Here is a 268,929-nt window from a genome sequence, read left to right as displayed (position 1 = left end):
TGGGAGTGGAACCCAGGGGCTTTTGTACCTCCGGGCTATACTCCCAGACCTACTTTATACTTTATTTGGAAACAGGGTCTCACCAAGTTGCTGAGAGCCTCACTCAGTAGCTGAGGCTGGCTTTGAACCTGTGCGATCCTCCTGTCTCAGCCTCCCAAGCACTGGGATTACAAGCGTGCACCACACCGCCTGGCTCTGACTTAGTTTATAAAACTAGTTCTTCCTTTTGAAAACATGAACCCTGCTCATTCGTATTTTCCTAATATCTTTTATCTTTCTTCAAGATTTTTTTCTTTTTACAGTGCTAGGGATGGAAGCCAGGGGCACTCTACCACTGAGCTACATTCCCAGCCCTTTCTTTTTTATTTTTAAAAAGAATCTCACTAAATTGCCTAGGCTACTCTTGAACTTGCAATCCTTTTGCCTCAGCCTCTGGAGAAGCTAAGATTACAGGAATGCACCGCCACACCCAGCTTCTGTCTTTAAGATTTTACAAAGATTCTTACTGTCTTAAGAACCCAGAGCAGAAGTGTTCTGAGGATCTGGGCGTGGCATGCTTGTAATCCCAGCATTCAAGAGGCTGAGACGGAGGATCGTGGTTCATTGACAGCCTCAGCTACTTAGTGAGGCCCTCTTCAACTCAGTGAGACCCTGTTTCAAAATAAAGAATAAAAAATAGGACTGGGAGTGTAGCTCAGAGGTAGAATGCCCCTGGGTCTCATCTCCAGTACTGAAAAAAAAAAAGGGGGGTTCTGGGTTAAAACATTTAAAACTTTATCAAAAAAAATATGGGGCTCATCCGACTATTGTGCCTCCTCTGACTTTGATTACCTTTTTTTTTTTTTTTTTGCGGGTCTGGAGATGGAACCCAGGGGCATTCGACCTTCGAGCTACACCCCCTGCCCTATTTTTTATTCTTTATTTTGAAACCGGGTCTCACTGAGTTGCAGAGGCCTCACTAAGTAGCTGAGGCTGCCCGCGAACCGCGATCCTCCGGTCTCAGCCCCGAATGCTGGGCTGACGCGTGCGCCACCACGCCCTGCGACTTTGATTGCCTTTTATCAACATCCAGCCAACTCATTTCTAAGAACAATTTTCTGGAAGAAGAGACCAGAGGACAATAGTTGCAGAGCCTTTCTGTTTTCTCATATCCATCAACACTGGGTGCTGGGGGTTGAACCTGGGCATTCTACCTCTGCTACACCCCTAGCCCTATTTTATTTTTATTTCGAAGCAGGGTCTCTCTAGGTTGATGAGTGTCCCTACTTGCTGAGGCTGTACTCGAACCTGCAATCCTCCTGTCTTAGCCTCCCAAGGACTAGGACCAAAGGCGTGTGTTCCACCGTGCGTCGCTTTCTCTGACACAATTTAAATATTCCACTTTTGGTGCTGAGGCCCTCTTTTCATCTTTTGTTTATTTTTCTCATCTGAGAGCTTCTTGTGCAAACTATACGAGTTTATTTATTTATTTATTTATTTATTTATTTATTTATTTTTGGTGGTGTACTGGGGGTGAAACCCAGGGGCTTTCTACCTCCGGGCTATACTCCCAGACCTATTTTATATTTTCTTTGGAAACAGGGCCTCACTAAGTTGCCGAGAGCCTCACCAAGTAGCTGAGGCTGGCTTCGAACCTGCGCGATCCTCCTGTCTCGGCCTCCCAAGCGCGGGGAATACAAGCGTGCGCCACTATGCCCGGCTATACCAGTTTTTAAATTACCTTCCCCACCCTGGATTTTTTTCACAGCTCATTTTTGAAGCTGCTCAGTTAGAACTACATTTCAGAGCTTCTCTCCTTCTTGAACTATTTTCGTCTTTCAGGGTCTCAAGCCGTGGAGGTAACACCTTTTCCTCTCTGTACATTTCAGCGTTTGCTTGTTCTCACTGTCTAGAGCGTGTATCTGTCTGTGCCCCGAGCTCCTGTCCCTGGCTGTCACTTATCTCTGTCACTGCTCGTCCTTGTCTCTCCAGAGACCCATCACTTCTTCCTGCCAACCAATTTTTTTTGAGATCACGGGTTTGTCCAGAGTAGCAATTCATGGGGTCAGAACCTCCAGCTCCTGGACCTTCACACACACTCTGTTTGGGGGTAGTTGGAACTTATAACAAGTGTCAGAAGTTGAAGGTCCCCATCAGCCTGGGCACTGGCCAGTCGGGATGATCGCCAGCTAAAAATGTGTGTGTTCCTCCAGATAATGTTGGGGTCCCCGTGCAGTTCTCTCCTTTTGGCTTTCCTGGGTAATTGCCTTGGCTACAAGCCCTGGCATGCTTGGAACCATTTGACCCCAGGTCTGAAAATCGCTTTTAGACAACCCTTTCTTGTGTGCATATGTGTATGTGTGTAGGGGGGGTGGTACTGGGGATTGAACCTAGGGCGTTCTACCTCTGAGCTATACCCTAGCCCTTTTTGATTTTTAAAACTTATTTTATTATTTATTTATTTATTTATTTATTTTTGCAGTACTGGGGATCGGAACCCAGGGGCATTCTGCCTCCAAGCTACACCTCCAGCCCTATATTTCTATTCTTTATTTTGAAACAGGGTCTCACTGGGTTGCAAAGGGCTTCATCACTAAGTAGCTGAGGCTGTCCTCCAACTGCAAGCCTCCTGTCTCAGCCTCCCAAATGCTGGGATTACATGTGTGCACCACCACATCTGGCTTTTATTTTTTATTTTAAAACAGGAGCTTGCTAAATTGCTGAAGCTGTCCTCTAACCTGTGATCCTCCTGTCTCAACCTCCCAAGTCCTGGGATCTTGGCATGCTCCACCATGCCCGGCTTAGACGACTCCTCTCAATACATCCCTCCAGTCTAAGGCAGCTCTGCGTTCTTGGACACATGAACAAAATGCCAAATGATACCGTCTAGACATAGACCCAAGAGCATCCTAACTATTAGAGGAAAACAGCTTTTCCTGCTCTTCAGTTTCAGTGGCAAAAGTATGTTCTGTCTTCCATACTAAAGGCTATAACTCCTTCTCTAGACTATTACTTGGAGGTATTTTTAAGTCACAGGTGTTGAAGAAGGTTAGTGAGAGTTTGGCATTTTATTTAGTAGACAGTAATTACAGCACTGTTCTACCTACTTCTGTTCTCTCCCCCAATCCAGTCTTAGATTCATCTCTTTACTCCTAAGGCTTTCCAACACACTTCTAGATCTTTCCTCCACCCCCACCCGCCCCCGCCCGCGGATGGAATCCATTCTAGGCAAGCGCTCCATCATGCAGTTGCACCCGCCCTAGCTAACATTCCTAAAAGACTACTTTTGCTGGGCGTAGTGGTACATGCCTGCAATCCCAGTATTTTGGAGGATGAGATAGGATTGTAGGTTCGAGGCCAGCCTCAGCTACTTACTGAGGCCCTCCACAACTTAGTGAATCACTACTTCAAAATAAAGAACAAAAATAGTAGGGCTGGGGGTGTAGCTCTGAGGTAAAATGCTCCTGGGTTAATTCCCCAGTACCACACACACACACACACACACACACACACACACACACTCCTCAACAGCTTAGTGAGACCCTTTTTAAAAATTAAAAAAAAAAGAGGCTGGGGTATAGCTCAGATGTAGAATGCCCATGAGTTCAATGCCCAGTGACCCCCACACATACATACTTTTTAAAAAAAAATTTTAGAGTCAGGTGTGGTGGCGCACGCTTGTAATCCCAGCATTTGGGAGGCTGGGACCAGAGGATCGCGGTTTGCAGAGAGCCTCAGCTACTTAGTGAGACCCTGCTTCAAAATAAAGAATAAAAAAATAGGGCAGGGGATGTAGCTTGAAGGTCAAATGCCCCTGGGTTCCATCCCCAGACCCGCAAAAAAATAAAATAAAATTATTGGTGCAGTGTAGTAATACATCTTAGTGAAGTACAAGATGGTGGAGGCATACACGCACACATCACCCAGTTAGCCCTTAGCAATTCCCACCCCATTTCCTCCCCCTCCCTCCTTCTCATGTTTGGCTTAGTGATTGACTTTGATATGTTTGCTAATGTACATCACATACATACATCCTTACGCGCGCGCGCGCACACACACACACACACACACACACACACACACACACAGGCTTTCTCATGCCATCCTATCTAAAATCTACCAAAGGATTCTATGGTTTGTAGAATAAAATCCTTAGTCTAACATTCAAATAGAAATGAACCAAAGAAAGAGGATTTGCTCAGGCTCCGGCAGTGGGCACTGTCATCCACATTAGCTCTCTCCACTCTCATACAGTCACCTGACACAAGAACGATCAGCTCCGTTTATAGGGGGAGGGAGCTCACACCCACCAAAGCCCAGCTGGTTGAGCAGGGGACCTGCCACCAGTGAGTCGCAACGCCAGCCACCGCCAGCGGCGTCCAGCTGCCACGCTGCTCCTCCCAGCTGAGCTCAGGTCTGCTGCGCCCCTCACCAGTTCCTCCATGTGTTTTCATGCCTGCTGACTCCACCTAAACAGACTTTGCTTCTATTTTAACTGTTCAGATCTTCCTACTATTTAAAACTTAGCTCAATTTCCACCTTCTACAGGATGTTGTCTTGAACCATGTAAGCCATGGAGTTCCCATTGTCTTTATTTATTTACTCATTTATTTATTTATTTTTGCAGTACTGGGGATGGAACCCAGGGGCATTCTACCAGGTTTCACTGAGTTGCAAAGGGCCTCACTAAGTAGCTGAGGCTGGCCTCGAACCGCAATCTTTCTGTCTCGGCCTTCCGAATGCTGGGATTACAAGCGTGCGCCACCACGCCCATCTTTCCCATTGTCTTTTTTTTTTTTTTTTTTGGTGGTACTGGGGGTGGAACCCAGAGACTTTCTACCTCCAGGCTATACTCCCAGACCTTTTTTATATTTTATTTGGAAACAGGGTCTCACTAATTTGCTGAGAGCCTCACTAAGCAGCTGAGGCTGGCTTCAAACCCGTGCGATCCTCCTGTCTCAGCCTCCCAAGCGCGGGGATTACAAGCGTGTGCCACCACGCCCAGCATTCCCATTGTCTGTAAAGTCTGGAACCGCAAAGCCTACAGCTGAACTGTGGACTTGGACTAACTCTACAGAGTTGGAGCCCCAAAGTCAAATGGCTTCTGTGTCTTTTGTGGCACGTAGCACGGAGATAGCTGCAGGCGAATTTGGATCTTAAGCCTAGTTGAATTGCACTGGAGGGAATGAATGTGAACTGCGTAATGTGAAGAAATAGCCATCGAAGAGAGGATTGAGGGGCTGGATTTCAGAACCCCAGACTTTCACTTGTTAAATCCCCCAAATATATCAAAAGGCCGAGTATCACAGCAATGGGTGGAGTGGTTCACAAATTACCTTATCTATATTGCCTCGCTGAATATATTTTTGAATTATTTGTGCCCCTCACAGCCCAAGACCGGTGTGACTTCTATGGCTGTGAACAGAGCGATCAGGACGACTGCAGCAACGGTTTGGGGTGCACGTGCAAGGCTGGGATGCAGAGGCCTAACCCGCTGTCCCCGTGCGTTGGTAAGTGTCCCACCGGCTTCTCCGTGTTCTTCACAGCTCTCGTTTTCTCGCCTTTGTCGCTTGCAAAATACAAACACCGGCGCTTGAGCTTCCATGTGCGTCTCAGCGATGGGGTGATGTCAGTTGGCGGGGATGGGGACCTGGGCCCGGAGCAGGTGAGGCGACCCAGGGGCAGCTTCACGGGGGGGGCTTGTTACGCGCAGAGCCAACGGGCGTCTCATTTTACCCTGAAAAGCGTTGTGAAGTAGTTGTGTCCTGTCACATGTCCATTTGGGGTCGAAGAGATTGTTTCTGAAAATAACCCAGAAATGACTCCATCTTAAAACTCTAGGGTGCTCTGAAAAGTGTGATGCAGAAGTCAACAAGCAGTGCTTGCAGAACGAGGAGAGCGGGCAATTAGAGTGTGTGTGCCTGCCTGGCTACCAGAGAGATGGTAACAATAACTGTAACAAGTAAGTCGTCTTTATCTCTACACCAGGAACTGTACCAGGTCATCCCTCATGCAACGCCGTCAGAAACTCATTACTTACCCATTTGCAGGAGAGGAAACATATTGTAAAAAACCTGCCCTTGCTCCCAGGGCAGCAAACAAGTGGCACAGGCGTTCCCCCCTTGCCAGGGTCCCTGCATCTGCCACGCCTCGCAGGTTCAGCTTCACTAGAACTGCGAATTCGTCCTGCAGTGTGGAAGATGGAGGGTGTGGTTGGCAGCAAATAAGACCACATAGGCCTGCATCCTCCCTCGGCCTTTCAGAGCCTCGTGGAAGGTGCTCTCCTGGAAGAGTGGGAGTGTAAGAAAGACCAGAGGAAGCCGGGCATAGTGGTGCAAGCTTGTAATCCCAGCATCTGGGAGGCTGAGACAAGAGGATCACGGTTTGTGGCCAGCCTCAGCTACTTAGGCCCTTTGCAACTCAGTGAGACCGTTTCAAAATAAAGATTAAAAATGGGGATAGGAGTATAGCTCAGAGGTAGAATGTCCCTGGGTTCCATCCTCAGTACCGGAAAGAAGGAGGGAAGGAAGGAAGGAAGGAAGGAAGGAAGGAAGGAAGGAAGGAAGGAGAAAGAGATCAGAGGACGAGAAGGAGGGAGGGAGGAAAGAATAAAGGGGGAGTGTGGGTGGGAACCCCAACCGTGCTGCGGGCTGTATAACATGGGTTCCATTGCTCTCTTGCAGGTGTCCATTTGGCTATAGCGGGGTAAACTGCACAGACCGTAAGTACAGACGATTTGCTATTACAAATAAGTTATTAAGTTTCTGAGAAATAAACACTGACCACCTTCAAAATCCTGACCAGGGAAGGAGGGAGGGAATGAGGTGGGAATTGGGGAAGGAATAAATAAGTGATGTGTGCATGGGTGCCTCTACCATCTTGTACACCATTAAGATGGTGGCACACGCTATAATCTCAGCATTTGGGAGGCTGAGACAGGAGGATCGCGGTTTGAGGACTGCCTCAGCTACTACTTAGTGAGGCCCTTTGCAACTCAGTGAGACCCTGTTTCAAAATAAAGAATAAAAAGTAGGGCTGGGGGTGTGTAGCCTGAAGGTTGAATGCCCCTGGGTTCCATCCCCAGTACCACAAATAAAAAAAGATGTATGACTACAATGCACCGATTAAAAAAAAATCCTGACCAGTCCACCAAAGCCTCTGTTTCCTTCATCTCTATGAAGAAAGAAAATCTGCTTGCAGTCTGTCTTCCAGGCTGCACATTCCAGAGCACAGACAGCAGTTGCTGTTAGAAGCAAAAGAACTCAGCCGGGCCCTGGTGCACGCCTGTAATTCCAATACTTGAGAAGCTGAGATAGGAGGATCTCAGGTTCAAGACCAGCCCGTGGTAGCTTAGTGAGACCGTGTTTCAAAATAAAAAATAAAAAGGGCTGGGAGTGTAGCTCAGTGGCAGAATGCCCCTGGCTTCACTCCCAATTTCCACATAATAGAAAAATTAAAAAGGAGAAGAAAGAAAAAAAAAGAACTCGGATCAAGGGGTGGGCCTCTGGACTCAATCCAGACAAGAGAAGGACATCCTAAATCATTATACTGATGCCCGACATTAGCTAGAATATGAATGGCTCACGACGTGACACCAGATATTTAAATGCTCAGATCTTTTTGTCTCAGAGTTATTTCCCGGTCTGGGACGTGCTGTGACAAATTCACTTGATTTATTTCCTCTCATGCCTCATCCCCAGCAGAGTGGGACAATACTAGGGTTATATTTTAAAACATACACAACGAACTCAAACCCAATGATCAAAAATGTAGGAAATAAGTATGACCTCAGCTCTCAACAGCCATGATGATAGTGCTGAGAGATACCCTCTATTCCCACTAGACATGGTTACAGGGATGCATTGCTAAGCCATTTCTTCCTCTGGGCTTTCAGCCTCTCTATCTCTAAGAGGAGAGTTGGCCCAGAGGACTTTTCAAGCCCTTCCCGAACTTCACAGCCTCTGGCCCCGTGAACCTGGGTTGGAGGTGGCATCTGAGGCAGGAAGAGATAGACGTTTAGAGCAGCCACGCCCAAGAGAAATATAATGGGAGCCACCGATTTCATCACACATTTTTAAAGTTTCAAGCAAAATTTGAAAAGTAAAAACAAATAGGTAAACTTGATTTTACTAACTTATTCTATTTAACCCAATATATCCAAAATATCATTTCAGCATGTAATCAATATAAGAATATTAACGAGTTACGTCACATGTTCTCCCAAAACCCTGTACTTGGAATCCAGTGTGTATGCTCTGCTCACAGGCCATCCCACAGCCGCATTCCAGGTGTTAGGAGGAGTGGAATGGCGTCGATGAACCCACTGAGTGGTGGGCAACTCTTCCTTCGCTCATGCTAATGAGCTTTTTTTTTTTTTTTTTTGGTACTGGGGATTAAACCTGGGAGTATTCTACCTCTGAGCTAAACCCCTAGCCTCACCTTATTTTTATTTATTTTTTATTTGAAGCAGGGTCTCACTAAGTTGCTGAGGCTGGCTGTGAACCTGCCATCCCTGTCTCAGCCCCCCAAGTATTGAGATTACAAGTGTGTGCCACCACTCCTGGTTAAGGCCCATCTATTTGTAACAATTTAACTGCAACCTGGTCCCCTAGCTTCTCAGTGGGGAGGGCAGGCGAAGGCCACAGGGGAAAGGACAGGGTTACAGACAATGAACTCCCACTTCCCACCGGGCCTCAGCTTTTTGTCTTGTATCTGGCAGTCTGCCTCCTCCGACTGGGCTCTGAAGACCTGCATAGAGGGTGGGGAAGGGCTGCTAAAGGGATGAGCCACCTCCCCAACCTGGCTCTGGAGGGGTGAGAGGCCAGGAGCCCCCACCGCACCACCAGGAGTCGCTGGGACGCGCGGGCCTGTGCAGCGGGCAGGCAGGAGGTGGTTTTTATTCCTTTCTCTTCCCTTTCAGAATTCGAGCTGATCCTCACTATCGTGGGCAGCGTTGCTGGCATCCTCCTTCTCGCCTTGGTGATTGTATTGATCGTCTTAGCCAGGTATGGGGTGGCAGTGCCCCTTCCCTGATGGGCACTCTGCTTCCCAAATGTGCCTCCAGCCTCTCTCTGCCTGGCAGGACAGAGGAAAGAAAAGGAGGTTCTCTAATATCTCTCTCTCTCTCTCTCTCTCTCTCTCTCTCTCTCTCTCTCTCTCTCTCTCTCCCTCCCTCCCTCCCTCTCTCTCCTTACCTTAATTTTCTTCTGCTTGTGTAATATGCATGATCATAGAAGAAAATCTGGAAAATAAGAAAATCACCCACAAAAACCCACCACCCTAAGGCTACTAACGCTTTGATAGCTATCCTTACAGACTTTTTCTTTCCTTTTTTTTTTATGGTGCTGGGGGTGGAACCCAGGGGCATTGTGCCTCTGAGCTGCACCACTCAGCCCTATTTTTTAGTCTTTTTATTTTTGAAACAGGGTCTCACTGAATTGCAAAGTGCCTCTTTAAGTAGCTGAGGCTGTCGGTAAACCACGATCCTCTGGTCTCAGCCTCCTGAATGCTGGGATTATAAGTGTGTGCCACCATGCCCAGCTTTTTTATTTAAAAAAAAAAAAAAATATATATATATATATATATATATATATATATATATATATATTTGTAACTTGTATAAATTTGAAATCATTTTAAAATTTAAGCCAGGTGTGGTAATGTACACCTAAAATTCCGGTACCTGAGAGGCTGAGACAGGAGGATCACAGGCTTGAGGACAGCCTCAACAAGTTGTGAAACTCTCATCAATCTAGTGAAATCCTGTTTCAGAAATAAAAATAAAAGCTGGGCGTGGTGGCGCACACTTGTAATCCCAGCATTCGGGAGGCTGAGACAAGAGGATCGCAGTTCACGGACAGCCTCGGCTACTTAGTGAGGCCCTTTGCAACTCAGTGAGACCCTGTTTCAAAATAAAGAATAAAAAAGATGGCTGGGCCTTCAGCTACTTAGGCTCGCAGCAACTTAGTGAGTCCCTGTTCCAAATAAAATATAAAATAGGTCTGGGAGTATAGCCTGGAGGTAGAAAGCCTCTGGATTTCTCCCTCAGTACCACCAAAAAAAAAAAAAAAAAAAAAAAAAAAAAAGGCTGGGGGTGTAGCTTGGAGGTAGAATGACCCTGGGTTCCATCCCTAGTACCAAAAATAAATAAATAAATAAATAAATAAATAAATAAATAAATAAATAAATGCCAGGTGTAGTGGCACATGCTTGTAATTCCAGCATTCAGGAGGCTGAGATAGGAGGATCACAGCTCACAGACAGCCTCAGCTACTTAACGAGGCCCTCCACAACTCAGTGAGACCCTGTTTCAAAATAATGAATAAAAAAATAGGGCTGGAGGTATAGCTCAGAAGTAGAATGCCCTGGGTTCCATCCCCAGTACCAATAAATAAATAAATGCATGAATGAATAAATAAATAAATAAATAAAGTAGGGCTGGGATGTAGCTCAGAGGTAGAATGTCCTCGTGTTCAACCCCAGTACCAATTTTTTTTTTTATTTCTAAAGAGAACATTAGCATTCACTTCAAGGAACTCTCTGTCTTTGTCAGATTCTAATTTCTGTTACTGATTGCAGTTCAAAGAACAAGAAGAAAGATACTGAAGAACAGCACTTGATTGACAGTGATTTCCACAATCTACGACTGCAGCAGACAGGGTTCAGCAACTTCGGAGCCGACGGGAGCATCTTCCCCAAGGTCAAGACAGTGGCCTCCAAAGACCTCAGAGCGCAAAACCCCTACGAGCCCCACAGGAGCATGCCCCGCCCCGACTACTAGGTGAGTGGGAATGAACCTCCCTGGGCTGCCAGGGGGCTCTGTTCCTGTGCCCTCCTCACCACGGCTGCCCCAGGGCCTTTTGTTTTGTCTTATTTTGTTTAAATCAAAAGGGAGAGACAGAGAAGAAGCTCCTTGCTGTGATAGTCACCACCTAGTCCCCCTCCACACATCTTCAAATATCTCGCTTTATTCCTTGGGTCTTCTCTTCCCTCACCTATAAAACAGAGCAGCTTAATTCAAATGCCCTTAAGGCCCCTTTACATTATCAACTTCTGTGACAGTCCCAGGCTCTAGGACCAGGTCCTAGGACAGGACTGCGCCAGCCTCCCCCAGCCTCAAGGCAACTCAGTCGGTTCCTAATGTTAGGCTGATAAGATTTTATTTCCTTGGGAGTGCTGGGGTGAGTCCTCAGCTCAGGAACTCGGGGTCTGCAGGGTCCTTGGCTAACGTGACGGAAAAGAATTTCAGCAGGCGCCAGTTAGAGACATGGACAGAGGTTTACTGGGGAAAAGGGGAGGAAATACACTCAAGAGAGAATGCGGGCCCTCAAGATGAGGAAGGCATTTTTGGGGAGTTCAGGGTTCTCTTCTTATAGGGGATTTTCATGACGGGCGGGCTAAGGACAGTATGCAAGGTAGTCCCAAGGCGGTTTATGGTGGGCAGGTGGTCTGGTCGGCCTTAGGGTGGATGATCTTGGGTTGATTGGGGTCCTCATTAGTTGATTGACGGATAAGCTGGGAGATCCTAAATTATAGGTTTTCTCGGAAATATCGTTAACTCTAGGATCTACAGGGTTCCTAAGAATTTATGGCAGAGTCAGGCCTGGGAAAGAGAACTGGTTTGTGGACTAGAGGCAGAAGCACTTCAGCTCCAGGTTCTTATATCAAAGTTATATTTTTACTTTTCCTTCCTGTCTGTCTCCTTTCTACCTACTTATTTCTTCTATCCTATATCTGGAGGATGTTTGAGGAAAATGGCCGTGTTCATTAGACTTGCACTGGATAATCAAGAGTCATTGCTTAGTGAGGTTTGGATGACAGGAGGGAGCCTGTGAAAGGTGACTCTGGGAGAGGAGTGGCCCCACACAGACGTGCAAAGAAGGAGGATAGTGAAGGAAGAGGAAGGGCAGGAGCAGAGGCAGGGAATGGAAGGGGGATGGTTTTAAAAACAATGACAAAAGCTGGTAGTGTTATGCTTTAGATGGTGCTGCGGGCTCTTTTTCTTATTCAGCTAAAGTTTGTTGAAGAGAAAAATTAAAACTCATAGGCAGTTCGGTGCAGCTTTAACAAATATTTATTATAAAATCAGTAGAAAATTCAAAGAGAAGGGAAAAGCAGCGTGCTGGCACACACTCTGGAGAGCCCGAAAATGGAACTCTGACCCCTTTTCAGGACCCCAGCCTTTAAATGGATTTTGGATTGGTATCTTCTTATCAGTGTTACGAAGGCAGCGGGCTAGTAACCTCTTCCTTAGGCAGGTGGTGCGTCTTTGCCTCTGACAGTGCACTTACTAAGTGTGGGGTCAATAATCTACCTGGCCTCTGCCTCTATTGCACTGGGCATGTTGGTTGCTCATCAACTATTGGTGCTTTGAAGCAGCACACGAAGTTTACCTTCCCTACACCCAGGCCAGGTCACAGAGGAGAGGAGGGAGACAGGCGCTGATGGCCTCTGTATAGTTTTAGGGCTAAAGGCTTCAATTGACTCTGAGACTTTTACTGTAGATTAATCATTAGAATGAAGGGCAAAGAGAGGGGAACTCTGCATTGCAACAGCTATTGCTCCCCCCTGCCTGAGTGCCTGCGCAGCACCCAAGCCCTGACTTTATTTTACATTTTGTAAATTAATACCAAAGCAATGTTCTAATACAAATTACAGACGCAGGTAGGAGTCACATGCCTGAAATCCCAGGATTTAGGAGGCTGAGAAGGAGAACTGGAGCAACTTAAAAGAAAAAGAAATATTTGAAAACAGTGATAACAAAAGACAAAATAAGCCACGTGTTGTGGTGCACACCTGTAATCACAGTACTCTGGAGGCTGAGGCAAGAGGATCCCAGGTTTGAGGCTAGACTCAGCAACTTAGCACGACCCTCAGCAACTTAGTGAGACCCTGTTTCAAAAATGAAAAATAGAAAGCCGGGTGTGGTGGCACACGATTGTAATCCCTGCGCTAGGAAGGCTGAGACAGGAGGATCGCACAGGTTAGAAGCCAGCCTTAGCTACTTAGGCTCTCAGCAACTTAGTGAGACCCTGTTTCCAAATAAAACATAAAATAGAACTGGAAGTGTAGCCTGAAGGTAGTAGGGCCCTGAGTTCCACCCCCAGTACCACACAGACACACACACACACACAAAAAAAAAAAAAAGACAAAAAATGTTTGATATGTGAATAATTTATAAATCTAAGATTTCCTCTTATGTCTTATTGTTTGTTTGTTTGTTTGGGTGGGTGGGTGGTACTGGGGATGGAACCCAGGGGCTTTCTACCTCCAGGCTACACTCCCAGACCTATTTTATACTTTATTTGGAAACAGGGTCTCACTAAGTTGCTGAGAGCCTCACTAAGTAGCTGAGGCTGGCTTCGAACCTGTGCGATCCTCCTGTCTCAGCCTCCCAAGCGCGGGGATTACAAGCGTGCGCGACCACGCCCGGCTCCTCGTATGTTTTCGTTGGAGTGTTTCTTTTCTGAGTTTTGTCTCTTTCTCTCTCTCTAGAATGATAAACATTTAGAGCTGCCCACGGCCCAAGCACAATGTCCAAGCTGTCATTCCAAGTGTTTAGGAAGGCGTGGACGAGTGAGACCGCCACCGTGGGAGGTCTGGCCTGCAGCGTTCCCTCCCGCCCGCACCTGCCAACTTCTGGGGTCGCTGTGAATGTCTGCAAGAAATGCAGCTTGCTAAGGAGTGTCTGTGACATCACATGGCTGCTGTTAGCACTTGTAAGATAGATGATTTCCTCCAATCAGTACAAAGTACTAAGACAATGGCTAGGTGTTTTTGTTTTTTGTGTTTTGTTTTCCTAGTAGGGCAACAGTAACCATCTTTAATCTAGTGAGAAGCTCCCAGCAGCTGCTCATTCCCGGGAGAATGTTGCTCTGAGTCAACAGCCTGCAGACTGTGAGACCTAATCCTCCTGGAAGACCTCAGCCCATGCTGCCCTTCAAGGCTCAACAGGTCTGAACAGGGACATTCTGTCCTTCCTGGGGAGAGGTTTTACCTGGCACTGCCAGAAGCCTGTGGCCTGCTCTCACCCAACAAGACAGGAAAGAGACCTGCCTGACAGCTTTTCAAGAGGATTCTTTGGGAATACAGGACCTTTCTGATGTTAGCTTGAAAGTTTGGACTAGAAATGTCCACCCTGGGGTGCACTATAGAGTTTTTGCAGTGCTGTTTGGTAGGAGAGGTGGGGAGAAAAAGCATGGCCGGGGCAGAAGGGAAGAGGCCGAGGAGGCTGGGCTGGGAAGATGAGTAGAGGAGGAGGTCCTGCCCCCACCCTCTCCCTGGGTCCCTTCCTCTGCTGCTTTTGGAGTGCTAGCTCTCCCAGGGGCGGGGCAGAGGCAGCTGAGGGGGAGCAGGAGCTTGCGCCCAGGAGTCCAGATGGCCAGCCTTGTGAAGCAGGTCCCACAGGCACTTCACAGGGGTCCCAGCCTGGCCGGGCGATGGGGGCTGAGCTGGGCACATGCCCAGGAACAGGGGCAAGCACATCCAGCAGGCTTTTTAAATATTGGTAATTCCCTTGTGTATGTCTGACATCCCGTCCCCCTTGCAAGGTGCTTTTATGTTACTATTTGTTCTTGACTGTTAATTGTGAAAGGTAACACAATAAAGTGTCTTTGGTACATGGCGTCCTTTCCTGTGTCTGGGGCTTTGGGTGATGCACAAAGCAGCCAGTCTATACTGGAGTGACTGGCAGCTGTGGTCCTCCTTAGGGGCTGGTGGACTACCAGAGGTGATGTTTTAATGAGCTGCCAACCCCATCCTTACCCGACTCTTCACTTTGGGGATTGATGCTACTGCACTGGGCAGGGGTCTGCCTGGTTAATCCTTGTTCCTTGTTCCTCCTTGTCTCTGGGATTGACTTGAGTGAGCCCACGGTATATAATTAGCACAAGGCCTACAAGTGCGAGAGGAGGTTTGGAGAAAGAGAAACTCTGTGTGTGTGTGTGTGTGTGTGTGTGTGTGTGTGTGTGTGTGTGTGTGTGTGTTACTGGGGACTGAACCCAGAGGTGCTCTACCTCCAGGCTACACCCCCAGGTCTTTTTATGTTTTATTTTGAAGCAGGATCTAAGTGTCTGAGGTTGGCTGCAAACCTATGATCTTTCTGTTTTAGCCTCTCAAGTACAAGAATTACAAATGTGTTCCTCAAAGCCTGACAGAGAAACTCTTTTTACAAATATTTTTAATCAGGCATAGTGGCACATGCCTCTAATCCCAGCACATGGGAGGCTGAGATAGGAGGATTTTAGGTTCAAGGACAGCCTCAGCAATGTAGCAAGACTCTCAGCCTATGATGACCCTCTTTTGAAACAACAACAAAAAAAATAGTTGAAGGTGTAGCTCAGAAATAGAATGCCCCTAGCCGGGCGTGGTGGCGCACGCTTGTAATCCCCGCGCTTGGGAGGCAGAGACAGGAGGATCGCGCGGGTTCGAAGTCAGCCGCGCGCGCTGGCTTAGGAGACCCTGTTTCCAAATTTTAAAAAAATGTAAAAATAGGTCTGGGAGTGTAGCCCGGAGGTAGAAGGGCTTCCAGGAACCCCAGTACCATAAAAAAAAAGAAAAAAAAAAAAAGAAATAGAATGCCCCTAGGTTCAATCCCATGTACCACAAAAATAAATAAGTAAATAAATAAATGATTATATTTTTAGCCAGGTGTGATTGCACAGGCCTGTATTCCCAGTTTGTGGGAGGCTGAGACAGGAAGATCACAGCCTCAGCAATGCAGTATGACTCCCGGCAGCCTAGGGAGATCCTTTTTCCAAACAAAAAATTAAAAAGGACTGAGGGTATAGCTCAGAGGTAGAATGGCCCTGGGCTCAATCCTCAGTGCACATACTTATGTCTATATTTTTATTAGTGCATTAGACTTATACATAACAGCGGGTCTCAGTGATATATTAGAACCTGCCTGTCACGTAATTTAGTCATTTCATTCCCCAAAGCCCCCTCTCCCCCTGCCCTTCTCCTGGCCTCTGAGCCCATTCCTCCTGACTGGTCTCCCTTCTATGTTCCTTTCTTTTTTTCTTTTTTTTTTTTTTTGTGGGTCTGGGGATGGAACCCAGGGTCATTCAACCTCTGAGTTACACCCCCAGCCCTGTTTTTTATTCTTTATTTTGAAACCGGGTCTCACTGAGTTGCAGAGGCCTCACTAAGTAGCTGAGGCTGTCCATGAACCGTGATCCTCCAGTCTCAGCCTCCCAATGCTGGGATCACAAGCATGCGCCACCATGCCCGGCTTTATTCTTTATTTTGAAACAGGGTCTCACTGAGTTGCAAAGGGCCTAGCTAAGTAGCTGAGGCTGTCCACAAACCAGGAGGCTCCAGTCTCCACCTCCCAAATTCTGGGATTGCAAGCATACACCACCACGCCCAGCTTTATTCCTTATTTTTGAAACAGGATCTCACTAAGCTGCGGAGGGCCTCACTAAGTAGCTGATGCTGAACTCAAACCTGTGATCCTCCTGTCTCACTCACCTTCCCACGTACTGGGATCACAAGCGTGCGCCCCCATGTTCGGCAATTTTATTCTTATTGACTGAGTAAAACTCCATTGTATCCAAGCATGGTGGTGCATGTCTGTAATCTCAGTACTTGGGAGGCTGAGACAGGAGGAGGACAGATTTGAGGCCAGCGTCAGCAATTTAGTGAGACCCTCAGCAACTTGGTAAGATCTTGTTTCAAAATGCAAAATAAAATATGGCTGGGTAGTAGCGAGGAGGTAGAATGCTCCAGGGTTCAATCCTAGTGCTAAAATTAAAAAGCTAAAAAAAGGCTGTTTCTTCTCCAATACATGTCTTTGGCTCCTTTGTCAAACAGTTAAGGATTAGATGATGGTATCTGTGTGGGTTTTTCTTTGTGTCTTCTGTACCATTCCATTAGTCTACGTGTTTGTTTTATGCCAGCACCACGCTGTTTTTCTGAGTATAGTACTGTAGTATAATTTAAAATCAGTAATGTGAATCTTCCAATATTGCTGGTTTTGCTCAGAAGTGCTTCGGCTATTCTGGGCCTTTTATTCTTTTTTTTTTTTTCTTAACTTGTTTTTTTTTTTTTGTCCTGGAAATTGAGCCAGGGGCATTCTACCTCGGAACTATATCCACAGGCCTTGTCATTTTTCATTTTTGAAACAAGGTCTTGTTAAATTGCTGAGGCTGGTCTTGAACCTGTGATCTTCCTATCTCAGCCTCCCAAGTACTGGAATTACAGGTGTGAGCCACCACAACAGGCCTCACAGCCCTTTTTATTTATTTGTTTATTCTTATTTTTATTTTTTTGTGGTACTGAGGATGGAACCCAGAGGCATTCTACCTCTACCTCTAAGCTACACCCCCAGCCTTATTTATTTATTTATTTATTTATTTATTTATTTATTTATTTTGCAGTACTGGGGATGGAACCCAGGGGCATTATTCTTTATTTTGAAACAGAGTCTCACTGGGTTGGAAAGGGCCTAAGTAGCTGAGGCTGTCCGTGAGGCACAAATTGTGATCCTCCTATCTCAGCCTCCCAAATGCTGGGATTACAAGCGTGCACCACTATGCCCGGCCAAGCCCTATTTTTTATTTTGAAACAGGGTCTCACTGAGTTGCAAAGGACCTCACTAAGTAGCTGAGGCTGTCTGCAAACCGTGATCTTCTTGTCTCAGCCTCCCAAATGCTGGGATTACAAGCGTGCACCATGATGCCTGGCTTGTTTATTTGTATTTTTGAAACAAGGTCTCACTAAGCTGCTGAAGGCCTCATTAAATTGCTGAGACTGGTCTTGAACCTTCCTATCTCAGCCTCCTCGGTACTGGAATTGCAGGTGTGTGACATTGCACCCCACCTAGGCCTCCTTTATAAGGTCATGAATCCCATTTGTGTGAGCTCTGCCTTCATGACCTCCCCAAGACCCGACTTCTTCATTCCACTGAATTGGGCATCAGGGCTTGGTACCTGAATGGGGCACTGTGGATTAGGCCCAAAGCCCATGGATTCAGACGCCAGCCTGTAGTGCTATTGGGAGTTGGTCAGACCTTTAAGAGGTGGGGCCTAATGAGAGAAAGTTAGGTCTTTGGGGGTGTGTCCTTTGAGGGGCTGTCTGGCCTCTGGCCCTCCTTTCTCTACTTTTGCTTCCTGACTTTGATGAGGTGAGCTGTCTCCTTTTCCTCATGCTCCCACCATAATGTTCTGGGCTGCTGCGGGCCTGCAGCAACAGGGAGAAGCGACCACAGACTGAAATCTCTGAAACTGTGAGCAAATCAGCCCTTCGTGTGTGTGTGTGTGTGTGTGTACTGTACTACTGGGGATTGAGCCAGAGGCATTCTACCTCTGAGCTACAGCCCCACCCAGCCCTATTTTTATTTTTTAGTTTAAAACAGGGAACTGCTAAGTTTCTGAGGCTGGCCTTGAACCTGCAGTCCTCCTTCTCAGCCTCTCTAGTACTGGGATTACAGGCATGCTTGGCCCTTTCATCCTGTTAATTTATATTAGTTAATCAGAGTCAACAACTAAGCCAAGCATGAGAGGGAAGGATCGGGAGGGAGTGGAGTGGGGACTGGGTGGGGGCTGGCTGGGTGATGTGTGCATTTATTTTTATTTTTTTTATTTTTATTTTTTGGTGGTCCCGGGGTTCCTGAAAGCCCTTCTACCTCCGGGCTACACTCCCAGACCTATTTTTACATTTTTATTTGGAAACAGGGTCTCTTAAGCCATCGCGGCTGGCTTCCAACCTGCGTGATCCTCATGTCTCTGCCTCCCAAGTGCGGGGTTTACAAGCGTGCGCCACCACACCCAGCCTCATGTGTGCATTTATGTCTACACAAGTTATGGGGTGTTTTTTTTTTTTTGCTTCATTATGATGTATAAATACAGTGCACCAATAAAATTTTTTTTAATTTATATTAGTTATTTGGTACAGTGATGAAAAGCTGACTGATATAGGTAGAGGTGTGTGTGTGTGTGTGTGTGTGTGTGTGTGTGTGTGTGTAGGGGGACCCATTAGAGCACAGTACCTAATAAATACTTCTACCTGACCGTGTCAGCTAAATCACCCTGTCCTCTGGCCGGCATTCTCAGCACTGTCAAGTAGAGGTGCCACCTCCCTTGGTCCCCAGTGGGTGCTGGAGTCAAGTCCCCGGGGAGAGGTCATACAAGGTGAGTGTCTCCCACTCACCCGGCACGGTGTCCAGCAGTGAACAAGTGTTAACTGTGAAGCAGGACTCTTTCAGATCAGTCTTTAAAAATGTGTTCACTCCTTCAGTTGTGGTGAGGGTTTCACGAGTATGTCAGTTTTACCATGATAAAGAAGTTTGGGGGCTTCTCCAACCTCAGGAGGCAGCCTGTTGTCACGGCCCTAAGACAGGTACACCTGCATGGCATCCCGGCGGAGCTTTGCTCAGGCTGAAGGTTTTCTGACGTCAGCTGGGGTGAAACCCGCTGCAATGCCCCCTACCCCAACAGGAGCTGGTCTTGGCAGAACCTTGGAATCACCTGGGAAGCCATAGCCATTGCTAATGCCGGGCGTGGCACAGGTGCTTCGTGGGGCTCGGGCAGGCCTGCACACGGGCTTGCCGAAGCTCCCAGGTGATTCCTAAACCTGCTCTAGGTCAGGTTTAGCTCCTCAGAGTCAAGCCCGAAGCCACATTATTTCCCATGGCCTCCCCTGAGCATCTAGAAGTCAAGTTCATTATGCCAAGAAGCTCAGCGGCTCCACCCTTCTATGGAGAATTTGATCAGACATCCAGTTGTCCAGTTGGCATCACCATCAAAACCACTGGAGACTTAAATCTGTGCAGCTTTGTTTCTGACCACTGCCCTGTCGCCTCTGGCTAGCTGCTGGTCAGATTCTATGCCAGTAGGTGGCACTGTCTCCTATGGTTTGCAGAAAAATCAACTTACTATGGGGTCTTTTTTATTTATCTCTTTATTAATTGTGGTACTGGGTATTGAACCCAGGGGAATTCTACCTCCAATCTATACCACATGCCTTTTTTTTTTTTTTTTTTTTTTTTTTTTTTGCGGGTCTGGGGGTGGAACCCAGGGGCATTTGACCTCTTAGCTACACCCCCCCCCCCCGGCCTATTTTTTTATTCTTTATTTTGAAACCGGGTCTCACTGAGTTGCAGAGGGCCTCACTAAGTAGCTGAAGCTGTCCCCCGAACTGTGATCCTCCAGGTCTCAGCCTCCCGAACGCTGGGATTACAAGCGTGCGCCACCACACCCGGCTCACCCCATGCCTTTTTTAAAAATTTTTTGCAGTACTAGAGATTGAACCCAGGGAATGCTACCTCTGAGTTATATCTCCAGTCCTATTTCTTATTATTTATTTTGAAACAGGGTCTCACTAAGTTGCAGAGGGCCTCATTAAGTAGCTGGGGCTGGTGGTGAACGAGCGATCCTCCAGTCTCAGCTTCCCAAGTACTGGGATTACAAGTGTGAGACACAACACCCGGCTTGAAATGTTGGTGATTTTTTTTTTTTTCTTGCGGTACTGGAGATGGAACCCAGGGGCATTGTACCTCTGAGCTACACCCTCAGCCCTATTTTTGAGTCTTTTTATTTCTGAAACAGGGTCTCACTGAGTTGTAAAGGGCCTCACTAAGTAATTGAGGCTGTCCACGAACTGCAATCCTCCAGTCTTCGCCTCCCAAATGCTGGGATTACAAGCATGCGCCACCATGCCTGGCTTGGCAATTTTTTTTTTTAATGAGCATTAAAGAAAAGTAAAAAGAAGTCAGGCATGGTGGCACACACTTGTAATCCCAACATTTGGGAGGCTAAGACAGAAGGATCACGGTTTGCGGACAGCCTTAACTGCTTAGTGCCTCTGCAACTTAGTGAGACCCTGTTTCAAAATAGAGAATAAAAATAGGGCTAGGGGAATAGCTCAGAGGTAGAATGTCCCTGGGTTCCATCCCCAGTACTACAAAAATAAAATTAAATTAATAATAATAATAAATTATTTTAATTAATTTAATTAATTTAATCAATTAAATTATTTTAATAAATTAAAAATAAACAATAGATGCAAATACAGCAGCAGATGAAATGTGGAGTTCATCTTCCCAAAGCTTTCAGGTTAATGGGCTTTAGTATCAAAAGCAAAAATGTTCTTTCTTTTTTTTTTTTTTTTTTTTTGGTGGTACTGGGGTTCTTAGAAGCCCTTCTACCTCCGGGCTACATTCCCAGACCTATTTTTACATTTTTATTGGAAACAGGGTCTCCTAAGCCAGCGCACGCGGCTGGCTTCGAACCTGCGCGATCCTCTTGTCTCTGCCTCCCAAGCGCGGGGATTACAAGTGTGCGCCACGACGCCCGGCAAAAATGTTCTTTCTTACACTGTCCAAATTTCACAAAGCATTAGCTCCATTAGTCATATGAAGTCGCCTGCAACATGCCTGATGTGTGTTACCTACCGCCTCAGCGTGGCTTCCTTCTCTACTTGGGAGACCTGGACACTCTCTCCAGCTCTCCCCTCCCTGATCAGCTGTGGTGTCTTGCCTTTGTGTGGCGATGGGAGGAGTCTTTGAAACGTCTTCTTTCCTTTGGGTGGAAATAATAGCTTCTGCTTGGGGTCCAAGCCAAAACTGCCTTCCCCATTGGAAAAGGGAGAGTTTGGACAGACGCGGAATTAGGGGAGTTTGAACTGCCTTGAACGCCCTGCCCATCCTGGGTACTGCCTTTGTCAGACAGCCACTTCGCTGTCCTGAGGGTTCTCAAGGACCACCCTCTGCTCATTTCTCTGCTACATAGCAAGTCCTTAACAATACTATTGAATGTAAGGATGAAAGCCCTGTTTCAGTGAAGTGACATCCTACAGCAGAGAATGTCCTAGAATACAGCAGTGAATCTATAGGATCCTGGCTAGGAGGAAGCATCTCTTAGCAGCCCAAAGTAAGGGTTTTTACTCATTTTCTTACTGAAGACGATTAATATAGTCCCTGCTAAATCATGTGTAACTCTTATTCCATAAGGCAGCATTTGTTGTTTTCTAAGGATATTTTAAATTTTCTGTTATTATCCTAAGTTTAAGAAAAATCCCGGAAGCCGGGCGTGGTGGCGCACGCTTGTAATCCCAGCATTCGGGAGGCTGAGACCTGAGGATCGCAGTTCGCGGACAGCCTCGGCTAGTTAGCGAGGCCCTCTGCAATTCAGTGAGAACTGGTTTCAAAATAAAAAGAATAAAAAAAAAAATAGGGCAGGGGGTGTAGCTCGGAGGTCAAACGCCCCTGGGTTCCATCCCCAGACCCGCAAAAAAAAAAAAAAAAAAAAAAAAAAAAAAATCCCGGAGGTGTGAACACAAATAGACATTTAGACAAGGGATAGCACTGGCATATAATCAGGTGGTATCTGTTTTCACTCTTGTATTCTTTTCTTTTTTCTTTTCTTTTTTTTTTTTTTTTTTGTGGTACTGGGGTTCCTGGAAGCCCTTCTACTTCTGGGCTGCACTCCCAGACCTATTTTATACTTTTTATTTGGAAACAGGGTCTCGGAACCTGCGCGATCCTCCTGTCTCCGCCTCCCAAGCGCGGGGATTACAAGCGTGCGCCACCACGCCGGCTCACTCCTGTATTCTTAATGATTCCCCCGCACCCCAAGGGATGGTTCAGGCTCCTTCCCATCCTGTCCTCCAGCTATGCATCAATCTAGGAGCGCATTTGGGCCACGAGCCTTTCCCCTCCAATCCCCTCTCCCTTCCCTTAAACTTTTTTGTTGTAGTTGTTGTTTGTTTTGTACTTGAAACTGAGCCCAGAATTCTTCTACCTCTGAACTATACTCCTGGCCATTTTTACTTTCTTATTTCAAAACAGAGTCTAAGTTGCTAAGGTCCTCACTAAGTTGCTGAGACTGGCCTCAAACCTGTAAGCCTCCTGACTCAGACTCCCAAGCACTGGGATTACAGGTGTGTACCACCATGCCCTACCTCCTTCCCAAACTACTCAGCAACGCACCAGGGAAACTGAAAGCCTTGTGGAGATTGGAGGGAGGCTTTTGTGGATCTGGTCTGCTATTAATGTATTTCATTCATTCCCATATCACCCTGGCTTAGGACTCAGTCACAGAACCAGGACCCAGCACATCAAGACAGATAGAGAAATACCACAGGGTGCCAGGTCCAGGAAGAGGAGGCCATCTAGCCTCTGTTACTTTTCCTCCCTTCATAAAGCTTCCTCACCCTTCCAGCCTCAGTACACATATCACTGTTCTGCCTGCACCCGGGAACAGTGTTCTGAATATGTACTTGAGCCTAAGCTGAACCTCTGTGGGCACTGCCGGCATCATGTTTACTTAATGGTCTCTGAATTGTTGGTGGAGACAGTGATCAGCTCTCCCCTGAAGCTAGAAGAGAAACTCACCAAAGGGCTGGATGTAGTAGTGTGTACTGTAATCCCAGTACATGGGAGGCTGAGACAGTAGGATTGCAGGTTCAAGGACAGGCTCAGTAATATAGTGAGACTCTCAGTAACTAGCAAGATCCTGTTTCAAAAACAAAAACTAAGTGGGGCGTGGTGGCACACACTTGTAATCCCAGTGCTTGGGAGGCTGAGACAGGAGGATGGCACATTTGAAGCCAGCCTCAGCAGCTTAATGAGGCTCTTAGCAACTAAGTAAGATCCTGTTTTCAAATAAAATATAAAATAGGTCTGGGGAAGGATATAGCCCAGAGGTAGAAGGCCCCTGGATTCAATCCTCAGTACCACAAAAACAAGACAAAACAAAAACTAAAGCTGGGTATAGCAAAAACACAAGCTTGTAATCCCAGTATTTGAGACACTGAGACAGGAGGATCACAGATTCAAGGCCAGCCTCGGCAATTTAGCAAGGCCTTCCACAACTTAGACTCTGTTTCAAAATAAAAAAATAGAATAGGGCCGAGGGTACAGCTTGGAGTAGAATGTTCCCGAGTCCAATTTCTGGTACTCCCTCCCCCACACCATCAAAAGATCTTGGGTCCCAGGGACTGAAGAATTTGCTGTGACTGATGATTAAACAGTTGGGATGGATTAGCGAGGGAAGCCCTCAGGACATCCTTTAAGGAGGAGACGATCATTTCCACGAGACAGCCTTCCCGCATAGAGAGCATGTTCAAACAGGCCTTACATTTTCTGTTGAAGGCAATGGTTTTTTGAAGAATAATTTTTAGTTGGCAGATCAGGTCATGTACACCAGAGCAGCTGCCAAGTGCTGAACACACCTGACTTCACAGAGGTATCACAGAGCCGGCTCTGGTGGGGCCGGCCCTCTGGCTTGCCAGAGGAGCGTCCGAGGCCCCTCAGAGAGCAGTGGGCGCTGGCTGATCGCTCGGCCCCCTGACGGCCTCGGGGACCGGACCTCCAGTCTCTGATTCTGGGTGTAGGTTTCAAATTTTCCTGCCCTTACTAGCAACTGAACATGAGGGTACACTTTCTTTCTACAGAAGCAGGATCAGCCAAACAGGCCAAAAGTTGGATCTTGGGCTGGTGGCCGACCCGTGGCTTTCTGCAGACCTGGTTCTCCAGCGTTGCTCAGCCTCTATCCTTCTCCCCCAAGCGTGCTCCCCAAGAAGGGTAGGGTCAGAAGCTTGTCCTGCCTTCTAAGAGGCTGCTGAGTGGTTAGCTAAGCACTGTGTGGAGGGCACTGGCATCCCCAGGACAAGGTCAGCAGGGAGGTAAGAAGGGAGGGACCAGGACGGAGGATAAAAAGAGAGTGGGCCTCAGGTGCTGCGGAAAAGAGAAGCAAACTGTGATCGCTTTCCTGGGGCAAGAGAGGGGCCTTTAGAGAAAGACAAGCAGATACTGCCGCTGGGTCCTGTAAGCCTGATTGACAATTTTTTAAAAAGTGTTCTCTAAAAAAGCAAGCCACAGAAATATCCCAAACCTTACTGTAACTTTATCAATAGATTTTTTTTTCATGTGTGTGTGTGTGGGGGAGGGTACTAGGGATTGAACCAAGGAGTGCTCTACCTTTGAGCTATGCACCTATTTATTTATTTATTTATTTATTTATTTATTTATTTTGCAGTACTGGGGATGGAACTCGGAGGCATTCATTCTACCTCCAAGCTATACCTTCAGTCCTATTTTCTCTTCTTTATTTTGGGACAGGGTCTCACTGAATTGCAAAGGGCCTCACTAAGTAGTTGAAGCTGTCCTCGAGTCCTGATCCTCCTGTCTCAGCCTCCCAAATGCAGGGATTGCAAGCATGCACAACCACAGCTGGTTAAATTTATTTATTTACTTATCTATTTTTGTAGTGCAGGGGACTGAACCTAGGGAGTTTCTACCTTCAACCTATATACCTAGCCTTATTTTATTTTGAAACAAGGTCTCACTAAGTTGTGGAGGTTCTCAAGCCAGGCGTGGTGGCTCACTCTTATAATCCCCACGCTTGGGAGGCTGAGACAGGAGGATCGCACGGGTTCGAAGCCAGCCTCAGTTACTTAGTGAGGCTCTCAGCAACTTAGTGAGACCGTTTCCAAATAAATTATAAAATAGGCTGGGGGTATAGCCCAGAGGTAGAAAAGCCCCTGGATTCCATACCCCAGTACCACACACACACACACACACACACACACACACACACACACACACCACAAAAATACATAATATAAAAAATATTGTCAAAATTAGTCTTTGAAGCCAAGTGCGGTGGCACACACTTGTAATCCTAGTACTTGGGAGGCTGAGACAGGAGGATCCAGGTTAGTGGCCAGCCTCAGCTGCTTAGTGAGGTAATCTGCAACTTAGTGAGACCCTGTGTCAAAATAAAGAATAAAAAATAGGGCTGGGGCTGTAGCTCAGAGGTAGAATGTCCCCGGGCTCAATACCCAGTACCACACACACAAAAAGATATAAGTAATGAGTATTTTCAGGGTAGATAATTATATGAACGGAGAGGTTAAAAACATCTAAGTTGCTGAGCACAGTGGCACATGCCTGTAATCCCAGCACCTGGAAGGTTGGCAGAGGAGAACCACAGATTTGAGGCCAGCCTCAGAAACTTAGCAAGACCCTCTTTCAAAATAAAAGTAAAAAGAGCAGTGGTAGCCGGGCGTGGTGGCACACGCTTGTAATCCCAGCATTCGGGAGGCTGAGACCTGAGGATTGCAGTTCATGGACAGCCTCAGCTACTTAGTGAGGCCCTCCATAACTTAGTGAGACTCTGTTTCAAAATAAAGAATAAAAAATAGGGCAGGGGGTGTAGCTCGGGGGTCAAATGTCCCTGGTTCCATCCCCAGACCCGCAAAAATAAATAAATAAATAAATAAATAAATAAATAAATAAATATAAAAAGGGCAGTGGTGTAGCTCAGAAGTAGAATGTCCCTGGACTTAATCTCTACCAAAACAAAAGAAAGAAAAAAAAAAAAGCAGGAGAAAAAGAAATATGACTTATTTACCAATGGTTGCTAGCTATACCATAAATAAGTTTAAAATATGTGTGCAGTTGGGCATGGTGGTGTATGCCTGTAATACCTGTACTTGGAAAGCTAAGAGGATCATAGGTTTGAGGCCAGCCTCAACAACTTAGGTAGGTCCTCTGCAACGTAGTGAGATCCTGCTTTATAATAAAAAATAAAATAGGGCTGAGATGTAGCTCAGAGGTAGAATAACCCTGGGTTATATTCCCAGTATAAATAAATAAATAAAATGCTGTGTGTGTGTGTGTGTGTGTGTGTGTGTGTGTGTGTGTGTATTTTTTTTTTTTTTTTTGAGCCAGGCATGGTGAAGCCCTCTGTAACTTAGTGAGACCCTGTTTCAAAATAAAGAATAAAAAGTAGGGCTAGGGTGTGGTTCAGAGGTAGAATGCTCCTGGGTTCCATCCCTGGTACCGCAAAAACAAAAACAAAACAAAAACACACTTAGGAAGTGGGGTGTGGTGGTGCACACTTGTAATCCCAGCATTCAGGAAGCTGAGACAGGAGGATCGCAGTTTGCCAACAGCCTCAGGTACTTAGTGAGGCCCTCCACAACTTAGTGAGACTCTGCTTCAAAATAAAGAATAAAAGTAGTGTATGGGGTGTAGCTCGGAGGTCAAATGTCCCTGCGTTCCATCCCCAGACTTGCAAAAATAAATAAATAAATAAATTGAATTGCTCAGTATGAGAACTCACTGTGGCACTAAGTTAGCCTGAAAATCCAAATTATAAAACAGGAAAGTTTCAACTAGTCTGATTTTTTAAAAAGTCTTTTCTTTTTTTTGTTTTTGTGGTGCTGGGGATTGAACCTAGGGCTTTGAGTATACCCATCAAGTGTTCTACAATGGAGCTACATGCCTAGCCCTAAGTGGTTGGTTTGTTTTTTTTTTATTGGTGGTCCTGGGGATTGAAACCAGGGGCATTCAACCTGAGCTACACCCCCAGCTCTGTTTTTGAAACATTGTCTCACTAAGTTGCTCACTATGTAGCAGGAGCTGGTCTCCAACCCCAGTCCTCCTCAGTCTCCCAAGTATTAGGATTACAAGAGCGCACCACTGCAATATTAGGATTACAAAAGTGCGCCACCACCACCGCACCTGGCTGCCAGGCCATTTTTTATTCTTTATTTTGAAACAGGCTCTCGCTAAGTTGCAGGGAGCCTCACTAAGTAGCTGAGGCTGGCTGGGAACATGTGATTCTCTTGTCTCAGCCTCCCAAGTACTGGGATTATAAGAGTGTGCCACCACGCCTTGTTACGGATTGAGAGAATGTGGTTTGGGGAAACTGTTCCCTGGAAACCTCTGCGAGGGTCCCGGACACACTTTTCCCTAACCCATAACAAAACCCAAAACGACCAAAAACAGAAAAACCACGGGTTCTTGTCCTAAGCTAAGAATAAATATGCATAGCTTGGACAGTTGTTGAAGATTTAAAGAAGTTTATTAAAAAGATAGAAATACAGAAAATAGAAATACAGAAAATAGTTACAGCCCCATGTCAAAATGGCATGGGGGGAGGGTGGCCCGGGCCAACTCACCACTCCCCAGATACAGCACGTGGACCGGACTTTTTATACCCATGACCTCCATCTTGTTTATGTAATTTTGACTTGGTGAATGTCCCTGTAAGGTACCTCCCCTTATCCTGTAAGGTACCTCCCCCAACAAGGTGTGGCAAGGTATCTCCTTTCATGAAGGTCGACCCCTTCCTACCATCTTAGCTGGCTTATCATGTAGATCTGTCTTTAGATAGATAAAGCCTAGTTCTCCTCTCCTAAGATCTGTCTTTAGATAGAGAAAAGCCTAGTTCTCCTCTCCTATTGACTGGTTAATTACTTCTGCCTATTTTATGCAGAAATCAAGTCCTTTATTTATCCATGTCTGCCGCCATTTTGACACAACTATTTTGAAATATATCATTTATTTTCTTTTGAAATATATTAGTAATCAGAGCTTTCCCAAATCTTCCTAGGCCATTCCAATACTGGTACATTTTTTATTTTGAAACAGGGTGTCACTAAGTTGTGGAGGGTCTCACTAAGTAGCTGAGGCTGGCCAAGAACCCCGATTCTCCTGTCTCAGCCTCCCAAGTACTGGGATTACAAGTGTGTGCCACCACGCCCTGCTTCCTGTTTTTTTTTTTGGGGGGGGGTTGGTGGTACTGGGGTTCCTGGAAGCCCTTCTACCTCCGGGCTACACTCCCAGACCTATTTTATACTTTTTTTTAATTTTTGGAAACAGGGTCTCTTAGCCAACGCAGCTGACTTCGAACCTGCGCGATCCTCCTGTCTCAGCCTCCCAAGCGCGGGGATTACAAGCGTGCGCCACCACGCCCAGCTTTTTGGGTTTTTTTTTTTTTTTTTTTTGCCTGTGTGTGGTACCTGATAAGTTGGGTCCTGCACTCATGTGACTTTGTGTCACATGACCTCTGCAGGGCAAGGGAGGGGCTGAAACCCCCGCGAGAATTGGGCGTTCCCGCGAGTAAACCCTCATCTCGCGAGATGCATACCTTGAAAAGGAGAGCCCGTGTCCTCAAGCTTCGGACAGGCGCGCGGGCCCCACGGTGCCTCGCCCTGATCCCCGGGAGAGCCGTGCCATTAAAACTTTACATGCCACGTGTACCGGACCTCTCTCGTGTTTTTCACACTCCACCGTACTCACTTATTTTTATTTTACTCGCATTTAATTTTTTATTTTACTTATCATTTGGTGCCGAACCGGGAGAACTCTTGGGTCCCTCCCCATTTTTTTCCTTTTTTTTTTTTTCTGTTTTCTCTTTTTATTTTTACTCTCTTTTTGAGCCCCGGACTCTCTGACCTGCCAGCAGCTCGACTGTGAGGTCCCACACCAGCGCTCTGCTTGCAGGCGTTGCTCCTGCCACTGCCGCCGCTGCCGCCCTGTGCCTGCCCGGACCGTAAGCCTTCTTCCCCAGCCCCGTGCTCTCCGGGAGAGCCGGCGGCCTTCTTCCTGCCCCAGGCTCTGCTGAGAGTCCGCGGCCATCTTTCCAGCTCCGAGCTCTGCTGAGAGCTCGCGGCCATCTTTTCGGCCCCACGCTCTGCTGAGAGCCGGTGGCCATCTTTCTGATCCCGCACTCTGCTGAGAGTCTGCGGCCATCATTCCAGCCCTGCGCTCTGCTGAGAGCCAGTGGCCATCTTTTCCCGCCCACGTGCTCTCTTCTGGAGCGCCGATGGCAATCTTCCACTGCCACTGCGGCCACAGCCACCACTGCCGGGGCGTGCAGGCTCCGCCGGCCGCCAGGCTGCCAGTTCCACCCGCCCGGAGCCAGGCTCCTTGGGTGATGCTGGCACCTGCTCTGCTCCTGCCTGCCGCTTGGACCTCCTAAAACCGCCGTTCCCGCCTGCCCACGCTGCCCGCTCCTGGAATGGGACCACGTCGCCCGCGGACTGCGCCACACCGCGCGCCTATGTCTTCTCCGCGCCTGGCGTTGCTTAGACCCGCCTGCCGGGGCCGCCTGCCTCCTCCATCTAGGTGGCCGCCACTCTGCTAAACAGCCCCCAGCCCGCCAAGTCCAGCCCGCGCTCCAGCTGGTTCCTCCACTTGGACTTGCGCCCTGGCGCCCTTCACCCTGTGCCTGCCCACCCCTGCTGCCTGGGCCTGGCATTCCGGTAAGCAGCCACATGGAATTACTGGGGGGGGGTCGCCAGCTTTGGCCCGCCATCTTGGACACGTAGAATCACTGGGGGGCCGCCATCTTGGCCCCACCATCTTTAACCCCTCCCACCTCATGGCCTCACTGGAGGCCTCGCCATCCTTAACCCCTCCCACCTCATGGCCTCACTGGAGGCCTCGCCATCCTTAACCCCTCCCACCTCATGGCCTCACTGGAGGCCTCGTCATCCTTAACCCCTCCCACCTCATGGCCTCACTGGAGGCCTCGCCATCCTTAACCCCTCCCACCTCATGGCCTCACTGGAGGCCTCGCCATCCTTAACCCCTCCCACCTCATGGCCTCACTGGAGGCCTCGCCATCCTTAACCCCTCCCACCTCATGGCCTCACTGGAGGCCTCGCCATCTTTAACCCCTCCCACCTCATGGCCTCACTGGAGGCCTCACAATCTTTAATCCCTCCCACTTTCCACCCTAACCAATCCTAGGAGTCGGCGGCCATCTTTCCAGCCCGAGCCAGGCAGCTTGGCACTTGCTCTGCCTGCCAACCGTCTGCGCGGGCCAGGACCTCTGCCTGCCGCTTGGACCTCCTAAAGCACCGTTCCAGCTTGGTTCTCCGGTCACCGCCGGGACCTCTGGCCGGTTTGCCCCACCCGCCCCGAGCCAGGCTCACTGGCGGTGCTCCTCGGGGCCCAGCCTCAGCGTCTGGCGCGTGCCTGGAAGCCATTTTGTCTCCACGCCGCGGGCCCGGCAAGCCACGCCGCCTGCGCGCCCCCACTGATCCCACCAGCCGCCAGTGCTGTCCACACCAGCCACCGGCATCCGCGCGCCCTGGCTCCACCGCGCCCCCAGCAGCTTCTCAGCACTTCTGTCACAGCCAGCGCTGGCCGACAACACTATACTCCGGTAAACTGCCTCCTTCCCTTGGTTAGCGGGTTCCGGACTTGGGTCTTCCGGTCCACTGGGACCCCAAAATCCAAGCGCTTGGTGACCCATTGTCCCATGGTCCACTGGGACCACGCTGCGGATGACCAGGTCATCCTCCGGTTTTGAGAAGGAATGAAGACGTTCTTCCCTATCTCTTAACCTCCGTTTCCGAACGATTGAGCAGGGAAATCGGGGATGCCCATTTCCTGTTCTTCGTTTCCACCCGCGAACCAATTATGGGAAGTTGAACCTTTATACTAGCAGATGCCCTGAGAGCCTGTCTGCCTTGATACGAGTTGGGAAATGGGTTGTGGTGGCCCAGGAATAGTTAGGAACTTTTTTATAAGCGGTCTGGTATCCCTCCAAATGCTCTCCCCCATCAGCTTCCATTTATTTTCCCGCCAGCTGCCATTTTGTGATGGCGCGTAGTCGCTGCCTGGTGATGTCACAGTCGCCATCTTGGCCCGCGTCAGACTGCAATTTTGCTGGGCGGCCCGCTCGGGCGTGCCCTAGGTGCTGCGGGAAACGCCAGGCCGGGGCTGGGGCGACACCCTCTGCCCATGGGGAGTCTGCGTTGCCATTCTTGCCGGACACCAGCCCCGGGACGCGCTCTTTGTGAGTATAGGTCCGTCGCAGCTGACAGAACCTTAACATGGCATCTAAGTTTTAATTCCAGAGAGAAACAGGCGGAAATGGAGCGTACACTCTGACTTTGCCAAAAAGCAGATCCCTGGTAGCTGCCCTTCAGCTGGCGGTGGCGGCTCAGCCCTCTGGAGCGCCACCTAGGTGTGGAGGACTGCAACGACGACTACCTCCAGGAGCCTGCCTGAAGTGGGGTAAAGCTACGCCTACCAATCAGACTGCTCGGCGTGTGGCCAGAAGGGCCACTGGAACAGTGCCCTTGGAAAAGGCCCTTGCCTGTTCAAGCCTCCTCAAGCGCACATCACTAAGCTGTCCAGGGTAACCTCCAATTCGCACTGCAGCTATGCACCCACCTGCACCCCCTTCTGGGGGACTGGACTCCTGACTCCTCCCGGCCTGGGGCCCCTGACGACGCCCCTTGACAGCAGGAAGAAGCTAGAGGGTCCAATCGTCATCCTTTATCCCTACCATCAAAAGGCCGGGATGATAAGTTGGGTCCTGCACTCATGTGACTTTGTGTCACATGACCTCTGCAGGGCAAGGGAGGGGCTGAAACCCCTGCGAGAATTGGGCGTTCCCGCGAGTAAACCCTCCTCTCGCGAGATGCATACCTTGAAAAGGAGAGCCCGTGTCCTCAAGCTTCGGACAGGCGCGCGGGCCCCACGGTGCCTCACCCTGATCCCTGGGAGAGCCGTGCCATTAAAACTTTACATGCCACGTGTACCGGACCTCTCTCGTGTTTTTCACACTCCGCCGTACTCACTTATTTTTATTTTACTCGCATTTAATTTTTTATTTTACTTATCAGCACCCAGGGCCATTCTACCCCTGAACCATACCCCTAGCCCTACTTTTATCCTTTATTTTGAAACAAGGTCTCACTGAGTTGCAAAGGGCATCACTAAGTAGCTGAGGCTGTCCCTGAACCTGTGATCCTCCTGTCTTAGCTTTTCAAATGCTGGGATTACAAGTGTAAGTGCTATGCCAGGCTCCTAAGTATTTTTTTTTTTTTTTTTTTTTTTTTTAGTGGTACTGGGGTTCCTGGAAGCCCTTCTATCTCCGGGCTACACTCCCAGACCTATTTTTACATTTTTTTTTTCCTTTGGAAACAGGGTCTCCTAAGCCAGTATGCGCGGCTGGCTTTGAACCTGCACGATCCTCCTGTCTCTGCCTCCCAAGCGCGGGGATTACAAGCCTGCACCACCACGCCCGGCCTAAGTATTTTTTTAATGGTAAAAAAAATATAAGCTGGGTCGTGCTGGTTCGGAGCCAGCCTCTCTGGCTTAAGAGACCCTGTTTCCAAATAAAAAATATAAAATAGGTCTGGGAGTGTAGCCCGGAGATAGAAGGGCTTCCAGGAACCCCAGTACCACACACACAAAAAAAGTACACAAAGCTTTAAGGCCGGGCGTGGTGGCGCACGCTTGTAATCCCCGTGTTTGGGAGGCAGAGACAGGAGAATCGCGCAGGTTCGAAGCCAGCCGCGTGCGCTGGCTTAGGAGACCCTGTTTCCAAATAAAAATGTAAAAAATAGGTCTGGGAGTGTAGCCCGGAGGTAGAAGGGCTTCCAGGAACCCCAGTACCACCAAAAAAAAAAAAATGTATATATATATATATTTATATCTGGGTGTGGTGGCATATACCTGTAATCCCAGTACTTTGGAGGCTGAGATAAGATAGGAGAATTTCAGGTTCAAGGAAAACCTCAGTAACATAGCAAGACTCAGCAACCTAGTGAGATCTTGTTTCTTTTTTTTTTTTTTTTTTTTTTCGGGTCTGGGGATGGAAACCAGGGGCATTCGACCTCCAAGCTATATCCCCTGCCCAATTTTTTATTCTTTATTTTGAGACAGGGTCTCACTACGTTGCGGAGGGCCCACTAAGTAGCTGAGGCTGTCCGTGATCCTCCAGTCTCAGCCTCAGGATTGCTGGGATGACAAGCCTGTGCCACCATGCCCAGCATGAGATCTTGTTTCAAAACAGAAAATAAACCAGGTGTGGTGGTGAGGAGGGAGAAAGGAAATAGGCAGATAGGGAAAAGGCCTTGGTAGAAAAATGTTAATTTCCTGAGTTTCCTGAGGGGCGACAAATGCCTGAAACTCCAAAGGCTCAGAGATAAGAAGGCCAGAGCTTCACAAAGCCATCTGTTTACTAATCAACAAACCCAGGAGCCAGCACAGAGCAAGTCGGACACTCCTACTGAATGAAAGGAGACCCTTCAAAGGACTTGCAAATGCTCTATGCAAATTCTCCTTGGAATCCCAAAAGTCACCCTAACCAAAAACGGACTTGCAAGCGGTCAGGCATTGGCCAGTTGGATGGTAAAAGGGGGACTTTCCCGCTCGGGACCCCCTCCCCTTGTGGGGAGCTGTTCTCTCTCTCTCTTGCAGGTCATGTTGGCCCTGAGAGAAGGCAGAGTGCATCTGAGGGCACGTGGCTCTGGTGACTCTTGAGTAGTGACCTGAAGGCCTCTGCTGGACATCATGGCTGGCCAGGCCCCTAGGGGTGACTTGTACCTCTTTTCTGGCAGATCACGTGGACACCCTGAAGGCAGCTACTGGACCCCAGAGTTCCGAGTTCCGACCGCCCCTGTGGGGTGTTCGGCCACTTGCAGATCGCGTGGACGGTAGACAAGAACTCACCGAGTTTTCTCTCAAGAAACCCCGTTTCAGTGGCACATGCTTGTAATCCCAACATTTGGGAAGCTGAAACAGGAGGATTGCAGTTTAAAACAGCCACAGCTACTTAGTGAGGCCCTTTGCAACTCAGCGAGACCACGCGCATTTCAAACTGAAGAATAAAAAATAGGACTGGGGGTATTGCTGGGGGTAGAATGCCCCTGGTTTTTACCCCCAGTAATGAAAAAAAAAGAAAAGCAGAAAATAAAAGGACTGGGGAGTTAAGTAAGAGGTAGAATGCCCCTGGGTTCAATACCCAGCAACACACGCTCCCGCTCGCTCTCTCTCTCTCTCTCTCTCTCTCTCTCTCCCTACATATATATATATACTATATATATATATATATATACTATATATATATATATATATATATATATATATAGTATATATATGGTATCATTATATATAATGCATCATGTCCTAAGTGTACATTTGGTGTCACTAAATACATTTGCCAAAAGCCAGTGTAGTGATACACGCTTGTAATCCCAGCATTCGGGAGGCTGAAACAGGAGGATCTTGGTTCGCGGACAGCCTCAGCTACTTAGTGAGGCCCCTTGCAACTCAATGAGACCCTGTTTAAAAAAAAAAAAAAAAAAAGCTGATCGCATCCAAAGCAAATGACCACCAAGGATTTTATCTTCTAAACAGTATAATAGAGCACATGCCTCCTGAGTCAGTCCACCAGAACAGGAAGCAAATTTTCATCCTGCTATTCCAAAGACTTCAGAATTCCAAAACGACAAAGTTTATCAAGAGTTTCCTAGTCTTTATTAATTTGTATTGCATAAAGTATGGAGCGCTAGCCTTACAAGAAATATTTGATGGTGTACAACCAAAAATGTTTGGGATGGTTTTGGAAAAAATCATTATTCCTGAAATTCAGGAAGTATCCGGAAATGTAGAGAAAAAGATCTGTGCTGTTGGCATAATCAAATTACTAACAGAATGTCCCCCAATGATGGACACGGAATATACCAAGCTGTGGACTCCGTTGTTACAGTCTCTCATTGGCCTTTTTGAGTTGCCTGAGGACAACACCATTCCAGACAAAGAGCATTTCATCGACACAGAAGATGCCCCGGGGTACCAGACTGCCTTCTCACAGCTAGCGCTTGCTGGCAAAAAAGAGCACAACCCCGTGGGTCAGATGGTGAACAACCCCAAGATCCACCCGGCCCAGTCGCTGCACAAGTTGTGCACCGCCTGTCCCGGAAGGGTCCCGTCAATGGTGAGCAGCAGCCTCAACGCAAAAGCACTCCAGTATCTCCAGGGCTACCTGCAGGCGGCCAGCGTGATGTTGCTCTGAGCTCCCCACCTGGAAGCCATGAAGACTTCTGAGCATAGCTGCGTTTACACAGCAGAGTTGCCTTTTGAATATCTCACAGATTCCATCTTGTAAGGATATTAAATTTTGCTTTAAGTTGAACTTGGAAAAAAAAAAAAGCAGCTGCCGGGTCCCGCGGTCTCCTCTTGGCAGCCGTTTCACTTTGTCCCTTCGTGGGTCAGTCCCTCGGGCACACGGGTTCCAGCAGAGCCGCAGCCGCCCTTCAGGCCATCCCGGTCTACTTCCTCCTGCCCAGTGCAGCCTGTGAAAATGGTGGACCATGAGCAACTGGTGCAGACATCCGGGCTGGCCGAGCAGGTGGAGCACTCAAATAAATGGCCACGGCCATGGAGAACGTGACAGAGTTGAGCGACCGCTGTCCAATGAAGAAGAAACCTCTGTGGCGCGCGGCTCCTCCTGGAGGGTCAGCAGCAGCACTGAGCAGAAGTGCTGATGGCAATGAGAAGACAGAGGTAGCTCGTGCTTACCGTGAAAAAATCGAGAAGGAGCTGCAGGCGGTGTGTCAGGATGTGCTGAGCTGCTGGATTACCACCTGATCGAGAACCGCAGTGAGACCCAGTAGAGAGCAAGTGTTTTACCTGAAGATGAAAGGGTCAATTACCGCTACCTGGCTGAAGTAGCCACTGGAGAGACGAGGGCAACCATGGTGGAGTCCTCTGAGAAGGCCTAGCAAGGAGCACACGCAGCCTACTCACCCCATCCGATTGGGCCTGGCGCTTTACTACTTACTAGGTTTTCTACTACGAGATCCCAAACGCCCAGGAGCAAGCATGCCACTTGGCCAAGACCAAGGCTTTCCATAACGCCATTGCTGAGCTCCACGCTCTAAACCAGAACTCCTGCAAGGACCCACTCTCATCATGCAGCTCCTGCGACAACCTGACGCTCTGGACCAGCGATCAGCAAGATGACGAGGGCGGAGAAGGCAACAATCTAGGCCCCAGGTGGACTGGCAGCGCTCGCTGATGCTACTACTGCAATCTATGTTTTTTTCCCATGAGTTGGGGGTTGGGTGGGGGAGGGAAAGGGAAGGCTGACCTTCCTAGGGAGAAACCCACGACCTGTCCTGTCTTTGATCACCTCTTTGACATCTTTGCCAAAATACCACTAGTGGAAAGTCAGCTAGCTGTGCTGGTATTGGAGTAGCAGCCTCGCACGGGCAAATGGACTGTTCTGTAGGTTCATGCAAGTGGAGCTGTCTGTCTTTATTTTATTTTATTTTATTTTTTTGCGGGTCTGGGGATGGGAACCAGGGGCATTCGACCTCTGAGCTACACCCCCTGCCCTATTTTTAATTTATTTTAAAACAGGGTTTCACTAATTTACGGAGGGCTTCACTAAGTAGCTGAGGCTGTCCTCAAACCACAATCCTCTGGTCTCAAGCCTCCCAAATGCTGGGATTACAAGCGTGCGCCACCACGCCTGACTTTCTTTTCTTTATTTTTAAAGAAATGCACTTGCCTATCATACTGTTTCTCCAGTGAAATGATTACTCCTCCATTACTCACAATATTATGCATACTAGTATGTATTTCTAAACAGTAGCTTGAAATTTATTAACTTCTACTGTAGGTGTTATATATTCCTATGACAAAAAATAAGTCTTCAAATTTAAAAAAAATTTTAATTTAATTTTTCCTTTTGGGGGTAAATTTTGCTCTACCAAATAGTGATCGAAAGCCGGGCGTGGTGGTGCACGCTTGTAATCCCCGCACTTGGGAGGCAGAGACAGGAGGATCGCGCAGGTTAGAAGCCAGCTGCACGCTGGCTTAGGAGACCCTGTTTTCAAATAAAAAAGTGTAAAAATAGGTCTGGGAGTGTAGCCCGGAGGCAGAAGGGCTTCCAGGAACCCCAGTACCACCACCAAAAAAAAAGTTTCCTTAAAAAAAAAAATAGTGATTGTAACAAATTGATCTGTTCGGATGTTGTTATAGTGACATGCAGTTATGTATTTTGGATTTTTTTTTTGGGGGGGGCAAAAGAAACACCACTGTCAGCTTAATCTTAATGTCTGGTGTTTGTCATGGTGGAGTTGTAACTCTTACAGTGTAGGAGAACATTGACTTCTGTTCGCTGAATGGGCCTTTGTGCTTTTCGTCTTGTTATACAGTGAACTATTTTTAAGGTCTAATCAGTGATTATTTTTCCAGAGCTGTGTTTCTCTAAGGAATTATTTCACGCACAAATTATTCTTAGCAGTTTTCCTCAGCGATGGAATATCATAAATGTGAGTCAGTATGTAGCTGTCATACATTGAGCAAATAAACTTACAGATCCGACGTAAAAAAAAAAAAAAGAAAAAGAAAAAAAATAGGGCTGGGGGTGCCACTAGGAGGTAGAATGCCTCTGGGTTTCATCCCCAGTACCCCAAACAAACAAACAAACAAAAACATTTGCCACATTGTACAACCATTGCCACCACCTATTTCCAGATCTCATCCTTGACCCCAAACTGAAACTCTGTACCCACTAGTTAATAACTCCCCATGCTTTCCTCTTCTGTACTTTATCAACTTGCCCATCCTAGATACTGTATAAAGTAGGCTCCTGTAATATCTGTCCCTTTAGGTTGAGTTGATTTTGTTTAGCATGTTTTCTTTTTTCTCTTCTTTTCTTTTCTTTCTTTTTTCTTTCTTTCTTTGTGTGTGTGTGTGTGTGTGTGTGTGTGTGTGTGTGTGTGTGTGATACTGGGGATAGAACCCAGGGACCTTTTACCTCTATGCTACACCTCCAGACCTTTTTTTTTCGTGGGTCTGTGGATGGAACCCAGGGGTATTGGACCTCGGGGCTACACTCCCTCCCCTATTTTTTATTCTTTATTTTGAAACAGGGTCTCACTGAGTTGCATAGGGCCTCACTAAGTAGCTGAGGCTGTCCACGAACCGCGATCCTCCAGGTCTCAGCCTCCTGAATGCTGGGATTACAGCGTGCACCACCATGTTCGGCTCAGACCTATTTTATATTTTATTTGGAAAGAGGGTCTCACTAAGTTGCTGAGAGCCTCACTAAGCTGCTGAGGCTGGCTTCGAACCTGCGATCCTCCTATCTCAGCCTCCCAAGTACTGGGATTACAAACCCAGCCTGCTTAGTATGTTTTCAAGGTTCATCCATGTTATATGTGTCTGAACTGATTTCCTTTTTAAGGCTGAATATATTCAATTATATGTATATATGACATTTTGCTTACCCACTCATCTGTTGATGGACACTTGCCTTGTCTGCCCTGACTACTGGAACTTGTGCTATGTGAATATAAATGTACAAGTATCCAAGTATCTTTCTGAATTCCTGCTTGCCTGCCTGCCTGCCTGCCGTCTGTCCGTCCTTCTTTCCTTCCTTTCTTTGTTTTTCTTTTCTTTCTTTCTTTTTCTTTCTTTCTGGTACTGGAGACTGAATCCAGGGGCCTTCTACTTCTGAGCTCCACCTTCTCACCTTATTTTACATTTTACACACACACACACACACACACACACACACACACACACACACACATTTTTGCAGTATTGGGAATGGAACCCAGGGGCATTCTACCTCTGAGTGACATTCCCAGTCCTAATTTTTATTCTTTATTTTGAAACAGGGTCTCACTGAGTTGCAAAGGGCCTCATTTTAAGTAGCGGAGGCTGTCCGTGAACTGCGATCCTCCTGTTTCAGCCTCCCGAATGCCGGGATTACAAGCGTGCGCCACCATACCCGGTTTACTTTTATATTTTGAAACAGGGTCTAAGTTCTTGGGGCTGACTGTCCTGCTTTCAACTTTTTGGTACTCAGAACTGGAGAAGTAGATCATATACTAATTCTATACTTAATTATTGGGAAACTAATTCCGTGTGTGTGTGTGTGTGTGTGTGTGTGTGTGTGTGTGTGTTGAACTAGGGATTGAACCCAGGGACATTTTGTTTTTGAGCTATACCCCAGTCCTTTTTATTATTTTATTATTTATTTATTTATTTATTTATTTTACTTTTTTGCAGGTCTGGGGATGGAACCCAGGGTCATTTGACCTCCGAGCTACACCTCCCCCCCTATTTTTTAATCTTTATTTTGAAACCGGGTCTCACTGAGTTACAGAGGGCCTCACTAAGTAGCTGAGGCTGTCTGCGAACTGTGATCCTCCGGTTTCAACCTTCCAAATGCTGGGATTACAAGTATGTACCACCACTCCCAGCTTATTAGTTTTTTTGAAACAGAATCTTTCTTTTTTTTTTTTTTTTTTTTTTGCGGGTCTGGGGATGGAACTCAGGGGGGGCATTCGACCTCCGAGCTATACCCCCTGCCCTAGTGTTTATTCTTTATTTTGAAACTGGGTCTCACTGAGTTGCAGAGGGCCTCACTGAGTAGCTGAGGCTGTCCGCGAACCGCGATTCTCCAGGTTTCAGCCTCCCGAATGCTGGGATTACAAGCGTGCGCCACCACGCCCAGCGAAACAGAATCTTTCTAGGTTGCAGAGTCTCACTATGTGGCTGAGGTAATCCTTTAATCTGTTATCCTCTTGTCTCAGCCTCCTAAGTACTGAAATTCTAGTCTTGAGCCACTATGCCCAGTTCTAGACATTTTAATCAATCAATTAATTAATTTTGTGGTACTGGGGATTGAACCCTTTGGCATTTTATCTCTGAGCTATGCCCCAGCCCTATTTTATTTTTTATTTTGAAAAAGGGTCTCATTAAGTTGTGGAGGGCCTTCTAACTTCCTGAGGCTGGACTGGAACCTGTGATCCTCCTGTCTCAGCCTCCCAAGTACTGGGATTACAAGTATGCACCACCCACTCTAATTACATTTAAAACTAACAATATGAAGCATACATTCCTTCTGGGTTGTGGGTGCTCAAACCCTGAGAATCAAGCTGATCCAACCAGCAGCTTCCCTGGAGGCCAGAGGCCCACCGTGGCCAGCGTGAAATGTGCCCAAAGAGCCATGAAGTAAACTGTTGCAAAGGCTATGCAAAGTATTTCCTCGTCCCCGGCCTGAGCAAAGCTATTGGTCACGTTCAATTCAGAGCAGGAGGAAGGCGCAGAGCATTGACGGGCACCTCCATTCTTTGGTTTAATAAGAGGAATGAAGCGTTCTTAGGGAAAGGGGCTTAGAAAGCAAAGGCTGAGCCTCAGAGAAGGCACCTCCAAAGCAGTTTTCAATAATGGAGCGGGCTCCCCCAGGATCCAGCAGCTTACGCAGGTCTGGGCAGGTTGGGAGCACCAGGAGCCACTAGGTGGGGACCGGAGGGCTGGCGAGAGAGCCAGGCAGGCAGGTTGGATCACAGTGCCTTCCAGGTGAATTCTTGTAAGCGGTGGTCTGCGATGGGTGTGGGGCAAAGAGGGATGTTTCAAGTTACGAAGCACCCAATTTGGGGTAGAGCAGTGCCAGAGATCCTAAACATAAAGAATGCCTGGCATATGCAAGTTATTCTTGTACTTATTAAAGCAATGTCTGCCCAGTTCCCAGGACCCGGCTCTTCTTCCGCTCACCCATGTTATACATTCTTGCCAGAGAGAGCTTTTAAAATCACCACTTGGCCAGGCATGGTGGCACACGCTTGTTATGCTTGTAATCCCAGCATTCTGGAGGCTGAGACTGGAAGATCTTGGTTTGTGGACAGCCTCAGCTACTAAGTGAGGCCCTCCGCAACTTAGTGAGACCTGGTTTCAAAATAAGGAATAAAAAATAGGGCAGGGAGTGTAGCTCGGAGGTCGAATGCCCCTGGGTTCCATCCACAGTACTGAAAAAAAAAAAAAAATCACCACTTGGCTCATGATCTCACTGTTCAAACTCTTTTATTAGTTTCCCATTATTTATAATCACTGCTTCTCAAACAGGGATATGAGTAGCCCCAAGGTGACTGCTCTGAGGAGCAAGTAATCCCCTGATAAACCTGGGGATGGAACCTAGGGGATGCTCTACCACTGAGCTGCACCCCCGAATCACTCTCTCTTTTTCTTTTTCTCAACTGGGTATTGAGCCCCTGAGCTACACCTGCGGCTCTTTATTTTTATTTTGAAACTGGGTCTAAGTTGTAAAGCTGGCCTTGATCTTGCAATCCTCCTGCCTCGGCATCCTGCGTAGTTGGAATTACTGGTATGGCCATCTCTCTGGGTCAAACACTACTTTCAAAGCCGGGTATGGTGGAGCACACTTGTAATCCCAGTACTTGGGAGGCTGAGACAGGAGGATCACAGGTTCCGGGCCAGCTTCAGTTCTTTAGTGAGGCCCTCCACAACTCAGTGAGACCCTGTTTCAAAATAAGAGAGTAAGACTGGGCTGGGGATGTAGCTCAGAGCTAGAATGTCCCTGAGTTCAATCCCCAGTACCACAAAAAAAAAAAAAAAAAAAAAAAGAAAAAAGAAAAGAAAAGAAAGAATGAAAGAAAGGAAAAAAAAAGGAAAAAAGGAAAGAAAATCATGACTTTCACATCAAAACAACATGAGAATGTTCTAGAAGACAATGTAGGCAGTTTAAGGGTGCCATGCTGGCCTTTTGTGGAATTTGGAGTGTGCCTGGATTGCTTCATGTTTGCCCACAGGCACACTGTACTTCAAGAGTAAGTTTATAGGTAAACATGGTGGCACATGGTTATAATCCCAATACTTGGGAGGCTGAGACAGGAGGATTGCAGGTTCACAGCCTGTTTCAGCTACTTAGGCCCTCCACGATTTAGTGAGACCCTGTTTCAAAATAAAGAATAAAAACTAGGGCTGGGGATGTGGCTCAGAGGTAGAATCCTCCGGGGTTCAATCCCAGGTTCTGAGTGTATGTGTGTGGGGAGGGGAGGGGGAGAGTAAATTTTCTTTCTCCAGAGGTGGAGTGACACCTTGGTAGAGTCTGGTAAGTGGTGGTTGTGGGGAAGGCACAAATAAAGATGAATCAAACTCCTTGAGCTGTGAGGTCAGGATGCTTTCCTGGCTCTTCTCCCAGCTGGGTTCTTTTTTTTGGGGGGGGGGTAATACTGGGTGTGGAACCCAGGGGCTTTTCTACCTCCAGGCTACACTCCCAGACTTATTTTATACTTTATTTGGAAACAGGGTCTCACTAAGTAGCTGAGACTGGCTTTGAACCTGTGCGATCCTCCTGTCTCAGCCTCCCAGGCGCTGGGATTACAAACCTGCGCCACCACGCCCGGCCTCCAGCTGGGTTCTGACCTGCGAAGGTGAGACGCCCGCTCTTCTCCTTACTGCCTGTCTTTAGAACAGCCATTCGGAACTTTTGGACGCAGCATTTCAGTTACCACTTCCTCCCGCAAGTTAACCCCTCCGTGCCTCAGTTTCCTCGTCTGGATAACAAGAGGATGGTCGAGGGGGTGTCAGGATTAGCAGGAGCACAGCATTCCGCTAAATGCCTGGGAGGCAGCCCTTTGTGTCCGAGGTAAGGCATCCTATTACGACTTCCTGCTGCACGTGCAGGTCTCCGGGTTATAAATCACCCGGGTCTGGACCGATTCCTGCGGTCCTGCTAAGCCCACCGGCCCTTCTGCGGGCACTTTCTGAGGAGCCCCCCGCCCCGCCTCTCACTGGCGACGTCAGATCCAGCACAGATGCAAACGCAAGGCATCTGCTTTTGAGTCTTTTTCCCATCCGTTTAGCCACTAAAGCTGCCAGTGTATCGTCAGGAAAACCAGACTAGGGCACGCCCGCCAAACTCCAGTCCTCCAAGAGGCAAAAAGTTACTAAGTGACCGCGGCCTTCCGGTGCCCCTCGCCGCGGCGCCTCCTCCCTGCAAAGCCGAGCCTCGGGGGGCGGGGGGCGGACCCGGGCCGGCCGGGGCGCCCCACCTGGCCCCGCCGCACGCGGGGCGGAGCTGGCCGGGCCCCGCCTCGCCCGAGCCGCCGGCCCCGTCGGAGCCGGGCCGTCCCGAGCGGCCACTCGGCGGCCGGCCTGCCAGCGCACGGCGGCCCGGAGCGGGCGCGAGCCGAGGGCATGGCGGCGGCCGGGCTCCGGCGCTGAGCGAGCTGCGCGCGGGGCATGCGGCTGCGGCCCCCGGGCCCCGGCCCCGCGCTCCGGCCCCCGCCGCCCGCCGCCCGCCATGGCGCGGGCCGCGGCGCCCCTGTACGCCTGCCTGCTGGGGCTCTGCGCGCTGGCGCCGCCGCTCGCAGGTAAGACCCCCGCCCGGACGGCCGGCCCGGCGCGGACCGCCCCGCCCCGAGCCGCGCAGCCCGGGCGCCGGGCGGGGTCTCCCCGGAGCCCCCCACCCCGAGCCGCCCCAGAGCGAATCCCAAAGCTTCACGGCGCCCGGTCGGCCCGCCGTCCATCAGAGCGCCCCCCGCCGTCGGGAGCCGGGGTGAGGGCGTCGGGAGCCGGGGTGGGGGGGCGTCGGGAGCCGGGGTGGGGGGCGTCGGGAGCCGGGGTGGGGGCGTCGGGAGCCGGGGTGGGGGGCGTCGAGCTCCCGGCCGCCCGCCCCTGCCCGGGCGAGCCCCGCTCTCTGGCGGGGACCCTGGAGCCGAGGGCGGGGCCGCCCAGCCAGGACCCTTGGAGTCACTTTCTTTACGTTTTCGGGGGGCGTTTAGGATGCTCTGCCGCGGACGCCCAGGTAGAGGAGCCGACCCGCCGCCGCCGGACCGCCGGCCAGAGCCGGAAGCGCCGGACGGTCTCCCCGGGCTCAGGACCCGGCGGGCGGGGGCGCCGTCCAGCGCGGGACCCCGGCCGGCCACTGCGAGCGAGTGTGGCCGGGCTGCCCGAGGGGAGAGCCGTCCCCCAGGGCGTCTCCTTTACGTGAAGGCCCCGGTGGTTTGGGAGAGCGGAGGAGGGGTCTGAGCAAACAAAAACTTCGTTCAAGCCCTAATTCAGACTTAATACTGTTGCAAGGGTTCTTTTATGGGGAAATAATCACTCCAGAGCTTGGGGCAGGTCGGTGGAGTCCAGACTTGCCTCGGGGAGCCAGCAGCGCAGAACTGGTGTTCTCCCGGGTCCCCAGGGAAAGGCAGAGGGGGTGCAGCCTCCGCCGCACGCAGGGGTGGGTCTTTGTCCACAGACGCTTACTTCACAAGGACTTGCCTTTACTTTGGAATTGGGCTCTTTATTTTTTAGCGGAAGTTTTTTTTTTCTTTTAGTGTGTGTGTGTGTGTGTGTGTGTGTGTGTGTGTGTGTGTGTGTGTGTGGTGTGCTGGGGTAGGACCCGGGGGCATTCTTCCTCTGAGTTACACCCCCAGCTCTATTTATTCTTTTATTTTGAAATAGGTCTCACTAAGTTGTGGAAGGCTTCACTAAGTTGCTGGGGCTGGCGATCTTCTTGTCTTAGCCTCTAAAGTACTAGGATTACAGGCTTGTGCCACTACGCCTGCCTGTCTCTTTTAATACTTTTTAGTGATGGTAGTAATTATTTTTTGGCAGGAAAAAAAAATCCAACAATTCTTATATTAATTTCCCCATCTCTTTTTTTTTCAGCATTTTTGGTACTGGGGTTTGAACTCTGGGGGCACTCTACCTCTATTTTTTATTTTGAAAAAGTCTCCCACGTCGGGCGTGGTGGTACATGCTTGTAATCCCTGGCTTGGGAGGCAGAGACAGGAGGATCGCACGGGTTCGAAGCCAGCCTCAGCTACTTAGTGAGGCTCTTCAGCAACTTAGTGAGACCCTGTTTCCAAATAAAATATAGAAAAGGTCTGGGAGTATAGCGCGGAGGTTGAAAGCCTCTGGATTCCACTCCCAGTACCACCCCACCCCACCCCAGAAAAAAAAAACTAAATTGTGAAGACTGGTCTCGAACCTGTGAATCTGCTCTCATCCTTCCAAGTACTGGGATTACAGGCATGTACCACCATGCCGGGCTTTGTTTTGTTTTCATTTATTTTTAATTATGAAAGCACACACTATACATATAGTGTGTGCGTATGTGTATCTATGTTTTACTGGTGATTGAACCTGGGGGTGATCTACTTCTGAGCTACACCTACAGCCATTTTTATTTTTTATTTTATTTTTTATTTACTTTTTTGTGTGTCTGGGGATGGAGTCCAGGGGCATTCGACCTCCGAGCTACACCCCCTGCCGTATTTTTTAGTCTTTATTTTGAAACAGGGCCTCACTAAGTAGCTGAGGCTGTCCAAGAACCGCGATCCTCCTGTTTCAGTCTCCTGAATCCTGGGATTACAAGCGTGTACCACCATGCCTGGCTATTTTTTATTTTGAATCAGGGTCTCACTAAGTTCCTGAGAGTCTTACTAAATCACCGAGGCTGGCCTGGAACTTGAAATCCTGTCTCAGTCTCCCAAGTACTGGGATTATAGACACGTATCATTGCACGTGGTTTGTTTTGTTTTTAAATCTTAGTGTTCTGTAAAACTCAAAAGTTTGGAAACTGCTTAAGTAGATCTAAGTTTCCTTCCAGTTGGACATTCTTTGATTCTATTAAAAACTCAGCTCTTTCCACTTGCGAAGGATTTTTAAAAGGCATTACTTTCCGTTTGCATTGTGATTTTCCCTTTTCAAAATTCTTTGCAAGGATTTTCATTTTGCAGATGGGCCATAGATGACAAAGTACTTGCCCCTTGCCCCTCTTTTGGGTGGGAAATGGTGGGCCAGGGACGGTTCTTTTTAGTGCCCTTTACCCTGCATGACTCAACGTAGATAGGGGGAAAGTATTGAGCTAGTGGTTTACATCCGGTGCCTCCAGGGTTCCTTTTTTCCATTCATTACCCATCCAGTGACCGCAGGCTGCTATTTCCTACCCCCAGGGATCTGTGGAACTGTGGCCTAGCAAGCTGGTCATTGGCCTCCTCCCTCTTAGTGCCCGGGGGCCTCACAAGGGTAGTTGGGGCTATCTTACCTGTGTGTTTTCTTCCAGTTTCCCAGTGTTGCTGAGCCAACTTTAAATGTTCTGTTTTTCCCTCCTCCTCTGCCTCCTCCTCCTCCTCACTTTTTTTTTTTTTTTAGCCCATGAAGCACTGCAGTTACTTTATTTTATTTTATTTTTTTTGGTGGTACTGAGGGTAGAACCCAGAGGCTTTTTACCTCCAGGCTATACTCCCAGACCTATTTTTTATATTTTATTTGGAAACAGGGTCTCACTAAGTTGCTGAGAGGCTCACTAAGTAGCTGAGTCTGGCTTCGAACTTGTGCGATCCTCCTGTCTCAGCCTCCCAAGCGCGGGGATTACAAGCGTGCGCCACCACGCCCGACACTGCAGGTACTTTCTACAGAGCTTGTTTTTGTCTTGCTACCATGAACATGATTTGAACTTAAAACCTTAGTTACCCTGAGAAAGAAAGAGGTGATCTGCAGGGCTGCTCTTGTCTGGACATCCCTAGACAAGCTGGTGAATCCAGCAGGAAACTGAACTTAAATTTAAGGGGCTTTTTTTTTTTTTTTTTGGTGGTACTGAGGGTGGAACCCAGGGGCTTTTCTACCTCCGGGCTATACTTCCAGACCTATTTTATATTTTATTTGGAAACAGGGTCTCACTAAGTTGCTGAGAGCCTTACTAAGTAGCTGAGGCTGGCTTCGAGCCTGTGTGATCCTCCTGTCTCAGCCTCCCAAGTGCGGGGATTGCAAGCGTGCGCCACCACTCTCGGCTGGGACTTTTTTTTAAATAAGACCCTGCCAGGCAAATAACCCCACCCCCACCCCAGGGATATCTTTTGCTATTTTTTTTTTTTTTTTTTTGAAGGGGATGTTCTGGGTATTGGACCCAAGGGTATTCTACCTCCAAGCCACAACACCCGCTCCTTTTTTACTTTTTTATTTTGAAACAGGGTGTCTCTAGGTTGCTGGGAGTCTCTCTAAGTTGCTGAGTCTGGTTTTGAATCTTTGAACCTCCTGACTCAGCCTCCCAAGTACCAGGATTACAGGTGGGCACTACAATGCCTGGCTTTTGCTATTCACTGTGTGTGTGTGTGTGTGTGTGTGTGTGTGTGTGTGTGTGTGTTACTGGGAGTTGAACCCAGGGGCATTCTACCTCCCAGGTATACCCCCAGCCTTTTTTTTTTTCTTTGAAACAGTCTCCCTAGACTAAAAGTTGCTAAAAGTCTCAGTAAGTTGCTGAGGCTGTCCTTGAACCTGCAATCCTCCTGTCTCAGCCTTCCAAGCAATGGGATTATGGATGTATACCTCCACACCCAGTTTATTGCCTGTTGTTCTTAATACCCCATAGCCAGAGCCTCCAGTCGGGGTCCCAGGGCGGTCTTCCCACAAAACCAGGGAAGAGGCTCAGTGGTCTAGGCCTTTCTGTGCCACCCTGGCTAAGACAGTGGTCTTGAGCCTACTGCATGCCTGCCCTGTTTGCTATCATAGTTTAGTTTTAAAGCAATCAAACGTTCTTTCATTGAATGCCTACAAATTAGAATGCTCTGAATACTAAGAGAGCCCTGTATTTTATTTAGTGGACTCATGTTGGCAGTACCCTTCCCCTCACCCGCCCCTCCACTCCCATCCATCCCAGGAGTGAGAGGTGGTCAGTGATGGCTGTTGGAATCAGGCTGGGTTTGCAGCCGGCTTCAGGTGACCAGGCCCTGGCTTAGCACTGACCACACAAGGATATGCAAAGAGCGGGCTTGGTGTGTGGATGCTCTTTACCCTATGCCTTTACATTTTAACTCCATCATCCTTGAGTCAGGGGGCTTTTTATAAAGGGGATTGAGGCAGAAGAGGGCAGGGCCTAATTAGCTCTAATTAGTATTCCTCTTCTGCTTGTTTCCCATGCTAATTTAGCTACTGAGGCAACAGGGAATTAAAATATCTAAGTAGTTTGGCCAAAAGCCCTTTGTGCCTGCCTGCCCTGGTAACAACTTTTCCTTCTTCAGCCTGGTTGTGGAAATATTCTGAGCAGTTTTAATGATATCAGTAATGTGGAAGAATTTCACGGTGCTTACATAATTGGGTGCCTGCAGCCTGGCTGTGTACAGCTGGGTTAACGGGATGGCTATTCTCAGTGTGGGGCTGGGGGCTTTGGAAAGCCCATAGCCATAGCCACTGTTTACTTCTTCCCAGCTGGGATGGGGCTCGAGGACTTTCTAAATCACTGCGTATTTACAGGTGTTCATTTGTTGGGGAGGTTCCTCCCCTGAAATAATGCAGGGTTACACTCAGAGCCAGGGCATGAAGGTCAGCTCATCCCCTGTGGCTTTGGGGGCCCTGTAGCCTGTGCCCTCTCCTGGCTGGTCCCTCCCCCACCCCTGCCAGGGGCCAGGCGTGGTCCCTTGTCTCTCATAGAGCTGGGACCCACGTCTGCAGTGGACCCTTTAGTTATTCTTAGCTCTTCTCGGCTCTCACTCAAAGTGACCCTGTTAAAACTCTGGGCAGATCATGTTGCTCTGTGGCTTCCTGGAGTCCTGGCAGAGGCTTTGAGCCTCTCTACCTTGACCCTCCCTGCACTTCCTTCTAGCACACCCTCTTGCTCCCACCTGGAATAGTCTCCAAGGCCTCACGTTCCCTGCTCAGGGAAGTGTTCCCTGGCCACTCCCACCCAGAGCGGCCACTTCTTGCCCCAGCCACACTCCTCCGCCTCCTTTTCTTCTTTTGACCTTTTTCCTTGTATGTGTATCTCATCTAATGTGCCTAATGTTCATGGTCTGGCTCCCCAACCAGGATGGGAGGGAGCAGCAAGAGCGCAGGATTATTCCTCGCTGTATCCTCCGTGCCTATGGCAGCGCCGGACACTTTTGTTTTGTTTTGGTTTTGGTACTGGGGATTGAACCCAGGGGCATTCTACCTCCAAGCTACACCCCTTCTTGTCCCTTTATTGTTATTACTGTTGTTTTTTATTTTGAAACAGGATCTCTGAGTTGCTGAGGTTTTGGCTAAGTTGCTGAGGCTGGGCTGCAACCTGTGATCCTCCTGTCAGCCTCCCAGGTGCTGGGATTACAGGGAAGGACCCCCAGGCCTGGCCTCACCTAACTTTTTAAAGTATAACTGGAATACAGAGAGAAGTCTTTCTTCCTTTCTTGTTGTCTGTTAGCCAAGAACATCCCCTTTTCCGGCAAGGATAATCTTGTTGTCTGTTAGCCAAGAACATCCCCTTTTCCAGCAAGGATAATCCCTGTTAGGTTCCTTATGTGTCAGTGTTTTTGTGCATATGTTATAAATATTCCTTCCCAATGTGAGAGCCGGGCGTGGTATGTGCTTGTAATCCCAGCATTTGGAGGCTGAGACAGGAGGATCACTGTTCGAGGACAGCCCCAGCTACTTAGTGAGGCCCTTTACAACTCGGTGAGATCCTGTTTCAAAATAAAGAATAAAAAATAGGGCTGGAGGTATAGCTTGGAGGTAGAATGCCCCTGGGTTCCATCCCTAGTACTAGAAAAAAAAAAAAAAAAAGGCAATGAGAGGTACTAGCATCTTGATAATAATTAATAATTAATTTTGTGGTACTGAGATCAAACCCAGGGACATTCTACCTCTGAGCTATATACTCTTAACCCTTTTTATTTATTTATTTTTAAAATTTGAAACAGGATCTTACTAGGTTGCTGGGAGTCTTGTTACATTGATGAGGTTGGCCTTGAACCTGCAATCCTTCTGTCTTTGCCTCCCAAGTCCTGAGATTACAGCCATGTACCACCATGCCTGGCTTGCTTTTTTTTTTAACATGGCAATATATTGAGTTAAGCTTGTTCTTTTTTTTTTTTTTTTTTTTTTTTTGTGGTCCTGGGGATTGAACTCAGGGCATTCTACCTCTGAGCTACACCTTCAGCTTATTTTTTTTTATTCTTTATTTTGAAACAGGGTCTCACTAGCTGAGGCTGGCCATAAACCTGCGATCCTCCTGTCTCAGCCCCCCAAGGACTGGGATTACAAGTGTGCGCCACCACACCCAGTTTGCTCATTCTTTTTGTAGCTGAATAGTTTTCTATTATGTGATTTGCTGTTAAAATAGAAGTCAAGCTGGGCATGATGGCGCACACTTGTAATCCTAGTATTTGGGAGGCTGAGATAGGAGGACCGCACAGGTTCAAAGCCAGCCTCAGCTACTTAGTGAGGCTCTCAGCAACTTAGTGAGACCCTGTTTCCAAATAAAGTATAAAATAGGTCTGGGAGTTTAGCCCAGAGGTAGAAAAGCCCCTGGGTTCCACCCCCAGTACCACCAAAAAAAAAAAAAAAAAGAATAAAAATAGGTCTGGGGGTATAATTCGAAGGTAGAATGCCCCCTGGATTCCATCCCTAGTACTGCAATAAATAAATAAATAAATAAATAAATAAATAAATAAGGGAGTGTTGGGTATTTGGCAGGTGTCTGATATTCAGAAAGGTAGTTTAAGATGAAAACTTACTGAGGAGGAAACTTTCTAGGGCATATTTTCATTTCATGGTATTCCTTTTCTTTTTTTCTTCATCTAGTATTCTTTAATTTTTATTGGTGCATCATAATTACATATAACAGTAGGATTTTTTTTTTTTTTTATGTGTGTGGTACTGGGGATGGAATCCAGGAGCATTCTACCTCCCAGCTACACCTCCAGTCCTAATTTTTATTCTTTATTTTGAAACAAGTTCTCATTGAGTTGCAAAGGACCTCACTAAATAGCTGAGGCTGTCCTCCAACCGTGATCCTTTCGTCTCAGCCTCCCAAATGCTGGGGTTATAAGCATGCGCAACCACGCCCAGCTCAATAGTAGGATTTGTTATTGCCTATTTGTTCATGCACAGAACATAACTTGCTCAATTTTATTTAGTTATTAGAGTCTGTTACTAAATCTTTTGTCTACTATGTGACGTGTGGGGCAGCTAGGTGTGGTGGTGCCTACTGTAATACCTGTAGTCCTCGGGAGGCTAAGGCAAGGCCAGCCTCAGCCATGCACTGAGACTCATCAACCTAGCAAGACCCTGTTTCAGAACAAAATTTTAAAAAGTGGCGGTGACCCAGGCGTGGTGGCGCACGCTTGTAATCCCAGCACTTGGGAAACTGAGACAGGAGGATCACACAGGTTCGAAGCCAGCCTCAGCTATTTAGTGAGGCTCTCAGCAACTTAGTGAGACCCTGTTTCCAAATAAAGCATAAAATAGGTCTGAGAGAATAGCCCGGAAGTAGAAAAGCCCCTGGGTTCCACCCTCAATACCACAGGGGGGAAAACAAAAAAGGTGGCAGTGGGGAAGGCATTGTCGCTGAGTGTTAGAATGTCCCTGGGCTCAACCCCCAGGAGCACACATAGGCCCTCGCAGGTGCACATGGGTGGGGTCTAGTTTGCGTATGGGGAGAAGCTCTCCACTGCCCTTGCCATCCTCAGCCAGAAGGGTCAGTCTAGCTTGGTACCCAGTTCTGTACTTGATTTTATCCCACTGAATGTTTTGGATCTGTAAGTTTTAGCTACTGAACGTGTTTCAGTAGTAGTTGTCTGGGTAGAAGTGGGAGAGGCTGAAAGGAGGGAGGCCAGCCAGGTGGCCCCTGTAGGAAGTGAGATGGGAGGGGGCTGGCTGGGGCTGGTGGTGCTGGAGGGGGCCAGGCAGGAAGGGTTGGATTAGGAGAATCGTTTTGTACATCGTGGAGGAATGGTCGGTTGGACCACGCGGCTGCCTGGATGTGATTGGTGAAGGAGAGAGGTGGGTCAATGAGTTTCGGAAGCAGCATATTTTTAGATTATAGTTTGCAGTACACCCCGGACCTGAACCACGAAGCTAGAGGCCTGCAGGGAACTGAAGTTGAGCTGGGAAAATAGTCACTATGCAAACAGCACCAAGACATCTGTGGCCGCCATGGTCCGGTCCGGGCTACTCGGCCTGTCTTCATGACCTGGATGCGACACTCTGACCTGTGAACTCCAGCTGTTAGCTCTTTATTCATTGCTTCCTTCCTTTGCAAAATGCGCACTGGGGCTGAGTGACTCATCTTGCCAAACTCTCTGAAATATTAATAGGTGGAGAGAGGAGAGATGCCAAAGCCCGGAACTCTGGCCCTGGGACACGCATCAGTACACCACCTGTGGTGTCGATCCTGCAGGTCCTGTCTACTCCCTGGTACCTGGCCTGCTGAGCCCCGGGGAGCAGCCCCTGTGCATTCATCCATGATCTCCAGCCGCCCCTAGTCCAGTGATCAGTGTTTGGGATGTTGAATACAGGGTACCTCCAGTTTGGATTGGTCCCAGCAGCAACCTGATTTTTTTAGGACAATCATTTTGAGTGCCATAAAATGACTTTACAATTGCATGTGAATATGGAATAATTATAGAAATAATGAGTAATGCTGTACCACTTAAATTTTTTTAACACATGTTCATTATGTTTTATTCCATATACATCAAGCCCTCTCAGTATTGTGTTCCAGGTCTTTGAGGTTGGTAGACCAGAAGACCAGAGACAGTGTGTGGTCTGGGTCAGAACTCAGGAGTTCTTACCAACTTGAGCTCTGGTCTGTCCCCAGCCCACGTTTCCAGAGCTCAGTGATGAGGTTCTGATAATTAGGAAATGTTGCTTGCGGGTTTATGTGGCTTTGTACAGAGTCCTAAATGGAGCCTCTGACCTCAGATTCCTTCTGACCAAGGGGCTGTTTGTTAGAAATCTCCTCCAGGACCCCTGGAGTGCGGTGGGTCACGGCAGCCCTGTGTCTGGGATGGAGCGGGGACCACCAAGCAGCATTGTGAGTGGGCATCGCCAACTAGGACCCGTAGACAGGCTCCTTGTTTCAAGTCACTTAGCTTTTTTCACATTTTTATCTGTAAACCGAGACAAGCTCATCTTAAAAAGCTTCCATCTGCAAGGCTCTGCTGTTCCATTCTTTTATGGCAATGATTTCACACATATGAAGACATGAAAAAAATATATATATATAGATGCCACATATGCTGCAGGGGCCAGAGTTTACATTTAGTAAGGTTAAGCACAAGAGGAGGAAAGTAACTTTCTATTTTATTTATTTATTTATTTATTTATTTTTTATTTATTTTCTTGCGGTACCTGGGATGGAACCCAGGGGCAGTCTACCTCTGAGCTACACCCACAGCCTTATTATTATTATTATTAATTATTATTATTATTATTATTATTATTGTTAACTTTTTTTTGCGGGTCTGAGAATGGAACCCAGGGGCTATCAACCTCCGAGCTACACCCCCTGCCCTATTTTTTATTCTTTATTTTGAAACAGGGTCTCATTAAGTTGCAGAGGGCCTCACTAAGTAGCTGCAAACTGCAAACTCCAGTCTCAGTCTCCTAAATGCTGGGAAACAAGCGTGTGCCACCACACTGGCTTCCCAGCCCTATTTTTTATTCTTTGAAATAGGGTCTCACTGAGTTGCAGAGGGCCTCACTAAGTAGCTGAGGCTGTCCATGAACTGCGATCCTTCTGTCTCAGCCTCCCAAATGCTGGGGTTACAAGCATGTGCCACCATGCCCGACTCCAAAGTAATTTTCTAGATTTGATATTTTTCTAGATTTGATTTTTTTCTCCTCCCTCAATAGTTTCTGACAGGTAGTATATATTTACAGCGTGATAGTAGTTTCTGACGGGTATATATATTTACAGCATGCAGTATGATTTTGTATGTGTGTGTGTGTGTGTGTGTGTGTGTGTGTGTGTGGTATTGGGGTGGAACCCAGGACCATTCTACTTCTAAGCGACACTCCCAGCCCTATTTTTTATTCTTTATTTTGAAATAGGGTCTCATTAAGTTGCAAAGGGCATAAGTAGCTGAGGCTGTCCACAAACCGTGACTCTTAGCCTCCCAAATGCTGGGATTACAAGCGTGTGCCACCACGCCGGGCTCCAGTATGATGTTTTGATGTGTGTACATTTTGTAAAAGAAGTGCTGTAGACAAGTTAATGAGCACATCTGCCACCTCCCATAGCTGTTTTTTTGTGTGTGGGGTGGGTGAGAGCATTTAAGATCTACTCTTTTTAAGAATTTTCAAAGTATAGCATAGACTTTTGTTACCTATAAACCCATGTATGACAGAACTCCAGAACTCACCCTTTGTGCCCTTTGACCAACATCTCCTTCCCAACCTCTGGCAGTGCCATTCTTATCTCTTCTGTGAGTTAGACTTTCTTAGACTCCACATATAAGTGAGGTCATATTGTGTTTGTTTTTCTGTGCCTGGTGTTTTTTTTTTTTTTTGCGGTACTGGGGATGGAACCCAGGGGCATTCTACCTCCGAGCGACATGCCCAACCCTATTTTATATTCTTTATTTTGAAACAGGGTCTCACTGAGTTGCAAAGGGCCTCACTAAGTAGCTGAGTTTGTCCATGAACTACGATCTTCCTGTCTCAGCCTCTCAAATGCTGGGATTACAAGCGTGCGCCACCATGCCTCTTATTTTTTATTTTTATTTTTTTGTGGTACTGGGGATGGAACCCCGGGGCTTTCTACCTCTGGCATACAGTCCCAGACCTATTTTATATATTATTAGGAAACAGAGTCTCACTAAGTCGCTGAGAGCCTCACTGAGTAGCTGTGGCTGGCTTTGAACACGCAGAATCCTCTTGTCTCAGCCTCCCAAGCACTGGGATTACAGACTTGTGCCACCATGCCCCATCTCTGTGTCTGGTTTATTTCACTTAGCATAATTTCCTCCATGTCACCAATGATAGAATTTTCTTCATTAAATTAATTTTTTCAGCAGGGCGTGGTGGTGCACACTAGTAATCCCAGCGCTTGGGAGACTAAGGCAGGAGGATCGCACAGGTTCAAAGCCAGCCTCATCTACTTAGTGAGGCTTTTAACAACTTAGTGAAACCCTGTTTCCAAATAAAGTATAAAATAGGTCTGGGAGTATAGCCTGAAGGTAGAAAAGCCCCTGGGTTCTATTCCCAGTACCACCAAAAAAAAAGAAAAAGAAACAACTAGTTTTTACCCCTGTGGTACTTAGACGCAAACCAAGGGGTATTCTACTTTTGAGCTATCCCACCTGCCCAATATTATTATTTATTTATTTATTTATTTATTTATTTATTTATTTATGAAGTACAGGAGATTGAACCCAGGGGCTTTCTACCTCCGAGCTACACCCCAGCCCTATTTTTTATTCTTTATTTTGAAACAGGGTCTCACTAAGTCATGGAAGGCTTCACAAGTAGCTGAGGCTGGCCACAAATCTTTACTCTTCCTGACTCAGCCTCCCAAGGACTGGGATTACAAATCTATACTACTGTGTGTGTGGTATAGATTTTATTTATTTATTTATTTATTTATTTATTTATTTATTTATTTTGTGGGTCTGGGGATGGAACCCAGGGGCATTCGACCTCCGAGCTACAACCCCTGCCCTGTTTTTTATTCTTTATTTGAAACCGGGTCTCACTGAGTTGTAAAGGGCCTCACTAAGTAGCTGAGGCGAACCGCGTACCACGATCCTCCTGTCTCAGCCTCCCAAATGCTGGGTTTACAAGCTGCGCCACCACGCCCGGCTTGGATTTTCTTAATTTTTAAAAGCTTAATAATATTCCACATATGCCATGTGTTCTTCCTTCATCCATCTTTGGACACTTGGGTTGTTTTGTATCTTGACTATTGTGAATAGTGCCACAGTGAATATTGGAATACAGATATACCTTTCTTTGAAATACTGATTTTAGGCTGGGCGTGGTGGCGCATGCTTGGAATCCCTGCGCTTGGGAGGTGGAGACAAGAGGATCAAGCAGGTTCGAAGCCAGCCGCGCTGGCGTAAGAGACCCTGTTTCAAAAATATAAAATAGGTCTGGGAGTGTAGCCCAGAGGTAGAAGGGCTTCCAGGAACCCCCGTACCACCAAAAAAAAAAAAAAAAGAAATACTGATCTTACTTTCTTTGGATGTATACCCAGGATGGTGTTACTGGTGCTTCTTTTTTAACTTTGTACTCTTTTCCAGAGTGGCTATAATAATTTAGATTCTCGCCAACACTGCCCAGAGCTCTTTCTGCACATCCTCAGTAACACTTGTCATCGTTGGTCTTTTTGGTAGCAGTCATTCTAACAGCTATGACGTGGTCATTTGTCGTGGTTATAATTTGCATTTCTCTGATGATTAATTATGTGGAACATTTTTTCCATATACCTTTTAGCCATTTCTATGTCTTCTTTTGAGAAATTCTGCGATCCTTTGCCATTTTGTGTATGTGTGTGTGTGTATGTGTGTGCGTGCATGTGTATGGTAACTGAAGATTGGCCCTAGGGGCATTCTACTTCTGAGCTACATCCCAACTCTATTCTTATTTTTATTTTGAAACAGGGTCTCACTAAGTTGCAGAAAGTCTCAATAAGTGTTTGAGGCTGGCCTCAAACCTGCGGTCCTTCCTCAGCCACCCAGGGACTGGGGTTGCAAGTGTGCACCACCATGCTGGTCTTGTCTTTCAGCTGAGTCAGTTGTTTTACTATAAGTTGTTTGAGTTCCTTGTGTATTTTGGATATTAGACCACTAGCAGATGTATAGCTTGTAAATATTTTCTCCCATAGTGTTGGCAGTCTTTTCACTCTGGGATATTTTCTTTGCTGAGCAGGAGCTTTTTGGTTTGATACAACCTCTATTTTTGTCTATTTTTGTTTTTGTTGCCTGTGCTTTTCCAAGAAATCACTGCTCAGACTTATGTCATAAAGCTTTCCCTCATGTTTACATCTGGCAGATTTACAGTTCAGTTCTTTTTTTTTTTTAAGTTTTTAATCCATTTTGAGTTGATTTTTGCATATGGGGTGAGATAGGATCCAATTTCATTTTATACATGTGGATGTCCAGTTATCCCACAACTGTTTATCGAAGACTAGCTTTTCCTCATTGTGTGTTCTTCTATGAGGAGGGGGGGTCTACTGAGGATTGAACCTAGGGACACTCAACTCTATCCCTATTTTATTTTGAAACTGGATTTCACTCAGTCGCTAGGGGCCTCACTAAGGGGCTAAGATGCTGAGGCTGGCTTTGAACCTGCAATCCTTTGTCTCAGCTGCCCTAAAATTGGGCTTATAGGAATGAACCACCTCACCTAGCTTTTTTGTTTAATTTTCTTACTGCTTTCTTTCCCCTTAAGATCTGAGCCCCTTTCCTAGAGCTACTGGTCCTAGCCAGTGTTTATCTCTCCTGTTCTCTTTACAAAGAGAATGACCAGAAGATACTAAATAGTGATGAGAATTGCAAGTAGAGTTATTCTCATCCAGAAAAAATGAATGACCAGCAAGCTCTGCTCTTGGACCAACATAATGTGCCCTGGATGTTTCAGAGGGAAGAAAAGAGGGATGGGGAATTTCACCCAGGATACCTGTGCTGTTAGTGGTGGGCAAGTAGGGAGGAGTAGGGCAAGGCTCTGGTGGGGGAGGAGGGGGAAGGGATATCACCTTCACAGCTGAGCCTGCCTCCAGACCCCCCAGCAGATTAGTAGGGCGGGAAGAGGAGGGCTGGCCTGGGTTTGAGATAACCTTTACAATGATAAAACAATTTCCTTCTAATCTCAATTTTCAATATTTTTTTCTGGTACTGGGGATGGAACCCAGGGGCATTCTACCCCCAGCCCTATTTTTTAACTCTTATTTTTTGTTTGTTTGTTTGTTTGTTTTTTGCAGGTCTGGGGATGGAACCCAGAGGCATTTGACCTCTGAGCTACACCCCCTGCCCTGGTTTTTTTTTTTTTTAATTCTTTATTTGAAACAGGGTCTCACTAAGTTGCAGAGAGCCTCACTAAGTAGCTGAGGCTGTCTGCGAACCGTGGTCCTCCAGTCTCAGCCTCCTGAAAACTGGGATTATAAGCGTGTGCCACCACGCCCGGCTTTTTTAACTCTTACTTTGAAAGAAGGTCTCACTGAGTTGCAAAGGGCCTCACTAAGTAGCTGAGGCTGACCACAAACCGAACCGCAATCCTCCGGTCTAAGCCTCTGAAATGGTGAGATTACAAGCGTGCACCCCAGGCCTGGCTTCAGTTTTCAATTTTTAAAAATTATAATCAGGAGCTGGGTGTGGTGGCGCACGCTTGTAATACCCGCATTTGGGAGGCTGAGACAGAATCGCATGGGTTCAAAGCCAGCCTCAGCTACTTAGTGAGGCTTTCAGCAACTTAGTGAGACCCTATTTCCAAATAAAATATAAAAAAAGATCTGGGAGTATAGCCCAGAGGTAGAAAGCCTCTGGTTCCACCCCCAATAACACACACACACACACACACACACACACACACACACACACACACACAAATTATAATCCGGGCTGGGTTTTGGATTTTCTCAAACTGTCTTTTTATTACCTACCAGGCAATGATATGGTTTTTCTTGTTTGACCTTTTAATAGATGTGCTGAGTCAGTTAATTTCCTCTATCTTAACCTAACTTTGTATTTCTTATTTAAGGGGTATATTGGCTTCTTTCAGGACACTGTAGATTTCCAGGAGATAGTATCTGATTTAGAACTTTCTTTTTTAATGCCTGAATAAAACCGTTCTGTTCTTTTTATTTTTCTTTTGTATTTTATTTTTTTGGAGGTTATTATTGGGTGGAGTAAGTGTAAAGGGCCTTCTTCCTCAGTGAAGATTTGCTGAGTCCTGGGGGAAGAGGTGAAATCCCAGAGAGCCTCGTAGAGGAAATGGTGGTGGTGGTGGTGGTGGGGGCACATGCTTGACGGCTGCTTCAAAAACTCAGTGTTTGGCCGGGCGTGGTGGCGCACGCTTGTAATCCCCGCGCTTGGGAGGCGGAGACAGGAGGATCGCACAGGTTCGAAGCCAGCCGTGTGCGCTGGCTTAGGAGACCCTGTTTCCAAAAATGAAAATGTAAAAATAGGTATGGGAGTGTAGCCCGGAGGTAGAAGGGCTTCCAGGAACCCCAGTACCACCAAAAAAAAAAAAAACAAAAAACAAAAAACAAAACCTCAGTGTTTGGCTTTAGCCAATGAGCTTAACTAGCAGTTAGCAGTGGGGTGCCTTCAGCATCATCCCGCCCTGGAGGGCCTATCAGCAAGGTTTATAGCCAGGAACCAACACCACTAACCCCTGCATCTCTCTCTTGCTTTGAAGGGCTCAACATATGCACTAGTGGAAGTGCCGCCTCCTGTGAAGAATGTCTGCTGATCCACCCAAAATGTGCCTGGTGTGCCAAAGAGGTACGTGGGAGGGGAGGGGCGGGGCGGGGATGCACCGAGGCACACGGGCCCTGCTGCGCGCAAGGTGTGTGCTGCGTGCAAGATTCTGCCAGTGCCTCTCCCACTTCCCCCCAGGTGATGACAGACCAAGGTTTATGAAAGGAGAAGTTAAATTGGGCCTCCTGATGGTGTTGAATGTTAATCCTGTTTGGGGTAAACAGGAGAACCAGTTAGGACCCTCCAGTTAGGACCCTCCATAGTTTCTGATCTTTGGATAAGAACTTCCAGACAGCTGGGCGTGGTGGTAATCCCAGTATTTTGGAGGCTGAGACAGGAGGATTGCGGTTTGTGGACAGCCTCAGCTACTTAGTGAGGCTCTCTGCAGCACAGTGAGACACTGTTTCAATATAAAGAATAAAAAATAGGGTAGGGGGTGTAGCTCAAAGATTGAATGCCCCTGGGTTCCATCCCCAGATCTGAAAAAAAAACAAAAAAAACCAAAAAAACCTCATAAACATAGAGCTTGTGAAGTGAGTGTTTGTTGGTAATAATTCTAAGCATGCTCTGAGCGGGTGGCATGTTGGTGGATGCCGGTTACCCTAGTGCTGCTTATTTGATGGGTACTAAGACCTGGCGTTTATGAAATAATTTTATTTAAAAACAATGGCCTCATTTCTTTAAACACTTTAGGAAGGGATAAGTTTGGGGCGATGTTAGGCATGTTGCTATCACAGAGCAATGCAAATATCAGGGCTTGTGAGGCTCACTGGGAAATGATCAGTTTCTAAGTTTCCTGTTTGTTTGTTTGTTTATTTATTTATTTATTTATTTATTTATTTATTTACTGTGGTATTGAACCCAGGGGCATTCTACCTCCAAGCTACATCTACATCCCCAACACTATTTCTTTTTCTTTTCTTTCTTTTTCTTTTTTTTTTTTTTTGGTACTGGGGGTGGAACCCAGAGGCTTTCTACCTCTGGGCTACACTCCCAGACCTATTTTATATTTTATTTGGAAACAGGGTCTCACTAAGTTGCTGAGAGCCTCACTAAGTAGCTGAGGCTGGCTTCGAACCTGTGCGATCCTCCCATTTCAGCCCCCCAAGTGCTGGGATTACAAGTGTGCGCCACCACGCCCAGCTCCCAGTCCTCTTTCTTATTCTTTAATTTGAAACAGGGTCTCATTAAGTTGCAGAGGGCCTCAGTAAATGGCTGAGGGCAGCTGCAAACCTGCAATCCTCCTGTCTCAGCTTCCTAAACAAGTGTGCACCACCACGCCTGTACCTTTTTTTTTTTTTTTTTTTGCAGTACTGGGGATGGAGCCCAGGGGCATTCTACCTCCAAGCTACACCCGCCCAGCCCTGTTTTTTATTCTTTATTTTGAAACAGGGTCTCACTGAATTGCAAAGGGCATCACTAAGTAGTAGCTGAGGCTGTCCTTGAACTGAGATCCTCCCATCTCAGCCTCACAAATGCTGGGATTGCAAGCGTGTGCCACCATGCCTGGCTTCTATTTGTTTTTTTTTTTAATTTTGTTTTTATTTTTTTTATTGTGGTACTGTTGGATTCAACCCAGGGGCATTCCACCTAAGAGCTACACCCCCAGCTCTATTTTATTTTTTATTTTGAAACTGTGTCTCACTAAGTTGCTGAGGCTGGCCTTGAACCTGCAATCCTCCTGTCTTGGTCTCTCAAGTACTGGGATTACAGTTATACACCACTCTGGCAAGCTTTCAGGCTTAAAGGACATTTCTGGGTCATTCTTCTAAACTGTTGTTAGGACATGGAGCACAAACTCTCTTTCATGAATGCATCGTGAAGGTTGTTTATAAAAGAACCCAGAACCTGCTGTTGGACTCCACCTCTGCATCCTAGTGCGTGGTCTCCATCAGAAGGATCCAGAGGTGGCTCCCAAGGGGCATGGATTACTTTAATTTAAAATGGCTAAAAATGATTGTGTGGGGGTCCCTGTAAAATACCACACATTAGCTGGGTGTGGTGGTGCACACCTGTAATCCCAGTTCTTGGGAGGTTGAGATAGGAAGATTACAGGTTCAAGGCCAGCCTCAGCAATTTCACAAGACTTTTTTTTTTTTTTTTAATGGTACTGGAGGTTGAACTCAGGGTGTATCTTCAAGATACACTCCCAGTCCTATTTTTTTTTTTTTTTTTAATACTGGGGATGGAACCCAGGGGCATTCTACTTCCGAGCTAAACCCCCAGCCTTATTTTTTATTCTTTATTTTGAAACAGGGTCTCACTGAGTTGTAAAGGGCCTCACTAAGTAGCTGAGGTTGTCCGCGAACCGCGATCCTCCTGTCTTAGCCTCCCAACTGCTGAGATTACAAGTGTGTACCACCATGGTCAGCTATTTTTTTTTTTAATTTCAAAACAGGGTCTTGCTAGTTTGATGAGAGTCTCATTACTTGATGAGGGTCCTCGAATCTGCAATCCTCCTGTCGCTGCCTCCCAAGTACTGGATTACAAGAATGTGCCACCACACCCAGCAGCAAGACTCTTTCAAAATAAAAAACAAAAAAGGTCTGGGGGTGTAGCTTGGAGAAAGAGTGCCCCTGGGTTCAATCCCCGGTACAAAATATAAAAGTATGTACCTATTGTGTACATACTGTCTCTAATTCCTAAGAGCCCTGGTAAGTGGGTGCTACTATGCCCTGACTTGTCCAGGGCCACACAAGTGTCAAAGCTGGGGTTTGGAGCTGTCTGCGTGGGCTTTGAGTCTCAGCTCTTTCCTCTGGACTTCACTGCCTCTCCATGTATAGCTCAGTGGGCTCCCTGCCTGCTTCCCCGGAGCCTTTCTCCTAGCTGAAGGCCTGCCTGTGTCTCTGCACTGGACTGCAGCTTCCCATCGTGGCTGGGTGAACCTTCTCCAGGGCATGCTTGTTTCAGGGAGCTGGGTCTGGAGTGTTTGGGAATGGTTTCCATACACCCTGCTCCTTAGCAAGGCGGAATGAGTTTGGCTAGTGCCTTAACCACATCCTGGATGCTGGCAGAGGAGTAAGGCCTCTTCTCTGAGTATGTGACACGGGAGGCTGTTGAGGGCGGTGCAGAGTGGACAGCCAGGGAGGACCAGGTTCCTAGCTACCTAGCGATGCCACCGCCTGTCTCTCTGTTAATCCCAGAGCACATTCCGTGGGGGTTCTTCTGCCCAAGATCCCAATGGAGACCTCCTTGTTTCACTTGAGTTGGGCACAGGGGATTCCTCCTGTCTGCACTTAACACCCCGTAGCCTGATTCTGCCTCTCCAGCACTGCCTTCCCCTGCAGGCACTGTGTTGGAAGAGCCAGTATCCATGCTCACCGCCTCCTGCACAGAGCCCTTCTCTGTGTCTAGTTCCGCGCAGCCTGTCCACCCTGGCCCCCTCGCCTTTGCTTCCTAACTGTGGTCTTCTGGGGGCTTTATACTAACCCTCTGCCAGGTGGCAGTGATCTCCTGGCTCTTCCCTGCTTGCGGATGAGGTAAATAGGCTGCTTCCTGTTCTCATCTGTCTACACTGTCCCCACCCGCTTGTCCTCATAGCATACTCCTCAGCCTTGTTCTCTGGCTCACCTTGGCCCTGTGCTTTCTGGCTGTTTTGGTACAGTTTGCCCTGCACAGACCAGGACACACAACTGTCCCCCAGTAGTTGATTATTTTACCCATCCTCCCCCCTCCTTGTGGTGCTGGGGATGGAACCCAGGGGTATTCTACTTCTGAGATATATCCCCAGCCTGATTTTGTATTCTTGATTTTGAAACAGGGTCTCACTAAGTTGTGGAGGGCCTCACTAAGTATCTGAGGCTGGCCATGAACCGAGATCCTCCTATTTTCAGCCTCCCAAGTACTGGGACTACAAGTGTGCACCACCATGCCTGGCCCCAGCTCTATTTTGTATTCTTTATTTTGAAACAGCATCTCACTACGTTGCAGAGTGCCTCACTAAGTAGCTGAGGCTGCCCACACACCTACAATCCTTCTCAGCCTCCCAAGTACTGGGGTTACAGGCATGCACCCTACGCCTGGCTGCCCATCACTTTTTTTTTTTTTAATGACTTTTTTTTTTATGGGAATGTTGCTTCTTTCCTAAGGTGGTCAGTTTCACAACTCAGCCGGCTGTACCAAGGAGAGTGCTTGGAAGAGAGCATGCAGAGGTGCTCACAGCAGGCCGAGGGCCAGACCGTGTTTTCTGTGCTCACAGGTCACTGTCTGAAACCCCGTTACATCGCCACACCCAAGCGCAGCGAGGACAGGGAGACTCGCTGTAACTGTGTGCCAGGCATAGAAGGAGAAGGGGTTCAGGAGACCAGCCGTCCAGGCCACAGGCAGGCCGAGGGGCCAGCGCACCAGTGAGCACAGTCAGGTGGGGGAGTGAGGCAGGCGAAGCTGGCCCCAGGGCTGGGGGACGTGGGAAGGTGGTTAGGACATGAAGTGGGATTCCCAGAGGTAATGTGGCTGTGTGGAATCTGGAAGAAGGACCAGGTTAGGCAGGGCCGCCACAGGAAGCTGAAGTGCTGCGGGAGAATAGCGAGGCCTCTGGAGTTCTAGTGGGTGGAAGCAGGTTGGGGACGGAAGGAGCCTGGGCCGGGGGCAGGGGTGCTTGCCCTTGGGGGTGGGAGTGGAGAAGAGAGAATAAAAGTCTCTGTTGGACTGGAGGTGACAGTGTAGAGGGAGACAGAAGAGAGACTGGGAAGCAAGACAGGCCTTCTGGGGGAAGTAAGGGTGCAGGGAAAGTGGAGAAGATACTGTGTGTGTATCTTTGAGCCAGAGAAGAAATGGAAAAAAAAAAATCAGTGTTCAGTCCAGCTCACAGTAAAATATAGATTCTCTATGAGAATGTCTGTGTGTTCAGACTAAATGAATGTGCTCATCTTGGCCCATTGTAGGCCAAGTGAGTTAAATGAGCGGACTGAGAGCTGGCAGAGGACTTCCTGCCCCGGTGGGGAGCACGCGTGGCGGTGTGTTGCTGGCGCACAGCACACATTTCGGTTTGTCATCGGTTACCTTCCCTTCAAATCTGAGAGGGCTCTGCCAAGCCTGGCCGCAGCCTTGGCTGGTCAGAGGGCCGGTCCTCCGGATCCCACAAGGAGAGCGCCCCATGCCTGCTCCTTTGCCCGGCTCCTGCCTGGCTCCCAGTTTGTTTCTTCCCTCTCCATCCCAAGGACTGGGCCTGGCGGCCTCCTTTCCTCCCTGGCTTCCTCTTCTTCCAGGATCTGCAGGTTTTCACCCTTTTTTGGGGTCACACAAATTCCTTCTTCCCCCACAGCCATCTACTCACATCTTGCTTGTTCTAAGTTTCAGCCACAGTGGGCAGGGTGGTATTCAAGCAGTGAAATCACAGGCATGACCCGGACAGGAGGACATGAACGTGGCCCCGAGCACTAGCCTTGACTTCAGGGAAGGAGATCTTGCTTAACGAAATGTACAGGGAGTTGGGGTTACCATGTCACAGCAGATAGCAACAGCACTGTGCCCTCCACATGCCAGGTGTTCCAGCGAGCAGAGCCCACAACAGTGACAATGAACAAGGCCACACAATGTGTTGAGAAAACTAAAACCTATCCAAACTGGAAACACTTTCCTTTCCTTTCCTTTCCTTTCCTTTCCTTTCCTTTCCTTTCCTTTCCTTTCCTTTCCTTTCCATTACCCAGGGTAGTGTCTTAAATCCACCAAGGTGCTTCAAGGTGCTGTTTCTGTTCTCTTGCTGTTCTTGGCCACTTGCCTGTAATTAGGCCCTTCATGAGTCCTGCAGCGTTTGATGATGGTGGTCCTGGAGAATGTGGGTAGGGGCTCATTTATGTACTGAGACTTTTCTGCCCGGGGTACCATGTTGCGGTCCCTTAGAAACCCCCCTGGTGCTAGCTTTTACTTTTCTATATTGGCATGAAGTTTCCCCTGTCCCTTCCTACCTGTTTCTCAGTATCAAGAGGATATTTCTGCCAGGTGTGGTCCTGAATACCTGTATTCCCAGTTCTTGGGAGGCTGAGACATGAGGATCACAAGTTCGTGGCTGGCCTCAGCAATTTAGTGAGACCCTGTTGCAAAATAAAAAACAAAATGGGATGTGGCTTAGAGAGAGAACATCCTGGACTTGATCTCCAGTACCCACCTCCTCCTCACCATTGCACACAAGAGGATATTCATCGCTCAAGTTTGATAGGTGGCAGGATGATCTCTGCTTTTGGGACAGCAAAGAAATACTACATTGAACCAGGCATGGTAGCACATACTTAGTAGGCTTAGTAGGCAGGAGGATTGCAGGTTCATGGCTTGTCTCAGCAACTTAGATTCTCAGCAATCTAGTGAGACTCTGTTTCCAAATTAAAAAAAAAAAATAGGGCTGGGAGTGTAACTCAGAGGTAGAATGCCCCTGGGTTCAATCCCCAGCATGACCCACACATACATGTGTGCATGCACACACTCATGCATGCACATACATACACACATACACATAGCCTGGTCATTTTCCTCCGGTAGAGTCCAGTAGTGGTCTTGCTGAGATGAAGGCAGAGGCCACAGAGCATCACACTTGAGCCCCGGAAACCAGAGCCAAACTCGCACTCCTTGGATGGACTCAGGCATGTGGACCTGGTGGAAGATTTTTTTTTGTTTTGTTTTTGGTGATACTGGGGGTGGAACCCAGGGGCTTTTCTACCTCCAGGCTATACTCCCAGACCTATTTTATATTTTATTTGGAAACAGGGTCTCACTAAGTTGCTGAGAGTCTCACTAAGTAGGTGAGGCTGGCTTCGAACCTGGGTGATCCTCCTGTCTAAGCCTCCCAAGCGCTGGGATTATAAGCGTGCGCCACCACACCCAGATGGGAGGATTGTTTTTAATTACAAGTACTTTAATCAAGGGTTTAGAATTTTAAGGCATTTATTTGCATTTGTTGAAGTGGAGCTTAGAAATAGGAATACTGTGACAACCCCCCCCCATCCCCGCGCACCATAGTACAGGGGATTGATCTGAGGGGTGCCCTACCACTGAGCTGTATCCCCAGCCCAGCCCTCTTGTTGTTTTTTTGAGACAGGGCTTCACTAGTTGCCCTGGCTGGCCTTGAGCTTAGGATCCTCTTGCCTCAGCCTCTGAAATAGCTGAGATTGCAGTTGTGTGCCACTGCCCCTGGCTTGAAGCATTTTCTTGATTTATGTTGTTTTCATGCCTTCTGTCAAAAGATATGCCCTTGGTCTCTGTGGTTTGGGATTCCTCTCTTTAAATACGCCCGTCCTTGTTCAGAGTTAGAATCCCTAGAAAGGAGCTCAGGGGAGAGGAGAAATTCTTGGGTGTGGGGCTCTCGCTCCCTGCTGGGCTCTGTGGTGCTCTCCATCCTGTTCTTGGGCAACAAGAACCTCTGGCTAAAGATTAGTTATGGCTCTTTTCAGACCATGCTAGAGAGATTCTCCACTCTTAGGGGAATCCTACTGTTGGGGTAGCTGCCTTTTCCCAAATGCCCTTTAGACTTGGCATGGCCACTAGTGCTTCAGCCGGTTGCTCTGAGGTTAGTGCTCTGGGACAGTGACAAGATGTGAGATAAAAGTGACGCTGTCGTAAAGGCCACTGGGCACATTAGGAAACCCCTGAGCTCTCCCGAGCAGCAAGCTGCTGGACTTTGTGAAAGGGGAGAAGGTTGGCACTGGCGACAAAGGTGCCGGCACTGAGGAGCACGCACACTTCGATTTGAGCAGCATTGTGGAGTGTCCCTTGCTATCTGTAGCACAGGGGCTGCTGAGAAGGGGGCGCCCCTGTACTGTCACTTCCGAAGTCACCCTGCAAGTTGTAGCTTTCTGTGACCGACGGTGGTTCTCATGCTGACAACTGGTAACAGTACAGAAGTCCACAGTCCTCACCCTTGGTGCGGGGAACAGGGATACCCGGTGCACTGGAGCTGGCGAGGGCTCTGCAGCCAACACCCTAGGGAATAAAGAAGCCCTACCAATGTCGTCACTGGCACAGACCTGGCTGCCGCAGAGTCCTTCAGTCTGGAAAGTATGTTCTGGTCTTGAGTCTCCTGCTGGTCTCAATGGTGGTCCTTTCAAACCCTTCATCACAGACTGGCTGGGTCTGGGAAGCTCAGATGAAGTCTGCCACTCATGTAGGTCCCAGGCAGTCGGGATGGTCCAGATGAGCAACCCAAGTGAATCACTGGACCGTCAACTGCCTCTGTTAGAGTGAAGCAGATGGGCTCCATGACCTCGTCTCTTCCAGAGTGTAAGCTGGTCCAGACCAATGACAGCGGCCAGGGTTCCCATCACTCTGGGGAGACGGAAGATGCCTTGGTGGCCAAGTTGCTCATGGGGCTCTACGCTGGATGGACCAAGACAGGTGCACCTTGGCAATCGAATGGGGCAAGCACTGCCAGCTTTTTAGAGCAGGAGGAGCTAAGCAGCAAGGCCCAGTTTGCCAGGAGGAGTTGAGAAATTCTCTAGCTGAGTAAGCTCCATGCAGGCGAGCCCTGAGCCCTTCGAGCTCTGGGCAGCTAGTTAGACTTCTGCTTCAGCTCAGGACAGCAGACCAATACTCGTGGGCCTGGGGGGAGTTAACCCTCCTTTCTTGCTTCATTAGAACTGTTCATTAGATTCAAGCTTTACTTTCTGCAACCCAGTCTGGAAGCCTTTGGTTTGAAATCTAGCTCCAGAATAACAATTTTCTCACTTTGTTCTATAATTAGTGTTTATGAAGCTACTTAACACTGGAGTCCCTGAGCTTGTCTCGGCTGGCCTTCCTTCCTTGGAATTTAATCCTGGGGCGTTCTACTACAGAGCTACACCCTCAGCCCTTTTTATTTATTTTATTTTGAGTGTACTGGCCTTGAATATTTCTTTCTTTTTTTTTTTTTTTTTTTGCGGGTCTGGGGATGGAACCCAGGGGCATTCAACATCTGAGCTACACCTTCTGCCCTATTTTTTTTATTCTTTATTTTGAAACCGGATCTCACTGAGTTGCAGAGGGCCTCACTAAGTAGCTGAGGCTGTTTGCGAACTGCGATCCTCGAGTCTCAGCCTCCTGAGTGCTGGGATTACAAGCGTGCACCACCATGCCCAGCTGGCCTTGAATATTTCAATCCTTTTGCTGCAGCCTCCTGAGTTGCTGGGATTATAAAAATACACAACGCTATGGGCATGCACCACCATGCCCTGCCTGAGATTGTTAACAGGCAAGATTTCCAAGGGGTCAATGAGTAAATTAAAAAAAAAATTCAACTATTTTAAATGCCCTTAAAGAAACAACTATCACGTAGGCCCAGGACAGTACATCTGGTTTTACTTACTTAAAAATAGTACAAAATCTTCTTGCCTTTTCGGTCTTGAATTTGCAGGGATTCTAACAGGCATTGCCTCGTCCTGGGGAGCCAAGACCTTGATGTAAGGCGAGTCTCTCTGAGTTTTGCGCTTCTGCCAGTAGTTTAGCTTCTCACTTGGGGGTCTAGGGACACTGGCTCATCTAAGACTTTCTGGCAGTGTTCCAGAGGGGAGAGGAAGAGATCATCGAATTAAGCTCTTCCAGCCAGTGAGAGGATCTGCGGCACATGGGAGGGGCTTGTTTTCATGTCACGCCATCAGTGACAGGGTTCAGAGCGGAGCCTGGGCTGCTTTGGCACCGGAATCCCTTTCCCTGAAAACGACCCACAGTGATGGGCACCACATGTTTTAAACAAAGTATATTATTTTATTAATGCCTCATTCGCCTGTTATCCCAAATTAGGTTGGGATATTCTGATGTACAGCTTTCTCCCAGATCCAATTGAAGAACATAAAGACTTTTCTTATCAATATGTCTTTTTTTTATTAATTTTTTTACTTTTTGCGGGTCTGGGGCTGGAACCCAGGGGCATTCGACCTCCGAGCTACACCCCCTGCCCTATTTTTTTATTCTTTATTTTGAAACCGGGTCTCACTAAGTTGTGGAGGGCCTCACTAAGTAGCTGAGGCTGGCCGCAAACTGCAATCCTCTGGTCTCAGCCTCCCCTCCCGAATGCTGGGATTACAAGCGTGCGCTACCACGCCCGGCTTTCAATATGTCTTTATCAATCAAACAATAGTAAAGATGAAAAAAATATTGGTTTCTGTGCTGTAATATCTCATTTTATTTTACTTTATTTTATTTTTGGTGGTACTGAGGTTCCTGGAAGCCCTTCTACCTTCGGGCTACATACACTCCCAGACCTATTTTTTTATATTTTTATTTGGAAACAGGGTCTCTTAAACCAGCGCGGCTGGCTTCGAACCTGCGTGATCCTCCTGTCTCCGCCTCCCAAGCATGGGGATTACAAGTGTGTGCCACCACGCCCGGCCTAACATCTCATTTTAAATTTCTCCTTCAAGACCCATGGTGGCACATGCCTGTAATCCCAGTACTTGAGAGGCTGAAGTTCAAGGCCAGCCTCAGCAATTTAGCAAGACTGTTTAAAAATATAAATAAGTAAATAAATAAATGGCTGTGGGGTGTAGCTAGGTGGTAGAATGCCCCTGGGTTCAACCCTCAATATATATAAAAAAAAAAAGCTGGGTGTGGTGGCACACGCTTGTAATCCCAGCATTCTGGAGGCTGAGACCAGAGGATCCTGGTTCACAGCCAGCCTCAGCTACTTAGTGAGGGCCTCCGTAACTTAGTGAGATCCTGTTTCAAAATAAAGAATAAAAAATAGGGCAGGAGGTGTAGCTTGAAGGTCGAATGCCCCTGGGTTCCACCTCTAGACCCACACACACAAAATTCTTCCAACAGTAATACAACTTCAGTTCTATTTCCTGTCCCCACTCCTTTTTAACTATGAATGTTCTGAAAGCTCTGTTTAGTCTTCATATTGTCAGGACTGTATCTCTTGAAGTGATATGTCATATTTGTCTGATGGCTTAGGGATTTCGCTTCCAAGTTTATAAGATTATGATACTGCACTCTGTCTTCTTATGGGCTTTCCTCTTTCTTCCTATTACTTTCTTGTGATGAGCCTCTAGGAATAGACCAGTAGGTCATTGGGTACCATGTGTACTGCCATGTTGTTCTAGAGAATGGCTGTGCGGTCTCCAATGTCTTCAAAAGCCAATGTGTGAGCTGGGCGTGGTGGCGCACGCTTATAATCCCCGCGCTTGGAAGGCTGAGACAGGAGGATCGCACAGGTTCAAAGCCAGCCTCGGCTACTTAGGCTCTCAGCAACTTAGTGAGACCCTGTTTCCAAATAAAGTATAAAATAGGTCTGGGAGTATACTTCGAAGGTAGACAAGCCTCTGGGTTCCACCCCTAGTACCACAAAACAAAAACAAAAACAAAAACCAATGTGTGAATGGCTCAAAAATTCACATTTTTAGGCGTGGTGATGGTGGTATTAGGATTGAACCAGTGCCTCATGCATGGTAGGCAAGTATTCTACCACTGGCTACCTCTCCAGATTTCTTAGAAGTTTTACTTTGAGATAGGATCTCACTAAGCTGCCTTGAAGTTGCGAGCCCCCTGCTTCACTGAGCATCCTGAGTTGCTGGGATTACAGACACGCACCACCACGCCTGGCAAAAGTTCACTCTTGAATGCCTCGTTGCATGCTTACAGTTTACAAAATGCTTTAATATCCAGCATCACAGCTGAACTGTATGCTCTTAATACTTGGCGAGGCACTTGGGATTATCATTGTCTCCATTTCAAACAATGGAAGTGGGGTGCCAAGAGGTTCAGCCCGATGGGCCTAAGAGGTTCTGAGGAGACGCCCTGACCACCGCCTGCACTTGTGTCTATTTCCCTACCTAGGACTTTGGCAGCCCACGCTCGGTCACCTCCCGGTGTGACTTGAGGGCAAACCTTGTCCGAAACGGCTGTGGAGGTGAGATAGAGAGCCCGGGCAGCAGCGCTCACGTCCTGCGGAGCCTGCCTCTCAGCAGCGAGGGCTCCAGCGCCGCGGGCTCCGACGTCATACAGATGGCTCCGCAGGAGATCGCTCTGAACCTCCGGCCTGGTGAGTCTCCCAGAACTCAGGAAAGCCCACGGGGAAGGTGGGACGCGCCAGCCAGGCTGAGGTCACAGCCAGGAGATGGGAATGGGGAGGCAGGGCCCAGACCCCAAGAAGCAGAGTGCAAGGCCCCTGTGGGTAGAATATATATAGAAATATGTAACCTCAAGTTTACCATCTTAACCATTCTTTAAGTGTGCACTTCAGTTCACCATGTTATGTCCTATCAGCCCTGTTTCTAGAACTTTTTATTGATCCATACAAAAACCCTGTACCCACTAGAAATCCTCATTCCCTAGGGATAACCCATATTCTACTTTCTGTCTCTGAATATATTAGCCTAGGTTCTTCCTATATGTAGAATCACATAGTATTTTGTCTTTTGCTCTTAGCATAACATTTTCAAGGTTCATCCATCCTGTAACACACGGCAGAGTTTTCTTCCTTTTGACAGCTGAATGATATTCCATTGCGTGGATATACCACATTTGTTCATCCATTCAATTGTTGATGGGCACTTGGGTTGTTTCTGCCTTTTGGCTATTGTGAACTCTGCTCTTTTTCTGGGAGAATGCTGGTAGATTTACTCCCTGGTTCATGCAAGTTGTTCAGGGAAGGTGTTACTCCTAGGGAAAAAAAATTGTTTTGTCAGCAAATTCCATATGAGTCATGAGCATTCTGAAGGGACAGACTTTTAGAGATTATTTTGTTCTGTGACCCTTGAACCCTGCAGGCCCTAGAGTTGATAGTAATATAAGGAAATGAGCAGTTTTTACATACTTATTCTATGCTAAATTTTTTATCTACCCTTAGCAGGTTATTATACACATAAGGAAACACTGTGTTGTATAGGAATGGCGATCAACTAATGTAAATGCCATGAATTCCTTTTTACCAAAACGACAATATATCAGTAATTTAAAAGAAATTCTAGAAGAATCATCCACTTAAATACATTATTGTTTTATTTTTACTCTGTTCTCAGTCTGTATTTCCATTTATATATATATAATTTTTTTTGGGGGGGGGCGGGTCTGGGGATGGAACCCAGGGGCATTCAACCTCCAAGCTGCGCCCCCTGCCCTATTTTTTATTCTTTATTTTGAAACCAGGTCTCACTAAGTAGCTGAGGCTGTCCGCGAACCAGGATCCTCCAGGTCTCAGCCTCCCGAATGCTGGGATTACAAGCGTGCGCCACCACGCCTGGCTCCATGTATTTATATTCTTCACATACCTCGCATCATAATATGTATAATTGTGTGTGGCTTTCACTTGGTAATCTGAAAATAATAAAATTTCTTATCTCCGAAAGGATTTGTAGTTCCGGAGTCAACACAGGGGAAGTTTCTAACTAGTGTTTTTGGAGTTCCACGTCTAGAGTACCTCTCAGAGACCGTGGGGTTGGTACTCTCGAAGAAACACCCTCCATGGCAGCAAATCCTCATCCTGAAAAGTGTAGCTTTGAGCAGAGAGACTGTGATTTGACCTATCAACTAGCTTCTTTTCGGGGGGTGGGTACTAGGGGTGGAGTCCAGGGGCTTTTCTACCTTTGGGCTATAATCCCAGACCTATTTTCTATTTTATTTGAAAACAGGGTCTCACTAAGTAGCTGAGGCTGGCTTTGAACCTGTGCAATCCTCCTGTCTCAGCCTCCCAAGCGCAGGGATTATAAGCATGTGCCACCATACCCGGCTCATTTTTTTTTTTTTTATTTTGGTGGCACTAGGGGTGGAACCCAGGGGCTTTCTACCTCTGGGCTATATTCCCAGACCTATTTTTTATATTTTATTTGGAAACAGGGTCTCACTAAGTTGCTGAGAGCCTCACTAAGCAGCTGAGGCTGGCTTCGAACCTATGCAATCCTCCTGTCTCAGCCTCCCAAGTGCTGGAATTACAAGCGTGTGCCACCACGCCCGGCTCTACTAGCTTTTAAAATAGACCCAAGCCCAGCGGTGCACATTTGTAATCCTAGTACTTCGGAGGCTGAGACAGGAGGATTGCAAGTTCATGGCCAGCCTCAGCTACTTAGTGAGGCCCTTGGCAACTTAATGAGACCTTGTTTCAAAATAAAGACTAAAAACTAGAGGGGGGGGGGGTGTGTGGCTCAGAGGTAGAATGCTCCTGGGTTCAGTTCCCAGTACTTCAACAAACAAACAAACAGACAGACAGACAGACAATTAAATAGCTTCACAGAGGAGTTAAAGTAGTGGTTTGAGCAATGCAGCCTCATGCACAGGACCCAATGCTTGCTCAATCAAAGAAAAAACAAATGAGTCTTGTTTGGTATAGTTACATCTCCTGATCAGCATTATGAGACTGTTTCCAGTACTGGAAATATAAAATGGAAAACCTTTTCCCATGTCTATACAAGTTCTGTGTGCCAAGCTTGTGGAAGTCTTGTGGAAGCCCCGGGCTGGAAGTTCAGGTGACAGAGGGTTTGGCTCCCGTGAAGATATGCCCAAACCCCAGGGCATGGTTGTCTGTAGAGATGAAGATCAGGAGGTGATCCAATGAAAACATGAATTCCTTAAGTTTTAGAAGCATTGTGAATATGTTTCTATTTGACACCAGTAAGGTCTTTTAAAACTTTGAAAATATGCTGAGCGTGGTGGCGCACACTTGTAATCCCAGCATTCGGGCGGCCGAGACTGGAGGATCGCGGTTCGAGGACAGCCTCAGCTACTTAGTGAGGCCCTTTGCAACTCAGTGAGACCCGGTTTCAAAATAAAGAATAAAAAGTAGGGCAGAGGTTGTAGCTTAGAGGTCAAATGCCTGTGGGTTCCATCCCAGACCCGCCAAAAAACAACAAAAAAAAAGACCTTTGAAAATATAATTCGAATCGTTATAAGAGGAATAGGATAAAGAGACCCCTTTGTCTGGGGAGAGGGTGTGTGGAATGGTGTGTTGCAGTTAGCAAGGATTTCAGGTTACCTAGTATATACTTAGCTTGGGAAAATCCCCGCTGATTCTGAGGGTGGCTTTCAGGTATGTAGGGACTGGTTTTTCATTCTGTACTTTGGGAAATGCTTTCATCCCACCCAGCCTGCCCTCCCGCTGTGCCCTGGTGCCTCAGGGTAGGTATTTGTTGAGTGAAATGTAACACTTTCCCAGCAATGTACAAGGCTAATCAGGGACGGGCCTCAGCATGGCGGAGCCCCTTCATGAAGGCCAAGGGATTGTTTCAGGATGCATGTGAAAGGCCAACAAGAAGAAAGAACATTCAAAAACAGTAACATGAGCCAGGTGTGGTGGCGCACGCTTGTGGAGGCAGAGACAGGAGGATCCCGCACATCCCGCACAGGTTCGAAGCCAGCCGCTCTGGCTTAGGAGACCCTGTTTCCAAATTTAAAAAAATGTAAAAATAGGTCTGGGAGTGTAGCCCGGAGGTAGAAGGGCTTCCAGGAACCCCAGTACCACAAAAAAAAAAAAAAAAAAAGGAAAGAAAAGAAAGAAAGAAAACTTTCTTCCTTCTTTAAGCAGGATTTTTTTTCCCCTTGAGATAGATATAATTCACCTATTATAAAATTTAAGATTTTATTTTTTCAGATTGATCCCGGGGACATTCTACATCCAAGTACCCTAGTCCTATTTTATTCTTTATTTTGAAACAGGGTCTCACTAAGGTGTAAAGGGCCTCCCTAAGTAACTGAGGTTGGCCACAAAACTGCGATCCCCCTATCTGAGCCTCCCAAGTCCTGGGATTGCAAGCCTGTGCCAGCATGCCCAACCAGAACTCATGATTTTAAAATGTTCAAGTCAGCCGGGCGTGGTGGCGCACACTTGTCATCCCAGCATTTGGGAGGCTGAGACAGGAGGATTGCATTTTGCAGCCAGCCTCAGCTACTTAGTGAGGCCCTCTGCAACTTAGTGAGACCCTGTTTCAAAATAAGTAATAAAAAATAGGGCCGGGGATATCACTTGGAGTTAGAATGCCCCTGGGTTCCATCCCCAGTACCAAAAAAAAAAGTTCAATTGCGTGGTTCTTCATATATTTGCAAGGCTGCCTATCACCACTATGCAATTCCAGAACATTCTCATTACTCCAGGGAAAAAAACTCAGTACCATTAACAGTCACTCCTTATCCTACTCTCTTCCCTCCCATTCAGCCCTGACAACCACAGTCTGCTTTCCAGCTCTATGACTCTGCGTAGGCTGGGTATTTCTTACAAGTTATATATCATGTGGCCATTTATTCATCCACGTTGGAGAATGTACTTCTTCCCTTTTTATGCCCAAATAATATTCTTTTGTGTCTGTGTAGTTATGCCACATTTTAGCTGATGGGAATTTGAGGCTGTTTCTACTTATGGGCAATTATAAACATTCAGGCACAAGTTTTTATGGGGACATATGTTTTCAATAATTTTGGGTATATAGCTTGAAGTGGGTTTGCTAGATCATATGGTAATTCCATGTTTAACTTTTTGAAGAACTGGCAGGCTTTAAGCAAGATTTTGTATAAACACAGGATCATGTTTTCCATTTTATTTCAATACTGGAAACTATATGTCAGAATAAGAACTGAAAAAAATATCCTTAACAAAGGACATAAATTTCATAAGAGGACATAAACTTTAAATCTTCTTGAGATAGTCAAAAGCTAGACAGAGGTGGTCTTGAAGCCCTGCTCAGTTAGAAAGGGTTTCTTAAAGTTAATGTTTGCACCAATCTCTGTTTCTTTAAAAAAAAGTCTTTTGATTGTTAGCTTTTTTATTTTCATTTCAAACATTTTATTTTGAAATCGTTTTGTGGGCACTGGGAATTGAACCCAGGAGCATTCTACCTCTGAGCTACATTCCCAGCTTGCTTGCTTGCTTGCTTGCTTTCTTTCTTTCTTTCTTTCTTTCTTTCTTTCTTTCTTTCTTTCATGGTACTGGGAATGGAACGCAGGGGCATTGTACCTTTGAGCTACACCCCCAGCCCCCCCCCTTTTTTTTGGTAGTGCTGGGGGTGGAGCCCAGAGGCTTTTTTTTTTTTAACCTCCGGGCTATACTCCCAGACCTATTTTATACTTTATTCGGAAACAGGGTCTCACTAAGTTGCTGAGAGCCTCACTAAGTAGCTGAGGCTGGCTTCGAACCTGGGCAATCCTCCTGTCTTAGTCCCAAGCTCTGGGATCACAAGTGTGCGCCACCATGCCCAGCTGACCAGCCCTATTTTTGAGTCCTTTTTTTTTTTTTCTTTCGGTGGTACTGGGGATGGAACCCAGAGGCTTTCTGCCTCCAGGCTATACTCCCAGACCCATTTTACATTTTATTTGGAAACAGGGTCTCACTAAGTTGCTGAGAGCCTCACTAAGTAGCTGAGGCTGGCTTCGAACCTGCGCGATCCTCCTGTCTCAGCCTCCCAAGCGCGGGGACCACAAGCGTGCGCCACCACGCCTGGCTTTTTTTAATTTTTGAAACAGGGTCTCACTGAGTTGTGAAGGGCCTCGCTAAGTAGCTGAGGCTGTCTGCGAACTGTGATCCTCTGGTCTCTGCCTCCCAAATACTGGGATTACAAGCATACGCCACCATACCCAGCTTATTTTGAAATAATTTAGACTTGCAAAAAGTTGCTAAAACATTACACAGATTTCTCTTGTATCCTTCTCAGCTGTCCCCAGTGATAACATCTGATGTAACTAGAGTACATTATCAAAACCAGGAAATTGACCTTGATACAGCAGTAGTAACTAACCTATAGGTGATTGGTGGCTGTGTGTGTGTGTGTGTGTGTGTGTGTGTGTTACTAGGGATTGAACCCAGGGGCATCCTACCTCCAAGCTATACACCTAGCACTTAAAAATTTTTTGTTGTTGTTTTGAAACTGAGTCTTACTAAGTAGCTGAGGCTGTCCTCAAAGCTGCAATCTGCCTGCCTCAGCCTCCCAAGTACTGGGGTTACGGATGTGAGCCACCATGCCTAGTTATAAGGGGTTGTTTTAAAGGAAAATGGAGATGTAGGGCTCAATGACTGGAGCAGACACAGTGGAGACCACCACGTTTTCAGATCCCTTGCCTGGTGATTCCACCTGTTTGGTGAGAATTCAAGGTAACGAGTCGGACGCAGTGCAGCCCAGCAGCCTTGTTCTAAACCAGAAAGGCGATTCTTTGGTTTCTTTGGTTCTAAAGGTTTTGTTTTTTTTTTTTTTTTTTTTTTTTTTTTGTCTTTTTGGAACCGGGAATCAAACCCAGAGCGCCACATCTGCAAAGCAGGCATTTTGCCACTGAACTACATCCCGGCCCCAATTCTTTGGTTCTATATCTGGGTGTTTTTCCAGGATACAAATTACCTTCTGCTGTAATAGAATAGTTGTAGGTTTGTCTTATAAGGCGTGATCTAGTACTCTAATTTCCTGCACAGTTGTAGTCCTGTTAAAACAGATGATTTTTATGTTTCCCTTCTTTGTTTTCATTTCTAGCACAGAAAGGGTAATTCTAGGGAACCAAAAACCACTCACGTTTGTTTGAGGACGGCAGGAGGCTTTTTCTGCTGAGATACCACACCGTCTTAACGTGAGCAAAAATCGATCCTAAGAGTCCTGCGGAATTCTCTCCTCACTCTAGACGAATTTATCATTTGGTTCATATCCCTAAGGAAAACGCTAACCTTTACCTTTTAATTAAAGGGAGGGCAGAGAGAAGAAAGTGTTAAAAAGCACATCTCAGGTGGGTAGCTAGTTGATACTGATACCAGCGGGAGAACCGGTGTTGGCAGCTGAGCAGGGGCAGGAGTTCCGTGTGGAACCAGAAGGCCGTGAGAGGCTGCATGCGGGAGAACCTGCATCCTTACAGGTGCCAGTCTACGGCTTCTCTTTAGAGTTTGCTTATCCTGTTTCTCTGATCTCACCTGGGTCCTGAGGCGGGGATTATGTGGAACAGCCCTGGAGAGAGGGGGAGCAGGGGGTGGTGTCACCAGAGACATCCTGCAGAGCTGGGAGGGGGGAGCACCAGGATTATAAAATCTCAGCAGGTGCAGGAGAGCAGCTTGGCAGGGAGAGAGGCAGAGGGCAGAGCCATGGCAGGGGTGGGAACCGTCTCCCCCACCTTCTCCCAGAAGAGATGGTGCTGGGCTGGGTGAGCCTGAGGGGTTCGCCCTCAGTCGCTAACACCAGGGGCTTGCCCTGGTGGGCAGTTGGTTCGCTGGAAGCTGAACATCCACAGAGTCCTAGCAGTGATGCCCGTCCTTCCGAGACCTGCCGCAGAGCGCGCTGTTGTTCCCAATGCCCATTCAGGAGTTTGTGGCATTGAAAGTCAAGCAAAGCAAACGGTGCGGTGGAGCACAATTGTAACTCCTAGTACTTGGGAGGCTGAGACAGGAGGATCACAAGTTCGAGGATAACCTCAGTAACTGCGTGAGACCCTCAGCAGCCTAGTGAGACCCTGTTTCAAAACAGAAGGGGAGGGGGAAAGTGGAGCTCAGAGGTAGAATGCCCCTGGGTTCAATCCCCAGTATAAAAAATAAATAAGTAAATGAATAATAAAATCTAGCCTATCAGATGTGGTAGTAAAACTTTGTTCTAAACATGAATAATATTACCCTCTTTCTTACATTCCTCCCTTTCTTGGAAATGGGGATAAACATTCTTTTTTTTTTTTGTTTTTGGTGGTACTGGGGCTCCTGGAAGCCCTTCTACCTCCGGGCTACACTCCCAGACCTATTTTTGCATTTTTATTTGAAAACAGGGTCTCCTAAGCCAGCGCGCGGCTGGCTTCGAACCTGCGGGATCCTCCTGTCTCTGCCTCCCAAGCGCGGGGATTACAAGCGTGCGCCACCACGCCCGGCCTAAACATTCTTTTTTAACATTTGGAACCTCCCTGTGGTGGGAAGGAGTGTAGATGTGTGCATGTTTGTGCGCACGCGTGTGTGTGTGTGTGTGTGTGTGTGTGTGTGTTAGGATCAATTTCTCTTAGAATTTAATGCCAAGAAACTTCTCATTTCCTAATAGATAACCTTAGCAGAGTCCAGGACCTATATGTATTACATTTTATTTCTCTCTTTGCCTTCATGTCTGGGAAGTTAAGAGTTAAATCTATATGCCCAGGATTCTAACCATTCAAACTCAAGTTTCCCATAGAAACTTTTTATCTTTTTCACTTTTTATTTATGAAATTGCTTTAATGATTGGCTGAGGTCAAGGCTTTCCTTGTGTAGGAGCACTTGGGTGGTATTTATACACCATCTCTCTTCACCCCCACGATGAATATCTTCTCTACTACACAGGAACTGAGTTTAAAGGAGCCTGCGGTCTCCTCCTCATCACCGCCCTATCCCCCATAAGGTGACGTCTCAGGGCCTCGGAGGTCCCTCCACAGGCTCCTGTGGGAGCCAGAGACATATACTGCAGCAGTCTGGAACTCATTCTGGGGGAAATCTCAAGCATTCTTCCGTTTGAGTCACACTCTGATGGTTTTTAAAAATAGGCTCATACCAATGGGAAACAAACGACATCAGTCTTGAGATAGTTAGAACAGAACACGCCAAAACAAGTCGGGGAAGCAGGCTCGGAGCTGCCGCTCTAGCCACAAATAGCGATTATAATCATTGTGCTTCCTTTGTGCAGGATGGTACCGCCATAAAACGTTTCTCTCCCACCCAGCGCATCGCAGCCCCAGCCAGTGCTGCGAGCAGAGTTGTTACTATTTTCATTTCATGTTTAAGGAGATTGATGCTCGAGTGGTCCCTCCTGTCAGGGGCAGAGCTGGAACTTGAACTGAAATCTCTTGGTCCTGGGATTCTTCCTGGTCTAGTTGATGAACTGCCTCGTGTGCAGTGGGCGGAGGAGAACGCTCTGAGGATTGAGTTCTCTGCCCTGCAGATGCAAGGAGGCTTTTCCTGCTGGCCATCAGCTAGAGATGAGAGATTAACTTCTCAAGATGTGACTGTGGCAAGTCAGGTGGAGGATCCTTGGGCAACAGCAAGGTTGCCTTGGCTGTCAAACTTCTAAACATGCAAAGACATTACCCAAATTTTAAACGTGCATGGACAGTTTTGCCTCCGGGATGTCTTGGCACTCCTGAAAGGCTAAGTCCAAAGCAGAGCCAGTTACCAGATAGGAGTTGAACCTTGAAGTTGGTTTTAAGTGATCTGTTTTTAGAAATGACGAATGATTTGGGAATCCTTCCGCTGGCATGGGCCCTAGGTGCCTGCCCTGTCTTGGGCCTCTCTGAACCCTGGAGGCAGGAAAGGCCACCCTGCACACTGGCTCTTCTTCTTTCAATTAATTCCTCTTTACTGTCTGTTGGATGTCTCAAGTAGAACCCAAAATCATTTTCTTAGCTGTGCGTGGTTGTGTGTGCTTGTTATCCCAGTACTTGGGAGGCGGAGACAGGAGAATCACAGATTTAAAGCCACTCTTAGCAACTTAGTGAGACCCTGTTACCAAAGAAGAAATGAAATCAGGCTGGGAATACAACTTGGACATTGAATGCCTCTGGGTTCAATCCCAGTACAAAAATATATATATATATATATATTTTTTTTTTTTTCTCTTTCTGTTCTTTGTTGTTCTTTTCTTTCTTTTTTTTTTCCTAAATGAAGCTGAAATCTGGAATCCATTTTCCTATATTTATACATGTAATTTCTAATGATCATTATCCCCAAATGTCAAATATGCCCAAGAACTAAATGCTGTGGTCTGGTAAACAGCTGGGGAAATAAAGGCTGATGACCTGGCACTGGCTGAAGTACTTTTGCCCTCTGGGTGTGCTAAGTACTACTGTTGTTACCTCGCCTCCATTGACTATCTCTGTCTTCTTCACCTAGTTCTTACTCATGTCCGTACCCTCTTGTCAATTCCTTCCTAATTTCTGTTTCACACACGTTCTCATCTGGGCAGGGTCTTTCTGTAGAGTGGGAATGTGGTTGGTGGGCTGTTCTTCCTTAGACCTACTTTGTGTCTAAGGAGTTGTCTGGCTCACTGTTCACCTAACGGTCTTTTGCTGATAAAATAAACTCTAAGTAAGAGGAGGAGCAGCTTTGAGGGCAAAATACATCCCTTCAGCCCCCCGCAAGTTGCACGCCTCTAACGCGTGTGACCTCCCTGTCGGCACAGGTGACCCGACTACCTTCCGGCTGCAGGTGCGCCAGGTGGAGGACTACCCCGTGGACTTGTACTACCTGATGGACCTCTCCCTGTCCATGAAGGATGACCTGGACAACATCCGGAGCCTGGGCACCAAGCTCGCCGAGGAGATGAGGAAGCTCACCAGTAACTTCCGCCTGGGCTTTGGGTCTTTTGTCGACAAGGACATCTCTCCTTTCTCCTACACGGCGCCGAGATACCAGACCAATCCATGCATAGGGTAAGTGGCCAGCTCTCCTTCTGTTGGGTACTGAAGGTGGGGGAATAGAGTCGTGGGAAAGCTTCACCCAAAGAAAGGTTAGAAGGGGTGACCAGACTCAGGTACCAACTTTGATTAACAAAGACCAAGTTCTGTCCTTGCCCCACATGTGAAGAAGTGACCTGTCCCAAGGCTGTTTAAAGGCGTCATGGGCATAGCCCACTTGTTTTCTTGCCTGCCCCACAAAGCACTGTTTTCTCACATCAGTAGAACAAAGAGAATGTCCTCAGGAGTCATGGCCCCAGCTGGTTCTGGAAGTGACCAGGCAGGATTACTTAAACTTTTCCCTTGCTCGGCGTATCTGAGATGCTTAGAGATAAATGAATTCAAATCTGTCCCTTTTGTTTATATAAACACCTATTTTTTATCTCAATAAAACTAAGATGAACACTTTCTGTTTTAATGGTCTGAGCTGTTTTTCAACTTAAGTTAAATGCCTGAATTAGAAAGTATTTGACAAGCCAGGCATGGTGGCACATGCCTGTAACCTCAGTATTGAGGAGGCTGAGACAGGAGGGTCACAGGTTCAAGGCCAGCCTCAGCAATTTAGCAAAGCCCTGAAAATAAAATAAGGCTGGGAGTGGAGCTCAGAGGTAGAATGCCTCTCGGTTTGATCCCCAGTAGAAAAAAAAGTTTTGAACAAATTATTAGAGGACAGGAGTTTCTCACTGTTGCAGTAAAACAAACCCAAAGTTGTATAATAGCTGAAGCTTCGTAGAAGTTCATTTCCTGTTTTCCTAAGTCCAGTGGGATTTTCTGAGCAGCAGACATCTTTGCTCCACACAGTGACTCACCGTCCACACCTGGCTTCAGGTCACCTTGCCTGGAGGGCTGCACACAGCAGGTTGAGATGGGCCTGATCGCAAGTGGCCACTTCTGTTCTCACGTCTGTTAGGCAGAGCTGCATTCTAGAGGGGAGCTGGGCACTTGTGCAGCTGCATATAAGAGTAAAAGGAACCAGGCCTAGAGAACAGGTCTCTGCAGTGTGTGTGTGTGTGTGTGTGTGTGTGTGTGTGTGTGTGTGTGTGTGTTGGAAGTCACTTTTTTTGTGGCACTTGGGATTGAAGCAAGGGACATTCTACCTCTGAACACTCCCAGCCCTACGTTATTTTTTATTTTGAAATAGGCTCCCACTAGGTTGCAGGGGGCCTCACTAAGTTGCTGAGGCTGGCCTTGAACCTGTGATGCTCCTATTTCATCCTCCCAAGTACTGGGATTACAAGTGTGTGCCACCACGCCTGGTGGTTTCCTTCTTTTCAGTTCTTTCAAGTGTTCCTTTAAATGGCAGGATGACAAAATGTGTCTTTATAGAACAAGTGATAATGTTCACTTTTTTCTTGCCTCATCTCCAAGTTCAATTTCAGTGAAGTTTTGGGATAGAAGGCCCCAAGGCAGTCACTAGACAAGGGGCACCTTAGACGTAAGTTCTTGCTGTCAGGCACCATACTAAACATTTGTTGTGAATTACCTCATTGAACTGTCTCAACAGCCTCTGAGGTCACTCAGATAGCATAAATCAGATTTTATTTTATTTTTTTTGTATCAGAGATTGGAGATTGAACCCAGGGGTGTTCTAGCTCTGAACCACACCCCTAGCTCTTTTTATTTTTTACTTTGAAGCAGGGTTTCACTAGGTTGCTAAGAGTCTCACTACATTGCTGAGGCTACCCTCTGAACCTACAGTGTCTCCTGAGTACTGGGATTACAGGCGTGCACCACCCTGCTTGACAAATAAGCCAGTTTGTTTGTTTGTTTTGTGGTACTAGGGATTAAACTCAGGGGCATTCTACCTCTAAGCTACACCCCCGGCCCTATTTTTTTATTCTTTATTTTGAAACAGGGTCTCATTGAATTGCGAAGGGCCTCACTAAGTAGCTGAGGCTGTCCGTGAACTATGATCCTCCTGTCTCAGCCTCCCAAATGCTGGGATTACAAGCGTGCCACCACACCTGCCGTATTTATTTTTTTTGTGGTGCTGGGGGTAGAACCTGGGGGCATTCTACCTCTGAGCTACACCCCCAGCCCTATTTTTTAGTATTTATTTATTTTGCGGGTCTGGGGATGGAACCCAGGGGCATTGGACTTCTGAGCTACACCCCCTGCCCTATTTTTTACTCTTTATTTTGAAACAGGGCCTCACTAAGTTGCGGAGGGCCTCACTGAGTAGCTGGGACTGGCCACGAGTCTGTGATCCTCCTGTGTCAGCCTCCTCAAGTACTGGGATTGCAGGTATGCATCACCTCACCCAGCTACTTTTTATTTTGAAATAGGGTCTCGCCAAATTGCCGAGGGTCTTGCCGGACTATTGAGGCCGGCTTCAAACCTGCATGCTCCCGTCTCAGTTTCCTAAGTTCTGGGATTATAGGCGTGCGCCACCATGTCTGGTTTTGCCTTTATTTTTTTTAGTAGCACTGTGTATGAATTTAAATGTTGGGGTTACCAATATTTAAAGAACAAGATTTAACTAAGAATAACCAGAATGTCTAATTTTCTTAAAAAAAAAAACAACCAGGAGATCTGGGAAGGCTGGGCCGTTGCCACGATCCCCACCAAGCCCTCTTGTCTTACTGCTGGTCTGTTTCTCTCGTTTGCCTTCTGTGCTGGGCTCGGGACCTTTTTGATATCCTTGCCTGGTTTTGGTTTCCTCTAATGTGGAGAGAAAAAACAGAGCTCGTCCCACCTGCAGTAAGGTCTTTCTCTCCTGCAGTGGTGGGAGCAACGGTGGTAGCCCCAAGGCAGTTTGGGGGACTGGGAATGTCAGGCAGTGTGGCTTAACACCTGTGCAGGACACCTCAGGGAAGGACAGCCGGTGTGCTTGCGGCTCTCCTGGGGCTCCTCCCCCTGTCCTCTCCTCTAGGCATTTCTGTTATAAGATCTAGATCTTGGACTCATCCCTTCTCATTATAAAATGTACCAGAAATGCCAAATCGGAAGCGGTACCAGGGCTGCCATGGGGTAAAAAAAAGGCGCAGAGTTAACTTCAGTATCCGATTAAAGAAGTGCTCAGCTGTTATTCTGGGTAACAGGGATCGCTTCACTGGGAAGAGTGCCCACATAGGATTGGGTATCTCCAATTCTGAGCACTTTTTTTTTTTGTTAGCGGCTTTGAGCTGATGTTGAAATACATATGTAAAAGCACTTGGGCGTGAGCTAATGTATTTCATCTCTCGTGATTTATATTTTTCCTACTCTTAGCCGGGTGTGTATTTATCCCGGGAAGTCACAGTATTCCTTGGTACGGGGAAGGCGTTAATCTACCGTCTCCGGGCCTCTTGTGGTCGATGTGACGTCTGATGTTTTTCTACTTACTGTGCTTCTCTCTAGTGGCTCTTAATATATTCAGTATTGTCGAGCCCTCCGTGTGTCCAGGTTGGATGGGCTTTTAGTGTCGCCTGCAGCTTGGTCTGCTTGTCCCACCCGGGAGAGCATCCCTCCCCTCGACCGTGCTGGCCCCACCTCCGACTGCGTCCTCTCTCCCTTCTCTCCATTTTCATCCAGACACTACCAGGTGTCAGTTGGAGTTTCAAAGAGATTTCACGTTTCTTAATTTCTTCCACAATTTTTACCTCTTTCTGTCTCTTTCCTAGCTATATAATAGGAAATTTCTTCCAGTTTGCCATTGTATTGTTAAGTCTCAGTTTAATCCATGTGCTGAAAATGTATTTACTTATTTGGTACTGAACCCAAGGGCATTGAACCCAAGGGCATTCTGCCTCTGAGCTACACTCCCAGCCCTTTCAGCTATTTTTTTTTTTTTTTTTTGAAACAGGGTCTCACTAAGTAGCTGAGGGTCTTGCTAAGTTGCTGAGGCGGGCCTCAAACCTGCAATCCTCCTTTCGTAGCCTCCCAACTACTGAAATTACAGATGTGTGCCACCACGCCTGGCTTGAAATTACGGTTTTAAACATCAGTGACTATATTTTTTGTGGCCATAATTTTTATTTAGTTCTTTTTCGGTCCTTTCTGTTTTTCATGCCTTTTTTTTTTTTTTTTAACTTTCTGGTGTTTTGGTTTTGTTTTTCTAATATCCTGTCTGGCCTTTACTCCTTCCTCTTTTTCAATGTTTTCAATATCCTTAAGGGATTTCAGGGCATTTTGTTCCAGTTCTTGGGCTGTGACTCCTTTGATTTGCACTTGCTGACACTCCCTCGTGGTGGTGAGCGTCTCTGGGTTTATAGCTTCCCATCAGCTCATCTTCACTGGCTGTTTTCTGTGGAGGACCGTCTGCGTGTGTGCCGGCTTCCTGCAGTGCCGGATAAGTTTACTGCTGTTGGGAACCTCTAGCATTTACTGTGGAACTAGTTTTCCTGTTAATTTCTCCGTTGGGGTTCTTTTATTACAATAAAAGTCATAAATTCTGATTGTTCTGGCCTGTAGTGACAGTTATTTTTATTTTATTTTATTTTTGTGGTACTGGAGGTGGAATCCAGGGGTTTTCTACCTCCGAGCTACACTCCCAGCCCTATTTTTTATTCTTTTTTTTTGAAACAGTGTCTCACTAAGTTGTAGAGAGCTTCACTAAGTAGCTGAGGCTGGCCACGAACCTGGATCCTCCTGTCTGGGCCTCCTAAGTACTAGGATTACAAGCGTGGCCACCACGCCCGGCTTGTAGTGACAGTTTTTATGAGTGGCTCTTCTTGCTCGTTGCCTGGAGTAGGTAGTAAGCTCCCGGCCTCTTTCGCAGAGTAGCCGAGGTGTTCTGTTTCAGGTCTAGCGTGTGGCAGCGCTCTGTAACACTTGGCTCCATGCAGAGTGCCCTGTTTCAGGACTCAGCCTCCTACAGGCCGGAGGCTGGTCACCTGCTCCTGGTAAAGTCCTGCTCAAGCCTTTAAGGCCTTTGTCTGGCTCCGGCCCGAAGGCTTGGGGTGCACTCCCTCCCGCACACCTCCCAGCCATGCTCCCCAGCCCTGGTACCTGTCAGGTGCTTTCATCTTCCTTTCTGGCTCACCTGGGATTTCCCTTCTAAGCTTCACTCTTGGCTCTCTATCTAATTTTTTTTTTTTTTTTTTTTTTTTTTTTTAGGTATTTGGGATTGAACCCAAAGGCACTGGCATTCTACCTCTTCGCTACACCCCCAGCACAATTTTATTTTTATTTGGAAATAGGGTCTTGCTAAGTTGCTGAGGGCCTCACTAAATTGCAGAGGCTGGTCTCAAACATGTGATTCCCCTGTCTCAGCCTCCCGAGTACCGGGATAATAGGCATGTGTCATTTGAAACAGGGTCTCACTAAGTGGCGGAGGGCCTCATTAAGTAATAGCTGAGGCTTCTCGCGAACCGCGATCCTCCGGTCTCAGCCTCCCAAATGCTGGCTCTAAAAGATTTAAAATTATATTTTGTCCAGAAGTTCTGTATGTCTAGAATAAGAGAGCCTTTTCACATCAGTTCAATCCATAATCTTGTTCCAAACATTGTATTGTTAACTGGATTTGTCTAGATCTAATGTCTTCAAAATGAATTCACCATATATATGCATATATATACACATATACATATATATGAAGAAGAGAGACATTCCCATAGCTCCTTAACTATATGTGTGTGTGTGTGTGTGTGTGTGTGTGTGTGTGTGTGTGTGTGTGTGATTTTTCATATTCCTGGTTAATCTTCAACTTAGTAACTCCCTGAATAACCCTAAACTGGGTCCTGTAGCAGACACAGTAGGAGTGGGCTAGTCTCCTAGCAGGAGACTCCCAAGCAGCCAGGTGTCCAGGCCTCAGCCAGCACTCCCAGGGATTAACTGAGCCGACTAGCCACAGGCAACATGCTGTCCCGGTGCCAGTGCAGACATTCCCAAGTCTGTGCAGCAGAGCTGTTTTGCTCTTGGGAAGAAGTGTCTCTGATTTGTTATGGTAAATTCTTTGCGATTCAGGCTTCTCTCTGGCAGACGCATTTTCTAGTTCCTCATTATGAAGCAATTGTTCTCCACAGCCAGATGTGTCTGCTCATTGCTGTTTGCAGGAGCGAAAGGGAAGCTGTAAAACCTGCCGTAGCTACGCTTTTCCTTCGTAGGTCGTCTTGTTTGACTGCAGCTATGCGGCCCCTCCCTTTCCATAACACAGCTGGCCAGCTGTGGCAATGAACACACGCCTGAATTCCTAAATCGTGGACCAGAGCAGCACAGAGGGAGCAGGAGAGACTGGTGGATGTGTTTGCCCCCCTCTGCGATGTCCATTCGTCCAGTGGGACCGCAGTCCTTTCTCCCAGTGGGATTGTGATTTCCATGACTATTCTCTTTATGACAGAATGAACTAATGGCCCGAGGCACGGGTTCAAAAGGAGCCTGACCCGTCCAAGCACAAGTTGTAGGTGAAGATTTGGGGAAGGAGAAGGGAGAAAGTAGAGGGAAAGCAGTAGGGAAGGTCTTGCTGCTGCCACCTGCCCCAGAGGGAGAGCTCAGGTCTGAGCAGGCTGCTGGAAGCTCTGCTCCCTGCTATTGTGATTGTGGCGGCTGGAGCCAGAGCCTGGCCCTGAGCGGGAGTGAGTGGCGCCTTAGAGAGCCGAAGGTCTCCTCCGCAGAGAGGAGCCCGCCTGGACCTGCCTGCTTCCCGGCCGCGGGGAAGGCAGGGTCCTCCTGGAAGTTGCTCAGCTTGTTTTCCAGCCATGAGCTCAGATTAAATTGGAATCTAAAGCCTTTCCCAGGCTTCAGTGCTTGTTCAGAGAGAGGGGGAGAGAGGGAGAGGGAGAGAGAGAGAGGGAGACTGATTGACTTCCTTTACATGCTCCGCTCCCTCCACCAGCCCCGCCAGCCTGTCCTCATTCCTCACTCTCCACTGGCCCTTCCTGCCACAGGACTCTTGCGCGTATTCTGCTCTCTGGCTGCCAGTCTCTTCCTTCTCTTCACTTAGCTCGTGAACCCATTTTTAAAATAAGTCCCCTCTTCCCACTTTGTTAGCTATATATAAAGCCCACGCTCCCAGAACTATTAGTGGGAGCTAACTTTTTCCAGAAACAGGGCCCCTTGCCATCTCCACAGGAGACCCAAGAGGAGATTGCCCAACATCTCAAGAAAAAGGCCAGAAATTAGCCTACAGTTGGCATGCGGCACTTCCTTCTTTCCAAGTTTCCAGATACGGTTTCCTCAACATCTGTGCATTGAGAAGAGCAGATAGTTTATCAGTGGACTATTTATAAATGAATGAGAGAGCAGAAAGAACCTTCTGGTTCCTGTTCCAGTTAGCATCTCTTTAGTGCCAGCACATCCGGTGGTCACCGAGTGGGTTGTCGGAGGTGAGGAACCCTTTGTCACGGGGCCGCAGCACTGCAGGCGTGAGAACCGGCTTCCTAGAGGCCCATTGCTTCCATTCCCCTCGCTGGACATTGTCCACCTTGTGCATACTGCTGGGCCCACTTGGCTTTCAAGGCCCATGTCAAGACTTCCTCCAACCATGGCAGCCTCTCTCTCCCTCTCTCTCTGGTTCTTTCTTTTTAAATACACCTTTATTGGTGTATTGTAGTCTCCCAGAATAATGAAGTTGAGAGTGAGAGTGATAGAGACGTTTGTACACAGTACTCGGTGAGCTTCCGTGCTCCCTCCTCACTCCCCCTTCCCTGTACTTACATGATATTGAGATTGGCATTGATAATTTCATATGGAAGTGTTTCCTTCATTCTCTCCACCACCCTCCCCCTAGACCCCCTCTCCCCTCCACTGGGATTTCTCCTCCTCTATCTAAGTCCCTCTTGTATCCCGATTACTCTCTAGCTTCTGATAGGAGTGAAAACATATGTCCCTTCCCTTTCTGTGACTGGCTATCTCATGGAACAGGATGTTCTCCAGGCCCTTCCATTTTCACCGGCGCCTCTTCCAGTCTCCACTCCCTATGAGCCATTCACCATCCCATCCACTCGCTGGGTATATGCTGTCTTGCCTGCAGTTAGGGCCGGGCTGTGCAGAGAGGGGGGCTGTTATTTATCATTGTTCTTCCCCCCATGACACCCTATGTCCCATGCCTGCTCGGCTTCATACAGGCCCGAGGCTGGTCACCTGTTCCTGGTAGAGTGCTGCTCAAGCCAGTAGGGCCTCTGTCCGGTCGTGACATTTGAGACCTGACATGAGCTCCGTGGCGTGAGCGCCTCCCCGCACACCTCCCACCCGGGTGTGTGTTAGGTGCTGAGCAAATATTGATTGGTGCTTCCCAAGGCACTCAGCGGATGCCCAGGGTACTTGGGTAAGACTCAGACAAGACTGTGGGAAAGTGACTCCTCTCTTCCTTTCTCTCTAGTTACAAGTTATTTCCAAACTGCGTCCCCTCCTTTGGGTTCCGCCATCTGCTGCCTCTCACGGACAGAGTCGACAGCTTCAATGAGGAAGTTCGAAAGCAGAGAGTGTCCCGGAACCGTGATGCCCCCGAGGGGGGCTTTGACGCCGTACTCCAGGCGGCTGTCTGCAAGGTAACGCTTCTGTCTGGTCCCATGCCCGCACGGGGAGGTCAAGGTAGAGAGCGTCAGGGTCGGCACCTCCCGCAGGAGGTGGCAGATTTTGAGCCGCGCCAGCATGTGGCTCCTGTCCACCCTTATGTCAGAGAGTGAGGTCAGTGGCACCTCGGGGACTGCAGCAGATGTGTCAGCTGAAGTGTGGGGATGGAAAGGCTGGTGTGCGTCTCTGTGTAGGGTGTGGCTGTGTGCAGTGGGCTCCTGGCTTGCCAGAAGACAGCTGTTCTGTGTTTGTATTTTTGGCTTTTCACTACTTATTGGGAGGAAAAAAAAAACCCAGTAAAAGTCAACTCATATGCATTGAAGCTCATAGAGCATTCTGACCCAATTTTGGTATACCTTAAAGATTGCCCTATTGAGAAAGCTAGCCAAAAAGGAAGTTCTATCTATTTTCTTTTTTCCTTCTCTGTGAGATACGGATCCAGAGGGAGGACATAGACTTTGGTCAGAAATGAACTCATACTTTGAGCAGTTCCAATCTCAGAGAAATATATAGCTGGAATAGTGCCAATAATATAATCTTTAAATATTTTTCTACTGTCAACCACAATACCAATAGCAAGAGATAAAAATAAAAAATCACTCTTGCGCTTGCTACTTTGACACTTTCTGCAGACACTGAGTGTTTTTCTGTAGTGATCATTTTAGAGTGTATAAGCAGTAATGCTTCCTGGGAAGCCCGGTGAGGTCATCTGCAGGGTGTGCTGGGGGACTCTCCTGTGGGGAGGACTGGGTCGAGCTTAAAGCCCATTTCAGGGAGGCCACCCACAGAGCGCTGTCACCTGCTCAGCGGTCAGCACCGACTTGTCCACTTCTGTGGCTCAGAGAGCGTGTGTTCAGTATGTTGCTCATTTCCTTTTTCTGTCCCCTCAGTCCTTGACAAGGACAGGAAGAGAGCCGCAGTCTTCCTTTATGAAATAAGAAACCACAAATGGTAGACAGAGGGACATGGGGAAGAAAAAAGGTAAAGGAAGTAGCATATCCCTTTTTGGGGTCCCAGCGTGGCATTTTGGCCTCCGAGTCCTGGGCTCCACCTGGAGCAGAAGGTCACAGTGGCTTCCCGGCCAGGATGGCTGCTGGCCAGAAACATGTGGTTTAACTCAGAGGTCCTCAGTGTTTTTTTAGCAGTCTGAAAGCAGCCAGATGGCACACAGCTAGGGTGGGTGCAGCTTGGATCTTTCAAATGTGTTACAAAATAGTTTATGAATTCAGTTACTCAATTCAGAAACTTTTTTTGACTAGCATTCAGATATTAATTGTAGGAGGCCTTGTCTTCACAGACATTCAACGGGGACAGAGAGTGCAGAGAAAACACAAGATTCCTCCCCCCCCCCTGAGATTTTTGTGGCTTTTCTTTTTTCAGGGTGGGGAATGTTAGGCAGTTAGATAGGAAAGATAAAATAAGGCTGGGCAAAAATCAAAAGGACAGGAAAGCCTTCCTGAAAGGAAAGACAGATCCCGTCCAGCTGTGACAGACTACCAGCCCACCAGACATTGTAGTTTACGTTTCTCACATGAGACAATCTTGCGCAGCCGCACTGAGCTGCAGCATGAAACCCAAAATGAATATACATAAAAAGGGGTGGATTTCCTGGAGGTTTTAAAAGGCCCACCCTGTTGAAGGGGCGCTTGCTCTGGGTCTCTCTTGCGCTTACTCTCTTCCCTTGGGACTGCCCCGACTCTCCTGTGGGATTTACCCAGTAAAGTTTCTCATGACGACCCAGTGGCGTCTATCCAGATGAAATCTTTTCTTCGGTGGATAAGAATTGAGGTTTTTAGCCGGGCGTGGTGGCACACGCTTGTAATCCCAGCATTCGGGAGGCTGAGGACAAAGGATCGCGGTTCGCGGACAGCCTCAGCTACTTAGGCCCTCTGCAACTCAGTGAGACCCGGTTTCAAATAAAAAATAGGGCAGGGGGTGTAGCTCCGAGGTGGAATGCTCCTGGGTTCCATCCCCAGACCCACACACACACACACACACAAAAAAAAAAAAAAAAAAAAAAGAATTGAGGTTTTACAGCCCTATAACAAGTTCATCTGTCTGTCTATACCCACGCATTTTATTGGTGCATTATAACTATGCACCATAGAGTGATGATTCAGAGTGATACCTTCATACATTGCTTGGTGCGTGTCCCTCCACATTCCACCCTACTCCGTTCTCGTCTCTTACTGTATATATTAGTGAGTTTGGAAGTAATACCTTCATAAATGAATGTAATATTTTTTTGAACTGCTCCCTTACACAAGCCTCATTTTTTCCCTTCCCTGCCTTTCTCTTCCAATCCTCTCTGCTATTCTCCTAGTTTCTCTCCACATATAACGGAAGTCCCTTTTATTTTCTATTTTCTCTCTAGCTTCCACATATGAGAGAAAACAGACCACCCTTGGCTTTTAGGCTGGGTGTGGTGGTGTGCGCCTGTGATCCCAGGACTTGGGAGGCTGAGACAGGACTGTGGGCTCCAGATTAGCCTCAGCAACTTAGTGAAGCCCGCAGCAATTTAGTGAGACCCTGTTTCAAAATAAAGAATAAAATAGAGTTCGGGATGTAGCTTGGAGGTAGAATGCTCCCAGGTTCCATCCCCAGTACCGCAAAAAAAAAAAAAAAAAAAAAAAAAAAATTTGCACAGTGCAGTAGCTGCCAGCTTCTCTCTTCACATCTTCTTTTTCTTTGTGCCATCAGTTTATTTAGGCATGTATTAAGCCATTTCTCACTCACTTGAAACCACCTATTTATAATAAATGTTATTTTTTCTGGTTTACCATAGCCTTGCTTATTATAGCAAAAATCAGAAATAGATCACGGACTTCCTTTTGATGAAAGGCTATGCAACACTCATACCATTAAAAATATTTAATGACTTGCTGGGTGTGGCGGCCCATGCCTGTAAACCCAGTACTTGGGAGGCTGAGACAGGAGGATCACAGGCACAGCAACTTGGTAAGACAGTGTTTCAAAATAAAAAATAATGAAAAGGACTGGGAGTATAACTTGATGGTAGAATGCTCCTGGGTTGGATCCCCAGTACCAAAAGAGAGAGTGTGTGTGTGTGTGTGTGTGTGTGTGTGTGTGTGTGTGTGTGTGCGCGCGCATGTGTGTGTGTAATGACGTGAATATTACCTAAGACAAATTGAGAGGGGAGTAGAAAGCAGGTTATGAAACAATATGAAGAGGTTGCTCCTGTTTGGCAAATAAAAGAAAAAAAAAGAATACTGGAAGTAGACCAAAATGACAGAGGTAGTTGTCTCAGGTAATAGGATCCTGTGTGATTTTATTTTATACTTACCTAAATTTCCACAGTGAATATGCATGATTTTATTATGCAACATTTCTGACATATAAGAGTGGGAAGAATAGTGAAATCACTATTGTCTCCATTGTTAATTCTCAGCAGTTGCATTTGTGTTCACAATCACTCTGTTTTCGATAATTTGAAGCAAATTCCAGACATCAGTTTGAAGCCCTAAGCATTCCTTGCTTTGTTTACTGAGTTTCCCACCTCCTCCTGTTCACCCGGATTCAAAGCCCTTCTACTTAATCCTGCAAATGAAGCGTACCAGAGGGAGAAGGCTGGAATCTCGTGCCCTTGGCTGGGTGCCTCCTAAGGGCTGGAGTTGCTGGACAATCCCCGAAGCAGTTTGCGCTCTGCTTCCTCCGACCCTGTGCCCTTGGAGATGGAGCTGATAACCAGCAGGCCTGTCCCCAGGGAGCGGTTTAACTCTGGTTTCGTTCTCAGTCTGGCTTCCCTGGGACAGACTGTGAGCAATCAATCTGTGGGATGCAATGTTACGGAACATTCACATGACCGACTTTAAATCCCACCTCTGTGGCCTGTTCTGTATTTCCTGAAAAGCTGTTCTTTGCAAAAAAGAAGGATGCTACTTGTTTCTATTAGGATCCTAAGGACTGTTTCTACGAGTGGTAGTCTGGAGCTGTCTTCTGCGATTGCATTGCTGGGAGAGGCAGCTCAACCCATCTGTGGCTGCAGAATGCCTCTCATCCCCACGGGCATTTTTCCAGATGCACCGTTCCTGCTGGAGCAGTGGGATTGGAGAATGCCACTACCTTCGTTTTTTATCTTTACCCAGAAGTGTATGATGGAACCTGCTTATAGTGCTCTCCTGGGGCTTTCTACAGGTTGACTCTAAGTAGTTTATTTTGAAATTGTACGGGTAGAAGTGTGACAAGTGGTTCAGACTGGAACGAGGGCTGTTTTCCTATCCTCCCTAAACATGGAATGGCCTTGGCCTCGGGAGGACAGAGTGGGAGCAGTTGCCAAGGAGCTCTGAGTTCCAAGTTGCCAGTCACCCTGGGCTGTTCTCAGGGCCTTTAGGTTGAAGAAGTTGCTTACACATTCGAGCTTGGCTGGGGACATCCTGCTGCACAGGATTCAATAGGCCACTCTCTCCCGTCAGCCAGAAAATGAGATCTGTGTAACCCAGCACATTTCTCTTTTGGCCTCAGCTTCCAGTGGCCCAGCATTTAGCCTCCACATCCTTTAGTCAGATTGTTTTAATCCTGATTTTCTAATTTTACACTGAGTGTAAAATATTTAAAGCATTTCTGTCCTCTCAGAAATAGGTGCATGAGTAAGTCTTAAAGTAAATACAGTTGGTTTGTTTAAATATAATTTCTTTTGTTATGAATTTAGTCCTTCATTTCTTTGCTGGTAAAACCTCTCTAATCTAAAATGAAGATGGCAGCCCCAGAGGGCTGACTCCAGGCAGAGCATCGTGGTGGGAGGGCGTGGTAGAGAAAAGCCGCTCAGCTCAGGGCACCTGGGAAGCAGACAAAGGAGAGAAGGGAAGGGCACATCTCCAGGACCTACTTCCCTCAGCTAGGTCCCTCCTTCCAGTGGTCCATTTAGCCACTAAGTGGATCGGTCCACTGATGAGGTCAGGCCCTCAGGATCCAGTCATTGCCTCGAAGCCCCACTTCTGAACCTTGCTGCTTTAGGGACTCTGCTTCCAACAAATGAGCTCTGGGGCCACTCTAGATCCTGACCATGGCAATCTTGATGCCGTGTGTGTGTGTGTGTGTGTGTGTGTGTGTGTGTGTGTGTGTTGCTGAGGACTGAACCCAGGGCTTCATGCATGATAAGCAAGCACTCTACCACTGAGCAATACCTTGAGCCGCTTACCTTAATTCTTGTAAGAATCCTCCAGTGAACTGGCGGTGGTTAAGAAACAGTATCACAAGAATCCGTTACACTTAGCGAGGAGCAGGACCGGGGTTGGGATCAGGGCTGGTTGATTCTAAAGCCTGTGCCTGTCTGTCGCCCAGTCACTGTCTGGGAAGCAGCGAGGTGCAGAGTACAGTTGCGTCATCCTGCCTGGGCTCTGCCTCTTCTGCTTCTGGCTGGCTCCGTGGAGGCCCCTGGGGCTCTCTGGGGCTGTGTGTACTCATCTGGAAACGTAGGGGGCTGGCAGGGAAGCCTCTGGAGCTACCATTCACAAAGGACATGCTCACAGCCTTGCACCCCTTTACTCAGAGCTCTCGATTTGGCTTTCTTGCTTCCTGGTCCCGTTTCGAGCCTCAGACCCCACAGGGGCTGCTGCAGGTTGGAGACCCCCCAGTCCCACAGTCAGGCACAGCTGTGAGGGCTTCCCTCTCTGCACCCGCCCCTCTCGCACTTCCCACACGTTGGCTTGGACTCTTGACTTGTTGCCTGATTTCTTTTGACCTTGGACTTGTGTCATTTTTCCAAGCAGCACTTGAGAAGTGTAGGGAATGGCCTGCCCCTCCTGTAGAAGGCAGCCCCCCATGTCGTCCGAGGCACCTCCGCCTGCTCTGTTATCTGTCTCCACACATGGGGGATGCCGGGTCGGGGCTCCCCACAGCACCAGTGTGCTCGCTCTTCCACTGCCGCAGTGCCTTCAGGAGAAGCCTCCACAGTGTGGGATTTCCTTGGTGTGCATGCGCCCTCCACCCTGCCGAGTTCGTCTGGTGGTGCCGGGTCCCCTGGGCTCTCTATTGAGATGGCTGTGGTTGCCGAGTCCCTGTCTGGTGGTGCCGGGTCCCCTGGGCTCTCTATTGAGATGGCTGTGGTTGCCGAGTCCCTGTCTGGTGGTGCCGGGTCCCCTGGGCTCTCTATTGAGATGGCTGTGGTTTAACACGTGTTTGTGAATCACTCCACTGGCTTGGCCTCTGTGGTGACATCTCTTGTCTGTGAGCCCGTGCTCGGCCATGCCGTGGGCTTTGCCGCCCTGCTGACGGCTGCTTGTCCTTGCGTGGGGCGTGGGAAAGGCTGGGTACATCTCAGTGGGGTTGACAGGGCAAGCGTGAGCGTTTGCATCTCTCCGCACCCTCTAGTGTGAACCAGCTAGGGACCCCCTCCGCCATAGGTGTCCGCACGTGCCGGCGGCCCTTCAGTGACTAGATAGGAAAGACCAGAAGGCCCCTTGGATGACTGAGGTGATGTTTCCATACCTGGTGAGAACAGCAGTGTTTCATTTCAAGTCAGGGGCTTCTCGCTTGGACTGTGCATTGGGAGAAGAGTCATGGCCTAGGTCTTTGGCACCACTCTCTCCCCAGCCTTTACCGTGGCCTCTTGGTTCCATGGTGACCTCAAGGCAGCTGCTTTTGACTCCTGCTAGGCCCTTGCTAGGCCCTCTGCGCATGAGGTTTCCCATGCTTGGAATACTTTTCCCTTGTTTTCCTTCTTTTCTTAATAATAGTCTTAATTTTTTAGAGCATCCTCCACTGACCCCAGCCTTCTGCACTGTCAACATCCCACAAGAGCATGATCTGCTTGTTCCAGTCAGTGAACCAGTGTTGACATAATGTATCACTAACCAAAGTCCATAGTTAACATTCGGGCTCAGTCTTGGTGTTGTATAGTCTACGGCTGTGTGTGGATGTCTGTGACTGAGGATTGAACCCAGGAGAGCTCTACCATTGATCTCCATACCCCGCCCTTTTTAATTTTTATTTTGACACAGGGTTTCACTAAGAGGCCCAGATGGGACTTGAACCTGCCATTCTGAATCATTGAGATTACAGGCGTTTACCACTGTGCTGGCTTCTGTTTTCTGTTCCGTGGATTTTTTGTGTGTGTGTGTGTGGGGGGGTCTGGGAATGGAGCCCAGGAGCTTTTGACCTCCAAGCTACACCCTCTGCCCTATTTTTTATTCTTTATTTTGAAACAGGGTCTTACTGGGTTACATAGGGCCTCACTAAGTAGCTGAGGCAGTCCGCGAACCGCGATCCTCTGGTCTCAGCCTCCCGAATGCTGGGATTACAAGTGTGCGCCACCACGCCCATCTTGTTCTGTGAATTTTAACAACTGTATAATCGTGTGTATCCACCACTGTGGTGTCACACGGAGTAGTTCTCCTGCCCTAAAAGGAGTTGTGCTCATTTTCATCCCTCCTTTTTTGCTCACAACCTGCTTTTCTTTTCCTGTCTAATTTGTGCCTGCTTGTGTTGCAGACCTCAGCCTCGCTGTCTATTGGTCAGGGGAGCCTCCCTGATTGGTCATTCTGACTAGGTCACGGCTCCCAGCGCCAGGCCCTTGGTCACTCTATCCCAGCTCTCACTTTATTTATGTTTTTTATTTATTTATTTATTTATTTGTTTGTTTATTTTGTGGTGCTGGGGATAGAACCCAGAGGCCTTTTACCTTCAGGTTACACTCCCAGACCTATTTTCTATTTTATTTGGAAACAGGGTCTCACTAGGTTGCTGAGAGCCTCACTAAGTAGCTGAGGCTGGCTTTGAATCTGTTGCAATCTTCCTGTCTCAGCCACCCAAGCGTGGGGATTACAAGCATGCGGCACCACGCCCGGCCTATTTTTTTTATTTTTTTGCAGGTCTAGGGATGGAACCCAGGGACATTCGACCTCCAAGCTATACCCCCTGTCCTATTTTTTATTCTTTATTTTGAAACAGGGTCTCACTAAGTAGCTGAGGCTGTCCGCGAACTGTGATTCTCCTGTCTCAGCCTCCCGAATGTTGGGATTACAAGCGTGCGCCACCACGCCCAGCTCACTTTATTTTTATTTGAGCCATTTCTTGACTGATGTATGCCTTCCCTTTGAGACAGTAAAATCCTTGAAGGCAGGGGCTATGTCTCTTTTCTCATGACTGTACATCTCCAACATGTAGCTCCCTGCTTGGTGCATTTTCAAACATCTGGTGAAGAAACAGTTTGTGTTCACATTTGCTTCTGAAGTTCGGAAACACCCATGTCCCCCTGCCCCACACCTCCCCTATGATATCATGGTGTCTGCGGGGCTTTATACCTGTCCTATGAAATGGAACTAGGACTATTTCTTGGCAATACTTTCTAACTCAGTGATAGGTATAATAGGGAAAACTAAAAAGTCCTTATCCTCAGGGACTTGATTTCAGCTTACAAATCTACTAGAAGGTAAATAAAACAATGTTTGTAAATATTATATTGACCCACATGAAGTTATCAGTATTTAACTATCAGTGATATTTGCCTGTTAGATTTTCTCTTGTAAGGAAAGGAAAATGCGTATGACTTAACCTCATAACGTTACCTAAATTATCTTCAGTTTGGATCAGACCCTGCCACAGACGCCACATTAGAAATGTTCTGCTGGGCGTGGTGGCTCACACTTGTAACCCCAATACTTGGGAGGCTGAGACCGGAAGATCACAGGCTTGTGGCCAGCCTCAGCAGATTAGTGAGGCCCTCTGCAACTTAGCAAGACCCTGTTTCAAATAAAAAAAAAAAAAATAAACTAGGGATGGGAATGTATAGCTCAGAACACCCCTGAGTTCCATCCCCAGTACTACAAAAAGAAAAGGAAAAAGAAAAAAAAGTTCTGCTGCATGTGGATGGGTTTGGGATTGGAGTGGATGTTTATACCCTGAGTCACAGGCCAAGATTTCTTCTCCCAAGGAAAGAAACACTACACTTTTGGCTTCATTAAGTTTAACCACAGAACAGATTTTTTAAAGAAGATATTTCATTGCGAAGTATGGGTGGAAGCAGGAAAAACAAATGACTAAGGAGAGCCTGTTTATTATTACAAAGTGATGGGATCGGGCTTAACGTCAGCATGGGCTGGGAAGCCAATCACAGAGACCTAACCTTCTTTTACCTTGTGCGCCACATTGGAACTAGGACTCCTCAGGCCCCGCCCAGATCCGCTGTGGGGTCTGCGCCCCGGCGGCCAGGTCGACCCCTTTCCCGGCGGCCAGGTCGGCCCCTTTCTTTCCTCTTTCCTTCCTTCAGCCTGTCCTCTCCCAGCGTTTGCCTGAAGGGCTCATTGGTATGTGTGAAGATGTGTTGTGTACTTACTGGGTGCAAGACCCCCAGGAGGTTCCATGATGGAGGCACTGTTGAAATGGCCACAGCTGCTACTGCCACGAACTTCACTCCGGTTGTAAGACTGATGCCTGGGCTCCCTGGGCGGGCAGACTCCTCAGGACCCACGGCGTGGCGGCATTACAGCGCTCCTCTCGCTCCAGGGCTTGATCTGGTCGCTTTGCTTTCCTGCGGGGTTCAGATACTAATGATGGATTGATCACCAGTGGCTGACTGAGTTTGGGAGCCACGCCTGCACCAAGCACTTCAAAAGCTGATTTCATTCTCTTCCTTGAAGGTGCTTATGTTACCCCCTCCCACCTTTAGGGGGGTATTGGGATTTAGCCCAAGAGCATTCTACCTCTGAGCTACACCACCAGCCTTTTTTATTTTTTATTTTGGAACATAGTCTCACTAAGTTGCTGAGGTTGGCCCGGAACCTGGATCCTTCTGTCTTAGCCTCCCAAGTACTGGGATTAGTGGCATGCACTATCACGCCCAGCTTGTGTTATCCTCTTTTGATGAGGAAACACCTGAGAAGGCTGAGAACTTCTCAAATGCCCTATAGCTAGACATAGCAGAGCCAGAGACAGAAGCTGGACCCACAGGCCAGTGGACTTAACCTGGACTTGAGAGTGTCTGTGGACCTTTGAGGTCACACAGGAGGACTGGGAAGAATGAACTTCCAAAGAGGGCCAAGTCCTAGTCCAAGGAACCATGACACTTATTCCTGCTTGTGTGCTGGCTGTGGGATGTCAGATACAGTTGTAGCATCTCTGATGGTGGGGAATGGAAGATTTCCAGGGACAGGGAGGACTGTCCTAGGGTCAGCATGTGGATGGACCCTGGCCTTGCAGTGAACATGCTTAGCCTCTCTCTGGGCTGTGTATCTAAGCATACCTCACAACCACTGACTCTGCCCCTCAGCCTCTGTTCACCGGGCAGTGGGTCTTTTCCAAAAGGAGGGGAACAGGTGCCTCAGGACTTCAAGGCTGTGGGCTGTGTTGATACTTGGCACCAGGACCCCTTCATTTGGGTGGCTGCTAATTTTAATTGGACAGATGGACCTTGAGAGTCTTTTTTTTTTTTTTTTTTTTTTTTTAGTACGTGGGATGGAACTCAGGGGCATTCTACCTGCCAAGCTCTACGCCCAGTCCTATTTCTTATTCTTTATTTTTGAAACAGGATCTCACTAACTTGTGGAAGACCTAAGTAGCTGAGGCTGGCCTCAAACCTGAGATTCTCCTGTTTCAGCCCCCCAAATACTGAGATTACAGGCATGTACCACCACGCCCAGCTTGAACCTGTTCATTTAAAGCTAAATTTTTCTTTGGCACTGGAGGTTGATCTGGGGGGCATTCTGCCTGAGCTACACCCACAGCCTGTTTTTTTTTTTTTTTTTTTTTTTTAATGATACCAGGTATTGAACCCTGGGGCATTCTACCGCCAAGCTACACCCACAACCCTATTTTTTTTTTTTTTTTTGGTGGTACTGGGGTTCCTGGAAGCCCTTCTACCTCCGGGCTACACTCCCAGACCTATTTTTACATTTTTATATTTGGAAACAGGGTTTCCTAAGCCAATGCTCACGGCTGGCTTCGAACCTGCGCGATCCTCCTGTCTCTGCCTCCCAAGCGCAGGGATTACAAGCGTGCGCCACCACGCCCGGCTCTATTTTTTTTTTTTATTTTTTATTTTGAAACAAGGTCTCACTAGGTTGCTGAGAGTCCTTGAACCCGTGACCCTCCTGCCTCAGACTCCCAAGTACTGGGATTGCAGGCATACGCTGCCATGCCCAGCGTAAGCTAACGCTTCTGTCCTCATTGAAACCATTCCCAGGGTGGCATCTTTGCTCTAGGATGCCTTTGTATTTGAACAGCTTTGCAGAGAGGTTATGCGAGTGTTGTCTGCCCAGGTGATCCAGGGCAGCAAGCCGCCCACATGTCAAGGCACCCATCTAGGTCTCCTCTCTTAAGACAGCAGAGTGGGACAGGACACTCCTGGATTGCCAGGCCCTCCTGTGCTTGCTATGGGTCGTGCTGAAGCCCACCTCGCTCGCTTGTCACACTCGCGTGGTCCATGTGTGTAAATAAGTCTATTATGAAATGGGTCTGGGCACCCGCAGACTTACGGGGAACCTGTCAGAAGGGCCATGTGCTGGGGCCCGTCAGAGCTTGAAGGTCACTGTCCTGACTGCTTTCCTCTGTGCGGTCACCACATTCAGATGACGGTGTCTTCCTCTGGGGGCTATGTTTAGAACAGATGTTGACGCGTGCAGAGGAAACCCCACCCTCTGTCACTGCACGGAGCCGAGGAGGGCTCTAGGAGCAGAACCCTCCATTCACACTGTCCAGCTTCTTGACTTTGTTGTAGAAAAAAAATATTTTTTTCAGTACTAGGGATTGAACCCAGAGTCATTCTACCTCTGAGCTACACCCCAGCCCTATTTTTTATTCTATGTATGTATGTATGTATGTATGTATGTATGTATTTATTTATTGTACTTGGGGTGGAACCCAGAGGCTTTCTACCTCCGGGCTTTACTCCCAGACCTATTTTATACTTTATTTGGAAACAGAGTCTTACTAAGTTGCTGAGAGCCTCATTCAGTAGCTGAGGCAGGCTTCGAACCTGTGCAATCCTCCTGTCTCAGCCTCCCAAACACTGGGATTACAAGCGTGCGCCACCATGCACAGCTAATTCTTTATTTTGAAACAGTGTCTAAGTTGTGGAGGGCCTCACTCAGTGAGCTGTGATCCTCCTGTCTCAGCCTCCCAAGTACTGGGATGACAAGCCTGTGCCACTACGCCCAGCTTTAAGGACATATCAGATAGGAGTAGCAGAGCAAGAGGGCTTTTATACAGTGGGAAATGGACACCTAAGAATGGAAGTGGGGTGATTTCAGAGAGTGAGTCGCCCCTCTTGGTCGGCTTTTTGTGGAGGGGCGGCCGCCTGCACTGAGCTGGGGTTAGAGTCAGAGCGGGCTCTGAGATCTTGTGCCAGTTCTCCCTGCCCTTTCCTCTTGTCCTCACTCTTCTGACCTTGCTGTATTCTCCGTGGCGTGTCTCATGAGCATCTTAACCCTCCGCCCGTGTGTGGGCTTCCTAGAATGAGGCCAGCTCATGTCCCTGTCACCACAACCCCCGATGCAGACACTGCCTGGAGGAGTGGTCCCTCCAGACGCCTTCGCTTATCTTGTAGTTTTGCTGAGTTTTCGGCCAGGCAGCAGCTGCGGGCAAGGACCCAGGTGGGGGAACACTGCCTGGGTTGTCCAGAAGTGGTTTGTTGTGCATTCTAACAGTTTATAAATATGTCTCCTTTAGACTCAGAGCGCCTTCTCTATTTCTTAATTCCTATCTGGGTCTTAGGAGGCATCATGAGAAAAAGCTTGTTAATGGACTTTGGCCATCATTATAGAAGTAGGAACAGACCCTTCTGTCCAGGAGATGCAGGAGGTTAGCCACAGAGGTTTGGAGCCCTGGGTAAGGAAGAATTTTCTAACAAGGAATACAGCTCAGCAGTGGAGCAGGCTGCCCATGTGGCAGTGAGTGTGCGCTGGGGGGGAGGGGTTGTACCCACGTGGTGGGTGCCAGAGAAAAGAGCCCTACTCTGGATGGAAGGTTGGTCTTAAATCCCTGGGATCCCTTCCAGACTTCAAGTGCCATGTGTTTCCTCTGTCTGTTTTCCCACCTAGTAACCCAGTGGTACTGTGGTCCTGCAGTAGCCCCCCTGAGCCGTCTCCTATGGTTCCCAGCAGTGTATCCTGTGAGCCTCACTTGTATCTGGCCACTGTGACCATGAGCTCTACCCATACACGCTCATTTTGTTTTCCAAGCACAGCTTGCTTTGAGCTGGTGTGGTGTGTGGGAAATCTTTCCCTGGCTCCTGTGGTTTCCCATGGAGCTATCTTACCCTTGCAGCAGGGGGGCTTCTCCAGGAGCCCAAGGGCAGGCCAGGGAGGTGGGGCACAGGCAGGATGGAAGCCGACTCCTGGTTCTTTAAGGGACCTTCCTCCTTTGTCAGATCTTTCAGCCAGTGAGTATGATCCTTCCAACCCCAACCAAATTGCCCCACAGGCTGAGATACTGTCCTCACACTAGAGAAATCAGGTCTTTCTTAGCTATTTGTTTCTCCCACGCGCCCTCTGGGGCCAGCTGTTGGAGTGTTGTAGGCAAACAAGCCTGCAAGTCTGTCTTCACTCTTGGTGGAGCCAGTTTTTATTTATTTTCTCAAAGACTGGAAAAGGTTGTTCTTCATTCTTGGTTCCTGCTTTTCCCTCTCCCTTTTTTTTTTTTTTTTTTTTTTTTTGGACGACTGAGAGGTTAGATTAAGAAACCAAGGGGAGGAAATAGAGGCAATAAATCCTCTAGTTTTAAAGAAGAGGGAGATGAGGGATGAGAGTCTGTTAGAGTAGCAAGGTCAAGAGAAGGGTTATGATAACTGGGCCTTGAGCCTATATATTTTTAGGCACATGGGAAGGAACTGGGGAGAGACTGGCTGATGGAATGTTCTCCAAAGAGGGTGGGATTTACAGGGCCATGTTTCCTTGGGGAGGGAGGAGCCCTCTTCCCTTTGGAATAGTGAGTCTGTTTAGGATGGAAAGGAGGCACTGGCTGAAGGGCATCCTTGCCGGGACTGTGAACCCAACACTGGGAGAGAGTCGGAGCAGATGGAGAGGGGTCCTGTTAGCTGTCTCTCTGTGTGATGGACAAAGTCGAGGTTCCCCTGCATGAGAGCGGGACTGGGAGTGTGAAGGCTGAAGCAGACCTGGTGGTGCACTGGGTACAGATTTGACCAGCAAACACAGAAGAGTTGAGTGAATCACAGTCCTGGCCAGATGCCGGGTTTCTTGCTGGAGTCCAGAGAGCTTCCGTCCCGCCCGCCTGGCCTTTTCCACCAAGGGCTAGCCTCTGTCACTTTGAAAGAGTCGGCTTTGTGTATATGTTGTTTTTACTCAGAAACTGAAAGAAAAGTTTAGCTAAATAGATCCTTTTTTTTTCTTTTAAAAAATTTTGTCTTATAAAGAGAATATATTAAACATAAAAATGTAGGGACTGAGTCAGCAGAAAGGACATACACATCACTCCTAACCCTACAATCCAAAGATAAGATTGTGTGCTTCTGAATTATAGACTTAAGGAAGAGTTTCTTGGCTCCATAGAAATACTGATGATGATAGGTATTATTGACTGTCTACTACATTCCAGGGACTGGGCTGGGTGCTCCTATGTCATTTTGTTTGATTCTTTCAACAGCTGTATTTTATCGGCACTGTTATTTCCCTCTTATAGGTGAGACTGGCAAAGATTAGGAAGTTTTGTCCATAAGATAGGCAGGGAGCTGAGCCCAGATTTGCCAGTTACCAAAGACCAAGCAGGTGCCCACCGTGTGGAATTGCTGATAGGTAAAGGGATATTGATATGTGGTGTTCCCGGCACATTCCAACAGCCAGGAGCTTCATAAAGCTTTATTATGTCTAAATGGCATTCTGAACTTCTTTAAAAGAAATGTTATTGAAGTATAATATATATATATATATATATATATATATATATATATATATATATATAAACTGCACATATCAGAAGCATACCATTTATGCTGGGCATGGTAGAACACACATATAACCCCAGTACTTGGGAGGCCGAGACAGAAGGATTGCAGGTTCATGGTCAGCCTCAGCAACTTAGGCCCGCTGCAACTTAATAAGACCCTGTTTCAAAACAAAAGATAAAATAGGTATATGGGTATAGCTCAGAGGTAGAATACCCCTGGGTTCAACCTCAGTAGCACAAAATAAATAATGTATATATGTACACACACACACACGTGGGGAGGGGACAGAGGTAGAAAAGGGGGCTAGGGATATGTCTTAGAGGTAGAATGTCTCTGGGTTCAATCCTAAAACAAAACAAAAATGTATATTGTTTGACAAATCTTGACATATATAAACTCAAGAAACTATCACCACAATCAAGATAATATATTCTTCACCACCACCACCCCAAAGTGTATTTGTGTCCCTTTTTTACTTCTCTCATTATCCCAGGCAACCATGAATTCCCCTTTCATTGCACATTAGACTACATTTGCAAAAATTTTAACCTTTTTTTTTTTTTTTTGTGTGTGTGTGTGGTACTAGGGTGGAACCCAGGGGCTTTCTACCTCCAGGCTATACTCCCAGACCTATTTTATATTTTATTTGGAAACGGTCTCACTAAGTTGCTGAGAGACTCATTAAGTAGCTGAGGCTGGCTTCGAACCTGTGCGATCCTCCGGTCTCAGCCTCCCAAGTGCTGGGATAACAAGCGTGCGCCACCACACCTGGCAGACTATATTTGCAAAAATTTTATATACATATGCATACCCATTTTGTGGAGAGGCTTGGCTATTTCACTCAGCACAGTTATGTTAAGACGCTTCCAGACCATTGAGTATGTCCAAAGCCTAGCCTTGCAAAAGTAGTACTTTCCCATTAAAAGACAGTTTGGAGAATAATAGAGAAGAAAAGACCCATCCATCATCTCAACCCAACCCCAACCAAGTCATGGTGTATTTTTTCATTCTTTAATTTGAAACAGGGGTCTTACTAAAGATGCGGAGGGCCTCACTAAATAGCTGAGGCTGAAACTGCGATCCTCCAATCTCAATCTTTCAAGTACTAGGATTACAAGTGTGTACCCTCATGCCTGGTTCCTTCTTGTTATTAATTAATTAATTAATTTATTTATTTATTGTGGTACTGGGATGGAACCCAGGGTCATTCTAACTCTTGAGCTATACCCCCAGCTCTGATTTTTATTCTTTATTTTGAATAGGGCCTCACTGAGTTGCAAAGGGCCTCACTAAGTAGCAGAGGCTGTCTGCGAACCACAATCCTCCTGTCTGAGCCTCCCAAATGCTGAGATTACAAGCGTGCGCCACCACGCCCAGCTTCTTGTTATTTTTTTAATAAAAAGTTTTGCTTGTGCTTCTATCTCTCTGTCTCTCTCCCCACTTCCTCTCCCTTTCTTTCTCCTGGGGACCGAACCTAGGAATATTCTACCACTGAGCTACACCCCCCAGCCCTTTTTATTTTTTGTTTTGAGACAGGGTCTTGCTCAATTGCTCAGGCTTGGCGATCCTCCTGCCTCAGCCTCCTGAATCGCCGTAATTATAAACATGCTTCATTGTGCCTGACAGTAGACACTAGAATGGCCTTTGCACCTGCCCTAACACAGGCCAGGGATTGAACTGAGGCCTCGCGCGTGCTGGGTAAATGCTCTGCACCGCGCTGCGGCCCCAGCCCTTTGTTTCTTCATAGTTTATAGTCACACTGCAAGTATAGTGCTGTATTTTTCGCTTCATTGTACACCGTTGCGCACCATATCCTGCTTTTATGACGATAGTCTGGCAACAGAGGGACTGTCTCAGTTTACTTACCTGATCCCACATAGCAGATCTTCACGTCTTCTGCTTTTTCTTTCTAGCAATAAAAATACTGTCATGCATAACTCCATAGTGCTCTTTGTGGGTCCATTCGTCTGAAGCAGAGTCACTGCATCGAAAGGGACATACTTCTTAAAAGGCTGTTTTTAGAGTCAGATTTATTGAGTGATAAGCTGCCCGGAGTGAAATTTACCCACTTCAACCAGAGAGCCTGACGGACACCACACAGATGAGGTACAGACGGTTTCCCTCACCCCAGAACACTTCCTAGTTGCCGTTACGCTTCTTCCAGCCTTAGCCTTTGGCAACCACGGATCTATTTTCCCTTCTTTATTTTAGTCTTCCTGAATACTACATGAATGGAATGAGTGTGCTGCCTGTTGACTCAGATTTTTTCACTTAACTTAATGTTGGTGATGTCACTGGGGTGCGCATCACTAGGTTGACCCTCTTGTCCTATGGCTGCACTACATCGGGTTCATCATTTGATGGAGTTTTGAGTTGTTTCTAGTTTTTGGTGATTATGAATAAAGCTACTACAGATTATTCACACAGAGGTTTTTATGTAAGCATAAATTTTTATTTATCTTGGGTAAATACCAAGTGTGGGGTTGCTGGATTGGTGTAAGTGTATATTTAAGTGTATAAAAATCTGATAAAGTGTTCTAATATTTTGTATTCTTAGCAGCAATTATGAGATTTCGATTATTCCACATCTTTTTTTTTTTTTTTTTGGTGGTACTGGGGTTCCTGGAAACCCTTCTACCTCTGGGCTACACTCCCAGACCTATTTTATATTTTATTTGGAAACAGGGTCTCTTAAACCAGCTGAGGCTGGGAACCTGCGCGATCTTCCTGTCTCAGCCTCCCAAGCGGGGATTACAAGCATGCGCCACCACACCCGGCTTAGTATTTTTTAATGACTAATGACATTAGAGAATCGTTTTATGTGCTTATTTTCCCATTCATATTTCTTCTTTGGTAAAGTATCTTCACATTTTTGACCACTCTTTAAATCAGTTTGTTTTCTTATTGACCTAGAAGAGTTCTTTATGTATTCTGGACACAAATCCTTTACCAGATTTTAACTTTTATTAATAAATATGTTTTTCCAGTATGTGCCTTTTCATTTCAATTCTTTTTTTTTGGGGGGGGGCAGGTCTGGGATGGAACTCAGGGGCATTTAACCTCCAAGCTATACCCCCTGCCCTATTTTTTATTCTTTATTTTGAAGCCAGGTCTCACTGAGTTGCAGAGGGCCTCACTAAGTAGCTGTGGCTGTCCGCAAACTGTGATCTTCTGGTCTCAGCCTCCCAAATGCTGGGATTATAAGCATGTGCCACCATGCCTGGCTTTCATTTCAATTTCTTAACCGCATCTTTCAAAAAGCAGTTTTTTTAGCTGGGTGTGGTGTCACACAGTTGTAATCCCAGTACTTGAAAGGACAGGAGGATCGCAAGTACTCGGCCAGCCTCAGCTACTTGTGCCCTCCGCAACTGAGTGAGACCCTGTTTCAAAATAAAGAATAAACAGTAGGAAGCTGGGTGTTGTGGCGCACGCTTGTAATCCCTGTGCTTGGGAGGCTGAGACAGGAGGATCGCACGGGTTCGAAGCCAGCCTCAGCTACTTAGTGAGACCCTGTTTCCAAATAATATATATATATATATATTCTGGGAGTATAGCCCGGAGGTAGAAAGCCTCTGGGTTTCACCCCTAGTACCACCAAAGAATAAACAGTAGGGCTGAGGGCATAGCTTGGAGGTAGAATGCTTCTTGGTTCAATCTCTAATACCACAGGGGGGGGAAAAACTAATGTTTTTATTTTTGATGAAGTCCTATTCATTTATTTTTTTCATACTGTCCATCATCTAATCTAAGAAATCTTTGTATATACCGAAATCACAAAGGCTTTTCCCTGTTTTCTTCAGAAGTTTTATAGCTTTAGGCTACATTTATGTCTGTGATCAACTTTGGTACCTTTTTTATATGGTGAGATGTGTGGGTTGAATTCATCTTTTTGCATATGGTCGTCCAGTTGTTTCAGTATCTTCTGTCAAATTATTTATGTCTAGCCAGGCATGGTGGGGCACGCTTGTAATCCCAGAGCTTGGGAGGCTGAGACAGGAGGATGGCACAGGTTCAAAGCCAGCCTCGGCTACTTAGTGAGGCTCTCAGCAACTTCAGTGAGACCCTGTTTCCAAATAAAACATAAAATAGGTCTGGGCGTAGAAAGCCCCTGGGTTCTACCCCCAGTACCACACACATACACACACACAAAATTGTTTATGTCTGTATCAGATCTCTGCATCTCTCTTTTTGTTACCAATTTTTTGTTGTTGTTTTGGTACTAAGGATTGAACCCATGGGCAATATACCTCTGAGCTACACTTTCAGTCCCTTTTATTATTTATTTTAAAACAGAGTCTCACTAAGTTGCTGAGGCTGGCCTCAAACCTGTGATCCTCCTGTCTCATTTTTTCAAGTACTGCTCCTCACTGAGTCTGTTCTAGAATTTTGGAACCAATAATAAAACTAGGTGCCAACTGAACAGTAAAAGAAGTTTTATTCTTATAGGAGGAGTGGGGGATAAACTCGCAAATCTGCTTTGCCATCCATTGGGGTTGGGAGGTTATGGGTAGAAAATGAAAGAAGAGAGGGGGAGAGATGGACTAATAAAGGGGAGGAATGGTCGTGTCTTCTGGGCGTGGGTAGAGATGTTCTGGGAATTCAGGTGCCACCTCCTTTCCCTCGTTTTCGATTCTTTCTGGTCACGTCACAACAGTTGTCAACTGTGGTGCTGGGAAGAGTGTCATTTGGCATGCAGATGGAATTATAATGAAATTAAAACTTACCTGGTGGACACTCTGGCAGCCCTCATAGATGCTGACAGTTATGGTTTGCTGGCCTGACAAGCAACTTCTGGCTATGGGCATCCTGTCCTCAAAGATGATCAAGATTAGGGAGGGGTAGAGATTCAGCCAGGTCACCTAGGGAGTACAAGATTAGAATGGGGTAGCATTTTGTCAACACTACACTGTCCTGATTCCTGCAGTTTTACAGTAAATCCTACCCTAAGATGATGAGTCCTCCAACTCCCTTTTTTTTTTCCCCCCAAAATTGTTTGGCTAATCTCCATTCTTTGTAATCCCATATAAATTTTTGAGTCAGTTTTTTATTTTCTCAAAAAGTTCACTGGGCTTTTGATTGTGATTATATATTGATCAATCCAGATTCTGATACTGCATAAATAAAAAGGACTTTATTTTGGGGTCTTAAAAATAGCAATTCTGGAGCCAGAAAGAGTGGTTAGAGTCGGTCATGGAATCTCAGTACTTGGAAGGCTGAGACAGGAGGATGGCAGTTTCGAAGCCAGCCTCAGCAATTTAGAAAAGCCAACCACAACCTAATGAGACCCTGTATACAAACAAAATATTAAATAAGGCTGGGAGTGTAGGTCAGAGGTAGAATGTCCCTAGATTCAATCCCCAACACTACCAAAAAAAAACCCAAAAAACAATTCCAATTCTGAAGACAATTCTGAATCAGCATTGTGAAGAAGCCAGAAAAGGTGGAGCTTTTATGGGCTCCTGAATGTTGATAAAGAAGCACGGCCACACGAGAAGAGAGAAAGCGAGGAATGAATGAACAGAATGGAAACGTCCATGAAACACAAGTCCAATCTGCTGATCGGCATCTGAAGCCTCTGGGCGCAATGTGATTGCCTGGTCCTTTAGGCTGTTGAGGTGGGTCAGGTGCCTCTGAGTCCAAGGGCTTAGCATGTGTTCCCAGGCAGCAGCTGGAATCTTGCCGTGTCCCACCCCCGTATGGCCTCGCACCTCCATTTTGAAATACTCTTCCTGCTGACTTTTGTAATTTTCCTTTTATTTGCATCATTTCCAATCTTATAAATCAGTTCTTGGAGAAATAACATTTCAACACTGTGGATTCTTTCTGTCATGAAAAATGATACCTCTGTCCATTTGTTTAGCTCCCTTATTTTCTTTAAGGTTCTTAACACGTCAAATTAAAGTCTGATCTTCTGCTTTATCCTTACAGTGTTTTTAGCACATGGCCGGGCCCTTGTGTTAACAGATTTGCGTTTTTCCTGCAAAAACATGCTCCTGGCTTACATCCTTTCTTGATTGTGCTCTATCTCCCAAGCTTCTTGCCTCTTTACTTCCACACTCCATGGCTTATTTATTTGAAAGTTGTTAACTCCCTATCAAAATATAATAATGTACACACAGAAAACCATATGTAAGAGTACATCTTTTTTTTTTTTTTTTTGAACTGAGGATTGAACCCAGGGGAAATTTTACCTCCAAGCTACACCCCCAGCCCCTTTTATTCGTTTTATTTTATTTATTATTATTATTATTATTTTATTTATTATTATTATTATTATGGTGGTGGTGGTGGTGGTACTGGGGTTCCTGGAAACCCTCTACCTCCAGGCTACACTCCTAGACCTATTTTTATATTTTTATTTGGAAACAGGGTCTTTTAAGCAGAGAGGCTGGCTTCAAACCTGCGCGATCCTCCTGTCTCCATCTCCCAAGTGCAGGGATTACAAGCGTGCGCCACCACGCCCTGCATTTTTATTTTTTGATACTGGGGATTGAGCCCAAGGAGCATTCTACCTCCAAGCTACTGCACTCCCAGCCCTATTTTTATGTATTTATTTATTTATTTATTTACCTTGCAGCACTGGGGATGGAACTCAGGAACATTGTACACCCCCAGCCTTTTTTTTTTTTTTTTTTTTTTTAGTCTTTTTATTTTTTGAAACAGGGCCTCACTGAATTGTGAAGGGCCTCGCTATATAACTGAGGCTGTCCGCAAACCACTAACCTCCAGTCTCTGCCTCCCAAATGCTGAGATTACAAGCATGTACCACCAGGCCTGGCCTTTATTTTTATTTTGAAACAAGGTCTCACTAAGTTGCCGAAGGTCTCACTAGGTTGCTGAGGCTGGCTTCAAACCAATGATCCTCCTGTCTCAGCTTCCCAAGTACTGGGATTATAGATATGTGATGTGCCGCCACATCCAATTAAGAGTATACATCTTGCCGGGTGTGGTGGCACATGCTTGTAATCCCTGTGCTTGGGAGACGGAGATAGGAGGATCGCACAGGTTCGAAGCCAGCCTCTGGCTTAAGAGACCTTGTTTCCAAATAAGAATATATATATGTATGTGTGTGTGTGTGTGTGTGTGTGTGTGTGTGTACATATATATACATATATACATATACATACATACATACATACATATATGTGATATATATATATATATATTGAGAGAGAGAGAGAGAGAAAGAGAGAGAGAGAGAGAGAGAGAGAGAGAGAGAGAGAGAGAGAGAGAAAGAAACAAAAAACAGGTAAACAGGTCTGGGAGTGTAGCCCGGAGGTAGAAGGGCTTCCAGGAACCTCAGTACCACCAAAAAAAAAAAAAGTATACATCTTGATAAATGTTCACGAGATGAAATTATTACCAGGTTCAGCCACCCTCCCTGTGATCTTTTCCAGTCCGGTCAGAAGAAACCACTGTCCCAACTTCTGAATCATGAAGAGTTTTGTTGGGGCGTAGCCGTAAGGGACCTCGAGGTCCCTAAAGGTGCTCAACTCCTTGTTCTCTCCCTTCTGTCTTTATGCCGGTGCCTAAAATGCCCACTGCAGTCAGGTGTGACGGCTTACATCTGTAATCCCAGTGCTTGGGAGGCTGAGAACGAAGGATCACTGTTTTGAAGCCCACATCAGCAGTTGAGTGAGACTCTTAAAAAGGGTTGGGGGCGGAGTTCAGAGGTAAAATGGCCCTGGGTTCTGTGAAGGCTCTTCTTCATCTTGCCAGCTCAGCTTAGGTTTTCTTACCCAAGAAGTCCTTTCCCCTCCTCCCCCTTCTAGCATCCACTGACTGTGTTAGTCTTCAGTGATGCAAGCTTTCTTTATGGTACATCCCTGGGCCTTCCATGGGGCCTGGCATACAGTAGGAGATGACTAGTTGCACACTGGATGAATGTTGAGTGATAGGAAACTAACTTCCCAAACATGGGCGGCGCTGCTCACAGTAGGTCTCCCGGCTTCAGTCCTCACTGGCTTCTGTCAACCCCGTTTGTCCCTTGTTGCTCCAACTTTTTGCAATGTGCTGTTTTATGATCACGCTGCTTCTGGAGCAGGTAAGACAAGACTGTGCTATTGTGTTCTGTATGTATTTGATTCATCATTGGGATGGCGAATGACAGAGGATGATGTCCTCAAACCTTCGTCTGCCTTAAGACAGCAGTAGTTTTTCACCTGTAAGGTCTGTAGCCAGCCTCCTGTTTAGTTATCAAATGTGCACCTGTAGCCAACTCTGGGCAGTGTTTACATCCTTCATACAGTCACCCTGCTGCCAACACACCGTGGGAGGCCCTTCCCATAGTGAGAAGGTGACCAGTGAGCCCAGACTTTGTTGCTGTGTATCCCAGTCCAGCTGCTCCCAATGACACCGGAGAAGGGTTGATTCCTTGAAGAGTCTGAGGAGCTTCCAGGGTGAGGGGTGCAACTCAGGTCTAGTAGGATTCTTGGCTAATATGATAGAAAGGAATTTCAGCATGCGCCAGTCAGAAGCAGAGGCTTCTTGAGGAAAGTTAGAAACCTACATTGAAGGGAGAATGCAGGCCATCAAGAATTAGAGACACACTTGGGGATTCACAGATCCTCCTCCTGGCTGAACCCAGGGGCATTCTACCTCTAAGCTATATCTCTAACCCATTTCTTTTTAAATTTTGAGACAGGGTCTCACTAAGTTGCTTAGGCTGGCCTTGCATCTACAGTCCTCCTGTCTCAGCGCCCCAAGTTCTGGGATTGCAGGCGTGTGCCACCACTCCTACCTCTTCTTTTTAGAAGACTTCCAGAAACATGGCTAAGAGGAGGTGTGTGAGGATGACATCAGGCCATAGTCACAGGATGATTTAGGGTGTTTCAGTCATCTGTGGGTCTTGGGGGGTTCCTCCCCATCTTATCAGTAGATATTTGCTTAGACTCTTCAGGGACAACTAACATTGCCCAAGGACATCACGCTTGTATGACTTCTATTCTCTGACCAACAGATATCTCTTCTGCTTAACTATTTTTAGGTTGGATAGCTAACAGTTAAGATTTTTTTGTGAGTGAATTTTTTAGTGTGGTGTCCCAGCTACCTTTTCTGGATCTTTTGTGTGGTATCTGATCAATAGATACCTCTTTGAGGATAGTCGACAACAATGCACAGGGAAATTAGTAAAGCCATGTGAATTCCTGGGATATTTGAGACTAGCAGGCCTGGCTGGAGAGGAGGGTGACAGGCCTGGCTTGTGGGGTAAGGGTATTGGGGAATATTGGTGTGGTGGCGCACGCTTATAATCACCGTGCTTGGGAGGCTGAGACAGGAGGATTGCACAGGTTTGGAGCCAGCCTCAGCTACTTAGTGAGGCTCTCAGCAACTTAGGTGAGACCCTGTTTCCAAATAAAATATAAAAAATAGGTCTGGGAGTATAGCCTGGAGGTAGAAAGCCTCTGGATTCCACCCCCAGCAACCCCCCCACAATAATAAAGTTACATTTCAGCGGGGTATGGTTGTGCATGCTTACAATCCCTGCATTTGGGAGGCGGAGACAGGAGGATGGCACAGGCTTAAGAGACCTTGTTTCCAAATAAAATATAAAATAGGTCTGGGAGTGTAGCCTGGAGGTAGAAGGGTTCCATCCCCAGTACCACCAAATAAATAAATAAATAAATAAACAAATAAATAAATAAATAAAGTTACATTTCTTCCATTCCACCTCACTAACAGTAATGGCTGGGATTGTTTGTGTGTAACACTGGGGCTCTAGTGGCTGCATATGATTCAGGGCCCTTCCCTTGCTATGCAGATTGTTTTCGGTGGCACTGGGGGTGGAACCCAGAGGCTTTCTACCTCCGGGCTATACTCCCAGACCTTTTTTTTTATATATATTTTATTTGGAAACAGGGTCTCACTAAGTTGCTGAGAGCCTCACTAAGCAGCTGAGGCTGGTTTCGAACCTGTGCCATCCTCCTGTCTCAGCCTCCCAAGCGCAGGGATTACAAGCGTGCGCCACCACGCCCAGCTTCCTTGCTGTGCAGATTGTATTTAGTTATGGCACAGTTGACGCTGGATAAATTCATAGAATGAAGCAGTAAGGGAGAAAAGAGTGGATCTGATTGATGATGGACATGGAAATGGTTCCATTCATGATTCAAGGATAGATGGCAGTTCTCACCAGCCCACCAAAACACAGGACCATGTGCTGGTCACTTGCACACCATGTCCTGAGTGACTCACGTCCAGCAGGGAGACCCAGGTGCTCACTTAGCACCATCTTAGATGACCCAGCCAGAGCGGGCTCCAGGTTGTTCTGGGAAGGAAGAATAGGTAAGGATAAAAAGAAAGTATCCTGAGGAACAAGATTAAAAGTATTTGTAACTGAAAGGAACAAGATGAGCCTCTAGTACTTGGGAGGCTGAGATAGGAGGATCACAGCTTCAAGACCAGCCACAGTAACTTAGCAAGACACTGCTTCAAACTTAAATTTATTTTATTTTATTTTGCTGGGTGTGGTCGTGCACGCTTGTAACTCCAGTACTTGAGAGGCTGAGATAGGAGGATCACAGGTTCACAGCCAGCTCAGCTACTTAGAGAGGACCTCTGCAACTTAGACCCTGTTTCCAAATAAAAAATAAAATAGGGCTGGGGGTGTAACTTGGAGGTAGAATGCCCCTGGATTCCATCCCTAGTTAAAAAAAAAAAAAAAAATTTTTTTTGTAAGAGGCTGGGGAGAGTAGCTCAGAGGTAGAATACCCCTGAGTCCAATTCCTAGTATCAAAAAAGGAAGGAAGGAACCAAGGAACCAAGAAAGGAAGGAAGGAAGGAAGGAAGGAAGGAAGGAAGGAAGGAAGGAAGACAGAAGCTGGGCATATGACATATACTTTTGTAATACCAGAACTTGAGAGACTGAGACAAGAGGATTGCAGGTTTAAGGCCAGCAACTTAGTGAAACCTTGTTGCAAACTGAAAAATTAAAAGGGCTAGGGGTGTAGTTCAGTGGTAGAATGCCCTGGGTCCAAACCCCAGCCTAGGAGGAGGGAGGGAGGGGCGAGTGAGCATGAGTCCAGTGGCTGGGCCGTGGAGTTCTGTGCACGTGGCCTGTGTGGGCAAACGCTTGGAGATGTGTCTCTGGGCATGTAGGTGTGTGACCGCCAAGCCTCTGTAGGACCCGTCCCCACGGGTTTCACGAGTGGGCCCAGGGACCATGGCAGGGATGTGCCTCTGATGCAGACCAGGAGCCCTGGTCTGCCAGTGTCATGTCTGCACGGGGTAGGCTGGGCATGACGGCTGTTGCACCTTCCGCCTTCTGTCTTTCAGGAGAAGATCGGCTGGCGAAAGGATGCGCTGCACCTGCTGGTGTTCACGACGGATGATGTACCCCACATCGCGCTGGATGGAAAGCTGGGGGGCCTGGTGCAGCCGCACGATGGCCAGTGCCACTTGAATGAGGCCAATGAGTACACCGCGTCCAACCAGATGGTGAGAGCGGCTCGCGTGACCCCACTGTGTCCAAGAGCTCACCAGCCTCCACTCCTCTGGCCTGGTCCTTACTGACTTTCTGGTCTCTGCTTGGAATTAGGTGTCAAGCTGATGGGCTGGGTTATTGAGGGGTTTTCAGGGGCCACTAAGGGGGATTTTTTCCCTTATAGTGGCAAGTACAGAGCGGCTGAGTGCCTGTTGAAGCAGAGCTGGTATCTCAGCCTGTGGAAGTGTTACAGCCTTAAGGCTGGAGATGTAGCTCAGTAGTAAAGTGTTTGCCTAGCATGTGTCAGGCCCTGAGTTCCATCCCCCCAAAAAGAAACGTTAAGCCAGGCGTGGTGGCGCACGCTTGTAATCCCAGTGCTTGGGAGGCTGAGACAGAATGTCACAGGTTCAAAGCCAGCCTCAGCTACTTAGTGAGGCTCTCAGCAACTTAGTGAGACCTTGTTTCGAAAAAAAATATAAAATAGGTCTGGAAGTGTAGCTTAGTGGTAGAAAGCCCCTGGGTTCTATCCCCATACCCCCCCAACACACACACACACACACACAAAGGAAGTGTTACGGCCTCAACTTTTGCCTTGGCTCTAGGATTATCCATCGCTTGCCTTACTCGGAGAGAAGTTGGCAGAGAACAACATCAACCTCATATTTGCGGTGACGAAAAACCACTATATGCTCTACAAGGTGGGTGCTGGCTGGGGCCTCATGGCCTGATTCTGGAAGCCTCCTGACCCAAGGTGAATGGGAGATTAGAAATTGGGGGTATGTGAGGATTATTCCCAGCCCTGCTCTGTGTAGGGGTAGTCAGAGGAGAGGTGCAGTGTAGCCCTGTCTTGATCTAGTGGGCTGGGTGGGTCCTTACTGTGCTGATCGGTAGAGGATTGTACACTCTTTCATGGAACTAAGGACAAAATGGACTCATTTCCTTTCTTTATTTTTTTTCCTTTCAAGAATTTTACAGCCTTGATACCTGGAACTACGGTGGAGATTTTACACGGAGACTCTAAAAATATAATTCAACTGATCATTAATGCATACAATGTAAGTTGCCAACTCTGTCCCCCATCACCCTCCTCCCCGCCGCATCCCACTGAGGCCTGGGAGCTGGTGTGGGTTCAGTGGGCGGCGCCCGTGCTCATGGACTTGGCTCTGCTCCCCTTCCTCCCTCACCTCTGCAGTCCTGACTGTCAGCAGCAGCTGGCCCAGGGAGCCAGCCAGCGGCTCAGTCGGGCTCAGGCCAGCGGCCCCGGATGCCCAGGTTCTGACCCCTGGCATGGGTGGGGGCTGGTGCTCTCCACCCGCCCTCTTCTCACATACTAATGATCCTTCCTCACTCATGAACTTCCTGTGAGGAAACTAAAGATTTCCTTCCTCTCTCCTGCTCCCCACACGCTAACATTCTCTCTCCTCTCTCTGACCTTTAAACCCTCAACCAATCCAATGGCCACCTCATAGCCAGTAAGACGGAGTTACCAAGTTAACTTCTACTTTAGTGGTTTTCAGATTCCGGTGAGTAATTCGGTTTGCATTTCAGGAAAGGGAGAACAATTATGCTTGGTTATGTGGGCACAGCAGAGCTGCAGATCAGAACATCCCGAGGGGCTCTGGGAACTGTGTGAGGGAGGACCCGGGCCACAGCACCATCTCCTTCCTACGGCTTCTCTCCGTGAACCTCCAGGGTCTCAGCAGGACACTGAACGAGGGAGTCAGAGGGGAGACAGCCCGCGGTGGGTGACCGCACTTGCCTCTGCTGAGCCAGGCCACTGGGGGCTGTGGGATGGGGAAGTCCTTCCCAGCTTCTGAGGAGGAGCTGCTTCCAGTATTTCCACCCTCAGTCAGCTCCTGGGCCAGACCCCATGGCAGCCCACAGACGTCATGGGCTTCTCAAGAGTTTCTTGGTTAAGCCCAGGCCCTCCACCGCTGGGCTATGAGGAGGGAGTAGCTCAGAAGTAGAACACCCCCTGGGTTCAACCCCCAGTTCCATTACCAAGGGGGGGGGGAAAGAATTGAATTATGGAACCCCAGCTTATGTCCAGTGGAGAATCACTTGGCATGTGTGTTGGGGGGACTCCCGCCCCTCTGGTGCCAGCAGCGTTGTATTGGGTGGTATGTGAGGCCAGAGAACAGGGGCAGCAGTTTATGTTTTTCCTTCAGATGCCCTCTTGCTGCTCTCGTCTGTCCAGCGGGAAGACCAGGCTGGGCTTCAGTCTCCGGGCACTTTCTCTGGGTCTGACTTCGCATGGCTCTGGGGTACACAAATGCATGTTGGCCCACAGCAAGGGTCTCCTTTCACCTGCTTCTGTCTCTGGCCAGGTCGGGCCACAGCCCTGTGTTCCTCTGCTTCTTGGGTGCATCTTCAGTGTCACTTTCCTTTGGAGTGGTTGGTGGTGGGCTTCTCAGGAGTCACGCAACACGTGACCATGCGTGGGAGGCACCTTTCCTCCTCTGGAGGGCTGGCAAGTGGTCTGTGGGGACGTTCCGAGAAGCTCTGGGCTGGCGCGTCTGTACCAGGTGGAATGGCTGTGGTGTTTGGCCTGGCTGAGGAGGGAGCAAAACACAGAGGGTATATTAATTCTACCCGATGTCATGTCGAAGCAGTCTGCTGTGCACATCTCTTGCATTATGAAATTGTCAGCTCTTGGAATTATCTTTTTTTTTTTTCCTTGCTGTGCCACATTCTTCAGTGTGAGAAATTACCAAGCCCTTCCCAGGGCATTTGGCAGCCTGGAGCTTTGTGGGGAGCAGATCCTGTTGAGAGGTTCTCTTCCAGAGCTGAGCCGCAGGGCCCGGGGTCCACAACACAGACGCCAGCATCACATCCCGCTGACAAAGGGGAGGTGGGACTGGGAGTGAAGCCACGCGGCCTCTTTTCAATGTGGGAAGGGGCAGAATGAGCTGGAAACAATTTGAGTGGCCTGTGGAGGGTGATGTTGGAGCCCGGGGTGTGTTTTCCCCAGAAGTGCACATGTTTCTCTTGTGGTTGTTGCCATAAAGTCTGCTCCACCCACTCCACAGCTGCCCTGTCTTAAACAATTGCAGATGTGACCTAACCTGACCGAGTGTCTAATAGAATAGGCCTTAAACTTCTGACAGTCTTGACATTGTCTCCCTTCCCTAGGATTGGGAGTAAGGAATCATTCTCAGGGGCAAGTCTGGTAGGGATTCATTGGATTCCAGGAGTCCTCATGTCTACGGACTGACTGCCTGTGGCTTTGATCTTTCTGCTTGTACTTCATTCATTCAGCGAATCGATGCTAATGGCCCAGTGGGTGGCCAGCATCATGCTACAAACTGGCAATAAAACAGTGAGCCAAATACAGTCCTGTCCTCCAGGAGCTCACGGTCTTTGGGGAGAGACTGGCCCTTAGAACCAGGGTACAACCTGCTGATCCACGCTTTCCAAGGTGGATCAACTGGTTCCAAAGAAAGAAGTGCGCCTCTGGTGCGGGGCTGGGGAGATGGGGCGGGCTTGTTCTGGTCCTGCCTGCCTCTAGCCACTGAACTTTAGCCTTTCTTTTTGCTCCCATAAATGAGAGGTTAGAATTGAATCTTCTCCACGGTTCCTGCCACCTGTAACATCGCAGAGTTTCTGAACTCATGAGTTCCGTGGAGGGGAGGAATAATACCAACTTCAGGTCAGAACATGAGTTTCTGGGGTCTTACAGACTGAACAAAAGATAGGAATCGCTTGTTAACATTACTGATGGTAAGACAGAAGCCCCTATCCAGTGTTCTTTCTGTCAAACCCTCTGTTGGTGATTTTTTTTGTGTGTTTGTGTGGTACTTGGAATGGAACCCAGGGCCATTGTACCTCTGAGCTACACCCCCAGCCCTACTTTTTAGTCTCTTTATTTTTGAAACAGGGTCTCACTGAGTTGCGAAGGGCCTCCCCAAGTAGCTGAGGCTGTCTGCAAACTGCGATCCTCTGGTGTTCGCCTCCCAAATGCTGGGATTACGAGCGGTTCTGAGAATCCATGGTGAGACCTGTTTTAGCAATGCAAGCTCGAGCGTGCGCCACCACGCCCGGCCTCCGTTGATGGTTTTAAGTGGAGGCTCCAGCAGATATGGATGGGAAAGTGACAGTGCGTCCTCTGAATGTGTGGTTCCTGACCCACAGGCCCTCCTGTTTCAAGTGACTATTCTCAAATAACTTTTCTATAGCTCCAATCTACCTGACTCTTTTATGATGCACTATTTTATCTCATTCCCATACTTATTTGCAGCTATATTTTAAAAATTTTTTACCTTGTCTGGTGCATGCCTATAATCCCAGTACTTGGGAGGCAGAGATAGGATCACAGGTTTGAAGCTGGCCTTGGCAACTTATCAAGGCTCTCTGCAACTTGGTGAGACCTTGTTTCAAAATAAAAAATAAAATAGACTGGAGTTGTAGCTTAGAGGTAGAATGCCTCGGGGTTCAATCTCCACCACTACAAAACAACAACAAAAATCTTATTTTTTAAAAAAAATTTGTTTTTCATCTATTTGGCCCAAGCTCCTTACTCTAATTATTGTGCAAACAACTATTTTTTGGTCAAACCATTCAACAGGAGCTTGTGCTAAGTCTCAGAGAGCTATATGATACGGTGCTTGGGAATCACAGTGCAGCAGGAGGGCGGGTCTGTAAGTAGTAAGCACGTTCAGCGAGAGCGCTGTGGGGTGAGGAGCCTGCCGTCTGTGACCCTTGGCCAGTTAAGGCTGGCACTTTGAAGAGGAAGTAGACTTAAGAGGGATGGTATTTTTAGAGTTGTAGCAGCACTTAGACAATTTGTTGCAGAGAGAGAGACTATTTTTGCAGAGAATATTTTCAACAAGCTGTTAATTTGTTTGGAAAACTGATTATTTCACTTATTTCAGTTTGGCACTATAAGCTCAGCAGAAAAAGAAGGGAATAAAAGGAAATTTAGCAGAGCAAGAGGCAGCTCTGCCTGCTGTTCTGTTCAGTGGCCTTGCTCCCGGGGTGCATCTAAGAGGGGACATGGGAGTTTGATCTTGGTTCCATGTGTCTCTCAGGGTATGTATGTCCTGCTGTACTGAGAGTGTTTTTAATAAACACATGGTGATTTATTTATTTCCCTTTTTTTTTTTTTTTTTTTTTTGGTACTGGGGATCGAACCCAGGAGCATTCTACTTCCCTTAGCCTTTTTATTTTGAAATAAGGTCTCCCTAAGTTACTGAGGGTATTGCTAAATTGCTGAGGCTATCCTTGAACCTGTAATCTTCTTGTCTCAGCCTCCTAAGTATGGGGATTATAGATGTGTGCCACCGTGTCCACTGGTGGTTTCATTACTGTTTGATAAAATATGACCACCAATACAATATAAATATAAAATACAAATATATTTTACAAATATAAATCATGATCCCCTAATATAAGCCAATTACTTCATTTGGCATTGGTCTCCAAAGTACCATCTTTCTTAAATATTTCCAAGAAGAGTTTTTCCAAAACCAACATACAGAAAATTACACAAACTCTTCATAAATTAAATATACCTGAGTACCCCAACCCACGTCAAAAACTCGGAACAATAACAGCACCTAGAAATTTCTACCATGCCTCTTCTACCATTATTCCCCAAGGGTAACCTTTAGTTTTGCCTGCTTTTGAATTTCAAATACAGTCATGCATCATTTAACAACCGGGATACATTCCTCGGGCAAGTTCATCACTGTGCAAACATTGTACAGTGTGCTTACACAAACCTGGGCAGTGTCGCCGATCACATCTAGGCTACCAGGATATAGCCTCTTGCTTCTAGGCTACAACCCTGTATGGCATGTTACTGGGCGAGGCAAACAGCCTCAGCAAGTAGTGAGACACTCATCAACTTAGTGGGAGCCTGTTTCAAAATAAAAATGTAAACAGGGCTGGGGTATAGCTCAGAGTTAGAATGCCCCATGGCTCAGTCCCCAGTACCACACCAGAAAATAAAATAAATAAAAATATATTCTACTACTGATAGGTTTTTGCTTAGTTTCCAGGTTTTAGTTCTTGGAAACCATATTGTTGCAAACATTCTTGCCTGTGTCTTTTGGTGACATATACCTTTCTGTTGGGTATGATCCTCAGTAAACAATAGATCTGAGGTTGGTCTAAGATATAGAAGATGGTACCTAATGGTTTTCTAAAGGGTGTACCATCTTACATTCCAGCCATAATGTATGAGAGCCCCAGCCCCAGTTACTCCACCTCCTTCCCCAAACATCATATTTTCACCCTTATTTTTTCTATTCCAATGGATTGTTTTGACTTGGTTTTTGTTTCATGCACTGTCTTGAAAACATAATCCACAAAGAAGATTAGATTCCCTCATAGTGTAGTTTCAGACTCATGAATAGGGATCTCATCTGACGAGGACGGCTCGAGTGTGAACAATGACAGGGTGGATCCCAGAGAAAGTGGCCGCTGAACTGGTTTTGCAGAATGATAAGGAGCGGAGTGGGTGGGGAGAAGAGCCACCAGGCAGAGGGACGTTATGCTGGGCACGTGCAGAAGCCCAGAGCCTGGAGAGCATATGTGGGATTTAGGAACTGCACCTGTGAGGCTGAGGTGGGGTGAGGCATGGCTCTGGAGAGGCAAGCAGGAGACAGCATAACCCCTGGAAGCAGGGAACAGTATATTTGGCAGATAAACCATTGTTATTGTGTCTAAGCTCAGTGAGGGAGAGCCCAGCCCAGGTCTACCAAGATGTTCTGGGTATAGAAAGAAGGAAGGGGAGAGGGAGGGGAAGCAAGCTCGCTGGCTTTTTCCTTGGCTTGAGTTAGAAGAAGCCACATGGGCATTAGAAGCCAGTGTGGACACAGCTCGGCGACAGCCTTTACTAAGTGGTGTGGGCTTCGTTTTTTCTCTCTTTCAGAGCATCCGGTCTAAAGTGGAGCTGTCGGTCTGGGATCAGCCCGAGGACCTTAATCTCTTTTTCACTGCTACCTGCCAAGATGGTGTATCCTACCCTGGTCAGAGGAAGTGTGAGGGCCTGAAGATCGGGGACACGGTAAGTGCTTGGCTCCAGTTTATCTGAGTCCTTGTTAGCATTGGTCATCCGCCTTTGGGTTCTGGGAGCTTTTGGGACTTCTAGTGTCCTCCGGGAGTTTGCAGTCTGTCTTCCAGTTCACATCCTGGGGGAGTTTCCTGAGCTCTGCATAATGTGTTCCAAGTCCCTGTTGGATTCATCAAGGCCTCTAATTGATGGGCAGCCCTCGGTGCATTGCCACCCAAGGTATCCTCGGGATGGCGTGTGTTCTTGGTGTTTCAAACCTTTACCTTTATCATCTTAGTGTGACAGGGATGCAATCAGGTGGAAGAGTATGGGCAGGGATCTGAGACTACATCCATTCCTACTCTTCTGCATTCTACCGTGCCTTGCCAAAACTCACATGCACTTTACTTTTCTATAAAATATGAATGAGCCAAACGTGGCAGTGCACACTTGTAATCCCAGTACTTGGGAGGCTGAGGCAGAAGAATCACAGGTTCAAGGATAGACTCAGCAAACAGTGAGACTCTCATTAACCTAGCGAGACCCTGTTTCAAAATTTTAAAAAATGGGGCTGGGGTTGTAGCTCAGAGGTAGACTGCCCCTGGGTTCCATCCCCAGTCCCACCAAAAGAGCACCGTTCGCCCTTCTGCTAGGAGCAGGCCAGGAGATTCATCCATTCTTGGCTTGCTGTTTGATCATTCCATTGCTCAGAAAATAGGGAGTGTGGAAAGGGAATGTGTCTCTTCTACACTTCAGAGAATCTGGTTGGATTCAGAAAAATTATAAGAACTTTTAAAAAGTTAACTCAGTCCTCTGGGCACACATAATCATCAATGGTGGGGTTAGCCATCCTCTCCCCGGGTGTGGCTGCTCGGCCCCCGGTGGTGGGGTCCTGGGGTCTCCTCACTTTCCACCCAGATCCTCCCTGCCCACCTCTTATAGTTGCCCTTTGCCCATGACACAACTGCAGGCAAACTCCTCAGCATTTCCAGATCTCACAGTGATCGAATGGGCCACCAAAGAGACCATTTGAAAAAGGATGGAAGCTGAGAAAGTGAAGAACTCTATGACTGGGAACAAATCGTGTGTGTGTGTGTGTGTGTGTGTGTGTGTGTGTGTGTGTGTGTGTGTAGCTGAAAGCTGAAGAGTGATGCTTGAAACACACCCAACCAGGGAGCCCTTTGCTTGGAGAAACAGTTACAACAGGAGCTTGGTGGCAAAGAGGGCTGGGCATACCCAAGACTCCCTGGTTTCATGAAGAGTCTCAGCAATTCTAATGAGAGCCTATGGATAGGATAGATAATGTGGGTTGATGGCAGCATGCCAGGCAGATCTGTAGCTGAGTGAACATGCTTCTACAAGGGAGGACCTGACTCCAGCCTGAGGTGGCACGTGACTCTTGGCTGTCTTGTTTACTATTGGCTCTGGCTTATCAAATGTGGGAAGGTCTCAAAGCTGGAGAAAACAGCTTATGTTATACGGCAGGAAAAACAAGATTTGAAAAATATTTTCCAGCCGGGCGTGGTGGTACACGCTTGTAATCCAGCATTTGGGAGGCTCAGACTGGAGGATCCTGGTTCATAGACAGCCTCAGCTACTTAGTGAGGCCCTCTGCAACTTAGACCCTGTTTCAAAATAAAGAATAAAAAGAGGGCAGGGGGTGTAGCTTGGAGGTCGAATGCCCCTGGGCTCCACCCCCAAACCCACACACAAAATGAAATAAATAAATAAACAAACAAACAAACAAATAAAATATTTTCCAGCTGGGCATGGTGGCATACTCCTGTAATCCCAGTACTTGTGAGACTGAAACAGGAGGATTACAGGTTCGAGGACAGCCTCAGCAAGTAGTGAGACTCTCATCAACCTCATCTTGCAAGACCCAGTTTAAAAAAAAAAAAATATGGCTAGGATGTAACCTGGAGGTAGGATATTCCTGGGTTCAGCCCAAACACACACGCACGCACGCACGCACACACACACACACACACACACACACTCATTCTCTCTCTTTCTCTCTCTCTCTCTCTCTCTCTCTCTCTCTCTCTTCCAAAATTGAGATGGATTGAAATAATTAGGATTAATATATTTCAGAATATTGGTAAGGTAGAGGGAACATGGTCTGATAGTAATCAGAAGATCTGCAGGATCTAATGGCTCAGAAACTCAATGTGTACAAATAATGCTTAAAAAAAAGGAAAGCCCATTGGGGCTACATTAATAAATGTATTTTTGAAACCCCAGGGGCACTGATGCCACTCTCCTTTGCATGGGTCAGGTAGCATGTGTAGTTCTATGGTCAGGTCTTAAAAAGGGAAAGTGACAAATAGCTTTTATGATAAATCCACTAGAAACTAGAAAAGCCAAAGGAACTGGTGTTTGTTGATGATGACGCCTTGGAGTCAGATGCAAGTCTTTGGAGACAAGGCACCGAAGCCGATTTAGGTTGTGGGGAAATCATTATCGTGATGTTGGAGTCCATTATGGAACCCAAGAGGCAAATACAATTAGTCCTAAGAAGGATTGGCAACAAACTAGACTAAGGGTAGTCCTGTGTTTTCTGTGAGGAAGACCTTGTCATCTACATTGTCAGATGAAGTAACTGAGGCGCACAGAATCTAACTAGGTGCCCGAAACTACACAGCCATATACGGAGAAGTGAGAGCTCAAAGCCAGGGCCCGCTGATTCCGTAGCCAGCATCCTATGTCACTTTTGTCTAGCCTCTTGGTACCCACGAACCTGTTCTTACCTGTTTCAAAGGATGCCTTTCAGAGCAAGGCCTGGTTATAGATGGGAGCCATCCTGGAGAGAGCAGTTTCCTGAGTGACACTCTGCTTCTTATCACACTCAGCCCACACAGGTTGACGATGGTGAGGAACAGAGCGCATACTCATTGCTGATGGGCGGCCTGAGATCTGGGTATGGCAGTGGCCCAAGCTCACCCCACTAGTCAGTGTCAGCCCAGACACAGCCCTTCTACAGTAGAGCAATCCTTCTGCACTAACCAGTCTCCCTCCCAGAGGGAGTCATATCTGCCATCATTTAATGGGACAGCAGGATGGGCTGTGTTGCCACTTTTTCTGCCTCTTAGAGCATCTTCAAGAAACCTGCCAGAAGTCCTATGACCAGTGAGCTGCAAGCACCAGAACTCAAAGCAGCGGCCACCAGGGCTACAGCCCATATCTCTCCAGAGGCCTCCTGCACAGTGCAAGTTAAAACTTCAAAGTGACACGGGAGGGGTGGCTGTCAGCGCCTCTTACGCATGGACACACTAGCGTATGGCTTTTTTTTTTTTTTTTGTGGTACTGGGGTTCCTGGAAACCCTTCTACCTCCAGGCTAAACTCCCAGACCTATTTTATACTTTTCTTTTGGAAACAGGGTATCTTAAGCCAATGCAGCTGGCTTCGAACCTGCGTGATCCTCCTATCTCCGCTTCCCAAGCACGGGGATTACAAGTGTGCACCACCACGCCTGGCGTAGCGTATGGCTTTTATTTTTTGCTAGGATGTTTCAGAAAAAATAAAAGAGACATCCAAAAATCAAAAAAAGATTTTAATCTTTTTTTTTTTTTTTTGTGGTACTGGGGGTGGAACCCAGAGGCTTTCTACCTCCAGGCTATACTCCCAGACCTATTTTATATTTTATTTGGAAACAGGGTCTCCTAAGTTGCTGAGAGCCTCACTAAGTAGCTGAGGCTGGCTTCAAACCTGTGTGATCCTCCTGTCTCAGCCTCCCAAGCACAGGAATTACAAGCGTGCGTCACCATGCCCGGCTTAAAAAAAAAAAGATTTTAAATGGCAGTTTTTTGCAACAATGAAAAAAAAAATCTCTGTTGTGTTAGGATGGTATGGAAAGTATTTGAGAATGATGAAGAAGCTGGGTGCTTCTCCACACACTGACCACCTTGGGCAGCTCTTCCTTTGGCAAACAAGTCAACCTAAAGGAGGAGAAATGAGGGGGGAAGAGGAAAATCTCTAAAGCTCACAATGTACTTAAATATATCGAAGTCAATCACTAAGCCAAGCAAGGGAGGGAGGGACGGGGTGGGATTTGGGTAGGGGTTAAATCAGCGATGAGTACATGTTTGTACACACAAGTTTTTTACCCCAATAAGTTGTATGAATATAATGCACCAATAAAAAAAAATTAAAAAAAAAAGATGGTATGGAAAGTATTTGAGAATGATGAAGAAGCTGGGTGCTTCTCCACACACTGACCACCTTGGGCAGCTCTTCCTTTGGGATTCAGTGGCTAGGACCCTGTTGAAATAGCAGCAGGCCCTGAGGCCAGCCTCCATGCTGTCATCTCTCACTGTCCCAGTGTTATTGTCCTGCTGTCCAAGGGCCATGGTCACAAGGCCCCTGGCTCTGTTGCAAGGGCAGTAGGGTTTTGTTTTCTGTGGATGAAGATAGCCTGGCTCGGGGCAGCAGCCACTCTGCTCACCTGAGCCGAATGTGGTCACCAAGCCACAGAGACCTGCAGGGTCTAGTGCCCAGGAGGGCCTTGGAGGTAGTGGCAGGCAGAACTGGCTACATAGTTTGTGGAGCCCGGTGTAAAATGAAAATGTGAGCTCCATATTAAAAGATTAATTTTTAAGAGACTAAAACTAAGCTCATATTCTAAGTAGGACACCGTGGCAGACACCCAGCAAGCCGGCCCTGCCCGCACCTCTGTGCCGACATAGATGGGTCTGCCACTTCCCCCGTCCCTGGCGTCAGCTGAGGTCAGTGTGATTTTCTTCGGCTTGGCCCCAGCATGCAATCTTTCCATCCCTCCTCTCCAGCTGGGTTGTATCCCAGGAGTTTACGGTTGGGCTCCCACAGCCAGGTGTGCTACCAAGTGAGGATGTGCGTCTGCCGTTCGTCTGCACTCAGCATTTCAGCACTTGCCTGCGACTGTGCTGAAATCCACTTGTGTTTACTAAATGTTTATGTGCTAAGTACTGTGCTTCCCCGGGATGGATAGATGAGGTTGACAACAGGGCTCAGAGTCCTGTGGGCAAAGTAAGCATGCCAGTGGATCAACCCTGTAGAGGGTGACCAGTGCCGTGATAGAGATGGCCTGGTGCTACGGGAGCCCCAAGGAAGGAAGGCTTGTCATTACAGAGGGCTCCCATCTGATGGAGTGCTCCCATCTGACGGAGTGCTCCCATCTGACAGCGTGCTCCCATCAGTGGACACGGCGCAAGGCACATTGGCTAGGGTGTGAAGAGCATCGCGCTTTGCAGGTAGGAAGCAGCAGAGGGTGATGTCTGTGCAGGTGACCAGTCTGATTTGGGACTCAGGAGACAGTGGCTGGCCCAGGCCACTCAGGTGGGATGCTCATGCCAAGCCGAGGGGTTTGGCCAGTGCATGGCAGGTGGGTTTCTATTCTTAGGTGCCATAGTTGGAAGGACTAAGGACAAGTTAGGGACTGGTGAGGGGAGACAGGAGCAGGGGGCCCAGTTGAAGGCTCTGGACTCACCTGGAGAAGAGGGATTGGGAAAAGTGAGTAGTGTTCAGCTTAAGCAGGTATGTGAAGGTCAGGCCTGGGACAAGGACAGCCTGGGGATAGCCAGGTTAAGGAGACCTCACCTCGTCATGATGACAGCTTCCTGCAGAGGTGGCAGAGGGGCAGGCTGTGGCTAATGGCCACATCTAACCAGAGATGCTGGCTCTGTGACAACCCTGTGTTCACTGGGTTAATGTATCTGCCCAGCAAGAAGCAGGAGAAGGGACAGGGGGTGAGGGAGCAGGGTGCTCTCAGAGAGAAATAAATCCTCCTTAAGTACAATCTTGAAGCCCAGCTGGGCATGGTGGTGTGAGCTTATAATCCCAGTATTTGGGAGGCTGAGATAGGAGGATCATGGGTTTGCAACCAGCCTCAGATGCTTAGTGAGGCCCTCTGCAACTTAGTGAGACTTAGTGAGATCCTGTTTCAAAATAAAGAATAAAATATCGGGGTGTAACTTGGTGGTAGAATGCCCCTGAATTTCATCCCCAGTACCATACGTACAAAAAAATCTTGATGCCCCCAATCCACTTAGATTCTCTTGCCCACAGGTTTAGGTATTCTCTAATTTTCCTCCCCTGATCCTAACACCAACAAGACTGCCCAAGTGGACGCAGCCCCGGGAGTTGGTATTCTCATGAGCTGCCCTTAACAAATCAGTATGCAAGTGGCCGGCTGCGCGACCAGCACCAACGCCCAGCACAAAGGGCCCTGTGAGCCCTGTCACGGACTTCCCATGGCACGCCCTCCCTGCCCCCACTGCTGTCTGCTCCGGGCTCTGTACCCTGTGTCCTCCCAGCTCTTTGTTTCATTGAGATCTGAGTGGACTTGGCATCTGCACAGCCCCAGGCTTGGTGGGCTTGGGTGGGGGCTGGGCAGGCCTTTTGAAAGAATGGACCAGGCCAGCAACTCCACAGGCACCAAGGGCATCCCAGGGGCACCAGTGAGATTAAATCACACGTCTGGGCAGGAAGGCTATGGGCCTGTGACCTTCCTCTGGAATCTTGGAGTAGAGACTGGAAAGTCTGCAGGAACTAGGGAGCCTTTGGTATTGGTGTTGCGTTGAAATCCTCCCTCACTAGGGGAGGGAGCAGAGCAGAGCTCCCGCAGCCTCTCTGGACTCTCCCCCAAGCCAGGAGGAAACGGACTCTGGAGGGAGGGCGAGTGAACAGATCACTTGCTGTTCCCGGAGCGCTGTTTAGAGCATTTCCATGTCCAGCAGGAGCTGAGACCTGCGGCTGAGACAGACAGCACCCCTCTGTCTGGTCATTAGACAGCAGCCACAGGCCAGCCATGTGGAATAGACACCGCTGTTGGGCTGAAGCCTTGTCTGAGGCCAGGTCACCTTGCCCGCGCATCCAGGCATTCAGTGTGAGTTTCTACTCCTGGGTGACACAGGTGTTGGCATGGGTTCAGAGGTTCCCTCAGGCCCAGCACATCGGCAGGGGATTCATTCTCTCATTGCTGACTTTATCCCTGATGCAGGCCGGGTTGCCTGTGTGTACAGATGGATCCTCCCCATCACCTCAGTAATGAAGTGCCTTTGGCTCTCGGTGCAGGTCATTCCTTGGTTGTTTATTGCTGACCTACAGCTGCCTTTGTGGGACAGGGGCTCTTCATTTAACAAGTCTGGCAAGCTGTAGCCCAGGAAGTGGCAGAGTCCTGCAACTGTCTGGGCCTCCGAGGGAGGAGTGACATCGCCCTTTGAAGGTTCTGCTCTCCTTTGCATTCTTGGTGGTCTCGGGGATGGTGTTGGTCAGGCTCGGCACCAGCCCCTTCCAATCTACAGGCCCAGATCATTCCAGGACAAGAAGCCAGGAAGCTTTTGAGAAGCCTCTGGTACCACTTTTAGGATCGCCATTAGTGGTCCCTGCAGTAAGCAGGCTGGTGCTCTCTTTGTGCCCAGATCTGGACACGGACATCTACCCCGTTACTCCTTGTAAGAGGTGATGCTCTGAGCGCTGGCCTGATTTTAGGCAAGCCCCCCCTCCCCCCGCACTGCCGTGTGCCCGTAACCACGTTCACAACCCCAATCCCCTGTGGCTGCTGCCTGGTGAAATGGGGCACATAGCAATGCTTGGAGTAGTGTCCAGCACAGTGCCAGGTGCTAGTGGACCCTGGGGAGCTGCTAACCGTTCATGTTGTCAACAGAGTTCAGTGCCAGTGGATTCCCGTCTCGTTTTCTTAACTAGAGTGCCTCCCTGGAGCTCAGGGCCTTGAGACTCGGCTTTGAACTTCTGTGTGTCATTTCCCACCTCTGCCTCTCCCTCCCCACTCCACAGAGAAATGAAGGCAGGGCGGCTAGTCCAAACTGTTTGCAGCTGACTTGGCCTCTCTAGTGTCTCCTGACCCTGGGCTCCTGGCCCTTGTCCTCAGCTCACCTCAGCTCTTCCTGCTAAGTGTCTTGGCCAGTGCAGAGTCCTGCGGGTGTGTTGTCAAGACCTGTGAGGCCCTGGCTCACTGCCAGGCAGGATGGTATCCAGAACCAGAGTCTGGTCTGTCCTCAGTCACATTGCCCCAGGGTCCCCAGATGTCACAGGACCTGAGAAAAGGCCTTTTTGAAGGAAAAGATCTCAGAGTGAGAGGGATCTATAGAATGGTTGGAAACAGGTATTTTCATTGTTCTAAAAAAATAATACTGTTACTTGAAGAGTATGCCCAATAAATCAAGTTACTGATGACTTTTAAGGTCAGCTTTGTTTTAACCCAAATAATAGATTTAAGAATAGTAATAAGGAACAGGGTTCCCAACCCTGATCTGAGGAGCCTTTGAGGCCCATTGACAGGGTGGGCCGGGCCTGTCCGGGGAGCGGGGAAAGCCCCCAGGAGAAGCACCTCCCAGGGCCATCGTCAGTGGGCCACTACCTGCAGGGTTTCTGTAGAGCTGACAGTGCCTGGCCAAGGCCCTACTCCCACTGGGTGATTCGATCCCCCCCGGTTCTTCTCTCACTGGAGTGCAAGGTAGAGGGTGGGGAGCCATGCTGTAGCTCTCCAGCCCATCCCCGTCTCACCGTCTACCACCCTTCTCAGTTTACCTGTCTGTTTCCAAGGCAACCTATGAGAAACTCCACACTTAGAAACATTTCCCTACACCGGGCGTGGTGGCGCACGCTTGTAATCCCCGCGCTTGGGAGGCGGAGACAGGAGGATCGCGCAGGTTCGAAGCCAGCCGCGCTGGAGTAAGAGACCCTGTTTCAAAAATATAAAATAGGTCTGGGAGTGTAGCCCGGAGGTAGAAGGGCTTCCAGGAACCCCAGTACCACAAAAAAAAAAAAAAAAGAAAGAAACATTTCCCTACATCATTTTTCTTGTTTTCTTTTTTTGTAAGTGATACTGGGGATTGAACCTAGGGTACTCTACCACTGAGCCTCATCTCCAGGCCTGTTTTATATATATTTTGTTTTGTTTTGTTTGTGGGTCTGAGGATAGAACCCAGGGACATTTGAACTCCAAGCTACAACCCCTGCCCTATTTTTTATTCGTTATTTTGAGACAGGGTCTCACTAAGTTGCGGAGGGCCTCACTAAGTAGTTGAGGTTGTCCGCGAACCGTGATCCTCCAGTCTCAGCCTCCCGAATGCTGGGATCACAAGCGTATACCACCATACCCGACATATTTATTTTGAGACAAGATCTCACTAAGTTGCTGAGGCTGGCCTTGAACTTGCTATCCTCCTGCCTCAGCCCCCTGAGTCTCTAGGATTACAGATCCGCATCACCACCTCAGCTCCTACGTTGTTTTAAAAGAAAGGCTGTCCATGTGTGTGGCAGGTTTCATTAGACAGTGACTCTCCTTTAAAGCCTCAGGGTTGTAGGCTGATTGAGCAAGGTACAGCTGTGAGAGCCACTCCCAGTGGGAGAATTGGGGTGCAGGGTGGAGGATGGGGTTCAAGTGTGCTGGAGGAGACCTCAGACATCAGCCCATCCCTTCTCAGCAGAGAAGAGGGGAGGGCAGGGTCTACTGGTCCTGCACTACACCCGGCAGACCGTGCCCTGTAGACACTTGTTGGCTGAAAGACTTTTGAAATGTGGAGGAAAGAGATGTGTCGCAGCGGAGTGGGAAGAGGACAGGGTAGGAGAAGGGGGAGAAACTTGAGTGACTTCATGTGGCATTTTCTCTTGAAAGCCCTATTCCTTGGGGTGGTGAGGATGAGCGGGGATAATGAACGCTAGGGAAGCAAGCGAGGCCTGTCAAAGGTTAGCCTACTTGAGTGGCCTCTTCTCCACGAAGCTGGCGAGCTTGCTGATCCTTGCCCTCTTCTTCCTAGGCCGCCTGTGGCTTCTCCCTGTGCACGTGGAGGGGCCGAGGGGCCGGACTTCACAGGAGTCATGATTGGCCGAGTCCCTAGGTGATCGGGGCCCTGACTTGCCACAGCCACAATGTCCTCTCTCTTCCTTCCTCCCAGGCATCTTTTGAGGTATCAGTGGAGGCCCGGAGCTGCCCCGGCAAACCCACAGAACAGCTCTTCACCCTGCGGCCTGTGGGGTTCCGGGACAGCCTACAGGTGGAGGTCACCTACAACTGCACGTGCAGCTGCAGCGCGGGGATGGAGCCGGACAGCACCAGGTGCAGCGGGAACGGCACGTACATCTGCGGCCTGTGCTGGTGCAACCCCAGCCACCTGGGCACCAGGTGCGAGTGCCAGGAAGGGGAGAACCAGAGTGTGTACCAGAACCTGTGCCGGGAGGCAGAGGGCAAGCCACTGTGCAGCGGGCGTGGCGAGTGCAGCTGCAACCAGTGCTCCTGCTTCGAGAGCGAGTTTGGCAAGATCTACGGGCCCTTCTGCGAGTGCGACAACTTCTCCTGCGCCAGGAACAAGGGTGTCCTCTGCTCAGGTAGGCGTCCTGGCCGCCCCGGGCCTGGAGACTGTTAGGACCTCTTCCCGAAGCCTGTCTTTCCCAGGGTGGAGGTAGAAAGAGTCACTACCACAGCTGTCCTGGAGAGAGGGCGGGGGCCAAGCTTTGCCTACCTACAGGCCCGCACATGGGATACAGATGCAGAAGGCTCTGCCACAGGGTGCAGGCTTACCCGTGGGCCATCCAGCTGACTTCTGCTTAATGCAGAACTTGCCTGCACAACCTTCCTGACGGGCAGAGATGCTGTTTGGCTCTCCTCCCCCCCCTCCTCTCTCCTCCTCCTCCTCCTCCTCCTCCTCTTCTTCTTCTTCCTCTTCTTCTTCACTGGGGATGGGGGATGGAACCCAGGGGACATTCTACCTCCAAGCTACACCCCCAGCCCTATTTTTTATTCTTTATTTTGAAACAGGGTCTCACTGAGTTGCGGAGGGCCTCACTGAGTAGCTGAGGCTGTTCGAGAACCCAGATCCTCCTGTCTCAGTCTCCCAAGTACTGGGATTACAAGCGTGCGCCACCACGCCCGGCTGGTCAGCTCTTATTGATTGCCTCCTGGGGGAGCTCACTGGTGCTGGTCATGGCCACGCCTCTACTAGATGTCACATTCATTTCTTGTTGCTGCTCTAACAAGTCACCACAAACCTAGTGATTTAAAACAACCCAGATTTACCCTGTTCCAGTCTGGGAGGTTGGAACTGAACTGGGTCGTGTTTGGTGAAAATCAAGGTGTCATCAGGGTTGCACTCCTAGAAGCTCCACGGGATAATCTGCTTCCTTCCCTCTTTTCCAGCGGCTAGAGGATGCCTGTATTTTCAGTTTGTAGCTCCATCTGCCATCTGCAAAGCCGGCTGCGTCACATCCTCTGATCTGTTTCTGAGTGTTCCTGTTGTCACATCTCTTTCTCTGACGCCCCTGCCTCCTGCTTATATAGACTCCTGTGTTGCACTCACAGGACAACCCAGGAAAGTCTCCCGGCCCCAAGTTCCTTAACCTCAGTCACATCTACCAAATCCCTTTTGCCACGTAAGGTGACAGTCCCAGGTGCCAGGGAGCAGGATGTGGACATCTTTGAGGACTATTTTTCAATTGGTTTAGAAGTTCCTCTTTCTGTTGAACAGAAACTTATAGCTTCCACACAGTGGTTCGCGTTCTAGACTCCCTCTTCCACACGGAGACCTCCCAGGCGTCCAAAGGCTCCTTTGTGCTTCTGTATTCTCTCTTCTTATCCAGGATGGACACCCCGAGTCTTGTCAGTAAGCCTGCTTTGCAGAATCAAACGCAGTATTTGTTATTCTGGATAATGAAGGCTCCGCTGGGATTCAGCTGAGCCTCTGCTTCCCATGGTCTGGGCACTGGACTCCCACGATGCATCTCAGCAGTACATCCACTATTCTCTTCTGTCAGCAGTCCCGTTGAGCTTGTTTCCAGCTTTACTACCAAAAGTTTGAGGGTTCTATTTTATTTTATTTTTTGTGATACTAGAGATTAAACCCAGGGCATTCTACCTTTAACTTCCACCTTAAGCCCTATTTTATTTTTTTATTTTGAAACAGTCTCACAAAGTTGGTAAGGGCCTTGCTAAATTGCTGAGGCTGACCTCGAACCTGCAACTTTCCTAACTCAGCCTCCCAAGTACTGGGATTACAGGCATGCACCACCATGCTGGGATTTGAACCCAGGGTCTTGCACACACTGGACTAGCACACTAGCACTGATTTACATCCCCAGCCCTTTTTGTTTTATTTTGAGGCAGGGTTTCACTAAGTTGCTGAGGCTAGGCTGAGACTTTTAATCCTCTGGCCTCAGCCTCCTGAGTAACTTGGTTAGAGGTGAGTACCAACCAGCTATAGCCAAGCTGAGTTTTTATTGTGTTCATGTTTGAGCACTTAATAATTATGATGATGGTGGTGGTGGTGGTGGTGGTGGTGGTGGTGGTTGTGGTGGTGGTGGTACTGGGGTTCCTGGAAACCCTTCTACCTCCAGTCTACACTCCCAGATCTATTTTATACTTTTTTATTTGGAAACAAGGTCTCTTAAGCCAGCGCGGCTGGCTTCAAACCTGCGCAATCCTCCTGTCTCTGCCTCCCAAGCACGGGGAATACAAGCGTGCGCCACCATGCCCGGCGAGCATTTATTTGTTTTAATCTAAGCACAGGACTTTACACTAGTTCCTGTTAAATTACAAGTTGGCACTTCCCATTTTGGAGTTTTGTTCTGATGAGGTACTTTATTTTCAGTAACAGGGATTGAATCCAGGAGCATTCTACCACTGAGCTATACTCCAGCCCCCCAGCTCTTTTTTTTGTTTTGTTTTGTTTTAAATTTTTTATTCTTTATTTTGAAACCGGGTCTCACTGAGTTGCAAAGGGCTTCACTAAGTAGCTCAGGCTGTCCGCGAACCGCGATCCTCTGGTCTCAGCCTCCCAAATGCTCAGATTACAAGTGTGTGCTACCACGCCCAGCTCCCCCAGCTCTTTTTAATTTTCTTTTGAAACAGAGTCTCACTATTGCTAGGGCTGGTCTCAAACCTGTGAGCCTCTCAAGTACTAGGTTTATAGGCATGTGCCACCACACCCAGATTAATGAAATATTTTAAAATCATATTTCAATAAGGCCATTCTATGCAACGCCAGGCCACCTACAAAGATAATTAGCATAACAATTTTAGGCAGGACTGGTTTCTTCTATAGATTGTTTATCTGTGGTTTATAGGATTCTCTCGTTGAGAATGGTCTTTTAGTTGGTATAAAAGGAGCTTAGGTTTCAGCTGTGAAGATAACACAAGATGAGGTGTATGTGAAGCAGGTGGGGGCATGTGGAGGGTTTGTCATCTGGGAGCAATGCCCATCCTTCCATGGAAGAAAAGGTGCTGGGGATTGTACAAGCCCACATGGGTGAGCAAGGGAGGCTTCCTGGAGCCAACCTCGCCATGAGGCAAATGTGAGTACACCCTGGGTGTGGTGGAGTCCAAAAGTTTGAAATTGAAATTGCCCTGGAACATGCAGGGCGTTTGAATGTCATAGGGTAAGGTAGGTGCCAAGCACTGCAACAGGGATCGACTCTTTCTATTAGAGCGCTGATGGATTGGTCTTAGCTGGCTAGTTCTGTCTGGGTTGGTTGAAAAAGTATGGGCTCAAGGGCAGCAGGCCCGGGCCTGTGTCCCCTAGTGCTGCATGTGATGGGAGACTTTAGGCATAGAATTGTGAGAAATAAGAGGCTGTGTATAAAGTGCTTAGCACTTTGCCTGGCACAGAAGGAGGGCTTGCCTCATGCTGGGGCCCGTGAGTGATCTCCACATCCCCAGGAGCCCTGCTGAGCCAGCCTGAGCCTGCAACTCCCCACGCTTTGCCTAAGGAGCGCCAGCATGGCGGAACAGCATTGCCATTTCCCTGAGCAGCCCTGAGAGCTACCCGAAGCCTGGCTGTGTCAGCGATGGACTTTTAAACAGCGGTGCTTTTCTCTTAGAGAAAACCCAACAAACATCCCAGGGCTGTCCCTCCTTCCCCTTCCAGAGCCAGAAACAACCTTCTGAAATGTTTTCACCCCAGAAGGCTGCTCATGGCTGTGTTGTCTGGGAGCAGATTTGCTTGTGCCTGTACCCTCTCCACCACTTATCAGTTCATGTGGTCGTCTTGGACTTTCCATGCTTGGACTTTGGTTTTTCCATTCTCAACCGACAGCGCTCTGGGGATGGAAAGGCGAAGACAGAGATGAACGGCCCGGGTAGATGCAGGGCAATTGGTGCGTGAGGTGTGAGTGGCTCTCTGCAGGAAACACTTGTCATTTTGGAAACAAGAGTATGCTGCAGCTGAGTGAGAAAGCACTTTTTTATTCAACCACCAGAACCTACAGTTCTTCCGAGTTAATGTTGCCTTTGAGGATTCTGCCAAACCCGGTGTCCGAAAGCCGCCGGCTGCTCTCTTTCTCTCGCTCTCTGCCAGCACTGAGGAATAAGGAGACTTTCACAGGTCATGGGGTGGAGAAACTGAAGAGCCCCAGAGGCTCCTGGGTCAGCGATACTTCAGCTCTCACTTCCCTGGAATTGCTAAAGTGAAAGGCCTCCCCTCATTGGAAAAGTCACGTGCAGTCAGTAAAGAAAACTTGAAAAACACAGGGAAGTTGTGTGTGCAGTTAGTCTGTGCTTTCTCCTTGGTGAGCAGAACTGATGTGGACCAGCTGGCAAGCCAGGCCAGGGCCCTTCACTCTCTGCTTCACACGCACCCTCTCCAGTGCTGGGTGCTCAGTCAGGAGGGGGCCTTTTTAGAGAGCTAGAGAACTATCCATGGGTCCAAATATTCTTTTCTTTTCTTTTTCTTTTCTTTTTTTTTTTTGGTGGTACTGGGGGTGGAACCCAAAGGCCTTCTACCTCTGGGCTATACTCCCAGCCCTATTTTATACTTTATTTGGAAACAGGGTCTCACTAAGTTGCTGAGAGCCTCACTAAGTAGCTGAGACTGGCTTAGGACCTGCGCGATCCTCCTGTCTCAGCCTCCCAAGCACGGGATTACAAGCGTGCGCCACCACACTTGGCAGGTCCAAATATTCTGAAGAGTGGACAGAAATTTTTAAAATCATTCCTAATTTCATCACTTCTATTTTAAGAGATTAGTTTCTTTACATCCAAACTTTTCCCTTCCCCTTCCTCTTCCCCTTCCTTCCTTCCTTCCTTCCTTTTTTTAGACAAAAGCAGAGATTTATTTAGGAAAATAATGATTAGGCACTTGAAGGGAAGAGTACAGGCTATATCAAGAGTAAGGAGCTTTTCAAACTTTAAGTTAGCACATAAGGCTGCCTACCATGTTGTATTTTGCTTTTTTTTATTTTTTGTATCCAGAGAAACACTTGAAGTGGAATTGCTTTCGCAAATCAGAGTATTATAACTCTCTTTCCATTGCACCCCAGCGAGCCTCTTTCACCCCTCACTCTAGAAGCCACAGCTCGTTGGAACCTGAAGCTCCATGTCTTCCTGGGGAAATGGTTTCTGCACGAGGTCATTGTTGTGTTTATTAATTTAAGGACTGAACACTGCGGCCGACTGGCTCGAGGCACGACTTGGTGCTACAGGTTCCTGCAGCAGCTCCTTGCACACCGGTGTAGCACCTGGCACGATTCCTTGTCTCTCCAGCCCTCCTGTCCTTTTGTGAAGCAGCTGTGAGTGGGTGGCTGGACCTCAGTTGTGGGGTGCCATGCACACTGGCTGTGGGCCCTTGGGTTGCTGGTACATTTGGGGTTTTTGAGGGGGGGAAAGCCTCTTTCCCTCTGCTCTAAAGATGCTGACTCAGGCCGCCAACAGCTGACCTCAGCAGCCTCCCGCAGCCCTCCTCACCCCCCCCCCACGCGCGCCTGTCTTGGAAGGGGATCTTGTGGTTGTGCTCTGTCTTCTGAGGGGGGCCATGGGGGAACTGGTGGCTGAGGCCAAGCCAGAGCCAGAAGCAGATGTGATGCCCAGAGAAGAAACTCCTTCTGCTCCTCTGGTGTTCTCTCTCTCTCTCTCTCTCTCTCTCTCTCTCTCTCTCTCTCTCTCTCTCTCTCTCCCCCTCTCTCTCCCTCTCCCACCCTCCCTCCATCTCTCCCTCCCTCCCTCCTCCCTCTTCTCTCTCTCTCTCCCTCCCTCTTCTCTTTCCTCTCCTCTCTCCTCTCCTCTCCTCTCCTCTCTTCTCTCTCTCTCCCTCCCTCCCTCCCTCCCTCTTCTCTCTCTCTCCCTCTCCTCTCCTCTCCTCTCCTCTCCTCTCTTCTCTCTCTCCCTCCCTCCCTTCCTCCCTCCCTCTTCTCTCTCTCTCTCCCTCTTCTCTTTCCTCTCCTCTCCTCTCTTCTCTCTCTCTCTCTGGCTTGGAGTCTTTGTCCCCTGCAGAGTCAGGGCTGCAGGAAAAGGCAAGAGATCCCAGGTTTGGAATAGGTTTCCCATTATAAAAATGAGCAGTGGCACAAATCAGACAGGCCTGGAAGCAGTCGAGTGCGCTGTTAGCGTGACGCGGCGGTGGGAATGCATGTGCGCTCGGGCGCTCAGGCTCCAACTGGTTCTAGAGGCAGCGGAACAGAGAATGATTCTGTCCACAGACTGTTTCTGAGTGTGTCAGGGGCGCTTTATGGGGCCGTTGTGTCGGCTTCTGATCTTCTGAGTCTTGTAAAGTGTTCACACTTCAGAATTCCTTTGAATATGAGAAGCGAGACATGGTCTGTTCATTTGTTTTTAATGTAATAAGAGATTCAAAAGATTCTTGCTTAAAAAGAAAAAAAAAGATTCTTGCTCAGATTTTGTTGTTCTTTGCTGGTTTCTTTGTCCAAACAGTGCATCTTCTAGGTTTTGAGTGATTCTTGTGGTAGACTGTTTCCATCAGTTTCAGCCCGGGGCTTTCAGCATAAAAGGACCACACTGGAGAATACTGAAGAGTTTGCTAATGGCCATCCAACTTATTGGGCTTCATGTAATAAAAGATTTAAGTCACCCAGGATAGAGGTGACTGTGAGACCTCAAAAGTTCAACCAAGTAAGCCGGGCGTGGTGGTGCACACTTGTAATCCCAGCATTTGGGAGGCTGAGACAAGAGGATTGCGCAGGTTCCAAGACAGCCTCAGATGAGGCCCTTTGCAACTCAGTGAGACCCTGTTTCAGAAAATAAAGAATAAAAAAATAGGGCCGGGGGTGTTGCTCGGAGGTACCACAATAAATAAATAAATAAATAAATAAATAAATAAATAAATAAATAAATAAATAAATAAATGTTTGACCAATTAAAGTTATAAACATATATATTTAACCTTTATTTGGGGGGCTGGCAGCTAGAGGTCAAGGGATGGCAGTAATTATCTCCCAAACTTAAGAACATAGAGTGTGACGCCAGCGGCACCATTTCTAGTGGGCCAGAGGCGGCATCCAAACACAAGTTCTGAGGTCAGGGCTGACAGTTCTTAGTGGATTTAGCAAAGCTCTATCAAAAACTCTGCAGCTTCTTAAAGTTCCTCCTGAGATCATGGCTTAGCTCTAGGCTCCTCTACCCTCGCAAAAAAGCCACAGAAAAAACACCTCCCATGGCAACATTATTCAGAAATGTTTAAAAGCACTTCTCAATTCACAAGAATTAAGAAACGCTTCCAAGAAGAGTGTTTAGGGACACATGGTTTCCACCAGGAAAGACAGATGGGCGGCCAACCAGGCCAGGGGACCATGTGCAAAGGGGCAGCGACGGAGATGACTGTGGTCTGAAAGCGGCAGATAGTCAAGGTTGGCGAACTGGGGTAGAAACAGCGGATTGAATGAGATTGGGCAAGGCTGGGAAGTCGGTTGTCGCTTAAATATGAAATATGATTAGCTGAGAAGAGACTTAATTTTTAATCCAAAAAGCAGTAGACACTTCAGACACAGCATGCCCAAAGAAGAAGCTCCCCCACCAACCTGCCTCTCCTCCATCTCTGTTCTTACCTCAGGGGCCCACACCTCGCCTGCAGGCAGAAGCCCGGAGGTCATGTGGGCGCCCCCTCTCTTACCTTCCCCTTCAGCCAGGACACAGAAGCAGAACCCGTCTCAGCGGGTCCACCAGTCTGTCCTTAGGAGAAGTCCTGGGGGGGGGGGGGGTCCTGAGAAGTCTCACGTTACTTCCTCCGCTCACAAGGCCGCTCACAAGGCCGTCTGTTCACTCTCACCAGCTCAGGACTCCCTGTGGGCTCTGCTGCTACAGATTAGCCCACACTCGTGTGTGTGTGTGTGTGTGTGTGTGTGTGTGTGTGTGTGTGTGTGTGAGAGACAGACGGACGGATAGACGGATGGACGGACATACAGAGAGATAGAGGCAGAGACACTGGGGATTCAACTCTGGGACAGTCTACGTTCAAACCACACTCCCTTCCCTATTTTATTATTTATTTTGAAACCGGGTCTCATCAAGCTGCAGAGAGCCTCACCAAGTTGCCCAGGCTGGCTTCAAACTTGAGATCTTCCTGTCACAGCCTCCCAAGTAGTGGGATTACAGCCACGCATCCCACGCCCGGGTTAGTCCGCAGTCTTCACCTGGCTCGTGAGCTAACATATGCTTCATTCTCACTTTTCCTCCTTGTCTTCCTTTCACGGCACTGAACCACACACTACTAGTTAGGGCTAGAACAGGAGGCGCTTGGTGGCCTTCTCTAGGTGGCCGCCTCCCCTCCCAGCCCTGTGTGTGCGGCTCTCAGCACTCAGTCGTCAGCAGACTGTCGCCCCAGCTCCGCCACGGACTCAGGAGAGACAGGGCCATGCCGGATTCATCCTGAAATCCCAGCGCTGGCATACTGTAAAGAACACCTGAACAGCAGCTGACCAAAAAACAAGTACTTCTCACCCTATTTCTAGTCTTCTTTAGAAATGTAATTTTCATACTCATAGTCAGTCGTGTAGCCTGGCGACCATTCCTGGGGCTCTGGTCACGTTGCACCTTCTGTCTGCACTGCAGTTTGTACATTCCATAAATGGCTGTGACAAGACCTTCTATGCAAAGTTCTCCAAAAGTACCCTTTGAATGAATCAAGATTGTGTGTACTTAATTTCCAGAAAGGATGCTTTTTTTTTTTTTTTTTTTTTGGTACTGAAAATTGAACCCACCGGCATCCTACCTCCAAGTTATATTCCCATACTGATTTTATTTCTTATTTGGAAACAAGGTCTCACTATGTTGCTGACAGCCTCACTAAATAGCTGAAGCTATCTTTGAACCTGCCATCCTCCAGTCTCAGCCTCCCATGTACTGGGATTACAAGCGTGCACCACCATGCCTGGCGTGTGTGTGTGTGTGTGTGTGTGTGTGTGTGTGTGTGTGTGTGTGTGCGCGCGTGCGCTTCTGAGAACCTCCCCCTCCCCACCACCCTTTTTTGTTTTGAAACAGGTTGCTGAGAGTTTCACTATGTTTTTTCTTTTTATACTACTGAGGATTGAACCCCCAGCCTATTTTTATCATTTTATTTATTTATGTACTAGGGTTGAGAGGCATTCTACCTCTGAGCTATACCCCCAACCCTATTTTTTTATTTATTTATTTTTAATTTTTTATTGGTGCACTGTATTCATACATCATAGTGGGAGACAAACTTTTGTAGACATACATGCACACATCGCCCAGTCAGCCCCCACCCGATCCCCACCCCATTCTCTCCCCATCCCTCCTTCCCATGCTTGGCTTAGTGGTTGACATCTAGTATTATAGCAATTTATCTAAACTTAAAAATGATAATCTCACATAACAGTTTCATTTGTCTGATAACAAGCTTTTGATGACTTAAAGATAACATTTCAATATTTCTTTTTACTTTCTTTCTTACCAGAGAATATTTTTTTCTATTTTTTTTTTTTTGGTGAAACTATCATATTTATATATTTATTTTTCAGAAAAAAAAATTTATCCTAATATGGAATATGGACTCTAGATACCCACAACGATCTTGAAAAAGAACAAAGCTAGAAGATATATATTTTCTGATTTCAAACCATATAAAGCTACAATAATTGAAACAGTGTAGTACTGTTCTAAAGGCAGATATATAAACCACTGGAGTTAAATACAAGCCTAGAGCTAAACTCTTCCCTATATTGTCAAGTTATTTTTGACAAGGTTTCCACGAACATTTGGTGGTGGAAATAATAATCTTTTAACTAAATATTGTTGAAAAATAATAATTACATGGAAAAGAATAAAATTGGACCCTTACCTAATCCCATATACAAATATTAACTCAAAATAGATAAAAGACCTAAATACAAATCTTAAGACTATAAACTTTTAGGAGAAAATCTAGGTCATAAAATCTCACAACATTGAAATTGGCAGTGATTTCTTGGATATGATTTCAATGGCCCAGGCAACAGAAGAGTATACAAACTCCCTAAAAAATTAAAAAATAAAAAATATTGTATATCCAAAGACAATGTAAACAGAGTTAAAAGTTACTAATAGAATTGGATAAAATATTTCCAAATGCTATATCTGAAGGTATATTAGTATTCCAACTAGAAATCCTAAAAATTAACAACAATAAAGGCAAACAATACCATTTAGAGATAGGTAAAAGACTAATATAAATAATGAATCTCCACAGATAACCAATCTTAGTTGTCTGTTGGATGGAAAATCTTGTTTCTCTGGTTCTGGTGTGTATTACCTCTTTCTTCTTTGTAGTTAATCTCTTTGAGTATTTTCTCTAGCGCTGGTTTTGAAGACATAAATTCCTTCAGTTTCTGTTTGTCATGGAAGCTTCTTATTTCTCCATCTAATTTGATAGAAAGTTTTGCTGGGTAGGAAATTTTTGGCTGGAAGTTGTTTTCTTTCAGAGTTTGGAATATGTTACTCCAAGCCCTTCTGGCTCTCATGACTTGGTTTGGGAAGTCTGGAGTGATTCTAATTGGTTTGCCTCTGAACGTCACTTGGCCCTTTGTTTTTGTTGCCTTTAAGATTCTCTGCTTGGCTTCCACATTGGTCATTTTGACAATTATGTGGCGTGGGGATCCTCTTCTCTGATCCTGTCTAAAGGAGTTCTATAAGTTTCCTGGACCTGTGTATCAACCTCTTGCTCTATGTTTGGAAAATTTTCTGCTATTACTTCCTTGAAGATATTGTTGATCCCTTTGGTTTCACTTTCTTTTCCCTCCTCTATTCCAATTATTCTTAGGTTAGCTCTCTTAAAATGGGCCCATATTTCTTCAATGTCAGATTCCTGCTGTTGGATATTTTTTTCTAGATTAGAAACTATGCGTTCATTTTTGGAATGATCATTTTCTAAGAGCGAGATTCTGTTCTCCATGTGGTCTAGTCGGTTGTTTGTGCTTTGAATTGAGGCCTTTACTTCATTAATTGCATCCTTTATCTCTTTTTGGCTCTCTCTGAGTTCTTTTCGAAGCACCTCTATTATTTCTACAGTTATTTTCCTGATTTGATCTTCTAGAAATCTCTGATTTTCTGTTTTATCGGGTTCTGATGTTGTGGGGTTGTGGGCATTCGTTGCTACAGTATTATTCCTCTTTCCCATGATTTTGGAAGTTTGTGCCTTCTCTGGGTTCTTCCCTTGGGTCACTATGACTTCACTTAAGGTGTTCTGGATCTCGAGTCAGTAGTATCTCAGACCCCACTACTCCTTTACTGGGTTGTATCACAGAGTCTCCGACCCAGAGAGTCGATAGAGGCTGCTTTAGACTGTGGGGGGTGCCAGGTTGCACGTTCTCCTATGGTGTGGTATCTCTGCCACCGCCACTCCCCCACTGGGTCAAATCCCAGGGAGTACAGTACTGAGATTTCTCCTCTGTGGCCCGCAATTTGACTCACTGTTCTTGAGTACGCAGATGTAGCCGTACTGGACTCAGTGAATTCGCTGCTGCTGCCGCCGGTGACAATATGGCGCCGCTGCCACGCCCTCGGCCGTGAGGCTGGCGTATTTCTTCTTGGTTTTGATTTCCACTCTGAATCCCTGCAGTGTGTGCTGAGCTCTGCCACTGGGAGCTTTAGATGTTCCTTCGCCACGAAATCCCGCCTGGCTGTTCCGCAGCGGCTCACCTTGGCTTGCTGTAGCCATCTGGTGAAATCGCCGCTGCCGCCGGCAGTATGGCACTGCTGCCGCGTCCTCGGGCGTGAGGCCTGTGTATCTCCTCTGTGGCTCTGAGCTCTGTTCTCAGTCCGCTTTCTCTCTGGAGCCTGGTGATTTTTTTGTTTCTCTGGTAATGGTGTTTTCTGGCTATGAAAGGCGCTGATTTTGTGGTAATGGAGATTGGTCGTTAGTGGGGCTCTTAAGCCCCGCTTTTCTCGGTCGCCATCTTCCCAGTATTTTTTTATTCTTTATTTTGAAAAGAGTCTCACTAGGTTGCAGAAGGCTTCGCTGAGTATCTGGGACTGGCCGTGAACCTGCGATCTTCCTCTTTCAGCCTCCCAAGTACTAGAATTACAAGCGTGCACCACCATGCCTGGCTTATTTTTATTTTTGAAACAGTGTCTCACTGGGTTGGTGAGGGTCCCGCTTCTTGCTGAGGCTGTCTTTGAACTTCTCATCTGTGCACCACCCCGCCAGGCTGAAAGGATGCTCTTGACCAATTATCGCTCCTGTGTACTTCAGGTGGGACTACCTGGAAAAAATCAGTGTATTTTTTTTCACATATATTAACTTCTGCTCAGTTAGTTGATGGTCACCCAGATGTTTTGGCAGATACAAGGGTGAGATAGACAAATAGATTCATCTTCCATAGGGGTACTCCTCCGCCCCAAAGGAATCCCTCAGGCAGATCTGTGGGAACTTAGGCACCTGATATTATATAAGTCCTAATTATGCACACCACAGGGAAGGCCAGAAGAGGTTTAGTCCATTGTGGAGCACTCAGAGTATGGCGGCTCTGAGAGCAGACTCGGTTACAGGCTTCTTCAATAACTGTCATGAGAAGGAGTGAAAAGAGCCAGGCGTGGTGGTGCACGCTTGTAATCTCAGCATTTGGTGGTGCGTCCAGAAACCATGTTGTAACCAGCACAGTTGCGTCTCCTCGTCCCCTCCACAGGGCCGCTGCAGGAGCCTTTGGTAGCATTCCCAAGTGATGGAACAATAATGGCTTTGGAGAGAGACAAACCTGGATTCTAACCTGGCCCTGCCCTTTCTGTCTCTGTGACCTTGCATCTTGACTTAACCTCTCTGAGCACTTTTCTTATCTGTCTAATAAGAAGAAAAAACCTGAGAGGGTTGCTGTAAAGATCTTGCACAACGCCTCACCACCTGGAGCCCTGAATAAGCCCTGAATATCGTTTACTCCCTGGAGATAAACTATCTGTGACATCTAACAGGTATCCCAAGATGGCTCTAGTTCTCTTGAAAGACAAAAAAAAGATATCCAAATGTAGGGCCTGATCACAAAGCAGAATAAAGCATCCTCTAGGCTCCTTGTCTCTGGAGTCAGCTGGCCCCTTGCAGCCTTAGAGAAGGTGCTTGGGGAAAGCAGAGCTTGACAGCGGCTGATTTTAGACAGTGCGGCTGCAGCTGTGTTGCAGAGATCTGGCCGGGGGGCGTTTTGTTTTAGGCTGGTTGCCACATCTCATTCAGCAAGAGTTCATCAAGCGTCCCTCACAGGCCAGGTGTTAGGCAGTGTGCCGGGGCACAGAGCTGGAGCTGGGGCACAGAGCTGGAGCCGCTTGCAGTCCTGGGGTCATTTCAGAGTTTTTGTTGCCCCTGGAATTTTCCACCTCTCCTAAACTTTGTGGGGCCGAGGAATGGGTATGTGGATCCTCGTAAGCTTCTGTCTTCACCATCCGGACTCTTGTGATCGTCAAAGACAAGAAATAGAGCATTGAGAACCCAACTTGCTCCACACTCTGAGCTCAGCACTAGAAAGAGTTCTCTTACTGCTTAAGCCTGTTTCCAGAAACTTATTTATTTATTATTGGTGCATTGTATTTATACATCATAATGGGGTAAAAAAAAAAAAAAAACTTGTGTAGACATAAATGCACACATCACCCAGCCAGCCCCCAGCTAGTCTCCACCCCACCCCCTCCCCAGCCCTCCCTCCCATGCTTGGCTTAGTGGTTGACTATGATATGAATAAATACATCGTGTGCTTTAGAGAGTTTCCTTCTTCCCCTCTCCCATCCCCACAGTTAGGCTGCCTTATTTGCTCCTCTATAGGATCTCCCTTTTCACCGGGATATCCTCCTATGACCCCTTTCACCTTAGCTTTCACATAGTAGGGGAAGCATCCATTCCTTACTTTTTGTGACTGACTAATCTCGCTTAGCATAACGTCCTCCTCCAGTTTCATCCATTTCCCTAAAAATGATGTAGTTGAGTTTTTTTTTTTTTTTATGGCTGAGTAAAATTCCACTGTGTACATATCCCACAGTCTTGTAATCCATTCATCTGTTGATGGACATCTTGGCTGGTTCCATAGTTTGGCTATGGTGAATTGTGCAGCTATGAACATAGATACACATGCATTAGTTTGGTAGTTTGGTTTCTTTTCTTTTGGGTAGATACCCAGAAGTGGTATTGCCGGATCACATGGTAGATTTGTTCCCATTCTTCTGAGAATTCTCCATACTGTTTTCCAAAGTGGATACACTAATTTGCAATCCCACCAACAATGTTTTAGAGTTCCCACTTCTCCACATCCTCGCCAGCATCTGTTGTTTGTGTTTTGAATGGTTGCTATTCTAGTTGGGGTAAGGTGAAATCTCAGGGTAGTTTTGATTTGCATCTCTCTGATTGCCAGTGATGTTGAGCATTTTTTCATGCATTTATTGGCCATTTGAATTTCTTCTTTTGTGAAGTGTCTATTTAGTTCACTTGCCCATTTTTTGATTGGACTATTTGTTTTTTTAGTGTTGAGTTTCTTGAGTTCTCTGTATATTCTAGATATTAGTCCTCTATTGGAGGAGTAAGTGGCAAAAATCTTCTCCCATTCTGTTGGCTCTCGGTTGAGGTTCCTGACAGTCTCCTTTGCTGAACAGGAGCTCTTCAGTTTCATGCAATCCCACGTGTTGATTTGCCTTTTAGTTAGTTCTGCCTCTTGGAAATTAGACCAGAGACCTTGAGGCTCCTTGAAGAGGGTGTAGGTCCAACACTGCAACACACAGGCACAGAAACTTAAGTGTTGTTGTTATTGTTTGTTTTGTAGTACTGTGGCTTGACCCTAGGTCCTCACACATGCTAGGCAAGTGCTCTACCATTAAGAAATATTCCCAACCCTTTTCTATTTTTTATTTTTATTTGTTTATTGTTGCAGTACTGTGGATGGAACCCAGGGGCATTCTACCTATGAGCTACACCCTCAGCCCTATCTTTTATTCTTTATTTTGAAACAGAGTCTCACTGAGTTGCAGAGGGTCTCACTAAGTAGCTAAGGTTGTCCACAAACTGTGATCCTCCTGCCTCAGCCTCCCAAATGCTGGGATTACAAGTGTGGACCACCACACCTGACTTAAAAAAAGTTTTTTTTAACCCTTTAAAAAATTCTGTGTGTGTGTGTGTGTGTGTGTGTGTGTGTGTGTGTGTAGGTGCAGAGGTGATTACTTGGGCATTCTACCTCTGAGCTACACATCCCAACCCTATTTTTTTTTTTTAATTTTCAAATAGGATCCCACTAAGTTGTGAGTTCCTAGATGAGTTGCTGAGGTAGCCACGAACCTGTGATTCTCAGCTCTCAGCCTCTCAAATACTGGGATTGCAGGTATGCACCACCACACCTGGAAATTCTTATTTTTTATTTTATTATTTATTTATTTATTTATCTTATTTTATTCTATTTTTTTGGTGGTGGTGGTGGTACTGGGGATGGAACCCAGAGGCCTTCTGCCTCCGGGCTACACTCCCAGACCTGTTTTATATTTTATTTGGAAACAGAGTCTCGCTAAGTAGCTGAGAGCCTCACTAAGTAGCTAAGGCTGGCTTTGAACTTGCGCGATCCTCCTGTCTCAGCCTCCCAAGCGTGGGAATTACAACTGTGCACCACCATACCTGGCTGAAATTCTTATTTTTGAGACAGATTTTGCCAAGTTGTCCAGGCTGTTCTTGAACTTGAGATCATCCTCCCTCACCTCCACAGTAGCTGACATTAAAGGCTGCACCACTGTACCCAACATCCAGAAACTTCTTAAGCAAGAGTTCAGTGATTCTGTTTTTGTTTTTGTTTGTGGTACTGGGGATGGAACCCAAGGGCATTCTACCTCCGAGCTACACCCCCAGCCCTGTTTTTTATTCTTTACTTTTAAACAGGGTCTCGCTGAGTTGTAAAGTAGCTGAGGCTGGCCACAAACCTGCTCGATCCTCCTTTCTCAGTCCCCCAAGTACTGGGATTGCAAGCGTGTTCCACCACACCGGCTAAATTTTTTATCTTATATACAACTTGCAAGAAAATTTTCCACCCTTAAAAATATGAGAGACTTCTGGTAGCTGAAATAATTGTTCTTAAGACTCCTATTGTTCCCTATTACAGAAGTTGAACCAGTCCTTTGAGTTTAATCTTGATTTTGGAGATTTTGATACCTCTGAAGCAGGTAGAGGGGATCCCTGTTGTCCTTTTGGGCCTGTGTCCCCACCGCCCTGAGCCTACCCTGTTGGAAAAGTTTTTCCCCCTCCTTCCAGGGCAACCTTCCTCATCTCTGATTCCATCCTACCACTCCCACCCCTGCCCCAGGTCCAACAGGTGAGTCCCACTGTGCCTGTGCTAAAGGAATTCAGTCCCCATTTGACAGGTAGTGCATGCCTGTAAGCCTGGGACTTGGGAGGCCGAGACAGGAGGATTGAAGATTCAAAGCCAACCTCGGCAACTTACTGAGACCATCAGCAACTTAGTGGGACCCTGTTTGAAAATAAAAACAAAAAGGGCTTGTGGTGTAGCTTGGAGGTAGAGCACCCCTGGTTTTAATTCCCAGTACAAAGAAAGAGAGGAGAGGAAGAGAGGGAAGGCAGGCAGGCAGGCAGGAAGGTTCCCAAGTACGTTACTTGACATCACAAAATTTGCCTTTGATAAGTATTGTAATAACGCAAAGAGAAACTTATTTTACTTCTTACTATACTGAGCTTATTTTCTTGGAAACAAACAAGCTAAGTTCGCATTTTGTACTCATCATGAGCAAACCATAAATAGGAAGAGTTTTTTACATCACTTTGCCTTTCCTTATAGTGCTAATCACAGGTGGGCGAACTGTGTATGGCTTGCTTTTATGGCTTTGTCTGGGGATACTGAGGCCCAGAACCCTCACTAAAGCTTCTTGTAGTTCTTCTTTCCTTGGTTTGGAAGCCTGTATTTCCAAGGCTGATCTTGAACTTGTGGACAAGGGGATCCTCCTGCCTCAGCCTCCAAAGTGGTAGGACTGCAGGCACACTCCGTTCACCTAATATGTTCCTTGTTATTCCTGATCATAGATTTAGACCAGAAGAACCTTGCACTGCCTTTTGCACACACACAGGCCATTACTACCAAGTGTTTCTTACTCTGATTAGCTCGGACCTTCCCCAGCCTCTGAATTACCCTCACGCCCTGGCATTTGCCTACATTGTCCAAGTCTTTGTCTTGGTCAAAATTTTAGGAATCATTTCTGTTAGGTTTTTAGGCACAATAAAAAAGACAAGAGAGACCGGTGCGCCAAAAGAAAAGGAATTTTAATGCGGTCTCCTCTCCGGGATAGGAGCTGGAATGCGCCTGAAGACCTCCTGCCCTTCCTTTTAAAGTTTACGTCTTGTGGGCGGAGGTACACGTGGAAACTCCGCCCCTCTCGCGATATTGCCTGTCTCCCGATATCGCCCAGCAGTCTCCTCCTTTCAATTTCATCTTTGTTTTCCTGAGCAAGTTTCTCTGAGTTACATAAGGATGTGCCGGACACAGCGGTCCAGTGCTGAAGAGCCACGTGGGCCGAGGCACCCGTGGTTTATGGCTGCTGTTGGATGAGGGCACAGAGCGTTCCTGTTCGCGCTCAGTGGGTCCCTGGCCGCTGTTATTGACCTCGCTGAGCCCGCTTGCCTTAAATGAACCTTTGTTAGCCTACTCTAATTTGCAGAAGTGCTCGGGTGGCGTATGAGCACACTGAGTTGTCACTGTCCTTGGGGAGTTTGTGCCGTCACCGATCCTGCCACGTGGGGAGGCTGCGGCTGAGCAGGCTGGCAGGGCAGCCACATTCCCCACCGATGCTGGCCAAAAGCCTCGACCCAAGGAAACGTCTCCCCGGGCCCCAGGGGCTGCTGCCTCGCTGCCATCTCACGGCTCGGCCAGGCTCCGGGCAGCCAAGCATCGTGCGGCTACACATGTGACATTCCTAACCAGCTCTGCCCTGAGAACGCCGCGCCGGCCTCAGTGGCAGCCCAGGAGGGATTTGGCAGCTGCTCACTAACCACAACACGACGGTTTTCCAGTTTGAAAATAGTAAGCGTCCCTGCTGTCCAAGGGACCAAGAGGGCAGGGAGCCGGCACTCTCCAGATGTGCTTGGCTTTTCCCCAGAGGTGCCCGCTAGACAGGTTGGGCAGGTTCATCAACACGTGCTGACCTGGGTGCCTCTGTTTCTTTTGGCAATGGCCTTCTGTTTTTCTTTCTGAGTCAGCGGCTCAGGGTCTTAGAAGAGGACCGTGGTTCATTTCACTTGGCAGTTTTCAGGCCCTCTGAAACTGGAAAGGTGAGCTCCTTAAAGAGCGTTGGGTTTTTCCATCTTCCCTCTGTTGTTTTAACCTCCCAGTGGCTAATGGAGCTGCGCAGGAGACCAGCCTGCCCCGCCTCCCTCCAGTGGAATTAGTAGAATGCTTAGCAGCCAGGCAGCGTGCCCCCCCCCCCCCCCCCCCGCACCTGCAAGGAGAACCCTGGATGGAGACCAGGAAGCAGCGTTGCCTTCAAGGGCCATCTTAGCTTTCTAGCCAGCGCTGTCATCTCAGAGAGCACCACTGGAGGAGCTTGGCTTAAAACAACAGTACGGTTTTTGTCCGTTTGTTTTGGGTTTTGTGGTGGCTATATTTTGCTGATCTGATGCATCGTGTGGTCCCACGCTGAAGGCAAAGGGGAGGGGCTTGCCCAGCACCGCTTATTAGGAAGCATCATTAGTTGATTTTGTTTGGGCTGGTCGTGGACTAGAAGTCCAGGACAGAACAGCAGCTGGCCCAGAGGCTGCGGGTGTATCATTGTTTGCATCTCTGAAGAGCTTTGTGCTGGAGAAATTGAAACAATGTGCTGGAACTGCGGAGGGTGCAAAGCCTTTGATTGCTGCATTACCCTGACCTTGTCTGGTATCCTTAATCTTTTCCTCATGTTAAGCTGAAGTCTTTGGGTTTCTTAGGCATTTGTTAAGAATTTGAAATACCTCGAGTTTTTCTTTTCTTTTCTTTTCTTTTCTTTTTTTTTTTTTTTTTTTTTTTGGTGGTACTGAGGATTGAACCCAAAGGCACTCTACCTCCAAGCTACACCCTCAGCCTTTGTTTGTTTGTTTGTTTGTTTGTTTTGCAAGTTTGGGGATGGAACCCAGGGGCATTTGACCTCTGAGCTATACCCCCTGCCCTGTATTTTATTTATTTTCAAACTGGGTCTCACTGAGTTGCAAAGGGCCTCACTAAGTAGCTGAGTTCGTCTATGAACCACGATCCTTCAGTCTCAGCCTCCCGAATACTGGGATTATAAGCATGCGCCACCATGCCTGGCTTCCAGTGAGTTTTTAAACATCCTCCAATCTGTTTAATATTGAAAGATAGATAGATAAAAGGAAAATAAAGGTTCAGTGAAGAGAAGCACCCAGCACAGCCCCCATGTTCCCTGGAAGCTCCTCTCTCCTCCCTGTTTGCAGCCATGTTCCTCAAAACAGTTATCAGCTGGGCGTGGTGGCACATGCTTGTAGTCCCAGCATTCGGGAGGCTGAGACTGGAGGATCGCAGTTCGCGGACAGCCTCAGCTACTTAGTGAGGCCCTCTGCAACTCAGTGAGACCTGGTTTCAAAATAAAGAATAAAATATAGGGCAGGGGGTGTAGCTCAGAGGTCGAATGCCCCAGGTTCCATCACCATACCCGCAAAAAAAAGTCTTGCCTGGTCCCAGTGACTTGTCTTGATAAATAAGACTTTTAGCCATTCTCCCACTTACAGTCACAACTTGCGGGTCTCCTTCGCAGGATCCTCCTCTAGCCAGCCTCCCAGAGTGGGGGGGTGCTCAGGGCTTGGTGCCTCCCACCTTGTCGCCATCCTCCCCAGGCGTCTCTTGCGTGCCCAGACCTCCAGCTCCTCCTTGGGTTGCTCAGCCATACATGCTTGCTTCTGAGCTCGCAGGCATTTGCAAGCTTTTCAGTCTCAAAGCGAGCCCTCGCTTCTCTGCCCAGAATGGTTCTCTCCGGATTCTGACTCCATCTTTCATCCAGTTGTGCAAATCAGAAACCCAGGAGTTCCCCTCTCTGTATAAACTCCCTACAGTAATACCTGGCTGTGTTAGCTTTCTATCACTGTGACAAGAGTCCTCAGAAAATCAGCCCTCTCCTCAGCTCCTGCACACGGCAGCCCCCGGCGCGTATCCACCGCCCTTCTTTATTTCTTTGAAGTTCGTCGCTTCTCCATCTCTGCCTTTCCATCCTGGTCTGTCCCCTGGTCTCAGCCAGATTTCAAGACGGAAGTCTGCTCCTGCCCGGTACCATTCAGACACTGGGAAGGGTTTGGAATGGCGAGGACCTGGGGTGCTTGGAGAAACAGGCAGGTGAAGAGACTGGAGATGTAGGTGGACTAGAAGCACCTGAGTGTCGTGAATAGCGTGTAAGTCGAGTTTTATTTCAGGTGATGAAGAACTATTGGAGGCCACTAAGCAAAGGTGTAGCATTGCATGGTTCACATAAGGATCAGTCGAGTTCCAGCCCCCATACCCCATCCCCTCCCATCTGCCCAGGCACCAGCACCCACGTGGAGCCCGCCTGGCCCTTCCTGGTTTCTCTCACTTCCATCAAACCCTCCCCCGCGGGGCTGCCCACAGTCTGTCATGCTCAGATCCACCCCAGAACTCCCTCTAATCTTCCTATCCCCAGTGCCCTCCCGCCCTCCACTTCCTCAAAACCTCCAGCTTAACCCAGGGCCTGCCCAACGCCCCAGCTGCCGCCCCACTCTGGGGAACAGTGTGTCAAACTGATATGCAGACGTGGGGGCATGGACAGCTGCCCAGGCTACTGCCCTTGCTGCTTCACAGAGAAGAAAAGGGAGGCCGGAGCAACGAAGTGGGCTCATGGGAAGAGCCAGCCTCATGGTTCCTACTATAGCACACCCTACAGCACCTTGAGCATTTATTGTGTGTGTGTGTGTGTGTGTGTGTGTGTGTGTGTGTGTGTGTGTGCGCGCGTGCGCACGCGCGCGCACACGCACAGGTATTGGGGATGGAACTTGGGGACATTCTTCCTGTGAGTTATATCCCAGCCCGTTTTACTTTTTATTTTGACACAGGGTCATCTAAGTTACTGCACGCTGGCCTCTAACCCATGATCCTCTTGACTCAGCTTCCCAAGCACTGGGATTAAAGGCATGTGCCACTGTGCCTGGCTTTTACATAACTGTGACTGGTCTGGACTAGAGAGGAGGTCTGACCTAGTGGCTAAGAGTATATAGACTTGGCGGATATGGTGGTGCACACTTGTAATCTCAGTATTTGGGAGGCTGAGACAGGAGGATTGCGGTTCACGGACAGCCTCAGCTACTTAGTGAGGCCCTTTGCAACTCAGCAAGACCCTGTTTCAAAATAAGGAATTAAAAAAAAAAATAGGGCTGGGGATGTCACTTGGAGGTAGAATGCCCCTGAGTTCAATCCCCAGGATGACAAAAATAAATAAATAAATAAAAAGGATTGAGAGTATAGTTCAGAGGTTATAGGGTTAAATCCCTAGAGAAACACACACACACACACACACACACACACACACACACACACACACACACACACACACGAGAGTTTAGACTCCTAGCTGAATGTAGTGGTGCATGCCTGCAATTCCAGCACTTACGAGTCTGAAACAGGAGGATCGCAGATTTGAAGCCAGCCTCAGCAACTCAGACTCTCAGCAGTTTAGTGAGACCCTATTTCAAAAATAAAAAGGGCTAGGTGTGTAGCTTGGAGGTAGAATGCCCGGGTTCAATCCTCAGTGCCAAAAAACAAAAACAAAAAAACCATAGACCTGAGTCAAACAAATGTGGTTCAAACCCTAGCCGTGTCCCCTCCCTGCTATGGGACTCTGGATAATGTCTTAGGCCCACTGTGTCTCATTTTCCACATCTGTGAAAATTGGGATAGCTACTGTGCTGGCTACATAGTTACTGGGAGGATGAAAGGAATTTGTATAAACTCCTTAGAGTAATACCTGGCTGGCTGTGTTAGTCGGCTTTCTATCACTGTGACAAAAGTCCTGAGAAAATCAGCTTACGAGGAGGGAAGGTTGATTTTGCCTCACAGTCTCAGGAACCCTGGTCTGTTGGCTCTGTTGTTCCAGGCCTGTGGGGAGGCACTGTGGCACGGAGAGGAGCACAGGGAGGAGCTCAGCGGCAGCCAGGAAGCAAGGGTGCAGGCCCGCCCCAAACCTAACTTCCTCCCTCTAGGCCCCACCTCCTACAGACTCCACCACCTTCCAGTAGTGCAGCCCTGGGAGCAGGCCTTCTGCGCATCCCAGGTCTAAACTGTAGCACTGGCCTAGTGTAAGTATTTCCTGAAATTTTCCATTTCCTTTTTTTTTTTTTTTTTTTGGTACTGGGGATGGAACCCAGGAGCATTCTACCTCCAAGCTACACCCACCCCCAGCTCTATTTTTTATTCGTTATTTTGAAACAGGTTCTCACTGAGCCGCAAAGGTCTCACTAAGTAGCTGAGGCTGTCCACTTACCTCCTGTCTCAGCCTCCCAAATGCTGGGATTACAAGTGTGCGTCACCACGCCCAGCTTAAAATTTTACTTCTTTTAAAATAGATTTTAATGGCTTGGTGTCATGTGGAATTAGAAGTTCCCTGAATGGGCAGTGAACATTGGAAAACTCTGTCCATTTCTTTATTGCACCTTTACAAAGCATTTCCCAGTCCTGTAAGGCAGGCGCCGCCCCTCTTCTCCTCATGGGGACACAGGACCACTGCCCAGAGCCCACAAGCAGGCAGGTGAGGTTGCACAGCTGCCCTGCTCAGAAGCACTCAGGACAGGGCTACAGGATCCAGTTGAGCAGGGGAGGTGCTCGCTAGCCCAGAGTCTGGGCTTGGTTCAGGCCAGGGAGTGCTGCTCTCTCCTTGTGGAGGAACCGCCCTTGGCTGGCAAGTCCTCCCTGTGTTTACAAGCACAGGAAACCCGTGGTGAGAACAGGACTTTGCAAGAGCAGCTTGTCTCACCCAGGAGGTTGATTGAGTTGCCGCTGAGGTCCTTGTGAGGGACCTGGGCGTGTATCCCACGCCCTGTGCATTGCAGAAATCCATGTGCTTGACTCTTTCTGGAAGCAAGGCAGTGGGAGGGGCACATTCCCGGGGACCAGGCCGGGAGGTGCTCAGAACAGCAGACAGCACTGGCCGGACTCGGGAGGCTCTGTTATGTAACTCCCGCCTGCTTGTCAACAGAGGACCAGGAATAGCGGCGGCTCAGGAGGGATTTCCCCTTCCTGTGTAAGTGGGTGAGGCCGGCTCCCTTGGAAGCCTGGCTGTGTGTCTGGCCACAGAAAGCTGAGCCTCCTGTGAGTACCCAGCGTGCCCTCCCTTCCCCTGGGGCAAGGCTGTCCCCAGAGTCACACAGACACGGTGACTTGAAGCCCTCAGCTCCAGTGACATTCACTGCGATTCTAGCTGCCATTTCGAGGTGCCTCGGGGGCTGGAGATCATGTTAGAGGCTTTACCTGCACCAGTGCTGATATCCCTGCCAACATCACTGCCAAGAAAGCACAGTCCTCACTGCCAGAGGAGGGACCAGGTCATCAGAGGTGGCAGGGCTTGCCCAGGGTGACAGTGAATGTGGAGAAGGCTCGAAGTTAGCTCCGTCCACGCCCCTCGGCCTTTCACGAGGTGACCAGCTGACCACCCTGAGCTCCTCCGTGGCAGCCCAGCATCTCTCTCTGGCACAGCCTCTCATTGTGCCCACTCTCCTCTCTCCCACTAGTTTCTGCTGCCCTCTATTACTTTTTTTTTTACTCATTTTATTTTATTTGGTGGTACTGGGGGTGGAACCCAGAGGCTTTCTACCTCCAGGCTATACTCCCAGACTTATTTTATACTTTATTTGGAAACAGAGTCTCACTAAGTTGCTGAGAGCCTCATTATCAGAAGCTGAAGCTGGCTTCGAACCTGTGCAGTCTTCCTGTTTCAGCCTCCCAAGCGCAGGGATTACAAGCGTGCGCCACCACGCCCAACTCTACTCTATTACTTTTTAGATTCTGCAATTCCCTCCCTTTACTTTTCTGTTTTCCCCTAGAACTTTCTCCTGAAGTCTTTCTCTTTCATCAGAAGAATGCTTTAACTTACCCCGTCTGCAAGATCCCCTTCCCCCCTTCCTGCCCGTGTCTCCCCATCAGGACACAGCGCATTGCAGCGGGAGCCGCGTGCTCACCTCCCTCACCAGTCTGCGGCAAGACTCAAACCGCAGCCGCCAGATCGGCCCTTCTTGACCCCCACAGAGCACTGGCGCTGGGCTTCCTCCCTCTGGCTCCCTTGCCCCAGCCCGGGCCTCTGCTGAATAGCCGGTATTCTACTTTATCAAAGGAGGCAAGGAGGCCTGGCCCGCTGCCCACACAAGCACTGTTTGGCTGATGGAAAGCTGCTGAATTCTGTAGAGCTGAAATTCTGGATAAATAGGCACATTTACAACTTCCTGTCCATTTAGCTATCAATCATTCCAACAAAGGCAGTGTTAATAATAACTTGCACGTGTAGCGCTTCACAGTGTAGGTAATGCTTCTGCATGTCCTTCAGTATCTATCTGTGTGATGAAAATATTTTTATGTCTGCACAGTATTAAACGGGCATCACTAAATTCAGCTCACTTTGCCTGGGTAGCATTATAAATGAGCTTTGTTTGAATGAAGAGTCCTTACAAAGGTCCTTCGGGTTCTGTTAATCCCTAAGGCTGCTGATTGGTGGATTATTGATCCTTGAAACTGAGCCAAATGACCCCTGTCATGTTAATGTATGTGTTTCTACTAGAGCATTAGAAGATGCCAGGGCTGATGAGAAGATGTGAGAGAAAGGCAGGTTGAGGCCCAGCTGCAGGACCTGAGACATTCGTGAGCAGACAAGGGTTAGGATGCAGCTCAGCAGTAAAGTGCTTGCCTAACATTCATGAAACCCCGGGTTCAATTTTCAGTACCAGTAAATAAATACACACATAAATACACACAAATGCATTATATAAGCACACTTATCTAGTTTTTGGCATTCTATGTGGGTTATGCTTCCTCAAGAAGCCTTGGAAGACTTAAACCAAGGTATTTGTGTTGTGTATCAGCTCCTACGAAGTTCGTGGAGTACTGTGTTAAGGAGGAATCTAAGGCTGAGAATGGGGTTTTGGGAAAAGACAAGTGTCAGCCACAAGTGTGAAAAAGGAGGACACAGTGGCATGTGCCACATCTTTGTACCTCTTTGCTGTAGTTGCTTTAAGCCGTGTGTGTGTGTGTGTGTGTGTGTGTGTGTGTGTGTGTGTGTTGCTGAGATTGGAGCCCAGGGGTCATACCACTGGAGAGTTCCAGAGCCATATTAGAGACTTAAACCTCGAGTGGACTCTTGCTGGCAACTTACATTTTATTTTATTTTTAATTTCCTACTGGAGATTGGCCCCAGGGATGTTCTATGTCCAAGCTACACCCCTAGACCTTTTATTTTTTATTTTGAAAGAGGGTCTCACTAAATTGCTGAGGCTGCCTCAAACCTCCAATCCTCCTGTCTCATCCTCCCAAGTACTGGGATTACAGGCATGCACCAGCATGCACAGTTGAAATGCAATTTTAAAACCATGGGTTAAGCCGGGCGTGGTGGCGCACACTTATAATCCCCTTGCTTGGGAGGCGGAGAAAGGAGGATCGGCAGGTTCAAAGCCAGCCGCTTGCACTGACTTAGGAGACCCTGTTTCCAAATAAAAATGTAAAAATAGGTCTGGGAGTGTAGCCCGGAGGTAGATGGGCTTCCAGGAACCCCAGTACCACCAAAAAATAAAAATAAAAAATAAATAAAACCATGGGTTAACAGATGGGTAGATACATGGCATTTTGTGGTAGAATCTGAGTGCTGAGTATATGGAAGTTCACTGAACAGACCTTTCAACGTTGCTGCAGGTTTGGAACTTTCCGTAGTGGCATGTTGGGGATTGCCCCCAATAGTGAGCCATTTTAATTTAAACCAGGCTCTTGACCTGTGTGGTCCCCAGGCTAGGGGAGGGGATGGGCAGATTGCATCCATACCATCTGTGAAGACCTCCTGTGGGCTTTCTGCTGTCCAGGCCCCAAACTGGTGCTGGTCACCAGTGGCGAAGCAGGACATCCTGCATCCATGCCCAAGCCCTGGCCTCGCGCCCCCTGCTGCCTTCCCCCCACCCCCGCCCCGAGCAGGACCCATGCTCTCTGTGGCATCCGCATCACATGCGGCTCAAGCTGCATTCCTGAGCCGCCCTGGTCTGGCGTGCTGCCCTCCCTGAGCCTGGCCATTTGCCTCAGCTCTGCCTGCAGGAGCGAGAGCCGAGAGGCTGTCCTGCATGGCAGGGTCGGAGGTTCGGCTGCTCCAGATGGTCTGCCTGTCTCCTGCAGGGCGCACAGAGCCAGGGGAAGCAGAGCCAGGAAGAGACCAGTGAAGAGGCTCTGGAGTTAGGTCCAGACGTATATTGCAGTTCACGCTCCATGATGGTCAAGGAGAGGTGCTGGGATACAATCAGATGTAGATGTAGAATTCAGGGACCCCAGCCAGTACTTGAGAGGCTGAGACAGAAGGATCATAGGTTCATGGACAGCCTTGGCAAGTAGTGAGAGTCTCATCAACTAGTGAGAACCTGTTTCTAAATAAAAATAAAAAATAAAAAGATGGGGGTGTAGCTCAGAGGCAGAATAGACCTAGATTCAATTCCCAGTACCAGATACACACACACACACGCGCGCGCGTGCGCGCACACACACACGCGCACACAATGCAAGACCCCCCCACACTAATGACTCCACCCCTGAACCTCCACCTGCCCACTAGCGTATGGGGGTAAACATTTTAAAAGTAATTGTGCTGGGCGTGGTGATGCACCCTTGTAATCCCAGCATTTGGGAGGCTGAGACAGGAGGATCGTGGTTCGTGGCCAGCCTCAACTACTTAGGCCCTTTGTAGCTCAGTGAGACCCTGTTTCAAAATAAAGAATAAAAAATAGGGCTGGGGGGGGTGTAGCTTGGAGGTAGGATGCCCCTGGATTTCATCCCCAGTACTGCAAAAATAAATAATTGCAAACTTTTGGTTTTAGTAATGTCAGCCTTAGCAAAACAACTTTTTAGGAAAAATGGTACAAAAGTAGATGATTTTTTAAATTTTTTTTAGTGTTTTTTTTAATTTTTATTTAATTTTTATTTTTTTATTGGTGTATCATATTCAAACATATTGGGGTAAAAAACTTTTGTGTACGAACATGTACACATCGCTGATTTAACCCCTACCCAATTCCCACCCCATTCCCTCCCTGTGCCTCCTTCCCTTGCTTGGCTTAGTGGTTGACTTGGATATGTTTAAGTACTTTATGTGTTTCAGAGATTTTCCTCTTCCCCCCTCCTTTCTCCTCCTTTAGGTTTCTTGTTTGCTCCTCTATAGGATTTCCTTTTTCAAGAGTTCCTCCTATGACCAATTTCTCCCTAACTCTCACATATTAGTGAAAGCATCTGATTTCTTATTTTTTTGTGACTGACTAATCTCACTTAGCATAATGTCCTCCAGTTTCATCCATTTCCCTAAAAATGATGTAGTTGAGTTTTTTTTTATGGCTGAGTAAAATTCCATTGTGTACATATCCCACAGTCTTGTAATCCATTCATCTGTTGATGGACATCTTGGCTGGTTTCATAGTTTGGCTATGGTGAATTGTGCAGATATGAACATAGATACACATGCATTAGTTTGGTAGTTTGGTTTCTTTTCTTTTGGGTAGATACCCAGAAGTGGTATTGCTGGATCAAATGGTAGATTTGTTCCCATTCTTCTGAGGATCTTCCATACTGTTTTCTAAAGTGGTTGCACTAATTTGCAATCCCACCAACAATGTTTTAGAGTTCCCACTTCTCCACATCCTCGCCAGCATCTGTTGTTGTTTGTGTTTTGAATGATGGCCATTCTAGTTGGAGTTAGGTGAAATCTCAGGGTAGTTTTGATTTGCATCTCTCTGATTGCCAGTGATGTTGAGCATTTTTTCATGTGTTTATTGGCCATTTGAATTTCTTCTTTTGTGAAGTGTGTATTTAGTTCGCATGCCCATTTTTTTGATTGGATGATTTTTTTTTTAGTGTTGAGTTTCTTGAGTTCTCTGTATATTCTAGATATTAGTCCTCTATCGGAGGTGTAGGTGGCAAAAATCTTCTCCCATTCTTTTGGCTCTCGATTGAGGTTCTTGACATTTTCCTTTGCTGAACAGAAGCTCTTCAGTTTCATGCAATCCCATGTATTGATTCTCCTTTTAGATGATTTTTTTAAATAAAGAGACATGTAAGCCAGGCTTGGTCAGGGTGCATGCTTGTAATCGCAGTACTTGGAAGGCTGAAACAGGAGGATTGCAGATTCGCAGCCAGCCTCAGCTTCTTCATGAGGCCCCCTGCAACTCAGTGACTCCTGTTTCAAAATAAAGAATAAAAAATAGGGCTGGGGGCATAGCTTGAAGGTAGATGCGCCAGAGTTCCATCCCCACTACCGTGAAAGAGAGACAGACAGACAGACATGTAAAAGTGCATTTGACCGCTGATGGTGCTGAAATTGAGAATCCACTGTCAGGCCCTTGAAGAGGTGGCAGTGGCCATGCTTTTCACCATCCAACACACACTTCACTGGGCATCACCTCACACACGAAGCCTTCAAACCATGATGCCCCGCTCCTGACCCCTGCAGAGCCCCAAGGTGATGGGCCCTCGCCCCTGCAGGCTGTGGACAGGGCCCCTCCAGCAAGGGACAGCCAGGCTGGCCTTAGCCAGGGCCTGCTCGTAGGAAGCAGCTGAGCCTGGAGTTGAGACCGAAGGCTTTGGAGCCAGCTTCCTGTGTCCCAGCCCTGGCCTTACTGTCACTAGCCATGTGACCTTTAACAAGCCATTTCAGCCTGATGCGGTGGTACACACCTGTAATCCCAGCACTTGGGAGGCTGAGATAGGATCGAAGGTTCAAGGCCCACCTCAACAACTTAGCTAAACCTTGTTTTTTTTTTATTATATTTATTTATTTATTTTTAATTAATTTATTTATTTTTTAAATTGGTGCATTGTAGTCATATATCAATCACATTGGAGTACAAGACTTGAGAGGATATACAAGCACACATCATCCAATTAGCCCTCCTCCAGCCCCCATCCCATTCCCTCCCTCCATCCCACGCTTCTTTGGTGATTTACTTTGATACATTTGTTTATGTACCTCCTGCGTTTTTTTTTTTTTTTTTTTTTTTTTTTTTTTTTTTTTGGTGGTACTGGGGTTCCTGGAAGCCCTTCTACCTACGGGCTACACTCCCAGACCTATTTTTACATTTTTTTATTCGGAAACAGGGTCTCCTAAGCCAGTGCGCGCGGCTGGCTTCGAACCTGCGCGATCCTCCTGTCTCTGCCTCCCAAGCGCGGGGATTACAAGCGTGCGCCACCACGCCCGGCGACCTCCTGCGTTTTAAAGAGGCTCCGTCCTCCAGTATTACATACCCTCTGATTGGTCACATTAGTTGCTTCACTATAGGGCCCTTTCTATAGCTCAACCTCTTCCTGTTGCCCCTTTCCTCCTAGTTATAGCTGATTAAGAGAAGCGTCTGATTTATATTTTCTGCGATATTTCTCTGTGCATGCTGCGTTGCAAGTACCGATCCCACTCTTGATGGCCCCAGTAGTGGCCTGGCTACTCAGTGGACTGATCCAGACCTCGCTGGCTCAAGCAGCGGCCTTGCCTCATGGGAGGCCCCAGTTCTGGTCTCGCTGGCCCCTGCACCGGTCTAACCCCTAAGCTGGCTCCGGTCCCGGCCTTGGAGGCCGCAGGAGTGGCCTTGCCTCACGGCAGGCTCCGATGCTGGCCATTGGCCCCTGCACCAGCCTAACCCCTTGGCAGGATTCCAATCCCGGCCTTGGAGGCCCCAGCACCGGCCTAGCCTCACGGCAGGCTCCAATGCCGGCCTCGTTGGCCCCAGCACCAGCCTAACCCCTCGGCAGGTTCCATTCCCGGCCTAGGAGGCCCCAGCACTGGCCATGCCTCACGGCAGGCTCCGATGCTGGCCTCGCCTCACGGCAGGCTCCGATGCCGGCCTCGCTGGCCCCAGCACCGGTCTAACCCTTCGTCAGGCTGTTATCCTGGCCTCGGAGGCCCTAGTACCGGCCTTGCCTCAGGGCAGGCTCCGATGCCGGCCTTGCTGGCACTAGCACCGGCCTAACCCCTCGGCAGGCTCTTATCCCGGCCTCGGAGGTCCCAGTACCGGCCTTGCCTCACGGCAGGCTCCAATGCCGGCCTCACTGGCCCCAGCACCGGCCTAACCCCTTGGCAGGCTCTTATTCTGGCCTCGGAGGCCCCAGTACCGGCCTTGCCTCAAGGTAGGCTCCGATCCCGGCCTCAGAGGCCTCAGCACCGGCCTTGCCTCACGGCAGGCTCTGATGCCGGCCTCGCTGGCCCCAGCACCAGCCTAACCCCTCAGCAGGCTCTGATCCTGGCCTCGGAGGCCCCAGTATTGGCCTTGCCTCAGGGCAGGCTCCGATGCCGGCCTCGCTGGCCCCAGCATCGGCCTAACCCCTCGGCAGGCTCTTATCCTGGCCTCGGAGGTCCCAGTACCGGCCTTGCCTTACGGCAGACTCCGATGCCGGCCTCGCTGGCCCCAGCACCAGCCTAACCCCTCGGCAGGCTCCGACCCTGGCCTCGGAGGCCCCAGCACCAGCCATGCCTCACAGCAGGCTGCGATGCCGGCATCACTGGCCCCAGCACCGGCCTAACCCCTCGGCAGGCTCTTATCCTGGCCTCGGAGGCCCCAGTATCGGCCTTGCCTCAGGGCAGGCTCCGATGCCGGCCTTGCTGGCCCCAGGACCGGCCTAACCCCTCGGCAGGCTCTTATCCTGGCCTTGGAGGACCCAGTACCGGCCTTGCCTCAAGGCAGGCTCCAAAGCCGGCCTTGCTGGCCCCAGCACCGGCCTAACCCCTCGGCAGGCTCCGATCCCAGCCTTGGAGGCCTCAGCACTGGTCATGCCTCATGGCAGGCTCCGATGCCGGCCTTGCTGGCCCCAGCACCGGCCTAACCCCTTGGCAGGCTTTTATCCTGGCCTCGGAGGCCCCAGCACCGGCCTTGCCTCACGGCAGGCTCCGATGCCGGCCTCGCTGGCCCCAGCACCGGCCTAACCCCTCAGCAGGTTCCAGACCCTACCTCGGAGGCACCAGCACAAGCCTTGCCTCATGGCAGGCTCCAATGCCGGCCTCGCTGGCCCCAGCATCGGTCTAACCCCTCGGCAGGCTCCAATCCCGGCCACGGAGGCCTCAGTAGTGGCCTTGCCTCACAGCAAGTTCCGATGTTGGCCACTGGCCCCGGAGCCCGCCTAACCCCTCAGCAGGTTCCAATCACTGTCTCTGTGGTTATTATTTCAAAGGTTCCAGGTGTAATGTATCAGATGTCTGCCTCCCCTGAGTACTGGCCACTGGCATTGCCACTGCCTCCACCGTTTCAAATCCTTCCCAGGCTCTTTTTCCACTCTGAATGTTGTCCAGTGTTCCTAAGCATGCGTGATGGTAGCATTCGACAGTTGGTGTAATTTCTCCAAAAAAATAAGCTTGGTAGGATCCGGTTTCTGCTTCTCCTGAATACAGGTCTCCACCACCATCGCGGAGACCTCTTTCAACACCCCCTTTCTCCTTGGTCTCTGCTAAACTCTCTCCTTACAGGTGATGTCCAAGATTCTTAACAATATAGAGAAATAGCAGTCCTCTTTCATGGAGAATTTTTCCATAAGTTCCAGTGCATTTAGATAAGTTTTGTCTGCATCTCCAGTGTCCTGGCATCCATAATGGCTTTCTTACCTCCTCTCCGATATTTTTCTTTTTCTGTTCCTTTTTTTTTTTTTTTAAATAAGAGAAGACAGTATATGTGGTTTGAGGAGGTAGTGGGATCAGGCACTCAGTAGCACTGTAACCCTGTCGGTTTCCCCATGGGTCCAGAGTGATCTGCACTACTCTGCCTGGGGCCCAGGGTCCCATGACCCGGGCCCCAGCTGGTGTGCTCCGCGCAACCCCTGCCCGGAACCCAGGGTACTGAGCCCGGTTTCTCCAGGGGTCTGGCGTGTTACGCGCATTTCGGCCCGGGGCCCAGAGTCTCGTGACCCGGGCCCTGGCTGGCGTGCCCCGCCTGACCCCCGCTCGGGTCCCAGGGTACTGAGCCCGGTTTCTCCAGGGGTCTGGCATGCTACGCGTGTTCCGGCCCGGGCCCAGAGTCCCGCGACCCGGGCCCCAGCTGGCGTGCCCCGCGCGACCCCCGCCCAGAACCCAGCGTCTTACTGGGCCCGGTTTATCCAGGGGTCTGGCGTGCTACACGCAGTTCAGCCCGGGGCCCAGAGTCCCACGACCCGGGCCCCGGCTGGCGAGCCCCGCACGCGACCCCCGCCCAGAACCCAGTGTCTTACTGGGCCCGGTTTATCCAGGGGTCTGGTGTCTAAACCTTGTTTTTTCTCTTCTCTCTTCGATCTTCTCTCTCTCTCTCTCTCTCTCTCTCTCTCTCTCTCTCTCTCTCTCTCTCTCTCCCCCTCCCTCCCTCCTCCTCCTCCCCCTTCTCCTTTTCTCTCTCTGTAACTGAGGGTGTAGGTCAGAGATAGAATGCCCCTGGGTTCAATCCCCAGCTTCCCCTCATAAAAAAACAAAACAAAAAACCCAAGCTGCTTCTTCTTTCTGTGTCTCAGTCTCATCATTCATAAAATGAGGATAATATTAAGAACTAAAGGGATGTGAAGCACGGCAGACAGTGCCTCCCATAAGTACTGGCCGGTGCCCTGCTCCTCCTCCCTCTGGAGCTGCAGGCCACAGACCAGAGCAAGAAGTCAGCATCTTGCTAGGATGGAGGGAGGAGAGCTGTGAACTCTTGGTGCTGGCTGTAACAAATTAACACACATTTAGCCACTTAAAGCAGCACGGATTTATTCTGTTAGTGTTGTGGAGGTCAGGAGTCTGGAATCATTTTCAGTGGGCTGACATCGAGGTGTCTGGGGGCCGTGCTCCCTCTGGGCTCTGGGGGAGGACGCAGTCCTTGTTTTTTCAGCTTCTAGAGTTGCATTCCTTGCGATCCTTGGCTCCTGGCAGCGTGCTTCATCTTCAGAGCCAGCGCAGAGCCTCTTGCTTCTCTTTCCTACAGCTGCCTTCTCGTAGGATCCCGCTCTCTCCTAAGAACCTCGTGGCTGTGTGCAGGGCCACCTAGGCAATCCACAGGACTCCTCAAAATCCTTAACTGAGCTCATCTGCAAAACGTCACCTTCATTATAGTCACGGCTTCTGTGGATTAAGATGTGGACATATTGGGCAGGGCATTGTTCATAGATCTAAGCCAAGAAGCTTTCCTGGGTCCCGGTCCTGGTCCTGGTCATGGTCCTGGTCCTGTGGCCTCACTTGGCCATGTTCTGGACCGTCTTGGAACCCAGCCCAGACCCCTCTAGGCTGTGCATGTTGCTTCACGTCGGCACCAGGCCCTCGCTGGCTCTATCCCCCGGTGGGCTGAGGGCAGAGTCAGTGTCGCTCTCTGCAGCATCCCCAGTGCTAAGGCGTGTCGGGGACTGGGCGGCTATGTGTTCATGCATAAAGGTGGGCAGGCACTGATGCGCCCTGTGTGTCCTTTTAGGCCATGGCGAGTGTCACTGCGGAGAATGCAAGTGCCATGCAGGGTACATTGGGGACAACTGTAACTGCTCCACAGACATCAGCACGTGCCGGTCCAAGGACGGGCAGATCTGCAGTGACCGCGGGCGCTGCATCTGTGGGCAGTGCCAGTGCACAGAGCCCGGGGCCTTTGGGGAAACATGTGAGAAGTGCCCAACATGCCCGGACGCTTGCAGCACCAAGAGGTAAGGGCCCCACTTGCTGCTCCCCGGCCCGGCCTAGCCGGGAGCAAAACGCCTACTAACACTCACTAAAATAGTAGCTTTGAAATGCTGGGTCGATGGGGGTTTTTGTAAGAAAACAAAAAACAACTCAGAAACAAGACTACTATTCTACTCCTAAGCAAGTTTAGAAATCATAGGATTACTGAGTTAAATTAAACCGTTGTTGGTACCAAAAATAGTGCTTCTCAGAGGCTTGAGTGCACTATTGTGTGTTTCCAAAAGGGAATGCGGTATGCATCCTCTTTCACTGAATTTGATCCTCCCCATCAACATCCCCCAAACACTGTCTCATAGAATACCGTATGGGAACTGCTGCTTTAAACAAAACATAATCAGACGATAAGGGGGATAGAAAGCCACTGACCTAGATAAGGCAGGCCAGAAACAAGCTCAGTGGCTGTTGAATTTTCTGCTCCATTTATGCTGATAATGGAGCGCCACTGAATGCAGAGATTGTCTAGACACACTGGCCTGCACTGGCCTTGGTGGCCCAGCCCCGGGCCTCGCAGACGCTGGCCTCCCCCTAGCTCTGCCTTCCACTACCAGCAGCCGGGGGAGTGACGGGCATGGTGCTGCCTGGGAAGCAGGAGCGACACTGGCTCTTGAAAGGGCTGTGTCATCATTCATACTAAGGAGCCAGGCGGGGGAGCAGGGGTGCCGATGATCAGAAACAAATAACACAGTCGGCGTCCCTCTTTGGCTGGGGAACACAACTGCGATTTTCTTTTGGCAGATCTCCCTTCCGAACGTCTGGCCCCAGCTGGTAATGAAATGAGTTCATGCTCCCGGGGCCTGGAGCGGCTGCCGGTCTGTCCATGTTCAGAAGTGTTCTGGGGTGGCAGAGTCCTTGGTTGGACATCTGCCACAGATAACCCAGGCGCGGGTAATTGAGAGCTGGCTGCTGATGGAGAGACAAGACAGGCCAGGCAGGGCCGGGATTTGTTTTGTTCAATTGGAGAGGACCTGGAGAGTAAGGGAGATAGAAGACAGAGCCTCTTGAGACCTGCTGAGAGTGCAGAAACAATAGATCCAGATAGAAACAGCCGGGAGGAGGTGGGTCCTGGGTGAGAGCCTAGATAGCCGGGCCTGTGAGCTCCAGTCAGAGCCACTGAGCGCGCTGTGTCAGGGAGGTTCCTCCAGCACCCAGTCTTCGGGCACACGGGGTTCATGGGGCGTAGGGGCCAAGCTAGGGCCACAGGGGACATCAAGGACCAGAGCAGCAGTCTTTCCTCTGCAGCCGCAGGCAATGCAGGGTTGGCTTCAGGACAGTTGAAAACCTCAGGGGTAACAACACACTTTAAAGTTTGAATGCATTGATTTCCTGGAAGACGCAGACTTGATAACTCATTACTCATTCCACAGGAGCAAAGGAGATTCCCTCAAGGGCGTTCTCTTATGTCTAGACCACACTGGCCCCTCTGTTTTTCACAGCCTCGTGGAAACTAGGAGTTCTTTTGACAGTAACTTATATCAAGCCATTTTTCCACTTCCTGCTTTGCAAAGAGCCACCACCTTCTGGATGTCCTACATCCTGGGCTTTCACGGCACCATGCTTCTTTTTCTAGAGCCAACCAAGCATACCCTTCACTTGGGGTGAGTCCACGCTTGGCCCGAGCTGATCAGGCTCTGAGCAAAGTCTCTCTCAGCAACTTTTTTATTTTAAAGGCCAGACCTTTTTTTTAAAGAGGCTGGCTTCGAACCTGCACGATCCTCCTGTCTCCACCTCCCAAGAGCGGGGATTACAAGTGTGCGCCACCACGCCCGGCTAAAGGCCAGACTTATTTTAATACGCAACTACAATATATTACAAGTTTCAAACGGTACATGAAGCATGGGCTGGATTGCTGTGTCCACGTGGGTAATTAGGGGGTGTTTTCTGGAAGTGGCCTAGAACTGGAGTTAGTGCTGGCGGGATGGTCAGATGGAGGCCCCTCGGGAAGCAGCCGTCCTCTGTGGAGCGTTAATCAATGGCAGAGGCTGGTGAGGGGGCCAACTGGGTCGGCATGAATAACCGGAGCTGGAGCCACCCCTTCCTGGCCCCCAGCCAAGCCTCAGCTGCCTGCCCTCTGGGCTCGTGCTGTCAAGGAATTCCAAGCATACCAACTCCTTTCCAACTAGGTGTGTTTCCATGAGGTCAGTCCCAGGAGAGTGGGGTTCAGTGGCCAATCCTGGGACAGGTGAGCTCCCAGGCTTGTCAGTGCCCTCTGAAGAACGTGTCACACACTTGCCTGCTCCTTGTCAATGTCTGGGCTTGTGCGGAAGGCGGGACGCCTCTGCCCTGCTCCACGTTGGCTTGGCATGCGTCCTCTGTGTGGCCGGGGCCAGCAGAGGTGCTCTGCCACCCAGCATCCTTCCTGTCCTCACAGGCTACTTTGCAGCTCTATGCTGGAGAGGTTCAGTGATGGCCTCTCAGCCCCTTGGAATCATGGGTGATAATGAAGGTCCCACGCTGCGTGTGAACACACTTCCAGAGGTTGCGGAGAGCTTTTTAGACATAGAGCCCCCCTGGTCCCCACAGACCTGGGTGTGAGCGGGGCAGCTGTCCCCACGCACCTGAGCTTCTGTGAAGTCCCTTCACTTGGGCCAGGGAGCAGCCGCTGGACACAGTGGCCTCCCCAGCACACCGGGCTCTTGAGTCCTAATGGCTGGCACTCTCCCAGGAGCCTTTGCCCTCCCTGTGGACCCCCAACCACAGCTACTTCAGAGTCGGATGCTTTGTTCAACCTGCTCCTCCCGGGGTTTTCAGAGACCCCAGTCTCTGTGTGCGGGTGCTGCCCCTCAGGCCCCCTCCCCACCACAGCAGGCTTCACGGCCCTCAGGCAGAGCCCCTTCCCCCTGATGCGACCTCAGATGGATGGAGCATACATGGAACTGGTTTCCACTGTAAAGTGGTATAAGAACCACCTACCTGAGCACTGGAATCAAGCACGCCATGCTGTGAGTTAAGCTGTTAGCTGAGCAGGGAGGAGAGGGACTCTAAGGGCCTCTTTTGGGCCCCACATCCATTTTCTAGAGATGGCCTCTGTTATAAATTGTGGGTTCCCAGTAGTCTGGATCAAACTCTAGTGTAGGCCAATGGCCAAGCCGGCAGGGCCCTTGGAAATCTGATGGGGGGGGGCGGCGCCAGGGTACCGCGGGATGGGGTTCTTAGCCCTCACTGGCACCACAAGCCCCTCAGAGGTGCCGACTCTGGCTGTGCTGGGGCCCAAGTGGGGCTTTCCCTGAAGCCCCCTCCCCCAGAATCCATGTAGGAGGGTGCACAGCCCTGTCTGGGGGTCCTGGGGTTGGGACACCAAACAGTAGCCCTGGGTTTCATCCCCCAGAAACATCTTACCCGGAGTCAACTCCTGGGCGAGGTACTCCACGCCGCAGAGTATGCGGGTGGATTTGGCTCCTGGTGACAGAATTCAAAAGGTTTCCTTCAAAAGGTGGCCGTGGATCAGACATGGCTCTGAACTCACGCATACCTCTCCAAGACCCTGGGGCTCCCAGTGACCGTGCCAAGAGGGCAGAGGCCAGGCCTCTGAACGCAGGGGCAGTCGAGCCTTCGGGACCCACGCTATTGGGAGCTCAGTTATGCACCTGGGCCCTTCGCCCAGCCCCTGATAACCACGTTTATTTCCTCTTCCCACAGAGACTGTGTCGAGTGTTTGCTGCTTCACTCAGGGAAGCCCGACAACCAGACCTGCCACCACCCGTGCAAGGACGAGGTGGTCATGTGGGTGGACACCATTGGTGAGTGCCCGGGGCCCCGGCACAGACAGACACCTGGGGATTCCTCCTCCATGGGGAGAGCCTGGGCCTCCTGGGCACAGCTGCTGGCTCCGGGGGCGGCTGGAGCGCTTTGCACTGCTGGCAAGAGTGTAAAGTGGTACAGATGCTTTGGAAAGAGTTTGGCAACCCCCTCAAAAGCTAACTGTAGCCGTCACCGCAGAGTCGGCATTTCCACGCCCAAGTATACACCCAAGAGAACTGTGCCTGTATGTCTACACAAACATATCCACAGATGTTCAGAGCAGCTGCATCCCTCATAGTTGAAACTTAGAAACAACCTTGTCTGTCAATGAATGAATGACAGGCAAAATGTGCTCTCTCCATATGATGGAATTTTTTTTTTTTTCCAGTACTGGGGATGGAACCCAGGGCATTCTACCTCCGAGCTACACCCCCACCCCTCTTTTTTATTCTTTATTTCGAAACAGTGTCTCACTGAGTGGCAAAGGACCTCACTAAGTAGCTGAGGCTGTCCGCGAACCACAATCCTCTGTCTCAGCCTCCCAAATGCTAGGATTACAAGCATGCGCCACGCGCCCAGCATGATGGAATATTATTGAGCCATAAAAAAGTGGGAAACTGGCATATATGATAGCACAGATCAGCTTCCAAGACATTGTGCTACATGAGAAAAAAAACCTATTATACAATTCTGTTTTTATGAAATGTCCAAAATAGGCAAAGCCTGTTGAAACAAAATGAAGATGAGTGGTGGCCAGGGATGGAGAAAGGGAAATTGGGATTGACTGCTAACATGTATGGATTTCTTTTTGGGGCGAGAGAAATATTCTGAAATTAGAATTGTTATACAGCATTGTGAATTTACTAAAACTGCATATTCACTTATTTATTTATTTATTTATTTATTTATTTTTGTGGACCTGGGAATGAAAGCCAGGGGCTTTCTGCCTCCAGGCTATTTTATACTTTATTTGTATAATAAATAAACAAAAAAGCTGGGCGTGGTGTCGCATGCTTATAATCCCAGCATTCGGGAGGCTGAGACCGGAGGATCGCGGTTCGCGGGCAGCCTCAGCTACTTAGTGAGGCCCTCCACAACTTAGTGAGACCCTGTTTCAAAATAAAGAATAAAAAATTGGGCAGGGGATGTAGCTCGGAGGTCAAAAGCCTCTGGGTTCCATCTCTAGACTCGCAAAAAAAAAAAAAAAAAAAACCCAAAAACAGACATATTCTGTGCTTGCATATTCACTTTAAATGCTGGGAGAAAGTATTCCATACCTGGCAGGAATGGACTCTTCCTCTGAGGGCCCCTGCCTGTCTTGGCCCTGTCTTTTCTCCTGGACTTCTTGTTTTGATGGACTGCCTGGCCTGGTCATGGTATTGGAGCATGTCGAGTCATGCATTCACCCCACACATATTCAGTAGGCACCTACTATGTGCCAGGTGCTGCACATGCCTTGGGGTCCTGGGGGTCCCACCACACAGCAGCAGCGGCGCTGGGTGGCCCAGAGATGCCCTCGGGACACCCTGCTCACTTTTCTTCTAGTCAAAGATGACCAGGAGGCTGTGCTTTGCTTCTATAAGACTCCCAAGGATTGCGTCATGATGTTCACCTACGCAGAGCTGCCCAGCGGGAAGTCCAACCTGACGGTCCTTAGGGAGCCAGGTAGGCGAGAGCCGAGGGGCCGGGCACGGTCCACCCTGGGTCCATCAGGTCATTTTCTGTTCTAGGGCTATCGCCCATTTCCTCCCCATGACAACCAGGATCTCAGGCCTCCGCTCCCCCACTCCCGGGCTTAGGGGAGAGTCTAAGCTGGGCCTGGGGTGGCGCAGGGGGAGCTGTAGGACGGGGTCTGCCCCTGGGGAGCGTCACCTTGCAGGAGACGGCACCCGTTGCCTGCAGCTAACAGAAGGAGGGTGCAGGGGGTCTGGCCCGTGAGGCGGGAGCGTCAGGTACACACAGCCCTTCTTGCTGCTACTGTTGCTGCTTCTCAGGGTGGCTCCGGGGAAGGCAGAGAGCGCTGGTGCAGCACTGCTGCCCACCCCGTGCTCAGCTCCCCGGGCCCTGCAGAGGCCAGGCTTTCGACACCCCAACACTTTGCCTCGCCTTTTGGGCCCAGGGACCAACAGCCTTTGCCTCAGAGTAATTGGGATTTCTAGATCCCCTTTTATTCATCTCTGGAGGGAAGGGAGCAGAGAAAGATTTGCTCTCTTCAATCCACAGCTTTGCAAACTCTTACTCCAACTCAAGCCAAACCACAGCGTGCCTTCTGTGGGCCAGAGGCAGAGCGGAGATCGGTCAGGCAGGGTGCGTGCCTGCAAGAATGAGGCTTTGTTTCCAAGCGTTGGTTTGCAGTACTTTGAAAATAAGCACGTTTGCTCCAAGGGGCTCCGTCCACACTAAAGGCTCAGAAGTGTTCGCTGGCACCCGGGCCGGCCCCGGCGTAATGGTTCATGCTTCCTTCGGCCTGCCTGGTCTGCCTGAGGCCATGACGTGCAGCCACGCTGTGGGCCCGCATCCTGCACGGGTGGCCAGACCAGGCTGGGGCACAGGCATAGCCAGAGAGGCACAGACACAGCTGAGCACCGGACACTCCTCAAGACCCCGCCAGGAATGGCTGTGCGGCCTGGGAACTGTCGCTGCCCTTTGAATCCTTCACTGTCTGTACACTGGGGAACCCTCCCCCCGACTCACAGTGAGGTCTAAGAGGGAGCAGAGGGGTGGCCTCTGGGGAGGCTCACCTTTCCTCTCTGACATGCCTGGTTCTGGGCAGGAAGGGCGCGGGATGCGGGCAGCTTTGCCACTGTGCTTCTGTCCCCTGCAGAGTGTGGCACCGCCCCCAGCGCCATGACCATCCTGCTGGTCGTGGTCGGCAGCATCGTCGCGATTGGGATCGTGCTCCTGGGCATCTGGAAGCTGCTTGTCACCATCCACGACCGCAGAGAGTATACGAAGTTCCTGAGCGAGCGCTCCAGGGCCCGCTACGAGATGGTAAGCCGGCGGGGAGTGGGGCGCAGGGAAGGTGTCCAGCCTGGCGACAGGGACGAGTTCAACTACATCTCGGGGATTATAGCCCGCTGGCATCTTTGGCATGAAAGACTCAGAACCAGCACCCACAAGGCTAGACTGCAGGGCCCCAGGGCGCAGCTCAGGCTAGGATTGCCGTGGGAGGAGGACCCAGCACAGGCTCAGACAGCAGGCGCAGGAGAGCAGCCCAAGTGCTTACGGTCTGTTATGGTATTCATTCTAGAGTAATCTCACTCCCAGGCAAACTGCAGCTCACGAGTCCCCTTGTGACCCAGCTGCTCATCTCACAGAGGAAGATGGAAAGCCCAGAGAGAGCAAGGGACTCTCCCTGGGACACAGAGCAAGGCTAAAAGAGCCCGTCCCGGAGCCCCGGTGGCGGCCGCCCTGGCTCTGCCTGCCACCTTCCTGGTGGCTGAGCGAGGAAGGGTGGGAGCCCCGGGGCTAGCGTTTGGATGAAGGAAATAACACGTGTCCTCTCCCTCTGTACTCTGCAGGCTTCAAACCCCCTCTACAGAAAGCCCATCTCCACACACACCGTGGATTTCACCTTCAACAAGTTCAACAAATCTTACAATGGCACAGTGGACTGACAGCTCCTCCTCCCGGAGGGCGGAGGGAGACTGGCGGACAAGTCAGCCCCGGACAGCTGCTCACTCGGCCAGGCTTCCTGGATGGGCGAGCACGGAGGAGCCCTTCCAGTGAGCCTGCTGAGGAGCCCACTGCTCAAACAAGAGGGCACCTGGCCGTGCCACCAGGCCAGAGCCGCACCAGGCGGCCTCCCCTCCAAGCCCAGAACGGCCGGGGCCTTGGCGCGCTCGGCTTTCCCCGCCTCATCTGCTTGTTTGGATGAACTGCTAAGATGCGAGGCTGCGTCTCCCTTCCCGCGCCTGGCCAGACAGCTACCGGGGACGGCCCGAGTGTGTGACACCGGCACGCAGCCTGGCTTTTCACATTGATCATTTTTATATGAAATAAACAGATCGTGCATTACGGTAGCGCTCTGAGTGCTGAGGATTGTCCGCCTGGGTGTGTGTGCCTCACACCTGGGTGTTGGTGACAGGTCGTGGAGGCCCTGCAGTTTGCAAATATCTGTCCATGTCTGTTTAGTACTTTTGTAATGAAAAGGGAAAAGATTGGGATTGAAAGTAAAGATTGAAACCAAACGAGTTTCGTTGGCCTGGCTTTCTAGCGTGTGTTCCTTCGTGAGTAGTCTTGAATGGTGCCACCGAGTGGGGACTGGCGTGGCTGTGCACTTTCTCAGGGACGGGGCAAGCCAGTCCAATACTGCAGACCAGGCCTGTCAAACAGGGCTCCCTGGGGTGCTTGGGCGGTCAGGGGGCTCCAAGGAGCACTGAGCGGGTGCCTTGGACACCCCCCACCCTGGGTTTTACGTGGAGTTCTAGGCTGGGAACCATGAAATGCACCCTCGTGCCTCCCACCCTGATGGACCGTGAAGGTGACTGAGGGTCGAGCTGTGGCTTCCGTCCCAAATCACTTCTTAACATACTGTTACCAACATTTCCCTCCCAGTGCTTGCCCACCGAACTCTGCCCGGCCAGGCCCAGGGCACAGAGCTCATTTCAGCTTTTAGTTTCTGCAGAGTCATGAAGTCCCCTTGGATTCTGGCGTCAGAGACACAGAAGGAACCGCAGAGGTCGTCTGACCCTATGCACTTATTTACAGAGGAGGAAGCTGATTCTCAGGGGGAAGTGACTGCCTCCGTGTCAGGCCAATGACAGTCTGGCACTAAGATGCCAGGCTCAAGACCAGCCAGAGTGCCAGCCTCCTAGGACCTGCTCTTGCTTGTGAAAACACCTTTCGTTAATCATTTTCGCTATGGTATTGCTTGAAGGCTCTTGGGCCTTCACTCCAAATCGATCCGTTCTCTGTGTTGGACCACATTTCCTGTACTTTTTTTTTTTTTTTTTGCCAACACTATGACAAATTCCTGTGAATAGATAGGACAGGTTACCAGGAGCAAAAAGAACAGATTCTGAATTTCCTTCCTCTTAACCAATGTGGAGAGGTTTCCTTGAGTCCTCTCAAACAAAGCCAAGCATGGGAGTAGCAGCCCATGCCTGTAACCACAGTCCATGGGAGGCTGACACAGGAAGATGACAGGTTCAAGGCCAGCTTCAGCAAATTAGACCCTGTTTAAAAATAGAAAGGGAGCTGGGTGTGGTGGCGCATGCTTGCAATCCTAGCATTTGGGAGGCTAAGACAGGAGGATCGCGGCTCACGGGACAGCCTCAGCTACTTAGGCCCTTTGCAACTCAGTGAGACCCGGTTTCAAAATAAAGAATAAAAAAAAAAATAGGGCAGGGGGTGTAGCTTGTAGGTAGAATGTCCCTGGGTTCCATCCCCAGTACCATGAAAGGAAGGAAGGAAGGAAGGAAGGGAGAGGGGAGGGGAGGGAGGGAGAAAGAATAACGAATAAAAAAATAGGGCTGGGGTGTTGCTTGAAGGTAGAATACCCCTGGGTTCCATCCCCAGTACCACAATAAAAAGGAAGGAAGGAGCTGGGCATGGTGGTGCATGCTTGTAATCCTAGTACCTGGGAGGCTGAGACAGGAGGATTGCAGGTTTGAGGACAGCCTTAGCAATTTAGCAAGGCCCTTAGCAGCTTAGTGAGATCACCTTGTTTCAAAAGGACTTAGTGTATAGCTCAGAGGTAGAATGCTTCTGGGTTCAATTCCCAGTACCTAAAGACAAAACGAACTTAAAAATATAAATAGACCTGGGCATGGTGGCACAGGCTTATAACCCCAGTTTGAGAGACTGAGACAGGAAAATCATAGGTTCACAGTCAGCCTCAGCTACTTAGGCTCTCAACAACTTAGTGAGAGAGACCCTGTTTCAAAATAAAGAATAAAAAATTGGGCTGGGGTGTAGCTTGGAAGTAGAATGCCCTTGGGTTCAATCCCTGGTGCCACATGCACACACAAAAAAAAGATTTTAAAAAATAGATACTGCTGGGCGTGGTAGTGCATGTTTAAAAGCCCTGCACTTGGGAGGCTGAGACAGGAGGATCGCACAAGTTCGAAACCAGCCTCAGCTACTGAGTGAGGCTCTCAGCAACTTAGTAAGACCCTGTTTCCAAATAAAATAGAAAATAGGTCTGGGAGTATAGCCCGGAGGTAGAAAGCCTCTGGGTTCCACCCCTAGTACCACAAAAATAAATAAAAAATAGACAAAATGGTGGCTAAGAGACTTTCTACATTGAGAAAAACATGATCTTAGAAGAACTTTGAATTTCTCTTCCACTTCATTGTTGGTTTCTTGAAGAAAAACCATTAACGTGTCCAAAGTCCCCTTTTCTGTAGGCAGCTCTGTGCACACAGTCATTGAGCCACTGACAAACACTAAGGGATGACTGGCCGGGGGTTTGCACCTGACTGATAGGGAAGTAGGGGGGGGGGGTTTATCCCTGACACCAGGAGGATGTGTGGACGACCAGCAGCCCACAGTCCTCTGCAGCCCCCTGCTGGAAGCTCTTGACAAGTTTATTAGAGACCTGACTCCTGAGAGGCAGGATCACCCAATACCATTATGAAAGTCCCTTAATCCTTTTCCTATTATTATTAATTATTATTATATTGCAGTACTGGGGATGGAATCCAGGGGCATTTTGCCTCTGAGCTATACCCCCCAGTCCTATTTTTTATTCTTTATTTTTAAACAAGTTCTCATTAAGTTGTAGAAGGCCTCACTAAGTAGCTGAGGCTGGCTGTGAACCCAGATTCTCCTGTTTCAGTCTTACAAATCCTGGGATTACAAGTGTATACTACCATGCCTGGCTTTTTCTTCTTTTTTATGTTACTGGTTATTGAACCCAGGGGTGTTCTATCTCCAAACTACACACCCTGCCCTATTTTGTTTTAAAACAGGGTCTCACTAGGTTGCTGAGTCTTGCTACTTGATGAAGCTGTCCTTGAACCTGTGATTTTTCTGTCTCAGCCTCTCAACCACTGGGATTGCAGGTGTGTGCCACCATGCTTAGTTTGAGCCCCTTTCTCTCTCTTTCTTTCTCTCTCTCTCTCTCTCTCTCTCTCTCTCTCTCTCTCTCTCTCTCTCTCTCTCTCACTCTCTGGTACTGGGGATGGAACCCAGGGGCATTCTACCTCCGAGCTACACCCCGGCCCTATTTTTTATTCTTTATTTTGAAACAGGATCTCATGAGTTGCAAAGAACCTCACTAAGTAGCTGAGGATTACCACAAACCCGGATTCTCATGTCTCATCCTCCTGAATGCCAGGATTACAAGCGTGCACCACCATGCCCAGCTTCCCTTATTTCTTAAGGTTATAAAGGGAGCTGACAGCCAGGCGTGGTGGCGCACACTTGTAATCCCCGCGCTTGGGAGGCTGAGACAGGAGGATCGCGCAGGTTGGAAGCCAGCCTCAGCAACTTAGTGAGGCTCTCAGCAACTTAGTGAGACCCTGTTTCCAAATAAAATATAAAATAGGTCTGGGAGTATAGCCCAGAGGTAGAAAGCCCCTGGGTTCCACCCTCAGTACAAAAAAATAATAATAACCAGCCCTCAATCTGACTTTTAGAATTTTAAAATATCTCTTAAGAAAATGGACCTTTGGAAATTTTCTTTTCTAGCATTTATTTGGCCGCAACCTCCACCACCTCCCCCCTTCCTAGCTCTGATAACAGAGGATGGAGCAAGGGCTAACAGCGGCTGCGAGCTCTCGGCTGAGGCTGGCACTGCTCTTCCTGTTGACTGCTGGACCGTGGAGACACGGCTGGGAGGGAGCCTCCCAACACACAGGGACCTGCCATTGTGCCAGGTGACTGCAAGGCACGTGTGCCAGGCTCTGGCGTCTGGGAAGATTACATTTAGCAGGACATGGTGGTGCGGACCTGTGATCCCAGCACTTGGGAGGCTGAGACAGGAGGACCCCAGATTCGTGGCCAGCCTTAGCAACTTAGCAAGATGAGACCTCCGGGCTGTTTCCAAATTAAAAAATGGGCAGGGCGTGTAGCTTGGAGGTAGAATGTCCCTGGTTTCAGGAAGGCTTGGGAGGAATATCAAACGTGGCAGCTGGAGGGAAGATAGAACGTCTTCCCTCGTTAGAGCTCCCCTTTTTTAATTGGGTAGCTGCCCCTGGCATCAGGACATCTGGCACATGTGGCAGCTACTTGCTTCTGGGGAAGCCTTGTGCACTCAGCCACTGTTCTCTTTTGAAGCTTTAGTCACCAATATGATGCTCGGAGGTCGGGGTGTAGCTCGGAGGTCGAATGCCCCTGGGTTCCATCCCCAGTACCACACACACAAAATAAATAAATAAATAAATAAAATGAATAAAAGTTAAATGAGGCCGTACGATGGCACCCAATCCAACATAAGTGGTATCTTTATAAGAGGAGGAGGAAGCAGGCGGCACAGTGACACAGGCCTGTAATCCCAGTACTTGAGAGGCAGAGACAGGAGGATCGCAGGTTTGAGGTCAGCCTCAGCAACTTAGTGAGACCTCTTCTTCCATTCCCCTTGAAACTGGGGGTTGAACCCAGAGGGATTCTATCTCAAAGCTATGCCCCAAGTCTGTTTTCTACACTTTATTTTGAACAGGGTCTTACTAAATTGCTAAGGCTCTAACCACGCCGCCCGGGCAGGCCTTCAGCGTGCCATCCCCCGCCCTCAGCCTCCCTAGTTGCTGGAGACCGGCCAGTGCAGTAATTCACTTTCTGTATAACGGACTTCTTTGGTGTTCTCATGAATACGACTTATCTCTTACAAAATAAAGCTTATAAATATGTACTCTGATAACCAAGTGACTACCGTAAGGGCGGCATATACAGGGTGGACACACGGGGCAAAGGGACTACTCCTGCTCAGGCAAGGCGCAGCGTGAGGGCTCCTCGTGCTCCTCGGGGCAGCATGCGGTGGGAACCTGGGGATTCATTTCCGGAGTTTTCCACTTAATACTCGCAGGGTGTGGCTGACTGCAGGTAATTGACCTGTGGAGATCAAAACCGTGGATTAGGGGGACACTATTACACTATTGGTGCTGTTTTTCCCTGAGAAGATATTATGAGGCAAGTATGAATTTTAGGTCATGTATTTAGAGGTTACAATGAACATAATTTTATCAATACATATTGGGGGTACTGAAACAAGGTCTTGCTAAGTTGCTGAGGTTGTCACTGAGTTGTTGAGACTGGCCTTGAACCTGTGATCCTCCTGTCTCAGTCTCCCAAGTACTGGGATTACTGACATGGGTCACCACAGCTGGCCCCTTTTTATTTTTATTATTTATTTATTCATTTATTTTTGCGGGTCTGGGGATAAAACCCAGGGGCATTCAACCCCTGAGCTACACCCCCTGCCCTATTTTTTATTTTTTACTTTTGGTGGTACTGAGGGGTGGAATCCAGGGGGCTTTCTACCTCCGGGCTGCACCCCTGTTTTATTTGGAAACAGGGTCTCACTAAGTAGCTGAGAGCCTCACTAAGCAGCTGAGGCTGGCTTCTAACTGTGCGATCCTCCTGTCTCAGCCTCCCAAGCACTGGGATTACAAACGTGCACCACCATACTCAGCTAATCTTTATTTTTAAACAGGGTCTCACTGAGTTGCAAAGGGCTGTTTGCGAACCAGGACCCTCCGGTCTCAGCCTCCTGAATGCCGGGATTACAAGCCACTACGCCCGTCTTCCTTTTTAAATAGGATCTAATTGGCTGAGGCTGGCCTTGAACTTGCTGTCTTCCTGTATCAGCCTGGACAGAGGAAGTCCTGGAATCATGGGCGTGGGCCGCCACTCCCACGCCTGCCTATATTTGGCTTTGTTGTTCTAACTCAACATCATCCCTACTCCGTCTATTGAAGCAAAGACAGAAACCTAATGTCACTAGGTTCCGGATAAACAGCGCGTCTTGTTAAACACAGTCTCCTCAGGATCTTCCCCTGCTAAATGCCAGGAGACAGTGCACGGTGAGGACTCAGGCGCGGGGCAGAGCCAGTGTGTGCACCGACATCGCCACACCCCGCTGGCTTTGTCAGGACCTTGGTTGTCTGGTCCCCTCCACCTTTCCACTGACAGGAGACCTCAGGCCCATCAGGTCCCCTTCTCAGCTAACTCCCATGCTCTTTTCAGAGACACAGGAAGAGGCCGCTTCGCTGGAGCTGGGGCCTCTGACCTTCCTGCTTTCCCAGGCCTCCTAGAACACAGGCAGAGAGCTCCACTGCTCCCACATTTATTTTGGGTTGTCCGACTCCCTGCGTCCTCGCTCCCTGGGGTTAGAGATTACAACTGGCCTGACCCCAGGCTCCCTCTGCCCCTGCTCCTCTCTCAGAGCAGAGAAAGACTTTTTGGCTATGGGCAAATGTTCCTCTAAACCAGTACTTACGCCCAAACCTTGCATTTTAAATGTTAAAACACATTCTCTTTATTTTGTTTCTCTTTGTATTTTTACTGTGGCCTCCCGTTCCTGAGGCTCAAAGGCCAAGTATGAGCTTGGAAGAGTTATGCGGAAAACAAAGGAATTATGGGGCCAAAAAAAGAAAAAAGAAAGACACAGCACCCCACATCCTGTTATCCAAAATAAAATTAATAAAACAATAAAGAACTCTAATAAGTCCTGTTTTATCCATGCTTTTTTTTTTTTTAGTATCAGATTTGTTCAAAAAGAAATTCCTTTCTAGCACTCATGCCACCATATCGTAGCCACCTGTTAAAAGAGAGGCAAAGGACCCAAGTTGCAGAGTGCCTGGGGCTACCCACTGTGCATCTGTCTTTCCTTCCTCCCTTCCTTCCTTCTTTCCTTTTTTTTTTTTTTTTTTTTTTTTGTATGTGTGTGTGTGTGTATAGTACTAGGAATTGAACACAGGGACATTCTACCTCCAAGCTAGCCCTTTTTATTTTGTATTTTAAAACAAGAACTTGCTGAGGCTGACCTCAAACCTGTGATCCCCCTTTCTCAGCCTCCCAAGTACTGGGGTCACAGGCATGTGCCACTACACCCCACCACCTGCTGTCAATTGATTGGTTGACACAGGTTCACTGTGTTGGAATCCAGGACTCCCACGAGAGCGGTCGGTGCTGCTGCACGGTGGACCAGCGGAATTCCGTGGCGTGCAGCCATCGGCATTTATGGGCAGCCTGCAGGGTCAGATCGCAGACACCTGTGCTGAGGCTGGGGCGGCTGAAGCGGCCGCCGCTGTCCTTGTCTCATTCTCTGGGGCCAGTGGGTTAACCAGGGCGCACTCTTTTCAGGGGGGTGACGGAGTCAGAGGGGTGAGTACAAATGCATGAGCTTGGGCTCAGAACTGGAACCCAGTGACTTCTACCCCCATGCCATAGACAAAGCAAGTCACCGGGCAAGACCGAGGGCCGAGTGTGTGTGTGTAGTGTGAGGGGAGTATTCACCATCTGGAATGGGAGGAACTTCTGAGTCACCAAGGTGTATAAATTGGGAGAGATTTGAGGTCAATAATACAATCTGCTACTTCATTTCGGGATACTGTCTGTTGCATCCTCGTAACAATGAAATATATCTCTTGTGTTGTGACATGCCAAAGGGAGTGGCTATGTCTCCTTTGGCAGTAAAGAAGCCCTTTGGAAAGTTTAGTTTGGAAATTGAGTCTCATAATGACTGGGACAGTATGTGCCTGTTCAGTTTCTGTTTTCAATAAATTTTGTTTTATTTTTGGTTCTGGGGATTGAGGCTGGCCTCAAACTTATGATCCTTCTGTCCCAGCCTCACAAGTACTGAGATTACAGGCATGTGCCACCATGCCCAGCTCCAAAAAACTTTTTTTTTTTTTTGCAGTACTGGGGATGAAACCCAGAGCATTCTACCTCTGAGCTACACCCCCAGACCTATTTTTTAGTCTTTATATTGAAACAGGGTCTCACTGAGTTGCAGAGAGCCTCACTAGGTAGCTGAGGCTGTTTGAGAACTGCGATCCTCCTGTCTCAGCCTCACAAATGCTGGGATTACACACACACACACACACACACACACACACACACACACACACACACACACACATTTTCCTCAAAAAGGCAGCCCTCTCTCGAGGCCATGCTGAGGAGTGTGCCTTTGGCCTTTGTTGTAACTCCTGCCTGGAACCCAAGTCCTTCCAATCTGCAGACTCAGGTATCTCTTCAAACTGTGAGCACGTCTCTCAGTCATCTCTACACTCATTTCCTCTCCTCCCAGGATGTCTTTTTCTCTTCACAGTCCCAGGAAGGGCTTCCAAGCCTCTTATCAGCTCCCTTATCATTTTCTTTCTTTGTATCTTTGTCCTAAGTCTTAATGTTTCTTCCACTTGACCTTTCAGCTCACAAATGCAACTTTCAACATTATCTCTTCTAATTTTTTTCATCAAGGTTTCAAACTCAAAATTGTTATTATTTCAGCTCCCCAAATAAAGCATCGCAATCTTATGGTTTTGACCTTGACGGGTGGTGCCACGTTCGGGCCCTCCAGCCGCTCACTCGGGCGGGAGCTTGGGTCCACGGGTGTGCTCAGAAACCCGCAGTTCAGGGCCCGTGAGTCCCTGCTCGCTCGCAGGCTTACAGCCCTGCGTGTTTGTGTCCTCCTCCACTATTGCAGATGTCCTAGGTGCTTTACTCTTCTTCTTTTCTTTTCTTTTCTTTTCTTGAGGTACTTGGGATTGAACTATTGAACTCAGGGGTCCTCTACCTTGGAGCCATACTCTGGCCCTTTTTGTATGTATGTATTATTTGGTAATGGGGATTGAACTCAGGGGCATTCTACTTACAGCTACATCCTCCAGTCCTGTTTTAATTTTTTTTTGTGTGTGTGTGTGTTACTGGGGGTGGAGCCCAGAGGCCTTCTACCTCCGGGCTACTCCCAGCCCTATTTTATACTTTATTTGGAAACAGGGTCTCACTAAGTTGCTGAGACCCTCACTAAGCAGCTGAGGCTGACTTCGAACCTGTGCGATCCTCCTGTCTCTGTCTCCCAAGTGCTGGGATTATAAGTGTGCTCCACCACGCCCGGCTCCTTTTTTAATTTTAAATAAGGTCTCACTAAAATACTGAAGTTGGCCTCAAGTAAGCCTGTGACCCTCTTGTCTTGACCCCCCCCCCCCGCCCAAGCGCTAGGATTACAGGCACCTTTTTATTTATTTATTTTATTTTGAAACAAGATCTCACTAAGCTGCTGAGGGTTTTGCTAAATTGCCGAGGCTGGCCTCAAACCTGTGACTCTCCCGTGTCACAGTTGTGTACGCCGTACCAGGCCTGTTTTGCTTTCTCTTGCCTACCCCTGGTCCCTGACCCCCTGAGGCCCATCATAGAGAAGCAAACTCTAGGACCACCTGTGGCCCAGCAGTGTACACACCAAGCGCTGCCTGACCCTGGGAGGTTCGGGAGGCTCTGGAGGCTCAGAAGGCTCAGCTCCTCCCCAGCCAGGAAGCTCAGGGGCCCTCTCCTCCCACCAGTCCTCAGCCCACCCAGCCTAAAGAAGAGAATGCCCTACGCCTGTGCCCGCTGCAACCCTGCAGAGCCTGGTCCCACAGATAGTTCAGGACTTCCTACATGGTGGCCCCAGCAGCCATTTCAGGAGAGGCAGGTGAGGGGAGTTGGAAGGGAAGAACGATAAAAAAAAATCCCCAAGCTGACACACGCACACACACGCCAGGCCAGAGGCTGCTTCCCAGAGCTTTCCAAGCAGGGCTGACTCACATTAGCACGGGTGAGGGTGAGATGTGGGCCGAGGGAGGCCAGGCTTTGTTGGCCACACACTGGCTGGGAATGAGCTGCCCCCCAGGTGCTCCAGGTGCCCACTTCATGGCAAATGAGGGGAGCAGGATAGATGGGTTCCTAGGCTCCTCAGCACCAGAAGTCTGTGGGCTTCTGCACACAAAATACCCCAACTAGTGGAAGGGTGTGTGTCGCGGAGTGTGTGTGTTACGCTCCAGTTCCTCTGGGCACCTGATAGCCCTGCTCCTGCTTGCCCCACCAGCACCAGGTGTCCTCATGCCCAGCGCTCAGGCGCTGTCCCCTGAGAAAGGGCTCAAGTACCCAAAGCTTCCAAAGCACTTCCATGCCTAAGAACAGCACCTCGGCATCCAGGACAGCCCAAGTCCTTCTCCTGTTGAGTCCACCTGCGCTCTGGTTTTACACCTCCAGAGGTGGGCTTTGAGAAGAGCGCAGCACGAGGCTTCTTAAGGATGACTTAAGAAACATCCAGAGCTGTAGGCGCGCTGTAGTGCGATGCCAGCATTCGTGAGGCTGAGACAGGAGGGTGGCGGTTCGTGGACAGCCTCGGCTACTTAGGGAGGCCCTCTGACACTTAGTGAGACCCTATTTCAAAATAAAGAATAAAAAATAGGTCTGGGGGTGTCGCTCGGAGGTAGAATGCCCCTGAGTTCCATCTCCAGTACTGCAATAAATAAATAAATAAAAACTAAAGAAAGGGGTGTGAGTGTGGCTTGGAGGTAGAATGACTCTGGGTTCAATCTCCAGTATAAAGAGAAAAAAAGAAGAGGAGGAGAAGGAAGGGAGGGAGGGAAGGAGGGAAGCATCCAGATCTCCTGGGACACCATAAGAAATGCCGCCGACGCCCAGGACCGAGGTACCCTCATCTGCCTAAGCAGACTCCCTGATAGTACACGATCTAGGAATCTGCATTTGGGGTAAGTAGGCAAGCCGGGCGATTTCCTCTTCAGTCTCCTGGCAGGGCACTGGTGGGCACAGTACCAGCACATGGCCAGCATCCTGAAGAAAGCAGGAGCCCACATATTTTTTTAAATTTATTTTTATTGGTGCATTGTAATCATACATCACATTGGAATATAAGACTTGAGAGGATATACAAGCACACATCATCCAATTAGCCCTCATCCAGTCCCCATCCCATTCCCTCCCCCTCCCTCGATCCCATGCTTGTTTGGTGATTAACTTTGATACATATGTTTATGTACCTCCTGCTTTTTAGAGAGGCTCCATCCTATTCCATACCCTCTGATTGGTCACCTTAATTGCTTCACCTTAATTGCTTAAGGGCCCTTTCTATAGCTCAACCACTTCCTGTTGCCTATTTCCTCCTAGTTATTGCTGATTAGGGGAAGCATCTGGTTTTAATTTTCTGCGATATTTCTCTGTGCATGCCGTGTTGCAAATACCGATCCCACTCTTGACGGTCCCAGCTGTGGCCTGGCTACCCGGTGGACTGATCCAGACCTCGCTGGCTCAAGCAGCGGACTTGTCTCATGGGAGGCCCCAGTTCTGGCCTTGCTGGCCCCAACACTGGCCTAACCCCTCAGCTGGCTCTGATACCGGCCTCAGAGGCCCCAGCACCAGCCTTTCTCACAGCAGGCTCTGATGTTAGCCGATGGCCCCGCCATCGGCCTAACCCCTCAGCAGGCTCAGATCCACCCCTCAGAGGCCTCAGTAGCGGCCTTGCCTCACGGAAGGCTCCGATGCTGGCCGTTGGCGCCAGCACTGGCCTAACCTCTCAGCAGGTTCTGATCCCGGCCTCGGAGGCCCCAGCACTGGCCTTGCCTCACGGCAGGCTCCGATCCCGGCCTCGCTGGCCCCAGCACCGGCCTAACCCCTCGGCAGGCTCCGATCCCGACCTCAGAGGCCTCAATAGTGGCCTTGCCTCATGGAAGGCTCCAATGCCGGCCAGTGGCCCTGGCACCGGCCAAACCCCTCAGCAGGTTCTGATCCTGGCCTCGTAGGCCCCAGCACCTGCCTTGCCTCACGGCAGGCTCCAATCCCGGCCTCGCTGGCCCCAAAACTGGCCTAACCCCTCGGCAGGCTCCGATCTCGGCCTCGGAGGCCCCAGCACCGGCCTTGCCTCGCGGCAGGCTCTGATCCCGGCATCAGAGGCCCCAGCACCGGCCTAACCCCTCGGCAGGCTCCGATCCAGGCCTCGGAGGCCTCAGTAGCGGCCTTGCCTCACGGAAGGCTCCGATGCTGGCCATTGGCGCCAGCACTGGCCTAACCTCTCAGCAGGCTCTGATCCTGGCCTCGGAGGCCCCAGCACCGGCCTTGCCTCACGGAAGGCTTCGATCCCGGCCTCGCTGGCCCCAGCACCAGCCTAACCTCTCGGCAGGCTCTGATCTCGGCCTCGGAGGCCCCAGAACCGGCCTTGCCTCGCGGCAGGCTCCGATCCCGGCCTCGCTGGCCCCAGCACCGGCCTAACCCATCGGCAGGCTCCGATCTCGGCCTCGGAGGCCCCAGAACCGGCCTTGCCTCGCGGCAGGCTCCGATCCCGGCCTCGCTGGCCCCAGCACCGGCCTAACCCCTCGGCAGGCTCCGATCCTGGCCTCAGAGACCTCAATAGTGGCCTTGCCTCACGGAAGGCTCCGATGCCGGCCAGTGGCCCCGGCACCGGCCAAACCCCTCAGCAGGCTCTGATCCTGGCCTCGGAGGCCCCAGCACCTGCCTTGCCTCGCGGCAGGCTCTGATCCCGGCCTCGGAGGCCCCAGCACCGGCCTAACCCCTCGGCAGGCTCCGATCTCGGCCTCGGAGGCCCCATCACTGGCCTAACCCCTCGGTAGGCTCCGATCTAGGCCTCAGAGGCCTCAGTAGTGGCCTTGCCTCACAGAAGGCTCCGATGCTGGCCGTTGGCGCCAGCACTGGCCTAACCTCTCAGCAGGCTCTGATCCTGGCCTCGGAGGCTCCAGAACCGGCCTTGCCTCACAGCAGGCTCTGATCCCGGCCTCGCTGGCCCCAGCACCAGCCTAACCCCTCGGCAGGCTCCGATCCCGGCCTCAGAGGCCTCAATAGCGGCCTTGCCTCACGAAGGCTCCGATGCTGGCCAGTGGCCCTGGCACCGGCCAAACCCCTCAGCAGGCTCTGATCCCGGCCTCAGAGGCCCCAGCACCTGCCTTGCCTCATGGCAGGCTCCGATCCCGGCCTTGCTGGCCCCAGCACCGGCCTAACCCCTCGGCAGGCTCCGATCTCAGCCTCGGAGGCCCCAGCACCGGCCTTGCCTCACGGCAGGCTCCGATCCCGGCCTCGCTGGCCCCAGCACCGGCCTAACCCCTCGGCAGGCTCCGATCCTGGCCTCAGAGACCTCAATAGTGGCCTTGCCTCACGGAAGGCTCCGATGCTGGCCAGTGGCCCTGGCACCGGCCGAACCCCTCAGCAGGCTCTGATCCCGGCCTCGGAGGCCCCAGCACCTGCCTTGCCTCGCGGCAGGCTCCGATCCCGGCCTCGCTGGCCCCAGCACCGGCCTAACCCCTCGGCAGGCTCTGATCTCGGCCTCGGAGGCCCCAGCACCGGCCTTGCCTCGCGGCAGGCTCCGATCCCGGCTTCGCTGGCCCCAGCAGTGGCCTAACCCCTTGGCAGGCTCCGATCCAGGCTTGGAGGCCCCAGCACCTGCCTTGCCTTGTGGCAGGCTCCGATCCCGGCCTCGCTGGCCCCAGCACCGGCCTAACCCCTCGGCAGGCTCCGATCTCGGCCTCGGAGGCCCCAGCAGCGGCCTTGCCTCACGGAAGGCTCCAATGCCAGCCAGTGGCCCCTGCACCGGCCGAACCCCTCAGCAGGCTCTGATCCCGGCCTCGGAGGCCCCAGCACCTGCCTTGCCTCGTGGCAGGCTCCGATCCTGGCCTTGCTGGCCCCAGCACCAGCCTAACCCCTCAGCAGGCTCAGATCCTGGCCTCGGAGGCCCCAGCACTGGCCTAACCCCTAGGCAGGCTCTGATCCCGGCCTCAGAGGCCTCAGTAGTGGCCTTGCCTCATGGAAGAGGAGCCCACATTTCTGAAGAAGGGCAGGAGTACTTGACTCCCAGCAGCAGAGGGAGGGAACCCCAAGGGAGCCTCACCTCAGAGGCAAAAATGTGGCTGCACAGTCCACTGGTCCTCAGAGCTGGTCCCAGCATCACCTGGGAACCTGGGAGAAATGCAGATTCTCAAGCAGCTCCAAAGGTCTCTCAGCCTCAGGTCACCCAGACTTTGAAGACACCCAAGAGAGAGAGTCCTGGGGTGTATGTGTGTGTGTGTGTGTGTGTGTGTGTGTGTGTGTGTATGTGTGTTTGGTGGTACTGGGGATTGAACCCAGGGGCATTCTACCTCTGAACTACACCCTCAGCCTATTTTTTTTTTAATTTTTAATTTTGAAATAGAGTCTCTCTAGATTAATGAGAGTCTCACTACTTACTGAGACTTTCCTCCAACTTGCGAGCCTCCTATCTCAGCCTCCCAAGTACTGGGATTATAGGTGTGAGTTCTTATTCCATGATAACTGGTCTCTTTCTAGCAGAGAGAATTTCTTGGGGATGCAATGCTGGGACCTGAAACTCACACTGGACTTGTCAGAAGTTCTTGAAGTGGAAAGTTCTAGAGGAAACACAATTTAAAAAGGCAAGTTGAGCCAGGCGTGGTGGCACACGCTTGTGATCCCCGCGCTTGGGAGGCGGAGACAGGAGGATTGAGCAGGTTCGAAGCCAGCCACGCTGGCGTAAGAGACCCTGTTTCCAAATATAAAAAGTATAAAATAGGTCTGGGAGTGTAGCCTGGAGGTAGAAGGGCTTCCAGGAACCCCAGTACCACCACCAAAAAAAAAAAAAAAAAAAAAAAAAAAGGGCAAGTTGAAACCCTACCCTTTGCTGAGTCATTGGCGAAGAGTGGGCAGTCAGGAGTGGACAGCTGACATGTGGGGAAATGACAAACGTCCTCTGCATTTACCACTGCCGCAGGGAGGGGAGAAAGGGTGGAAGGAAGAGGAGTGGGTATGCTGTGGAATCGAGGCAGGGCAGCTTTCAAATTCAGCCACAACCGCCACTCTGGCCTGCTCAGACTCCGAGGCCACCTTGAATGTGCAGAGCGGGGCTGTTTCAAAGTGGACGTCCATACCCACTCCCTTCTCTCCAAGGTGCATCCTGAACAGACCAAAGAAATGCAGAAATGGGGAAAATCTGGTCAGGATTTGCGATTAGGAGAGAGGCCATCAGTCATCCAGAAAGAAACTGGAGTTTCTACAAGAACGAAAGTGTCTGGGACCAGAGTGGGGAGGGATTTGCCGGCTGGCTGTGCCACACGTGTGGAAGGGAACGGAAGCAGAGGTCCCAACGGCACCAGGGCAGAACCCCTGAGGTGGTGAGGCCAACTCATGCTGACCTCTTTATCTCCAGTCTGTGGGAGGCTGTGGATTTGGCTTGGTCCCCTGAGCTGACCCACCAGACCAGATCAATAGAGATCCAATGGCAGTACCCAATGTCAGGGAGCTGGGTGTGAAACCAGGGAACTGGGTGGGTATAGACAACTGACCAGCTACAGGGCTGTGGCAAGTGAGGCGTCCTGTGCCTCACTTTCATCTTTCTAGAAACGCTGTCAGATCACATGGAGGTTTAGAGTTCTCAGAACTTGTCCCCAAGGCTGAGTTGAGAATTGTTTTTGATGTGTGTGTACGTGTGCGTGTGCGTGTGCGTGTGCGCGTGTGTGTGTGTGTGTGTGTGTGTGTGTGTGTTTTCCCAAACTGTAATAATTGGCCTAAGGAATTTTCCTTTTTTTTTTTTTTTTTTCTTGGTACTGGATAATGGAGAGTGAACCTAGGGGCATTCTATTGCTAAGTTACACCCCCCAGCCCTATTTTATTATTATTATTATTATTATTATTATTATTATTATTATTATTATTGGTGGTACTGGGGTTCCTGGAAGCCCTTCTACCTCTGGGCTACACTCCCAGACCTATTTTTTATATTTTTATTTGGAAACAGGGTCTCTTAAGCCAGGCGGCTGACTTCGAACCTGCACGATCCTCCTGTCTCCGCCTCCCAAGCGCGGGGATTACAGGCGTGCGCCACCACGCCCGGCTCTTTTTTTTTTTTAATTTTGAAACAGAATCTTACTAAGTTGTAGAAGGCCTCACCAAGTTGCTGAGGCTGGTCTCAAACCTGTGATCCTCCTGTCTCAGCCTCCCAATACTGGGATTACAGGCGTGTACCACAACGCCTAGCTCCTATGCCCAGTTTTGGTGTGGCCAGCGGCATCGGGGACAGAGCTCCAGAGACTTCTGGGAGCACTGAGTCACCAGGCCCAGGAACCTGCTGGGCTCACTGTGCTGTTTTCTGGCGGTATATGGTGAATTCTCTCAGGTTCCAAAGTGCTACAGATTTGTTTTGAACTGAGTAGGAGCAAAGTTCCTTGTCTGGACTGGGTTTGCAAGTCAAGACAGTCGACCTGGGCACTGAAAGGAAGGTTCCAGCACCTAGACTGGGTTCAATGGGACCAGGAGTGGGCGCTGTAAGGGCCTCGGGTATCTGAATCAAACCAAAAGCAGAACTGGGCTTGGTAGGCAGACAAGGCTACTGGAGAGAAGCTGGAGTCCTGAGCTCATCTGAATCCAGGGAGCATAGAACCTACCTTCTGGAAATCCATCCGAGATCAGTTACGCTGTGAGCTCCTAACTTTGGGGCCGGGCCCAGGGTCAGTGTGTGTTGTGAGAGGCACATGACCTTTTGGGGGTTTGTGGTGGCTGCCCAGGTTAGACAGAGCTGGGCTGGTCCTGGGTTAGGGACTCCTCCATTAGAAACTCCCGCCAATTCGTGTTTACGAACTCCCAGAGCCTGTACTTAAAAAGAAATGGGTGAACCTAAGCCAGGCATGGTGGCGCAGGCTTGTAATCTGGTACTTGAGGGGCTGAGACAGGAGGATCACAGGTTCATGGCCAGCCTCAGCTACTTCCACAATTTAGCCTCAGCCTTCCACAATTTAGTAAGACCCTGTTTCAAAATAAAGGATTAACAAGTAGGGCTAGGGTGTGTAGCTTGGAGGTAGAATGTCCCTGGGTTCAATCCCCAGTAATGAAAAAAAAAAAAAAAAAAGAAAAAAGAAAAAAAGGGTGAACCTTAACAGAAGTAACTTGAATTAGTGAACACTGGGAAGGAATTTTAGGTTGGATAAAACTTTTTTTTTTTTTTTTTTTTTGCGGGTCTGGAGATGGAACCCGGGGCATTTGACCTCCGAGCTACACCCCCTGCCCAATTTTTTATTCTTTATTTTGAAACAGGGTCTCACTGAGTTGCAGAGGGCCTCACTAAGTAGCTGAGGCTGTCCGCGAACCGCGACCCTCCAGTCTCAGCCTCCCGAATGCTGGGATTACAAGTGTGCGCCACCACGCCCGGCTTTGGATAAAACTATTTGTAAAGTACCTTAGAAAAGGAAGGCACAAGCTGGGCGTGGTGGTGCACGCTTGTAATCCCAGCGCTTGGGAGGCTGAAACAGGAGGATCGCACAGGTTCAAAGCCTGCTTCAGCTACTTAGTGAGGCTCGCAGAAACTTAGACCCTTTTTCCAAATAAAGTATAAAATAGGTCTGGGAGTATAGCCCGGAGGTAGAAAAGCCCCTGGGTTCTACCCCCAGTACATAAATAAATAAATAAATAAATAAATAAATAAATGGAAGGCATAAAGACCTCACAAAACAGTGGGATGTATTTCTTAACAGGCACATAGAGCCTTCTAAGAGATTTTTTTTGGCGGAACTGGAGATGGACCCAGGGGCATTCTACCTCCAAGCAACATCCCCAGCCCTATTTTTTTTTTTTTATTCTTTATTTTTGAAACAGGGTCTCAAGAGTTTAAAACAGTTGAGCAGTTAGGTACATGAGGTTTGCTTCTCTACCCCCTTTTATGCCTTGATTATAGATATTAGAATACTGTCCAAAGTAACTTGGTCCAACATAGAGGCCTTGTCAGCATATTGGTTAATAAGCCCCACCCAAACTATGTAATTTAAAGGAAGGACAGTTGCCAGTCTTCACTGAAGGAGAGCCTGTTTGTTAGGTGACCTCCTGGAGGCTTCCACAGCTGGGCGTGTAGGTAACAAGCCTCACCTCCCGTTCATTGGTCTTAACCAGACATCCTTTTTTTTTTTTTTTGCGGGTCTGGGAATGGAACCCAGGGGCATTCAGCCTTTGAGCTATACCCCCTGCCCTACTTTTTTGATTCTTTATCTTGAGACAGGGTCCCAATAAGTTGCAGAGGGCCTAAGTAGCTGAGGCTGTCTGCGAACCATGATCCTCCAGTCTCAGCCTCCCGAATGTTAGGATTACAAGCGTGTGCCACCACACCCGGCTCAGATTTCCTTTTCTGTGTCAGCAGGCAATGGTGCTCAGGTTGAAACCTGATTGACTTAGTTCCTGCTCTAGATGAAGGAAATTGCAAGGGTTTCTCGAGTTGGCCCTCTTGCCCAAAGAGTAAAATGGTGGGGAGAGGGGGAATCCTTGGAATAAATGGCTTTTGAAAGTTAAGTGGGAGCAGAAAGAAGGGTTGTCACAAGTGTGGCAGGTGGGGTGCGCTCTCCTGGCCTGTGGTAAGAGCTGGTCCAGAGCATGGGCTTAACTGCTGAGTCCTTTGGAAGGTTTATTAAAAAAAAAAAAAAAAGGGAGAGAGAGAGAGAGAGAGAGAGAGAGCGAGAAAGAGAAAGAGCGAGCATGATGCACAATTGTAATCCCAGTATTTGGGAGGCTGAGACCGGAAGATCACAGATTCACGGCCAGCCTCAGCAATTTAGTCAAACCATGTTTCAAAATATAAAATAGGACTGGGAGAGTAGCTGAGGTAGAATGCCCTGGGTTCAATCCCCAGTAACCACGCACACACAAGAAAATGGAGGGAGACTAAAGACTTGTATTTCCTTACTTTTCAGGTGCCTTTAACCTAAGCGATACACTAAAGCAGCATGTTTCGGGTGGTTTCTCCTCACTGACTAACTCTGGCAACTTAAGCATAATTGTTAATGTATACATTAAGTGAATGTATGCACGGAAATTTGAAAACTTGTTTCAGGCATCTCTTTTAGTAGTCTATTGGATTCAGAATGTCTGGGTCGCTTTTGAGGTTAAATGTTGAAAGCTGTTCCTTAACCACTGTGATTTTATGTGTTAGAGGAGAGTCTGAAGAGGGAATATACATGCTTCTGATTGAAGACTTCCCAAATACCTCGCTGACCGGGGAGGGAAGGCTGCTAGAAACTGTCAAGAAAACAGCCGTTCCTGGTTTTCACTGAGAAAACGTGGAGTGTCTCGACGAACTGGAAAACACTGAGTAATGGAATGTGTTCACTCAGCAGACACTTGACCATCTATGTGCAGCACATTCTAGGCCCAGGGGCACGACAGCCAACAAGGCAGATCTAGGGAGTGTCGCAGCGGAAAGGCACACACAGCACAAGTGCACGCTTGGAGGTAGAATTCTAGGCTCGATCCCCAGAAAGTTAGCTGAGTGCTATGAGGAAAAGGATGATTGTCTACTGTTAACCTGCTAGGATCTGCAAATAAGTGAATGGCTAAGCTGGGCTCTGTGCATCAGTTTGTTTGTTTTTACTTAGTTATTCCATAGTGCTGGCTCACAATTTAACATTTGGTGGTGAATAAATTCTGCTAGTGAAACATCTTTGTATTACGTGGGATAGGTGAGCTATGTGTTTGGACCTATACAATGAGAAAAACAAATTATGGAATGGTACTTGTCAAAATGCTGTAGAAAGTTCAAAGTTGCTTACTTCCTGGTTGGCACTAGAAGTCAAGGTTATTAGGCGTTAAGAAATCTAATATAGGCCAGGCGTGGTGACACATGTCTATATTCCCAGCACTTGGGAGGCTGAGACAGGAATATTGCAGGTTCAAGAACAGTCTCATAACTTAGCAAAATCCTGTTTCAAAATAAAAAAGAGCTAGGGGAACTGGGCGTGGTAGCACATACTTGTAATCCCGGTACTTGGGAGGCTGAGACAGGAGGATCATAGGTTTGAAGCCAGCCTCAGAAATTTAGTGAGGCTTTCAGCAACTTGTGAGGCCCTGTTTCCAAATAAAAACTAAAATAGGTCTGGAGGTGTACCCTGGAGGTAAGAGGCCCCTGGGTTCCATCTCCAGTATCCCCCATCCCACACATGAAGGATAGGGCTGTAACTCAGAGGGAGAATGAGCCTGGGTCCAACCCCTAGTACCTAAAAAATAAATAAATAAAAATCCAGTATGGTTAATTAACAATAGAAGTAACTTGTTACATGAGGAATATAAGACATGTTTTTCTAAGTTATACTACATAAGTAAGCAAAATAAAATTTATGTCAAAACAAGGTTTTCTAGGATTGACCTCCCTTTGTGTGTGTGGGTACCTGTGTATATCCCAGGGCCTGAGCTGCACCCCAGCCCTCATCTGCTCTTGATAGGCCTAGAACTTTGTTTCATTACTTAGAAAGACAGTTTAAGAGTTGAGCTTTTACCTATAGCCATGTGTCTTTTTATGTGTATATAGTACTAGAGATTGAACCCAGGGCCAGTCTACCTGAGCTACAATCCCAGCTCTACTATATATATATATATATATATATATATATATATATATATATATATATATAATTTTTTTTTTTTTTGGTGGTACTGGGGTTCCTGGAAGCCCTTCTACCTCCGGGCTACACTCCCAGACCTATTTTTACATTTTTATTTGGAAACAGGGTCTCCTAAGCCAGCGCGCGCAGCTGGCTTCGAACCTGCGCGATCCTCCTGTCTCTGCCTCCCAAACGCGGGGATTACAAGCGTGCGCCACCACGCCCGGCCTACTTTATATTTTGAAGTAGGGTCTCCCCAAGTCATGGAGGGCCTTGCTAAGCTGGGGAGGCTGGTCTTGAACCTGTGACCCTCCTGTCTCAGCCTCCCAAGTACTGGGATTACAAGTGTGTGCCACTACACCCAGCTAGCCTTTTTGAGATGTGTAATTTGAATGAACTCAAGGCTGACCAAAATTATACTGTCACTGGGCATGATGATGCATGCCTATAATGCCGCTGTTTGGGAGGCTGAGACTGGAGGATGGCACATTCAAGACCAGTCTCAGCAACTTAGCAAGACCCTGTTTCAAAGTGGAAAAAGGGCTGGGGATGTAGCTTCAAGGTAGAATTCCCCTGGGTTCAATCTCCAGTAATAGCCCCCCTCCCCAAAGTGCATTTAACCACTTTCTAAAAACAAAAAACACATTGCCTGTGGTAGCCTGTTTAATGGACTGGACAGTACTATGTAACTGAGCTGGAGAAACAAAACTTGTATTTGAAAGGCAGTAAGTTCCGTGCTGCATGGACTCCTGGAGGGCCTGACCTTCATGTTTAACACTTCCACTGTGGCAAGTTCAGCACTCCATTAGTCATCATGGAGCAGGCAAAATGAAACCAAGTACGCAAAAAATAGTAGTGTGTTTTAGAATTACTCAAATGACTCAGGCCAGTGTGTGGTTTGCCAAGCCCACAATCCTGGGAGGACTACCAAACTTCAGGTGCATTTCTGCTACCCGAAAGATTACTTAAATATTTACATGAGGATGTCACTGGATCAAAGGCATATAAACCTGCTTTTGTAAGTCTTTGTTCTCTGGTGGAACAGAACCATTTCAAGCAGGAAGGCCAACATCAGAACAGTGGTTAAAGGGCTATTGGTAAATGCCTTCCTATTGGGGAAATCTCTGGGAACATCTCCAGTGACATGGCCATTTTACTGGGTGAATTACTGTTACCAAAAGTGGCACTGCCCACTGCCCGTCATGCTCAGCCTTCTGAACAGGGTGAGAGCATTTTGAAATTGAAACTGTAAAGGTCAATTTGACTCCCTTGGCCCAAGTACCAAAACTAGGTGTGCGTGTGTGTGTGCGTATTGAACCCAGGGGCAGTCTATAACTGAAGCCTTATTTTATTTTTTTGGTGGGTCTGGGGATGGAACCCAGGGGCATGCAACCTCTGAGCTACACCCTCTGCCCTATTTTGTATTTTTATTTTGATATAGGGTCTCGTTAAGTTGCAGAGGCTGAGAACTGCGATCCTGTCTCAGCCTCCCAAATGCTGGGATTACAAACTTGCGCCACCATGCCCGGCTCCTATTTTATTTTGAATCGAGGTTTCACTAATTCCAGAAGGACTGTTAGGCATTGTGCCAAGGCATGTTTTCATCAGGTAAAGAAAGCTGTGAACCTTCAACTGATGACAACCAGACCTGTTATGACTTAAAACAGTTAAGACTGGGGCTTCTACAAATGAAATCAAAGACTGCTCTCAAACCCGGGTGGAGACTTCAAGTTCTTCTCACTGTCCACGCTGTAGTCAAGCCACAGGGCCACAACTTGGATCTACATGTCACAACTTAAAGGGGCTCCTTGCACTCCTAGCCAAACACCTGTTGGTGACTCAGGTAAAGCTGAGTAAAGAAAGGTTCCCCCAGAACTAGATCTCATCTTAGAAGCGGCTAGCTTTTCCCAAGATTTACCCAGGGGCATTCTGTCTTTGAGCTACACCCCCAGCCCTATGTTTTATTCTTTATTTGGAAACAGGGTCCACTAAGTTGTGGAGGACTTCACTAAACAGCTGAGGCTGGCCACGAACCTGGATCCTCCTGTCTCAGCCTCCCATATGCTGGGATTATAAGCATGTGCCATCATGAGTGGTGTTACTTTTATTTTTGTGTAAAAATTTTCTGGGTCTTTTTTGTGGTACTGGGGGTGGAACCCAGGGGTTTTCCTACCTCTGGGCTATAATCCCAGACCTATTTTATACTTTATTTGGAAACAGGGTCTCAATAAGTTGCTGAAAGCCTCACCAAGTAGCTGAGGTTGGCTTCGAACCTGTGCAAACCTCCTGTCTCAGCCTCGCAAGAACTGGGATTACAAGCATGCGCCACCACACCTGGCCATAATTTTCTGGCTTTGAACCCATGATCCTCCTGTCTCAGCTTCACACGCCTCACTGCGATTACAGGTGTGTGCCACCACACCAGGCTCCTCACAAGACTCTTACGCCTTGTTTCCCTGTTTCTGTGTACCTCCCTCAGCTGATGGGATTACACTGTGAGCTGACTTCTAGAACCTCTTAGCATTTGCTCTTCTGGCTTTCTTTTTGTTGCATTAAGACAAAATTCTAGAACATAAATAAACAGGAAGGAGTTTACAGTTGCTAAAGTTTTGTAGATTACAGACATATATTGGGTAGGCAAGATGATATTGTGGGAAAATATTGGTGTAGTGGTTATAGAGATTTAGTTACACAACTGGCTCGTTCTCTGATTAATGGGTTTTGATCGCTTTGGTTCCCGGAGACCCTGGTGGAGAAGCATACTTCAATCTGCTGGTATCGTTTCCCAGGGGGGCTACGTGTTTATGTGCAGCTATCTGCTGAATGCTGATTATCTCTCTTTGGCTGGAATAAGAACTTAAAAAAGATATGCAATTGATGTATGAAGACTAGAAACCCAGGATGGTGGTGACTCAATGAGAACCTGAACAAGAGGGGTAAGTTGTTAAAATTTGTGAAGGCGCTGGATTTGTACCGGGCACCCCCACTGGGTCCAACAAAACAAGTTTAAACACAGTAACTGAGCTCTGGTTGGTTGTAGGAGATCCTGGAACCCATTAACTAGTTAAGTTGTAAATAAACAACTGGTTAATCAAGCTTGGCAATTGAGTTCTCTACCTTCCTTTGTTTTCTGTAAATGTTCGATCATATTGTCATTCAATATACCTGCTTTGGTTCTGGGCGCTGCCTGTTATGTGAATCCTTTTGGGGTACTGGGATTGCCAGGCAAGCCTTCTATTGCTGAGCTACTCCCTAGCCCTTTTTAAGAATTATTTTGAGGGTCTCACTAAATTGTCCAGGCTAGCCACCATGCTCAGGTTTGCTTTGCTTTGTTGTCTCTCTCAACACTGCTAGAGGTGAGCCCTCTATTATGATGCCTGGAATAATTATGTGTGATCCTCAGACAATCCAAATGGGATCTGATACTGCTGTGTTTTTAGATAAGACAGCAGCATGTCCATTTGTGATACAAATAAAGTTAGAGGAAGTGGTAAACGACTTCTACCACCAGTCCAGTTTTTGCCTAGAAGAAATGAGCCAGAGCCATTTATTGAAATGACCGCCAGATACTAAAGGCTCCGATAAACTCATTTTTCCCTGCCCCACCTTGCTCTTTGCGTGAGCAACTGCAGTTTTAGGAAGCAGCACCCTTTGTATGCTTGGGCTGTCATTTAGCCTGTAACCCCAGTACTTGGAAGTCTGAGAAAGGAGAATTACAGGTCTGAGGCCACATCAGGAACTTAGCAAGACCTGCTTTCAAAATAAAAAGGGCTGGGGGTATAGCTAGGAGAAAGAACTCCCCTGGGTTCAATCCCCAGTACCCAACCACAAAAGATGAACAGCTAATATTTAGATGATACTGGGCAACACCTAAAATCAAAAGGACCCATGCTATACTGGCTTTAATTTCTTATGTCCTAGAATTTTGTTCCATTGAAATTAAAATAAAGCAGTCTAGCCTTAGCTAGAGATGGAGTGCCGCACAAAACACCAGTCTTGAAAGCAAGTGTGAAAATGAGCTTATTGTAATAAAACCACAGTGATTACAAGCCATTCTGTGTTTCCTGTGGAAGAATCCAAACACCAGGAAAGGCTGTGCTGATCATTTCCAGCCAGTGACTTCAGGAGGCCACTTATCTTCAGGGCCTTCACTTAATGTATCCAAGACACTCAAACAACTAGTCTACTCAAGTAAGCTTCCCAAGCAGCTTTTCTGTACATCTCAGCTGCTTCCAGGCGATTAGCAGCTGCCAGTATGCCCCGGCCTACAATGATGACATCAGAACCACGTGCGCCGACGACTTCTTGTGGACTGTTGTACTGTTGGCCGAGATGATCCCCTGTTGAAAAGAAGAGAAAAATCTATTTGACGTAATGCAAAAGTCAGAAAACCTATCACATGAATGTGCCTCCTTTAAATTAGTGTATAGTCAGTCTGAAGTAAAAATTCGCTCCTGCTTTCCATTTCCTTCCTACATAGCAAGTGGCTAACGTGGGGGTGATGCGCCTCACAGGATCAGCCAGAGACCTCCATGGTCAAAAGCCCAGAGCATATACAGCTTACCCATACCTAAACACTAGGCAAATCTCCTGTGCTGGCAACAAAGAAAAATACAACAAAACTTAGCCTCACAATTGAACATAGCAGTATTCCTCTAAGAATCACTGTACTGCACTATTGGCAAGCCCCTCTCCCCCAGGAATCTGACTGCCACCGTTTACGTGGCCCTTTCTACTGCAACCTCAGGGAGTGCTCAGATTATGTGCAAACTCTAACCCTAATACTCAGTGACTACTTTGTTCTTACTAAGTTATGCTGGTTTAAAAGAATTCTGTTAAATGGCTTATGATGCTTCAAATATCCCTAAAAGTTTAGGTCCTAAATGTACTACCTAGCCAAAATATTGGGGCGGGGGGCTTACAAATAACACCAGCAGCTGGCATAGAGTGCTCACTCTGTGCCAAGACACTGTGCTGAGTCTCTTAAACACCATTTCAATGCCTTTCCACTCCCCTAGGAGGCAGGTAATGGTGCTTATTATGATTTTACAAATCAAGGAAACAAGACTAAAAAGATCTATGGTTGCCAAACAAATGGGCTAAGAACCCGAAACTGACTCAAAGTGTTTAACACAAACATGGAGTTTAGGAAAATACCAAGAGTTGCTCAATACTAAAGCAACTATTCAGAGGCCTTAGGGCAAGTCATTCTGCTGAGGCCCACTCTGTAATATGTAAAACTGGAGATGTGAAACAGTATATAAAAACTCCACGAACCCCCCCCCCCACCTCCCTGTACTGGTTATTGAACCCAGGAGCATTCTATCTCTGAGTCACACCGCCAGCCCCCCACCCCCACTTTTGTTTTGCAGTACTGGGGATGGAACCCAGGGGCATTCCACCTCTGAGCTACCCCCCTGGCCCTATTTTTTATTCTTTATTTTTGAAACAGGGTCTCACTGAGTTGCAAAAGGCCTCACTAAGTAGCTGAGGCTGGCCTCAAACTGCAATCCTCCTGTTTCAGCCTCTGGAATACTGAGATTACAAGTGTGTGCAATCACACCACGCTCCTTATTTTTATTCTTTATTTCGAAACAAGGTCTCACCAAGTTCCAAGGGCCTAAGTAGCTGAGGCAGCCCGTGAACCTGCGATCCTCCTGTCTCAGCCTCCCAAGTACTAGGATTACAAGCATGTTGCACCACACCTGGCTCCTCCAGCCCTTTTTACTTTTTTATTTTGAAACCTATCTCACTAGGTTGCTGAGAGTCTTGCTACTTATTGAGGGTGGTCTTGAACTTGTGATCTTCCAGTCTAGTACTGGGATTAAAATGTGTGTCATCACACCCTGCTTCCACTTATCTTTTAATCTCCTGATTGAAATTCTCACCTTAGCTTTCTTCCTGATTAACCTTCTATAATATTTTGTTTAATTACAAATAAAAGGTAGCCCACACCTGTAATCCCAATACTTGGGAGGCTGACACAGGATCACAGGTTCAAGGCCAGCAAGTGGTAACTCAGCAAGACCATTTCACACTAACAAATAAAATAGGGCTGGGGAACAGAGTACTCATGACTATGGCAGACAGTTGCTGCAGACCACAGCTTCTTCGGCTGAACAGAGTATAGAAACAATTTACAAGAGCATCTGAAGAGAGAGCACATAGGTTGGAAATGACTATTATATTTCACTCAAATGCTGAAAAGATCTTACAAGACTGTCCAGAAGAGCCTGGAGCTACTAATGATGAGGAGCAAGTTGATGAAACGGAAGCAGTTGGGAAATCACTTTTGGGTAGATTAACTGTGTCTGTAGTTTATCCTGATGGAACCGAACAATATTTTCAGGAGTCCAAGAGACACAGCTTCTGCTCCAGAGTACATCAGAGACAGGATGAAACTAGTTAGTTCCAAAAGGCAGCAGCTGAGACATCCTGAAATGGTGACCAGAGACAGCTAAGAGCTGCCGGCTCCTCCAGCGCTGCAGTCCCTACCCCTGCACACGCCGGCACACTGCTCCATTAGCCATGTACATACGACACATCGCCCAGCAGAATGAGCCTCATTTCTTCCCAAGACACGTTTGCTCTCTCCACATGCTAACACCTCGCAATTACCAAGGATAATGATTTAATGTGCTTTGAGACCGTAGACTAGAGGTATCTTAAAAGAAGAAACTGTAAACATTGCACTGAAATGCAATGTTTCAAGCTTTACCTGACCTGTTAGTTTGTAGATGAACAACTGATAATAAGCTTTAAATGGGGGTAATAAAGAGTTTAGGAATTCTCTCTATAAAAAAAAAAAAATGGCTGCTCTCAGCCGGGTGTAGTGGCTCACACTCGTAATCCCCACGCTTGGGAGGCGGAGACAGGAGGATTGTGCAGGTTTGAAGCCAGCTGCGCTGGCTTACGAGACCCTGTTTCCAAATTTTAAAAAAAAGTATAAAAATAGGTCTGGGAGTGTAGCCCGGAGGTAGAAGGGTTTCCTGGAACCCCAGTACCACCAAAAAATGAAAAAATAAGAAAAAACAAAACAAAACAAAAAAAGTGACATCCTTAAAATTTAACTTTGAGCTGGGTGTGGTGGCGCACGCTTGTAATCCCCGCGCTTGGGAGGCAGAGACAGAAGGATAGCGCTGGTTCGGAGCCAGCCTCGCTGGCTTAAGAGACCCTGTTTCCACATAAAGTTAAAAAATAGGTCTGGGAGTGTAGGAACCCCAGTACCACCAAAAAAAAAAAAAAAAAAAAAAAATTAACTTTGTAATTTTCCAAAATTGATTATTTTTACTGTGTCAATATAAAGACAATCCTTCAGACTGTTGATATATCATATTCATTAAAAGACATTTTCTGCAGGGCGTGGTGGCACACGCTTGTAATCCCAGCACTTGGGAGGCGGAGAAAGGAGGATTGCACAGGTTTGAAGCCAGCCTCAGCTACTTAGGCTCTCAGTAACTTAGTGAGACCGTTTCCAAGTAAAGCCTAAAAAAAAGAGTATAGCCTGGAGGTAGAAAAGCCCCTGGGTTCCACCCTCAGTACCACACACACAAAAAGACATTTTCCTATTTGTATTGATAATGTATTAAAAGTTTTTTGTGCTTAATAAGAGGCTTCTTTAGCTGGGTATGGTGGCGCACACTGTAATCCCAGCACTTGGGAGGCCGAGAAAGGAGGATCACACAGGTTTGAAGCCAGCCTCAACTACTTAGTGAGGCTCTCAGCAACATAGTGAGACTCTGTTTCCAAATAAAGTATAAAACAGGTCAAAAAAAAAAAAAAAACCCAACAACAAACAAAAAAACAAACTTAATAAGAGGCTTCTTTAAACCTTATTTAATTTGGTAGTTCTATCCTATTTCCCAACATGAGTGCCTTATTAAAAAGGCTATTCTCTGGCCGGGCATGGTGGCACACACTTGTAATCTCCGTGCTTGGGAGGCAGAGACAGGAAGATCGCACCAGTCTGAAGCCAGCCGTGCTGGCTTAAGAGACCCTGTTTCCAAATAAAAATATAAAATAGGCCGGGAGTGGTGGCGCACACTTGTAATACCCACGCTTGGGAGGCAGAGACAGAGGACTGTGCAGGTTCGAAGCCAGCCGCATGCGCTGGCTTAGGAGACCCTGTTTCCAAATAAAAATGTAAAAATAGGTCTGGGAGTGTAGCCTGGAGATAGAAGGGCTGGTAGAAGGGCTTCCAGAAACCCAGTACCACCAAAAAAAAAAAAAAAAAAAAAAAAAAAAAGCTATACTTTGGACTGTGAAGATGGTTTAAAAAACTCTTTCCTCAAGGTTGTTGCAGGTATTTTAGCCAGGAAATTTGTATGTAAGCAGTGCATGTAATAAATAAACAAGTTTTATCATAAAAAAGTAGGGCTGGGAAGCTGGGTGTAGTGACACATGCTTGTAATCCCAGTACTTGGGAGGCAGAGACAGGAGGATCGCAGGTTTGCAACCAGCCTCAGCTACTTAGTGAGGCCCTCCAAACTGAGTGAGACCCTGTTTCAAAATATAGAATGCCCCTGGGGTTCAATCCCCAGTACTGAAAAAAGAAAAAAGAAAAGGGTGTAGCTCAGAAGTAGAACTACCCTGGGTTCAATGGTCAGTACTGTAAAAAGCAGTCTTTAAGATGGTTATATTAACTATATATAAAATAGCTCCTTCAAGATGAACATATATCTGCTAGTAATTTAGTAATTAAGGCTTTAAAAAGAAAACTGAGGTTTGCCAACCTTAACACTAATCTTTTCATCTGTCTATATAACCTATTATTCATTCCTTCAACATCTACAAAGCCAGGTGTGGTGGCGCATGCTTGTAACCCCAGCATTTGGGAGGCTGAGACAGGAGGATTGCACAGGTTCGAAGCCAGCCTCAGCTACTTAGTGAGGCCCTTTACAACTCAGTGAGACCCTGTTTCAAAATAAAGAATACAAAAAAATAGGGCTTGGGGTGTCGCTCAGAGGTAGAATGCCCCTGGGTTCTATCCCAAGTATCGCAAAAAAGAAAAAAGAAAAAAAAATCTGCATAGTGCTGGGGGAAATGCAGTCTCTAAAAAAAGAGCTCTCACGCCCAAGGAGCATCTGGTCTAGAAGAGTATTCCAGAAATACTCTTCATGTACAAAAATATACATAAGGATATTCCCATTTGTAAACAATATACATCTACAGGAAATATTTAATGTCCCAAATGTAACTAAAATAACACTATGCATGTAAAAAGAATGTAGTAACTCTAGATATGGAAACAGTGCTTATAGTATTACATGTAGGATACACCCTCCAAACTTCCCACATGCCACATGAGTCCAGCCAAAGGTCAACACGTTACAGCAGTTATATGGTTCTCTCTGGAGAGGAAAGCTGGGTCCGGGAAAGGATAGTGTGAAAGAAAGATGGAGATGAGTTAATGAGTACTATAAAATAAAAAAAATTTTTTTTTTTTTAATTTTGGTGGTACTGGGGTTCCTGGAAGCCCTTCTACCTCTGGGCTACACTCCCAGACCTATTTTATATTTTTATTTGGAAACAGGGTTTCTTAAGCCAGCAAGGCTGGCTTCGAACCCGCATGATCCTCCTGTCTCCGCCTCCCAAGCACGGGGATTACAAGCATGTGCCACCACACCCGGCTAATTTTTTTTTTTTTTTTTTTTGGTTCTGGGGATGGAACCCAGAGTCATCTGACCTCCAAGGTACACCCCCCTGCCCAATTTTTTATTCTTTATTTTGAAATAGGGTCTCATTGAGTTGCAGAGGGCCTCACTAAGTAGCTGAGGCTGTCCGCGAACCGCAATCCTCCGTTCTCAGCCTCCCAAATGCTGGGATTACAAGCGTGCACCACCACGCCTGGCTTAGAATCTATTTTTTTTTCTTTTTGGTGGTACTGGGGATGGAACCCTTTTTCTATGGTCTACACTCCCAGACCTATTCTATATACTTTTTAAATTTGGAAACAGGGTCTCTTAAGCCAGCAAGGCTGGCTTTGAACCTGCGCAATCTTTTTTTTTTTTTTTGGTGGTACTGGGGTTCCTGGAAGCCCTTCTACCTCCGGGCTACACTCCCAGACCTATTTTATATTCTGAAACAGGGTCTCTTAAGCCAGCGTGGCTGGCTTTGAACCTGCACGATCCTCCTGTCTCTGCCTCTCAAGTGCAGGGATTACAAGCGTGCGCCATGATGCCCGGCTTGCTCAATCTATTTTCAAAAGTATCTTTTGAGCCGGGTGTGGTGGCATGCCCAACTAAATGTGTATATTTTTATAATCTAGATTATTCCTTTATTGAATAGAAGACTAGCACTGCTTTTTAGCCATAGAACTGCATTTTTCAGACTGCTCAAAGTGTTACACGTTCAAGTTTGGGAAACATGACGACCACAGCTCTCCATGCTGGCGATTCACAACTGACAAGGGCCTATCAAAAGCTCTCCTAAGTCCTCTAACAAGCAAACATCTAATTATCATTAGTTCAGCGTTCTCCAAACTTCCTTGAGTGAAGAACACCTTCTTTTGGCAGCATACTCAGAATATCAGTTGAAAACCACTAACCAAATATGTCCGTTTTCTAGATTTTATCTTAAAACTATTCTGCAAGCTGTTTTACAAATATAGGACAGTCCACTGGGCCAAAGGGCTCAGTCGCCATTGTTTAGATTAAAAAGCTTCTTTAGTAATTGCAGTTTTATTTTGCCTGATATAGGTAAAGAAGTATTTTCGCAGCTGGGTGTGGTGGCGCATGCCTTTAACCTCAGTACTGAGGAGGCTGAGACAAAAGGATCGACAGTTCAAGACTAGCCTCAACAACTTAGAAAGACTGTTTTCAAATAAAAAATTTTTAAAAAGATCGGGGATATAACCTGGAAGTAGAGTGCCCCTGGGTTCAAGCCCTAGCATAAAAAGAAGAAAAAAAAAAGTATTTTTGGAAAAGTCATGACCAGTGATAGACTTACCTCCTGCTTCTAATTGAACTCCTGGAGTCAAATGAAGAAATTCTGGTTTCATGCTTACTCGAGAGCCAGAGATAAAACCAATCACAAATTCACAATGCTCCTCAGCCATTCTAACCTACATGGGATGTAAGAGGATATAAGAGAACAGCTAATCACAATATAATTACACAAAGTAGAGAAATCTGCAGTAACTAGTTAGAATATCTAGTTATCTTCACACTTCATATTATACATATATAAACTCAATCTATTTGAAACAGGTTGACTTACACATCATGATTATGAGACATATTTGCTTCCTTAATACCTTGAGGTGACCCTTTTCTCACCTCTTCCCCCATATATACTTTTTCAACTATACTTGAAAATATCAAAAAGCCTACACTGGCCAGGCATGGTGGTGTACACCTGTAATCTCAGCACTTGGGAGGCTGAGACAAGAGTGTCACAGGTTCGTGAGCAGCCTCAGCACTGTAGAAAGACTCTCAGCAAACTAGTGAGTCCTTGTTTCAAAACAAAAAATAAAAAGACCTGGGGTTATATCTCAGAGGTAGAATGTACTTGGGTTCAACCTCTAGTACCACCCCCCCAAAAATATTGTGTTCCATCTAAAATCAAGATGCTGCATAATTACTTTTGTTTTGTTTTGGGTGCTGGTGATTAAACTCAGGGCCTTTGTGCTTTACCACTGAACTACTCCCTAAACCTTCCACCCCTTAAGTATTTATCTGTAACAATGTGAAATGACCTACTTCCAAAAAGGATTTGAGGTTCTTACCATCATATAAAAAATTTACATTTTTAAGAGCTAAGGAACTCTCTCACTTCCGTTTTCCCTCTCCTTTTGCACCTGCTTAAATGTTTCCCTACTTCTACTCTGTTACCTCACACGCACAGCAGGTCTACCTGGCTTTTTTTTTTGGTTCTTCCCTTAAACGTGGTCCACTCTCACTACCAACAATCAGTGATGTCTTGTCCTTGAGACAGACCAGCACTCCCAGAATGCCAGTAATAGCACTGATTACTTTGCTACTTGGGAAATCAGACATTTCTGGTCCATTTATGGGTAGGTTTAAAACCTAAGTCTAAAGCCAGGAGTGGTGGCACATGCTTGTAATTTCAGCATTCAGGAGGCTGAGAAAGGAGGATCATGGTTCGTGGACAGTTTTAGCTACTTAGGCCCTTTGCAACTCATCTGTTTCAAAATAAAGAAAAAACAGGGCTGAAGGTGTAACTCCAGGGAGAATGCCCCTGGGTTTCATCCCTAGTACAGCAAAAACAAACAAACAAAAAACAACTAAGTCAAGGGCCATGTCTTTGAATTAAGAAAAAATAAAAATTTCCACGGCAATTTTATTTTATTTTATTTTTTGCGGGTCTGGGGATGGAACTCAGGGGCATTTGAACTCCGAGCTACACCCCCTGCCCTATTTTGTATTCTTTATTTCGAAACCGGGTCTCACTGAGTTGCAGAGGGCCTCACTAAGTAGCTGAGGCTGTCTGCGAACCACGATTCCATGGCAATTTTAAAAATTGATATTCCTAGTTGGGTGAGAATCCCAGGTCTGAGGCCAGCCTCAGGAACTTAGCAAGATCCTGTTTCAAAATTAAAAAAAGTGGAGCCGGGCGTGGTGGTGCACGCTTGTAATCCCCGCACTTGGGAGGCTGAGGCAGGAGGATCGTGCAGGTTCAAAGCCAGCCTCAGCTAATTAGTGAGGCTCTCAGCAACTTAGTGAGACCTTGTTTCCAAATAAAATATAAAATGGGTCTGGGAGTATAGCCCGAAGGTAGAAAGCCTCTGGGTTCCACCCCCCAGTTCCATACCCACCACCAAAAAAAAAAAAAAAAAAAAAAAAGTGATATTCCTTAACATATCTTTAAGGTGGTTTATCCACAATTCTAAGTAACTTTCTATGAAGGGAAACTGTTTCTTTGAAATATGAGGAATTCCAGAGCCTCCCACATGCTAGGCAAGAGTTCTATCAAAGGGCATTATATACCCAGCCCCAAAGGAACTTTTTAACTAGATAATTGTTCATTTTTATTCTATTTTGGCATGTAGGTGTCAGGACAGGATGGAGAAGGAATTAACATGTACGGTGTTATAAGTGTATTTTGGTACTGGAAATCAAACTTGGGCATCCTACCACCAAGATACACCTCAGACTTTTTTATTTTGAAACAAGGTCCAAGTTGCTGAGGCCTGCCTTAAACCTACAATCCTCCTTTTTCAGCCTCCCAAGTACTGAGATTATAGGGGTGTGCCACCATGCCTAGCTTGTAAAAACTTTTAATTCTGGAGAAAACACTGCAACTGGTAGACGTCTGTATTTTCCATACAATAGCACTCAGCATCAAAGGCTAAATAAGAGGAAGCTACTTCATGTAGGGTGCTGTTACGAAAACGTGTAACTGTGGGACCTGGGAGACTAAAGGACTGTACAGCTGGGAAGCTGTTTTCATCTTCACTTTTATATGCTGAGATGAAAGAGGACTGGCATCTTCTTAAAGGCAGTTACAGATGGGTATTATCTGATTGTGAGTCCTACTATTTCTCCTTGCAGTACTAGGGATTGAACCCAGGGGCATTCTACCTCCAAGCTATACCCACAGCCCTATTTTATATTCTTTATTTTGAAACAGTGTCTCACTAAGTTGCAGAGAACCTAAGTAGCTGAGGCTGTCCGTAAACCCAAATCCTCCAAATCCTCCCGTCTCAGCCTCCCAAGTGCAAGGATTTAAAGTGCACCATGCTCAGCTGAGTCCTAATGTTTTGTTGGAAGAGAAATCAAAGAAATCAAATCCTCTAAGCATGCACTCCAAGATATAAAATGCTACTAACTATCAAGGAATTCTATCCAACTAGTATTGACATACTGTCACAATAACAGCTCAATGTGGGGGGAGGGAAGGTTCTCACAGATTGCTGATGAAGGTATTTTCCTGCCCCATAGCACAGCTCTGGGCCTCTCCTCCCCGTTTCCCCATCACTCACCGCAGCTTCAGTGTAGCTTCCAGTGGCCAGGGAGCCCGCAGAGCTCATTTCAGCAATGAGTAGGCACCCCCGATGCAAAGGCAGGCCCACTTCTTTCAGGCCTTTCACAACTCCCGAGCCTGGTACCACGTGGGCATTTACAAGATCTGCCCAAGAAGCTATTTTAAAGACTCCACCTAAGGAGGGAAAAACTTATTTTGCTAAAAAAAAACTTTTATTCTTTTGCCCAACCAACCAGTGACAACATGAAATCATCTCCTACTAACTTGTTAGCACCAAGTACTTTTAAGAACTTCTATGGACTTGTGGATCCATCTGTAAAAAAATTAATCTGTCCAGCTGGAAGCTATGTCAAAGATCATAGTGAGAAAAATTTTTTTTTGCAAGTTCTGTTCTTGGTTAACTCAGGAACACCTCCAATAAAGCTCATGCAATTAGAAAGGAACTAGACTGAGGACAGGCATTTACTAAGGTCAAGGATAGTGACATAAAAATTTTTTTTCTTTTGAATACTGGGGATTAAACCCAAGGGTGTCTTACCTTCAAGCTAAACCCCAGCCCTTTTTATTTTGAAACAGGGTCTTGTGAAGTTGCTGAGGCTGGCTTTGAACCTGAGAACCCACTGTCGCGGTCTTCCATATACTAAGATTATAGCCATGTGCCACCATGCCTGGCTGAAATCTCTTTCTATTTTTTTTTTTTATTTTTTTGTAGTGCAGGGATTGAACTCGGGCAAGCTACCTGCAAGTTACACCTCTACCCCAATTTTTATTCTTTATCTTGAAACAGAGTCATATTAATTAGGGGAGGGCCTAAGTACCTCAGGCTGGCAGCAAATCTGCAATCCTGTCTCATAAACTTTATTTTTTTTGGTGGTACTGGGGGTGGAACCCAGAGGCTTCCCATCTCGGGGGTATCCTCCCAGACCTATTTTATATTTTATTTGGAAACAGGGTCTCACTTAGTTGCTGAGAGCCTAAGTAGCTGAGGCTGGCTTTGAACCTGTGCGATCCTCCTGTCTCAGCCTCCCAAGAATGGGGATTACAAGTGTGCACCACCATGCCGGGTTTATAAACTTTCTTAAAGATGACAAATTTTCACTCTGCAAGGATCTCTCTGCAACTTTACTATCTCTCTATGTTTCTAGATGTTCTTTAACTTTCCTTATTCTTTTTTCCCCCCAGTACCAGGGATGGAACCAAGGGGTATTCTACCTCCAAGCTACACCCCCAGCCCTATTTTTTTTTTTTTTTATTCTTTACTTTGAAACAGGGTCTCACTGAGTTGCAAAGGGCCTCACTAAGTAGTAGCTGAGGCTGTCTTTGAACTACAATCCTGCGGTCTCAGCTTCCCAATGCTGGGATTACAAGTGTGTGCCACCACACCCAGCTAGATAATCTAATCTCAACAGACAACTATATACTTTTCTTTTTTGGTGCTGGGGATTGAACCTAGGAGTATTCTATCTCTGAGCTATATCTTTTTATTTTGAAACAGGGTCTTACTAAATTGCTGAGAGGTTGGCCTCAAACCTGAGATCCTCCTGTCTTACCTTCCCATGTACTGGGGTTACAGGTGTGTGCCACCACACCGAGTTCTTATATACATTTTTAGAGTTGACAGTAAAAGCCAGGTAAGGTGGTACATGCCTGTAATTCCAGTATTTGGGAATCTGAGAAAGGATTTCAGGTTTAAGTGAGCAGTAAGTTAGTGAGATCCTGTTTCAAAATATATATATATAAAAAAAAAGCCAGGTGTGATGGTACATGCCTGTAATCCCAGTACTTAGAAGTCTGAGAAAGGAAGATTGCAGGTGGAAGCTAGCCTCAGCAATTTAGCCAGGCTCTCAGCAATTTAGGGAGACTTTGTTTCAAAATAAAAAAATAAATTAAGGCTAGGCTGGGGATGTAGTTCAGAGTAGAATGCCCCTGGGTTCAAACTCTACCACCAGACAAATACACACAAATATAAATAAAAATAGATGTATATGGCTGGGGTTATAGATCAGTGGTACAACATCCCTGGGTTTGATCCCGATCCTGATCCCAATCCCAATACCACCACCACCACCACCACCACCACCACCACCACCCACACACACACACACACAAAAAAAAAAAAAACTGATAGTAGAACCTCTGATATTTTAAAAAAACTACATGCAAACTTGAAGAAAGTTTATGTAACTATTATTTCAGTCAATAAGCTAAACTAATAAGCATAAGTTTTGTGATAATAGTAAGAAATCTTCGGCATGTAAAGATAGTCACAGATAATTCTAAAGGAATAGCTTAGAAATATGCATGCATTACTTTAAGAAAAATTAAGTTGCTTCAAAGATGCCTAAATGTTAAATAGGGTGACCAAAATGTTATAAGGTTAAGTGAAAAAAGCATTAAATACATACGATTACAATTTTGTAAAAAAGAGAAATGTACACGGAATTGGGTAGACCTAAGCATTTTTCCCAAACACATGCACTACTCCAAGTCCCCATTTAACATTAAAAAACAACAAAGATGTGTGTTGGCACATCTTTTTCAGCTGGAAAGAAGTCTTACCATTTTACTCAGCTTTTCCATTGTTTCTTATATCTATAATTTTCTGCAGGGTCAACATCTGTCATTTCTGCCTGAGCAGAATCTACATCTTTCTTTTGGTATCAGCAACCAACTTTCATTAGGAGAATTACCCCTGCAGGGTTCTCAGCTCAAGGTATTTAAAGTTAACCACCTCACATTTTCAGGAGCAAGCATATTCTCCAAGCCAGCAAATGAAGATAATCTATATCCTAGGTCAGAGTGTTGGTTTGGGGTAGGCCCGTCGTTTGCCTATCTGAGAAAGAAGTCACAGAGAAGAAAGCAGAGCTGAGAGGGAGAGAGCGATTTCGGGAAACATCACCTGAATTCCTGAATCCACCACACTTGACAGCTTGCTCTAGCTAGACTTTGAGCTATGTGAGCCAATATATTTCCCTTTTGCCTTCAGCCGGTTTAAACTGGATTTCTGATTCTTGCTGATTCCTTACCTTCATACTGCTTTTTTACTGTATTTCCTATATCTGCAAATTTCCGGTCTTCAAATATTAAGAACTCATGGCGTTCTGCCAGAGTGGTCAACTCCTTCATCACATCCGGAGTAAAATCATTCAAAATATCTACGTGAGTCTTGAGCATGCAGATGCTGGGTCCCAAGGCATCTGCTAGCTGCAATAGCTCTTTGGCCTCTGAAACATCAGCAGACAGACACAGATTGGTCTCCTTCTTTTGCATAAACCTGAGAAGCTTTGATGCAACCGGGTGGATATTGGGCAGCTCTGCCCGTGCACCAAAGCTGAGTTCTTTGGGTGCTTTTTTTAAAGAAGGGAGGGAGCCATTATGAGAAGCTGCCACAAAAACATTCTCCTGAATGAATCTCTTCACTCTCCCGACCATCTCGGCATCAATTTTCTTCTGCTGCTCAAGAATCTCCAGCATCTTGGACAAGGTGCACACTGAGTGAAGACGGATCCCATGTGCCTGCAACTTGTCCTTGCCTCCCTGCTCGCGGTCCAACAGCACAATGGCATCTGTGACCTTCAGGCCCTCCTTCTGAAGAACCTCAACAGTTTCCAGAACGCTCGAGCCACTGGTGACGACATCTTCAATGATCAGACAGGTTTCTCCTGGATTAATGGCTCCTTCTACAAGACGCCTGGTACCTAGAAAGGAAAAAAGTCTGTTGACTCCTATTAAAACAATTTATATTTCAGCCAATTCAAGATGTATTTCCCTCCCACCCCACCACCGTGGCACTAGGGATTGAATCCAGGTGCATTCTACCTCTGAGCCATATTCCCAGCTCTATTTTATTTTTTGAAACAGGGTCTTACTAAGTTGTGGAGGGCCTCAATAAGTTTCTGAGGCTGTCCTGAAACCTACCATCCTCCTGTTTCCGTCTCCCAAGTACAGGAACCACAGGTATGTACCACCATACCTGGCTTCAAAATGTATCTTTTTTTTTGGTACTGGGAGTTGAACCCAGGAGCATTCTACCTCTGAGCTACACTTTTGGCCCTATTTTATTTTTTTAATTTGGAAATAGGTCTTGCTAGGTTGATGAGTCTCACTACTTGCTGAGGTTATTCTCGACCTGCAATCCTATCTCAGCCTCCCGAGCACTGGGATTACAGGCATGCACCACTGCATCCAGCTAAGATATATCTTACAGCATAACTTTGCTATGTACTTACAAAGAGGCAGATGATCCAAGTCTTATTTTCGGACCTACTTTAGAGCTAATTTATTTCTGATGACTTCTCAATATGTCCTGTTTTGTTAAGAGTATGTTTCCCACAATTGCCAGTTAGAATATTTAGAGTAAAATGAGCAAATTATTTTGCAATGTAAACACTAGTTCATGTATTTTATGATCAATCTTCAAATTTGGGCAGGGTATGGTGGTACATGCCTGTAATCTCAGTATCTGAGAGGCTGAGATAAGAGGATCGCAGGTTTGAAGCCAGGTTCTGCAATTTGGGCTCTCAGGAATCTAGTGTGACCCTGTTTCCAAATAAGGAAAAAAAAAAAAAAATCATTTGTGTGTGTGTGTGTGGTACTGGGGGTGGAACCCAGGGTTTTTTTTTTTTTTTTTAAACCTCCGGGCTATACTTCCAGACCTATTTTATACTTTATTTGGAAACAGGGTCTCACAAAGTTGCTGAGAGCCTCACAAAGTAACTAAGGCTGGCTTCAAACCTGTGCAATCCTCCTGTCTTAGCCTCCCAAGTGCTGGGATTACAAGCGTGTGCCACCACGCCCAGCATATTTAGGGTTTTTTAAAGCAAGGTCACTTAGATCAAACAGTTGTGAAACACACAATCACCCGGTTTCAATTATTCATTTTCTCCATCAACAATTACCAAGTTCATCACTCAAGATCAGTGACATTTGATTTTTCATTTTTGTAGTACTGGAAATGGAACCCAGGAGCCTTCTACTTCCAGGCTACAGCCCCTGCCCCGGACATATTTTGTATTTTATTTGGAAACAGGGTCTAAGTTGCTAAAAGCCTCACAAAGCTGCTCAGGCTGGTTTTGAATCTGTGATCCTCTAGTCTCAGCCTCCCAAGATCACAAACATGCACCACCATACCCAACTAATATTTTAAAAAATATAAAATAAGAAAAATATTCTATAAACCTTTAGACTCATTACCATAACTTCATGAATTATATAATGCAATAGGACTATACTTTTCTACCCCCATGCTCAATACAAACTATTTTCAGATAACTTACAAAATGTAAATAATTCAGGCTATAGACTAAATCGGGATGGAACCCAGGGGCGTTCTACCTCCGAGCCACACCCCCAACCCTGTATTTTATTCTTTATTTTGAAACAGGGTCTCACTGAGTTGCAAAGGGCCTCACTAAGTAGGTGAGGCTGGCCGCAAATCATGATCCTTCTGTCTCAGTCTCCTGAATGCTGGGATTACAAGTGTGCGCCACCACGCCCAGCTTGGACTCTTTTTTTTTTTTTTTAATAGACTCACTTTTTTTTATTTCCCACTACTGATTTATCTTATTATGAAATGAACAAAGTGAGCATTTTGCCTACATCATCATCATCATCATTTTTGTGGTATTGGTGAGCCCAGAGGTACTCTACCACTGAACTACATCGCAGCCCTTTTAAATTTTGAGATAAGAGTCTTGCTAAGTTCCTTGCTCAAGCTGACCTCAAACAATCTCGCTGCTTTAGACTTCTGAGCTGCTGGGATTACCACACCTGGCCATTTCCCCTACTTTTTGAGCTTTCTCACAGGTATCATCTTTGATCTTTCCTTTTCTCTAAATTCCTTTCCACTACTTGAAGAACTGGCAGATTCAACTCAATTCTAGACTGTGAGTATTTATAGGCATGCTAACGATTTCATTCTTGAAACATTTTTAAAGACATACAAGGCTTGGTGATATAGCGCAGTGGTAGAGTATTTGTCTGGCACACATTAGGACCTAGGTTTGACCCCAGTACTACGAAAAAAAAAAAAAAAAAAAGGAAGAAACAAAAATAATACTTTTTCTGCTAGGTGTGATGGTGCAAACTTGTAATTTCAGCATTTGGGAGGCTGAGACAGGAGGATCGCAGTTCGTGGACAGCCTCAGCTACTTAGTGAGGCCCTTTGCAACTCAGTGAGACCCTGTTTCAAAATAAAGAATAAAACATTGCGCTGGGGATGTAGCTCGGAGTTAGAATGCACCCCTGGGTTCCATCCCCAGCACCATAAAAAAAAAAAAAAGATACTTTTTCTTATGGCCAGGGATTTAAATAGATAATATAAATCTAATATACCTTTATGCAGCAAAAATTCAATTAAATATTTTTCTTGCTTTATGACAATTTTAAAAAGTCTACAAAATAGTATAATGAACACCTACTTTAATTATAGAACCTCACCAGTTAACTCATGGTCAATCTTGTTTCATCTAATCATAGATTCCCAAATTAGGGGATACTGCCAGAAGGGGTGGAGAGGACACAGGCTAGAAAAATCCAGGAGAGTTGTAGTAGCCTTAGATGCAATTAGGGGGCACTGAGTAATTTTTATGAAAGGGGGACAGAAAGCTAGTAAATTAGATAATCTGTGATAATCTTATTCCCTCCTTCCCCAACTTTTGGAAGCAAACCCCAGACATCTTAATGATTTATTATAAAAGTTTTTGACTGGGTTTGATAATATAAACCCAGAAGAGTGCAAATTCAAGACTAGCCTAGGCAACTTTGTAGGAAGGCAGGCAGGCAGGCAGGCAGGGTATGTAGTTCAGTTGCAGAGCCCCACTGGGTTCGATTCCCAGTAAAACACATGTACACACATACTATAAAAGGTCTCTTAAAAAGCAGCATCAGGCCAGGAATGGTGGTGCACACTTGTAATCCCCGCGCTTGGGAGGCGGAGACAGGAGGATCGCGCAGGTTCGAAGCCAGCCGCGCGTGCTGGCTTAGGAGACCCTGTTTCCAAAATGAAAATGTAAAAATAGGTCTGGGAGTGTAGCCCGAAGGTAGAAGGGCTTCCAGGAACCCCAGTACCACCACCACCACCAAAAAAGAGACCCTGTTTCCAAATAAAAAAATATAAAATAGGTCTGGGTAGTGTAGCCCGGAGGTAGAAGGGCTTCCAGGAACCCCAGTACCACCAATAAAACAAAACAAACAAAAAAAAACCCAGCATCAGCTGGACGTGGTGGTGCATGCTTGTAATCCTAGCATTTGGGAGGCTGAGACAAGAGGATTGCAGTTTGTGGACAGCCTCAGCTACTTAGTGAGGCCCTTCGCAACTCAGTGAGACCCTGTTTCCAAAATAAAGCTGATTCCAGTATGAAGAAAACTTTGAATGTGGTAGGAATTGGGTAAGGGCTAAATGAGTGATGTGTGCCTCTACTATCCTGTGCTCCAGTAAGTTGTATAACTACAATGCACCAATAAAAATATTAAAAAAGAAAAAGAAAATTTTGAAGGGATTACACATTAACTTAAATGTTTATGCTGCCTTTACCATAATCCTTGGTTTCTTTCCTCCTAATAAGCATCGGAATTTGATTGGTTGAGCAGATAACTGTAGCCAGTGGCAAAGCTGTATAAGGTACTCCACACACAGTGTCAAAACTGATTCCCGCATTTTGGGCAGTTTGGAATAAAATATCTGCAACCTGTAAGAAAACACATAAGTTACATGTTATTATTTTATTTTTTCTTTTTGTGGTACTGGGGATAGAACCCAGGGACATTCTACCTCTGAGCTATACCTTAAGCCCTATTTTATTCTTTTATTTTGAAACAGGGTCTAAGTTGCAGAGGCTAGCTGTGAACCTGTGATCCTGTCTCTGCCTCCCAAGTACTGGGATTACAAGAATGTGCCACCACACCTGGCTTAACTATTATTTTAAATGGTATACAAATCATGTAACATAGCATAGCAACATAACATTCAAGACAGAAATAACTCAATGAAAATCTCAAGTCCATTGGAGGTAGAGAGGAAGAACAAATGCCTTTTCATTAAATGTTAGTATAAACTGGGCGTGGTGGCATACACCTATAATTCAGCAACAATTTAGACCCATTACTACAACCTTAAATCCTTCTACACAAACATAAACAACAACAACAAAAAATAATAAACCTATTTGGCAAGCCTGTGGGGAACAAGAGATATCACGATGTTAACCCCAAAGATTATGGATGGTTCAAGACTTCCCAGGTGTTCTTCCCAGTAATCCATTATGCTTTGAGTATCTATAGTTATTATTTGATAGTTATATTTCCTTCCTTCCTTTCTCTCTTTTTTGGTGGTACTGGGGTTCCTCGAAACCCTTATACCTCTGGGCTATACTCCCAGACCTATTTTATATTTTTTTTATTTGGAAACAGGATCTCTTAAGCCAGTGAGGGTGGCTTTGAACCTGTGCGATCCTCCTGTCTCTGCCTCCCAACCGTGGGTTTTACAAGCATGCGCCACCATGCCCAGCAAATAGTTATATTTCCTGAAAAAAGTCTAAGAATTATAGCCAAGTGTGATGGCACATACCTGTAATCCTAGCTACTTGGAAGTCTGAGGCAGGATTGCAAATTCTGTAGCCTGTGCACTTTAGCGAGACCCTGTCTCAAAATAAAATATAAAAAGGGCTAGGGAAGCCAGGCATGGTGGCGCATGCTTGTAATCCCAGCTTTTGGGAAGCTAAGACAGTAGGATGTAGTTTGAGGCCAGCTTCAGTAACTTAGTGAGGCCCTTTGCAACTCAGTGAGACTTTGTTCAAAAAAAAAAAAAAAAAAAAAAAGAATAAAAAAATAGGGCTGGTGGTGTAGCTCAAAGGTACAATGCCCTTGGGTTCCATCTCCAGTACTGCAATAATAATAATAATAATAATAATAATAATAATAATAAAATAAAAGGACTGAAGATATAGCTCAGTGGCAGAGTGCTACTAGGTTCAACCCTGATACAGAAAATAAGTTTCATAAATAAAGAACCTATTGAGTAAAATACATTTCAATCTTTTTTCACTAAGTCACATTTTAATATTAGAATGAATACTACTGCCCAATGCTATCTTATTAAAAAAAAACTTAGTGCTGGGTGTGGTGGCACACACTCGTAATCTCCACGCTTGGGAGGTGGAGACAGGAGGATTGAGCTGGTTCGAAGTCTGCCTCACTGGCTTAAGAGACCCTGTTTTCACATAAAAAAGTAAAAAATAGGTCTGGGAGTGTAGCCCGGAGGTAGAAGGGCTTCCAGGAATCCCAGTACCACCAAAAAACAAAAACAAACAAAAAGACTTAGTGTTGTTTCCTAATTAGAAGTCTTTGATATATATAATTACTTTTGTACGTCTAAGTAATTTTTAGGTTGCAAAGGATATAATTTCCAGTATTAAGAATATTAACATATCCTGGAACATATCACTAGTTCCAATAAATACACTTGGAATCAATGCTTTTAGTAATTTGATATAGTTAAAAAAAATGACTAGGGTGTAGCTCAGTGGTAGAGCACTTGGCTCGAATGCTCAAGGCTCTTGTTCCTATCACTGCAAAACTAAGAATGCTGTTAAAATTTTGTTTTTTCAAACTCACATTTTCATTCAGCTTTGCCCACAGAAGTTTATTCCAAAGCAATATACATTACTGCTTGAAAGCTTTTACTGATTTTACTGATCACTCTAACTCTCTATATGGATGTAAATGGAAATATAAGTTGTAAATTTAAAAAAATCTCATGATCATTAATCTCTAAGTGTTAGAAGTTCTGCATTAATTGTTAGCATAGTTAAAACATAATCTGCAGATTTCGATAGAAGCATAAACAAATGTATTTATTAAGATAAAAGGTAGCTAGCTCCCCTCCAACTAGTTTCTAGACATTAATGTACACTAAAACTGTGGTAAAATAATGCCTATTACTAGGAAATTAGATGCTAGCATGATTCTGTAGTTTTGGGGGAATGTAAATACTGACAACCCCTACTAACATAAATAAGCAGCTGTGAAAAGGAGTTTTATCATAGCCAGTTCTCTCAATGTCATGAACTTCTCCCCAATTAACTATCAAAAGTCACACATACATACCATGATCTAGCATCAAAAGGTAATTTTCGTCATTTATTAACTGATGACTTCTTAAAAACAATTTTTCACTAGAAAATCCTTGGTGATTCACTTTCTCTACACAAACCAATTTTTCACTAGAAAATTCTTAATTCACTTTTTCCACACTAATGAGATAGATTTTGGATCTTATCAACATTCTGGATGGTAAGAAGTTAACTGTTCAATCACTTCAAACTATTGCTTTTTTTACAACTACAAGTGGGTGCCCAACAAACATTATAAGTGTGGAAAAGTAACTTACAGAACTTATATATTGATATAACTTTTTGTGATAATGGAAATGTTCTTTATAATGTCTAATACAGTAGCCACTAGCCACATGACTATTTGAATTTAAAAATTTGTTATATTCAATATTTACATGTGGCTAGTAGCAACTCTTTGGACCACACATTTATATCCACACTCAAATTATGGTCTGCAGTTTCCGTTGGCAGCTTGTTACAAACGCAAAAAGACCCTAACTCAGAGCTACAAAGGACAATCCTGCATTTTAATAAAATTTCCAAGTGATTTATAATACACCCCAAAATTTGAGAAAAACTGTGCTGGATTAAATTAAATGTTAAAGGTCAAATTTACCCTTTTTTGGCACTGGGAATTGAATCCAGGGAAAATCTACCTTCGAATTACCTCCCCTTTAATGTTTTTCTTATTATTATTAATTTTGGTGGTACTCGGGGTGGAACCCAGAGGCTTCCTACCTCCGGGCTATACTCCCATAACCTATTTTTATACTTTATTTGGAAACAGGGTCTCACTAAGTTGCTGAGAGCCTCACTAATTAGCTGAGGCTGGCTTTGAACCTGCACGATCCTCCTGTCTCAGCCTCCCAAACGCGCGCCACCACGCCCGGCTTATATTTTTCTTATTTTGAAACAGAATCTCGCTAGGTTGTTGAGACTCTCACTATGTTGTTGAAGTTGTCCTCAAACCTTCGATCCTCCTCTCAGCCTCCCAAGGTCTGGGATTACAGGTGTGCGCCACCAGGCCCGTCTCCAAATAAACCTGATGCTACCGTCTGGTCTTAATTCTTGCTCCTGACCACACAATACAAACATCGGATCCGCTTTCCTAAGTAAAGCCCTTCCAGCTGTCTGGTCGCCCACCAACCCTTCCCTCCCCAAGTCTAACTTCCTGAGGGCTAGCGGCACAGCACCCGGGCACCGGCCGCCTGCGCAGCCCACGCGAGGCTCCATGATCCCGCAGCGCACGTGTCCAGGTCACTGGGTCAGGCACAGCTTCCAGTCTAAGGTCCCCAAGAGCCCAACCCCTGGTCTCTGCGCCCCTCAAGCCCACTCCCCCGGCCGACAGTAGGGCGGGCTTGCCAGCTCGGCCCTTCTGCTCCCACCCACAGCCCAACTCCGGTCGCCTTTCCCGCCGCCATCCAGGGCCGTCCTTCCCCTCGGGCTGGCACCTGACTCAGGAGGCGAGGCCGAGACACGATGCCCCGCAGATCTATGTAGACCGGGGAGGAGAGCCCGCTCTTCAGCACGAAGTCCCCAAACTTGAAAGCCTGCACATCGTACAGCCCGGTCACCAGCGGCCCCAGTGCGGCGCCGGCGGCCGCCATCTTCGCGCGCTCTCGGTGGGCTCCGAAGGCGAGGCGCGCGGGCGACGCCGTGACGTCACCGAGATACCACGCCCAGCGTCGCCCGAGGCCACGCCTCTTCCGCCGCGCGCGCGCGCGAGCGGGTCCACAGCGCTGGGCTGCTGCTGCTGGTGGCCTGCGGGCTCGCTGGGGTTTGAAGCCCAGCCTCTCGAGACAGTCTATAGATCCTGCCCATTTGTCATAGCTCAACGCCCCCTCGACCAGTTCTCTTGCTTTTCTCTACTCCTTGGCCTAGGTGCCAGTTATTAAGCTCCATCCCCTCATGTTTCTCTCCAAATAGAGAAGTTATGGAAGCCAGGCCCGTTCCTCACTTATTTTATGACCCTCACAGTATCTGGCACGTGAGAGTTTCATAACAGTTTGTACATAGGAATATAAGTCCTTATTTGTTCTCTACCTCTTCTGCTCACTCTGCCCACAGGAGAAGAGGTGGGGAGCCACTAACATTGGAGTATCTTCCATTGGAGTATCTCAGGTGCTAGGCCCCGAGGAGACGACGAGAAAGGGCGGGAAGGTAGTTACTGGTGGAGGAATTGTTCAGTATCAGGGTTATTTGGGAGGATAAAGTTGCTGGTCGATTTGAAAGCCCAAGCATATTTGGTTTACAAATAAATACCTTAGAGAAGATCTCCACAGTCGTAGAAGGCAATATATTATCTTAGTTTAAGGAAAATAATCCTTGACCTTTGATTCTAATTCATCAAACTGGTTCTGGTTTCTTTCTTTTCTGCTTGCTTGCTTGCTTGCTTGCTTGCTTTCTTTCTTCTTTCTGTTGTGCTAGGGATTGAACTCAGGAGCATTCTACCTCCAGGCTACACTTCCCTGACCTAATTTTATTTTTTTATTTAGAAACACTGTCTCCCTAAGTTGCTAGACTGGCCTTGAACCTGAGATCCTCCAGTCTTAGCCTCCCAAGTATAAAGTAACCTACTTTGGACCCTGGCAGCTAACAGATGGACTGTTTCAAAGCTGACATTTGTCTTTGCCTCCTTCTCTTCCTCTACTCTCCCTGTTAACAAGTAACAAGCTCTTACCAGTTTACTAACCAAAGGCGTGAAAAGGACACCTGGCACTTGTGAGTCTGAGGAAGAACCAACTCAAGGATCACTTAGATGTGAATTGTGTCTCTCTGACAAGCCCACAAGACCCTGAGGAGCTAACTCTTAAAGGAAATTGATTCCTTTGTTTAGAGAGAATCCAGGGTTTGAACTCTTAAGTCCACTGGCTTTCTCTGGTTTGCAAGCAAATCAATAAATTTATTTTTCTTTCTTACCAAAAGTTTGTCCCAATTATTTGATCTGGCAAATTGAGTAAAGTACCAGCATTTGGTGATACAAATACTGGGATTACAGGTGTGTACCACCATGCCCAGGTCTCTGATTTTATTTTTATATTTCTATATTCTTTATATTTATTTTCTCTGAAGAGATTGTATTGAACAGGCAAGGAGGAAAGTCCATGCGTTTGCTAGTTGTCTCATTCCAAATAAATGCAGTAAAACTTTGTTAAAATAGCAAAATGTTAAAATCTTTTTTATTGTAAAATATTCATGCCTGTATAATCCTAGTACTTGGGAGGCTGAGACAGGAGGATTGCCATGTTTGGGGCCAGAGCTTAGCAACTTTGCAAGTCCCTGTTTCAAAAAAATAAAAAATAAAAACAACTGGGGTGTAGCTCAGAGGTAGAATGCCTGGGTTCAGTCCCCAGTCAAAAACAAAAACACTGCAATCCCTAACACTCTGGCTGATGATATACTATGGATCCACTTTATTTGCACCTGTTTGGCACTTACAGCCTTTCAAAGCCTGATAACACCTGCATTGGCTACTCCCAGGTTCCTGGAATCCACACCAGGATTCATGAACTTATGACAGAGAGCCTAGATGGCTCCTCCCACCCTCCCTCCCTTCATTCCTTATCCAAAGCCCAGGGGCATTCTACCTCCAACCCATACCCCTGGCCCTTTAAAAATTTTTCAGTTTTGAAACAAGGTCTTCCTAAGTTGCTGAAACTCTAAGTTGCTGAGGCTGATTTCAAACCTATGATCCTCCTGTCTTTGCCTCCCAAGAATGGGGATTACAGGGGTATACAACCAACCTGGCTCTGACAACTTCCAAAACAATGATAGAATGCTAGAATTAAATTAACAGCACATCTGAGGCTTCCTTGGCAATTTTAGCCAGCCAAATGTTTTAGAATACTTCTCTAGGAGACAAAAATGTCTAAAATGCTGAACAAAAAGTGTTATAACATGATTTTAGCTTATCAAAGTCTTTCAAATATTTGCTAAAAGAAAAAAACTACTCTTTTCTTTGAAAGAAGGCTTCAATTAGAAAAAAAAGATGACCAGAAATTGTATATTTAGTATAGTATATTTATAGGAATGCATAACATGTGAGATGTACATTTTGAAATTTCATCCATAACTTATAACATTTACTGTAGTAATAATAACAAGACAGCAGGTCATCACTTTACATTACACATGGGTGATTTTGACTCACAAATAAAATATTTACAACCTACCTTTACAAAACGACGTCGTATGCATACAAAATTAACAACTGCAGAAAAATTTTGAAATAATAGAACAACCGAAAACCCAGAAGATACACTTAAGGCAGACCAGCAAGACACTGAAATAATTAAGGCTGTGGAATTCTTCTGCACCTTGAAAATATAGAGCTATTTATCAATACTGTGGAGTGATTTTAAATAAATTGTTACAAAGCCTGATGGAAGTATGTACTTATATGTATATGTGTAATGGTCCCTATGGGGAAACCTGTCCACTTATGGATAAGGCCCTTTATCTGAATGGCCAGAGAAGCCCACTGCAAATTCTTAAACCGATATGGGGGAAGGGGTCACTCAAAACCAAGAGGTGCCAATGCAATTTGCAAACTATTAACAATTCAAATCCAGGTAAACAGAATAGACCTAATGATGGTCCCCTGTGTTTCATACTTTGTTGTTGTGGCAGAAGACAGAACATTCATTCCCGTGTGAGTAGAATTTGTCTTCACAAATTAGCCCTAGTGGTTTTGAATGGCCCTAACTGGTTCTCCAATAGAAAAACGGACTCACCTGGGCTGTCTGCAAATGGATAGATTTCTGCATATGAGCAATAACATATACATACATATTATACACTATATACATGTACAGATGTACATATATCTATATTTTCCAACAGTTTGCACTTTGATCTCTACTGTTCTCTGAATGGGATCTCATTCTCAAGAGTATGGTTAGTTTGTTCACAGTCTTCATTTTTGTCCAGCACTGGTTTTACTCACCTTCCCCATAGAGTAGGCTGAAGTTTGATAGAAACAGAAATAAAAGCACCAGGGTTAAAAAAATAAAATCCAACAGAGATTACAGATATGGCTTAAGTTAGTAAGAGAAGATGTATGTTTTGTTGATTCCAGATCATTGCCATAGTCTTTGAGGTCATGGTAACAAGTCTCCATAATACCCTAGAAAGTAGACTCACTTCTTGAAAGAAGTTGGTATCGACAGTCTCCTATGCCGGCCGGCCCTGGGCTAGCACGCTCACCTGGTTAAATTAGACCCCAGGAGGTGGCATCCCAACCATTGCTACTTGCACTTTCCTCACCACTTTTCCTTTTCTCAGCTAACCTCACTATCAGAAGCCATCTGACTAAGCTTGATCATCTTAATAAAAATGAAATCTGACCACATTTTAGGAATTCTCAGCAGACGAGCTGACAGGAAAATACAATACAGTGTGAATATTATTTCAGGCTTTCTATAAATGTCCCTTAAAGGTGAAATGCCTTAGAGTGATTGTTTTTTCTCTTCTTGAACTCCTACATATATTAAAAACCAGGAAGAAATGTCTTTCATAAAAATATGGCCTTACCATAGTTCTGTGTTCTATTTCTGTTTACATTTTTCCATGTGAATATTTTCTATTAGTAATGTCTAGTGCTGTGGACAAATTCCACCCTTTTTATCTCTCTAGAAATAATTAAATATCTGAGATATTTATTTTCAGAAAACAAATATTAACATAGTAGCTTCCTTTTACTTATTCTGTGTCTGTCTCTTTCTCTTTTTTGTACTGAAATTGCAAGTGTGCCCCATCACACCTGACTGTAGCTTCCTTTTTCTTGATGGAGCATGTATGAATTCTATCTTCCTTCAGCCTATCCTGGATCTAGTCATCTATTCTCAAAAGATCCATAGATTTTTAAATAGCAAAGAAAAATCATGATGTGGCTTTACTAATAAATTCACAGAAAGCGTACATACTGTGTTTGCCTAACCCAGACTCCATGAGGATGCTACCCAGGAGAGAAAGGAATAAGGTCTACATTCCTCAGAACTCATCCAGTACAATTCATTGGCTACCCTGAAAATGGACGTGGTGAGTTTGAGCTTTTGCCCTACTACAGAGACCCTTTATGTTCAACAAAGTCTGAGTTAATGCACAGAAATAATCACCATCATCCATCATCCTTGTATCATATTTGGTCTCACATATTCTCACAAATATAAAATTTCCATGCTTCTCCACGTAGGCAAGGAAAAAAGTAATAATTAACACAGGGGCCCTAAATCATGGAGACTCTGGAATAACAAATATGCTACTCCTGAAAAGACCTAACTATCTAAAAAATAGATCCAAGGCATTCCTTTCAAAAATCCACAGTCCAATTCTTTCTATATCTGTGCATTTAACTTGCCTATTCCACCATATTCTTTTGAGGCCCTAAATAAATCAATTGTGATATGAGAAGATATCTTATTTTAACTTCAGCCCTCCCAAGGAAGAAAATGACTGTTCATTTTCTCTTCATGTTCTCCTCTGTTCATTTTTCCAGAGCACAAAGCTTGAGAAGAGAAGGTAACCGTTGCTTTGGAGGGCATCTTACTCTTCACATATGCTATAGAAATACTGGACGAAGCAATTTATGGACATAAGACTTCATCTGCTCTCCTAAGCCTTTTCTATAGATAAGCTCTTAATGATCAAAATTACAGGGTAAGACTAACATTTGGACAAAGAGCACCTAGTACTTCCAATTAAAAGTAATTTACAGGATTTAACTTCATGAGTTTATAAATGGTATCTAAAGACATGGATATTGAAAACCTGGAATGTTCAAAGTTACTATCAATAAAACTCCTAGCACTGGCAGTGTATAGCACTTAAAAAAAAATCAAAGTATTTTAGACATCCCAGCTATGGTATTTTCTCGACATTCCTATGAGATTAATGTCTCCCTCTTTCCCCCCAAATCCCATTTTATCAATGGGGACATTCAGGGCAGAAAAAAACAACAACAAAGGCTTTCTGTAAGGAAGGGTGAATCTGGAATAGCTGAGGTTGAAACTCGAGAATTCCTGGTCCCATCCTATAGTCGGATGTGTTTATTTAAAAGATACTTTAAAGAAAAAAATACTGCAATATCAGCAAATCTAAATGCAATGAACTTTTTCATCTCCCATCCTCCCCTCTGAAAGGCACTACTATTTATAAAAGCCTTGTGAACCACAAAGCAGTGAGGCCAGCTTCCTCCTCTGGCTCCTCCACTCTCCCTTAGATTGTTTATGGCTGGGAGAGACCTGAAGGATACCTCCAACATTACAATTTCTTTTTCTTAAAAATTTTACCACATTCAGCTGTAAGTGGATAGAAATCTATTTAATTTGAAACAAATGAAAAAGACGTAGGAAATTATTAGACTTCTTACAAGTGATCATGGGTTGTCCCTGATCTTTTCCTTCTTTCTGCATCCCACCCTTACAACACAAGACAAAAAAGCTCTAAAAGCTAGGCAATGAATGGAAGCCAGGCAAGAAACCTGTGACTTTGACTAACATTTGTGTTTCCCATTTCAGCTGGAAGTTCACTCCCACTAAGAATTACCATAATGATCGTAAAAGTGGACTGTTTTCTCCCCCCTCTTCTCTACTACTAATAAATCTCTCTGCCAAAACAGGTACAAGAGAGTGGTGCCTGGCCCTTCCTCCCTTGCCAGCTTGCCCACACAGCACCTTAAACTATATCTCCCAGCCCCATCCTCTGGAGTGTCTTGTTATTTGCAGCTTACTATACATAATTCTTTAAATAAGACCATTATCTTATTCCTTTCGGGAGGGACCAGGAGCTTTGCAGAGAGGGAGCCTCCCTATTAGTTTTCTCCAGTTACCAAACTATATAAAATATACTTCCTTTCTCTTCATTCTATTCTAATGATTGTACTTTGGCTCCAGTTAACAATCACACTACTCTTTGTTTCTATGTCCTTCCTTCCTTTTCTGTCTATCCCAATATGAGTATTTGGGGGTTCCATGCAGCCTCACATACGGATCATCCCAACTAGGACGTAAAAGCTAATCTCAAAGCTTTGGCTCTAAGATTCTGTCAACCACCGGAGCATGCTTTGAATATCACCTTGCTGCTGCAGTCTGGCGCCCCTGTTCCAGGCCCTAGCCCTCTCCAGCAGAAACTCAGCTAAACTCTAAAGAACTCTGAAGGAAGCTGGTCACCACCTCATCCAGAGTGAAAAGATTAGAACTTGCCAGGCCATACGTTATGGATATTTGGAATCCTCAGAGCCCGCAATCTATTCCCCCACAATCCTTACGGACCAGGCTTTCCTCTTGATGCTATATACCATAATGAAGACATATCACTAAAAGGGCTATTAGTAAGCATGTTCTAGATTTTAAGATATTGTATCATCTAGTATTATACTTGCATACACATAATGAAAATTTAAATGGAGACTGCAGAGGGACAGAGAGCTCTGAGGAGTGAGGCTTGACCACCCAGGGCCATTTGCAAACCAGGAAATGTTACAGTCCAAGTCGGTGTCCACATATTTGGTTACCCCCCCCCAAGACTAAGTTCTAACTAGTCTTATTGCTTGTACTTTCTAGTAATCTTTAAACCTATAATCTTGGGATGGAATGAGGTGGAGGGTGAATGAGTGAGCTGACTTTGAAACCAGTGTATAAGAATGAGTATCCTTAATTCTATAATTCCACTGTGGGAATAAGTGACTTTACACATTAAAATTCAGGTTTGGTTTCCACCCTTTCTTTCTCACTTCAATAGGTTTGTAGTTCTATTTATCCTTCATCATTCTGCTGCTCACGCCTCTGTGCTGCATGGATTGAATTTTCTCATTCCCTTTAGTAGGAGAGAAGCAATGCCATTTAACCCAGTTTGAATAAACATTCGAGCTATATTTTTAAGATGTAATTTGCCTAGAAGCAATTTTCAAAACACATTCTGGAAAACAAAGGGTGGATCGTGTACAAACACAAGAACCTCCCCCCCAAGAAAATAAAAACAAAGGAAAAAAATCATAAAATGCCCAGGTTTAATTGCTTCCCACCAGTGGGAAATAGGGCAGTTAATAATAATCTTGTATGGAGACTATACACCAGAAAGCAGCATTGGCCTCAAAATACAATTAGTCCTTCTAGTCCAGCGAAACACTGGTGGCTGAGTGGTGAAAGCTATTGCAATCTCAGTTAAAATTCAATGCTCTGTTAGGTGATGTATCAGGTTTTGCTCCATGGCTTCAAAAAGGACTTAGGACCAGGCCTTTAAAAGGCTTATATGGCTGCCTCCTTTTGGTAAGTGCCCCTTGGCTTCCTAAGGGGCTAGAAATAAAGCAAGCCAGCTTCCTGAAGACTGTATTCTACAGCTGTAGAAGAAATCAGAAAGTGTTGGTACCTTGTTTGTAGGAACTGTAGGAAAGGTTTCTATTTGCCCTTTTGTATGAACCTGTGGTGTTTGTTGACTTATTTCAAGCCAGGTGTAGACATAAAAAATAACCCCAAAACTCTTACTGGATGTGGACTTTTTCCTGGCAGGCATTCCTGCCAGGTGAATGCTGAGCCACCAGTAAATTGGGGGATAGCGTTTCACATACAGAACCTATCATAATCAAGTCAGGAACGAGAAAAAAATACTTCTCGTGTGCAGATTGTAAAAGGGTAACATTGCTTTTTCTTAACGCACAGGTTCTGGTAAAAGATTTCTATACAAGATTTATAAAATGTTCTAAAAAATTCGTCATCTAATTGTGCTTCGTCAAAACAACGTAATGCTTCATTAAAGAAATTACTGTCTTAACTGAAGCACTTAAAGTTACTTATGGTTGATTTTATATATAACTCTATATTATAAAACTCTGAAACCTGAATGAGATCTGTTATACTGTATGTGTATATGTATCCTATTAAGAAACTATATCTAAGTTGTCTAAACCAGAATATTTGACATATGACATCTCTGTTAAATAGAATTTTTTGCTTAAGTTTTCAGCAAAATCAGAAACTTTTATACTCACCACAGTGAGCTTAAGGTTTGCCCACTTAACCACTCATTTTGGAATGTACAATTAAAATTTTATAATGGCTAATATTCTTGTGATCCTCGCCCCTCCCCATCTTTAACACTTTCTGTGACCCTTTGCATTTTTAATTTTTCAGAATGACCTCTGGGAGGTCCCTGGACGTAGGGTAACTTAAACCGCTGCTCAGACTCTGAAAAACCACCGAGGCTGAAAAGGACATCTTTCAATCCAGAGAACTTGTGGAGTGAAATAACGAACACAATTATTTACAGACACATTCAGTCTTTGGTTCCCACCGCACTTCTACGTGAAACCCCGGGGGCTGGGAGACGGCTATGTCCCCTGGTTCACCCGGCTGACAATGTAGCTCTTGACATTGGGAATGGGACGCACGTCATTCTGGTGCTTGCGGCGTTCTATGAAGCACGCCAGGCGCGAGGTGTCCAGGGGGATCTTGGAGTAGCTGCCATTGTGAGGCTGTAGCCATGGGTGCTGCAGGCAGGTAGCTGCCGTGGGCCGCCTCCGGAAGTCTTCCTGTAAGATCACGTTGATGAAATCCCTGGCAGCATTGCTCACGCCACAGAAGTATTCGTGGGGGAAGCTGAAATCCACCCTGCACACATTGATACACGTCTCCTCTTTGCTCTCATCTAAGAAGGGGGAGACCCCGCTCAGCATGACGTACGTCAGAACCCCGATGCTCCAGATGTCAGTGCCCAGGGAGACGGGGATGCCTTGGATCACTTCTGGGGCTGCAAACTCAGGGTTCCCCAGCAGGTGGTGGATGTGGAAGTGGCCTGAGATCTGGACAGCGTCCTCCAAGTCAATGAGCTTTACCCGAGGCACTGGGATCCGCAGGTCGATAAGCAGGTTTTCAGGCTGCAGGGATCCAGGGAGAAGACACATTCAGCTCTCTTGTTTGACTACCAGTAGGACGCTGCTAGTGAAAACATGGTTCTGCTATTCTTTGGTAAAGCTCAGAGCATATGGAGAATTCCCCATGAAAAGGGCATCGGTGGCTTCAAACTATGGTTTGGGACTTACTAAACTCTGAGTTTGGTGGTACTTCAGAGAACTGGTTGCACTGAAAGCCATCTCTCTCTCTCTCTCTCTTTCTTCTCTCTCATTCTCTCTCTCTTCTCTTCTCTCTCTCTTTCTCTCCCTCTCTTCTCTCTCATTCTCTCTCTCTTTATCTCCTTCTCTTTCTCTCTCATTCTCTCTTTCTCTCTCTCATTTTCTCTCTCTCATATTCTCTCTCTCCCTCCCTTTCTTCTCTCTCATTCTCTCTCTTCTCTTCTCTTCTCTTCTCTTCTCTTCTCTCTTTCTCTCCTTCTTTCTCTCTCATTCTCTTTCTCTCTCTCTCATATTCTCTCTCATATTCTCTCTCTCCCTCTCTTTCTTCTCTCTCTCTTCCTCCTCTCTCATTCTCTCTCTTCTCTTCTCTTCTCTTCTCTCTCTCCTCTTTCTCTCTCATTCTCTCTTTCATTTTCTCTCTCTCATATTCTCTCTCTCATATTCTCTCTCATATTCTCTCTCTCCCTCTCTTTCTTCTCTCTCATTCTCTCTCTCTCTCTCTCTCTCTCTCTCTCTCTCTCTCTCTCTCTCTCTCTCTCTCGGTTCTAGGGATGGAACTTAGGGCTCCATGCATACTAAACAGGAGTTCTACCACTGATATATGTTTGCACCTGGGCCCCAAATATCATGTCTTCTTAGCTTTTGGATTGAATCAGGAAAAAAAGCAACTACTCTTTTGGCAAGTAGTTTTTGGCTTCTTACTTAAGCAGCACAAATAGAAAGGGATGTTTATGGACTTCTTTCTATAAAGTCAGACTGAGTAAAGTTTCAATACCTTCTCTCACTCTAAGAATCATTCAATCATGAACACATTTATTCGTGAAAATATACTAAACTGTGTGAAAATCTATTTTCTGTTAATGATGGATTCTAATCCAAATAAATGAAATGAAGTTAAAATTGCATTCCTCAAGGGTAACGACTGGTAAGTTGCACTGAGCCGCTTAGCTGCAAAGGGCAGCTATTTCTTTATACCTTTATGTCCAAGTGTGCAACCCTGCAATTGTGGAGGTACTGCAGAGCTTCCATGATGTCTCGGATGTAGAAAGCTACTTTTTCTTCCATCAGCTCATCATGATTCATAAGGTAGTCTAAAAGCCGGCCATCGTCCATCCTGGATGTAGGGAGGTAAAGGCAAAAGAAATGTTTGTGAAGAAACAGAAAAATAGTACATGTACAAGCTGGGTTTGGTTGCACACGCCTGTAACCCCAGTACTTGGGATGCTGAGACAGGAAGATCGCACGTTCAAAGTCAGCCTCAGCAGCTTAGTGAGGCTCTCAGCAACTTAGTGAGACCCTGTTTCCAAATAAATATAAAACTAGGTCTGAGGGTATAGCCTGGAGGTAGAAGGCCTCTGGGTTCCATTCCTAATAACACACACACACACACACACACACACACACACACACACACTAATACATACAGCTGGGCATGGTAGTGCACAGCTGTAATCATAATTCTTGGGCGGCTGAGACTGGAAGATTGTAGATTTGAGGCCAGACTCAGCAACTTATTAAGACTTCAGCAACCTAGGTAGACCCTGCTTCAAAACAAAAACAGGGCTGGAGGAAGGATGGTTTAGCTCAGAAGTAGAATGTCTCTTGATTCAAACCCCAGTACCCCTGCCAAAACCAAACCAAAACCAAATTCAAACAAAACCCACACACATGTACATGTTCAAAGCCTAACGTTTCTAAGACATCTCTTGTAAATGAAGATCAATGTTGCAACACATGCATATTTTATTTCATTTATTTTCTTTTGGTACTGAGGATTGAACCTAGGGGCATTCTACTTTTTTGCTACACCCCTAGCCCGTTTTACTTTTTTATTTTGAAACAGGGTCTTGCTAAGTTGCTGAGGGCTTCACTAAATTGCTGAGGCTGGCCTCAAACCTGTGGTCCTCCTGTCTTAGACATGTGCCAGTACACCAGGCACACACCATCTTTAAAGTGGGAATAATAAGCCGGGCGTGGTGGCGCACGCTTGTAATCCCCGTGCTTGGGAGGCAGAGACAGGAGGATCGCGCAGGTTCGAAGCCAGCCACGTGCGCTGGTTTAGGAGTCCCTGTTTCCAAACAAAAAATACAAAAAATAGGTCTGGGAGTATAGCCTGGAAGTAGAAGGGTTTCCAGGAATCCCAGTACCACCAAAAAAAAAAAAAAAAAAAAAAAAGTGGGAATAATAATGAGAACGGGGAAGCCGGGCGCACGCTTGTAACCCCAGCATTTGGGAGGCTGATGTTGGGAGGATTGCAGTTTGCGGACAGCCTCAACTACTTAGTGAGTCCCTTTACAACTCAGTAAGACCCTGTTTCAAAATAAAGAATAAAATAAAAAATAGGGCAGGGGGTGTAGCTCAGAAGTCAAATGCGCCTGGGTTCCATCCCCAGATTCACAAAACAATAATAATAATAATAATAATAATAATAATAAAGATAACAACAACAACAATGGTATATAATACTTCATTAGGAGGACTATTACAAGTAAGTGCTTAATAAATAGTAGATATTTTCAGGTACCCCATTATACCAGTATTGGGAATGGCCTAGGAAGATTTGAGAAAGCTCTAATTATTAATATATTTCAAAAATAATTGTGTCAAAATGGCGGCAGACCTGGAGAGAGAAAGGCTTGGCTTGGGTCAGGAAGCAAACAGCTACTGAAACTTAGACTGACTTAGCTAAATGTAATTAGCAAGTCAATAGGAGAGGAGCACAGGCCTTTCTCTATCTACAGACAGATCTACATGATTGGATAATCTAGCTAGGATGGGAGGAGGGGTCGACCTTCATGGAAGGAGACACCTTGCCACACCTTGCTGGGGGAGGTGCCTTACAGGGTAAGGGGAGGTACCTTACAGGGACGTTCACTAGTCAGAGTCACGCAAACAAGATGGAGGTCATGGGTATAAAAAGTCCGGTCCACGTGCTGTATCTTGGGGGGATGGTGAATTGGCCTGGACCACCCTCCCCCCATGCCATTTTGGCATGGGGCTCTAACTATTTTCTGTATTTCTATCTTTCTAATAAACTTCTTTAAATCTTCAGCAACTGTCCAAGCTATGCATATTTATTCTTAGCTTAGGACAAGAACCCGCGGGTTTTTTTTCTGGTTTTGGTTGTTTTGGGTTTTGTTGTGGTTTGAGGGAAATTGTGTCCGGTACCCTAACAGGGGTCCCCGGGAACAGTTTCCCCCAACCATATTCTCCCAATCCGCAACATATTTGGCGCCCACGCTGGGCTGACTTTGTTCTGGGTCATCCCACTGTGTCACTCTGTGGCATGGTGCTGTGCTCTAAGCTCCAGCTTTCCCTCTTTCTAAGGGCGCCAAACTGTATCACCATACCCTTTTATATCAAGAAGTGACCAAAATATATATATATATTTTTGGTGGTACTGGGGTTCCTGGAAACCCTTCTACCTCTGGGCTACACTCCCAGACCCATTTTTATACTTTTCTATTTGGAAACAGGGTCTCTTAAGCCAGTGTGGCTGGCTTCAAACCTGAGCAATCCTCCTGTCTCAGCCTCCCAAGAGTGGGGATTACAAGCATGAGCCACCATGCCCAGCTCTTTTTTTTTTTTTTTTTTTTTTTTTTTTGCAGTACCTGGAAGCTTCTACCTCCAAGCTACACCCCCAGCCCTATTCTTTAGTCCTTTTATTTTTGAAACAGGGTCTCACTGATTTGCAAAGTGCTTTGCTAAGTAGCTGAGGCTGTCCACAAACTACGATCCTCCTATTTTAGCCTCTCGGATGCTGGGATTACTTACAAGCGTGTGCCACCACACCTGGCTGACAAAATTCTTTAATGTGCATTGTGTTGCAAAGGGCATATATCCTTGTTAAATGCCCAAGCAGAGGACTTTGATCCAGGGTCAGAAACTGTAGCTCCCTGGCCAAGTTTCCATTATCTCCTCTAGCTCATTTCCTTCCACTGGTCTCAATAGTTCCTTGACAGGATCAGAGGCCAGGACAGATGGAGGGCGCCTCCTCCTTCCTCTGATCCTGCTGGGGGTGGGGGAAGAGTGGGAAGCATAAGCAGAGCACTGGGCTTGTTACGGGCTTTCCTCAGATGGCTGGAAGCAATCAGGGGAGAAATTTACAGGCGTGCTGCTCCACGCCCAGAAGTCTCAGCCACCAAGTTTAACCTTAGAGCTTTTGGATGAAGCTGTGCCCATGTTCCAACTAGACAAAGCAATCAGAACCACAGTTGCTTGGTAGAGAAAAGCTCCACCAGCAATTCTGACGCCCTGCAAAGGGGAGACCCACATCACAGCAGATTAGGCACACAGTGTAGCTCAGGTACCGCCTCTCCACAAATCTTCCCTGAACCTTGAGTCCAACCAAGCACCTTCCTACTTCTCATAGAGCTCTGCCTAGGGCACGGCTCAGAGTATTTATCATCCTGTGCTGAAATCATCCACTTATCTCTTGGTCTTATCATTAGATTTATAACTCCTTGAGGGCAAGAACTATATCTTTTCACTTTGTTCTCTAGAAAACCTGGAATGAACAGCATGTTTTGAAGGTCAAGTCTCATCCCAAAAGAAATTCCTTGGGTAGTAGACTGGGAATGCCCTGGAAGTGCATTGGCGCGCAAACCTGTCTTTTCTTTAAACCCTGCCCCTGTCAATGTGCCCGCTGTCCTAAGTTCTTCCTGACCTCCTGCCCCGCTCAAGAGCCCATAATAGGGAAAAATGAAAGTTGGAGCAAGAAATGGGTACAAAGGTACAGTAAGATAAGACATTTGCTCATTACACAACGTAGACATGTATTGAAAAATCAGATAGTATCCCCGAAATATAGACCATATGTGTCAATAATAAACTAGAAAAGGAAAAGGAAAATTGGAATAAGAAGGATACAGATTCAAATTCCAGTTCTCTACTTCCTGGTTTAAAAAAGCTAGCTCTAGGAGGCTGGGTGTGGTGGCACAGGTTTGTAATCCCAGCATTCGGGAGGCGGAGACCAGAGGATCAGCGTTCCTGGACAGCCGCAGCTGCTTAGCGAGGCCCTCCACAAGTTAGTGAGACCCTGTTTCAAAATAAATAAAAAATAGGGCAGGGGTGTATCTTGGAGGTATAATGCCCCTGGTTTCCATCCTCAGTACTGGGGCCGGGGGGCAGGAAGCTCAAGCTTGTAATCCCAGCATTTGGGAGGCTGAGATGGAGGATCGCGCAGGTTCTAAGCCAGCCTCAGCTACTTAGTGAGGCCTGTTGCAACTCAGTGAGACCCTGTTTCAAAATAAAGAATAAAAAATAGGGCTGGGGGTGTACCTGGGAGGTAGAATGCCCCTAGGTTCCATCCCGAGTACCGAAAAAAAAAAAAAAAAAAAAAAAACTAGCTCTAAAGCCCTTCCTTGATTTTCAAATCTCTAGAATGGTAATAACATTTATATAAAATGGAAGAAGAGTGCATGTTATAGGCAATGCCTTGTTAGCCATAAAACACCGTATAGAATATTCCTGTCTTTTCCACTAACTATAGTCAACAAATGACACAAGCAGTTGCGGACCACACTAGTGAAATAAAACCTGTACTCACAGTTCCAAAATCAGGATGTAGGATGTAGGGGACTCATAGGTGTCATGGAGAGTGATGTACTGGGGGTGCTGCAGGTGCTGAAGCAGGGCGGCCTCGTGGGCAGCCTGCTCCTTCTTCTTCATTTTTTTGCTCACGAATTTCACGGCGACATCTTTGCGGGTAGCTTTGTGAACGCATTTCTTCACTATGGAAAATCGGCCTCTGAAAAACAAAAGGGAGAAAGAGTTTGCCAACATTTATCAGTAAACTAGGTGTCATTTGATCCAAGGATGTGTAAAGCACTCAGACACAACACTTACAAGCTTAGCATCCCAGATACAAAAAATCTGAAACCTGAAATGCTCCAAAATCTGAAACCTTTTTTTTTTTTTTTTTCTGGTGGCACTGGGGATGGAACTCAGGGGCCTTCTACCTCCGGGCTACACTCCCAGACCTATTTTATATTTTATTTGGAAACAGGGTCTCTTAAGCCAGCTGAGGCTGGCTTCGAACCTGCATAATCCTCCTGTCTCAGCCTCCCAAGTGCAGGGATTACAAGCCTGCACCACCACACCCAGCTTAAATCTGAAACCTTTTGAAAGCTTCTGGATTAATGATGTTTTGTTTATTTATTTGTTTGTTTGTTTACTGGTACTGAGGTTGAAACCCAGGGGAACTCTACCTTTGAGCTATACCCCCAGCCCTATTTTTTATTCTTTATTTTATAATAGGGTCTCACTGAGTTGCAAAGGGCCTCACTAAGTAGTAGCTGAGGCTGTCCTCGAACCTCGATCCTCCTGTCTCAGCCTCCCAAATGCTGGAATTACAAACATGTACCACCAGGCCTGGCTCTTTAACAACATTTTTAAAGAGGCAAATTTTAGCTGGGCATGTGGCATATGCTTGTAGTCCCAGTACTTGGGAGGCTGAGACAGGAAGATCATAGGTTCAAGGCCAGCCCCAGCAATTTGGTGAGGCTCTCAGCAACTTAGACCTTGTTTCAAAATAAAAAGGGCTAAGAGTGTCAAATGCCTCTAGGTTCAATCCTCAATACCAAAATAAATAAGTAAATAAATAAATAAAACAAGGAGGCAAGTATATACAAAAGTATATATAAAGTATATACAAAAGCAAAGAGAATAGATCTCCTATGTATCCAGCTTCAAAAATCATCAACATTTTAACAATTTTGCTTTATTTATTTCTTTTCTAACCTGCACTTTTACTTTTTTCCAGTGGTATTTTAAGATAAAGCCAAGCAAGGCAATGTGGTACAGGCCTGTAATTCTAGTACTTGGAGAGCTGAGACAGGAGGATCGTAGATTTGAGGTTAGCCTCAGCAACCCAGGTTCGCAGTTTGTGGCCAGCCTCAACTACTTAGTGAGGCCCTTTGCAATTTAGTGAAACCCTGTTTCAAAATAAAGAATAAAAACATCGGGCTAGGGGTATAGCTCGGAGATAGAACCCAGGGGCCTGGGTTCCATCCCAAGTACCACAAAAAAAAAAAAAAAAAAAAAGAAAGAAAGAAAGAAAAAGAAAAAAAAAAGAAACAAACTCAATAACCACCCTGCCATTATCCCATGTAACAGAATTACCCAGACCTAAAAAAGAAGGTGCCCACCTGCACCTGGAGCCCTGAGCAAGGGAAGAAGAGAAAGGAGAGGCACGGTGGTGACAAGGCCCTACCATGCAAGCCCTGCCCAGGTGCTGGGCTAACGTGAGCAGAGGAGCAGGGACTGCAGCCAGTCCATTCCTCAGCCCACCGAGCATCGCCCCAGGCCTCCCACTCCTTCCTTCCCCTGGCTCTGCAGGCACTAAACAACTTGCTTATGACGCTACTTTTTTCCCCACTATAGATTTACCTAAAGGAAGAGAATGCACTAATCCACAAAACAAATATTAGATGAATAGTAATTGTCTGCCTGTTATACATTAGACATCTTCCTTGGCCCGGTGAACAAGTATTTGGTCAAAGTGGCAGTTCTACTTTACATCACTAATTCATAAGCTGCCATTCCGGGTTTTCACGGAACTCTCATAGGGTTCTATTGTTAATTTAGCTGAGTATAATTATAGGTTGGGACAATTTTCATTCATAATTTTGAGTGAGTGAGGGATTTTTTGGGTGGTACTAGAGATGAAATACAGGGGCTTTCTACCCCTGAGCTACACTCCCAGACCTATTTTCTATTTTATTTGGAAACAGGGTCTCACTGAGTTGCTGAGAGCCTCACTAAGTAGCCGAGGCTGGCTTTGAACCTGTGCGATCCTCCTGTCTCAGCCTCCCAAGCGCGGGGATTACAAGTGTATGCTATCACACCTGGCTCATTCATTATTCTGAATAAATTTTTCCACTGTCTTCCAAGTATATAAATTCCAAATATATAAATATTATGTTAATAGTTAATATTCAAAACATTATGGTTTCCTATCCTTTGTAGATGACCCTTTTTCCTTGTGGAAAGGTTGTAGGTTCTTGTCTTTTTTCAGTGTTGAGAAACTTTAACATGAATTCAGGTCTGTTTTCATCTATTAGGTGGGGCCCATAGGGTGCTCATTCAGCCAGTAAACTCACATCCTTTCATTCTTGAGAATATTGTATTTCTTAGAAAGAATTCCTTCAAGCAGGGCACAGTGACTCATGCCTATAATCCCAGTATTGGGAGGCTGAGGCAGGAGGATCTTAGATTAGAGGCTAGCATGTAGTAACTTAGTGAGACCCTGTCTCAAAATTTAAAAAAAGGAGGGGCTGGGGTGTAACTCAGTGGTAAACAGCCCCTGGCTTTAATCTCTAGTACCAAAAATTAAAAAGAAAAAACAAAGAAAGAAAGGAAGGAAGAAGGGGAGAAAGAAAAAGAAAAAAATAGTGTTCATAACAATTGTGTCCTTACCTTCCAATCTCATTCAGCTCAGTATAAGCAGAATCAAAATTTTCCTTCCAAGAAATGGTGGCACCATCTGCGGCTGCATCTTTGGGAGAGAGAAAACCCAGTGAGGGGTCACATGAGAGAATAATAATCATTTTATTTTTTATTTTATTTTTTTTGGTGGTACTGGGGGTGGAACCCAGAGGCTTCCTACCTCCGGGCTATACTCCCAGACCAATTTTTTATATTTTTATTTGGAAACAGGGTCTCACTAAGTTGCCGAGAGCCTCACTAAGTAGCTGAGGCTGGCTTCGAACCTGTGCGATCCTCCTGTCTCAGCCTCCCAAGCACGGGGATTACAAGCGTGCACCACCACGCCCGGCTAATAATAATCATTTTAAAAAGGTCATTATAAGAGCTCCCACATAACCCCAGAGCAATTCTTGTGCCTAAATATGGAGGCCACCTCAGTGGGAAAATGCCATGATGCTCTGGAATGTTATTTTAAGAAGATCGTCCCAGAAAAAACTGACATGCGGGGTCGGATTCCGTCATCTACTTAAACAAAGGGAGAGCTTGGGACAACCAGAAATGCAGCTTCTGGACGTTCTAAAATATACGTTTGGTGGAAAACATGAAAAGGGAGGGAGGAAGAACACTTTGACGGCCTAGAAAGGCTGGTGAGAAGCAGGGCTGTAGGGAGGATGTGGAAAGAAGAGGGGCAGCGACATGGCCAGGGAAGGAGAAGAGCAAAAGAGGGCGCTTAAGTTCTTCTACAAGCGTCTGCCTCGCCCCGCTGTCCTCAGTTATCTGGCATACTGAATGACTTGACTTTAACCCCCAACATATGCCTGAGTAGACTCCAGCAGCTTTACCTCCTGTGATGTGTTAATTCCCTGGTATTCACACACACACACACACACACACACACACACGCACGCACGCACGCACGCACGCACGCACGCACGCACGCACGCAATTTGTGTCCATTTGTCTGCAGGGATCTAAGGCTCCAAAGTACTAAAACATGACCCTAGTGGCCTGGGAGGAGGCGGCCAAGCCAGCTGTTCATCTCAGGCTGCCCAGGTCACCACCGAGCTGAGGCTGGTGGTGACTTGGCCCGGTGAATAAGTATTCGGTCAAAGTGGCAGTTCTACTTTACATCACTAATTCATAAGCTGCCATTCTGGGTTTTCACGGAACTCTCATAGGGTTCTATTGTTAATTTAACTGAGTATAATTATAGGTTGGGAAAATTTTCATTCATAATTCATTCATAATTCAATATGACTTGACCATACTGAACGCGGAGGACACTGAGACTGAGGACCAAGGTTTCCCAATGAGTCACAGGTCCCTGGAACAAGTCAAAGTCATCGTTCCCGGGAGGGAACTGACTGGGCTAGTGGGGGGATGGGGCTGGACAGCATTTCCAGCAGGGAGAGGGTGTGGCCCAAGTCCCTAGAGAATTCCCCAAGGCCCTCTGGGGACCCCAGATTTCTCATAATCCAAAGAGCCATGGGCCTGTTGCTTTTTATTTATTTATTTATTTATTTATTTATTTATTTATTTTTGTACTGGGGATTGAACCTGGGGGCATTCTACCTCTAAGCTATATCCCCAACCCTGTTTTATTTTTATTTTGAAATAGAATCTCACTAAGTTGCTGAGGGCCTCATTAAGTTGCTAAGGCTGGTTTTGAACCTGCAATTCTCTTGTCTTAGCCTCCCAAGTACTGGGATTACTGGTATGAACCACCACCCCTGGCTGCCTGTTGCTTTTTAAGTACAGTGACACTCTCTACCGTCTTGTCCATATAGCCCACTCCCTGGCACTGCCTGAAATATCAGTATTTGGAGACTTCCTTTCCTCCCTCCTCCTCTTCCTCTTCCTTCTCCTCCTCCTCCTCCTCCTCCTCCTCCTCCTCCTCCTCCTCCTCCTCCTCCTTTTCTTCCTCCTCCATCTTCTCCTTCTTTCTTGGTACTAGAAGGAACCCAGAGACACTGTACCCCTGAGCTACACCTCCAGCCTTATTTTATTTTTATTTTGAAATAGATTTGCAGTAAGTTATTGCCTGCTAGCCTCAAACCTGCAATCTTCCTGTCTCGGTCTTCTAAGAACTAAAATTATAGGCATATACCCCACTATGCTTGGCTCTATTGGGAGATTTCATTAGGCTGCAAGTGTACCATCTCTAAAAAGAAGAAGGAAAGTAAAACAGCATGTTCTGGAATGCCCCCTTTCCATTTCCCCAAACCTAGCCAGGTTAAGGGAACAAGGAGAGCACCTGGGCGGGAAGGCCAGATACTCTTATCTCAAAGGCTGTGGTCCTCTGATGCGCTCTGAGAGCCAGGGCAAGCTGGCATCAGCTGTAGAAAGCTACTTTCCTCACACGCCAGGGCAGTAGCTCCTTGGGATGATGGTCGGACAAGCACACTGAGCAAGCTGATGCTGGCGCTGTCCTGCTTCTGCAGCCCAACATCAAACCCCTCTGAGTAGGGCCGGGCACGGAACTGAGGGCACTGTGGAGAGGATACGCTCCACTTGTCCAGATGGACACCACTGGGCAAAACACCCCAGGACAGGAGGCGCTGCTTGGCAAGGCAGGGAGGGACGGAGGTGCTCATCTGGGCTATGGCAAGACAGCAAGTTTCCTCTTTTAAAATGTCCCTGAGGCTGGGCGTGGTGGTGCACGCTTTAATCCCCGCGCTTGGGAGGCAGAGACAGGAGGATCGCGCAGGTTCGAAGCCAGCCGCGTGCACTGGCTTAGGAGACCCTGTTTCCAAATAAAAAATATAAAAATAGGTCTGGGAGTGTAGCCCGGAGGTAGAAGGGCTTCCAGGAACCCCAGTACCATCAAAAAAATAAATAAATAAAAAAATAAATAAAATGTCCCTGAGCTAAGGGTAGTGGCGCATGCTTATAATCCCAGTACTTGGGAGGCTGAGACAGGAGGACCGCAGGTTCTAAGCCAGCCTCAGCAGCTTAGTGAGGCTCTCAGCAACTTAGTGAGACCCTGTTTCCAAATAAAATATAAAGTAGGTCTGGAGGTATAGCATGGAGGTAGAAGGCCCCTGGGTTTCATCCTCAGCACCACAAAAAAATAAAAATAAATAAATTTTTAAAAATTTTCCTGAGACCCACGTGGGCTGGTGAACAAGGGGATCAAAATAAGAATCACAACTGTAAATGGTTGGTTAGTTACATGTTTATCTCAGTTAAGTTCTCAACAAATCCACATAAAAAACATACCCACATTAAAAAAACAAGTTCCAGGAGGGTGGAGTTGGAAAAGGATCAGTTATTCACTTTGTGGTAAAATCCTTCAACCAGGTTATTCTTCTCTTCCTGTTTCAAGTGGGCTGTCCCTGATGCTTGAGGACCACCTGGCAGGGGTGCCCAGGCAAACGCAGGCTTTGTATTCTTGTCTTAGAAGAGGACAGGATAGCAGCCCTGTGACTCCTGACTCCAGCCTGTCTCTGTTTCTGCAGACCCCCTCCCCCAGGGAGCCTGGCAGGCCCTGGTCAGCAAGGGCAGCAGACCTGACCTTTGCTCTGAGATTCTCAGCGTCACATCTCATAGAAACACGTCCTTAGGCCTCTAACAGGTGGCTTGACTGATGGGGTCAAGCAGCTGTGGGCCGCCTCTCTCCTGGTGGCCTGGCCTGCCAGTGAGTCTGCAATGGGGCTGGGCTGCACCTCCACGGCCCGGGGTCCTGGGCCTGGCTGGCACTCACCGTATTCTGGCAGTCGCACGAACTCCGAGGGTTCGCTGGGAAGGCTGATTCCCCAGGGGTTGCTGGCACTGACCCTGAACTGGTAAGGACACCCAGGACTAAGGTCTTCAATGACGAGGTACGTGTCCAGGGTCGAAGCTACCGACTGCTGCCAGACCTGGGAACCTAGGGCACAGTTTCCAGGGAGAGGGGGAGAGACAGAGTCAAAGGCACACGGTTTCAAAGACCTTCAGCAGACAAAGGAAATTGGGACATACTCAATTCTAGGGACCGCGGTGGTCACTGCATCAGGCTCTGAAAGCTAGAGCCAACGGGGGCGGGTTTGGGTGCAGTTTCCTAAATTACCGGATAAATGTTGATGGTCATGAAAGAAGGTGGCCTTTGGATTCTGTCCCCTCTCAAATGTGAGAATGGGAAGACAGATAATGTTGATCTACAGAGGACTCTGTGGTTAGAGTTTAATTGGGATGGAAGAAAATATTATAAATCAATTAACAAAATGAGAGGAAATATGCTTTGGAAATTGAAACTAAGTGGAAATTAACATGCACAGGGCACTATGGACACAAAAATACTGTGGAAAAATACTCATTAATTTTTTTATTTTTTATTTTTATTTTTGCGGTACTGGGGATGGAACCCAGGGACATTCTACCTCTGAGAGACACCCCCAGCCCTATTTTTTTATTTTTTTATTTTTGAAACAGGGTCTCACTGAGTTGCAAAGGGTCTCACCAAGTAGCTGAGGCTGGTTTTGAACCTGTGCCATCCTCCTGTCTCAGCCTCCCAAATGCTGGGATTACAAGCGTGAGCCACCACGCCCGGCTGAGTCTCTTATTTAAAACAATGGACCCACACCGGGCATAGTGGCGCACACGCTTGTAATCCCCACGCTTGGGAGGCGGAGACAGGAGGATCACGCTGGTTCAAAGCCAGCCTCTCTGGCTTAAGAGACTCTGATTTCAAATAAAAATATAAAATAGGTCTGGGAGTGTAGCCTGGAGGTAGAAGGATTTCCAGGAATTCCAGTACCACCAAAAATAAAAAATAAAAAGATAAATAATAAATAGAACAATGGACCCTGGGGAGGTGGAAAGCACTAGTCTTACTTTAGAGATGGAAAAACCGAGCCTCAGAAATGTGAAACAATTTGCTCACAAGAACTTAATTACTAAGGTGAACTGTGAGCTGAATAAATGTGGAAAGTAAATGTGAACTTTGTAAAATGTGTTCCAGCTCAGCCTTCACACCTCTGTGCTGACCTGGGAGACCCAAGAGTGAACGGCTTAAGGAAAATGCTGAAATGGTTTATAACCGCACAGGGCTTGTTCAATGAAAGAGAAGAAGAAAGATGCGTTAAAATCCTAAGGATAATGAAAACAGAGTAAAGAAGTGTTTTGGACGAGGGGAGCAGCTGCTTTCAGTTCAACTGTGCAATTTATAAGGGGATGCAGACGTGTTAGCGAGGAGAGGTACCAGCGATGTTTTTGTTGCTATTGTTGTTGTTGCTGGTACTGGGGAGTGACCCAGGGGCATTCTACCTTCAAGCTATACCCCAGCCCCTACTTATTTATTTATTTATTTATTTATTTATTTATTTAGGAACAGGGTCTTGACAAATTGCTGGGGCTTCCCCGAATCTGCGACCCTCCTGTCTAATCTCCCAAGTACTGGAATCACAGGTGTGTGCTCCCACACCCTGCTGGAAAGCTTCTTTTTTTTTTTTTTTTTTTTTTTTTCAGTAGTGGGGATGGAACCCAGGGGCGTTCTACCTCCGAGCTACACCCCCAGCCCTATTTTTTATTCTTTATTTTGAAACAGGGTCTCACCGAGTTGCAAGGGGCCTCACTAAGTAGCTGAGGCTGTCCACGAACTGCGATCCTCCTGTCTCAGCCTCCCAAATGCTGGGATTACAAGTGTATGCCATCACACCTGGCTTAAAACTAATTTTTAAGCTGATTTACAGCTCTAAATGTAACACATTTTAAAAGTTTAAATTGTAGTCGGGCGTGGTGGCGCACACTTGTAATCCCCGCGCTTGGGAGGCTGAGACAGGTGGATCACGCAGGTTCGAAGCCAGCCTCAGCTACTGAGTGAGGCTCTCAGCAACTTAGTGAGACCTTGTTTCCAAATAAAATATAAAATAGGTCTGGGAGCATAGCCCGGAGGTAGAAAGTCTCTGGGTTCCACCCTCAGTACCACAAAAAAAAAAAAAAAAAGTTTAAATTGTGCCAGGTGTGGTGGCACACACCTATAATACTAGCACTTGGGAGGATGAGACAGGAGGATCACAGGTTTGAGGCCAATGTGCCATAACTTAGCAGAACCTTGTTTCAAAATAAATATAATAGGGCTAGGGGTGTAGCTTAGAAGTAGAACCTTTTTTGTATCCTCTGGGTTCAATCCCAGGACCATAAAAAAGTTTAAATTGTAAAATAATATATATATATATATATATATGTATATATATATACACACATATATATATTATATAACATAAAATAACATATATAACATTATATAACATATAATATTATGTGCCCTGTGAATTTCATCTTGGGGCAGAGTGGGTTATAACGCCCTAGGAAGGTCATAAATTCTATCTAGAGAGCGAGGTTCTTATGCTAGCTCTGTCTCTTACTAACTACAACCTTGTGTTTTTTTTTTAACAGTCTTTAGGCCTTAGTCCCCCATTTGTGAAGTGGACCTGATGGTCCTGTCTGGATGATGGAGCAGATTAAGCAGGGAAATATAGTGGAGGTACTTTGTTTATTTTTTATTTTTTATTTTTATTTGGAAACAGGGTCTCTTAAGCCAGTGCGGCTGCCTTCGAACATGCGTGATCCTTCTGTCTCCGCCTCCCAAGCGCGGGGATTACAAGCGTGTGCCACCACGCCTGGCAGTGGAGGTACTTTGAATCCACCCTGGGTCATGACCAAGTTAGGGACCATTACGTCTCCTTAGTGACAACAGATACAGGAAATTTGCCATCAAAATGCAGCTGCAGACTGACCCATAGGCCTTTGTGTGAGCTGGACACAGGAGGTAGTTTCCAAAAGACAAGGAGGCTCAGGTTCATAACTCTGAAGGACCCCCCACCCACCCAGAAAGACAGAAGAGCAGGGCAGCGCACCTTCTTCTCGGTACTCCACGGTGTAACCTGAAATGGTGCAGTTCCCTGTGCTGGCGGGGGGCAGCCAGCGGAGAATCACAGAGGTACAGCTCCTCTCCTGAGCGATGGGGCGATTGGGGGCTGCTGGAACACCTGCGGAGACAGTAGGACCAGGTGCTGTTTCTGCAGAACCTGGTATCTCACAGCAAGGTAGAATGGCGTCTAGAAAGTGCTACCCAACCTGAGTGTCCCCTATGACCCTCTCCGCCAAGTGACACACCTGTTTCCAGGCCAAGGGACGCCCAAGAGACCCACTCTGCTGCCTAATATTCTTCCTCAGGCAAAATACTGTGCTCTGGGATGAATGGTCAGGGAGCTGTGCGGGAGTCTAGGGCAGGACGCAGACAGCTCTTAGCACGGATGCTTCGCTTCTCATTGGCTAGAACTCTCCTTCGGAATATTCACACAGGATCTTTTCTCCCCGGTCTCAGGGAGCCCTTGTCATATTCACTTAAAGTGTTTGACTAGCACAAATTCACAGAGACACAGAGCAGAATGGTGGCCAGGGTTGTGGGGAGGGAGGATCGAGGAGTTACCGTTCCACATGTGGGATAGGTTTCAGTTTGCAAAGATCCGAGTTGGGGGGAGAGATGTGGTGATGGCAGTACGAGAATGTGGATGTACTCGATACCACCGAACTGTGCTTAAAACGGGGAAGAGGTGAAGCATTATGTTGTGTTTGACTAAACTTTAAAAAATGATTTAAAAACAGTATATATGAAAGAGAGACTATACCTTGCACCTTAACGGTTGCGGATGTGGATGTGGTCCCATGGTCATTTGTGGCTACGCACGTATAAATCCCACTGTCTTGGGGCATCAGGTTGCAGATCTTCAGGGTGATTTCTCCAGAATCACTAGGGAGACCAAAAGGATGTCCTTCAGACCCAGTAATGAGGTCACTGACTGATGGGTACAATCCCATTGGGTTGGCACATGGCATGCTGAGCTGAGGCTTGTTAGGCCCAAGGTCTAGCCCAGTTTCATAACCTACGTACCTTGGGTGATTACTTTGCCTCTATATACCCATTTCCTTATGTGGGAAAAAAAAATTACTGGCCTTGCCCATCTACCAAATCTGTTGTAAATGAGGAACAGAGTAAAATAAAGTTTCTTATAGAACATGGTGTGAAATATGTAACATCCCATACAAATATCTGTCTGAAATATAATTAGTATTATGTATTACCACTAGCAACTTTGTCTTAGAATAGTTTCAGTCTCATAGATCAATAATGAATGGTACAAGAAAATGGAAAGACTAAACAATGAAAATAGTCAAGTATTCCAAATTCTACATGTGGGACCCTCAACATAACTACGTGGACTAAGAAAGGGTAAATTCCTCCCCTGAATGGTAACTTCTCCACTTGCCCCAGTATGGGGTCCAGAAACCCCGAGGGAAGAACTGCTGGGAAGGGTTAAGTCAGAAGCCAGGTCATCCTGCTCCCTCCCCGTGGGTTGGGACACATTCTGGGCTCTTTGGGATCCCTGCCAAACACTGATTCTCACAGGAAGCTCCTTGGGCTCATGAATATTTTATGACCTCACTGGGGAGTCTCTGCTGGGAATACCAAGGAGTCATGGTCTTTTCCCATTTCACATGCACACATGTTAAGTCAATAAATGGAACTTCCTTGATTGCGTTTCTTGCATAAATAATTATTTTTTTGTGTGTGTGTGTGGCACTGGGGATTGAACCCAGAGGCATTCTACCTCTGAGCTACATCTCCAGCCCTATTTATTTATTTATTTATTTATTGCAGTTCTGGGGATGGAACCCATGTGCGTTCGACCTCCGAGCTACACTCCCTGCCCAATTTTTTTTTTTTTTGGGGGGGGAGAAGTACTGCGGTTCCTGGAAGCCCTTCTACCTCCGGGCTATACTCCCAGACCTATTTTTTATATTTTTATTTGGAAACAGGGTCTCTTAAGCCAACGCGGCGGGCTTTGAACCTGTGCGATCCTCCTGTCTCTGCCTCCCAAGCGCAGGAATTACAAGCGTGCGCCACCATGCCCGGCACCCTGCCCAATTTTTTATTCTTTATTTTGAAACAAGGTCTCACTGAGTTGTGGAGGGCCTCGCTAAGTAGCTGAGGCTGTCCGCCAACCGCGATCCTCCAGTCTCAGCCTCCCAAATGCTGGGATTACAAGCGTGCGCCACCACGCCCGGCTTCTATATTTTATTTTGAAATAGAATATTGCTAAGTTGCTCAGGGTCTTGCTGAGCTACTGAGCTGGAATTGAACCTGTGGTCCTCTTGTCTCAGCTTCCCAAGCACTGGGATTACAGGTGTGTGGCAAAATGCTTGATACATAAGTGATTCTTAAACTGTTAGGGCTTGCTACTATCTGTCAATTGCTATCTGCTATCTCCTTGTCTACTGTAAGCAGCAGTATACAGTGAAGCTCATAATTAGTAGTGATCAACGTTAACAGAACGGCTGGGAAGCAGCCAACCGAGTTTTATCAAGAGCTCTTTTCGTGTAGAAGCGCAGGGAGATTTTTTCTTTCTCCCCTCCCCCACCTCACCGCTAGTACATCCCCAGCCCTTTATACTTTTTTTTTTTTTTTCTTCAGTACTAGGGATGGAACCCGGGGGCATTCTATCTCTGAGTGACATCCCCAGCCCTAATTTTTAATTCTTTATTTTGAAACAGGGTTTCACTGAGTTGCAAGGGCCTCACTAAGTAGCTGAGGCTGTTCATGAACCTCAATCCTCCTGTCTCAGCCTCCTGAATGCTGGGATTACAAATGTGCACCACCACACATGGCTCAGCCTTTTATACTTAAATTTTTTTTTTTTTTTTGAGTCAGGGTCTCACTAAGTTGCTGAATCTGGCCTTGAACTTGGGATCCTCCTGCCTCAACCTCACAAGTCACTAGACTTGTGCTATTGTGCCCAGAGAGACTTGATTTTCCATTGCACATTTTGGATTGAGTTATTTTTCCCTCTTATAAAATTGTTCCTAGGTAAGGAATTAACTATATCACTGTTTTGAATCATCTTGAAGGGCACATCTCGAAGGATGCCTGAAGACCACGCTCCTGCAGGTCTGGAGCTTTCCCCCTTCTGGCCCAGAGACTCCCCTGAGCATCGTTAGGGGCAGATCATCTAATAGAGTGACTGTAAAGGCAGGGACTGTAGAAGCTCTTTAAACACATTATTCATGCTTCACTTGGATATGAAGCTTTATGCTTTTCTGTATTTATTTACTGTGGGTTCAGAACACAGTCTTTCCAAATAGTTCTTTTTGGCTTCAGGTGTGTTTGCATGGTGCCAAGCACAGTAAGCAACATGTGCCCCAAAGGCTGCCCCAGAGGCCCAGGCCGAGGTCGGCTGCACGGGGTGGGGGTGGGGGGGCAGCTGGGCCGTGGCCAGTACTCCAGCGCTGGGCCCTCTATTGTGTACGGCAGAGCCACCCAGAGGTCTTGACTCAATCTCTCTCCTGATCAACACCCACTGTTTGGTCTGGAATAGGCTCCAGGGCAGCTCTCCTCTCGGAGGGATTAGTAGCCCTAACAGAAGCTGCACCCTAGCTTTAGTCTCTTGCTTGGTGCTGAGGTTGGGGTACTTGTCTTACCAGGAGGAGACGGTGTATGTGGCCGAGCTGTTGTCGGTGTCCAGGATGTTCTGGTCTGGACCCTTCCAGGTGATGGTGGGCTTCGGCCGCCCACAGACTTTACACTGCAGTATCACGGTGTCCCCCAGCAAGCAGGTCACATCCATTAATGGCACAAGGAATTCTGGGGCCACTGGGGTCAAATCGAGAGATGTTCACATCATTTACAACAAACAGAATAAAGCGGGCATTTTAAAAACTATTCTCACCCTCACCCATGTTAAGTAACAATTCAAATAACCTTTAGCCTAACACTGTTGAGTCACCTGCATCTCTTTAGAGAGCTTTTAAAATAAATGTTTATTTTATAAAATTAGGAAATAAAAGAGGGTAAAGTACCATAATACCATAATCCAGCATAATTACTGTAAACATTCTGCTATCTGTCTCGTGTGTGTGTGTGTGTGTGTGTGTGTGTATTAATAGGGATTGAACCCAGAGACATCCTACCTCTGAGCTACACTCCCAGCCTTTTTGATATTTTTTATTTATTTATTATTATTTTATTTCATTATTTGGTGGTACTGGGGTGGAACCCAAAGGCTTTCTACCTTCGGGCTATCCTCCCAGACCTATTTTATATTTTATTTGGAAACAGGGTCTCACTAAGTTGCTGAGAACCTCACTAAGTAGCTGAGGCTGGCTTCAAACCCGTGCGGTCCTCCTGTCTCAGCCTCCCAAGCGCAGGGATTACAAGCGTGTGCCACCACGCCCGGCAATATTTTTTATATTTTGAGAGAGTCTTGCTAGGTTGCAAGAGTCTTGCTAAGTAGCTGAGGCTGTCCTTGAACCTGAGATCCTCCTGTCTCAGCCTCCCAAGTACTGGGATTGCAGGCGTGCACCTCCATGCCCAGCATTCTGGTATTCTTTTAGGCTTTATAGGAACTTATTTCAACCAAAATTTCTTACATATTTCTTGTGATAAGTTGTTGTCTTTTTCACTTAATAGTTTATTATAGACATCTTTTCTTGTCCATAAATACCGAAGCATGTCGCCATTGTTTAGTTCCTAAGGCTAAATATACTATCATTTATTTAGCCAATCCCCACATTTTCAGTTCCACCCCTTTTTAACTCACCTTCTTGGATGAAATTTGGGTTTAAGATCTGAAAAACACAAAGGAACAGAAAATTGCTTGAATCCTAAACTACTAAGAGAGAACAAGAGACTTTTATCTTACTGAATAAAGTACCATTTAGAGAGATGAAGCCTGGAGCCCCGCTGTCCCTTGCTGTGACGTACGGCTACCACGATTATGAAGCCCCTCTTCAGCCATGATGCACTTGGGTTGCTTTCCCAGGCAATCAGGCTGGTCCAGGCAGGTCTGTGGCCACTGGGAACCCTGCCAGCTGCCCTCCCTCTCCACAGTGGCTCTTCCTCTCTTCTCCCTTCTCATGCAATATGCCCTTAAGCAATGCCACAACACCCATTCTTCCCAGTCAACAAATGTTCAAAAAGCAAGGACCTGAGACCTATCAATCCGGGGCCACAGAAATGGAGTTGCTTACTGATTTTCTTCCAAATACCCTCCTGCCACCCGTCCAGACCACCCCAAGCAGAGAAAATCCCCTTTGAGCAGCTGCATGCAGAGCTTCTCCAGTTGAAGAGAAAAAGAGAGGTCTATCTGTCCATCCTGTCTCAACTCGACCTCTTGCAGCACGGGTCTCCGTACGGCCCCTTGCAAGCATCTGCTCTAACCCTCTGACCCTGCGTGCTGCCCTGCGTGATGGGCCCATGACTGGTCCTAGGAGAGACTGCCCAAGCTCTTGGCACACACTGTGCTGCCTGCCTCTGGACAACCTGGTCTTTTCACAGAAGGGAGAACATTCTAGCCTACTTACTAGCCATGCTGGAAAGTTATCCCTTCTTGAGAGGATGGTTACTTTGCCCCCTACCCCTATCTTTTGTGTTTCCTCTAATCAGGCAAGTGCAAGCCCAGGTTATAAATCCTGATGTGGTGGGGGAAAAAAAAAAAGCATAGGGGCTGGGTCACCTGCTGTTTGATGCGATTGTATGCGTGTTAACACTGATTAACATCAATTTCCTTCACTATAAAATGGGGATAAATAATACCTAATGCAATGTATTATTGAAAAGATTAGATGAAACTATTGTCACGTGCTCAGCTTAATGCTTAACAAATAATGAGCGCTCATACAAATTCGAATAAAGATTATTGAATTCTAACCTTCCTCTGCTAAGGTAGAGTGGCTTGTCTCTAAGAGTTTATCTTATAGACACTGCCCTCCTCCTCCTCCTCCTCCTCCTCGTCCTCGTCCTCCTCCTCCTCCTCCTTTTTGGTGGTACTAGAGATTGACTCAGAGCATCCTACCTCTGGGCTATATCCCCAGCCCTTTTTATTTTTTATTTTGAAACAAGGAGATTTTGGGTTTATTATTATTTTTTTTTATTTTTTGGTGGTACTGGGGTGGAACCCAGTAGCTTTCTACCTCTGGGCTACACTCCCAGACCTATTTTATATTTTTATTTAGAAACAGGGTCTCACTAAGTTTCGAGCCTCACTAAGTAGCTGAGGCTGGCTTTGAACCCGTGCGATCCTGCTGTCTCAGCCTCCCAAGTGCGGGGATTACAAACCTGCATCATCACGCCCGGCTTGCTAGGTTTTTGACAGTGTGGTTCTATTGCTGAGGCTATCCTTGAATTTATAATCCTCCTGTCTCAGTCACCCCTTACAGGCATGCACCACCACGCCTGGCTCAAAATTCTTCTTTTCTTCATAAGGAAGCCTGAAACTCCTGAGCTTTACAGAACAGCCCAAGTGGGGCCTTTGCACTGGCCTCCCTGTGTCTCTCTGCCTTATGTGAACACACGTGGCTTCTCTGTATCCGTCTCTTATATACACCCACTGGAACAAAGCTGCTCTTTCCTTCTTTGGGGTTGCCTTTGCAAGCCAATTTCCCACTTACACAGCCTAAGTTTTTCATAAAATGGGCTGCAGAAAATCCTTGCGATGGGATGCCAAGCTCTGGGACTGAGTGTCCCAACGGTGACTGCTATAGTGCCCTCTGCTAGTCAACGACGGCCACTCCTGCCACTGCCCAGCCTTTCTTTAAATCCTTGTTTCGCAATTCCTGACCACCGATGCCGGGGCCTCGTGCCAACAGGTTCTGCTTTACTTGGTGTGAGGTGGGCCCAGGCATCAGGAATTTGGGAAGGACCTTCAGATGAATACACATGTGGCCTGGTGTGAGGACCACTGCTGGAAGTCTTCTCTCCACCATTCTGATCCCCAACAAGCCAGCTTCGGTGAGGGGCCTTTGATAAAGGCAACTGTTTTCCCCACACCTGGGACCCCTCTATGTGAGAAGACTCTGGGTCCTGGTAGGGGAGGGATGTCAAAGTTCATTCCTGTTGAGGGATCAAACAATGAGAACATGTGGTAAGTGCGCCACAGCACCAGTAGGGGTGCTAAAGAGGCCACACGTTTATCAGCTTGGCTTAGGCCAAGCAGGGAGAATGATATCTGGGTCATCCAAAAAAAAAAAAAAAAAAAAAAAAAAGGGAAGCTGGGCATGGTGGTGCACACCTGTAATCCCAGTATGTAGGAGGCTGACCAAGAGAATCACATGTTTGAGGCCAGCCTTAGCAACTTAGTGAGATCTTGTTTCAAAATTAAAAAAAAAAATTGTTTATAGAAGAGGATGGGGGTATCACACCAGCATCCTTTTCTTTCCTCCCTCCCTTTCTTCCTTCTTCCCTCCTTTCTGTGGTACTGGGGATTGAACCTGGTGTGTGTGTGTGTGTGTGTGTGCGCGCGCGTGTGCTACCACTGAGCAACATCCTCGGTCTTTTAAAAATTACTTGATGTCGGGCGTGGTGGTGCACGCTTGTAATCCCTGCGCTTGGGAGGCTGAGACAGGAGGATTGCATGGGTTCGAAGCCAGCCTCAGCTACTTAGTGAGGCTCTCAGCAACTTAGTGAGACCCTGTTTCCAAATAAAAAATATAGAAATAAATAAAAAATATAAAAATAAATAAATAAAAATTATTTGATAGCAGGGCATGGGGCCACACCTGTAATCCCAACACTTGGGAGGCTGAGGTAGGAGAATCACAGGTTCTAGGACAGATTCAGCAAGTAGTGGGACTCTTATCAACCTAGAGAAACTTTGTTTCAAAATAAAAATAATAAAATAGGGCTGAGGTATAGCTTGGGGTTAGAATGCTCCTGGGTTCAATCCCCAGTACCACACACATGCACAAAATAATAAAATAAAAATTTATTTATTTATTCATTGGTACTAGGGATTAACCCCAAGGAAGCTCAGTCCTTAATAAAATATTTATTTAGTACTGGAGATTGAATACAGGAGCATTCTACTTCAGGGCTACACCCCTAGCCTTTTTAAAATTTTGAAGCAGGGTCTCTCTCGCTAAGTTTCTGAGGGTCTTGCTAAGTTGATGAGGCTGGCCTTGAACCTGATATCCTTCTTGTCTCAGCCTCCTAAGTAATGGGATTACAGGCATGTGCTACCATGCCCCATTTTGTTTATTTTGAGGCAGGGTCTCGCTAAATTGCTGAGGCTGGCCTTGAACTTGAGACTCCTGCCTCAGCCTCCTCTGCAGATGCTGAGATTTCAGGTGTGTATCACTATGCCTGGCTAAAGCTAAGCATATTTTTAAAATGTTAACAGTGCTTATCTCAGGATGGGAGAACTCAGGGTGGCTGTCTCCTTACTCAAGATTGACTAAGTTCATATTGATTGTTCTGCTCTTGTATACAATTTTGTGGAAACAGAAATACTAAGACATAGCCAGGCATGGTGGCGCATGCTTGCAATCCCAGAACTTGGGAGGCTGAGACAGGAGGATTGCAAGTTTGTGGACAGCCTCAGCTACTCAGTGAGGCCCCCTGTAACTTAGTGAGACCCTGTTTCAAAATAAAGAATAAAAAATAGGACTGGGGGTATAACTCAGAGGTAGAATGCCTCTGAGTTCAATCCCTAGTACTGCAAAAATAAATAAATACACAGCCCCATCACTTGAGAGTTATGAAAACACTAACCAAAGTTTCAATGACTTAATTTTCTTACCTGGACTTTCACAAATATTCTGTAGTTAATGTGTTTAACTTTCATAGTGTGTGTGTGTGTGTGTGTGTGTGTGTGTGTGTGTGTGTGTGAGAGAGAGAGAGATTGGGGGTTGAACCCATGGGTATTCTACCTCTCAGCTACACCCCAGACCTTTTTTGTTTTGGAATAGGGTCTCACTAGGTTGCTGAAAGGCTCGCTATGTTGCTGAGGCTGTCCTTGAACCTGTGATCCTTCTGTTTTAGCCTCGTAAGTACTGGGGTTACAAGCATGGACCACATGCCTGGCTGAACTTTCATAAAGTTTTAAAAGGAAACGAGATGCGGCCAGCTCTGCTGCAGTGCCTGCTGGGCACTGGTGACCAGCCTTCAACAGCATGGCCCTCCAAACTCCCCTTTCCTGCCCCTACTCTATCAGAAGACTCTAGGGTACAAGCAACGTGAGAATAGCACCGAATTTGTTCAGGGGCCTGTATTTCCCATCATGACGGGGATCCACGGGGAGGAAGACATCGAGTCTATACCAGGAGTCTCATGGAGGAGACAAATGATGAAGGGATGTGTAGCAGGCTAATAATATCTTTTTTGTGTGTCTGTGTGTGGTGCTGGGGATTGAACTGGCTCCTCACACATACTAGTAAACACTCTACCACGGGGCTGCATCCCCAGCCACTACTGTAGTTTAATTAGAGTCTTAAAAACCTGTACTGTGGCCGGGCGTGGTGGCGCACACTTGTAATCCCCGCACTTGGGAGGCAGAGACAGGAGGATCGCGCAGGTTCGAAGCCAGCTGCGTGCGCTGACTTAGGAGACCCTGTTTCCAAATTTAAAAAATGTAAAAATAGGTCTGGGAGTGTAGCCCGGAGGTAGAAAGGCTTCCGGGAACCCCAGTACCACCAAAAAAAAAAAAAAAAAACAAAACTGTACTGTGGCAGTACTTCTATAAGAAAACACCCAAGGTGCTGCTTAAAGATTTTTTTTCTTATTCCTCTTCCTCATCACACAGTTCTGTGTTGTGTATATTATTGAGTACATGCACTCTTTTGTTTTGTTTTTGCTACTGGAAATTGAGCCCAGGGGTGTTTTACTTCTGAGCTACACCCTCAAACCATTTTTGTTGTTGTTGTTGTTGTACTGGAGGTAGAACCCAGGGGCTTTTCTATCTCCAGGCTATACTCCCAAACCTATTTTATACTTTATTTGGAAACAGGGTGTCACTAAGTTGCTGAGAGCCTAAGTAGCTGAGGCTGGCTTCAAACCTGTGTGATCCTCCTGTTTCAGCCTCCCCAGCCCTGGGTGGTGTGCACTACCACACCAGGCTAAAACCATTTTATTTATATTTATTTATTTTTTGTGGTACTGGGAATGGAACCCAGGGGCTTTCTACCTCCGGGATATACTCCCAGACCTATTTTTATTTTTTCTTTTTTGGGTCTGGGATGGAACCCAGGGACATTCGACCTCCAAGCTACACCCCCTGCCCTATTTTTTATTCTTTATTTTGAAACCGTGTCTCACTGAGTTGCAGAGGGCCTCACTAAGTACCTGAGGCTGTCCGCGCACCATGATCCTCCAGTCTCAGCCTCCCAAATGCTGGGATTACAAGTGTGCGCCACCACTTCTGGCTCCCAGACCTATTTTATATTTTATTTGGAAACAGGGTCTCACTAAGTTGCTGAGAGCCTCACTAAGTAGCTGAGGCTGGCTTCAAACCTGTGCAGTCCTCCTGTCTCAGCCTCCCAAGTGCAGGGATTACAAGTGTGAGCCACCACGCCCAGCTTAACACCATTTTATTTTTAAAAATTTGAAACAAGGTCTTGCTAAAGTTGCTGAAGCTGGCCTACAACCAGTGACCCTCCTGTTTCAGCCTCCCAAGAACTGGAATTATAGATGTGTGCTGCCATGCCCAGCTCATGCTTAAGAAGCTCATGTTTAAGAAGCAAATCTTTGTAGTTTGGCTATAGACTTTAGTCTATAGGTGTTCACCAGGCTTAATAACTCTGCATCAGGAAGAGATTTAAGAAGCCACCAGCCTTCATCTCTCTGCCTTTTGGCTGGCCCAGGGGTTGCTGATAACAATAATAACATCACCGGTTTGTGTAGCATCATTACACTATAATCTACTCACGCATGCTTTCATTTGCTTTTTCAAAACCCTGGAGGAAGTTCAGGGCCAGTGTTATTTATCCCTTCAGTTCGAGACCGGGAACTGCTGTGTAAGGTCCTGAGAGCAAGCGCTCCTGACCTTGAGCCCGTGGTCTCCCAAGCATGGCATTCTTGCAGCCGAGGGCTGGGGCGAGGCACCGTGAAGCTGTCACTGATGTCAATGACATCTGCGTAGCTGTGCTTCCCAGCACGCTCTCTACCCCACCTCTCTCCAGTCCTTCAGTTTAAACTCCTCCAGCAAGGCTCAAGAGCCTGGGCAAGACCCATGCTATTATTTTTTTATAACTTTGATTCTGGATTATCTACGCAGAAGATTCTTTCCTCATCGTTTCCCTCTTTTTACTTTGAAGCAAGTCTTTTTGTGGACTGGAGAGAATCCTGATGCCCTCTCCCACAGTGGAATAATTTCCTGTGTATTTGTCTCTGGCTCCCAGTAGGCTACAAGACCCAGGAGGACAAGTACCTTATTTTGTTCACTATTATTACCTCCACGCATGGCACAAAGCTTGGCAGCAAGTGCTCCCTATTTGTTAACTCAAGGTAATTTTAAAGAGGTGGGATTCTTATCTGGAGAAGAAGAGCTGAGAAAATGTCTTGCCATGCACTTGGAACGTGTTTTCATTCCCATGGATTGCAAATGTGACTTGCTCGGGAATGCCACTGGCCAGTCAGTCACTGTCTGAGAGTCAGTCCGTAGTGATCTTCCTGGACTGGTCCTCTCAGGCTTGGTCGTGAGCTGTGGTGTGCCTTGACATCTTACCTGTATTCGACTTGGGCAGCCTCGGAGACAGTGGCCCTCCTCCTGCATTGTGTCTGTACTATCAGTCCATCAACCGTTGTGCATGACAGCATCTTGCAACTAAGTATTGGTTGACTAAAATTAGCTGAGGTCACTCAGTTAATAGACTAGAATTTGGGTCTCTCGGCCACGTTGTCCGGTGACCATTGTTGGTAGGTGTAGGGACCAAGGTGCTAATTATGAGCATCATATTTTCTTAAAATCAATGTTTTCCTTCCTTGGAAACAGGTGGGGAGTCGATGAAAAGTGGAGGATAGGAAGGGTGAGCACTGGAATCTGAAATAGGAGTGGTCACGGGGGAAACACCGCACTATTCACCTAAGTCAGTAGTCTGGGAGATACAGGAGAAAATGCCCTGCAAATTACGAGAGGAGGAGGCGGGTCCGGACTGTGGGAAAAGACTACTCAGGAATCTGATTTTATTTGAACAGCAGAGGGCGGCAGGTGGTCAGGCTTCCTCTGAGATGGGAACTCAGAACCACCACGACTCATCTATCAGCAACTCAGTGTCTTCCTTCTGGAGAGAAATCCAGTCATTTTGATTTTTTTTTTTTTATCAAAATGAGACAACAATGAAGCAAGGGGACAAATTGCAAGTAAAATGAACCAGCAGTGAGCAGCGTAACTGGGTTTGTTATTATGAGAAACATAATCACAAGTCTGTTTTTCTTGCTAGTCAATGTGAGGGGAAAATTCTGTCTAGAAAAAAACAGCTGTCAGCTGGGCGTGGTGGAACACACTTGTAGTCCTAGTACTTGGGAGGCTGAGACAGGAGGATTGCAGGTTTGCAGCCAGACTCAGCTACTTAGTGAGGCCCTCTGAAACTCAGTGAGACCCTGTTTCAAAAATAAATAAAAATAAATAAATAAATAATAATAGGGCTGAGGGTGTAGCTTGGAGGTAGAGTGCCCCTGGGTTTAATTCCCAGTGCCACAAAAAAGAAAAAATAAATCAGCTGTCAACTAACTCCACAAGAATATACCTTCACTCCATTTCTGTTAAGTCTTTTATCACCCATTTGCAAAACATAGTTGAAAACTACATAGTGAGGATGATGAAGAAATAAAAATGGCCCAAAGAGAAAGAATCACACTAAAGGTTCTAAACCAATTCAGAGCTACTGGGAATGAACCCAAATCACTGTCTGCCTATTCTACTCTTCATGTGAATCTGTGCAGAGTAGGAAGGTAAGGGGTTTCAGAAAATGAGATTTGGCAATAAAGTGAATAGGTATGAAATAATACTTGGTGGGCTGTGGGTGTAGCTCAGGAGTAGAGCGCGTGCCTAGCACATGCAAAGCCCTGGGTTCGATCCCCAGCAACACAAAAATATAAAGTAAGACCCAGGCATGGTAATGAAAACCTGTAACCCCAGTACTTGGGAAGCTGAGACAGGAGGGTTGCAGGTTCAAGGCCAGCTTCATCAACTTAGTAAGATGCTGCTTCAAAAGGGCTCAGAGTGTGGCCTGGAGGTAGAACACCCCTGGATTCAATCCCTGGTACCACAAAATAATATATAAATAAGTACAATGTCTAGACCTTTATAAAACTGTAGGTATGATTTCTGATTTGGAGACTTAACTCTTCACAACTTCAATCTGGCCAAACCCTACTTCATGGGGGCGAGGAAGGGAGCGGTGCCTTTCTCTTCCAGTGGCAGGCTCTCTTGCATCAACTCCTGCATCAGTGACACTCTCTTGTGTAAAAGACAAATGAAATGGGCCAGGCCTTCAGACTGCGGGCAGGGTGCCTGATGGAGCGCCTGCTGAGACTGTGGGGCCAGAGGAGCCAATTAGGACATTTCCAACCCATGTAACTGGACTTCCTTTCCCAGTGACTCCTGAGTCACCAGGGAAGGATATGTGAGGTCCAGTAATTACCCCAATAGTCAAGGGATTTAAGAAGTTGCTAAGGAAGAAATTCTCCTTGCGTTAGTAGCTGTGCAGCCAGGGAGTGTTGAACCTCAGAGTGCAGACAGCCTCCCTAACACAGGTCGGACTGGGGCTCTCAGCGCACCTCAGGCAAGTCCTACTCTCTCGGGTTGTATGACCTTGAACTCCCGGAACCTACTGACTCTACTGACTTCACTAGGTGGCTTAAGGAATGAAAAGCTTAGCAGATGTGGATACACAGTGGGTGATCTTCTAACTCTCTCGGGGAAGGGGGATCTCCAGTCAGTCTCCCTTCACCCAGTGGCAGAGTATAAATCCATTAGAACAAAGCTGGGCAGAAAGAGTGTCCGTACCAAACCCATCAGATATAGTACAAAGAAAATACACTATCAAAGCAAGAGGAATACAGCCAGGCATGGTGGTTCATGCCCATAATCTCAGAACTTGAGAGGCTGAGACAGGAGGGTCACAGGTTGGAGATCTGCCTCAGCAATTTAGGGAGACCTGGCAACTTAACAAGACCCCATTTCAAGATTAAAATAAAGCCGGGCATGGTGGTGCACACTTGTATTCCCAGCATTCCGGAGCCTGAGACCGGAGGATCGAGGTTCTTAGACAGTCTCAGCTAATCAGCGAGGCCTTTCGCAACTCAGTGAGACCCTGTTTCAAAACTAAAGACTAAAAAATAAGGCTAGGGGTGTAGCTTGGAAATACAATGCCCCTGGGTTCCATCCCCAGTATCACAAAATAAATTAAAAAATAAAATTAAAATAAGTAAAAGAAAAGGGCTGTAGCTTGGAGGTAGAATGCTCCTGGGTTCAATTCCTAGGAGGGAGGGAGGGAGGGAGGGAGGGAGGGAAGGAGGGAAGGAGGGAAGGAGGGAGAAAGAGAGAGAGAGAGGGGAGAAAGAGAGAGAGGGAATAAATGAGAATGAATTGTGATGCATCAATTTCTTTTCCTCCAAAGAGTTCTTGTCATTAAAAGATTCTTTTTGTGAAGTAGGAATCAGACATCGGTGGAAACACACTGGTGGTATCAGGAAGTCGATCACCTGACTAGGGTGTAAAAGTGTCCTTCACTCTGTCTCACCAAAGTTATTTTGAAACTCTGAATCTGGGTCAAGGAGGCCGGAGCAGCTGAGCTGGAGCAACGGGGCTGGCTCTTGGTAAACCAGGACCTTGGGCTGGGGAATTGTGGGTTTGGGGAAGAAAAGGCCGGGTGGGCTCTATCCATTCACACCCTCACTGGAGCTGGATCCAGGAGTGGACACTCAAGTAAGTGGGTCTCAGGAGGAGATCTGCCCAGGCCATTCCCGTCACAGCCCCTGCAAATGCAAGGCACAGAATCTTCCAGTCCCTCTCCTGTGTCATCCCATTGCTTTCAGAGGCTGAGGTGCTCCCGGAGCAAAGTCCTTGGCAGCAAAGTCCTTGGCACCGCTCCTTAGTTCTGCAGTGTTCATAGGGCTACACACCCCTGTATACATGCCGGTCACTTGGAGCTGTGCAGCTCCCACCCAGAAGCCCCGGCCCAGGCAGGCCCCCTGGCCCAAGGTCACGCTGCGGGCAGTATCGCACCAGAATCCAGGGCTCCTCAGTGGTTTCGGTGCTGTTCCCATGTGTCCCTGCCTTTGTGTGACTTTCAATTAAATCATACTTCAGCCTTAGAAAACCAGAATGGGCAGAGATGATGCTCCTCTTTGTAGAGCTGGAAAACTCAGTAACACAGAAGACTGGCACTAGAAGGTAGGTCTTCTATCTGCCAGGATCTGCATTTTAGATGAAAACCAACCTGGAGATGAGGTGTTCCCAGGTCTGTAGGATGGTGTGTGGGGGGTGGACTGAAGGTGGGGGGCAGGGAAAACAAGAACCATCTCAGGGTACCTTCTAGCCTCCCTCCTCCCTGTCTATACTGGGGCCTGAGCCCAGGGCACTTTACCACTGAGCTCTACCAACAGGCTTTTTAATTTTTTATTTATTTTTTTAAATTTTGAGATAGGGTGTTGCTAAGTTACCCTGGGCTGACCTCTGACCTGTCTCAGCCTCCCAAGTATTGGCATTACAGCTGTGCACCACCACACTGGCTCGCCTTCTAGTTTTCTAACAAAAAGTTAAAACTTCTTGTGCCTCAGCTCCCATTTTAAAAGTAAAGGGGCTGGGTAACAAAAGGGAGTGGGGAGCTAATGTTTTGTGGACACACAGTATGTTTGGGGTGGTAACAAAGTTCCGGAAATGGATAATGGTAATTGCTGTACAACACTGTGAATATTGTGTGTGTGTGTGTATGAGTGTGTGTGTGTGTGTGTGTTTCTGTGTATGGTACTGAGGACTGAACCCAGGGGCATTCTACCTCCAAACTATGCCTTCAGCCCTTTTTTAATTTTTATTTTGAAACAGGATGTCACTAGGTTGCCAAGAGTCTCAGCCACTGAGGCTGGTCCTGAATCTGCTCTCCTTCTTTCTCAGCCCCCCAAGTACTGGAATTATATAGGCTTGTGCCAACAGGCCCAGCTGTGAATATGCTTAATGCTACTAAACACACTTAATAATGAATGAAAACAGTCACTTATTTTATGTGTATCTTACAACAGTAAAAAAAAAAATTAGCTGGGCATAGTGGCACACACCTGTAATCCCAATACTTGGGAGATTGAGACAGGAGGATCACAGGTTTGAGGCCAGCCTCATCAACTTAAGAAGACCCTGTTTCAAAATAAGTAAGTAAAGCTGGGGGTGTAGCTAAGATATAGAATGCCTCTGAGTTCAATCTTTAGCATGAAATAAATGAAGGGGATGGAATTAGGTTTCCAAGGTTCTGTTGACTCTGAAAGTCTGATTTTTGCCCTGACTGGAAATAGCCTCCGGAATGAGCTTTTTTCCGATGCTTTCTCTTACACGTCTTTCAGAGCCCTTGCCAAGCTCCTTTCCCTGCTCACAACTCCCTGAGCTAACGAGCTGGCGGCTGGCCTAGGACCAAGGGCGACGTCTGCACTTGGTCTACGCAGTGGATGGGGCGGGCGCACACTGAATGGCCGCGGCTGAGCTGAAGTCTTTTTTGGAATCATGACAACCTCTTATTCTGATGGATCGAGCTTCTCTGCTGAAAGTGGTATTGGGCTTTTAAAAACATTAAAAGCTATGTAATTAATTAGGTTTGACATAAAAGCTGGGCAGAGAATCCTCATCCTTGGAGAGAAAGGCTCACATCTGGGAGGCTGGCACTGGCCCTTCCCTCTGCTATATGATGTACCCCCGTGGCGACGCTGGAGCTCAGGAGCAGGTGTAAAAGTGCAGATTGACACAGTTCTTGACAACTCTCTAGAGAGGTGTGGATGTGGCAGCCTGTCTTGTCCAGGTCCTAGGGAAACCCAGTACAACCCAGAAAGGATTTGGCCGGCCGGCTGGCCTTCCTTCTTTCTCTCTTTCTTCCTGATGCTGGGGATTGAATCCAGGAGCATTCTATTTCCAAACCACACCCTCAGCCCTTTTTACATTTTTTTTTAAAAACAGGGTCTTTCTAGGTTGCCAAGAGGCTCCCCATGTTGCTGAGGCTGTCCTCGAACCTGTGATCCTCCTGTCTCAACCACCCTGGGATTACAGACATGTGCCATCATGTCCAGCAGATTCAGATTTCCTAGAGATGGGCATTGGCTGAATGAGAGCGGATACTGATCCCAGATACTATGCCCTGCTCCAGCCCGGGTGTCAGCACAGCCACGGGGGCCGGGCAGGACTGGAGAAGCTGGCTGGTGGGCATGCAGATCCCACCTCAGCAAACGGGAATTGGCAGTCTCAGCTGTACTGGAAAAAATGAATTAACTTATTCCTAGGGCACCCCAGTGTTTGGTTTCACCTTGACTTGCCTTTTTTTCCTTGTAGAAAAATTTCTATCACATAGAATGCTCCCCTTCATTCCTGCTTCCAAAGTTTGATCAGTGCAAGAAAAAGCTGATCTATGAACAGGTACTCATCGTCTTTAGAACAGTTCTCCAAAGATGTGGTCATGATGGGTAGGCCCCAGAGACTGGGAGCCAGTCTTGTGGTGGTGGGCCTGGCTGCGGTGCCAGGAGAGGGTCGTATCTAGGTTGTCCCCACGCCCCACTCCACAGGGGAGGGAGGGGGATGGAGACAGCGGAGCCGACGGCCTCCCTTCACCTAACTGGGTGTCCTCCTCAGCCCAAATCCTTGTCTTCAACATGCTTTATTCCTCTCAGCTAGCTTTCAAAGATGTGCCTATGTATCTTTTTTTTATTTTTATATTTTGTGGTGGTACTGGGGTTCCTGGAAGCCCTTCTACCTCTGGGCTACACTCCCAGACTATTTTTACATTTTTATTTGGAAACAGGGTCTCCTAAGCCAGCACATGCAGCTGGCTTCAAACCTGCACGATCCTCCTGTCTCTGCCTCCCAAGCGCGGGGATTCCAAGCATGCGCCACCATACCCGGCAGTATATTTTCTTCTCTTTTTTTGTGGCACTAGGGGATAGAACCCAGGGACATTCTACCTCCAGGCTATACCCCCAGACCTATTTTTTAATTTATTTGGAAACAGGGTCTCACTAAATTGCAGAGAGCCTCACTAAGTAGATGAGGCTGGCTTCGAACCTGTGAGATCCTCCTGTCTCAGCCTCCCAAGCGCTGGGATTACAAGTGTGCGCCATCACACCTGGCTGTGCCTATGTATTTATTTATTTATTTACTTTTTTTGTGGTACTGGGGTTCCCGGAAGCCCTTCTACCTCTGGACTACACTCCCAGACCTATTTTTACATATTTTTATTTGGAAACGGGTCTCCCAAGCCAGAGCGTGTGGCTGGCTTCGAACCTGCGCGATCCTCCTGTCTCTGCCTTCCAAATGTGGGGATTACAAGCGTGCGCCACCACGCCCGGCCCTGTGTATCTTTTCAAAACACATGGTGGGCCAGGGACATATGCCAGTCCTGGGTGTAGCAGGAAGCCCCAGGAACCTGCCTTAAAGGAACTTTCAATTGCCAATTGAGAAAAAATGAAGGCTTTGGTGACATCATTCCCAGAGAGAGAAGAGATGAGCCTGTATGAGCCAGTTCTGGGATGGACATGCTGGGACAGGGTTCGGGGCAGGACATAACAGCTTGAGACCCGGCACACAGAAAGTGCATGGCCACACTGTGCCAGGCTGTCAGCAGGGCTCCCAGGAATGGAGGCCCCATGCAGGCTGAGGAGGCTGTTCAGCTCGCTAGGAGTGCAGGAAACGTTTCCAGAGCCAATACCCACAGCAGCGTCACCTTACTCCCAGAATGAGGCCCCCAAATCAATTTATCAGCAAGAAGCCTTCGAGAAGTGGCCTGCTCACTCATATTCAAGCCAGATCTTCATTTACTATGGGCTCCTGGCCATTTTCTTCTACCAAGTTGTTGCCATAAAGTTACACTTTACATATCCCTGGAGAAAAGTCTCAACTCCTGTTGAACAGATCAACTTCCTCGACCTTATTCATCACTGTGTCTGAAATTCTAAGCTAGCAGGCACAGAGCTGGCTCTCTCTGTGCCCACACGTGTGCCCAGTTAGTTTCAAGGTGGCAACAGATTCAGGAGAGCATGCTGAGGCTCAGGAGGGCTGCACAGAAGGCACGAGGGCTAGGAGCACGCCTAGACAGAAACCGTGGGTTACCAGGAGATCTGCAAGCTTCCAATTACACCGTCCCTTTGAGGATCTGGGTTCAATGAAACTTCTGCCTAAAAGCACCTTTTTGGCCTCATGCATCAATGCCATTTTTGGCTTTCTTCCATCCAGCAGGTACCTCATAAAGTCTTTGCTTATGTGCCCTGTAGCACATCCTGTGGACCATCTCATTCACGCCACAAAGGCACTACCAGCCCGGGACGCACAAGAACTTAGACTCTGTTTGCAAGGCGGAACTATGGTGCGTGTGTGTTTGTGTGTGCGTGTGTGTGCGTGCGCATGCGTGTGTGTATGTGTGTTGTGTGTGTGTGTGTGTACAAGTGCACACATGCTTCTTATCAAAACTTACAATGGAGCGTCTGATTACATCAGTGGACTTTCTCAGCGGTATCACTCACCTGGTCCCACATCCCTCTGTGGCCACCTTTTCCTTTACATAGTGGGGAATCCACTCTTCTTTCCTTGTCCAGAGCCGGACATGGTCCCAGACTGCCTTCTGGAACACAGGTGCCTGACTCCCTCCTCCTTCTGACTGGCCTTCCTCTACTTGTTGTCTCAGGACAACGACACATCGGCCTGGAGATAAAGTCCCTACAAGCTGGTGATCATAAGACCCACTGACACGGGACCTGTCCTATGAAACGTAAGCAAAGCAGAGCTAGAAACGTCCCCGGGCTTCCTTATGTTCTAAGATCCACGCAGGCCACGGATGCCAAGCCCGTTTCCTTCCACAGTGAGCACGGTGTCAACCCGCGCCTGCCAGATCTGGCTCTGCGGCGATGCCTGCATCCACAGGGATTATTATTTTGGCCTGGCAGAACTCCCACTTTCAGCTACTTGCTTCTGGCCTGGCCCACTCAGCTCAGCGGGCGTCTTCCACTGCTGACCTACACATTCATTCACAGGCCTCCTGGGCTCTCCTGGGTCCTGTGGTGGTTGTCATAGTATAGTGGTGGACTTGTGGGGATTAAGTCAAATTAGAATAAAAGTCCATCTAATGCAGTGAAGACTTAGGGCTCTATACAGGAAGAGAGCTTTAAAAAAATTCCCAGCTAGGCATGGTGGTACACACTTGTAATCTCAGTACTTGGGAGGCTGAGACAGGAGGATCACATGTTTGAGGACAGACTTAGCAAGTGGTCTCTCCATCAACCTAGTGAGATCCTGCTTCAAAATAAAATAAAATAAAATAAAGGGGAGGCTGGGATAGAGCTTAGACATAGAATGCCCCAGTCTGAATTCCCAGTACCCAGTACCATTACCACCCCCCCGCAAAAACCCCTATAACCCTATTTTGCATTTAGAGGACATCTTTAAACTTTTATCTATTATTCAGGATGGGGACACAGGTTTGGAGCAAGGTGTTACAATGTACTTAGAAAGACAAAGTGACAAGAAAGCCAGCTCCGTGCTTGTTCCAAGTCTCTAGGGTTTGCGAGTCTATGATGGCCGTCTCTCTCACTGCAAAATGCCACATATCTATAGCTTGATGGACCAGGAGTGGGAAGTGGATGCTCCTGTCCAGAGGCACCGGTCCGTCTCCACGCCTCTGTAAACCTAGAGTGTGGGAAAGGTCCCCTGTTCAGGTTCCAGTCTCACCGTTTCCAGAGAGGCCTCTGCCAAGGCCGTGGGAAGAAGGCTGCCCACAGCACTTTCTCCACATGGTGGGGCCCTGGGGGTTGGCCGAAGGTGTGCCCGGATCTGCTCCCATCGCGTCTCACATGCTGTCAACCTTTTACACACAGTGACTAGGAGCCAGGTCACCCACAAAACTCTTTTCTTTCTTCTCTTGTGGGTGTTACTGGGATTGCACCCAGGGGTGGTCTACCTTTGAGCTACATCCCCAGCCCTATTTTTATTTTCAAACAGGCCCTCACTAAGTTGCTGAGGCTGGCCATGAACCTGAGATCCTCCTGCCTCAGCCTCCCCAGTACTGGGATTACAGGTGTGTGCCACCACATCTGGCCACAAATCCATATTTAACCCATGATTTTGCTGGGAATCAAAAAATCAAAAAGAAGGAATGAATCCTAGCAGAAGAACAAGATGAAGAGGGTAAAGGGAAAAAGTGCAAAAAGGGAAACACTGGAAAATAAAAGAAGGAGAAATAAACCCTAAATGGGCTCTGTCCTGTAGCTGGGAAATATTTCTAGTTCTATTTTCCAGGAAAAAGGTGTGTTTTGAGATTCAAATAATTAAGCTAGATTGTGTGTGTGTGTGTGTGTGTGTGGTACTGGAGTGGAACCCATAGGCTTTCTACCTCCGGGCTATACTCCCAGACCTATTTTATACTTTATTTGGAAACAGGGTCTCACTAAGTTGCTGAGAGCCTCACTAAGTAGCTGAGGCTGGCTTCGAACCTGTGCGATCCTCCTGTCTCAGCCTCCCAAGCACTGGGATTACAAGTGTACACCATCACACCTGGCTGTTAGACATTTTTTATATAAGCCAAACCTGCCAAAGAAAATATTAAGCACCCATTCAAGAGAACTATACATTGCTTTTTCTTGGTAATGGGGATTGAACACAGGGGCGTTCTATGTCTGAGCTATACTCGGAGCCTTTTTATTTTTTATTTTGAAACAGGGCCTAAGTAGCAGAGGCTGGCCTCAAACCTGCAATCCTCCTGTCTCAGCCTCCCAAGTACCTGGATTATAGGACTACACCACCCTGCCTGACAATATTTCACCTTTTTTAGGGGGGATGGGTGGGTCTGGGGATGGAACTCAGGGGCAATCGACCTCTGAGCTAAACCTATGCCCTAATTTTTTTTTTATTCTTTATTTTGAAACTGGGTCTCACTGAATTGCAGAGGGCCTCACTACGTAGCTGAGGCTGTCTGTGAACCGCGATCCTCCAGTCTCAGCCTCCCAAATGCTGGGATTACAAGCGTGTGCCACCACGTCCGGCTCTGACAACATTTTTTTTTTTTTTAAATGGATATTGCCAGGCGTGGTGGCGCACGCTTGTAATCCCCGTGCTTGGGAGGCAGAGACAGGAGGATCGCGCTGGTTCGAAGCCAGCCTCGCTGGCTTAAGAGACCCTGTTTCCAAAAAATATATATATAAAATAGGTCTGGGAGTGTAGTCCAGAGTTAGAAGGGTTTCCAGGAACCCCAGTACCATCAAAATAAATAAATAAATAAATAAATAAATAAAATTTAAAAAGGATATTAAGTTAGAGTTTTCTTTCAAAATAGTGCTGAATTAGGTTATTCTTTTTTTTAGCTTGTTTTGGCTTGCTTTAGCTGTAGTTGGGACAGGACACCAAATTATCCAGTCTACTTATCACAATTTTTCCTTAAATGCTGGTTACTTTAGCAAGGTCACTATTACAGAACACATTTAAAATAAAAGGCAATCATGGTAGGAAATAGGACAACAGAGCTGCTTCTACCTCCATGCTAGTATTAGGGTCAAGATCATCACACTCTGACTCCTCGGAACTGTTCGTCTCCTTGGTTGGCAGCATGAGGAAGGGGGAGAGAGAGAACACAGTTAGAATGCAAGCGGCTTTGGCTAGCGGGACGGAGGACTCCAGGGAAGCATGGGTGATGGCAATGGGGCAGAGAAACGACCAGGTGCTTTTAAGATGGGGGCATGAGTCACCGGGGCCGAGCATGCTCTTGTGGGGCGAGGAGGCCGGGCGTGTGGGCAGCTGCTTATCTTGCAGGAAAGAGTGATGAGAGCACGTGAATGAAGAAAGAGAGCAGCGGGTTTCCACTGTCGTCTTCTGTGACACTGGACTTCCCAGATGGGGGCAGAGAAAAACACACAATTTCTTTTCCCCAAGAAGGACATCAGAATAGGTTTCAGTTGCCCTTACTTTGCCCAAGAAAGCAAGGAAATGGCCATGTAGACGGTTGCACATTCTAACCCAGTTTGG

At 47.3% G+C, this 268,929-nt stretch overlaps 3 protein-coding genes and 1 pseudogene across 9 annotated transcripts in view; 2 read left to right on the top strand and 2 right to left on the bottom strand.

Annotated features, from left to right (window-relative positions):
• Window positions 1-35,822: 35,822 nt before the first annotated feature.
• Window positions 35,823-36,539, top strand: LOC308263525 (14-3-3 protein gamma-like; annotated as a pseudogene). Its single transcript has one exon. The product of its transcript is annotated as a 14-3-3 protein gamma-like (transcript).
• Window positions 36,540-43,586: 7,047 nt separating this feature from the next.
• On the top strand, window positions 43,587-174,760 carry ITGB5 (integrin subunit beta 5; the record flags this gene model as incomplete). Of its 2 annotated transcripts, XM_080696225.1 has the most annotated exons (15): window positions 43,587-43,656; window positions 59,387-59,472; window positions 71,185-71,389; window positions 81,420-81,669; window positions 89,933-90,101; window positions 116,252-116,413; window positions 117,002-117,097; window positions 117,365-117,454; window positions 123,274-123,408; window positions 133,291-133,720; window positions 167,146-167,368; window positions 171,042-171,142; window positions 172,689-172,808; window positions 173,968-174,134; window positions 174,665-174,760. In XM_080696225.1, the coding sequence occupies 15 exons, from the start codon at window positions 43,587-43,589 to the stop codon at window positions 174,758-174,760; spliced, it is 2,400 nt and encodes a 799-aa protein (XP_080552351.1). The 2 variants fall into 2 exon arrangements, with proteins under 2 accessions (XP_080552351.1, XP_080552352.1); XM_080696226.1 differs by lacking the exons at window positions 43,587-43,656; window positions 59,387-59,472; window positions 123,274-123,408 and having other exon boundaries at window positions 71,353-71,389.
• Window positions 174,761-199,606: 24,846 nt separating this feature from the next.
• On the bottom strand, window positions 199,607-221,099 carry UMPS (uridine monophosphate synthetase; the record flags this gene model as incomplete). Its single annotated transcript, XM_080695688.1, has 6 exons — window positions 199,607-199,776; window positions 206,384-206,498; window positions 209,379-209,554; window positions 212,407-213,078; window positions 216,915-217,068; window positions 220,944-221,099. 6 exons carry the CDS (start codon window positions 221,097-221,099, stop codon window positions 199,607-199,609), a joined length of 1,443 nt encoding a protein of 480 aa, XP_080551814.1.
• An 8,717-nt stretch (window positions 221,100-229,816) lies between these two features.
• The window catches only part of KALRN (kalirin RhoGEF kinase), a gene marked incomplete at both ends in the record, with an annotated part of 686,722 nt that continues 647,609 nt past the window's right edge, over window positions 229,817-268,929 (bottom strand). For all 5 annotated transcript variants that reach the window (XM_080696283.1, XM_080696272.1, XM_080696284.1 and 2 more), the window contains 10 exons: window positions 229,817-230,362; window positions 231,533-231,671; window positions 236,106-236,306; window positions 238,976-239,054; window positions 242,688-242,852; window positions 245,821-245,952; window positions 246,595-246,716; window positions 249,443-249,614; window positions 250,561-250,588; window positions 268,441-268,500. In XM_080696283.1, the coding sequence (XP_080552409.1) occupies window positions 229,817-230,362; window positions 231,533-231,671; window positions 236,106-236,306; window positions 238,976-239,054; window positions 242,688-242,852; window positions 245,821-245,952; window positions 246,595-246,716; window positions 249,443-249,614; window positions 250,561-250,588; window positions 268,441-268,500 (1,644 nt within the window). The remainder of the gene's footprint in view (window positions 230,363-231,532; window positions 231,672-236,105; window positions 236,307-238,975; window positions 239,055-242,687; window positions 242,853-245,820; window positions 245,953-246,594; window positions 246,717-249,442; window positions 249,615-250,560; window positions 250,589-268,440; window positions 268,501-268,929) is intronic.

The sequence above is a fragment of the Muscardinus avellanarius genome (assembly GCF_963383645.1).
Source record: "Muscardinus avellanarius genome assembly, chromosome: 5".
Lineage (NCBI taxonomy): Eukaryota > Metazoa > Chordata > Mammalia > Rodentia > Gliridae > Muscardinus > Muscardinus avellanarius.
This window is presented reverse-complemented; position numbering and strand designations above follow the sequence as displayed.